The 223,676-nt window shown below is 41.6% G+C and overlaps 1 protein-coding gene and 1 long non-coding RNA gene across 11 annotated transcripts; one reads left to right on the plus strand and one right to left on the minus strand.

Moving 5' to 3' along the window:
• The first annotated feature begins 29,767 nt into the window (after positions 1-29,767).
• OSBPL3 (oxysterol binding protein like 3) lies at positions 29,768-171,504 on the plus strand. 10 transcript variants are annotated; one of them, XM_061585754.1, is made up of 24 exons: positions 29,768-29,882; positions 89,446-89,479; positions 89,879-90,096; positions 111,703-111,819; positions 111,985-112,038; positions 112,229-112,342; positions 116,591-116,761; positions 117,921-118,047; positions 120,090-120,193; positions 120,306-120,398; positions 127,039-127,195; positions 129,806-129,936; positions 143,911-144,018; positions 150,043-150,177; positions 150,722-150,815; positions 153,071-153,321; positions 156,031-156,168; positions 158,999-159,062; positions 160,503-160,581; positions 161,503-161,647; positions 161,855-161,999; positions 162,474-162,600; positions 163,026-163,148; positions 165,039-171,504. In XM_061585754.1, exons 3-24 carry the CDS (start codon positions 90,004-90,006, stop codon positions 165,133-165,135), a joined length of 2,667 nt encoding a protein of 888 aa, XP_061441738.1. In that variant the 5' UTR covers positions 29,768-29,882; positions 89,446-89,479; positions 89,879-90,003; the 3' UTR covers positions 165,136-171,504. The 10 variants fall into 10 exon arrangements, with proteins under 10 accessions (XP_061441738.1, XP_061441740.1, XP_061441736.1 ...); XM_061585752.1 differs by lacking the exon at positions 29,768-29,882 and adding an exon at positions 36,874-37,237; XM_061585750.1 differs by lacking the exon at positions 29,768-29,882 and adding an exon at positions 57,450-57,731.
• Positions 78,003-86,393, minus strand: LOC133364861 (uncharacterized). The gene is made up of 4 exons (XR_009758037.1): positions 86,303-86,393; positions 85,092-85,218; positions 78,796-79,125; positions 78,003-78,072 (listed from the first exon to the last, which is right to left on the minus strand). It is a non-coding gene; the product is annotated as an uncharacterized LOC133364861 (long non-coding RNA).
• Positions 171,505-223,676: the final 52,172 nt, after the last annotated feature.

The raw sequence follows: 223,676 nt of genomic DNA on the forward strand, positions 1-223,676 counted from the left end.
CCCCTCCCTGAAGGTTGCTCATATAGGAATATGGCTCTGGTTTAAAAATATTCTCCATGCCTACTCTATATATTCCATTTGCATCACTCCCATTAATTGTGATCCACCTCCACCCCCCACCAGCTCCAGCAGCTTGCAAATAATCACTTGCCTGGTTGCCTGTAACAAATGAGTGCTTTCAAGGGACCAGATGCAGAAGTATTTTTAGGCTGCAGGCAGGCTCCAAATGGAGAAACAGAGTAAATATGCTGACAAACCTACCTGTTTCTGTACCAACAACACTTGTGTGGTTCGTACACAATCATTTAAAGGGGTTTTACGGCATATTGATGCCAATTACGTGTTCAGACTTCAGTAGGGTTACCATCATTTTGTCATTTCAAAATGAGTACATTTGGCTTCGATAAATGAAAAGTAATATGCTGTTGCACCATCTCAAAAAAAGTACATGTACTCTTAAAAGAGTATGGTTGGTAACCCTAGACTTCAGCAACTTTCCTGGCTGGACAAGTGGGGGAAGCTCAGAGTGGCACTTCCATTTGAGGGAGTTTACAGGGAGAGCCTACAAAGAGGATTATATCTCACTTTGACCAGTCCAAGTTTGGAAGGAAGAAAGGCCAAGATGCATTTCCTAGCATAGGGACTTGTAGCCCTCCAGATATTGTTAGACTATAAGTCCTATCATCCCTGACCATTGGCTATGCTGGCTGGGGTTGATGGGAGTTGGAGTCCTTTGTCATCTGGAGGGTGATAGTTTTGTCCTAATATATCAATGACTAAAATGAACGCTCGCCTGCAGAGTAATCCTCAGTGAGTGTTAAAACAATTGGTGGTACAATTCCTGTGCAACGACGACACCATATATTTAAGCATATCCTTCCTCGCAAAGAATCCTGGAAACTGTAGTTTTTAAGGGTGCTGGGAACTGTAGGTCTGTGAGGAGTAAGCTACAGTTCTCAGATTTATTTATTATTATTATTGGAGGACTTCCCAGAAGTGAGTGCCCAGCTGGTGGTTGTCTCTGAGAGATCTCTGCCTCAGAGGAAGCTTTTTTCAGTTTAAAAGCCAGCCAAGAGGAAACTTTGACTGGCTTAAATGTTCTCCAAGGTAAAGGTGAACCGATCAGATTTTCCACAGGACTTTGTTGAGCTGTCGGCGGCTGGAATTGATCAGGAATTCCCTGAGATAAGAAGGCATACCGATCGGCTGAAGACGGGGTCAGGACTTCCAACAAGCTGTACTTAAAAAAAGCGAGGCGTTTTTTTCTTCTTCTTAAAAACGTTCTTAACCAGCGAGCCTCCTTCTGTCTAAATCTTATCATTTGGCTTAAATTACTACAGTAAAAGGGATTTGTTTACGAATCAGCAATTGAGAAATCTGGGTGAGTCATACTTTTTCTCTGTTAAATATAATTAAGGAAGAAAGAAAATGTAAACAATTTATTTATTTATTTTACGACAAAAAGCTGGCCCGAATTTGGAGTTATTAAGATTAAAAATGGATGAGAGGCAATTATTATTTGATGGAAATATATTTTGGACTATTTTTCTCCTTGGATTATTTCTTTTTGGACGAATCTGCTGTTCGTATATGTTACTAATTGCTTGGTGTTGTGAACCAGAATTGTTTTGCATTCCTGGACGTAGATAAGAACTGTGCTGGCCGGACTATAATAACAGGCCTGGAATATTAACTTTTTTGTTGGTGGAGGAAAAAAAAAAAAGAAATAGACTGCCTCTAGGTTTTGGAACAGTGGTTAATATCAGAAATTAAAGGCTTCTTTTGAGAATGACAACTAGAAAAGCAGCTAAGGCTCAGGAGCGAAGAGGTTCAATTGATCCACAGGAAGGGGTTATACCCCCAGATATGTTTCAAAAAATAATGGAAGGGATTAGTGATCTAAAACAGGAAATGAAAACTGAATTGAAAGATATAAAAGACCAAATTAAAACACAAGTGGATGAGATTAAAGGGACAATTGGGCAAATAATGGAGGATGCAAAAAATACTAAAGAAAAGGTACAAATCTTGGAGAATAGAACAGATATATTAAATCTGGAATTAGAAAAAAATTTGGACTACATGGCTGTGATTGAATTGAGAAATAAAGAACATGGTTTGAGATTCCGTGCAATCCCTGAGGAAACAGGTGAAGATATCAGAGATAAAATTGTTAATGCTTTAGTAAAATTTTTGGATTTGAATGAAGATCGGATGAAATTTGAAATAGATAAAGTTTATAGAATTAATTCCAGATATGCAACAATGAAAAAAATTCCAAGAGATGTGCTTGTTCATTTTATAAAAAAGACGACCAGAGATATGGTATTACAACAACACTTCAACAATACCTTTAAAATTGATGGTAAGGATATACTGGTGATGAAAGAAATTCCTATTAGACTTTTACGTAAGAGAAAAGAATATGCTTTCTTTACAGAAAAACTTAAGCAATGCAAAATTCAGTTTAGATGGGATGTTCCAGAAGGAGTGATTTTTACATTCAGACAACAGAAATATCGATTGAATACTGTTCAAAAAGCAATGGATTTCTTGAGAAAAGCTTCAAAAGACATGGAAGAAGATAAACTCAAAGATATGGATATAATTCCTGGGAAACAAAGTCAACAGGAACATGCAGAGGAGGGGAAGGAAGATGATGGATTAAAGGGAGCATCAGGTACATTTTAAAATACACGCTTAAAGATGGATTACAATTATCTAACTTGGAATATAAATGGAGCCAACACGGCGCAGAAGAGAAAGAAAGTGTTTCATTATTTGAAAAAATTAAAATTGGATATAATTTGTTTACAAGAAACTCATATTAAGAAGAAAGATTCCAAATATTTGATTTGTAAAAATTTGGGTGAAGAATTTATTTCGGCTGGATTAAAAAAAAATGGAGTTGTTCTTTACATTAACCCACAATTGCTTCCTAAATTGATATTACTGGATGATAGTGGTAGATTTGTGGGGGTTGAAATTACTTTACAGGGCATAAAAATTTTGATAGTGGGTATTTATGCCCCCAATGAAGATAAAACAAGGTTTTACACAGGACTTATGGAAAAATTGTCAGAGTTTTCATATGATCATTGGTGTGTTATGGGTGATTGGAATGGGGTAATCTCACCAAAAATTGATAGACTTTCTGAAAAAAATATTTAAGAGACACAGGGTAAATTACCGAAGATTTGCTTTGAATTGATGGAAAATTTAGAATTGGTGGATACCTGGAGATATATAAATGATAACGCAAAGGAATTTACTTATTTTTCAGAAAGACATAAAACATTTTTGAGGATTGATATGATTTGGATGTCTAAAAATCTAGTGAAAGATATTTTTAAAATGGATATATTACCAAAAACTTTTTCGGACCACAATCCTGTGATATTAACTTTCAAAAAAAAAAAATCTTGGATTTAGATGGAGACTAAATGAATCTTTATTACAGAATGACAAAGTAGTACAAGAATGTAAGAAGAAATTAAAAGAGTTTTTTGAACATAATTTACATAAAGGAACAAATGAAAATATTGTTTGGGATACAAGTAAGGCATTTATCAGGGGATATTTTATTAAATGTAACTCTGAATTAAAAAAAAAGAAACAACAGAAAATGCAATTAATTTTGGAAGAAATAAAACAAAAAGAGGAAGAATTGAAAAAGAATCCAACTAAAGTTTCTATTGTAAATCAAATTAAAATGTTACAGAATCAAGTATCAATGCTGACAGTTAGAGAAATTGAAAGGAAACTAAACTTTGCTAAACAAAGGACTTTTGAATTTGCAAATAAACCGGGGAAATGGTTAGCATATAAATTAAGAAAAGAACAAAAAAATATTATTTTAAAGATACAAGAAGGAGATGAGATGCTGACAGATAATGTAAAAATCAAAAAGATTTTTCATCAATATTATTCAACATTGTACAAGTGTCAGGAAATCCCATCTGAAAAAATAGAAGAGTATATATCTAAACAGAATTTGCCTAAAATTACAGACTTTCAGAGACAAGCTATTAATGGCCCTATCACGTCAAGAGAGATATCTGAAGCTATAAACAAAATTAAATCAGGAAAGGCGCCAGGACCAGATGGGTTATCTGCAGTGTACTATAAATGTTTGGAGGAAGAACTCTTGCTACCTTTACAGTATACAATGAATTCTATTTTGCAAGAGGGAAAGATACCGGATAGTTGGAAAAATGCTAACATAACATTAATACCTAAAGAGGAGCAAGATTTAACTAAAACAAAAAATTATCGGCCGATATCTCTATTGAATAATGACTATAAAATTTTTACAATGATTTTGGCAGAAAGAATTAAAATAATATTGCAACAATTTATCCAGGAAGATCAATCGGGGGTTTTACCTAAAAGACAATTACGTGACAACGTCAGGAATGTCTTGAATGTGTTGGAATATTTAGAACAACGAAATGATAAACAAGCAGCTTTGATTTTTTTAGATGCTGAGAAAGCATTTGATAATTTGAATTGGAAATTTATGTTTCAGGTTTTGGAGCAAATGGATTTTGGAGACAATTTTATAAAATGGATTAGATCGATTTATACATCTCAGAAGGCTCAGATAATTGTTAATGGAGATTTAACGGATTCATGTGAAATACAAAAGGGTAAAAGACAGGGATGTCCATTATCTCCTCTTCTATTTATTCTGGTCTTAGAAGTGCTGCTTAGAGATATAAGGCAAGATAAAAGGATTTCGGGATTAAAGATAAAAAAAGAAGAATATAAACTGAGAGCATTTGCTGATGATTTGATAATTGTATTAGAAAACCCTTTGGAAGGAATTAATGTATTGATGGACAAATTAAAAGAATTTGGACCGTTAGCAGGATTTAAGATCAACAATCAAAAAACAAAGATGTTGGTGAAAAATTTAACTTTAAGGGAACAGAAAGAGTTAATGGACAAGACAGATTTTACAATAGAGAAAAAGTTGAAATATTTAGGTATCATTATGAGAAATAAAAATTCAAAGTTGTTTCATAATAATTATGAAAAATTATGGACAGAGATTAAGAAAGATCTGCTAAAATGGGATAAACTACAACTGTCATTAATGGGTAGAATATCTGTGATAAAAATGAATGTATTACCGAGAATGATGTTTTTGTTTCAAACAATACCTGTAATATCATCTGATTTACCTTTTAAACAATGGCAAAAAGATATTTCTAAATTTGTATGGCAAGGAAAAAAACCAAGAGTTAAATTTAAATTACTACAAGACGCCAAAGAAAGAGGAGGACTGGGATTACCAAATCTGAGAGCTGCCTGCTGTTTAGTCTGGATAAAGGAATGGATTTTATTGAGGAATAAAAGACTATTGGATTTGGAGGGCCATAACCTGAAGTGGGGATGGCATGGATATCTATGGTATGACAAAGTAAAAGTAAATGTAGACTTTAATAATCATTTTATAAGACGTCCTCTGTTGAAAATATGGAATAGATATAAACCAAGGTTCTATTCGAAAATACCATTATGTGTCTCAAGTCAAGAAGCGTTTTACAGAAGAGAAATGGCTGGAAAAGAGAAATGGTTAACTTATCAAGAACTATTAGAAAATGTACATGGAGAATATATAATGAAAGAGAGAGAACAACTGATAAAGGAAGGATATAGTTCTCAATGGTTTGCCTATTTACAATTGTTAGAAAGATATAAAATGGACAAGAAAATGTATGGGTTTGAAATAAGTAAATCTGATTTTGAAATAGGTTTGTGTACAAATGATGAAAATACAATTGCGAAAACGTATAAACTCTTGCTGAAAATGGATATGGAAGAAGAACAAGTAAAAGAGTGTATGGTAAAGTGGGCAAAAATTTTTGGTTATAACATACAAATGGATCAATGGGAAAATATGTGGGAAAAAGGCTTGAGATTTACATTATGCTATAATCTTAAAGAAAATTTCTATAAAATGATGTATCGTTGGTACATGACTCCAGAAAAGTTGTCAAAAATGTATAGTAATGTTTCTAATGTTTGTTGGAAATGTAAACAACAAGAAGGATCATTTTATCATATGTGGTGGCTGTGTAAAAAGGCAAAATCATTTTGGCAGGATGATGCAAAAAATTCTAAAGATAAATATTCAGTCAAAACCAGAATTTTTTTTATTGGGTTTTATGGATAAACAAATAGAAAAGAAATATGGAAGAATAATATTATATATGATTACGGCAGCAAGATTATTATATGCAGAAAAGTGGAAAATGGAATCAACACCAACAACGGAAGACTGGCTATTGAAATTAATGGACTTAGTAGAGATGGATAAATTGACATGTTTACTTAGAGAAAAATTGACAGACACATTTCTTAAGGAATGGAAGCCTCTCTTAGACTTTTTGTTGAAAGATCAAAATAAAATGATGATATTGGGATTTGACGATTAACTAAGATAGCCTATGGAGAAAAGTGATCCTGTATGTATATATTAAGGGACAGGTCTGATATATATTATATACTTATAGCTGATCTGCGACAAATCGGAAGTCAACTATTTTATTTTATTTTATTTTGTTGTATTGTTATGTTTTTGTTGTTTGACTTTGTTTTGTTTGTCTTTTGAAAAATTTGAATAAAAATTATTTAAAAACTAGATTTATTTATTATTATTTTTTGCAGTGGATGTGATTTAAATGTATGGTGTTCAGGGTCTTTATGAACCCTGAAAAGAGTTACCAGCTCCCTCATTATTTTTCACCAGTTGTTGCAGACTTTCTTGTTCCAGCAGGATTTTGTTTTTATAATTTGGTTTTAACTGCTCGATTTGTCTCCGTTATTTGTTTTTATGGAATGCAATATTTACTGTTGTGAGCTGCACAGAGTGGTATCTTTCCCCTAGAAGAGCATGATATAAATGTGTTTATAAATAAATATCATAGTCCGTTGTCCACATTCTGTAGCCATGCAGGTTTCAAGATCATCTGGCCTTAAGACTTTAAGGCCAAGGGGAGGCACTCCTGTTAGCAGTTTGACTTCTAAGTTGAGGCCCTAACAAAAGAAGGACAGAGCAGTTTTACAGGAAAATCTAGTGCAAAGATGGGAGACCTATGGCACTCCAGATATAGACTCCAAACCGCGACAGCCCCCCAGCCAGCATAACTAATATCCCCTTAAATATTAGGCAGGCACCATCTCTGTTATCTTTTTGGCGCCTTTTGAAGACTTTCCTCTTTCAACAAGCCTTTTAAGTTGAGTCTGTGTCTGTGTTGGAATTGCTTTTTAATATGTTTTTAACCCTTTTTTAAGATGTCTTTAAAGCTTTTTAAAAAACGTTTTTAAAGTTGTTTTGTTTTAATGTATGTTAAGGTCTGTTTTTATGTTGTTTTAAAGTATTTTAGTGCTTTTGTTTACCACCCTGGGCTACTGCTGGGAGGAGGGGCAGGATATAGATAGATAGACAGATAGATATGATGAGAGCTGTAGCTCAGCAACAGCTGGAGAGACACAAGTTCCCCACCCCATACCTTGTGGAAAACCAGGTGTGGATATAACTCTAAGGCTCCAAAACAGAAGAATCAGAGCAGAAAGGATAACTGAGGTCAGAAGAATCCAAAGCATCAATAAACATCCCTCTTTTGTGTAGTACAATGGGAGAGAAGTAGAGGAAAGCCAATACTGAAAGCCAGGAGAGCTGGGGGGGGGAATATGTGACCCACCATCTCTTTTTTGCAGCTATAAGAGCTAAACTTGTGGGAGTCAGCAAGCAATTTGTGGCAATTGATCCAGAACCTACATGGTGGCAGCGCTATGAGATCAAAACCACCAAGGTGAGCACCTCCCCCTCCTGACACATACCAGGAGAGCCACTGATGGTATCCTCTAAAGCTGCCATTGAAAGGAGTGCTGGTGGGTGGAAAGGACTGTTGGGATCTCTATCCTCCTTGGATACCCACAGTAGTAGAATGCAGCAGCCAATGCTCACTGTCCTCCATAACTCCTTCCCTCTTCCCCAAAGATGCCAGCTTTGCTGAGAGCCTGAGACTAGAGTAGATAGAAGCTTCACACAGGAAGCTAGGACTTCTTCTATATTCCTTGCAGTCTTATCTTAGGGATAGAACTATCCAGGCTTAGTTTTGTTGCTTGCTTTCTGCTCCCTGGAACACCTTATTGCTGAGGTGGGGAACACCAGGCCTGGTGCCCAAATGCATCTCTTCAGGCCTCTATATTTGGACCTTGGAACTCTCTTAGGCCACACTTCTCACTGGCCCTGCTTCTCACCCTGAGTGTTTTTGCCTGGCTGGAAGGTTGTGTCCTTGAACTCTGATCATGCCTCTTGCTTGTCTGGATCGAGGATAGAGAGGAGTGTGTGAATGTGTATAGAAACAAGCCTACTGGACAAAGGTAAAATTTTCATTTCTCTGCCCACATTTGCTCTGGCCTCACTCGCCATTGGCATGTGGTCCTCAGAAGATTGCCTAGAAGGGAATGCGACCCTTGGCTGAGAAAGGTTGCCACCCCTGGACTGTGAGGATGACTAAAGGTTCTCCATACTGCCAATGTTTCTGTAGCATACTGAAGAGACAGGAGTTTTTGCTTCCTTCGGAACTGCTGACATGAGGAGGTCCTGCTCTGTGTGCCCGCTCCAGGAGTACTCTAGAGGGTGGGAACAAGAGAACACCCTTTCCAGTAGTAGCAATTTGGGGGGGGGGTTATACTTTTTTGGTGGTCAAGCCTATATTTGGGGGAATGGAGGGATTTGTTCCTATGGTTTGATCTTTTTTTAAATGGTTTTGTGTATTATATTATTTTTATTTTTTTAAGTCTCCTTGAGACTCTCTGTGGAAGTGATGAATAAATTAGTTAAATAATTAAATAATTTACACATTCCTGGGGCGGGGGAATGGAGGAAGGATGTGGCACAGCTATACTGGGACAGCGCGACTTCAGTGGCAACTAGGAGTACAGGATTAGATGCTCCTTCACATTAAAAAAATAAAAATCTTTGCCTGTGGACAATTAGCGTCTCAGGGAGAAGGGTACTAATCTAGCTTTCTCTCTGTGGTGGTAGCTTCCTATGTCCAGGGAGTGTTGCGTGTAAGAAAGCATTCAAACATGCAATGTCCCACCTGCATTGTGAAGTGGTACAGTCCAGGAGAGGTGTATCGTGTGCTTTTTAATGAAAATGTCTATCAGCTCAAAGAAACAATCCTGGGACCTTCCACGTGCAAAGCAGATGCTCTGCCACTAAGCTATAGCCTTCCTCATTCCTGGGGTGGAGGTGGGGAAGCCCCTGCCTCACTCTTGTCTTTATGCTGGCCCCTTCCTGGTCATTCAACCACTTTTGTCTTCTCTGTGTCTGCACAGGTATACAAGGGCCCCATGGGGAAGAAAAATGTTCAGTTCCTCTATACTGTTCCCATGGAAAGCCTCTGTGGCTATGTGCACAATGGCCCTCTCACAGGAGAACAGTATGTAATCATAGGTATGGAGCACCACCTATTGCCAGGGAGCACTTGGAGGCAATGAAAACCTACAAAGACTTTTGTGCCTTAATCCTGAGGAAAAGAGGAGCAATGAACCCTCCACTCATAGGCATTTTGTCAAACGTAGAGGCATGTCATTGAGGTCTAGATGTGTGGGGACTGGCAGTGGTATTCAGTGGCAAGGGAGATGCACTCTGTGCATGCTCAGAGGCACCCTCCAGCCAAACTGTACAGAAAAGGAAAACCAGTCCTGGGGCCCTTCCAGAATGGTTATTTCTTCCAGTGCTGGGGCTGCCCCCTATCATGGTGGAGGAAGCCTCCCGCAGCAGATAGTGGCAGCATTTGGCTTTTCTGTCTCAGGTGCCAAAATATCTTGAACCAGCACTGGCAAGAGAACCAGGAAAACCTCCTGGGGAAAAAATACCAACCAGCATAAGTTTGGTTTCGCTGCCTTGCTGGTTTTGTGCCACAGTTGCAATGGCATCCAAACTGATCCTGCTCATCTGTCTGCACCAGCAACGATCAATCCAGGGGCCTTGAGTATTCTGGGTGACAGGAGTGTGTCATTCACAAAAGCCTCCATCTTAGATGCCAGGAAGAGCATGTCAGCACCAGGCAAGGCCTCTTTGGGGGTACCGTGTTCAATTTTGGACACCACTGTATAAAAAAAGAGGTTGGGCAAGTTGAAAGATTTTTCAAAAGAAGGCTATGAGGATGGCAAAAAGTGTACAAAAAGTGATATGAATTAAGGCAGAAGGAACTGATTATGTTTAGCATGACAAAAAGATGAAAGAGGAGGGAGGGATGTTGATTCCCTCCCCCCTTTCAAATATTGTAAAAGAGACTTTTCAGAAATGAAAGCACACTGGACCCACCCGTAGGGTTGCTGGAGAATTCCAACAAAAATGAAGACACAAGCAGAAATTGCTGGTGTTCGGTTATTCATCTCACCATGTCCAGAAGGGAAATCGATCCAGAGAATATGATCAATATTTGTTGCTGTTGTTGTTGTCAGGCAGGCAGGTCTGAACAGAAATCACCACCTTCTTACATCCCCACTCAGCCCTAAGTTTAGCTGGCCAAGGATAAGCCATTGTGAACAAGCCCTTTACATTTTTCTCCTCCATATTCACTCTTGCTCTCTCTTTCACCCAACAGGCATGCTGAGAGGTGACCACATCATGATCACACTCTGCTCCTTCATTGAGCGATGGGATATGCTACCTGCTGCTCAGAGACAAGTCCTGAGGAAGGGCTGCAACCTCACGTGAGTACCTGGCCGCTGGGGGTACTGTGTCACAGGGACCCAGAGGCTGCTGTGGTAGTTAAGACAGCATATGCTTGCAGAGAGATCTGCACGGGGGCAGGGCCCACCAGGAAGACATAATCTGAAGCCAACATCATCCGACATTAGCTGAAAAGGGTCCACTGAAAGATGCATATCTGTGGTTTTGGACTGGGATTGACAAAGTCATTGCAGTCTGTACTGAACCGAAAAAGAAGGGAGAGAAAGCAAGATCCACTGCAAGGAGGTGGCCAGTCACATGGAGAACTGCTAGTTGTGCATCGTCTGCCAATGTGGAGGTGGCCGGAACTATAGCATGGTTGCAGGAGGGAGATTCGCATCTTGTAGGAGGGCCCAGTAAAAGGACACAGTGCCACATACATTTGGGCCTGAACTTGGGAGCTTCACGCATCTGTAGCTGGCTCTGTTCCTGGTAGTCTTAACTATTGAAACCCCTATTATCTCCCCCAGAATTCAAGTTTTCTGTCAAGGAGCCTGAAGCTTGGACAGGTGCTTACCTTGTTAATGTTTCTTTATATTCTGAATGATCCTGATCGTTATGCATTGACTCCAACCTCTGCATTTTAATAGTAACTGCACAAATCAGAAGCAGAAATGAAAGAGTCAAGTCAAGCACTGCTGGCAAGATCAGGAGCTTTTACCTCCCTTGTTTTCCTTGACGCTGAGAGAAATGATGATCATGCAAATGATGGCAAGATTGTTATTGCTATTGTTTTTGTCAATCACCCTGGAAGCTTTGCTGAAAAGCAGTACAAACATGTTTTAAATAAACAAATAATAAATATTGCCAGTGAGTGGATTTCAGAGTTCCACAGAGGCCACATCTGCAGTACCATACCACTTTAATCAATCATGGCTTCCCCCAAAGAATCCTTGGAACTATAGTTTATTAAGGGTGTTGAGAGTTGTTAGGAGACCCCTATTCTCCTCACAGAGCTACAATTCCCAGAGTTCTGTAGTTCTCTGAGAATAGGGGCCTCCTAACAACTACAGTTCCCAGGATTCTTTGGGGGAAGCCACAAGTGCTTAAAGTGGTATAATACAGCTTCAAATGTAAGGGGCGAATGTGAGTAGAGAAACATGAATCTGGTTCATATTTTTGGTGGTCCAATGCAACTTCCTAGGGAACTCATGAGGAGAGATACTGTTCATGACAGCAACTTAGGTTTGTTTTATTTTTAAACATTATTGTGATGATTTTTATACGTCAGACCACACAAGTGGTCCTCAATGTGGCGTACAATCACAAAAGAAAATGACATAATAAAAACAACGTTTCCAAACATCTGCAGCAAAGCAGAATTCAGACTAAAAATCCAAACAAGAAATCATTAAACATCAACTGAACAATCCTATATAGCAAGATACACAAACAGAAAAGACACACAGACCCTTCCCTCCCTCCATACTCCATCCAGGCAAGCAAGATGCCTTATCATACTTCAAGGACACATTACATCCAGGCAAAAGTATTTGAGAAGGATGTTGTAGAGTATGGTTGGTGAGGGGTGTGGTCTGAGGAGGGGGCGTGGCTGGGAAGAATCCTGAAGGCAGGACTGAGAGGTCTGGATGGCTGCATTTGGCCTTTGGGCCTGAAGTTCCTTGCACCTGCATACTTACTCAAAAATTAAGCCCACATTATGTCCAGGTAAGTTTTCAAGTGTTTTTTCACCTGGGAGCAGGCTCCTTTGAACTCAGTGGGACTTTCTCCTGAGTAGCCGTGCTTAGAATTGCACTTTTAAAAGGCTTCTCTTCACATCTTTTTGAAAGGCTGAAAGGGGGGCCAAGCAGGCTACCTTGGAGAAGGTGTTTCCAAAGCCTAGGCAGCCAGCACTGTCTGTATATTGTTCCCATGTTGAGGTTCAAGCTGTCTCAACTGGTGCTTGTGCATGACTCCTGACCGGCTGCAAGGCCAGCATTTATTGGCCTCTGTATGCTTAAGGCACTCGGGTATGGAGCTATCATAAATGTCAACTGACAGCTAGGGACATGGCTCAAACTCATGGAAATTTCTGTTCATGTAGGTGAGTTCTGCTACCAAAGGCTAGCACCCTGGAATTGACCGTCTCCAAATCGCGACTTTGTAAGCAAGTTCTAGTCTGTGTCCTTGATTGATGTTCCATTTTCTCCTTTTGGTGTGCTGAATGTTAAATTGTTCCCTTCCTGGATCAGAAGTTGATAATAGTAATTACAAAAGTACGGCTTTAAATTTTTAACAATAAAAAAGTCTGTACTATACTTGAAAATGCCTACTGTTGAGCTGGTTATTTGACATAAGCAAAGTATCTGCTGCATAAATCACTTGGTACCCCCCTATTGTTGCTCAATTTGGAATCCTTTACTCCAGTTTATTATTCTTCCTTTCAAACACATTAGAAAAACAACTTGAGCTTGAGTGGTGCTTAATGTCTTCTGCTCCTCTGTCAAATATTTCAGTAAAAATGGGCTTTGCAATTAAATACACAGCTCACGCTATTACTGATCTCCTAAAGCAGTCTGTGGCATGCAGGTTTAATGGCTGGTCTAAAATTTAAACACTGTGTCGGAACAGAGGGATATAGATTCCATTGGAAGATGAAGTTGGCCAAAGAATCAGATTGAAAATGCATTAGCAAGGCATTACTTCATTTCAAGGCATTAAAAAGTTAGTATTTACGGGAAGGCAAGAATGAGATTGGCAAATGTGACTGAGCTGTTGGTTATTTTAAATATATATATTGATGACAAAAGAGGTGAAATCACTGCCACATTCACCTCTTTCACACTAGAGCTGCAGTTTAAAGAACATTTGGAGTTTATTGAGGTTTTCTAATTAGCGCCACACTGCAAAATGTCTTCATGTTCAGAGGCAGCAATAAAAACGAGGAGGAGAAAGGCAAAGGCCCCAGTCAAATTCAGAGAGAAGTGTACTTAGGCCAGTGGCAGTCAAGCCTTCCTATGGGCCTCTCCAGATGGCCTTTTTATTGTGCATTCATGATGATCTGTGTTCATGATCCTATGGGAGGGAGTATATATAAACACACTTTCAATACCTTTTGTGCCTGCAAAAGTTTTAGGGTGCATATACTGCTTTGTTCCCAATCGTTGCATGTCCCAAAGCTTCCTGCTGAAATCCTGTAACTTTTCATCCCACAAATGTCCTGGGTTGTTGCTGCTGTTGTCCTGCTTTTGTTGTGTTATAGTGCGAGAGTGCCCCTTCAGAGGGCAATAAAGCAGTAACACTGGGGAAGCATCACAGAACATTGGAAGGAGAATGACATGCGGATGGTTCAGTATAAATCCACCACTAATGCACTATTATTGCATCATTGATATGTTACAGAATACACTTTCAAAAAAAAGAAGAAGAAGTCTGAAGGGGTCCTCATTCTCTGGTGGATTGTGACCACACTATGCTTCTGTTGCTCCTTGACTTCTCAGGCATTGCTATGGATTGATTCAAGTTTGTTTGTTTGTTTTCTGATCACAACTCACAAGTACCCTCATGGGCTTGCCTGTTTCTCTTTCATCCTCTTCTCTTTGCAGACAGCTTATGTAATTCTTTCCTCTCCTTTCCTGCAGTGTTTTCTGGTCTCCGCTCAGATATCTCCAGTCCCAACAAAGAGTAAGCTTCCTCTAAGGCTGCTTTGTCCAATTTGAAGATTAGCAATCGTGGCTCCATTCCATTCCAGGGCTGCCTGCTTGATACTATGCAAAACCAACACAGAGCATGAGCTTTCCCTTCTGACTAGTCAAAATGAATTCAGATACAACCACACCCTCTCTCCATTAGGTATATTTAATTTATCTGCTATATATTGTTACTGGATTGAGGGTTGAGACAGATGATTTCTTTGAGTCCCCTTCTAGCCTGTGATCTTGTATCTGAAGTTGGGATATGCAAGCAAGAAACCTGCTCTACTGGTCAGACTAGTTTCCTTTGTTAAGATAGGCTGTGAGTTAATGGACTTATTGATTGGCCAATCTGCATATCTGAAGGGAGCTATTGGAACTCTTTTCAGGGAAGAAGCCTTCCTCCCACCATCACCTGGATGGAGTTCCCCCCTTTCTGGAGCCAAGGAGAGGCTTGTGTGTTTTTTATTCTAGACTGGGAAGAAGCTGGGAACTGGAAATAGACAGAGAGGTTTGCTTGGTTTCTGTACCTCCAAAGCTATGGGCAATGGGGAGCAAGATCTGATGGACTGTTAATGCTGTGAACCGCTCCATCTTAAGCGCAGGTTGGAATGTGTGTAAATTAAAACCATATATCCTATAAGATGCCATAGTCTCTGCTGACTTTTTTTCCAAGGAAGCTAAACTCTGGTAAGCACAGGAAACCCTGGAAATCTTGCACCACTTGGAGATTGGGGTGGCATGCAACAATAATTTGGAAAGTGTTTTGTTTGCTATGCATAGGGACACCTCTTAAGATATTGTAACCAAATGTTGTATGATGGCTCTGGCAATCAAGGAGCTGTTTGGATACAATGGAATGCCATTTTGATTCAGGATGTTGGACTGAACCTTTCAAAACCATTGGTTTCAGAACTGCACTGATTAACCACTGGTTTCAGAACTGCACTGCTTTTTTTATTTCCGTTCCTGTGGGATACTGGGCATGACGCTGCTAGTTTCCAATACTTTTATTTTTTTTAAATAATTTTATTGAAGATTTTTGCATACAGCTTGCAAGTGGTACAGCAAACAAAATACATCTCTATTTTGAGAGCATGGGATAATATAGTTAAATTCTTTCATAGTTTCCAATATTTTTATGCTGCTTTTCTTCTAAGCATGGTATACAACATAGCAATACAATTACTATGCCCCACCCCACAACTCTTTGTATGCACACAGGTAGATATCTCCAGTTCCTGACATTCTGTAACGTACTAATTTAACCAAGGGGTTTACACAACCCCTTAACAATGTGGGCCCTCATCTCTGAACCCCCTCCCCAGTGTCCCATTAGGGCCTCTCACAATCACAACAGAATTTCTGGGTACAACTTGGCCCTGTAACTACACTCTACACATGAGCACACACAGAAGAATCCCAGTGCTGTTCCCCTTCCCACCCCAAAGCTGCTTCAGGAGAATAGAATGGCAAGCAGAGAAATGGCAGGTGTCTTGGTGTGTGCTCTATCCTTTCCCTGCCTGCCATTTGTCAGTTCTAAATAGTCCCCCCTCCCAGCAGTGTTCCCCCTTTGTGCTAGTAGCCATTCTAATTGCAGTGTTGCAGTGAGCGCATACCTTTCTACCACCTCTAATGCTGTGTGACTTAGCCACTGCCGAATGGGAACCCCTTACAGTGGGGATAGGCAACATGGTGCCCTCCAGATGTTGTGGGACTCCAATTCCAATCATGCCTGTTCACTGACCATGCTGGTCGGGATTACTGGGAGTTGGAGTCCAACAACATCTGGAGGGCACTTTGTTGGCTACCCTTGTCATGGAGGAAAGCAATAGGAATATAGGAACTTGGGAAGCTCCCTTATACCAAGTCAGACCATTGGTATATTTAGTTCAGTATTGTCTACAGTAACTGGCAGAGGTTCTCCAGGGTTTCAGACAGAAGACATTCCCAGGCCTACCTGGAGATGCCATGCATTGAACCTTGGACTTTCTGCATGCAAAACATACCACTGAGCTATGGACTTTCCCTAAAGGTTGATTCTGGGTCTGGAATGTAGGGCTGTGCACCAGATTCAGCCAAGTCCCAAGCCAAATCAGGCCTATTCAGAGGTTTTTGGGCCTCCGCGAAGCCAGGTTAAGCCAGCACAGATCACTGTGGATCAGATGGGATGACCCAGTGTGATGTGGGGCTGTCAGGGGAGAAAGCGTCAGGCAGGAAGAAAAGGCAGCCACCAGGCGGGAGAACCTATGAAAAATCCAAGACCAAGAAGATAGGTCCAATGCTGTGGCTCTTCCTGCCTGAGCGCTGCCCCACAGGATCAATGCCTTTGCTCAACAGCTGTTGCTTTGGAAGCGGCAAAAGCAGCACCACACAGGATCACTCGCTCTGCCTATCAGCTGTTGAGCTGAGGGAGCAATCCTGCAGGGTGCGGGTGCTGCAGCACCCCGCTGAGTTGAGTTGAACCCCTCTCTTGGTTGGGAGGGGAGAAATAGACACAGTGTTTCCTTCCCTCACCCCCTTCCAGTCGTATGTTTAATTAGGGTTTTTAGCTCCACCTCCAAACTTATTTGGGAGTGGCTCTGAGGTGGGGTGAGTGGTCCCTGGGTTGACCCAGGGCGATCCTTCCCCAGACTGGAGCCCTGGGGTGGATTGGGGGTTGCTCTGTACAGTCCTATTAGAGACAGAGATAGAGAGAACCATGCCACTTGTGAGTTAGGAAAGGGAAAGTATTCCATATCTTCTCCTCAGTGTCTGAAGGCTGTGATTAGTTTGGGGGTTCAAGGGGCTGGACAAGGATGTGAATGGCAAGCTTGGTCCAGATCCCTTCTTCTCCTAAGTCAATGGCCTCAGCGGAGAAGTAGGGGAAGGCATTTTGGTTTTAAGTATGCCCCCCTAGTTAACGATCCAATTCCTTTTTCCTCCTGTATCTTTTCATTTTTTCTATATATATGTGTGTGTGTGCAGAGAATTGTCAATATTATAATCGTTATTTATTCAGGAGCCTCCACTGATATCTATCTTTATTCTGAACTCTATAATTATTGCCTGTATGCATTCCTTTTCAAGTGCATTGCAGTAGAGATTAAGGCAGATAATCAAGTCAGTGTTTCCCCCCTTACAATCAACACCTCATTCCCCCCTGCTGCTTTCTGTCTGTCAGTTACAATCAACACTTCATTGACATCAGTGAAAGGGAATACACATTTGAAGAGCTCACATAGAAAGTAGATCGATAAAAGTACCACTCACACTATTGATGATTTCAAAGCAATTTTAAAAAAAGAATAAAAGAAGAAGAATGAATCAGAAACCACGCTCAGAGAGTTGCTACTTCAACATTCTCTCTGCAGAGATAGAGAATATCAGAAATAATAATCCGATGGCAAATCCAATTATTCCAGAAATGACAATGAGTGGGAAAGTTGTCATGAATGGATTGGACAGTGACAGTGGGGTAATTCAACAGTTTTAGACTCTGGACTTAATGATCTGACTCCCCACCCCCTTACCTTTTAAGATGGTAATATGCATTACTTCACTTCCTTCACAATGTAGTAAGCCAGTCCTGCTCTGTTTGTGGGGCACCTTGCTCCTTCTGCCCCGGAGTCCTATTCTGATGGACTCCCTAGACACCAGCCATCTTTTAAGGATGAGCACATGGATTCATTTCTATTCAGCTGCATGTTGGTATGAGTGACTGGATGCTTGGTTTTCTGGATCTTCCCTCCATCCCCCTGTAAGCCATATAGTCACACTCATTTTTCATGTCGAAAGGCTGAAAGATTAGAGATTCTGGAGATGTTGCTGGGTCTGAGAAATCATTAAAGAAAGAAAGAAAGAAAGAAAGAAAGAAAGAAAGAAAGAAAGAAAGAAAGAAAGAAAGAAAGAAAGAAAGAAAGAAAGAAAGAAAGAAAGAAAGAAAGAAAGGACCTCACAGTCCTGTTGTAGACAACCCCACTATCAGTTTCAGCCCAGCCGTGGCTGTGCTTCCCACAAAGCTTTTGCATGGATGGATCTTTAAGATGGAAAGGAAGAGAAGAGCAGCAGTGAGGGAGTGTTTAGGCAAGAGAGGTTTTGCACGGGATCCTGTGTGTACATATACCATCTTATTCTGGGAAGGACCAGCTGGAAGGCACTGTGGACAGAGGCTTTAAAAGTGGTGGGGAACCTGTGACCTTTTGATGTTGTTGGATTACAGCTACCATCAGCCTCAGCAACCATGGTCAATGCTGGGAAATGATAAGAGCTGCAGTTTACTTCAGGAATAGGGAAACTGTGGCCCTCCATATGTTACAGGACTACAACTCCCATCATTCCTGACCATGCTGGGCTGGGGCTGATGGAAGTTGGGCCACAGGTCTTCCAACACTGCTTTAAAGCCATGGTGGCAGTGAGTGTTTACAAGCTAGGAGCTACTTGGACTTCGAGATGGTTAAGAGGATGAGCTGTGAACCAGGAAGTGCCACATTCAATTTTCATGCCATGACGTTTCTGTTGTTGTGTAAATGTGAACCAGGAAGTGCCACATTCAAATTTCATCTTTGCCATGACGTTTCTGTTGTTGTGTAAATGTGTATATTTGTTAAGCAGAGAAGTCAGCAGTCTGAAATGCGTGTGTGCCAGTATGTGTGTTTACCTAAGAAAGCAGGCTTTTACCCTGCATTGAGATCACTGAGACATAAGAGTAAAATAAGAAAAGCTACTTTATTTATAGAAATACATAGTAGATAGAAAGGCATACCTAGTTCTAACTTAACTAAGTTGGAGGCGCAATGCCCAGGCTTGGGAGTTGCCCTCACGGCTAAGAGAGAGGGAGAGCAGAGACAGGTGTCTCCTCTCTCCTGGACAGTCCAGTCGGAGAAGAGAAGAGAGGAAAGGGCAGAAGGAGGAGGGGCAGATAAGCTTCCTTAAGACGTATCAGTCTAACAACAGAAGGAAGTCAGTCAGAGCATCACAGGTAAAGGTAATCAAGCCTATCCATCTGGAGGACCCTTGCTCTATCTCTCTTCTGGAACATAAACAAAAGAACAAAACAGGAGTTGATCTTGACCCACTTCCAACAGTCTCCAGGTGGTCTTAGGCAAGCCACTATTCTTTCAGCCTGAATCCCTTCCCATTGTCAATAATGGGGATGATAATATTGACTTGGCTTGCAGGGATGTTGCAAGGATTAACAGAATCATGCTATGCACACTTGGAAAAGCGCTATATATATGCAAAGTGTTGTTCTAGTTACAGGTTTCCACCACATAATATTTACCGAGTAGGTCAGATGAAATTCACCGAACCTTATTAATGGACAACAGTACCAGCTTTTCTTGCACTGGCAACATCAGTGGATGTACTGGGAGGAGTAGATAGTAACTTGCAAGATTTTGCACAGGTGTCTAGGGTAGACATGATGTCCTGCCAGAATAGACTGCCCACATGACTCTATAAGTAGTTTTAGGATTGGACTGTGGTATGGTATAAAGGATTCCCAGTTAGTTTGTTTTAATTTGACAAGGTGCAAACATACCAGGGATAGCCAATGTGGTGCCCTCCAGATGTTGCTGGACTCCAGCTCTCATCAGCCCCAGCCAGCATGACAAATGGTCAGCGATGATGGATGTTGTAGTCTAGCAACATCTGGAGGACACCATGTTGGCCACCCTGAAATATACTATTAAACATGATGGACTATCAAACAAGGTGTAAACACTATCTGACTGGGTTTTACCCATCACTTGCTTCAGGGAATGTTATAAAACTTTAGGGAATCATTGAAAAACTACTTTGGAAACAGGATTTCCTTGTTTTCATTTTAAACCTCTGTGTCCCCCCCCCCTTAGTTTATTATCATTGTTCTTTATTTTTCTCTATGGAAAAAAAAACTTTGCTGACCTTTTCCATGGGCTTTTTAGTGAATCATCAGAGCAATAGATATTTCAAGCAGCTGTGTACATTCAAAGGAAATTCCCGAGCTAGTGAAGAACAGTCATGCAGCCTTGAGCCCACCATCAGTATTCCAGTAGTTAATTTGTTAGTTGGAGCTCAAAATTGCCAGGAATCCACCCCACTAACCTTGGGAAACTGCCCCTAATCCTAGATGTATTGTGCGTGGGTTATATGGTTAATCCATTGCCAGGCAAAGGATCTCTGCATATGCCAAGAGGCATCTTCTCTGTTACTTTGCATGTTTTGCACTGCTTCTCCCTCCTCCTCCTCCTGGGCTAAATCTGGAGTTCTGCTTATTACATTGGGTGGTGGAGGAAGGATAGGCAGCAGGATGAGGGGAGGAATAAGAGAGTGGAGTGGCTGTTCTTTCAAAGATGCTGGGAAGGTTTCTGGGTTGAGATCTAGTACCTGTGGTGGACTCACATCAGTACTCCCCCCAGTGGGCAGGCTTGCTGGTGGTAGCTGGCAGCAGAGTAGCAGCAGAGCTGGGCAGTTGTGTGCCATTCACCATTTTAGTTACCCACAATGTCCCTTATGTAGCAATGCTCTGAGGCAGTGGGGATATTAGAAATGGCAGGCAGATCACAGACTAACTGGGGTGGGAGGGGCAGGGCTGTTGTCAGAAGGGGGCCCTAGAAGAGCGCTGGTGCCATGGCAGCTGCCCAATGGTGCCGGCTGCTGATATCAGCCCTGAACTTTTGCATGGATGCACTCTTATATGAAGGGAACAGTAATCCACAAAAGCCTATGCCATAATATATGTGTTAGTCTTTAAGGGGCCACAAGATGCTTGTGTTTTTGTTGCAACAGAATAACATTCTGGAAAACCATATTTTGGTTTTTGACGTATTCTCTTAGATCAGGAGCTGGAACATTCAGATGACCACATCACTGGGGATAATTTCAGTTCCATGTAGACAAAAAAAGTCCCATAGATTGAATCGGGGTATGTGTGTGTGGCGGGGAAGCCCAAAGGTTGTGTCTGTGTGAAGCACTGAAAAAATATAACTGCTGTGTGGATTATGGCTACTTTTCCCCAGATTTTTCTATAGTTTCATTTTCACTTTCTAGTTTTGCCTCCTCAGGATCAACAAGCTGTGACTCAAGTGGCCGCACTAACTGACTGCTGCTCTCAGCAGCAAAACCTGCAACAGGCGTCTCTGTAATAAACAAGAGATAATGCTCCTATATGGGTGAACTTCAGCTGTGATGTGCCCCCATCTCTTCCCCATGCTGCAAGATCCCCCAGTCAGAGTGGAAGTAAGCAGGTCGATAGCACAATTAAAAGAGATCCTATTTGCTCACTGAATAACCCTGCCTGGGCCAGTCTAACCTACTATCGCACAGGGTTGTTGTGAGAACAAAATGAGACTAGGGTTCAAATCCCCACATAGCCATGAAGCTCACTGAGTGACCTTGGGCCAGTCACTGCCTCTCAGCCTCATGAAAACCCTATTCATAGGGTCACCATAAGTTGGAATCAACTTGAAGGCGGTACATATATTTTTTATTTTGAATATGATGATTATGATAATAAATATGCAGCATTTCAAATTAATTCTGTATGAGAAGCATTCCATGCCAAGCTTGGAAAACCAAGGATGAGGTATAAAATGTAGACAAAAATACTTTTGACAAAATGCCGTTTATATTTTATATATATGAGCCTGGGTAGGGAACATTTAATCTAGCCTACTTGCTTTCAGCAAGAAGGGTTAAGTGCCTTCAGGCTAGGGCAGTCACCAGAAGACCATAGCAGAGACAAAGGAGCCTAGTGTTGTGGAGATGTTAGATGGGAGCTTTGGAGAGTAAAGATGGAGGCTCCTGAAGGCTGCAATTCTAAACACACTTACTAAGGGATTAAGCCCCATAGAACTCAACAGGACTGACTTCTAAGTAGATATAGTTTGGACTGTGCTGTTGGTAAACCTTGACTAGGGTTCTTCTGCAAAGACATCCATATCCAAGCAGGGTTGGCAACCCCCTGCCTGGAATACCCTGCCCGTATCTTTTAATGTGGCTACTCCAAATGTTTTTACAGATTTGACCCTTTACTTCAGAAAGAGGTCTGAAAAATGAGTAAGAGTAAGAAGTGTCTTTTAAAATTGTTCTTTTCAATTCACTCTTGAATGAACATCATACCTAGGGCAGATCCACACCATTCCTTTAAAGCACATTCAACACCCATTTGAAGCACATGAATCCCACCACAGAATCATGGGAACTGCAGTTTGTTAAGAGTGGTGAGAACTATAACTGTGAGGGGGAAATGACACTTCCCAGAATTCTTTAGGGGAAGTCATGCGCTTTAAATGCGAGTTGGATGTGCTTTACACATATTGTGTGAATCCGCTTAATAAATTTTGCCTGCATGTAAATTGTTCTAATTAATTTTTCAAAATGAAAATAAGCTATAAAGTGTAGTGGGTGACCATGGGCTACTCACCATTTCTCAGCCTATCTGCCCCTCAGGATGAAAACAATGGAGAACCATGACTACCCCAAGGCATACTTAAAATGTAAAGGAAGTATTGTACAACCATAGTATGCAATTGGATACTTATAGGGACACAGCATGACAAAACTGGGTGGAAGTAAAAGTTCTACACTTAGGAAAAAGAAACCAAATGCACAGTTATAAGATGGGGGATACTTGGCTCAGCAGTACGACATGCAAGAAGGATCTTGGAATTGTTGTTGATCACAAGCTGAATATGAGCCAACAGTGTGATGTGGCTGCAAAAAAGGCAAATGCTATATCAGGCTGCATTAACAGAAGTATAGTTTCCAAATCATGTGAAGTATTAGTTCCCCTCTATTCAGCACTGGTTAGGCCTCATCTTGAGTGCTGTGTCCAGTTCTGGTCTCTGCACTTCAAGAAGGATGCAGACAAACTGGAACTGGTTCAGAGGAGGGCAACAAGGATGATCAGGGGACTGGAAACAACGCCCTATGAGGAGAGACTGAAGGAACTGGGCATATTTAACCTGGAGAAGAGAAGACTGAGGGGAGATATGATAGCACTCTTTAAGTATTTGAAAGGTTGCCACACAGAGGAGGGCCGGGATCTCTTCTCAATGATCCCAGAGTGCAGGACACAGAATAATGGGCTCAAGTTGCAAGAAGCCAGATTTCGACTGGACATCAGGAAAAGCTTCCTAACTGTTAGAGCCATACAACAATGGAACTAATTACTAGAGAGGTAGTGGGATCTCCGACACTGGAGGCATTCAAGAGGCAGCTGGACAGCCATCTGTCGGGAATGCTTTGATTTGGATTCCTGCATTGAGCAGGGGGTTGGACTTGATGGCCTTATAGGCCCCTTCCAACTCTACTATTCTATGATTCTATGAAAATATTTATATAAGCATGACTATCAAATATGTTTATTTATATAACCTGTAAAGATATTTATAGTGCAATCCTATGTTTGTTTACTCAGAAGCAAGTCCCAATGTATTCAATGGGGCTTACTCAACCAGGGAAAACTGCAGCCTCAAGTGATAAGGAACTTGTTCTTTTAACAAGTCCTTTAAGTTGAGAGCTTATCCCAGTCTGCGTCTGTGTTGAAATTGCTTTTTAATATGTTTTTAAATTTTTTCTTAAAAAAAATGTTTTTAAAGCTTTTAAAAATGTTTTTAAAGATGTTTTGTTTTAATATATTTTAAAGTCTGTTTTTATGATTTATAAAGTGTTTTTAGTGCTTTTGTTTGCTGCCCTGGGCTCCTACTGGGAGGAAGGGTGGGATATAAATAAAATAATAAAAATAAATAAATAAACTTCATTCATTTTTTAAAAAAATGAGTATTAGTTTCCTACATAATAAAAACTGTGATAAACCCTGCCTAATTTCTTTAAAAATAGGGTTGGAGGGAGAGAGATTTACAACACGAACACAAGTCTGCACTTTACTCACAATCATGAAAGGGCGGGGTTGCAGCCAGAGCTTTGAAAAGTTACTTTAAACTACAACTCCCATCAGCCCCAGCCAGCATGGCCACTGGATTGGGCTGATGGGAGTTGTAGCTAGAGCATGATCTGTTTAAAAAAAAGTGCAGGGGGGTTTTACGTTTTGGTGTATATCTCGGGAATTAGACCACCTAGAAACTTTTTTTTTTAAATTGAAGCGGAGAGTCCAGAGAGTAAGGGGTGGTAGCCAGAGAGGCGGAGCCCCCCCCCCAAAACCAGAGACTCCAGCCAAAAACACACACACCGGGGCACACACACACACAAATCATCGTCACTCACTTCCACAGCTCTTCGCCATTCTGCCTTCCTTGCCCTGGCTTTTTCCTCCGGCGTCCATTTTTTCCTCTCAGAGTCAGACGCTAGCAGGCTCCCCCTGCCTATTCATCTCTTCTATCGTGCCTCCTAACACAGATCACGAGGGAAGAGACAGTCTGCGCAGAGGTCCAATCAGTGTGAGGCACATATCTTGTGTTAACCAATCACAGCCAGGAGCTGACTTCCCCTTGTTCCCGCCCCCAAGTAACGTCCAACCTAACGTGGAAACGTTAAAGTTGAAGCTGAAAAGTAGGGAAATTACTATTCGTTCCGTTACTTGCCAAATGTAATGGAATTACCCACTTGTTATTTAAAATTGTAACGAGTTAAAAGTAACTCGTTAAAAATAACGAGTTACTTCCAAGCTCTGTCTCCACCAGAGGGCAGAAAGCAAAGGCCAGGTTAGGCAGGGTTTCCACTGGTTCACAATGAGAGCAGGGAATTTGCATCACTACAGCTGCAATCTTATACCCCCTTTTCAAGTGCATAAGCCCCATTGAATGTTATTGGACCATTCTGAGCAGGAATGGACGATTCTTTCCATTTCAGTTTCTCGATGTTTCTCATTTTTTCCAGTCTTAAGTTCAGTTATCTGTAAACTGATCCCCTTCATTCTGTTCCTTCATTGTTCCATGGAGTTGTTTTGCCCCATGTTCCTGAATTCTAGTTTAGCTGATAGATTTGCAAAGTGTAATTCTGGAATTTGGAGCATGCCCAGTTAGCTACAGCATTCAGTTCCTTCAGTCCATTTGCACCTCTCCCCCCCCCATTATATCACATTATATCAAGTTTCTCAATGTTTGGAGGTGGTTTAATTCCCAGGTCTTCCGGGTGGCCCCTCCCTTCATCAGAACCTATCTCATTTATTCCTGGGGGACCAAAGAATTTGAACGTCTGAAAAGGAAGAACCCAGCTGACTGTGAAAATGATGAGTAATTTGACTGATAACAAAGAACACAGTTGCCAGCATTATTCATGTTCTTGGCTTGTGGACATGTATATACAAGTATTTAAAGTAACACTTGCTCAACAATTTGCTTTTAATAATGTTATTTGTTATTTAATTTTGAGAATTGTTACTTAATTTTGGGAATTGTATTATTTTATTGATGTATTATGTTCTATTGATGTATTGTTATATTCATGTTTTCTTTGTAAGCCGCCTTGAGGGCCTTTTGGCCATAAGGCGGGGTATAAATTTAATAAATAAATAAATAAATAAATAAATAAATAAATAATGCATTGATAAAACCCTATAAAAAACAATCGATGTGATCATACATAACTTCACATCAAGATTCTTGTTACTGTTTGCTTTTTTACTAATCTGCACAAACCTTCTCCCTAATTCAGAGGTAGATTGCCTCCGAGCATGGGTTTGCTCTGCCCGGTACCTTAATCCTCCTGTCCTGAATTCCACTTTAGCTGTGAGATTTCAGAAGTTTAATTCTTGAACTGGAGCATGCACAGTTAGCCACAGAATTCAGGGAGGTTCCATTGTCAAAGGGAGGAAGATACAAACAAACTGAATTAACTGAAAGCGGCTGCAAAATGCCATGCACAGCACTCTGTACAAAATTTGGAAATGAAAACTGGAACAATGGAGAATTTTTTGAAGTTCCACTTCAAAAAACAAGAGCAGGGAATTTGCATCACTACAGCTGCAATCCTATACGCACTTTTCAAGTGCATAAGCCCCATGGAATGTTATTGGACCTACTTCTGAACAGAGATGGATGATTCTTTCAGTTTCTCGACGTTTCTCATTTTTTTCCAGTCTTAAGTTCAGTTCTCTGTATTTCCACATCAATTTTGGGTTTTGATTCAGTGGAATTTTTCATTCACTCTGAAGCCAAGTTATACCCCCGAACACTCATTCCAAACCTCAGGACAAGTCAGTACTACAGGCAGCCAAATCATCCTGTAAGTTATTCTAAAGGAGGTGTTGGGAACCTCTGCCCCACTGACGAATCTGAGCCCACCAGGAGGTCCCATTGGGCCTACAAGACCATTTTCCCCAAACCACACCCACCTGTCAATCAGCTGATGTCAGTCATCAATCCTGCCTTGGCTACACACACCTGTTCCTAAAATAGAACAGGAGCAAACAGACAAAGCCAGATTAAATCCTGCTCAGCTTGTTTGCATTAAATTCTGCTTAGTTGGATGCAAGCCCTCAAAGCAAGCAGCCCCATTTTTTTTTTGAAGGGGCACCCACTATGAGAAGGGCTTTTCCCACACAGACCCAATGCTTGTCCCAACTAGCACGGTCAATAGTTAGGAGTGGTGGGAGTGAGAATCCAACATCTGGAGGGCACCAAGTAAGCTACCCCTCTTCTAAAGCCCTAGCTCAATCTCCATGGTCTTTGGGGCAGGAGAAGGAGCTGAGGAGAGTAGCTGAATTATTCACGGAACTCTTTACATTTGAGCTCTATAATCAGGACTTCATTTTGTGGGAGTCTCTTGAACAAATATTGAGAAAAGCAGGTTTCCTTGGCGTTAGACTGTTCTGTGCCACGGGCATCAGAGTACAAGCTAGGGTCTTATTATTCCAAAGACAAATTAGAAATAGAATGTCCGTCATGTGCTTCAGTGCACAGCCCAGGCTCATAAGTGCAACCCCTGAGAAGAGTGGGATCAGCTTTAATGAAGACAAACAGAAGAAGTCCCTGCTGAAATTGCTAAAAAATTTAATAATGTTGTGCTACTTGGAGTTATGTAACAGAAGCCTTTTTGCACCATTTTTCAGTGATAAATCATACGCATATTAGAAATTACTGTATAACAGAAAGCATGATAGAAAAAGATGGCAAATTGGAGTCCCCAACCTTTTTGGGCTTTGGACACATTTAAAAACCTAAGAAATTGTGAAAGATGCCACAAAATAACCATTTTGCAAAAGAATAATTGGCAATGCTCAGAATCCTCCCCACACCTCCTAAAAAAACCAGGCAAAACACCTATAACCCCCACACCCAAATAAAACACAGATGCAAAAACAGGCAAACCCTCTCCAAATTAAAAACTGGGAAAATAGAGGGGTTTAGTGAGCACCAAAGGTTTGTCTGAGGGCACCATGTTAGGGATCTCAGTGGTAATGGACAAATGTAACCTTAGATCTAATGTAGAAAATGATACAGAAAATCCTTGGGGAAGGCCCATAACTGAGAACACATGTGTTGCATGCAAAACATCACAGATTTGATTTCTGTGCATCTCTAGGTAGGAACTTTTTTTTAAGAATCAATTTTTTTTACTTTAAAAAAGTTCATGTTATCTATGATAACACCCACCTGTAAAAAGTGTCACAATATTACCACTCTTAGAAATGACTTCACTAGTACAATGTTACTATTCGCTAATACATAAAATAAACTAGAAATATTTAAATTGTATATAAATAGATAGATGCTGCAATCCACATTTACTCATATTTTCATCAAGTGATTGGAGGCATAACCTCCTGTAACCATGCCCAAAATATCCTCCATTTTCATAGAGGAAGTAGCTCCATTTCATATAGACTAATTCACTAACCCGTTATGTATTCATTTTGCATCTTTATTTCTCAGGTAGGACTGGGAAACTCTCCTGTCGGAAAGTGGCTCTCAGATTAATCAATAGTCTGAGATATAAGGCAGATTCCTTCATTCATATATATCTGTCATTGCCTGCTGATCAGCATCTTTATGCTTTATGTCTTGTATATTTTTGTTTGGTGTTTTGCATCTTGACAGTCGAGTTGTCAGGATGTGCTTTTTGCATTCCTGTTGTGTTTCATTCTCATCCAAATGCTATTTTTACAGCTATTATGATAACGAACATGTCACAATGTAGATGTCAAAGGCTTCCATAGTTCCTTTGATGAGTCTCTCTCTCTCTCACTCTCTCTCTCTCTGCCATTTACAGACTCCTGGGTGAGATTTACTGTTTGTCATCACTACCCCAAAATAGTCATTAAACTTTGAGCAGAGTTTTGTATTTTGGTTTCAAAAGAAGTTAACAGCTCGGTATGTTAAGAACATATATACTAACCTCCCAAAACTGCAAACATGAAAGTTGCATGTGCATCTCTTACAGTCATTTCTGAGGACAGAAGATGGTCCTATTAGTAATGAACTGAAAAATGTCATTTGCAAGATTTTCGTTCAGAATTTCCTTTCTCTTAAACCAAACCAGTATTCTGTTATCCCAGCCTCCTCTTTCTCCTAATCTTACTTACTAGGATCTGAGACCTATTAAAATCAAGAGACTGACTCCCAAGAAATACTGTTGCATGCCACCCCAATCTCCAAGCAGTGTGAGACTTCCAGGGGTTCCTACACTTACACAGCGTTTTGTTTCCTTGGAAAGAAGGTCAGTGAAGACTACGGTGTCTTATAGGATATGTTTTTTATTTACACGCATTCCAACCTGAGCTTAAGATGGAGGGATTCACAGCATTAACAGTCCATCAGATCTTGCTCCCCATTGCCCATAGCTTTGGGGGTCCAGAGAGCAAGGCTCTCTGTGTGTCTCCTGTTCCCAGCTTCTCCAGACTAACTAAACACACAAGCCTCTCTTTGGCTGCAGGATGTGGGGAGGAGGGCCCCTCTCCTGAAAAGAGTTCCAATAGCCATAGGATCTCTCCTGGCCACATCCCTTTGCATATGCAGATTGACCACTCCATAAGACATTAACTCACAGGCTAACTTGGCTAAACTATTAACTTATGCAAAGAAAACTGGTTTGACCAGTGGACAGGTTTTTTTCCTTTGCAGATCCCAAATCAGAGGCTAGCTACAAGATTCATAGAAATCATCCATCACACACCCCAAATCCCACAACAGTATGTTAGGGATTAGCCTGCCAGCGGCCTTCAACAGTCTTCCTCACACCAATGAGATGTGAAAACAATTTTGAGAGCTGAGTCCAAAATATGTTTACTTCAGTTCACTAGGACTTGGCTCCTGCTAAGTATTAAGTCATTATGAAATGTTTCAGCATTCCTAAAGATATCAGCTCGCTGTATTAGCTTATCAGCATTATGTAACTTTTTAGAACTACTGTTGTATGCCAAGTACCTGCCTTCTCCCCTTGTACTTTATTCAGTCCACATCACTTGGTCTGACACTAGGTCAGCCTTCCAGACTCTGGTGCCCTCCAGATGTTTTAGGCTATAACTTCCTTCATCTTTGACCCTTGGCTGTACTTGCTGGAGCTGATAGGGAGCTGGAGTCCAAAATGTCTGAAGAGCATCATGTTGGGGGAGGCTGTAACAGGTAGTGTTCTATCATTAGCATATCTCAAACAGGAGTGAGTCAGTTTTACTAATTTGCTCACTAGATTTAGAAAGAGATTATGAAAATAAATTGCTAAATTGAGACTGGTTATCAGTTTATATACAAGCAGCAAAGCTAGTGGGTGTATCTCAGATACAGCTGTAGACGTGGGGGCAGATTTTTGGTGATGAAAGATGTACAAACTGCATTGGAAGCAAACCTGTGATTGCTGTAGGGTCAGAGCAAAACAGTGGCAGCTCTTTGCAAAATGCCAAAGGTCAATTCTGTTCTATAAGGAGGCCTCAAAAGGAAAGTTTAAGAATTCCTGATGGATAAATAGGAATTTAGGAAAGTGTTAGGAAAGTGTGATTTGTTATTGTATTTTTATTTAAAGTTGTTATTGTTGCTTTTAAATAATGTTATCATCTTATTTAATTTTTGTAAATTGTATTGTTTTTATTGATATGTATTTCTATATTTGTGTTTATTTTTTGTAAGCCGCCTTGAGGGCCTTTTGGCCAAAAGGCAGCATAGAAATAAACCATAATAATAATAATTCCCATGAAGAACTTGCCCCCCCCTCCGCCATGCAGAATCCACAACTTGGATCAGAGGGAAGGCGATAGGCCCAAACTGAATTGTTGCTTGTCATTACAGACTAATAGTGTTGCAGTGTATTGGCCCTTCTGGTTTGCCATACCAGGAACCACTGAGTCAGCTTTCAGGGTATGTGCTGTTTAGTTTTGGTTCTGCATTACAAGCAGCAACCTGCTGCAGAGTTTGTTCCCTCTATAAACTGTTTTATATTTAAGTTGTTGTTATACATATAATCTGTGTGGCTGCTTTTTCACAACACAGTGTGTAGGACCAGAGGTCTCAGCACAGTCTGCAACATACGTAGTTTGGTTCAGATCCACCCAGCTGCTAATGTAATGGAGTCATTTGGTAACCAAGATGCATTCTGCACTCTAGGCTGCACTGAATCCAAATGCTCCCACCCACATCCTTCACTTACAGTTGTACTACACCGGAACTGGGAAGCCTTTGGATCTCCAGAGGTTGTTGGACTCCCAACTCCCATAGCCCTGACCAGTAAGGCCAATGATCAGGGAAGATGGGAGTTGTAGTCCAGAAGCACTTGGACTGCTAAAGATTCCACACTCTTGCATTACATCCATCCCAGATACTGAACCATCCCAGATAACTTATGGGAAATATGTAGCTCACGTGATCACAAGTTGATAAATGTTTATTCATATAATCTTTCTGGTTTTAAATTGTCAGTGAGACGGCTGCTGCAGTAAAATGCCCGCATCTAGTGGAAATGTTCATTCACAGAATAAGATTAGGATTTAATATTTTGTGTGTTGTGTTTTCTTTTTCAGTGAAAAGGGGGGTGTTTTGTAGTTGAGGTTAGGAATACTCCAGATATATTAGTTGCTTGGTTCTAAGAGTTAAGAATTATGGGGTAGTAGTCAGTACTAGGCCTACTCTGAGTAGACCCATTGAAGTTAATAGATATGACTAATTTAGGCTCATTAATTTTAGTGGGTCTAAATAGGAGTCAGTTGAATATAACCCATAGTTCACTTTCTACTGATGATTAAGGTCACTGCAGCATATGTGTCTGCATATCCACAAGTAAGTTTGGAGAGTGGCTATTCAATTGCTTTCATTTCCAGGAAGCTTGTTAACTGTGCTTAGTGCTACCCACTTGCCACAAGACTTACAGCTGGCTGCCATAAGTAATCTTGCCCCTATGTTGTACTTGTCTATATGTGGCAACTGGGAACGACAGTAGCAGCTAGAGATCTGAAAGCCCCATGTGTATGAGAAGGGATCTAATTGAACAACGTTATTAGCACTGGAGGATTGGCTCTACCATTGGGCAGTGAGATGGCTGCCTCAGGCATGCTGGGGACAGGAAATGGTGGTAAGATATTGGAAAACTGAGCTTTGTGTCCTATGCATCCTGCCCTGTGCCTCCTAAGTTAGTCTGCAGTGGAGCATGCTGCCAGGACATGCTGCCACCTTCACCTTTGCCTCATGCAGCAAAATGTATTTGGCTGGTCCTGAATGCTGTCCTATAGGGTTTCAGGGCCATTAGCAACCCCAGGTATTTTCTGATTCGGCCAGACTTCAAAACTCATCAGCTCCAGATGTTGGACCACCCTGAACTGCTGGCATCTGAAACATTCCTCTTTTGGCAGAATGTAAGAGGCCACCAGCAGACATCAAGTTGTTATCTAAGGCCCCTTTGGGTCATTCTGTTGGGTTGGCATAAGAGCAAGGGCTGCATCCTTTTTATCCTAAGCTTTTGCAAGATTGTACTTGCCACAAAGCATGGTGTAGTATGTCGGACTCTTTCTTGATGTGGTAACTAGTCATATTGTAAGCATTCCTAATTTTATTATATTTTTTACAGTTAACTACATGGTATATCTACTCACCTTCAACCTCTGAAATTTAGAACAAGGTGTGATGACAACAAGCTTAATTTCTAGTTGGGATAAGCTGCTGCTGCTGCTGCTTTTTAAAGTATTTCTAGCCCACAAGTCAGTGGCTGCCAATGCAGTGCTCCCCAACATTGTTGGAATGTAAGTCCCATCATCCATGACTCTCGGCCATGCTGGCTTGAGCTGATGGGAGTTGGAGTCCAATAACATCTCGAGGGCACCATGTTGGATATCCCTACCCTAAGTGTATGGGATGTTGGGTTGATGAAAGCACCTTTTCGTCCTTCAGCTTAGGAAGGGTTTTCTCTGATCCTTGTATGTTGTGATGTTGCTGTTTTATATTGTTCTGCTTGCTGATTGATTTATGACATTTGATTGTACTGTTGTATATTTTGTTGTTTCAATATGTTGTTTGCTACTTTGAGGGCCTTTGGGCTGAAAAGCAGTATATAAATAAAGTGTCGTCATCAGATGCTTGACTGCTGTAGGTAGCCATCTGCTGAAAGCAGCAATGGTGAGGAAGAGCATGTCCAGCAGTTATTTGCCCAGGACTGTCTGCAGGACTAATATCAGATGTCAGCCATGCTGGCTCTGTCACCACATTTTAAAAAGGTATTTCACCAATTAATTTAAATGACCTAAGTTTCCTTTGAATCTTGTTAAAGTCACATCCCTTCAAGGGGATTTGCCACTATGAATCAATTTCTTGCACAGAAAACAGATGCTTTCTGGAAATGGTAATAATGGATGAGCTGCATCTGTCAAAGCTTTGCTATTAATACCTCTAAATCATACCAGGCCATATGGGGTGGTCGCTAGAAGCTGTGCAGTGTGATGAAACCTTGGTGAGCACATCCACGTCGGAGGAGACTGACTGAAGGAAGCTGATTCCCCATGGGTATTGTGGGTTCTTCTGGCAGCAGAATCGGGGTGTAGCACTACAGAATCTGAGCATGGGGCAGCTTATAAGATCCTGCACCTCACAGGGGGCCTTCAAGTCATGCATCTCCCCGGGCCCTCATAACCTTCAGGAGGTGGAGTGTGCAAGCATTACATCTGACCTTTGCAGTTGCAAAGTGTAGATGGCAGCACTTTTAGGGTGGTGGGCCATCTGTCAGTCTTGGAGACTTAGCAAATGTTCTGCCTTACCATTCTCTGGAACAAATTTTCTTGCCACTGCAAGAAATCCTGAGCTGGCATCCACATTATTATTTATTTGGGAGATTCCCCCCCCCTGTTTTACAAGTTAAAAAGTACAAAATCCTCCCAGAATGGCTAATCAATATGAATAAGATAATGAAAACAATAGCATTAACAGCAACATGAAAACAGAAGCAGCAAAGAGATAATATTGCCAATTAAAACCCTGTAAATTAAAGTTTTCAAAGTTAAATTCAAGCCCTGGGCTCCTGCTGGGAGGAAGGGTGGGATATAAATTAAATAATAAATAAAAATAAATAGATAAATAAATAAAAGGCCGGGGCAAATTAAAATCAGGCAAAGAACTTTCAGGGAAGAACGTTCCAAATTGAAGCACTGACCAGTAAGGTCCTCACATTGGTCATCTCTGCACATGTCACCAGAATCTTGATCCTTCAGAAAAAGTTTAAGCAGATTTTCAAATATTCATTGTCACATACAAATTTGTGTTCCATTCCAACCAGTGAAGTATTCTGTGTGGCTCAAAAGCTTGCAATTGCCCATATAAATCAAAGTTGGCCCAATAAAACATATCCCCATTTCTAGTTGATATTTTATGGTACAAAGTAAATGTTGTCTTGAGAACTGCTTGCCGTTCACCACATATAAAAAATATTTGCTCATTCAAGAAGTTTCCCACATATTCCAACCAGAAATGGAAGGCTAGATTGAACTGATCCCAAAATTCCTGAAAGAAAGTTAATAAAACGTCAATGTTTTAAATTGTTCCTGTGGCTAATATTGTGTTTTCTGCAATGCCTTGCATGTTGCTTGTTGTTGCACACAAACTTCCTCTTGGCCATTCAGAAATAATATTCCAGGATCTGAATTTTTCTCAACTGCTTTATATGTTGGGACAAGACTGCTAGCGCAAACAGGATAGATGTAATTCTTTGATGCGTAGAGGAGTTCATAAACTATCAATATGTTGCAATCCTCTTATGCAAACCCCAGAATGAGATATCCTGGAGTTTTTCTCCAGATCTAAAAACTGGGAATCAACTTTGGCAGAAAAAGAGATAAAGGTTTTATAAGGACACCTTTGAGACTTTTGAGACAGATTTATTATTATGGCATAAATTGTCAAGGACCAGATTCAACCAACAGATGCATGATGTTATTCTCATTTACCAGGTCTCTCTCTCTCTCTCTCTCTGACATTATAAACAGTGGAGCCAGTGGCTATGAAATATAATACTAATACTAATACCATTCTATGTAAAGTTTAAATGTATATAAGAGAAGTACTGTGACCAATAATAACAGTAATAACTGAAGTAACAAACTCTTTAAGTCTTAGTGCTTATTTACTTAACTAGTGCTTATTTAAGTAACATCTAAAGACAGATGCACATTAACAATTCTATGGACCATTTCAGGTGTAACCTTTCCCCATCTATTTAATATTTATATTTTATCCAGTATTTATTATCTTTATGAGATCATATGCAAACATAAAAAAATCTCTCCTCCCACATTTTTGCCTCTCTCTTCCTTCTGCCCTACCCTCTTTGTTCATCACCTCCTTTATTCAACTACAAGGAAATACACAAAGGCAAATTTGAACAAAAGGAGGGAAGGACTTTTGGGGTAGAAGCCAGTTACAGGACTGGTTTTTGGGGGTTTTTATAGGGCTGGAGGATGAAAGAAAATGCATGAGCAGATAACCCACCGGTTAATTAAACCTCAAAATATTAAGAGCATGTTTAATCAAACATGCTTTAATCAAATAAAAATCATATTTAATCAAATATGCTGCAAGCTTCTGAAGACACTTTAATTAGTTTGATAAAGAAATTATTCCACTACTTTTTTAAACAGGAATTTCAGGAAGATGTTCAAAATGTTTATTTAAAGCTGGACTAAAGCGAATGTACATTTAAAGCCAAAGGGATTAATGGGTTGATTTAGTGTATTGAGAAGCTACACCATATTTGCACTAAATACTAGGGCTATCCTATACATCTCTATTCAGAAGCTCAATTCACTTCAGTGGGAGTTACTCCCATGGGTGTATAGGATTGTAGCCCAATACAGGCATTTTTTATAAATGCCCCTACATAAATGAAATTAAGTTTTGCACTGAGCCTGGAGGGAGAATTGGAGGGATAGTGAGCGGTTATTGTAGCTCAGTGATATAGTGAATCTTACACATTTTCAGCTTTTTGTGATTTTAGGTTGTTTTTAGCTGTTTTAATTATGCATTTTTAAATGGTTGTGACCTATAATAATAATGATGATGATGATGATGATGATGCATGGTCCATTGCTGCATTGTTCACAAAAGTCCTTCTCTTCCCAAACATAGCACAAACCTAGCTTCCCCAGTTTTAGAACAGTTGGGCTTGGCTTGGTTAACATCAGAGCTTGGAAAAGTTACTTTTTTGAACTACAACTCCCATCAGTCCAATCCAGTGGCCATGCTGGCTGGGGCTGATAGGAGTTGTAGTTCAAAAAAGTAACTTTTCCAAGCTCTGGTTAACATACCCAAACTTCGGCCTGTGCCATTAAAAAAAAAAAGTATCTCTCTTTTTTATGAGTGGGGATAAGTCTAAAAGCATTAACTGAACACTTGGTATGTTCAAGCTGTTGACTGTAGATGAACAGCAGAAACTGTTGTTCAGAAAATCACATTGTCATGGTGTTGCCACTTGAACATCTGAATATCTCAAGAACAACTGAGCTTTTACTGCTTCCAGCACCGAACTCAGGCCAAAGGAAATCTGGAGTAGCAAATCTCACCAGCCCAGGAAGTTTCCTTCCTTCAGATAGGCTAGAGTTGGTCAGGTGATATACTCTGATTTCCCCACAAGAGGTTTCAGGTCAGATTTATTCATTTATTGGTTTGAGCAATGATGAGATTTGTTCATGCGGGCTATCAACTTGCTTTTGCTGAAAGAGAGCTGGGCAGGATTGCTAAACGACCAGAAAAACCTGGGAGAAGTGTGTTCCTCCTGCTGCTTCTGTTGTTTTGCTTGTGCCTTGGTTGCCACCATCCTTAGCTTTTCATTGTGTGAATAAGCTCCCCAGCCCCTCAATAATTCCTGGGCCTGCAGAGGACTCTGCTTTGGACCTGCCCATGTATCAACGTTTTTTATGTCTAGTGCAGCTCTGATGCACTCTGTGTGCTCTTCTGTTGCCACGGCTGTTGCAATTAGTTTTCCGCTTGTGTCAAACCAGAATTGGCAGCAAGACAGCAGCTTCTAAGAATCAGTAGGTATTTAAGGCAACTTGTGCAATATTTTATCGTATGGAAAAACAAATGATTGACTGCTTAGAACTGATTGCAACAAACGCTCATGAAATTCAGGCTGATTCATTCTGCAGGGCACTGAAGAGTGGGAGGAAGTTCAAATGAAAGTGGCGTGGGCAGCAGCTAGGTGTACAGCGCAGGCTGCAAACAGGCTGTGAAAACAGCCAAACTTAAGGCCCTGTCAGACTTCTTCCAAGCGTAAAGGGAACATTTGGAAAAAGAAGGAGCCAGGATGATGCTGTTGACCAGGGTGGGGAACCTCAGGCCTTGGGGCCGAACGTGGCTCCCCAGGCCTCTACAGTAGGGCCCCGCTTCCCGGCGCTCTGCTTCCCGGCGTTCCACTAATGTGGCGTCTTTCATTTAAAAAACACAGGTGATCTTGTTTGGACCATACCCTGCAGCCAGCTTATTATTAAGTTTGGCCGTGCTAGATTTCATTAAAACAGGTGAGTTATATTTCTGATTCTATGCAAGAACTTATTCTTACATAGATGCCATTTCCATGTAGGAAACTACATGATTTCCACATGTGAATGTGAATTGGCCTTTTAAAAAGTTGAACATGTCTCACAAAAAGCCGGTGTCAAGTTTAATTGCTGCTTCCAACTGCTGCTTTGCTAAAGCAATCAGTTCTTTGGGGGGTGTTTGAGTGGCGGGGGAAGTGAAGAAAGAAACTGCTCTCTCTGTTGGGCAATCAGCCTGTTTGACAACTAACATAACGGGCATTGATCCACATGTCTGATGTCCAGGAAAAGCCTATGAATATGACAAATATTGTTTGAGGCAACTGGTTTGCATTAAACAGTTCAGTTGTTGCTTCCAATTAGCCTAGCTTGTGTGCTAGAGTGAGGGATGAGGGGGCTGATCAGATTGACAGTGGTATCAAGAGGGTTACTTGGTACTGAGTAGTGATGGACAGCTTGGTCCTAGGTTAATGAATGGTACTCAAGCTTCTACTGAGGCAGTGAGGAAGAGCTTTCAGTCTTCCTCTAACCTCTTTGTTTTTCTTGCGCACATACTGTGTTAGTGGCAGAAATGTGTGGGAGGTTTTTGCATCTGTGCTCACAATATTGGTTGATCGTGTTAGATTCTGGCAGGGATCACTGGCAATATTATTGCTTTTCTTCCCACTCAAAAATACTCTTATGCACAGATAGAAAATTTCACAGTTTTGATATTGTCACTTCTGTCTTCCTTCTAGATCAGGGGTGGGGGACCTCTGGCCCTCTAGATATTGCTGAACTACAACTCCCATCAGCCCCAGCAAGCATGGCCAACAGTTGAGCATGATGGGAGTTACCGTTCGGCAATATCCGAAGGACCACAGGTTTCCCACACCTGTTCTAGATGGTAATTGTTTCCTGAGGGGTGGAGCAGAGAACTTGGGATCCTGTCTCTTGGCAGCAAAGACTGAGTGAACTTGGGAAGCTGCTTTATACCAGATCAGGCTATTTGTCCATTGAGCCCAATATTGCCCACTCTGGCAGTGGTTCTCCAGGATCTCAGGCAAAGATCTTTCCTATTAGCTGCTACCTGATCCTTTTAATTGGAGATGCCAGGGACTGAACCTGGGACTTTCCATATGTAGAGCATGAACTCTACCACTGAGCTACAGCCCTTCCCCATGTCTTACAAGAGCCATAAAGCAGTGTCTTCAAACCATTAATGACATGAACTGATATCATCAGCAAGCGGTCCATTTTCTGCTGAGCGAGTATACACTCAGCCCCATAAATGTGCTACCATAAATAGTGGATGTGGGAGACAGGATATAAATAATGGTGGAGTTCCAGGGTGGCGATTGCTTTGAAGCAAGCCTTACAATGATGGAAGCCCTTTTTTGCACAAGGATTTATCCGTTTGTCTGCAACATGCTTCTTGATAGTACCTGCCTGGCACATCTGTGTTGTGTCAGATTTAGGAACACTGTGTGCTTTAGTTTAAAAAAAGTAGCTTTAATAGGCCTTCCTGTTATGCACTGAAAGGGGCCTCCCAGCGGCCAGACCTTGTTGATGTCCTCTATGCAGCTATAGGCTGTTGGACCTCTATGCAGGGGAGCTACATGCTTTCTGGACTGACCACCCACTCAAGCTGGCCATTGGATCCTAATGGGCAGGAAGCAATATAAAAGATTTCCTATACTAGCTAACCCTTGCTCAAGCAACAAGATTCCCTTGAATTCTGGTGCCTTCCTATATCTTGGTAATTCTTTGGCCCTGCCTTCTGGTTTGACCTGGAATCCTTGTCTGAATGTTTGGCCCTGAATATTGGCTTCTCCAACAGTTTCTATTTTACCTTAGTCTGCTACCCATGAGCCAACTCTGACAACTGAGCTGGAGGACTCGTGGCAGGTATGATCCAACTAGGAAGATGGTCAAGATGGGGAAAAGGGGAAAAGTAAAAAATAACAGACAGAACACTTGGGCTCATATCTGACAAAAATTTGGTCAGACTGTGGAGCAAGGGCTAAACTGGAAACTTTAGAACAGCGATGGAGAACCTCCAGCCCATGGACCAAATCTAGCCTGCCAAGGCTTCCCATTTGGTCTGCCAGGCACTTTCCCCAAACCATGCCCACCTGCCCCATACCAGATGTCATACATGACATCAGATGTGGAAAAGCTAAGGACACTGCCAGAAAGCAGAACTGAACTCTCTGCCCATTATCTGATGTCATTATGATGTCAGATGATTAACAAGTTGGCCTGTGAAGGTCTGGAGAGATAAAGATCTGGCCCACCAGGCCAAAACAATTCCTCACCCTTGCTTTAGAAGACTGTGGGGTTGTATTGGCCCTGTGGGTATCATGTCTTCTGCTGGGTTAACCTCTTATTCCTAACAGTGGCAGTGCTCAACAGTGTTGAACAGATGAACAGAGCTGTTCTCCCCTCCGGCAAGCTATTGTGATGCTGTGTAGAGCAGGGATTTCCCAACTGTGGTCCGTGGACCATTAATGATCCGCAAGCTTCACTCAGGTGGTCCACAGCACATCTATTGTATATACATACTGATTTTTAATTGTATTTTGATTGATTCTTTTATTTCTCATATTGTATTTTATTGTGTTATAAATGATTCTATGCAAATTGTAATGCAATAAAATAAACTACAAGAAATAAAAGAAGCAGTTAAAATAATTAGAAATCAGTAAGCATCTAGCACAGCGCAATGCAATTGCTACAAGAGGCAGAAACATCATTAAGTGATGTGCAAAGAAAATAACAATTTTCAAGTGGTCCGGGAGGGGGAAATATTTGGGAACCACTGGTATAGAGAGTAAAGCACCAGGGTCAAGAGTTCCTGGTCCTACGCACAGAGTAACTTAACAATGAAAGAGGTAAAATATAGGTTGAGTGATTGTGGCCTGAACTTCTGTAGGGGTTTTTTGGATGATTGTGGTTATAATTTATACGCACATCGCTTACCATGAAAACCCTGTTCATAGGGTCACCATAAGTCGTGAAGGCAGTACACATATGTGTTTATGGTATCTTACAGAGTTACATAGGCAAATGTAGACTGGTCCTTACCCCCTCCCCTATTTTCCAATCTAAAATGGACAATGTGCACATTTATTTATTTATTTTTATTTAAGATATTTATATACCTCTTATCAGGTGACCCTCACAAAGCAGTTTACATTGAAATATTAGAGCTATATAATATAATAGCAAAGACAAGCTAGAATGAAAAAAGTGATGTTTGTGTGGCTGGAAGGGCAGGGGAACAACATCAGAGATAAGGGAGGGGGAAATGCAGGTACACATACTTAAAGCTTAGTTACAGCTGGGAATGAGGATTAAGGAGCGAAGCCAAAAGCAAAATGGAAAAAGTAGGTTTTGAAGAGGGGGGATGCTAAAATAAGAGTTTGATTGTTTCACCCTATTTCAGGGATAGCCAATGTAGTGCCCTCCAGATGTTGCTGAGATCCTATCATCCCTGACCATTGCCCATGCTGGTTGGGGCTGATGTGAGTGGGGAATCCAACTGCATCTGGAGACCACCACGCCATCTAACCCTGCCCTGTTTCGCCCCTTGTATGTGGATCATGATTTTACTGTACCAACATAATAAGAAGTAGTACAGTAGGATGCTAGGCCCTACTGGGAAAAACAAGCAGATATTTAACTTGGGCTGTGTACCCACCATATATTTAAAGCACATTATTTTCCCCCAAAGAATCCTGGGAACTGTAGTTTACCTCTCACAGGGCTGCAGTTCCCAGCACCCTTAACAAGCTACAGTTCCCAGGATTATTCTGGGGGAAATAATGTGCTTTAAATGTGTGGGCTGTGTATACCCAGCCTTGAATGATGACTAGTTTATCACAGGCTTGTATTAAACTTTTCCTCAAGGACCTTAAGTTTCTTCCTCACCCCACCCCCTCAGATACCTGGTTCTTCAATTAGCAACTGCCTCAGCATTTTTTTTTTTTTTTGCCAATTTACTGTCAGTCCCCCTCTCAGGATCATTTGATCACCATATCGTACTGGTGATGGCCCGGCACTCAGGAAACTATGGAGCACACCTTCATGTTTACAGAGCACTTCAATCTGCTTTCAGTGGCAGCAGTGAAAGGAGAGGTATATTTTTGTTCAGTGCTGCTACCAATAAACTGGGTTGGGGACTGGCAGGCCATTTAAAAAAAAGCATGGCAAGCTGGAACAGGCCCACTGGTCCATGCTTCACCACTCCTACTATAGCACATTCCTGATAATTTACTTACATTCTGCAAAACCCAAGTTTGCTTGGTCGAATCCTTAATGCCCTTAAATTGACTTTTACTATCTCATGTTTTACAGGAGTAGTTTTAGAGAGGCAGCTGCGACTCAGGGCACTTCCATACTGCCACTATTTTCAGATGGGATTCAATCCTTGCAAATTGAGTCTGTGCAATTAAACCTGATTTGGAGCTCTTGAGAAACAAAGCAGTTTCCCAAAAGAAGTACACTGGAAGTGGAAACTGTTGGATAACACTTGCTTGACACAATGTTTGCTAATCTGTCCATTTGCTACCGGGCCAAGTTCAAGGTTCTAGTTTTGGTGTACAAAGCCCTATACAGCATGGGACCAGGATACCTGAAATACCGTCTTATCCCTTATATACCCAGTTTATCACTATGCTCTGCAGGTGAGGGCCTCCTGCAGATACCATCTTGTCAGGAGGTCCATTGATACTGTTCCCAGCTTTGGTATATGAGAGAGCATCTTGACTGTGGGGTGTTGTTCAGGAACTTCTGTTTGGGTCGAAGTTTAATTCTGCGGGACAATTATTTTTGCTGTTATGGGGACTATGTTTTTGTATTTGGACCTTATTATGAATTGTAATGGTATTTTTTGAATTTATTGTATGTTTCTTAATATTTTTTAAACTTACTGTTCGATTATTTGAATTTTGTTTTGTAACAGTGAATTATGTAACTTTTTCTTGTTGTGAGCCACCTTGAGCATAAATTGCTATGGAAAGGTGGCATACAAATAAACCATGATGATGATGATGAATATAGGAAACAGACCTTTAGTGTGGTGGCACCTATCCTGTGGAATTTCCTCCCCTTAAATATTAGGCAGGCGCCATCTGTGTTATCTTTTCAGCACCTTTTGAAGAATTTCCTCTTTCAACAAGCCTTTTAAGTTGAGACCTATCCCAGTCTGTGTCTGTGTTGGAATGTTTTTTAACCCTTTTTTAAAGATGTTTTTAAAAGCTTTTTTTTTAAAAAGTGTTTAAAGTTGTTTTGTTTTAATGTATTTTAAGGTCTGTTTTTATGATGTTTTGATGTGTTTTTAGTGCTTTTGTTTGCCTCCCTGGGCTCCTGCTGGGAGGAAGGGCAGGATATAAATCAAATAAATAAATCTCTGCAAACAAATCAGGCTGAATGTTCATTAAATAGGTTGTCTGGAAGTGTCCTTGGTGTCCTTGCACTGAGAAATAAAATCATGCTTGTAGTAGAAAAATCCTTCTGTAAATTCAGAGATGTCCAGATAACCCCCTGTTGTTGGACTGCCTTCAAGTCGATCCCGACTTATGGCGACCCTACGAATAGGGTTTTCATGGTAAGCGGTTTTCAGAGGTGGTTTACCATTGCCTTCCTCTGAGGCTGAGAGGCAGTGACTGGCCCAAGGTCACCCGGTGCGCTTCATGGCTGTGGGGATTTGAACCCTGGTCTCCCAGGTCCTAGACCAACACCTTAACCACTACACCACACTGGCTCTCCAATAAACCCCACACAGACCTATTTTGGGTATTATCAGAAAGCAATTGTGACATTGATTGCTTTCAGATATTATAAAATTAGCTCAGGTCAGCTTTGTAGTTAAATTGGTCTCACTTTGACATGCCTGTATTTGTTACAATCCACATCAGAAAAGCCGTTTGACAGCCTCAGCATCAAATGGGGAGGGGATGCTAATGGAGAAAACTAACCTCAATGAGAACAAAGACCTTGTTATGGCCCAGCACTTATTCTCCTTACTGAATAACTATCTCTGCTTGCTAGGACAGAAGTTAATTACTTCAGATAGGATTCAAAGATCTGGCTTTTGACTAATAGTAATTGGAAAGGACGTTGGTTAAGAGAACTTGCCAGACATTATATAAAGAATTCCCGTGAAAGGTTAATACCAAACCTCACTTTACAAGGCAAGGGAATTTATTAACTTTTGTGCCAGTTGTCCAGAATGACACAATACACATGACTGCAACAAACAAAACCCCAATAGTCATATCATACAGAAAAGCAGCTTTTGGGAAGAGGCATTTTGGAGCAAAGAATGGAGGGAGAGGGAGTACTTAATCCTTCCCTTGCATGTTGAAAATTGCCTTTCAATGTTCTCCCCCCATGAGGTTTCGGATACATGACTGAGAAGGTAAACATGCATTTGGAAGCCTGCCCAAAGTATGTGGGTGGTGGTGGTGCAGGAGACAGAAAGGTATTTTTCAGCAAAAAAATTAAAAGTGATAGGAAGGAGAACAGTTAATCATTCTGCCGCATTTCCAAATGACCCTTTCCTGAAGTTGCTTTTTCCTATGAGAAGTGCCCATTGGAGTTTTATTATAGCAATTTACAAGTAAAGTGTAGTTCTGACCTTACGTGTATTCATTTTATTTATTTCATTTATATAAAATCCTTTGCTTCTATGGAACTTGAGGTATCATAGATTCCCGTCACTGTTCCACAGCCCGGCCAGTTATATATACTATATCCATCCCTGTGGCCAGCCTTCCTTATCAGCCACATTTCTAGCTGGGGCATTTGGGGGAAGAGGCACATAGCGCTAGCCAGTCTCCCCTCCTCCCTCACTAGTGGACAGGACAAGAGGGCCAGGCCATGGGAATAGAAAGGTAGTGAACATCCCCCTCACTCCTCCATCTAGAGCAGTGGTTCCCAACCTTTATGAGTATGGGACCCTCCTTTGTAAGCTCAAAAAATTTCATGACCCCCCCATGCTAATTGTGATTTTAGTCTCTGTTAATTGAGAGCCAGTGTGTTGTAGTGGTTAAGGTGTTGGACTATGACCTGGGAGACCAGGGTTCGAATCCCCACACAGCCATGAAGCTCACTGGATGACCTTGGGCCAGTCACTGCCTCTCAGCCTCAGAGGAAGGCAATGGTAAACCCCCTCTGAATTCCGCTTATCATGAAAACCCTATTCATAGGGTCACCATAAGTCGGAATTGACTTGAAGGCAGTCCATTTCCATTTTAATTGAAAAAAATGGTGCGTAGCAAAATCACATCTCCAAATATCCCTTTCCATAAAAAGCTTCCTGCAGACAGGGAGGTGTTGCTTTCTTTTCTTAATGCAAAGGTCCAATCAAATTGGGATCCCCCTCCCCACACACACAGTCTGAAGATGGACAGTCCTGTCTCCCAACACCAGTGGGTTACAGCGTTGGGCTAAGATCCAGGTTCAAATCCCCACCCAGCCATGAAGCCCACTGGGTGACCCTTGGCCAGACGCAGTCTCTCAGCCTATCTCAGAGGGTTGGTGTAAGGATAAAATGGAAAAGGGGGAACCACGTACACCACCTTGAGCAACTTGGAGGAAAGGTGGGATATAAATGCAATAATAAATAAATAAATACATTTCAGCAGCTGTATGTGGACCCTAGCCTCAGCCAACCTGCTGAGCTTTTTAAAAATCATCATCAAGAAGCAGCAATGTGGTAGTGGAGGGGATGCTAGGTTTGAAGACAAAAGGGTGGATAGATTGAGGAGGGGGGTTAGTGCTCTTAGGCCTTGGGATGATCATGAGAACTGATGACTTGGTTAGCATGCACTTGGTGAATGTGAGTGGAGCAGAAGACAGATCAGCGCACACAAACACACCTGCCTCTCCAAGCATCTGCAGGCATGCATGCATTTGGGCATGTGGGAGGGAGGAAACCCTCAACTGCTGCAGCATCTTGGAGAGAGGTTGAGGGGTGGAATGTAGGCGGAAGAAAGGGGGGACACTGACACACATACTTAACCTCAGAGATGGGGGATGAGGAAGTCCTGAGCTTCCTGACTATTCTTTGGCTCCGTCTGGGTCGAAGGCGAGATCTGGGTGGCCTCACAAGTAAGAATAATTTTTAAAAGGAGGTGACAGTGAAGCAGAAGTCAAGAAAGGCAAGCAGGCTGGCTTCCAGGAAGGAAGGGGGAAATAGTCCTTGCAGCCTTGCTTCCTTTTTCCTTCACGAAAAGCCCTCTCCTGTCATTCTGAGTAAGGGTGTCATCAGGGTGTTGTCAGCAGCGGCAGTGCGAGGAGATGTTAGTCAGGATAGTAATCCCCTCTTCTTCCTGGTAGCACCTTCCTCAGCCTCCTTTGGTGTCTGCCATACGTGGTATAGGCAGATGCCTGCCCTCAGCATGCCTGAAAGATGCTCTGGCATTTCAGCAAAGTCCTCCCCTCTCATTTGGAGCAAGGGGGAGGTGTCATCTGCAGCGGCAATGGGGAGCAGATAGCATCCAGGGAATGAAGACGTTTTTTAAAAAAATAATAAATAATTCATTTCTTTACTGTTCGTGGCCCCCAAGTTGGGAACCACTGATCTAGAGAGTGAGTGTTAACTTACATGAATGAAGTTTAATCTATTGAATTGTCTCACCCTTTTTTGAGAGGTCTCCAGGAACAACAGACTCAAAAGCTTTGTTTTGCCTATAGCTGTAATGCCCTTTCCCTTGTAGTCTGTCCCTGTGTTCTGATTCTTCATGAACTGAACTGATTTGGTAATGACAATGAGTTCCTGAGCTTGGCTTTGATGCTGCATTATGTATCTCAGTTTTAGATTCCACCCAAAACCCAAACTTTTCCATACAGCAAACTTTTCCATAGTTTAGGGAAGAGCAGAGAGAAAATAAATACTTTAGGGTGTGTTTGTTAACTCCTCCTTGAGAGTCCCTCCTTCTAGTATTGTTCCTGACCTGTTTTTCCTTCCTGCTGGACAATCAAGGGAAAACTTTTTAACTGGCTGCTATGTAAATTACTAAGGAATTGGAAACTAATTATGGAAAGCAATTGGAATCTTTTTTCCTGGTTTCTGGGTTGATTTTTCTGTCCAGAAATCCTGAAAAGGCCCCATGCTGAGCTGCACATATTGGGAAAATCAGAAATTAGGTCTGAATTACAGCCTAGGAGACCAGACGGCCAGACAGCTAATTGTAGTGTACACAGCAATATTTTTATTCTTCTAAGGCCGTTTTCATTCTTTGCCATCAAGTACTCAAGAAACAGCCTCTATGATTGAGTATAGTGAGTGCTTTAAAATAGTAAAAGGTAACTTAGGGTAAGGAGGGTTTTTTTCCAGATCACTTTAGGTTATCTCTTTATATCCTCCTTTAGCAATAAGTGCCCAGTCTTGCTCTACTCATCATAATAATTGCAGAATAAACAAACTCTTATTTGAAACTGCAAGCAAACCTTATTTATTGCTGGCTGGGTAGAGAACACAACTGAAACTGAAAAACAGAGCAAAGGCAAGCTCAAGGGGTGGAGTTTAACTCTAGCCCATAATACAAAGTTCTAATATTCAACTCTTTAAGGGTCATGATACTATAGAGCAGCCTTTCCCAACCGGTGTGCCTCCAGATGTTGTTGGACCACAACTCCCATCAGCCTCAGCCATTGGCTGAGGCTGATGAGAGTTGTGGTCCAACAACATCTGGAGGCACACTGGTTGGGAAAGGCTGCTATAGAGGCTATTTTTGCAGGATCACTTATATAATTGTAGGGCGATTGTGATCATGAAAAATCCTCCCTCAATCAGGGAAAGTCTTGAGTGAGCAGATTTTGGGGGGCTCTTCCAGATGGGGATTTTGTTGTGCACTCACCCAGTCTTAGTCACTGAATTTTTCAGAGGCTCCTATTCTTAAATTGCTCCTGTTCCTAAAATAAAGTATCATTCTTTAAATGGAGGTTGTCATTGTCTGTCATGTCACATATTAAAAAGTCAATTTCCCCAAAACTTCTGGTGTGTGTGTGAAACATAGCTTTAGGGAAGTGGTGTCCCCACTTGCCCCCCTGGTTGCATATCACACTTACAGACATATTCATACATATGAACTCCCAAGGGTATGTGATGTGCATGTGCATATGTGTCTGTATGCTGTCTGTATCTATATAGTAACAGGTATACATGTATTTATTTTTACCTGGTTGTACATGTTGCTTTTATGGTATAGATCAAAAATACATTTTCAACTGCCTAGATTTCAGCTGGCAACAAGTCCCACTGTGGGACACATTGTGCCAGTAATGAAGCCCCAACCATAAACCAGTCCTTTCATTTGGCTCCGTTTATACAGTAATACAGTTTATACAGTAATGTCTGACTCTCAGTAAATTGGTGACATCAAACAAACCACGACTATTAAATGACATGCTTATTTATAAAAGGCAAACTGTACTGTGATTATTGCAATATCTTAGCTTTTATTTCAGGGAATGATTTGCTTTTGTGACCTTGCAATTTAATGTTGTAGTTAATGTAATTCAATAAGGCCTATCAAAGAATAATGGGGAACATCTTGTTCAGACTAAAGGCCAGAGGCTGCAATCAAAAGTTCAGCTGCACTCTCACATCAATTCTTATAATTGGTTGTGGATTGCAAAACTTTCACTACTGTGATGTTGAAAAATGGAAATGGGCTGCCTTCAAGTCGATTCCGACTTATGGCAACCCTATGAATAGGGTTTTCATGGTAAGCAGTATTCAGAGGTGGTTTACCATTGCCTTCCCCTCAGGCTGAGAGGCAGTGACTGGCCCAAGGTCACCCAGTGAGCTTCATGGCTGTGTGGGGATTCGAACCCTGGTCTCCCTGGTCGTAGTCCAACACCTTAACCACTACACCACATGTTAGGTGAAAAAAAATTGAATCAGTGCTCCCCTCCTCCTTGTCCCTGGGTCTAGCAGCCTCTTTGTAATCCTCCAGTTGGAGCACGTTGACTGTGTCCCCACCTGCACTTACTCAGGAGTCTCTAACAAGTTTAACTTCATTTTTGGAAGTAAGTTGCAGAATTCTGAGATTTTCTCTCAGTCCTATACCATCAGCCTTTGGTTCATTCTGCATCTGAAAAAGGCATGAAAATTAAACTCAGTTTTGTTCTACAAAGAATGTCTCCCAGTATTTCATATCTTTCAACCTTTTCCTGTGGGCAAGGATGCATGCTTGGTCTCCTGCTGATGTATGGGGCATCCTGTTCTTTCTTTCCTCCAACACTAAGGATCCAGAGGCCTCAATACTGCATGGGCAAGGCTCTGAAGAACAACACACATCCCTTTCCATGCTGCAGCGAGAGACTGATGGGGAGTCCTGCCTTCCAGTATGGTTTTGATTGTTGAGTAAAAGGCCTTCCATCACTGACAGCAACTCTGCTCCTGGGTCATTAAGATGAAGTTTTGCTATAAAGTTCAGTATGAAATGAATGAGTACAGTGTAAAGTATACAAAAAGAAGCATAACATTCCTTAGAAAGCAATTTTGAAGAATGAAAACACTGGCTTAAAGGGTGTTTCTATTTGGGGCTTTTTTGCTTCCTACTGGATTTGTGATCTAGAGGATCGATGTTTGCATTATGCCAGGTGTTGCACTTGCATAGGTGCACTTCCCAAGTTCAACATGCAACACTGGTGCAAGTGGTCAGTGTCTGAGTTTCCTCCTGCACTAGTCTCGCGGGATCTGGTTGTGTATTACTGTTCTGATAAACTTACTTCTTACTATGGTCTTCTGATAGTTCTGCACGGTTCAAGGGCCGTAATAATGAGTGACTATTTTTTAGATGTCATTTTAGCTTTGTTTCATCATTTGGGTCAGAGTCCGGTTGCTACAACGACACTCCAGCTCTTTGCCCTTGAGTAAAGCTATAAAAAGACATTGTGCCAAATGCCTTGAAATTAGCAGTAATTAAACCAGCCAACTTCACCGCTCTTGCATCGCTGTTCTTAGTCAGCTATCCCCCCCCCCATCATCAGGACTCTGGAGTGAAGACCATTCTAGTGCTCTGCACAACTGAACCTCGTTTTCTCCGTATGTAAATAGTGCCTTCCGGGCACCTGATATTCCCTTGGGAGTGTAAATATTATTTATCCTGAAAGCTCTGCATTGCAACCAAACCCTAAGAATGTCAAGGAAAAGTAGGCCTCACTGAAATGAATGGCACGAAATGCTGAGGATAACTAGATGCCAGAGCCTTGTGTGTGCATTGCTTACACATTGGAAATAACAGAGGAGGGGGAGGCAGGGGCAAAGGGGGAAAGAAGGTTGATGTGACTCTTCCCTTTGTACAGGTTTCTACCCACCACCACATCTCTCCATCCAACCATCAAGGACATATTCCAGCCAGGCAAAAGCGGTCAGGGAGGGCACAGAGCAGGACGGTGAGGAGCATGGCTTGGGAAGAGTCCTGAGAGCCACATAGAGACGCATGGGTCACATGCACACTATCTATTTAAACCACATTTATACCGCTTTAACAGTCATGGCTTTGCTTAAAGAATCCTGGGGACTGTAGTTTACCCCTCCCAGAGCTACAATTCCCAGCCCCCTTAAACTAATGTTCCTAGGAATCATAGGTGGGTGGGAGCCATGACTGTTGCAGTTTTGTAAGAATGTTTTAAATGTATGGTGTGGATGTGACCATGGAGGGCCTTTGGACTGGAAGTTTCGCAGCTCTGGATTATGAAGTTGTATTGAGGACAATGGAAAAGGTGGCCATGAAAGGAAAGATTTGAACATGTGGGTTCTTTCTACTCCCATAGCCAATTAAATGCCTGGGAGTTAGGCTGAATCCTCAGGTGTATTTCACTGAAAGTTGGTCCCCTTGAAATTGGAGCAACTGAAGTTTCAAGAAGAAGCATTTTTAGGGCTGGATTCCACATTTCTGGAATAGGGCTGGGATATGCTTGTGACAAGCCACATGATTATCTTCATTCTGCTATACTCTCTAGTGAAGCTTCCCTCCAAGTCACAGAGTGTCAGTAACAAGAACCAGTGCTGCCGGGGGCCAGGGGTAGATGAGATTTTGTTGGCCAAACTGGTATGCAGCCTGAGGCAGAAAATTCAAACTGGAGACATCCTTCCAAATTAACATGTAGCACACTCTGCCATGAAAAGTTATTTTCCTCAGAGCCTGTTACATAAATCGGAGTGTGCAAGAACTACTATTCACTAATAGGCAAAAAAAACCTTGCGGTTTAAGAATGTACCTATAGCCAACAGATACTTCTATCAAACTTTAAAAAGAGGGAAATAGGGCAACTATAGTGAATCACTAGGGGAGCAGGAGACCTGACCTCTCTGAGATATTGGACTGCCCTACAAATTTGTCAAAATGCAAACACAATTTGGGTTGGTCTTTCACAATCCAATCCACTTCCTGTGAATTTGGTAATATGTGCCTCTGAGCATATGGTAACTGGTGGCAACACCTGCCATCTCAAAAGATGGAGAATTACATTTTTGTATGTTTGTTGGTGTTCTTGTTATTTTGCTTCTTTTCTGTGTTACTACTGTTTCTACAGAGAATCTAAACTAGAATATTATATTTCTCTCATTATTCATCCTAGAAATCTGTGTCAAATTTATTTTTATTAATTTCAGAGCCTTTTTATTGGTCAATGTCATATGATGGTGAAGACAGCCTTTTGTGTTTCAAACTGGAGGTTATGTTCTATTTCGGGCACATTAACAGTTGAATCTGAAACTGCAGTTTGATATAAAATCAGACTGATTACAATATGTTGCTACCTCAGCAATGATTCTAACTGTTGGAAAAAACAAAGTTGGCCTGCCCAAGGTGCATGTGTTCAGCCTGCTATGCTTAAATTACTCCACTTAAGGAAAGGTGGGCATGGTCAATTAAAAACATAGAGCACATCTAGAATTTTGCTGGAATATATTTCACCTTTAGTGTTTTATCTTGTGCAAACTGAGACACTCGTCATGTCCATTGGAAAATATTCCGCAGAAGTGTCAGTGCCATTATTCCACAATTGTTTTTGGAGCTTTTTTTAGTGTTGCAAAGTGTTGCTATACTTCACATACTCACAGAAGCAAAAGAAAATGATTTACTATAGGAAACTTCACTAAAATTGCAAAGTAAATCAAACATATTTAAAGTGATTATCTGAACGATATCAACTGTTCTAATATTGTTGCTTCCTCCCTACTAAAACAAGATCAGCACAGCACATATCTTGTTTCTGTTATTTGGGCTGATTGCAGGTGACACCACTCACCATATGCTCAGAGGCACATGTTACCAAATTCTTCCAAACTACACAGGAAGTGCATTGGACTGTGAAAGACCAACCCAAATTGTGTTTGTATTTTGACCAATTTGTAGGACAGTACAATATCTCAGAGAGGAGGTGAGGTCTCCTGCTCCCCTAGTGCATTCACTATAGCTGCCCAATTTCCCTCTTTTTAAAAGTTTGATAGAAATATCTGTTGGCTATGGGTACATAATTAAACCGCAAGGTTTTTTGCCTGTTAATGAATTTCTCTGCTTTTTAATCCGGGAGGTAAGAAATGGGATCCTCTGTAAGTTTCCTGAGAATGGATTGATCATTTGCATGCTTATTGAGTACAGTGGGATTAACTCCCCTGCAATCATGCTTAGGATAGATGAAATTGACCACAGGGGATGGTGAGGGGAGGAAGAGGGCAGGTTTGATCATTTGCATGTTTATTGAGTTCAGTGGGATTTACTCTTGTGCAATCATGCTTAGGATAGGTAAAACTGACCATGGGGAGGAAAGCCTGGAGTGGGCAAGGGAGGAGGAAGAGGGGAGGAGAAGAAGAAGGGAGGAGGAAGGGAAAGGCAGGTGTGATCATTTGCATGCTTATTGAGTTCAATTACTCCCATGCAATCATGCTTAGCACATGTAAAACTGACTGGGTGGGAGGAGGGGAAGAGGGAGTGAGTGCTAGAGTGGGCAGGGAAGGAGGAAGAAGGAAGAGGGGTGAGGAGGAAGAAGGGAGGAGGAAGGGAGAGGAGAGAGGAAGGAGGGGAAAGGCAGTTCTGATCATTTTCATGTTTATTGAATTCAATGTGATTTACTCCCATGCAATCATGGCTAGGCTAGGTAAAACTGACCATGGTGGAGGAGGAGGGGGAGGGGAGAGTAAAGGGAAAAGGGGGAGAGTGGAAGGAAGGGATTGGAAGGGGAGGGATGAAGGGACGGGGAGGGAAGGGGCAAAAGGAAGGTGATGGGAGGGAGGAGAAGGGGAAGGCAGGTTTGATTATTTGCATGCTTACTGAGTTCAGTGGGATTTACTTCCATGCAATCATGCTTGAAAATGAAATGGACTGCATTCAAGTCGATTCTGACTTATGGCGACCCTGTGAATAGGGTTTTCATGGTAATTCAGAGGTGGTTTACCATTGCCTTCCTCCGAGACTGAGAGGCAGTGACTGGCCCAAGGTCACCCAGTGAGCTTCATGGCTGTGTGGGGATTTGAACCCTGGTCTCCCAGGTCGTAGTCCTACGATAGGTAAAACTGACCATGGGGGGGAGGAGGGGGAGGGCAGAAGGGGGGAGGAGGAGGAGGGGGGAAGGGTGGGATTGGATGGGGAAGGTAAAGGGAGGGGTGAAGGAAGAGGGAGGGAAGGGGCAAGAGGGAGGGGATAGGAGGGAGGAGGAGGGGAGGGCAAGCTTGATCATTTGCATGCTTTTTGAGTTCAGTGGGATTTATTCCTGTACAGTGATGCTTAGGATAGGGGAAAATGACCTGAAGGAGGGGCAGAGAGGGGAGGAGGAGGGCAGGAAAGGGAGGGTGAGGGCGAGGGGAGGAGATTGGATGGTTGGGCACTGGGCAGAGGGAAAGCCCCTTTCCTTTCCAAAAGGAAAACACTGTGAACAGTATCATTCTTTTTCAGGCTTTCCTCCATCTTTTTATTCTACAGCAGGCACATGTAGCCTCCCACCCAAATTGAAACCAAAGCTGTCCCTGGCCACATCCACACCAGGCCTTTATTTCTCTTTAGATAGTTATGGCTTCTTCCAAAGAATCCTGGGAAGTGTAGTTAGTGAAGAGTGCTGAGAGTTGCTAGGAGACACCCTGTTCCCCTCACAGAGCTTCAGTCAGAGCTGCTGACTGTTAAACCATTCTGGCCACTGGAGCTCTGTCAGGGGAATAGGAGTCTCAGCACCCTTCACAAACTACACTTTCCAGGATTATCTGGGGGAAGCCATGACTGTCTCACGTGAAATCAAAGTCTGGTGTAGGTGTGGCCCCCAGATTAGGCAAGCCCAGGAGCTGTGAGTCTGGCTTTTAGACCACTAACAGTTGGTTCTTACTGAACATGCCCGACATTATCATTCAGTTCAATGCTACATTTCTTAAATTAATTAAAAATCAGTCAGGCAAACTGCAGAAGATGAAGGTCAGAGTATAGGGCAAGGTTACAAGTACTTTGTGAACATGGTTGATTTTTAATGAATTGCAACAGATTATGAGAACTCTGAAAGAAAAAAGTCCAAAAGGGGTCTTTTTTTCTCTTTTTACACTTTGAACTATCAATTCTCTCTGACTGCAAGCGTTTCTGAATTTTGTAAGGTTTTGTTTTGAAATGAGCTTATGGGAAGCATCAGAATGGCATGGGGGGCATTTTCGATGTAACACTGTGGAATGCGAAAAATCCATGCAGACTATAGTATACAGCCAGTCTCATGGCTTTATAATCCCAGTAGTTTGTGGATCACATCAATGTGTTCTAACAGCAAACAAATCTGCCTCAGTAGATGACAACAGAAGATTTATGTAACTTTAAAGTTGACAATGAGGACACTGAACTTGTCAAGGATTATCAATACCTTGGCACAGTCATTAACCAAAATGTAGTCAAGAAATCAGAAGAAGGCTAGGACAGGGGAGGGCCGCTATGAGAGAACTAGACAAGGCCCTCAAATTCAAAGATGTGTCACTGAACACTGATTCATAGGGTCGCCATAAGTCGTAAATGACTTGAAGGCACATAACAACAAATGAATCAGTGACCTCCAATAATATCTGTTATAAACCACCCTATTCAGATCTTGTAAGTTCAGGTCCGTGGCTTCCTTTATGGAATCAATCCATCTCTTGTTTGGCCTTCCTCTTTTCCTACTCCCTTCTGTTTTCCCCAGCATTATTGTCTTTTCTAGTGAATCATGTCTTCTCATTATGTGTCCAAAGTATGATAACCTCAGTTTCATCATTTTAGCTTCTAGTGATAGTTCTGGTTTCATTTGTTCTAACACCCAATTATTTGCCTTTTTCGCTATCCATGGTATCCACAACCTCTCCTCCAACACCACATTTCAAATGAGTTGATTTTTCTCCTATCCGCTTTTTCAACTGTCCAACTTTCACATCCATCCATACAGATCAGAAATACCATGGTATGAATGATCCTGACTTTGGTGTTCAGTGACACATCTTTGAATTTGAGAACCTTTTCTAGTTCTCTCATAGCTGCCCTCCCCAATCCTAGCCTTCTTCTGATTTCTTGACTATTGTCGCCATTTTGGTTAATGACTGTGCCAAGGTATTGATAACCCTTGACAAGTTCAATGTCCGCGTTGTCAACTTTAAAGTTGCATAAATCTTCTGTTGTCATTACTTTAGCTTTCTTGACATTCAGCTGTAGTCCCGCTTTTGTGCTTTCCTCTTTAACGTTTATCAGCATTCGTTTCAAATAATTACTGATTTCTGCTATCATCTGCATATCTTAAATTATTGATATTTCTCCCACCAATTTTCACACCCCTTTCATCTCGGTCCAATCCCGCTTTCTGTATGATATGTTCTGCATACAGATTAAACAAACAGGGTGATGAAATACACCCCTGTCTCACACCCTTTCCATATTCTGTCCTTACAGTAGCCTCTTGTCCAGAGTATAGGTTGCGCATCAGGACAATCAGATGCTGTGGCACACCCATTTATTTTAAAGCATTCTATAGTTTTTCATTATCTTGTGATTTTATTGCGGTTGATTAAACATCTGGAGGGGGCCCTAAGGTTAAAGTGTTTTTGTTCTTTGTGGGGTTTTTTTTGGTAATTTAGAAATGAAGAACCTTTTTCAGCCTGAAGGTCACATTCCTTCTAACACAGATTATATGCATTCATATACCTAGGTAGCATCACCATATATATTTTTCTCATTGAGATTTTTGTGCCTGTAGAAACTTACAATAGCACAGATGAGGAGGATTAGTCAATATCCCTCCCAAGAATGTAGGAAGTGAGTTTGTTCTGGGTTCCTTTAGCTTCTTCAAGAATCCTACGTTTTAGAGCATATCTTCACATTTTCTATAATTTCCCTATTTTTTTTTTAGCCATTATACAACTGACAATTAGCAATGCTGAGGCCAATCAGTACCACAGGTCAATTCTGTGATGCTTAAAACTGTAGTTTCTTATGTTAATTTCCTTTAACAGATTTTTTTCTGATTTACTGCAAGCTATCCAATAGCATAGCCAATGCCATTTCAACTGCCAGAGAAAAAAGCAGAGTAAACGTTTAACAGCAGCTTTTCAAATGTTAAATAGTAGGTCTGTACTTTTATCCTGAACTAGCATATAGTCAGTTCTTTGCCTGCACCCACGCAAACTGCAAACAAATATTTTTAGAATACCCACGTTAAAGGTTGAGAAGCATTCATTTACATATGTAGACACTTGTATCTTTAGTAACAAAAATACCTCACTTTCTGCTTTGTTTCTCTTTCTAAAATAAAACCCCAAACTTCACGCTAATTTTAACATTTCAGTTGGTTTCTATTTTGCGGGGTATAGGAGAACGTATTTTAAAAAGAACCGATGGAATTCCTTACATGGGCCAATGGAACGTTGGAGCCAATCACCCTACGGGGCAACGCTCCGATGAGCTGTCAGTCCTTCCTGGGGGAGACGTAGAACAGTTAACACCACATAAGCCAAAATCGTGAATGGTGCCAGAGTTGAGATTGCTTGAAGAATGCAAGGCGAAACTCCGCCCCCTGGAAAGCAGCCAGTAGCATCCGCCGTCTTGGCGGACTCTGGGTTGGGCTGGCGGAGTCTTTCCTTTGTTACTGCATTGAAGGAATCCACAGAATGGGAAAAGGAGTTTTTTTCAAGAGGCAAGTGTCCAAAATCTTGGAATATATGCCTCCTACCGTTTGAATCTGTCTGGGGATGCTTCCTGTTTTTTAATTTATAGAAATAAAAAATAAGATATACATCTTGAAACCCTTTCTATGTTTTACATCCTCCTCTCAATATATGTGTTCTATTTCTCACTCGGATGGTTTAAGAGGTGAGGGGCTATTTTTGGTTTGTTGACTCTGCTTTTATAAGTACCGGTTGCTAGTTCTTTAGCTGAGTTATGGAAGTGGCTGGGCTTTTTTTTTCAGATTCCTTACTAGTTTTCAGCCGAGTAAGGATCTTTTTAAAGATTTACATGTACGCACAAATATTCTTTAATTAATGCGTCTTCCTTCTTTGAGCGTTGCCTCTGGCCACGGCCGACGACCGCATTTTAATGGTGCTACGTATTCCTCGTTTATGAAATGAACACTTTGGGGGCAGTTTGGGATGAAGGGCATCGTAGAAGCATAAGGTATTCTATAAATTTGTGTTCATTAATCCAGTCCGTATCGTAAAGAATGGGAAATATTGCATGCATTTTGTGATGCAAATCAGAAATCATTATGGACACTGTAAATCGCTAAGCTCAGGAAGAGGTGCTTGTTTGGGATTAGTTTGTTGTATTGACCAGTAAAGCTGGTTTGGGATTAGTTTGTTGTATTGACATCCTGACTGTGGCAACCGTTCTCCCGAGTGAAAATTATCTCGCTTTGCCTTGGGCAGCTTAAACCCGTGATTTGTGTTAAGCATCTTTGCTTCTATTCATTCGGGTGAACTACGATCGCGCGCCAAAGTCTTGCCCCAGGGTGACAGCAGGTACCTTGACTTTGTTCTCAACGGAGTCTGCCCGCCCGCATCATGTCACATTTTCTTACCTGTCCAAGAAACGCTGCCAGCTGACATCATGGAAACACCCGATTGCCCGGGAAAGCGCGAGCTAACGCCCCTCGGTGCTGATCAGCCTAGAGATTCCCTTTGGTCAATGCGACTGTCAATCACCGGAGACGATGATTTGCCCTCTCTGGAACCTCCCTTGGAGGAACCAAACTGGGACTGGCCGAGATGCTCCGCCCCTTTCTTGCCGCCGAAGGGAGTAGCACCCAGGTAGAGCAGCTTAGAGAGTGCATCTTTGTGTTTGTCATTCCCGCCCGCTTTGTTGTTGCGGGTGTCTGCCTGTTAGGGCTTCTTTGCCTTCTGGCTTTGCTTTGGCAGGTTGCTCAGAGGTGAGGAAAAGCCGTTTGGGTCTCTCCCCCCCTCCGCCCCCCCTGCCTGTGGTAGGGGCACAACAACGGCTTGGAAGAGCTTACGTTAATTCGACTGGTATTTGCGATTGCCGTCAGGTCCCAGGTAGGAAAAAGGCTGAGCTTGTTACTTTTTCTGATGTAGGGTGGGGGGCCGGTGGGGGGCTTTTGCCGGTGGGGGGGAAGAGTAAGGAACTTTAAAATTCCAAATGTCGATTTAAGCTGAATTACTTCCTGATTTCCCTTTTTGTCCAGTCACCCTCTCAGTTTTTCCCTTGTTTATGTTGTGTGATCTATCAGGTAGGTTTCTTTTATAACTGCACGGATAAATACTTTTACCCATAAAGGTGCAAATGGGGAGGAGACAGCGAGCCAAAGAGCACACCAAGTGGGTTCTTGATTAGTGACAGTGTACCTCTGAATGCACATCGCAAAGAAAAGGTTGGGCTATTCTTATGTGAACTTTCATCCGCAGGCTTCTGGCTACTCACTGTTGGGAGACAGAATGAAAGGCTCAGTGGAACCTTTGATCTGATCAAGCAAGGACATTCTTAGGCTTTTGACATCTTCTCCCAATGATGGTTTCTTATTAGGTTTGGGCAGTTGAATGGTACCTTAAGAAACTGGGGTGCATCTTGTATTCTGCACACAATTTTTTCACTTCTTTGCTGGAAAGGAGACAGGTTTGTGTCTTTGAAGAAGGGTTTCTTTAAAAAAAGAGCTTGACAATTTGTTCACACAGTTAATGTACGTGGCCGAATAAAGACCTACATTGTTTCTTCCAATTCTAAGCTGTATTACAAATCACAAGATAAATCTTTGAGGTGGGTCTCTCTATATTTGAGATCTGGCTGCTCATTCTACCAAAGAGTTTTATGGAGTGATCTGTTTAAAGCTTGGGTACTTTTTCCACCAGTGGCAGTTGGCTCATCAAAAGAGATTGTCTTATTTCCGTAGTTCTCAATTTCTCAGACCAATACAGTTTCTGTGGTTCTCAGTATCTCAGTCCAATACAATGACATCACTCTGCATCATAGAATTGCTACATCAAGAGAAAATATCTAATTTCTGAATGGAAAAGAGAAACTTTCTCCCACAGAAGGAATGTGGGAAAACAGTTTGTTCCCATTGGAGAAATTGGGAATCTGCTATCTTCATGAGGGGATCTGGTCTGGATAATCTAAATAAGGGCTGTTCCATACAGAGGCTTTTAAAGCACCAAGCAGAAAGTTCACTGTGTGTTCCCATCTGCAAGATACACAGGAGTTGTGGTCATCCCCTTACTGATTCCTGCTATTCTAATGATAAACTGGGGCTGGCCAGGATCACAGTATGGGTGCACTTTCCAAGCTGGATATTGGAACATGAAATTTCTGTGCCCATTGGTGGTATTCATGAGGAGTAGCAGCACTAAACTACATCCATCTGTATTCCAACTGCCTTTTGGATTCAATCTAATCATTACTTTCTTTTCTTTATTTGCAACACTGGGCAGCAAGCATAAAAGGGTTCAGCTCTTCTGAAATGTAAAGAGTACAGCTGCATGAGTCCCCTCTTAACTGTTAACTGGAAATAAAACTCTTTAGCCTGAATAGGCATGAGCAGATGTCCTAGTTTGCTTCTATTCCCTAAAAAGATCCAGATTTTTAACATCAGTCTAGTCATGTCTCATAAAATCTATTGCAATTCTCAGTTGTGCTGTTAGAGAGCAGTATTTGATGTTCCTGTATTTGGTTTTCTCCCTTCATGAATGAATTGCATTTTGAGGATTTTTTAGATGATTTTTTAAAAAAAATCATAAAGAGTTTACTTTGTGCACTTAAATACACCTAATTCTGGATTGATTGATGCGTTAAGCATGTGTTTCCAAACATTGATTCTATATCGTTTACTAAATCTGGGGGTGGAGAGGTGAATTTCTGGGAGGCCTTCAGCAGGGAACTACTGCAGATCTTGCCTTCTTGCTGTGTTCCTTGGAAATGACAATAGGCAGCCAGCTGGCTATTAAATGTAACTTCAGAGGTCTTGAGAATATCTGCACGTCCACAGAAATAGCTCGTGGATTTTCTTTTTTCCCCCTTAGTGGCTATAGGAAATTTCTCTTTTCTCCTAGCTTGATAGCTTCTTAAGAGAGGGGAGGGGAGTAATTAAATCCAATTACTTGGATTCAGTTCACAAGCTGATGCCATTAATTTCCTGTTTATTGGGTTCAGAGAAGGCAGCCTGATCTAATGGTCAAGCCAGGATGGCCACTGCTGTATCTTTGCTTGCTGTGATATAAACACTTTTGGTGTGACAACTGTCATAAAAACATAATAAGAGCCTGCTAGTTCAGGCTAATGGCCCATCTAGTCCAGCATCCTGTTCTCACAGTGGCTAACCCACAAAGCAGGTCCTAAGCACAAGAACACTCTCCCTTCCTGCAGTTTCTAGCAATTGGTATTGAGAGCATACTGCTCCAGCAGAGAAAGGACAGCAATTTAAAAATTAATGCTGGGCTGAAGTTTGTCCTCCAATATCTCAAAAGCTTTCTTCTGCAAAAAAGCCCTTCCATTTTTCTGCTTCATTTTCAAGGCAGTTTCTGACCAGATGGTCGAATAAACTATCTATCTATCTTTCAAGGCATTTTAGAATTTCTTTAGGGTGTGTGGGTTTGAGCTTACCTTATTGCGTGGTGGTTGAGGGTAGTGTGCATGTTTCTCTTTTCAGTAAACTTTTCTCCAGCACTCTGCAGCTTCTCCCATTGCCTAGCAAGGCTGCAGACAGCATCCCGCATTTTCTGATCTGAAAAATCCCCGCATACTGAATTGCCTCCTGATGTCTTCTCCTGGGATTTACTTGGGGAAGGGCCGCAGCTCAGTGCTTTGCATCCAGAAAGTCCCAGGTTCAATCCCAGGCATCGCTAGGGAGAAGACCCCTGTTTGAAACCCTGGAGAGCTGCTGCCAATCAGCATAGACATTACATAGCTAAATGGACCAATGGTCTGATTCGGTATAAGGCAGCTTCTTATGTTCCTCAGTGTGGAGACTCAAGAAGGCTGCGGAGAGCAGGCCGCTGGTGAGATTTGTAGAATGAAAGGTCTCCCCTTGGCAACCTCAAAAGTGTGGTAAACATGACAAAAACTCTGCAATCTGCCCATGAGAATTTCACTGATTGTTCTCCTTTGATTTTTGAATACATCTTTTCTCGTTATTTGATGGAGAATGTAAAAAAGGGTGGGTTGGCACAGCACTAGTAAAAATATCAAAACTATAACATCAGTCGCAATGGTGTTAGTAACAAAACACTCCATGATGTCAAGGTAGAACTGTATATCAATGGTAGTGCACATCCTTTGTATGTAGAAGGCCCCACGTTCAAACCCTGGCACTTCCAGGTACTCCTGGGAAAGACTCCTGTTTGAAATGCTGGAGAGCCATCACCAGTCAATGTAGACAGTACTGAGCTAGATGGACCAACACCGAAGTGGCTGGCATCATCCAGTGTGTGATGTGTCTGAGCGTGGGTATCTTTGCTCTGGGGCATAGTTCCTTTTCAGTGTAGGATAAACACTGATATCTCTCATTGGACACACAGTCCTTTTTAATTTTGCTCCTCCATGTGGCAGAAAAGTGTGGAAAATATTAACCACTAGATTTGTTCCAGTTTAAATTAAAAAAACAACCCCAGCATATGTATTCTAATTCTTTCTCTCTCTCTCTGTTTTAAAGCAGCCAGGGGGTAAGCACCTTGAACTTTCCTGGATTGGTAATGGTTTGAAAGCCCTTTATTTATTTATTGTAAAATGCTGCCATCTTGGGTAGCAGAGTGGTGGGAGGAAATTTGGTTATGTGTGCTTTGTCTTATGCCTTTCTTTGATAGGCCACAGATTATTAGAATGAAGATTCTGATGCTGCCCTGCATTTCAGTAGAGCTTGTAAATCAGGCTCTGTATTTAATGCATTGGACATAGCAGAAAGCTTGTGGCGATCTTGAATCTATTTCTAGTAGCACTTGAAACTATTAAGTTCTGAAACAAAATGCAGTAGCACCCCAATTATAGTAATCTCCACATTTCCACATTTAATCTGTATATATATACATATATGTGTATCAGCAGCACAATGTAACTGGCCAAAGAGCTTCATTGGATTGATTTTGGCCAAGGCTGTCCTCTCAAGCTCTCTTTTTGAAATGAGCCCCAGACACATTTCTGCCCTCAAGGTATAAAAAGCTTCAATACGTTCAGTTTGCATAGCCAAGGTCTTTTTGCCTTGTCATCTATTACTTATTCTTACCTGTTTCACTTGTAACCTTTTTTTAAAAAATTGTGGCTGCTATGTAATTTTCTTAAATCTGTCCCTCATCTTCTTCACTGGGTTCTTCTATGTGGTCCTCTACCCCCCCACACAATAAATACCCCATTTTGCAATACCAGCCCAAGACCTTTTGCTCCCTCAGGTAGAATAGGAAATTGTGCCCTCCCACCCCCAAGGCATGGGTACCCAAGGCCAGTGAAGTTGTTTTATTAATTTGGCCCCTGCAAATCCCACAACCGCCTCTTCCTTTTCCTGGCAATAAAATATTATAACAACAAATTAAATAACTAACAATTTGCTGCCCTTGTGTGACACTTAAAACCAGCTGCCTGAGGTTGCTGTCTTAGGCTGCATACACACCATGTATTTAAAGCACACACACCCTCAAGAATCTTGGGGACTGTAGTTTGCTAATAGTGCTGGGAATTGCAGCTCTTTGAGGGGTAAACTACAGTTCTGGGATTTTTTTAGGGGGGAGGGTTGCTTTAAATGCCTGGTGTGTACACAGCTGTACTCTGTCTAACAGTAGGGGCGGCCCTTTGTAAAACTGTGTCCAAGATAAGTTAAGATGCATCTTATTGCTACAGTTATACACTTAAAGAGAAAAGCACCTTTCTTCTTAGAGCTGGAGATAATTTCAGGTTACACGTGTCCCACAATATGTGAATCTGCCATTTTTCATCATTATATGTTATCTTTATTGGCTACAGAACCTTCATCAACTCCAGCTTCCGTTTCATGGGCATTATGTGCAGAGGTTGGGAAATTGCTGAATGAAAAAACTGTTACTCTCAATATGAATTAATTAAGGAAGAACAGATGGGGCCCTTGCAGCTGTGGTAAACCCTTCCTTGTTGGCTATTTGCAAAGCACAGGAAATATGGATGACGTTTGACATTTTTAGAAAGCCTTGACACATTCTGCTAACACTTTTGTGAAATCTTGCAAATTAGAGTATTATTTGTAAGTGCTTAAAGATGGTTTTAAAAAAAGTCTTGTCACCTCACTGAATCTTCAAGTATGCATTTAAAAATAGAATAGTTATAATGTGTACATTTTTAAAAAAATTGGATGCATCCTTTTTAGGAGTAAGATGGAAATTATTCTACAATAGATTGTTAGAGTAACTGTAACATCCCCAATTGCCAAAAATATGATGTTCATGTATTATTAATGGCTTTTAAGGATAGTTTTTCTTGACTTTTTCATGTCTAATTTCAGGGTGCTTTGGTGAATTAGGCACCAGAATGAGTAATGTTTTGTTATGTATTCAATCTATGCCCAGATTTTGATCCTATTGAGTGTCAACGTGATTTTGCCTCAACCAAACATTTGAATCCCATCCTTCTTCCAAGGAGCTCAGGCATTCAAGTAGCTATGCCATTTTATTAAACCAATAGCCCTGTGAACTGAGTTAAGAGAGGATGAAAGACAGTGGCTTTGCCCAGTGAGCTTTATGGCTGAGCAGGGTTTTAGAATCCTTGAATTGGAAGTGACCTCAAAGGTCATCTAGTTCAACCCCCTGCCAATGCAGAAAACCCACCGTTGCAGCATTCTCAATAAGTGGCTTTTCAGCCCTTACTTAAAATCTTGCCATGCATTTGAAACACATGGCTTTCCCAAAGAATCCTGGGAACTATAGTTTGCTCCTCACGGAACTACAATTCCCAGCACTCTTAACAAGCTACACTTTCCAAGATTCTGTAGGAGAAGCCATGTGCTGTAAATGTACAGTATGGATGTGTATCAAGTCTCTTATCGAAGTCTGAATTATATTGAGTATAACACAATGCCCTTCATTGCATTATTTTTAAAATTATGCAGGTAGATTAATGAAGGCAAAGAGATATGTGGAGTATTTGTTTTGGTTTGGAATAATTGGCTAGAACTAGCTGACTGCCGTGTCTTTCAGCCTTGTACTCCAATACTTGCTTTGCTGATAAGTACAGTTTCTCAGGTGCCCTTCAGCCACAGTCCTTGGCTACATGGGACCCACATTTCCATGACATGCTCCCATGTGACCTGTCCTACCTTTGTGAGATTATGCTGCCAAAAAGCAGCTCCTGCATGGCTGAGGTTAGCAACTGAAGGGCATCTCCATAATGCACATTTAAATGATTACCTTGCTGCTTCTTAATGCCTTCATTTCTTTTTAGTGCTGCTCGGTCTTTGCTATTTGTCTTTATCTTGCCAGGCAGGCGTTTGGTTATGGGATATGTTTAATCATGGGAATAGTGGTGATTAGCTAAATTACTGTGAAAATGTATCATTTGAGGTGGGCAAATAACAGTTAGTGTGTATTTCCTTAATTTGTGGGCTTCTGCTCAGTTTGTGGCTATACCTTCAAAAGCAACTAAAATCTATGCATGAAAACTTGATTGGAATAGAGAGGCAAAGCACCATATATATATTCCTCGAACTGCATGTGCCTAAGGCAACAATCTGCAGCCACTTTCTCTACTGCTGTCCCAGTGACTTTAATTGGACTGCTCTGGCGTAAATGGGTTGTGGGTTATAGCCCAGTCTCCTGGAGCCACTTAGGCTGCTGTAGCACAAACAGCAGTTTGTGCTGCCACCATTTAAGGCAACATTCTCTGGTAAGCTAATGCTCCACAGCCATGCGCCTCTGGCGGGCTAGATACACATGATTGTGGTCTGCTGGTTTAATGCAAAATGCTACAGTCTTCCTTACTTCAGCAAGTTCTGGATGCAGAACTGCACTGATGCAGCAGAATTTGGGGGCCCTGTGTTACAGTAAATAGCTTTCTCAGTTGGATGGGAGGGGGGCAAAAACTTCACAACTGGAGCAGTTTAAGCAATAAGGAATTGTGTAGCTGCATGTCAAAGGAGCAAGGATGGAGGTGGAGTATTGTAGGCATTGCATGGAGCAAGCCCAATAAAACCTATGTTGTTCTCGTAGGGCCTTTGACATTTCAGTTGCAAGGGCATTGCTAGAATATCGGTGGTTTGGGACATAGATCTTTGTTGTCTGTAGTGCTGTCCTTTCCCACTACCTTTCTATGTGTTTTGCATCTTTACTGAGCTGGGCTTGTAGGGAGTTCTTGTGCACCATCAGCCAACATGTTTCTAGATCGTGTTGGGTTGGCTTCACCTTGTAGCCCACAGATAAAAAAAAGACTGTTACTAAGCAGCCTCAAGGAAAGGAGCTAGTTTGTTTAACTGAATGGAGGTGAACATGCAGAATTATCTTCTTCCTCCAAAAACAGTAGAAGATATTGTATGCCACAAGTAAAGAGAGGTTTTGCAATGTGGGAGTGCTTAGTGGTTTTTTAAAAAGATTTACTAACAACCCACTAAACTAGGACAAATTCCAGAAGCGTTTCTCTGTTGAAGCATGTATGACTAAGTCCTGGAGCACCTTTCAGGCTAACATATTCCTTGTGGTATGAACTTTCCTAGGCAACAATTTACTTACTGGATACGGGGTGGGGGAATTAGTAAAGGTGTTTGCTGTTTATGAGAAGTTGCTCAAGGTCAAAATGGGAAGAATGCAATTTTTGGTTACATTCTTCAAGCAGGTTGGTCAAGAATGTATCTATATAGGTGGCATAATGGATGTAGAAGCTGATATGCAAAAGGATTGTCTCAATTCCAAACAGTTGTAGAAGGAAATGTGTCAGCCTACAGACACAGTGCAGTTTTAGACCTCAATTGTCTTGAATTAAGAAATCTTGGTAAGGTTTTGTTGCCTGGGTGGGAGCATGTGAGAGGTCAGCTGGAGATCCTTCGTATATAGTCCGTCTGCTTTGAGAGAACAAGCGTTGAGCTTCTTGCACAATAATGTTAACAATTGTTTTCTGATAGGAAGTACTTCTATAGAATTTGTATTTTCTTGTGAGTTTCAACAGCCGCCCCTTTAATTGAAAAAAAAAGGCCATAATTTGGTGAAATGCATATTGACTATTTATAAAAGTTCCTGAGATGCAATCATGGCAAAGCAATTGTCTTTCCTGGCCACAGCTTGGCTGTTGGGCAGCTGTGTACTACCTCCAAAATCAGAGGCATCAAGACTCTGAATACCAGTATGCTGGGAAACACAAGGAGAGGGTTATTGCCTTCACTTGTAGACATCTCAGAGGCATCTGGTCAGCCGCTGTGGGAAACAGGATGTTGGACTAGATAGGCCATGGACCTCTTCCAACAAGGTTGCTCTTATGTTCTTAAGCATGAAAAATGGATTACTTAGACCAAATTTTCTCATTTCTGAAGGATTATGTTTTGTTTTCTGAAACTGCCTTCTACCCCCCTCTGCAAGAAAGCAGCTATATGAGTCTGCCAAATACATAAAAAATATAATACAACTGGAGGTCTGTATAAAAGCAAAAATAAGGTAGTTCTCAGCATTTCTGCTTTTCAGGGGTAGCCATGAGTCAGTAAAACCGGTTTATTTGTTTTCCCTCTAGAGGCTTTTCTTGTAACAAGTGTTGACCTGCCCTAGTCAATTTATTTTGACCAACAGAGCTTGCTCACGCTTGCATAAAGGCTGATAGGACCTATAGTTGACAGCATTAACCGATTACCATCAAAAGGCTGACTGTCTATAGACAAATGTGTTGCTGTTACATTTGTGATATGAGAAAGAGGGGAAAGGGGGATTCTCTGAGGCCACATTAGGTAAAATCCTATTGAAAACTTTCAGGTAATAAAAATCAACAATATAAAAGCAAGCATCCCACTTGGAAGTAAGTCCGCAGTATTTGTTGTTGCTTGCTCCCAGGTAAGTCTGCCCAGGATTGCAGCCGTTGCCCCTTAGAACAGGTATCGGACAAATTCCAGCAAATAAATTCATTCTGCCCCTTTCCCCCTCCTGTTAATTTCTTCACAGAGTAGTCACTAGAAAGAGAACAGTGTTGACATCTTAAAAGGGGGATAACATTGATGTGCTGCTCTGTCCCTCATGCAGTTAGTCTGGAGGATCAGTTTTAAAACTATGGCTGCCATTTATTGAGGTGGTGAGCCCTTCCATTTGTCTGATCAAAGACCATGCCCTGATATATAAATAGATGGTTGGGAGAGATATAATAAAAGAGACTGATTGTGGCATCTGCCTGTATTTTATAGGGTGTAAGATATGTGGGGGCTTCAAATGTGTGTGCTGTGTATCTGATTGATTATAAGATGCATTAATGTGTTTCATTGCTTTAGTTTGTGCTGAATATCACAGCTGACTTTGCTAAATATTGTGACAGTCTTGCTAGGCACCTTATTTCAAGTTTCAGGCTTGTTTGATGGTGTTTTAATAACAGACAAGATTATTAGTGGCATGATATCTGCATTCTCTAATGTGCTTAATGCCTGAAGCCATCATTTCGGGAATAAGAACTTTGACTGGAAAGATAAAATCCCAGCTACTAAATAATTTCAATTTTAATTTTGCACAACAAAAATGCTTCTTTTTTCAGTTGAGATTTAAGTCGGCGTCTTTTCAGCTGATTATCATGATAAGCAAGGAAACAATAGAACCTATGTACAATTTAGACATACTTTTAGCCACCTGTAGTATTTATGTACACAGAACTTAAATAAAGTTGCTTCCTCCTTGTCTTCTAGAAGACTCTCTGCATGGTCCATGGTTGCATCTACTTCTTTTTTCTGACTTTGGTTTTTAATCTGTTGGAAATGTTCCACTACTTAATTAGAAAACTGAAACCTCCCTGAGAGTATGAAGGTAGAAACACACTCACTGTTCTGCCGGTCCAGTGGGTCTCCACCTCTCTCTTCTGAAAATGGGGGCACCTGACACTAGTCAAACCCTGCCCCTTTTTACTATAAAACCTGGTGGGAGCAGCTACAGTGTATTCTTTTTTAATGCAGGTTCAAAGAGATTTTGCAAGTGATTGGCAAATCAACCCATTCCCCCTCCAGGTGTGGTAATGGAAACTCTTTGCTTTGTGTGTTCACAGCCTGAATGTCTAGTTAGAGAATTTAAAAGAGAGAGAGAATAAATTGTATCTACCATTTCATGTGCTATGGCATATTGTTGATTCCATTTGCAGTTTGATGTAATCTTATCAATAGTAATGCTATATTTGTGTTGCATTACCAAATGTGGATTGCTACACAAACATGCCTTATTTACTTGAGCTGGATTATATGGGTGGTGTAGTTCAGAAAGATGGTTGCTCCCTGTGAAACTGGGCTTAACCTTGGAGGCTCATCCTTATATAATTTCCTTGGGGAGTGGATGTTGAAGTTCTGAGTGGGCCGTCCATCTGCTTGGTTGTTGAATGGATGCAGTGTTCATTAAACACAGCCATCTTTCTTCCTTTTGACCTAGTGGAATCTGTTGTTTTGACCTGTTATTTTGCATCTACAGGTTTGTTGCTCAATGGTCTGACCTGTTGCCACTTTTAGCAGTAGCATGCTAGGTTTCAGCAGAGAGCACTGGGCATACCTGAGCGATAGGTTTAGGCTGCAGTCATCACCCTGCTTACCTGGGAGGAAACCCCATTGAATTCTGAGTAGACATGTTTAGGTTTGCACTGTACATTAATGTTGGAGTTTTGCATTGTACGTTAATGTAGGATGTATTCTGGCTATAAAGATAGTTTTGTAGGCTTAAATTCAAAATTCTCACCCTCAAGAAATAAACTTGTGTAGCCATGTTTAGATTTTCTGCTACTGTTAGTGTGTGCATGGATGTGTTTGGTCAGTTGTTCTTATACATTCAATGCAGGGTGGTGGATAAGAGTGTATGGGGATAAAGTAGATGAGGATCAGCTATAGCTTAGTATTAGTGCATCTACCTTGCATGCAGAAGGTCCCAGGTGGTTAGCCAAATATTCACTACCAAGGAAACTGCACAAATACACATGAATAACATTCAGTGGGGTGAGTCTACCCCTGAAGGACCAGGTCTGCAGCCTTGGGGTTGTGCTTGATTCCAGGCTGTCCATGGAGGCTCAGATTTCGGCAGTGAGCCGGGCAGCCTGGTATCAACTACACCTCATACGAAGGCTGCAACCCTACCTTCCTGATCACCAGCTCCCACAAGTGGTACACACCCTGGTCACCTCTCGTTTGGACTACTGTAATGTGCTCTACGTGGGGTTACCCTTGAAAACGGTTCGGAAATTACAACTTATACAAAATGCGGCGGCTCGATTACTTACAAATAGTCGCCGCCGGGATCACATCACACCAGTGTTGTTCGATCTACACTGGCTTCCAGTTGTTTTCCGAGCCCAGTTCAAGGTGTTGGTATTGACCTTTAAATCCCTACACAGTTTCGGCCCAGTTTATCTCACGGAGCACCTTCAACGCCACCAATTATGCCGCCCGACAAGATCGGCCACACAGGGCCTTCTCTCAATCCCGCCAACAAAAACAGCCAGATTGGCGGGTACTAGAGAGAGGGCATTCTCAGTGGCGGCCCCCACTCTTTGGAACTCCCTCCCACAAGATCTCCGGCACGCCTCTTCCCTAAATGTATTTCGGAAAGCCTTAAAGACCTGGCTCTTTCAACAGGCCTTTGGGGTTTCTGGGGAGGGTTAACTGCTATAACTGTAATGCCTCCTGCCCTCTTTTAATACTGTTGTTGCAGATTTATTGATTTTACACTGTTTTATATTGTATCACTGTATTTTATTAATTGTATTTTAATGATTTTGTACATCGCCTAGAGTGGCCATTGGCCAGATAGGCGACACAGAAATTAAATTTATTATTATTTATTTATTATTAACATTGATCCAGAGGAAAGTAGAAAAACACTGGTTTCTTTTTTGGAAGGGGAGGCAACATTACTTATCCCTTTTACCTGCCACACCCACAAAAGTTCTCAAACAAGTTCTCCGGTACTAGTTTCACACCAGCATAAATAAATATATAAAAAGCAGTTTGATCAATGAATTGCTTACTAGATTGCCCAAACCTATTTGAAATTGCATAAACAACAAGACACTAACCACCATGATGAGGCTTTGGAGTCTCCTTTGATATCATCACTCTATGTCACACACATGCGCACACACACATATATACACACAAACACACACACATATATACACACAAACACACACAGAGGATAAACCCATTCTCCACGCTATATGATGGTATGATGCAAAATGTCTTTTTGAAAAGCTAGGATGTCATGGTGCAGTGTTAACCTGTAGTTCATTTCTGCATTTGTTTGCATGCATACTACAGTTTATAAAATGGCTCATATTTAGACTAAGCTATATAAAAATGCGAGAGCTATGAATTTCTGTTCCTTAGGCAGAATCTTTTACATCAATTCCCTAATTAAGAAGTTCAGTTGAGGACCTTGAGCAACTTGGTGGAAAGGTGGGGCTACTTTAAATTTAAATTTAACTACAATGCAGGTTTCACCTACAATATTCTTGACAGATTGTCCAACCTCTGCTTGAATGCCGTTCAGGAAAGGAGAGCCCTTCACCGCCCATGTGAATCTGTTCACTGCCTAACAACTCTTCATCTTAGGAAGTTTCTCCCAATGAGCATTTCCCTTGTGGTTGGTGATGCACAGACTCACCTCCACCCACTTGAAGTGAGCATGAGAAGAGGAAGAGAAGGCTACTTGTTCTTTTTCCCCTTAACTGGAATATCCAAAGCACCATAAGACTGGCTGTCATATTCAGCTAACGTAGAGTTTCTGTGAAACTAGCACTGGAGAACTTGTTTGACAATTTTTGTGGGTGTGGCAGGTTAAGGAGATAAATGTTGTTGCCTCTCCTTCCAAAAAAGAGACCAGCATTCTTCCTACTTTCCTCTGGATTGATGTTGTTCATTTGTATTTGTGCAGTTTTCTTGGTAGTAAATATTTAGCTAAGTAAATATGACACGTCACCTTGATCCATAATTAAATAAAAGAAATCCTTAAAGGAGTTTCTAGTGAAGCCAACAAAGACTTGCAATAGTGTCTTCACTGGAGGTAAAAACAGGTTTATAGATGTGAGAGATCATGTTACTTTTCTTTTGCTTTCTGGGCCACTATGTTGTAAGCCGCCCTGAGTACAGTAACATATGAGGCTGCTAAGCAAAAATTAAAATGAAAAAATACAGCTTATGTGACAATGAACACACACTAATTTATTACGGCTTGGATTCTGTGAACATCAATGCCTAGTCAATCTACTAGTTTCATTTAAATTTGAACCATATGTATGTATTTGTAGCACCCAAAAACTTCTTTCACTGCCGGAAATAGTGTCTAGAGATGAGATTATGGGCTCTTTTGACAGCATCTTGGATGCTGTCAAAATATAAATATAAAACAGTTTACTTTGACATCTTTCACTGATTTCCCAGGACAGATGTTTATCTTTCTGTGATATGGAGATGGACCAGTCCATATTGGACATGAAGAATTTTGATGTTCTGGCTTACATTTCTAAAAGACATAAACTCCACTTTGAGTCAACAAAGCTTATCTGTTTTTATGGGAATTCTGTGTCTGTTACACATGGAAGGAAGCCTGGCACCACCACCCCTTCCCTCTCCTTGGCTAGGCATTTCCACAATGTGTTCTTGTCTTATGTGCCTGCTTTCCCCATGTTTTCTTCCATTTTTAATGCTAAGAAGTCCTGTTACTAGGTAGAGATGGAGTTGTATAGTTCAACCTCTGTGATATCATTTATGCCTGTTGACCAGCTTATCACAGGCTCCTGCATACACAATAGTGTATGAAGCCCAACTATGGCTTTTGGCTCCTCCCCCCCCTTATGGACCAAATGGCTGCCTTTGCTATATATATGTGTGTCTGGGGTGAAAGGAGATCTTCCCCATTACCCCTCCCAAATAATAGCCCCAATTTTGTGTTGCTGGTACTGGACTGATCACAGCTGTGATGAAATTACTGGAAAATAAGACTGAGATGAGGTTAATTAAAAAAACCCATTATTTGCTCTGGGTGCTCCACAGATATTCAACAGTTTTTCTCAAGTTGCAAAAGTTGGAAGATAAGGAGCTGATTTTATGCCAAGGACCCATCTATTATCTATTGGGCAAGCTTATGTGATGCCTGTGCAGTGTGTGGGATCTGGCAAAGCCTTTTCTTTTTAACATTCTGTTCAGAATAAGCTATTGGTAGATTTGTACTAGGGTGGAAGGGTGGGAAAAAGCAAGCATTTCACATGCCTGTGGTTGGGTGTGCCAGTGCTTTTGCAGCATAGTTGGAAATCCCATTTCTATTAAGTGTTTGTTGCTTGCCATGTTTTAGTTTTATTGTTCCCAGAAGTTGGAAATGAAAGACTAAATAAAATTACCAAGCCAAACTTCCTGTTTGGAGCTATGCAAGGCAAATAGCTTAATAGACTTTTCTTATTTATTAAAAGTATTTCTAGACTGCTCTTCATTATGATTGCAAGTTATAGCAATAGCAATAAAAATAATACAATACAAATTAAAAAAAACCAAAATAACAAGCAGCAGCATAGTAAAACACAACAATATGCAACAGGACACAGCAGATATTTGTTTCCAAAGGCCAACTGAAACATTTCTCCCCATAATCCCCCTCCATACGCACATACACTGCTTGGAATAAATCCTTCACCTCTCCTTCCTTCCCTTGCTTGTTCATGCTAAAAACAACAACAGCACATTCGTTTCTCTCTTGTATATATTTTCTTTGTTTCTTTTATTCTGCCCTTCCTCCAAGGATTTCAGGCACAGTGAGCATGGGTATCTCCCCGCCCCCATTGTATCCTCATAACAACCTTGTCAAGTAAGTATGGGTGAGAGTGACTGGCCAAAAGTCACCCAGTGAACTTCATGGCCATGTTGGGATTTGAACCCAGTTCTCCCAGGTCCTAATTAAAAACACTCTGAATTCTGTATACTGCATTGGCTCTCTTTTCCTTGTAATATTGATTTTGTAAGCACTCTGGTAGAAGCCTTGTTGATTGAGCAGAGGGCCTAGCTCACTGTGTAAATGCTGAGCAATAATAATAATAATAACAATAATAAAATTTTATTTGTTAGTCGCCCATCTGTCCGACTTAACGGACACTCTGGGCAACTTACACAATATAAAATACATTATAAAACATATGCATACGACAATCACAATATTAACATCAGTTCATTTAAACCATCCTTCAATGATACAGCATAATAGCCTAACCCACCCTGGAAATCCCATAGGCCTGTCTGAATAGGCAGGTCTTTAAGGCTCAGCGAAAAACCATCAGGGAGGAGGCATGTCGAAGGTCAAAAGGAAGCAAGTTCCAGAGGGTGGGGGCCACGATCGAAAAAGCCCTCTCTCTGGTCCGCACCAGCCTAGCTGTTTTTACCGGTGGGACCGAGAGAAGGTCTTGTGAGGCTGATCTTGTTTGGCGGCATATTTGGTGATACTGGAGGCATTCCTTCAGATAAACATTAATTGCCGCTCTGACATCTTGTTGGTAGGCTGTGATGTTTTTACTTCTGTAGTACCTCTTGTGTGTGAAGCGTGTTTTGGCTCTTGTTTTCATTTCCACTTGGTATGGCATATGCAAAGATGCACACTGCTGTTCTTAGGACCACTGGCTATCAGTGAGGATGATAGTGGCCCTGGCCACTAGAGGCATGGCTTAAGCCCACTGCTATTTCTCTACCCCTATGCTGGCACTCTATGATGATGGATTGCTTAATGGGACTTCCCTCTCCTCAACATTATTCTAAAGAGGGGAGTTCCTCATTCTGCCTTATGTACACTTAGGCTTTAGGCAGGAGCCATGAAACCTCCAGCTGCCTGAAGATGATATTACCATTTTCCTTTATGGTTATGAATGGAAGGCAACGAAATAAGGGGTTTTTTAGGTCTATTATCTCTCAGCTACTCCTCACCCGAACGTCTCTATAAATCACTGTGACAGAACCTGTGTTGTCCTTCTCAGGTACAGATCCCCCTATTTGGACGAAGATCAAAATGCACTGTTAGTGAAATGGAATTGAACTCTGGCATATTACACTCACGAGTCTGGAAAGTTACCTATCAGATGCATAGGCTTCCTGTAAGAAGATCATTCCAAAGCTTTAAACGTGCATGGTGCCTTTTAATTTGTGGAGTTTTATATAAAAATAACCTGCTGGCCACCCTCCACTCCCTCCATCAAAGTGAAAACTGGGAGCAGCAGAATCCAGCACTATACATCCTTAAAATGATATCCTGTGAATGTTACAAGCAATAACTATTGTTGGAAGAGGATATAAAAATTCTCATAGGGTGTAATTACAGCCAACACAGATTTTATGAGAGGAGTTCTCTTTCTTAAATGGCGTTAATATTTTTTCTCACTACCCATGGATTCTTGCTTTGTGGCTCAGCCCTGTTTCTTGTACAGTGTTGCCTCTAAATTACATTTGTCTCTTCTCTCATCTGCCTGCTTCTGCTGCAAGATTAAAAAAGGAACTCTCACTTGTTTACTTGTTTATGAATGCTGGCAGCAGTACCATGAAAACTGTCAACTGGCTCAAAGAAAGCATTAAGCAGAGCTGGGCATGTTGCAAGGATTTGCAAAAAAACCCTCCAAAGTCCATAGTTATAGATAGAGATTTTCAATAATAAATCTGTGGTGTGTGCATGCCATATTTTAGGTGTGTGGAACCTCCAGATGTGGCTGAATTAAACTCCCATCAACCCCAGTGAGCATGGCGAATGGCCAAGGATGGGAGTTGTAGTTCAGCAACATCTGGAGGGCCCAAGGTTGCACACACCTGCCATATTGTATATCAGATTCTGGGACAAACCCTTGGGCTGTCTTGAACAACTTTGCTGCCTTGCAAAATAATAACTTTAATCCATTGTCCTCTTCCCATCTCTGCTCTGCTTCCTCCCAGCTGTCCTTTGGTAGGGTTAAATTGCCAATGATAGGTGAAGGGCCTGGACTAAAGAGAGCACCTTTGCATGCTTGTTACCAGCCTCTAGTATTTAAGGACAGGATGATCCAAGATCAGTAGCACATGGGAAGGGCACTTGCTTTGGGTCTGGTTGAGGAGATAATGGATTACTTGCCGCCTTTTATTAAGGTCCTATCACACAGGAATGTGGAGTTTAACTTATTTATTCATTAATTCATTCATATTTGTGACTTGTCCCAAAGGCTTGCAGTAGGTAGCAAAGCAAACAAAACATAGACATCCTATGATGGCAAATATGATTTTAAAATGTGAATGCTTTCAACAAGTCTTTTAAGTTGAGACCTTATCCCAGTCTGTGTCTGTGTTGGAATTGCTTTTTAATATGTTTTAAAGTATTAGTTCCCCTCTATTCAGCACTGGTTAGGTCTCATCTTGAGTACTGTGTCCAGTTCTGGACACCACACTTCAAGAAGGATGCAGACAAACTGGAACAGGTTCAGAGGAGGACAGCAAGGATGATCAGGGGACTGGAAACAAAGCCCTATGAGGAGAGACTGAAAGAACTGGGCATGTTTAGCTTGGAGAAGAGAAGACTGAGGGGAGATATGATAACACTCTTCACGTACATGAAAGGTTGTCACATAGAGGAGGGCCAGGATCTCTTCTCAATCGTCCCAGAGTACAGGAAACGGAATAATGGGCTCAAGTTGCAGGAAGCCAGATTTCGACTGGGCATCAGGAAAAACTTCCTAACTGTTAGAGCCGTACGACAGTGGAATCAATTACTTAGAGTGGTTGTGGGCTCTCTGGCACTGGAGGCATTCAAGAGGCAGCTGGACAGCCATCTGTTGGGAATGCTTTGATATGGATTCCTGCATTGAGCAGGGGGTTGGACATGTTTTAAAGTATTTTTAGTGCTTTTGTTTGCCGCCCTGGGCTCCTGCTGGGAGGAAGGGAGGGATATAAGTCAAATAATAAATAAATAAATAAATAAATAAATAGCCTTCTTATGAGGCACCAGCTTTAGTAATGAATGGAGGGCTGGTTTGCCCCAGGTTGTGAGGCTGTGAACCACACTCATGAGGGAGTAAATCTCATTGAACTTGGTGGTATTTTCTTCCAAGTAATCATGTATCAATGACCCAGGCTGTACAATCTGTGCTAAAGGGTTATCAGGTTTTCATAGCATTATAGAATAGTAGAATTGGAAGGGGTCTATAAGGCCATTGCGTCCAACCTCTTGCTCGATGCACTAACCCAACTTGCTGAGTTTAATGGCAGCACATTTTGATGTGCTTCCTATGAGCAGCTCAGTGGTGACGTTTGCATGTAACGGTAAGCCAGGTTTCTTGGCTTAATAAACCATATTGTGTACAAGCTGCTGGTGCATGCAGCCTGATCACTCACTGCTGATTCGTTACCCAGTCTCACCAGGAGGGAAAGCCAGATGTGGAGAACTTGTAGCTTTCCAGATGTTGAACTCCTACTCCTATCAACCCCAGCTGGCATGGCCATTGGTCAGGGATGAGGGTTGTAGCCCAGCTGCAGGAAGACCCCATGTTCCCTACCGCTGGGATAAACAAATCAGGAAGGGGATAGCCTAGCTAACCTGGGATCATGGTTCATATCGCCGTAGCAAACCACAGTCAATAAACCAGCAACTACTCATGATTTAAGGCTGGCTAGCCATTCTGGTTTGTTAGGACAAAACAAAGCATGATACCTAGTAAGCTGCCCTCTTTTTGGTTTGTTTATCTGTTATTGCCCGGGGAAAAGCAAACAAGGAATGATTGGGCTGTATGCACTAAGGCCAAAACCTTGGGTGACCATTACATGTGAGTGCAGCAGTCTCAACCAATTAAGGGTATGTGTGCACCAGTTGTTTCCCCATGGTATGCCCCAGTGCATGTTCAAAACATCGGTAAAGTCTGCACAAGGTCCTGGTTGTGTTTTATGGCTTTGTTGTGGAAATGTTGCCACTTCTTTCACTAAGTACTGACTTTACTGCAATGTTGCTCATTATTTCTAGCTGGACACTGCAAGGAACATGGTCCCCATTAGCTTGCTACTTGAACTAGCCTCCTTCTAAATAGATGTATTTGCGATTAAGGCTATTTAGGCTGCAATCCTATTCTGCTTATATGGGAGTAAGCCTCGTTGAACTCAGTGGGACTGACTTCTGAGTAGATATGTATAGAGCTGCAGCGTTAATGTGCCATGTCAAGAATTTGGCTAAAGCGTTTACCAATAAGTAAATATACTTGTTAGGAGGAAACCCTGGCAAGGTTGGCTGCATATTTTTGCCTTTTTAAAACAAGTTCACTTGCATTTACCTCTGTCTCTTCCTTTCTCTCCCTGTTGCCTGAAAAGAGATGAGCGTGAAAGGAAAGGAGACAGATAACCATCACTTCACAGTGAGCTCCTGCTGGGAAGAAGGGCAGGATATAAATAAATAAATAAATAAATAAATAAGGCATCATGCAAGATTTATCTTGCCTGTTTCCCCCATTCCAATAGGCAAGGTGGAAAAGAGATTCACACATGAGCAAAGAAGGGGAGACAAGCTTTGAATCCACCCCATACATTTAAAGCCCTCATATACCACTTTAGCAGGCATGGCTTCCCCCAAAGTATCCTGGGAACTGTCATTTAAGGATGCTGACCTCACAGAGCCGCAGTTCCCAGCACCATTAACAAACTACAGTTCCTAGGATTTCCTGTGACTATTAAAGTGGCATAAGTGTGATTTAAATGTATGGTATGGATGCAGCCCAGTGAGAAGGGACTTCCTCACTGTTTCTCTTCATTCCTTGCGAGGAGGTGGAGGTGAAATCACAGTATATGATATTATTGTGGATAAATGGCCTTATATGCCATCTTAGGCTGGAAGCCATATCTGAAATTTAATAGGCAAGTGTAATGGGGAAGTAGAGGCAATTCTTCCTCTTTGAGAAGGAAAAGTAGCAAAGGATGGCTTGTTAATAGGGACCATTTTACAAACTGTGTGAGAAGCCTCTTCCCCGCCCCTTTGTTCCTCAGAGTATACCACTGAGACAGCCAAATTGCTGATCTGTCTGTTATATCAATATTGAATCAATGATGTTTTAATAGAGGGTGTAGATTAGGAGCATCTTGTTGTAGACTTCCAGTCCTTAAATACACACAAACAAATAATAGGTATCAATGCTGATCTATTGAGACAAAATTCAAAAGTAATAGTAAGGTAATGCCTTTATTAGAACCAACTAAAATGTCCCAAAGTAGTGAACAAGCTATAGAGTTCTGGAGGACATGTCTTCAGGTTGGATAATCTAATCAGCAATCTGAAGAGGAAAAAAATGATGGAACAAGTCTGCAGTTTGTAACTTTGTTTTAAGATTGAAGGCAAGTTTAATTGGATTAGAACATGTGTGCCATTTTGGGTTGCTTAAAAAACCATAATAGGATGAAAATGTAAATATTGCAAATGCAATTAAAAACACTATCTACTTTTATTATGGAAATAATCTAAAACAGGAGGAGGAGGAGTTTGGATGTGAATGTAATAGTGTGACTGAACAACCATAAATATAAAACGGGGTGCATGACTTTTTAGATGGGGTGCGAGACCGGTGAGATGCTGCTCAGCTTTGCATGTCCTCATGTGACTTATTAATCGCATGAAGGAGAATGACAGTACAGGGCTTGATGTTTTCAATTCACAGAAGGAGTTGTGATGAAGGGCTTTGAGGCAAGCCGTTACAAATCTTTGTGCTAGGTCAGGGATATGGAACCTGTCACCTCCATTTATTATTACTCTATCTCCCTTCAGCCTCAGCCAATGTGGTCAATGGAGAGAGATGATGGGAGTTTTAGTCTAACCCTGTGAGAGGTTGATAGGAATTACCGTGCGGACTCATGGTTGAAACTAGAATGGCAGAACGGCTTCTGTCTTTTTTCTCATATATTATCAGTATGCAACAATTCTGACAAGCAATTAATGAGGAGGAGGAAGGGTAGCAAAAAGAGAATGAGAGAAGCAAGGTGGGGAAGGGGCTTTCTCTTACCTCTAGAAAAGTAATTGGAGATGTGTATTACTGCTACATTTTCAGCAGTAATGCTTTATGGCAGAGTCCTTTGTTCCAGCCCTATAGCGTTCAAGCTGTTTTTGTGGTACTTGGATTTAGTTTATATGCATGCTGCCTTCAGGCTGTAGTCAGTTGCTACATTATCCTCCCTAGGACACAGCGAGTGAGCTGTGCTGAAAGACAAGGTCATTGTTAGGTAACTGACTGCACTAGTCTTCTGTTTTTGTCTTGGATTTTCCTGATAGATTTTCGTTACAGATCAGTAGTTCGTAGCGGAGTACTCGAGTGCCTCAGATGGTTTCTGCATTCCTGCAATGCAAAAGGGGAAGTTCCATTTCTCCAGCCCATGGGCCACATTTGGCCACGAGGTGCCAATCATGCTTTCTTACACTTCAGTTGTTCAGAAGAGAATAAAAATTAAGACTTTGCAGCAGAACTATGAAAAAGCAATTATATCTGTTTCCATACCCATGCTTATGAGCTAATCAAATCTGAACAAAAATCCCTAAATAAGGCTTATCTGATGAATACTAAAGTTTTTTTTTCTTAGGCAGTGATCTCTGCAGTAATAAAATAAAATAAAAAATAGCTGAAGAAAATTGCCAATAGTGATCAACAAGTTTCCTTATTTATTGTATTACAAATCACTGTTTGCTGAATTCACTCTGCAGTGTTCCCCTTGAGGAGTCTTTCACCTTAATTCTGTGTTAGCATAGTTTTGTGTCAGTAAATTGCGCTATAATGAATACCTATTCCATATGCTATAGGGATGAGTAATGTTATGTCCTGTTATACAAGATAGATCACTGGAATTTGACCATGGAATCTCAGTACTACATTGCTGACAGTTGTCTTTTTCTTTATTAGGCCTTTTTTGTTAGTTTGCATGGTGCAGAGAACTAAAGCTGATCAAGAGATAATATAATTATAAAAGACAGATAAATGTATTAGCAAATTGATGCCAGAGTGTTCGGTACTTATGACTGCCAGAATTTATAGAATTAACCACATGCTGTTCCTTTTTCAAAAGGGACTGCATTACACATTGGATGTATTGGCATGCAGAAATATGAGATAATACAGCCTTGTAATCAGTTCTTCAGCTGAGGCCAGTAAAGCTCCTTTGCAGTGAATAGTTTGCCAGCTCTGTCATTTAGTGTACTATAGGGGGGAATTAGGCTTTGCGAGCTGGTAAAATGTTTTCCACTTACCTGTTGGCTGACATAATAAAAGAATGGCAACAGAAAAATTGAAAGAATGCAGTAGAACTAAGCATGTACTCAGTTATTGGTTTCAGTGGAATGGGACATGGACAATACATTTGGCTGGATCACTCATACTCCATGATTTATGCTGTACACCGCCCTGGGAGCTTATTTCTATAGGGCGGTCTAAAAATGTAATAAAATAAATAAAATAAAATAAATTTTGCCACTGATGAATATATCTCAAAACTCACCTTTTCTACAATGCCTTCAGGTAAAAAAAATTGACCTGGGGTGGCTAACCTGTGGCCCTCTTGATGTTATTGGGCTCCAACTCCCATCGGTCTAAGCCAGCATGGCCCATGGTCAGGGATGCTGAAAACTGGAGTCCAGCAACATCTGGTAGGTACAGGTTCCTCACCCCTTCTGTAGATCCAATACCCTACTAACTAGACACCAGCAGTATCTAAGTTTTTTGGCCCTGAGACCATAGTGACGGTCAGCCATCACTCCTACATCGCACACAGTGGTTGGCCAGTATATGCAAGCACATGCACACTAAGCACCTATGCAGTCACACAGTACTCTCTCTCACCCACCCCACACATACTCAGCTTTTCCAGCCCTCCCCACTCCAGTGTTGGCTGGGGGAGGGATAGAAATGCTGCCTTTTGCTCTGCACAGAAGGGTCTGTAAAAGTAAATGGCATTGTGTCCACCCACCCCCTTCCAGCATTGGCATGCTAACTTTTACTCTTGAAGAGCAGGCAGAAAGTTTTATCTCCAGCCTCAGCACTGTTGTGCTTAGCTGAGATTGAAGAGAAAATATCACTCTGTTCATAAGAACATAAGGAGAGCCTGCTGGATCAGGCCACTGGCCCATCTAGTCCAGCATCTTATTCTCACAGTGGCCAACCAGTTGCCCAGGGGAAACTTGCAAGCAGGACCTGAGTGCAAAGCACAGACAAAGTGATTTATCTCCCAACCTGATGGGAAAATAAAGCTGTGGGGGCCTGGGGTCCACTGTCTGTGGCTTGGTAGGCTAACCTGTGGGCTGTGGATTAACCACCCCTGTTCTATACACATTTGCTGATTCAGGTGTGGTAATGGGAAACTATGATTAACTGAAAACTTCAAGGCTTACCCAGGTCACTATGAAGGGATGGTTATGCTTGACCTCCACAGTCAGAGGCAGTATGCTTCTGAATACCAGTTGCTTGAAACTGCAGGAGAGGAGAGTGCTCTTGCACTCAAGTTCTGCTTGCGGGCTTCACACAGGCATCTGTTTGGCCACTGTCAGAACAGGATGCTGGATTAGATGGGCCATTGGCCTGATCCACCAGAGCTTTTCTTATGTTCTCATGAAGGTCTGACACAATGGTGGAGTGTGTGGGCACAAAGTCTTGTGCATGTATTGGCTTTTTAAGCTGAGATATGATTGGTTGGATGCAGCCTGTGGTAGAAGCAAGATCTGAAATAGGGACCACAGTTGCACTACTTTGGCTATACAAGCTATCTGTGGCTTTCCAGCTTCAAATGCAGTTGCAGGCTGCCCTGAGTACTATAGGGAATGTCTTTTTCTCTGTTAGTAGAAAAAATGTGTTTATTGCATACACCCAGAAAAATCTGAAGGTAGCCTCTTGCTATGAGAGGTAAATTATATGTATGCACAAATTCATGAAAGGAAGATGCGGTGGCAGTTCTTGTTTTGTTTTTAATGAAAAGCATTTTTTAATTGAGCCATTTTGAGCAGTGAATTCGCTAGGGGAGGCCTTTACCCTTTTGCCTGTCTGCTGTTTTCCTACTCCAGATCACTCCTCAGTTGTCCCCCATCCCACCCCACCCCGGTGATACAGATGCCTCTCCTCAGAATTGTCCCTCTCAAAGCTTGCTTTTCATTAAAACAAAAACAAAAAAGATGAATTTGAGTGTAAAGTGTTTGCCCCTAATTTACTTGTATGTCAGTCTGCCATACTGTCTCTGGATTCCAGAACCCAATTCATTTTGAAAAGTGATGGTACCTGAGCTTTTATGCCTTTCAGACTAACAAGGGAGGACAGCGAGGTATAAAATATTCAAAACGTCTAGCAAAAGGACTAACAGCTATGTACTAAATAAAAGAGAGGCTTGATTACTTTGTTCAAGAGTGGTAAAGGTTACAAACTGTTTTCGAATTGAAGATCTCTAAATTTGAAAACAGTATTTGTGTATTTTGAGGAAGCATGTTTGCTTAAAGAAGAATGATGTATGAGTGTTATTGTCAATACAATGGGGAAGCATCCTTTACTAGCAAAACAGCAGGTTTGAGCCCATAGCTCTGTGCATGAGATTCTCTGTACACAATTCTGGGCACAGTTTTGCCCTTGAATCAGAAGCTGGAAATTCAAAGCCACCAATTTTGCGTGTGTATCTTTTTAAAGAGATTAGAACTTCTAATTGCTTCTGGCTCATCAGTAAGTTGCATGTTTTATTTAGGGTATGAATCAGAAATGGATAGGCTATCTTTAGAAGAGCAAATCAAATGATTTTATGAATGCAGGTTTTATCAGAGGTTGATGGGGCTGATGCAATGTACAAGGGCTGCCTGCGCAAGTTGTTCTTCCTCCATGTGATCTGTATGAAAGACCTTTCTGACACATGCACTAATTTACACACAGTTGGCATTGTAAGGGTGAGTGAAATCTGAAACGCAGTACAGGATGCAAGTAGCATGGACTGCACACTTATAGCCTGTGAGTTACCTAAGGCATAGGAGGAACTGGTAGAGCAGGAGGAGTCCTAGTGGGCTAGCAGGGCTAAGGCATGAAACCAGATAGGTTAAGGCAGGCATGTGGAGCCTCTGGAACCTCTGGACAGCAACTCCCATAATCCCTGACTATTACCTATACCGGCTGGGGCTGACAGGAGTTGGTGTCCAACTGCATCTGGAAGGCCAGAGGTGCCCCACCCCTTGGTTAGAGCAAGAGGAAGGACTAACTTGGGGGTGGGCAGTCAGTAAATTGAGGTATTAAGAAGGGAGGACCTAGCCCAAGCAAGAGAGGACACGGTGGACCAGATGAATGAAAGGAGTGAGAAGGCCCACGAGGAGGGGACAGGTACCAATAAAAGAGGCATGCAGTGGGGGCAGAAGTAGCTAATGCCCTTGTTATTGGGGAAAGAGCCAAGGAGAACCTCATGGTTGGGAAAAGAAGGCAGCAAATAGCACAAAGAGTGTGTGGAGAGCTTTCAAGCCTTGAAGGCAAGCAAGGTACACCAGAGTTATCACTGTACCTACAGCTGTAACTATTGTACAGTAAAGCTGTCAGATTGTAGCCAAGAGTCGAGGGTGGATATCTGTGGTAGAAACATGGAATCCTACTTGGAAGGTTTCTGTTAATTTCTCTCTTATGTGGTTTCTCTTTGAAATGTTGCAAATTTAGGTACTGTAAACCTATTATATTTCTGGCCAGGCTTTCCCTAACCTATAAGATTGGACCCTGTTATTACTGAATTCTTGTTTTTATAATACTGTCCTAATATATTTATGTTGTATTTTATGTTCTGTTATATTATGTTGTATTTATGTTGAATAACTTTTAAATAAATGTTTGATATTTACATACAAGTAAAAACTAACCTAAATTAGACGATGATAGGTCTTCAGGGTTTTGTTCAGGTTTTCAAAATTAAAAACATCTAGCTATCCTGGTTCTCTCTCTTGAGTGGAATATACAGGATAAGAACAGATGCTAACAGAACACAAAAACTGCAGCCAAACTGTGCTGAATGTTTATTTTTCATTTCCTATCTGCTTATTTGGTTTAACTTGTGTGGTGCATTTTCTGTTCAGCTGGACTAAACAAATTTAGGGAATGCCGCTCAGTTTTTCATAATTGATGCCACGTGACTGGCAAAAGGTCAGTCAGCTGATGTTTGGGGGATGCTACAGTTATAGATTATAGATAAATACAAAAAAAGTAGTGTTGCTAACCATCCTGTTTAAGCTATTAATCCTAAACATAGCTGCTACATTTGCATGCATGGGTGTCATGTCTCTTGCATTTTCTAATATATAATGGAATCTAGTGGCACTTCCAGAGAGTTGCTATTTTGGGGTGGGATTCAATCGCATATTGGAAAATTAAGGTGGCACAATTGTAGTTGATTGGGAGGTTTTCTGCAACAAAACTGCTTCCTAAAAAGATCGGGCTTCTTACAAAAGGAAAGTGATGGGAAAATGCATTGGAAATTGTGGGCTAACATTTGCTTTGACACAATATCATCTAATCTCCCCACAAACAAATCTGAATGAATGCTCATTAAATAGCCAATGTTGTCTAAACTCTAATCTTCCTGCAAACAAATTATGATAAATGCTCAATAAACTTGTCATCTAGAAGCTCCATAGGCCTCTCTATAGGCGAGACGTTTTCTCTGACTTGAAAATTAGTCTATTGATCCCTTTTGTAAAGCTCTGCAGTTGCGTTCCTATACATATTTTCAATCTGTGGCATGGCTATGTTTATAGAACTTCATTAAGATGGAGGTCCTGTTGTGCTTGGCACTTTTTATATATGCAAATAGAAAATAAGTTCCTGTTCCATTAAACATTTTAAAGATTTGGAAATTTGGGAAAGAATCCATTTTGTATCTGTGCTGAATCTTTTTAACCATTTGGGGGGGGGAATGTAGACATTCCCAAAAACTAAGGGGATGGGAAAACTTCAGTGAATCCTTTTGGTGTGGTGTGTGTGTTTGTTTGTTTTTGCACTTGATGGTCCCTTACATTCCAGGAAATGGAGCCAGGGTGGAAAGCCATGGAGTCCCCTGCGCCACCACAAGGGGGAATATCATATCTTGTCGCATGGGTACTGTCCCGATAATGTATGTTTGTTATAACATACACAGATAAATACTTTAAAGCAAGAAAAAACCCTGGGCTGCCTTGTACATTTTAAGTGAGGAAAGCGTTAAGCACCAAGCTCCCAATCCCTGAAAATTTTACTGAAGTTCTCATTTTCCCTAAAGCACTTTTGAGGGAAACAAATGGACCTGTGAGCATTGTGGAGAGGGGAGGCAATTTTCAACTCACCTTTTAATCCTGTGTGCTTTGGCATGCAGCAAATTTTTTCCCCATTACAGAATACCAGGGCTATGGAGTTGGTATGTCAAACCTTCGACTCTGACTCCGACTCCTCTATTTTTCTACTCTCCGACTCCTTCATAAATGGCAAATGTATATTAATGTATTAATATTAATAAATTAATATTAATATTAAAATATTGATTTTATTTTGAAGTCGGAATCAGTATATTTCCACCAACTCCGACTCCACCCAAAATTGCTTCTGACTCCGACTCCACGACTCTGACTCCACAGCTTTGCAGAATACATATAGTAAATCTACACAATTTATTTGTTATGTGGGAATGTGGTGCTGTGTTATAGTCACTATTTCAGAGCTAGTTTAAAATCCTTACTCATTTTTATTAATTAAATCATCTGGAAAGTCCCTCATTTCCTGTATTTGCTTCAGGTTTATCACCTGTTTCTCTTGGATTTTTTTATTAAGAGAGAAATTCCTTCTTTCTTTGTCCTTGTCAGGTCTTGTGTCAAAATCTTCAAATGAACAACTTGATGGAATGTAAGCGAGTTGATTTTGTAGTTCTTGAGCAGATCACACTGGAAATGCATTACTGCCCATTTTGTTAAAAACCTTCTGCTATCAGCTTAAAATATTTATGCAGACAATGACTGAAAATGAGCTTGTTTTCTTTCCTTTTATGTTACTTAAGAGTCGCATGAATGATCAAGTAGGCATATTTATAGATACTGTTTTGTATATTCTAAAAATACAATGGATAACTACTAGGTTAGAGATGAGCCATAATTTCTAAAGAGCCATAGAAAGTGCTAAGCAACAAAAAAAAAATATAATTGCTCCATGGCAACTCCACTGCCAGCTTTTTTCCCCTAATGTTTCTTTCAGATGGGCTGGAGGGGAGGTGTAAGTGAAGCCACACATAGCTATGTAATAATAGTACAACAGAATGGTGTTGGTGAAATGTTGTTACAATGAATGCAAAGGCATTCTAAAATAGGTCGAGTATCTTGTTGAAATTTCTGAAATTTTTAGATAAAATTGGAACTTGAGTGTATTGGGGGGGTGTTCAGATTTGCTTGTTTTCTGTTCTTTCAATTGCATGAGGTTTCAATTACAGACATTTTTATTAAGGCCCTCTCTCCAAACAAAACACCAACACAGACACATAATAAACTGCAATATGAAGCAAGCCACCTACCACATTACATTAGCCACTTCTGCAAAGACCTTGTGTTCACATGCAGGTGAAAACTGAAAACATGTGGAGAACAAATCCTGCAAATATCTGAACCCTCCAGATCTGATTCTGTAGTCTTGCTGCTGCTTAGCTGTTGCATAATAATTCCCAGAACTGTCTAATGCACCTGTATGGGCATATGTTTGCCTTCTTTATGCTGGGAGATGTTTATGCTATAAAATTCCCTGTTTCTCCCATTTTACTGTCTCTAGAACAATTAGAAAGAGAGTTAAAAATGGAAAGGCAGAGGTACCTCATTAACCACTCTGAGACATGCATGCAGGTTATCATATGAAACACCTGAGTAATCAATAGTCAAAGTTCTGACAGCAGAAAGTGATTTTCAATCACTTCTAGACTAAACTATAACAGATTAAGGCTGCAATTCAATACACACTTAGGAGTAAATCCTGTTGAACTCAATGGAGCTTATTTCTGAGTAAATATGTATTGGATTTCAGCCTATGATACTGATGCATTTTGTTGATGCATGCCATATTCGTGTTTCATAGTAACAAAGTTAAATGTGTTTGATCAGGCCTTGCCAGTTGAAATAAGGAATTAGAGAATCAGTGATGCTGTTCTAAAAGAGCCCTTGGGAACAAATGACAGTTCCTTTTTAGGAGCATGGAAAAGAGAGAAACTGGTGCTTTAAAAATAAACCTTGAAGCAATGTGGAAGAAAAATCTATTAAGCAAGAAAAAGCTCATGATCTGCATCTAGGCCTATGCCCATACCTAGGATTCCTCTCTAGTTATTTTCCTAGCAGCGGTTAGCTAGTGTGGCATACAAGAGTCCTTTACACACTTGCACTTGTGATGCCAAGATCTTGGGTAAAAAATCATAAATACAAGAGATCTGTTGCTAGTCATGAGTAAAAGGTTTTGTGTATACATATGGATCAATATTTCTGGAGGCTTAACTTCAAATGCCTGTAGGTTTTGAGCTGTTCTAAATGGAGTACTGCAAGCACACCAGACAATATTATAGCAGCAGAGTTTTAAAATATCCCAGTGGTGCTTTTTAAATCAAAAGGCCATAATGTTGGTGTTTGTCATTTGTTGCCACCAAGTAATTGCTCCATACAGGCCATCTGCAGCCTCATGAAGTTACACTTTGTCTCTCTCTCTCTCTCTCCCTCCCTCCCTCTTTCACTCACTCACTCACACTCACACACACACACACACACACACATTAGTGTAATATGTAGTGTCTAGATCCCAACACTCATCATGGAATGCCCTTTCCCTTCTGCATCCCATTGAATATGAAGAAAAGTTTGGCCTTCAACAAAATCTTGTAGTGTATTCTTGCCCTCAACAGGAGAGTTCCTGACAGCCAGAATTCAAATGATGCTCAAGCTGGCCAATTCATTTCTCTCTCTTCCCCACCATTGGTTTTCTTTTCCAATTGCCAACTTTACATGGCTCCTGGAAGCCACTGAGCAAAAACACTGGACTGGTTTTGAAGGTGTTAAGATGTTTTGTTCTTCAAAAGTTGGGGTTCAATGGAGCATGCTAATATCTACTTTGTTTCTCAGTAACCCCATGTTGACACCAGAGAGGGTTGTCCCTCAACCATCTCAGTTCGCTATTGGAGGGAATGATGACAGATCTGGCTTCAGATTCACTCAACCAAACCTTTATCCTTCAGACAGCTTGTGTGAATAAATGTAGCAGCTGTTCTTATTCAGGGCAGATAACCAGGCAGTGGCTAAAATGCAACACTAGCTGCTACAGACAAAGAGCAACCACATGTAAAGTAAACTGGAGTTGTCTGGGGAACATGTTAGAACACAGAGCATGAGGCATAATACCATAAAACTGACTTTAGCAATAATAGTATCTCTGCCCATTGTGCAAACACAAAGACGATGAAAAATTCCAGTGGTGTTGTCCAAGTATTTTAAAAAAGCAAACCTTAATTTATGTACTAGACATGTCAATATGTGATATTAAAATAATACATTCATATCCCAGAAATGGCAATTGGCAAGACCAAAGAATTGCCTTGCTAGATTGTTTATATAGTATTGTTGTTGATATATTATTAGTGTACACTGCACTTTTAGAGTCCAGGAGGACAAGATCAAAGTTCATCTAGATCAGCATTCTGGATCCTCTCCCACATCTTACCACATCATATAACTTTGATCTCTGTTGGATAATGCAGTTGAACACCACATGTTATGGAATGGTACAATAAAAGGCTTTCTTATCCTTGAGATGTGAAAGGTGTTACCATTTAGTCTAGCTTTTGTGAAGTGGGAAGAATCTGTTGCCATGGTTACTGTAGCTCATATTATACATTGCCCCTGGGGGTTCCAGCAAGGTTTTTGATGCAGACTACAACCTTGGTGCTGCTATTAAATATTTTTCTGCCAGACTCAACAGCAGATGTCTACTTAAATGTCTGGCGTTATAATGCACCAGAGCTGCTATTGTGTGGCAGCTAAAGGGGTTGTATTTGTGGGGTGGGGGGGATTATTTCCATTAATGGGTTTTCCTCCATTCATGCTGGCATTTTTACTACCTTTACCTTCTTCTCTACATGGGTCAGCCGCTAATCTCTTATGGTTATTGTCTGTGCATATCTACGAACAGATTTAAACAAGGTGGCAGGTTTTATAATGGTCACAGCTTTCAGTACTGGTTCAAGAACTGGACAAAAGACATTTTAAAAAACAAAGTATTTGTGTTTAGAAGGTAGAAATCTCTCACCTGACCACCTGTAAAGATAAGGTGGTCCTAGATGTACTGTTTTCTGGTGGAGGTATGGGTAGGATGATCTGTGGGGTTGCTTCTCAGCTCTGTATCTGTATGGAAGACATTAGAAGCACAACATCTCTCACCTGAACCCCTCTCTAAATGGAATCTGTACAGATGGAGCTGGGAATCATCCCCACAGACCATCCTACCCATACCCCTATCCTATACCTAAAACATCATTGAGGGCAGATGCCATGCACTGGCTAAGCATGTGAGTGAGAAATCCCTGGTTCAAATCTAGCTTTCTTCATAAGCGCATTAGGTGGTCTTAAGCCTACCTTAAAGGTTAGGAAATACATCAAAGCACCATGTAAATTTTTCTTCTATGCCTTTCAGAACAAGCTCTCCCAAGGATGCTCTCAAATAAAAGGTAAAATGATGTCACGATAAAAATGTGCAATAATTAATATACAGCAGGGTAATAAACATTAGACCAAAATAAATCAGTTTTTGTTTTTGGACCATGTCTAAACACTAAGAGGGGGCTTGGCAGAGCTCACTGGGCAGGTTATGTCGTCGTCAATAATAATAATCTATTTATTTATTTAGACTTATCCTGCCCTTTTTCCTAGTAGGAGCCTAGGGAGGCACAATTGTGGAGCCAAGCCTGAGAAGGCCCTGTCCTTGTTATCTGGTTCTTATTCTTCTTGTTAATTGTATAGCAAAGTTTTCAGACTGCATTGTTGAATACATGGATTCTTGACTGTTGTTAGGATTACTATGAACTAAATGTGATGTGTTGTTGTTTTCCCTCCTCCCTGTCCCTTAGGTATTTCCTTTGAGCACCACGACCACAACTGCCATGCATTTGGGGAAGCGATGACTCTTGCCTCTCTGTTCCATGTCTTCCTGTTTTGTAATTGAATTGGTACAGAAGGAACTCTTTCCAAAATCATGACTGAAGAAAAAAGTCTTGGTGTGTCTCAGAAAGCCTTGTCACCTTCCAGAAGTACGAGTAGCTGCTCCTCCAAGCAGGGAAGTAGACAGGTAAATATATTATCTTTCCCTCTTGTTTAAAACCATACTGACTGAAGAATATGAGCCAAAGATATATTGTAGATCAGGGATGGGAACCTGCAGCCCTCCAGAAGTTGTTGGACTTCAGCTCCCATCAACCCCAGAATAGCCACTGTTCAGGGACAAGAGGAGTTGTAGTCCAAAAACCTCAGAAGGGCCACAATTTCCCCATCCCCATTACAGATATTTCACTTCCTGGTAGTTTGTCTTTTTCACTGTTTCTGATTCTTGGGATTAATTCACATGACCAAGGTGTGTTGAGTAGATCTGTGTCGAGTTGAATTTGCACTGGTTTCACATAGCATGCCAAGTTTGCAAGCTGTCTTTCAGTAACTTTGTAATTGGCACTACTAGTTCTCTCCCCTGTGAAATTTAATAATAGTATTTCATTTTTAACTGGGCTTATGCCAAAAAGTTCATTTGTCTAAAAGAGATCATGATACCATGTCCTCAGAGGGGGAAACAATGATTTAAAAATTGGCCATGTGTGCTTTAGATCATTCCATTCCAAGTGCTTGAACTTGGACAGACTAGGGTCATTACTGGGAAGAAGAATTATAATTGCAAGCTTTGAATCTGCAAGGAGGACATCTTCACATAGGCCATCCTTCCCCAGCCTGGTGCCCTCCAGATCCTTTGGACTACATCTCCCATAGCTATGCTGGCTGGGGTTGATTGATCAGAAATGTAGTCCAGCAACATCTGGAGGGTGCCAAGATGGGAAAGGTTGCTATAGACTGTAGTGTCCCACCTGACTGCCCTCAAACCTTTGCCATTATGATGGTTTCTATGATGCCAAAGAAAAGTCACCTGAACTAGTAGTCTTTACCAGTAGTACAGTGGCAAATTCAGAAGTGCATTTGATAGTCATGCCACATACACCCCACGGCCATGCCCCCTTTTCCACTTTCCCTTGTCTCCCTTGCTCTCCCTGTTGTCTCGTGAGTCCACACTCTGCTACAACAGATGTCCCTAGGAGCCAGTCAGCATGAAAGAAGCTGTGTGTTAGCTACTGAGAAGAATCTTCTGAGTGGCTGACTCACCTCCTTTCACTCTGAATGGTTCCAATCAGCATGAAAAGACATGGACTCTTCTCAGTGGCTAACATGCTCCCTTTTCATGCTGACTGGCTTTGGCTCATACATAGGGACCTGACTGGGACCCTGCTGCCAAAAAGGTTATGGGTCTATGACCCCTTTCGTCCGTGGATGACTTCATACCTGGTCTTTACTCTTTTCAGAACAGAGTCCAGCCTTTAGCTCATACATTCATTTTGGGACCCACTTCTTAATTTCCCCCCATATATTTGTATGGTGACTATGCTGTTCTTGTGGCCCTCCTTAGGTCAGACTGTGACCCAGTAGTGGGTCCTGGCCCTGCAGGTGAAGACCAGTAAACTAGATCAAAGGTTCTAAAGCATTTCTTATTAAAGTGTGGTGAATTTGGTCCCTACCCTGGAAATTATTTCCTGCTGGCAGTAGTTTGGTAATCCACCAGCAAGCCTCAACAGCTGATTTGTTGGGTCTTTTAAATTCACCATATGGCATACATTATTATTATTATTAGATTTATATCCCACCCTTCCTCCCAGCAGGAGCCCAGATATATGTTTACCTGCAAGCCCATTCCATTTCAACTTTGAAATGAAAACCACCATCCTCTCTTTAAGTGATTTTGAAGTACTTGTACATTTTGAAAAATGTGCATTTAACTGGGAAAAGCAGATTTCATGAGAAGCTTCCACAATAAGAGATGACATGATAAAAGTGTATAAAATTATGCATGGCATGGCGAAAGCAAATACAGAAAAGTTTTTCTCCAGCTCTCATCATGCTAGAATGAAGTTGAATGTTGGAGAATTCATGACAGACAAGAGAAAGTGCTTCTGCGCACAACACATAGTTAAACTATGGAACTCGCTCCCACAAGATGGCATCTGGTTGGCCACTGTGATAACAGGATGCTGGACAGATAGGCCATTGGCCTGACCCAGCAGATTATTCTTATGTTCCCATGTCCATCGTGATGTATGAAGTTTACTATTGTGATCTAATACAGATAGTGGTAATGGTGAGTCTACTTATAGCAGTTTCACTAGAGAATCTCTTGATGTGTGTTTTTTGTCTTCTCCTTAACATATCTTATTTAATGAGGATATCACAGGACATGTTTGTGCAAGAGAACAAAAATGTGACCAACTAAATTGCAATTTGTAGTGCCACTGATTTCTCGGAAAGTAGGTTCTCAAATTTACTACATTTTATAAGAAAGTTATACGATCTGGTCCATTGTGATAAGCACTTTTGCATGCCAAGAATGATCCCAGAAATGCCATAAACATGTATACCTTCAAATATCATCCTAGGTTAGCCGCTTCAAAATATAAATGATTGCTAGGTATTTTTGGTATCCGCATCTAAGTATTTCTGTCTCTACCTAATCCATCTTTTTGGTAAATGTACTAATACTGCTGCAGACCTGATGCTGTTGCAGGCCCTAGAGAGCACTGGATGCATGTAAGAGGTGAAGAGGTCTTCTTGCCAAGAGGTCTTCTGTCAAGAATTCAGTGAATCTCTGTCATGTAAATCAGATGTAAACACAGCAAGTTTTCTAGGTCCTTGCATGGCTGCCTTGCAATTCTACAATCTTCAGAATACTAATTCAAAATAGCTTCTGCCTGTATCCTCATAGCACAACTGCAAAATGGTTTTAACTTCATGAAATTGTTGACTTGTAACATTTGATTGTTGCCTTAATGCTCATACAAATTACTTTAATAATTTTAACCCCAAATACTTGGCTTTTCCTTGATATAAAGATCCACTAAAATCCATTGGACTTTCCACATATACACACTTCTGTGGAAGTTCAGAACTTGGTCACACACTTTCAAGCTCTCTGAAGTCTTTTCAGGAATATTTATTTATTTCATTTATATCCTAGCAATGACTGGCCCAAGGTTACCCAGTGAGCTTCATGGCTGAGTGAGGATTCAAACCCTGGTCTCCCCAGTCATAGTCCAACAGCCTAACTATTACACCAGACTGACTAGAAACTTTGTTTTAACACAAAGACATATGAAGAGGCCTGATGGATCAATATATCATAACATTTTGTTTCCAGTGGTAGCCAGCCAAATGCTTCTGGAAAGCTTACAAGTGAACACTTGTTTTGCCCCTGGCATGTGTTAGAGAGAGACTCTGGTCATACTAAAATGAAAGTTGAGATTCTCACAAATACATTTCCACATATTTTTTAAAATAGTGTATAATTTTGAATCAAAATTGGTGTAAGAACCGCCCCCCCAAACATGCAACTCCTCATTTAAGAATATTTAGAGATAAAGGTGGTGCCTTCCTTCTTCTACTCCACTTGTCGAGGGTGACTTCATACCCCCAGTTTCTTTTCAGTGCATACCAATGGTGGTTCTTCTAGCTAGACTTTCTGCTTTCCTGTTAACGGGCCGAGTTGCCTGGGACCATTTCCTGCTTTTTCACACTGTTTGTGCCGTTGATCAGATTAAGTAAATCAGGTTATGTGAAAGAAGAAGGTTTAAACAGCTCAGAGGGACCAGGAAGTAAGCAGATATTTTATGTTTGGAGGCATATCTGGAGGTTTCTAGCAGTTGGGCAAGCATGTCACTTTGCTTTCAGTGTTTCCATGGTAACCAGGATGTGGGCTATATCACTGGATGGAGCCAAATCTGTCTGTGGTTGGATTTATTCAGTTTACTATCCCCCTTTGTATGTTGTCTGCATGAAGTATGCATCACATGATTACCGGAGAGCCAGGCAGCATTCCCGGCCCTGACCTCAGCATTAAGCACGGTGCCTGGCTCTGCTCCAGACATACATTCAGATGGTTGTCTGTAATGAAAAAGCCCATACATAAGCAGCCAGGGGAGGCTGGTCAATTAAGGAGAATGGGGGACTGCCCCACCCCCTCAGCCAGCTCCCTCCCATCTGCCTGCCTTCTTCCTTGCAGGCAATCAGGAGGTGGCTCTGCCTGTCATGGACTCTGGTTCCACCTACCGTTGGTCTCCCTGCCTACTCCCTCACCATTCCCAATGGACATCAGCCACCAGGGCAAGCAGCTGCTTCTGTGTAGGCTTCATAATCAGGGCACATGCCGAGTGTGTATGCACCATACATTTAAAGCACATTACTTCCCTCAAAGAATCCTGGGAACTGTAGCTTAAGGGTGCTGGAAATTGTAGCTCTGTGAAGAAACCATCTGCTTTAAACGTAGTTTAAAAAATAAAAGACAAGAGGCATCACCGTTTAACAACAAGGTTGCTATATACATGCTATACTTCTAATATTTTTCCAAAAATTGTTTCCCAAAAGCTTAGTATTATGTGGACAAGTCCAATCACATGTAGCAAATTTGCAGCTGGCAGTTGACACCTCCAACAAGTCTGGGATGTTTATAAATTATGTTTCAAGCAACAGTGCAAAGATACCCTGTGGGGGTGGGTGGTAGTAGTGCTTTGAAGCAAAAATAAGTGAGATTACCAATTGCCACTTTACATTGGGCACAGCATTGTCTCTCAACATAACTTCAGTGCAGAACATTGTTCACACTCCATGGTAGTGAGTAAGCAGAACAAACGAGCCATGCCTGCTGTGTTTGAAAAGAGCACAGCCATTTATTTCTGGGAATAGGAAGGCTGTGCTTGGCACCATTGCCTCCATCTGTCCCATAACAAAGATCCTCTGAAATGTCCCCTGCACATTCCAATTAATGCTACAGTAGGATTGTCAGTTGCAGAACATGTTTGATCATGTTTCTTTCAGGTTCAGTCCTCAGTTCTTAGCAGTACTGAAAAACAGACCAAAATAAACCTCTTCCTTGGACTTAAAGGGGAAATAAGGTGTATGTATGTATACATGTATGCTGTCACAAACAACACAGGGGAAACTACAAACTCCTAATCGAATGAAGTTTGTGGGAATTTTAGGAGGCAGATACAGGATGCGCTCCCCTCATCGGCCATGGGAATAAAATGACCAACTATGATTTTATTAGGTGAAAACAGGCCACATCTTTATCAGATCACAGCAAGTAAGTGGGGTTGACATGGCAGTAGGGTGAGGATCCACTTTCATTCCAACAGCCCTTGTTTCGTGAATGTTTGTTCCCGTAACTAGCCAGTTTGGGGAACCACCCTTGGGTGTTGGTCAGCGTTAGAACCTGAGGTGGTGCAAGCCAATGCCCCTGGGCTCCCACTGGGCAACCTGTGTGTGTGTGTGTGTGTGCACACGCGTGCGCTGAATGAGGCCTGCCCCCTCCTGACCTATAGGCATGGCCCACACATACCCCACTAGACCCCTTACAGCAGGGTCCTACTTAAGTTTGATCCTGCCCAATGCCATTTCTACCTTAAGCTGAGACAGAAGCAATGTGCTTCTAAGAACTGAAAATGCAGTCACTGAGGGATAGGTGAAAAACTTTGATTGAAAGGAAAATTCCTATCTTGCCCTGTCAACCAGCATCCCTTTTGAGAAAAGCTCAGTGATGCACTACCGAGGGAGGACAGGTGGGGAAGTAGGAACACACCAAAAAGGCCCTTGGTCAGTAGCAGTGCTGAGGCCTTTAAAGGCCTCGGCCCTGCCCCTTTCCATGAGCTCTCGCAGGATTGCCCAGGACTGTGGGCAGGGCTAATATGTGGGTGGGAGGATAATCTCCCACACCACCCCAATAGCATTTTGCGCTTAAAATCTAGGATTTCTGTTGAGAGTTCAAAATAATAGGGAATTGGCAAGAAACAGATACGTGTTTGCCAAGTACTACAAAGAACTGGAGACTTTTTAGTTAACTCTTTTTAAAAAGTATTTGTTGCTTTTTCTTTTTCTTTTGTTTACTTTTAAGAACTACATTTACTTTTAAGTATTGCAATCCAGCAGCAGAGTGACTTTTTTTTTCATTTCCTCTTAACAAAGCAAACTTAAGCTTCTGATCATCCCATAAAGTTTTCATTTCATTATATTATTTGAACAAGGAAGGGATTACAGGTAGAGCTGAAGACTTCTTTAACGACCTGGGAGACCAGGATTTGAATCCCCACATAGCCATGAAGCTCACTGGGTGACCTTGGGACAGTCTCACTCTCAGCCTCATGAAAACCCTATTCATAGGGTCACCATAAGTCAGAATCGACTTGAAGGCAGTACATTTACATTTTAGGTTTTCTCCCCTTGCTTTAGCTCCCATTTTTAAAGAGGCAAGCCATTGTTTTCAGGTTTAAATGATGGTGCTATTCTTTTGCTTGTGCATAACTAATAACTTTGGATTGTGGCCACAATCATTTGAGCCACCTGAGGAATCTCTTCCTTTGTTTAGTCAAGATTAATAAAGAATACGTGTCTTGATGGTGATAATTTATGTTTTTTTTGGTGTTGCTATAGGTATAGGATAAGGTTTGTGCATAAGGGGGAAAAACACTAAAAATCATTTTGGAACCTGGATTGGCTAGGAGGCCACTTCATTTTGGTCCATATTTGCTTTGTACCAGAGGCAGAGCTTTGTTTTAGTTTTCCAAAGCTTTGGCTGTCTCCCATTACTATGACAACTGCCTCTGTCAGAATGGGGGTGTTTGTCAAAGGATGAAAAAAGGGCTCCATCCCTGTAAATTTATGTATTATTTGATTTATATCTCGCCCTTCTTCACAGCAGGAGCCCAGGGTGACAAACAAAAGCACTAAAAACACTTTAAAACATAAAAACAGACTTTAAAATACATTAAAATAAAACATCTTTAAAAACATTTTTTAAAAGTTTTCCAGACAACTGTAAAAAAAAGATTAAAAACATATTAAAAAGCAATTCCAACACAGACGCAGACTTGTTGAAAGAGGAAGATCTTCAATAGGCGCCGAAAAGATAACAGAGATGGCGCCTGTCTAATATTTAAGGGGAGGGAATTCCACAGGGTATGTGCCGCCACACTAAAGGTCCATTTCCTATGTTGTGTGGAATGGACCTCCTGATAAGATGGCATCTGCAGGAAGCCCTCACCTGCAGAGCACAGCGTTTGACTGGGTATATAGGGGATAAGACAGTCTTTCAGGTATCCTGGTCCCAAGCTGTATAGGGCTTTGTACACCAAGACTAGAATCTTGACCTTGGCCTGGTAGCAAATGGGCAGCCAGTACAATTCTTTCAGCAGTGGAATGACAATTTGGCGATACCCTGCCCCAGTGAGCAGTCTCGCCGCCGCATTTTGCACCAGCTGCAGCTTCCAGACCAACCTCAAGGGCAGCCCCACATAGAGCTCATAACAGTAACCTAACCTAGAGGTAACCAGTGCGTAGACAACAGTGGTCAGGCCATCCCAGGCAGAAACGACTGCAGCTGTCTTACCAGCCAAAGCTGGTAAAAGGCACTCCTAGCTACAGAGGTCACCTAGGCCTCTAGGGACAAAGACGGATCCAGGAGCACCCCCAGACTACTGCTCTTTCAGAGGGAGTGTAACCCCATCCAAAGCATGCAGCGGACCAGTTATATGAACTCGGAAACCAGCAACCCACAGCACCTCCGTCTTGCTTGGATTCTGACTCAGTTTATTGGCCCTCATCGAGCCCACCACCGAGCCCAGGAAGCGGTCCAGGGCTTGCACGGCCTCTCTCGATTCAGATGTTACGGAGAAATATACCCCAAATCTCCTGACTGTTCGCAAAGGCTTCATATAGTTGTTAAACAGAATTGGGGACAAGATGGTACCCTATGGCAGGCCACAGCGCAACTGCCAGGGGGCCGAAAGACAATCACCCAGTGCTGTTATCTGAAAATGAACTTGTCTCCAATACCCATCTGACCAAGTCGGCCCAGAAGGATACCATGGTCAATGGTATCAAAAGCCGCTGAGAGATCAAGTAAGAGTAACAAGATCACACTCCCCCTGTCCTTCTCCCAACAAAGGTCATCCATCAGGGCGACCAAAGCTGATTCAGTCCCATAACCAGGCCTGAACCGACTGGAATGGGTCAAGATAATCTGTTTCATCCAAGAGTACTTGCAATTGCTGCACCACAACACTCTCGATCACCTTCCCTAAGAAGGGGGTATTTGCAACCAGTCAGTAATTATCACAGACCAATGAGTCCAGGGTGGGCTTTTTCAGTCCGACTTCAGTACAGTAGGGCCCCACTCACACAGCGGGTTACGTTCCGGACCCCTGCTGTAAAGCGAAAACCGCTGTAAAGCGGAACCCATTGATTAACATTGACCAAAATGGCACCCGATGGCAAAAAAATGCCGTAAAAGCGGAACAAGCGCTGTCAAAGCGGGGCCTTTCTGCAATTGACAACCGCTGCATTAGTGGAATGCTGTAAAGCAGGGCCCTATTGTACCGTATTAGGCTTTGTCCAAAACGGATGCACGTCCCTAGTATGGGAGATAGATCGCAGTTGCAGAGCTTCTTTCTGCCTTGGTGCTCAATATCTTTCAGTCTGTTTTAGTTTTATTACTGAATACTCTCTGGATTGTAAACATGAAACCCAAATAATTTGCATCTGATTACCCTGGGATTTCTTTCAGCACAACATGCAGATCTCTTTAGCTTGGTAGCTTTTATGATGTTATAATTTGCCTGGAGAGAATTCTTACCTTGTAACATGCAGTTTGTGGCTAGCTCTATTAAAGTTTTTATATTCCAGAAACATGTCAAATGTATGGTGTGGGTGTGGCCTTACATTTATTCCACTTTCAACAGTCATGCCTTCCCCCAAAGAATCTTGGGAAAGGTAGTTTGTGAAGGGTGCTGAGAGTTGTTAGGAGACCCCTGTTCCTCTCTTAGAGCTACAATTGCAAGAGTTCCATGGGAAAGAGGGACTGACTGTTAAATCACTCTGGAAATTGTTCTATAAGGGAAATAGTGTTCTAACAACTCTAAGCATCCTTCACAAACTACAGTTTCCAGGATTCTTTGGTGAAATCCATGACTGTTTAAAGGTACAATACTGCTTTAAATGTGTAGTGCAGATGGGGCCTAAGTTTCCCTGAGTTCAGTGGGGCTTACTTCCACCTAAGTGTTTTTACAGCCATAGATGCCTGTGTACTCATGACAGAAAAGCACAGTACTGAGCATCGTAAGATCGAGTGTGGTACCCGAGGAACAATGCAGTAACAGCTCTCGTGGGTGTAAAAAAAAAAAGGAAATGGAAAAAACATTTGTGCCATTTTTATGAACTGTAACAAATGTTGATGCTGCTGATGTAAACTCCTATCTTCCTCCACAAAGCCGCTTTCTATTTTTGGCACTTTCAAATATTCACTACAAGTGACTGCATTTTATTCTAGACAGAAGTCTGGCACTGTCATCTGGCATGTTCAAGGAGCCATAAGAGCAAGTATCAGTCTGAGAGCTATTCTAGTTTATTGCTTGTGGCTTCTAGGCGTTTTTAGTATACCACGTAGTGGAAAATTAGTGGCTTCTAGTTTATTATATTTAACATCAATTTTAACATCTAAGGCTTTCAGAAATAGATCATTAGAACATAATTGCCTTCCTGGATCAGTTCAGCAGTCCATCTAGTCCAGTATTCTGTCTCAGTCAGTGACTGTCTAGATGCCTATGTAAGCTCTGTATGCAGAACGTGATGGAGAGATCACACAAGAAATAGGTTGCTTCCCATCATCTGCTATTCAGAGGGATTCTGTGTCGGAACACGGAAGTTCCACTTTAACTATAATGGCTAATGGGTATTGTTAGATGTGTTGCTTTGTCTAATTCTTTTAAAAGGCTTCTAAGCTTTTTGCCATCACCTTGTCTCATAGGAGTGAATTATTTCAAGCTTCCGTAGTATTTTCATATGGTATCTGTTCTATCTCTAATACATCATATATGCATGGTGAAAGGAGCACAAGGCAGGTGGTGGTTTTAAGGTTAAAAAGAAGAGGTTATAGTATTTGAAAGCAAAAGATTGGAAGAATGGTAACTTTCCTCTAGGTTTCAGGCTGTTGTTTCCAGAGGTTTTATAATGTTGGTCTATCACTAGATAAGCTTTTGGGATATGGACTCCAGTAGTCTTGGCCACAAATTACATATTGCAAGATGAGTATTCTCCTGGCAGAAATGACATGAATAAGGGCACTGAGTTTGGTCCTGAAGAGCCTGTTCAGGATCAACATCAGCTACCTTACTATGACCTAGACTCCCATATTCTTGATTCTGCTAAATAAATATTTTAAATGATAATATTTTTACTTTATGACCACTTCAACTGGGATAAGTGGCACCACTTCCCTCCTATCCTGTATCCCCCTTCACTCTGAAAACTCATTGCCACTAATTTTGGAAGAAGAAAGGTTACTCACTTAAGGAGGAACTTAAGTTCCCACATCCACTGCCCCCTTTTATACTTTTAATAAGTTTCAGCAAGGGAGTACGTTGTTAGCAAGCTCTACACACACGCGCACACACACACACACACATGTGCATGCATGCACACATATATCCCTCTTTACTATTTTAAATATATCTGAGCAGACAAAAGAGAAACCCATCAGTTTCAGCCAGGCTAAAATGTTCTTTCTGTATGAGATGCAGTGGGGCAATATATGAATAAATAAGTTGTAGATCTTCTGCTCTTATATTGTATGATTCACTAATAGGCAAAAAAACTTGCAGTTTAAGAACGTACTTATACCCCACAGATATTTCTATCAAACTTTAAAAAGCAGAGAAATTGGACAGCTGTAGTGAATGCACCGGGGAGCAGGAGACCTGATCTCCTCTCTGAGATATTGGACTGCCCTACAAATTTGTCAAAATGCAAACACAATTTGGGTTGGTCTTTCACAGTCCAATCCACTTGCTGTGTAGCTTGGAAGAATTTGGTAACATGTGCCTCTGAGAACTCTCAGAGAAAAAAGTCCAAAAGGGCTCTGGGTTTTTTTCCTCTCTTTTTAGACTTTGAACTCTCTGTTCTCGTGTATCGCCATGAAAATTGAGAGGGTTGTTAAGCAAGCGTTTCTGAGTTCAGGACTATAAGTTTTGTAAGGTTTTGTTTTGAAATGAGCTTATGGGAAGCATCAGAATGGCATGTGGGGCATTTTCAATTTAACACTGTGGAATTAGAAAAATCCATGCTGGCTACAGTATTCAGCCACTCTCATGGCTGTATAATTTCCAATATCCTTACCTAAAGCCACATCTTGAATTCTATGTCAAGTTCAGTTCTGATTGCTCCAATGTGTAATTATAGTAGAACTAGAAAAGAACCTCAAACTGCAATCTGTAATATTGAATACTACTTCTGCTAAGAAAGGCTTAAAGGCTAAACTACTACAATTTTAGAAATGAAACTATTTCAGCTATTGTATGATATATACTTTTGATAAATGGAATAAGAGAAAAGGCAGGAGCCAGGAATGCCTGCCAGTTTTTCTCCAGTCTTGCTGCTTAGTAGCAGCAGGTAGATCTATTACATTCAGTGTGAGATTAAATGGGTTATATGGGTCACTCAGCTGGTAGCTGAACTCAAAATCTAAAATGGCAGTTTATAATGCCTCATATTGGCTAATTTTAATGGAGAATCCCTTCTAAATAGAGAAGCACTTTTATCCCATCAACAAACAATTTGGTGTAATTGTGCTCTTTTTAATGTATTCAGTTGTTGCACAGTTAATTGCAAGTTTTATGTTCTAGTCCTATTGTAGGTATTATATATTTATTTATTTATTGCACTTGTATACCGCCCCATAGCCGAAGCTCTCTGGGCGGTTTACAGCAACCAAAAACATTAAAACAAATATACAATTTAAAACTCATATTTTAAAAACAATTTAAAACACAATTTAAAAATTTAAAACGATTTAAAATGCTAAAATGCCTGGGAGAAGAGAAAGTTGGTAGAAGGCACTCTGTGCCACCGAGGCTGCCTGAGCCTCAAGTGACAGAGATGGTTCTAGGAGAACCCCCAAGCTATGAACCTGCTCCTTCAGGGGGAGTGCAACCCCATCCCGGACAGGTTGGACATTCACCATCCAGTCAGAAGAACTACCCACTAGCAGCATCTCAGTCTTGTCTGGATTGAGCCTCAGTTTATTAGCCCTCATCCAGTCCATTGTCGCAGTCAGCCACCGGTTCAGCACATCGACAGCGTCACCAGTTACTGATTTCACAGAAGCAACTGAGCACATTAGGATGGTGAATAAAGAGATTTACAGAGCAGTCCTATCCTCTCACTATGCCAGCATGGTGGGGAAATAAAGCTGCCACTATACTGGTAGAACAGCCCCATATCTTATACTTGCCCAGTCTGGGAGAGGGAGATGCATACATAACCCAGTAAAAACCAAATGGTACCAAAAATAAACAAAAAAACCCAGATCTTCCCACAGCCTACCTGAAAACACTGCCAGCTCCCCTCCAAATCAGGAGCAGAGCAACATGCTCGCTGGGGCACTGCCCCAAATATCCCCAAGAAGAAAACATTTTACACACACTGGTATTTGGGAGGGAAGGTTGGAGATCTGGTATGGAAGGCTGAGGTGCGTGGGTGGGAACATGAAAGCAGCATGACCATTAAGCAGAAACGTACACACACGCACAGAGAGAGAGAGAGAGAGCCATAGAGGATGAATCATCCAATACGATACCTGCAGAAAGTTGGTACAACTTCTAGCACAATTTTTAAAATCTCTTTAAACCATTATTGGAATTTTTATAGTAAATGTGCATTGTGGCTATAGTTTTAGGATCTTCCCATCTCTCCCTCTCCCAGCTCATTTCTTTTCATTTTTAGACATCAAATTGCAATTATGCATCCCTATATTAATTTTAGCAGTTTGCTTTCGCTTTAACAAAATATCTCTTAAAATCACCTTTGTTGGGTGATTTTAATGGGATCATTAAAAAAACACAAATGTGTTTCCTAATTACCAGGTTCCTCTTTTCATGGAACTACTTTGTCACACTTTATTAGTTTTTATCCTGCTTTCCGTTCAAGAAAAATCAAAACCGTTTGAATGATAAATCAAATAGAGATTGCAATCATACACAGGCTGTAGTTCTATACTCATGTTCATGGGAGTAAATCCCATTCAACTCTGCAGAGCTTATTTATGAGTTGACATGTACAGGACAGGACTTCATTGACAACGTCACAAAATTAAAAAGCTACAATTGCAGTAAAAACAAAAGCAGCATGAAAATATCAAATAAGACAGCAGGATAAAATTTTAAAGGAACTAAAATGTTTAAAATAAGCAGATGAAACAAAATCTATAAAAGCAGCACATCAAGCATTACAAAAAAGCTAGCTGAAATAAAAACATTTTCAGTCACTGCCTGAAAATAGGCAAATGGGGAGCCTGGCTGCTTTCCACTGAGGATATCCTATTATCTAGGCATCACCACATAGAAGGTCCTGTCCCTTGAATCTGCTCACCTAACCACATGTAGGGGCATACCTTTTTTCTGGGTTTGGTTTTGTGAACTGCCATGGAACTTTCCCATTTGTTTGGAACTTTTAGATGAGATCATAAGATCCTGGTGTTAATGTTAAAACTAGCTTAACTGCATCATTCTGCCCTTGACTACAGGGTTCTGTTCTTTTTTTTTTAATGAATTGCAACCACAGCCCTCCCCCCCCCCCGATCTAGATCAGGACTCTAGAGTGGGAGTAGAAGGTCTTTAAATATTTGCTGCATACTACCAGTTTGGATTGGGCTCTCCTCTGCTGCACTGGCATGTGTGTGTGTGTCGTCAAGGGCAGAACTTTAAGGTCATGTGTAATTTGTCCTGAAGTCAGTCTAACTGTGGAATTGCATCTTTCAAAAAGTTTTTCCATGCTGAGCAACACTACCCTTTAAGACAAACCAAAAAGGAGGCTAAGTTTTGTAACTGGTCTCAGTGAAAGGACAGACCCACTTTTATAAAATTCCTCTGCCTGCCGTATGTAATACATGTTTTTTTGATACCTAGATATCTTTTGCCTCTGTGAGGACTGATGCTATACACTCCATGTGACAGATGTGATACCTTTTGTCTGCAGAGAGTTGGTAATGTGTCCCCTCAGTCTCATTTTAATTAGGTGTTGTCAGTTTTAATGAAAGGGATCCTTGGCAAGAAATTTGATGATATATGAACCTTCAGTCTCCATAAAGACTCCTAAGTCTTTTTTAACTCTCTCCTCCCACAGCAAATAGTCAAAGGACAAATCAAAATAGCTCTAGCTAAAATATAGTCATTCATTTCTGAGGGTCACATCCTACTCTTTAATTTTGTACTCTGGTAACAGATATCTGACAGTCAAACCTTCATGTCAATTTTGAACGTTATACATGCATTTATATTGCCACTTCCCCGAGCATAAAGCACTTTGTGTTTCACTGAGGAAAACAGTGATTTAAGTATACATACACCATTCCCAGCAGAAGATTTGTGTGTGTGTTTTGTACTCTGGTATCTGTACCAGATTATAAAGTGCAAAATGAGAAAGCAGTTCTCCAAGAAAATGTTTCTGATGTGAAGGCATTCTAGCTGGCTTTTAATTTTAATTTGTTGTTAAGAGCCTGGTCTTCTAGTCTAGGTAACCTAATGAGATTACAGGGATTTCTCAAGCACAGGTTTGTTTTGAAACCAGCATTTTCCCAAATGTTAAAAGCTTCGAAATTAGACTGTGGAGCACAGCCTTGATGTTACTAAAAATGTAATCCCCCGCCCCTGTCTTTTAAAAGTGATTTTTATCATAAACTCAATATGAGTAGGAAGGAGTTTTGCTTCACAAGTCCTTGTGCCAGAAATGAATGAGCTGAAAGCAGAGTGCTGAACAGGAGTTCTGCAAAATGTTACGATGAGGAATATGATCTTCCTTGTTCATTATCTGAGATCTGTTAGCCAGACTACATGACACTGCAGATAGCCTGTTATTTCAGTTTGCTACCTAATGTAGTTCTGTCTCTTAATTTAGGCAAAACTAGAGATGTGAAGGGCTGGGAAAAAAGCAGGTGGGTTTTTTTTGTTTTCCCCCAAAGCATTTTTGGTTCCCCCCCCCAAAAAAATAGGGGGGAGACTGGAAAAGAACCCTAGGGTTTTTTTCAGGCCTTCATGTCTAGAACTCGCCAATAGCTGGTTAGGGTACTGTCTTGGGATCTTCTGTACATCTTTCTGAACAACTTTGAGGGAATCGGGAGATACAGAAGTCAAACATAATGTGAAATGCAGGGAGTAGCAATGGTGAAAAAGAGATGCAAAGGCATGACAAGGTGACTTACTTTTCCCATTTGCTGATAGAAAAATGTTGCAGGAGGGAGACATTTTGATAAGTTGAAGGAAGTTTTTTGGGGGAAGGCTAACCACGTGCCCCTGCCATGGTTGCTTCTCATGGTAGCTAGCTGCAAGATGGTGGCACTTCCCCCAGATGTGCTTATGAATTACACTTTGTAATGGTATAATGTCACCCACAGAGGCATTATTGTGGGAGGGATGGTGGCTGGCAGTCAGCATTAGACAAGGACACTGCAGACAGTAGGAAAAGAATGAAAGGGGTAAGTAGGTTTTAGGGCCCTCCCCCCCAAAACAAATTTGCCAAAACTTTGGGCATTTGGTTTACATTTACTTTAGAATTCCTGGAATAATGGAATTATTATAATGGAAGCAGTAAATACAATACTGGAGTGTGAGGGTGTCAGCTCTACACTGCGTCAGCAGTGCCGGTGGGGGGCTGGAAATTCCTGGGTGGTTGGCAGGGAAGCGAAGTCCTTAGCCGGCAGTCTGGCCATAAATCTGCCAGGTCTAGGAGGAGGGGAGCTGATAAGGGCCAGGCTTGTCCGAAGCGTACTTGCCGAGTCAGGAGTCCAGAAGCAAGGTCAGTAGAGGCCCGGGATCAAGTGCCAAGGGGTCAGTCCAAAAGAGGGTGCCAGGAAACTAGGAACACACAAGCCACGCCTGACGTTGCAGTCAGCAACAAGCTGCAGCCAAGATGTGCCTTATAAAGAGCAGGTTGGACAGCAGGTGTGAGCCCTCAGCGTTTGGGCCTTAAGGAGACAGGCCTGCCTCTCTTCTGCCTGACCTTCTGCTGTCTACGTTCTGCAGGTGAGGGGGGAGTATCCTGTTCACTGTCTGTGTCTGGCTGCAGGGCCTCTGCTGTCCCTGGGGTGCTCTGCAGCTGAGGGGGAGAAGGAGCTGGATTCTCAGGAGTTTCCTCTGTGTTTCCTTCTGAGTCTGCTGCACCTGGGTCTGCTGCTGTTACTCCTGAGTCGTCCTCATCGCAGGAGTCCTCTGACGGGGCCATGACAGAGGGTTCCATGTAGAGTTTTTTAAAAAACCAACCCTGCTGCTTCCTTTGAATTATATAGCCCAAAGTAAAATCGCTTGTTTTTGGAGGTCAAAATCGTGTGTGTGTGTGTGTGTGTGTGTAGTAATTGCATGATTAGTATTATGCTTGACACAATAAAGAGAACACTGGTGTGCACCCTTATACAAATAAATACATTTCTTTATTCTTTTGCTTACTCATACATGGCTGCTCCTGGAATGGAAATGTTTCCCACGCTCCTTTAACCCTCCATAGGAAACCCTATTTGTCTCTTGTGGAATTCTTGCATGTGGCTGATGTGAAGCACTGAAGTGGAAGGGAATTGACTGGGCCTGCAGGCCTAAGATTCTCTGACTCTCATGAACTCTAAACAAAGCATTTGTGCAATTTCATGTCACTTTATCAAATCCTTTGCAACGTTACATTACAGTTTTTGAAATACAGGGACAGGTGGCTGAGAGGATTTGTCTTTGGCCTGGTGGTTTCCAAATCAGTCTCAATGATTTGTCAAAGCCGTTTTCCCTGTTTTCCATCATAAATATGTTTTCTCATATCTCATGACATCGGTATTATTATTACTATTATTATAACTATTATGTTAATTGTATTTATATACCGCCTTTCTACCAAGGCACCCAATGTGGTTGTATTTTATTGTATTTTATCTATGTTGTGCACCGCCCTGAGAGCCCCTGGGCTGTGGACGGTATATAAATTGAATAAAATAATAAATAATAAATAATAATAATACAGTGTTAATACTAAAGCAAATAAATGATTGAAAATATAAAGTTGGCCAGTGGTGGGGGAGAGGAGAGTCTGACTGGAGCAGGCCATGATGTTGTCTTTGCCTATCTGCCTCGTTCTCATTTCCACAATTATTGCATCAAGCAATAATTGCATCTGTTTGTCTGAAGGTTAATCTGGAAAGAAAGGGAATTTACTCTCATGCATCATACAATCACAGTATAAGGATGCTTATACAGTAAGTCTCATGGCTAATGTCCCTATCTTCAAAAAGGGCAAAAAGGAGGAACCGGAACTACAGACCAGTCATCCTGACATCAATCCCTGGGAAAATTCTGGAGCAGATTATAAATTTGTAAGCACTTTGAAAACAATGCAGCGATTACTGGAAGCCAACATTGATTTATCAAGAACAAATCCTGCCAGACTAATCTTATCTCATTTTTTGATCGGGTAACCTCTCTGGTAGACTGTGGGAATGCTGTGGACGTAATATATCTTGAATTCAGCAAAGCTTTTTTGACTAAATACGCCACAATATTCTGATTAGCAAACTAGGTAAATATGGGCTGGATGGAACAACTATCAGGTGGATCCAGAGTTGGCTACAGAGTCATACTTGAAGAGTGCTTATCAGTGGTTCCTTCTCAAACTGTGAGGAGGTGATGAGCAGGGTACCACAGGGCTCAGTCTTGAGCCCAGTGATCTTCAACATTTTTATTAATGACTTGGATGAGGAAGTGCAGGGAATGCTTATCAAATTTATTTATTTATTTATTGAATTTATTAGTCGCCCATCTGGCTGGCTGTCCAGCCACTCTGGGCGACGTACAAGATAGGCATACGATACCTTGACATTAAAAATCAAAGCACAATGAAGATAAAATCTAGCCTACCCCAAAAGCTTGCCTGAAGAGCCAGGTCTTCAAGGCCCAGCGGAAACTCATCATGGAAGGGGCATGGGAGAGATAATTTGGGAGGGAGTTCCACAGGGTGAGGGCCACAACTGAAAAAGCCCTCTCTCTAGTCCTCACCAGTTTGGGTGTTTTGACTGATGGGATGGAGAGGTCTTTTGAGGCTGATCTTATTGGGCGGCATAGCTGATGATGCTGGAGGCACTCCTTTAGATAGACTGGGCCGAAACCATATAGAGATTTAAAGGTCAAAACCAACACCTTGAATTGGGCCTGGTAAGCAACGGGTAACCAGTGCAACTCTTTTAGAACTGGAGTGATATGATCTCACCAACGGCTGCCTTTAATCAGGTGCGCCGCCGCGTTCTGTACCAGTTGCAGCTTCCGGACCATTTTCAAGGGTAGCCCCACATAGAGCGCATTACAGTAGTCTAGGCGAGAGGAGACCAGGGCATGTACCACCGATGGGAGCAGATGATTGGGAAGGTAGGGGCGTAGTCTCCATATCAGATGGAGTTGATACAGCGCTGCCCAGCTCACAGCCGAAACCTGAGCTTCCATGGACAGTTGGGAGTCAAGAATGACCCCGAGGCTGCGGACCTGGTCTTTCAGGGGCAATTGTACCCCATTGAGCACCAGGTCCAAATCCCCTAATCTTCCCTTGTCTCCCACAAACAGTACCTTGGTTTTGTCAGGGTTCAGCTTCAGCTTATTTCTTCCCATCCAGCCACTCACGGATTCCAGGGACTTGGATAGGGTTTCTACAGCCAACCTTGGTGAAGATTTAAATGAGAGATAGAGCTGCTTGTCATCTGCATGTTGGTGACACTGCAGCCCAAATCTCCTGATGATAGTCCCCAGCAGCTTTATATACATGTTAAATAGCATCAGGGAGAGGATGGAGCCCTGTGGCACCCCACAAGTGAGAGGCCAAGGGTCCAAAACCTCATCCCCCAATGCTACTCTTTGGTGCCTATTAGAGAGGAAGGAATGGAACCACTGCAATACAGTGCCCCCTATGCCTAATCCCTCCAGGCGATCCAGAAGGATACCATGGTCAATGGTATCAAAAGCCGCTGAGATGTCCAGGAGGACGAGGAAGGTGCACCACCCCTATCCAACGCTCTCCTCATATCATCCACCAAGGCGACCAAGGCTATTTCAGTCCCATGTCGAGGCCTGAAACCTGACTGAAATGGATCCAGATAATCCGCTTCCTCCAATTGCGCTTGCAAATTTGTAGATGATACAAAATTGGGAGGGGTAACTAATGTTCTAGAAGAGAGAATCAAAATTCAAACTGATCTTAATAGCTGGAGCATTGGGCTGAAAACAACAGAATGAAATTTAACAGGGATAAGTGCAAAGTTCTACACCTAGGAAGAAGAAACCAAATGCACAGTTATACATTGGGGGATACTCGGCTCAGCAGTATGACGTCTGAGAAGGATCTTGGAATTGTTGCTTATCTTAAGCTGAATATGAGCCAACAGTGTGATGTGGCTGCAAAAAAGGCAAATGCTATTTTAGGCTGCATTAACAGACGTATAGTTTCCAAATTGTGTGAATTACTAGTTCCCCTCTATTCAGCACTGGTTAGGTCTCATCTTGAGCACTGCATCCAGTTCTAGACACCACACTTTAAGAAGGATGCAGACAGAGTCAAACAGAGGGGTCTTGATGGGCTGCAGCATTGGGCTGAAAACAACAGAATAGTTCTACACCTAGGAAAAAGAAACCAAATGCACAGTTATAAGATGGGGGATATTTGGCTCAACAATACTACCTGCAAGAAGGATCGTGGAATTGTTGTTGATCACAAGCCGAATATAAGCCAACAGTGCGGTGTGGCTGCAAAAAAAGCAAATGCTATTTTAGTCTGCATTAACAGAAGTATAGTTCCGAAATCACATGAAGTACTAGTTCCCCTCTATTTGGTACTGGTTAGACTTCATCTTAGACACCACACTTTAAGAAGGATGCAGACAAACTGGAACGAGTTCAGAGGAGGGCAACGAGGATGATCAGGGGACTAGAAACAAAGCCCTGTGAGGACAGACTGAAAGGACTGGGCACGTTTAACTGAGAAGAGAAGACTGAGGGGAGATATGATTGCACTTTTCAAGTACTCCACACAGAGGAAGGCCAGGATCTCTTCTTGATTGTCTCAGAGTGCAGGACATAGAATAATGGGCTCAAGTTACAGGAAACCAGATTTCAGCCGAACATCAGGAAAAACTTCCTGACTGTTAGAGCAGTACGACTGTGGAACAAATTCCCTAGGGAGATGATGGGCTCTAAACCACTGGAGGCATTCAAGAGGCAACTGGACTGTCACCTGTCAGGTATGCTTTAATTTGGATTCCTGCATTGAGCAGGGGGTTGGACTCAATGGCCTTATAGGCCCTTTCCATCTCTACAATTCTATGATTCTATCCCTAGCTACCCTATATAGTACAGAGGGTTGTATTCAACTAAATCCTTTTTAACATTTTACACCCCTCCCCAAACACTTTAACAGCACCCTACAGTCATTAGCCCAATGGATCAGACCCACTTATTGATCTGTTGGGCCATGTACTTCAGCTAACCAAAGTCCACGCCAAATACAAGAAGCCTTCTAGTTAGTTTACTTCTTTGCCAACATGTGGAGTCTTGGGATGAGTTTCTGCCAGATCACTGAGTGAACAGGAATTATTGTGAATGTCTTCCATTCCTTGCAGAGCCCTAAGTGGCAGAAAAGGTATTTGGCAGGTTCTAGAGTCTGGTAATGGTTGGAAGTGACTGACTAGAAGGCAGGGCATAAGGATCACTATTGGCTTTTTCAAGTTTTAAAAAAGTATCTCAAGGGGCCTGAAATGGGTTGTATTAATGCACTTCATGAGGCAATGCCTGCATTTGTATGTTTGTTATGGGAACGTGCCTGAGTGATCCTTGGGGTTGTAGCTCTCCTCCTCTGATGCAGGCATGAGAGGCAGATTGCAAGCTTTTACTGCTGTTTTTGACTAACCACAGTTTAGTGATATGTCTGACTTGGACAAACCATGGTTACAGTAGTCTTAATTATAGCTCACTAAAACAAGGCAATATCAAACCATGGTTTATGAAGACAGTTTGTTTCAATAGACCATAATTAGATTAACAGACTTCTTGCATACAACTAAACTGCATGTAAGTGAAAACAAGCGAAAACTTCCAAACTCCTCTTCCTGGTTATTCCTGAGGAGGAGAGTGAAGCCCACCTAGACTTGTTCCTGTAACAATCAAATATAGGTTGTTTTATCTGAATGTAGCTGTTGAATAAAACAAATGTGTTTAATTTACTTTGCATACTGTCTGATGGAAGCTATAGTTGAGAACATCTAGATAGCACCAGGTTGGCAAAGGCTGCTCCAAGCACTACAATGAACAGATTTTTATGTGCTCTTCTTCTGTTTTCTGCCCATAATGACAGCCTGACTCACAGACTGAAGCAGCTCCATTGAAGGCAGAAGCCCATTGGGGCTGTCAGTTGAAATCCAAGTGTCTTCAGACAACTTGGATTAGGGTTTGGTAGGTTGTTAATGTGTCAACAATGTTCCTTTTGTCTCTGTCCTCTCATTTGAGGAAGGAAAACCCATCACATGTTTTGGACCTTTGTTTCTGAACAGGACAGCTGGGAAATAGTAGAAGGACTACGGGGAGCCATGAATTACACACAGGAACCACAGAAACAGGAAGGCTACCTGCTGAAAAAGAGGAAGTGGCCTTTGAAAGGCTGGCACAAGGTAAGAACTAAAAATCATCCCTGGAGTTAGTGCCACTAACATTTTAATCACTTGGTCTGGTGTCCTTCTCAAAAGGTGTTTCATGAAGAAGTATTGCAGCTCTTAAACTAAAATACATGTACCATTTTATGCGTCCTGACTAAAAGAGTTGTCTCTGCGTTACAGAGATGCTTCTTTCTGGATAAAGGGATTTTGAAATATGCAAAGAGTCCAGCGGACGTAAGTACCTCAAAGGCATATTGTGCAAATGTTGTCATAGGAATTAATTTGATGTCTCCTTAGGTTTTTGTGAATGAAAAAAGTGATGGCTGGTAAGGACATGAATAGGTAGAAAGAGGTAATCCTGAATGTTAGGGCTTCTGCTGTCCTCTCCCTGAATTGAAATAATTATTTTTCAATGCCTTGACAGATAGAGAGAGGGAAGCTGCATGGATGTATAGATGTCGGACTTTCAGTGATGTCTGTGAAAAAATCAACAAAATGTATAGATTTGGATACAGAAGAACACATTTATCATTTAAAGGTAAACCTATTTAAGTAATATTAGGATGTGTTCTGCAGCTGGAAAAGATTGCATTCAACCTAGAGAGCTTCATGTATTTCCTCAGAATCCTGTTGAATCTGCTATATATGCCTAATTTATTTAGTTTGCTTAAAATACTATTTTATTCTGAACTGTGTACAAGGTCAAATCTTACTCTAAACTTGGACCCAAGGTGTCACATGTGGCTGTGAAAGTAATAATTTAACTTGCATTCCCATACATGGGGAGCATAGTTTTAACCACTTAATATGCTTTTGATGTTTAACGTACTTTTAAAGTATGTAATGTTGCCATATTCATTATTCATAGAGTAATGATTATTCCCTGATATGCTTTTTAGTATGAAATATTATGATTACATGTTAACCTCCTGCTGTAGATGAATTTTTTTGTGTGTATTGTAGTATAATATAGTGTAGTGCATCAGAATATCAGAGTTATGGAAGATCTGTTTTTAATCTTCAGAGGAATAATTAAACTGAGTGAACTAGAAACCCTTTTGGCTTTCAGTAATGTGTCTGTAGCTAAGATAAATCAAAGCGCTGCTACTGCTGTTCTCCCATAGTGTTCACAAGTCTGCATTCCAAGATGCATATAACACTAAACATTATGGATATTTTTTTAAAAGCCTTTTGATCAGAGCAACACTTGGCGACAGAATTTAAGCTGCTATTGGTATTTAGCTTTGGCTCCAGATGAAGCCACAGAAAGGGCATGATGGCTTTAAGTTGGGCCACAACAGAGTCATAACCCATACAAGACAAAATCGACTGATATGGGACTTCCGGGAAGGGTGACTTAGCCTGTGCCTGCTTTTGAGACGGGCTCCTGCCTCAAAAGAAGCTTATTCAGATATATCAGTCAGTTTTTTCTTTTTTTTTGACTGATTAAACTTCTCCCGGGTAGGGAGAAACGAAGAGATTAACCTCAAAGCCTATTTTTGTTGGGACGACCAGATCTCATTAATTTATGGGACGAGGTCCAGCCGACGAAGGTGGGACGGATTTTCAACAGCAAGCTCTATCTGATAAAGCGAACGTTCATCTTATCTTCTAAGAGAGAACGCACTAACAGGCAAGCACCCTTCTTTCTATATTTTTCTTTTACTTGACTTAAATTGTTGCTGTTTAAAAGAGATTTGCCAGATTGATCGGTTTTTGACATCTCACTGGGGAGCCATAACTTCTCTCTGCTACGCACTAATTAATAGCTTATCTCTGTTTTTGTTGCAAAAAGCTGTCCTGGATTTGCATTCTAAAGATATACACAGAAGAGGGATTTCTATTCCAGATTTTTATTTTGAAGAATATTATATTGTCTGAGACTACTCTCTTTTTGGTCTATTTTATTTTGACGAATCTGTTTTCTGACGACTGCCATTAATTGTTTCGATCCTGGGAACTGCATTTTGTTTACTTAACTATGGAGAGATAAGGCTGTCTGCTCTGTTTATACTGTGATGTCACCAAGTTTGGAGTATTAACCCAATTGTTGCTGAAATAAGAAGTGGTTTTCCTATATTTTTCTTTTAAAATGGCAATTAAGAAAGTGGCTGAGAATCTGGAAATAACTATGTTTCAGAAAATAATGGATGAGATTGAGATAACGAAACAAAACCTGCGACAGGGTTGTAAGGAGTTGAAAATTGAATTGAGTAAAATGACGCAGGAGATTAAAGATATAGGGGTCCCTGTGAGAGAGGTGACCCTGGAAGGGGTCCCTGTGAGAGAGGAGACCCCGGAGATTGGAACAAACGTGGAACAGGAAAAAGATTTGGAGTCTATGGACTTTAGAAATAAAATCTATTGTTTGGAGACACAGGAGATTAAAGACATAGGGGTCCTTGTGAGAGAGGAGACCCTGGAGACTGGAACAGGGGTCCCTGTGAGAGAGGAGACCCTGGAGACTGGAACAGGGGTCCCTGTGAGAGAGGAGACCCCGGAGATTGGAACAAACGTGGAACAGGAAAAAGATTTGGAGTCTATGGACTTTAGAAATAAAATCTATTGTTTGGAACTCAATGTTATCTCTGAAGAAATTAATGAAGATTCTAGAGATAAAGTTATCAATGGCATGGATAATCTTCTGGACTGGAATGACGTGATGGAGCCCAATATAGAGAAAATCTATGGAATTAACTGCAGCCATGTGACAATGGAAAAACTTTCAAGAGATGACCCAGTGTATTTTGAAAAAAAGAACAGAGATATGATTTTACAGCAGTATTTCAGCAACCTATTCAGAATGGATGGCAAGAAAATATTTGGGATAGAGGTAATTCCCATCAGACTCTTACTATATGACTATGGCTTTGACAGCAAGATTATTATGGAATACTGATAATGGAAGATTGGATACTGAAATTACTGGACTTAACAAGACTACTGAAGATGGAAGATGGAAAATGGAACTAATAGGGATAATAGAACAATGGCTACTGAAATTACTGAACCTAACAGATTCTGATGTGATGGATTAATTGAAATGTTTATTTTGACTATGGTTATGACAATAAGATTATCATAATTAGTAATGAGATGGATTAATCGATATGCTTATCTGGAAAAAAAAAATTGATAGATATATTTCTTAAAGAATTGAAACCTCTCTTTGACTTTTTGTGGAAAGAATAAAGTAATGTTTATGAGATTTGATGATTAAGTAAGATAACTATTGGAGGAAAGTGATTTTATAATATGACTTAAGAGACAGGATTGTTATATATTATAGACTTATAACTGATCTGATCTTTGACAAATGGGAAGTCAATATTTTACTCTTTATTTTTTATTTTTATTTTTATTTTTATTTTTTTTTTTGTTTAACTATTTTTGATTTTGTTTTTTGTCTTTGAATGTTTTATGATTTCGTCTTGTATGTTTTATGAAAATTTGAATAAAAATTATTGAAAAAAACAAAAACAAAATCGACTGATATGGTGCCCCAATGGCTGCATGCTGCTGCTACTGCAGCTGAAAATGAAAAAACTTTGGATTAAGATTGAGGTGTATTTTTTATGTGTGAAAAGTGTCCGATATATTTAATATTTGATGTGTTCAAATTATAATCTTTTAAACATTTTAGTTAGTTTTGGAGATAGACTTGGAATCCATGTTTCTGACCAGAAACTTCAGACTAGGATTTGAGTTGAAAGAATTTGTGTCAATCAGGCTTCTGTACAGAATACAACTTGTGCATACTGCAACTCAAAAAGACATGTAAAAGGAGCAGAGAATTAGCATGTAGAATCAGTTGCTACTTTATTTTTGGTTCACTGGTCTGATTGGCCTATTTGGAACATTTAAAAAATCATTCAACAAGACAGGCCGCACATTGTGGTCGCTGTGTCATTCCTTACTCTCTACGCTTAGCCAATACCTTCCATGATATCTTCCCCTTTGTTCTACTGCTTGCTTGTGCCAGGCCCTGTTTGCTACCATATAGCATTGTATGCCTGGCCTTTCGTCCTCCCTGAAGTTCAAGATTCCCTCAGTCACTATGCTGAGAAGTAGAAACAAGTTACAGGACATCACTACAACAAGTCCCTTCCATCTGCTACAGCAAAAAGTTTGTCCTCTGTAGGAGTTCAGCTCTAAGGAGAGTGTTGCACTCAAGTCCTGCTTGTTGGCCACTGTGAAAGCAGAATGCTGGACAACATAGGCCTAAATCAGTGGTTCCTAATCTTTTTTTTTCTTCCCATGGACCACTTGAACATTGCTGATGGTCTTGGTGGATGGCTGAATGATTTTCTGCCTGTTGTAGCAATTGGAATGTGCTGTGCCAGAAGCTGATTGATTTTTAATTGTATTTTTATTGGTTCTTTTATTTCTTATATTGTATTTAATTGTATTACAATTTGCATTCCATAGAATTCACACTGTCATACAATAAAATGCAGTATAAGAAATAAAAGGACCAATAAAAAACAACTAAAAATCAGAATTACTATTTATTGTAGACCATGCTGCGGACCACCTGAGTGAAGCTTGGAGACCACTGGTGGTCCATGAACCACAGTTTAGGAACCCGTGGACTAGATTGGTGTGACCCAGCAGGCCTCTTCACCAGTGGCAAGGCAGTTTTTGGCTAGAGAATTATCATTCCTTTGTTAAAGATTTTGAACCAACTGAAGGGAGATAAATGAGATCTTTCAGCCGACTTATGCTGAGTACTAATAACTTGGGTTAGTATAACTATTGTTTTTATAGCCTCTGTTTTTCCCTCTAGGCAAAATCTCAGGAAGTCTTTGATGAATGGGTAGCAAAGCTGCGCCATCATAGAATGTACCGTCAAAATGAAATTTCCATGTTTCCACATGACATCAACAACCATTTCTTTTCAGCATCTTCTGTTACAGACTCCATGACTGGCCTTTTGGAATCCACGGCAAGCAGAAAGGTAGAAACCACATTTATGATAGACGATGGGCTTTCCTTGGAGATTAATTTGGTCTGACCTCTATGTGTAGAGTAAAAAAAGAATGTAGTTGATAGGTGACATTGAGAAACATCTGTGATATGAGGTGCAGAAGCTCAAACTCAAAAAGTCAGAAGAAAGGAAATTGAGAAGTAAAGAAACATTGTGGTGGTCATTCTTTTCTCCTTTTTCTGTACCAGTAAATGTAAAGAATGTCAACAAAAATTGTGCCTTTTCTGGGTGGCTCCAAAATGAAACAAAAAAAACCCAATTCAAAATAAAACTTCATCCAAGTAAATTGATAGTAAGCAACATGGTTTTAGTTTACATTAACCAAAGAGAGGGTCACTTCTCATGATCTTTTTATGTATTAACTTTGGATTGATGAATATTTCTGTGATGGGGTAGCCAATGTGGTGCCTTGCACATGTTGTTGGACTACAGCTCTCATCGCTCATTGGCCAGGCTGGCTGGGGCTGATGTGAGTTGCAGTCCAGAACATATGGAGGGTGCCACATTGGGTGTAACTATTCTATGGCATTTGATAGGATACAAAATCCACTATAGTCCATATTCACGTTCCTTGCTTCCTGTTCTTCTTCTAATTGCTTGGTAATTGAAGTGCAAGAGTGTCTTCACCAGGGCCATGAAAGGGCCTTCAAACATTCATAGTAGTCTGATAGGTGTTCATAGACAAATTCATTGGTGATAGTGAAGCAGCTGAGAAGTATTTCCAATTTGGGCACGTGGAAATGATAGCAAAAATTGGCTTGTAAGGGTTGAATTTGATAATTTGAGCAGGGGTTAAGGCCTCTGGGTGTATTTTATCATGCAGCTAACCGCCAGACTAACAAAGGTACAAAGGGAGGTTTTAATGCAGAGATGGAGAACCTGTGGCTGTCCAGATATCGTTGGACTCCAACTCCCATCAGCCCCAGCCAGCATGGCCAGGTTCCCAATCCCTGCTGTAATGCATGCACCTTTATTATTTGGGGAAATTACCCTTTCAAAGCCTTCTCAATCTGAATTTTAAAGCTCAGTATTTATTTTCAAGTGTCATCCACCTTAACAAATCATGCAAAGTATTTTTTCCCTTTTGGGATATTTTTATTGATGATGTAATCATGTTTCCATGGAACAGAGAGGCAGCATGACACACCAAAATTCAGTGCAGACTGGAAGTAGTTTATCATTCTCCTGTTCAAACAATGAGTCAAGGATTCCACCTTGGCTGCAGTCTTCTGAGGATATGGAAAGATGTTCAAAAGGTAACTTTCTTCTAGTAGAACTTCAAACTTTTAAATTACTTTGCTTTCACAGAATTTTTTCACAATTCTCTGTCATATACCCATCCTGGAGCAACAGCTTCCGTATAAACTTTGAAGTTTTATAGCTAGATAGAGCATGTGGTTCTGAAGTTAGGGCTGCTCTTCCTCCTTTGCATTTCAAGCATTTCAAGCACAAATTACCTGACTTAGCAATTGCTGCAGCCTTAAAAGGGCTGGACTCTAATCAATGGCTGCAGTTCAGATGGAGAGTCTAAAATACTTTGTTCCCTGTTAAGGAGAACATTGGCAAATAGATTAATGGTGGAAAATGTGTGTGTGAGTGAGAGAGAGAGAGAGAGATGTGTGCCCTGGGAACAAAAATAGGTGTTTTGTTTTGTTTTTTGCTTCTTTTCCAGGCATGTTGTATAGGAATCTTTTTGGTTAAATTGGATTTTGTCAGAAGTGTTATAAAGTATAAGTTAGGGCTGGGAAACCAGTGGCCCTCCAGATGTTGTTAGACTCCAACTCCTGTCAGCCCCAGGCAGCATAGCTAATGATCTGGGATGATGGGAATTGTAGGACAACAGGTTCCCCATCAGTGGCGTAAATCGTTGCCCTAGTAGTATGCCCCTTCTCACCTCAGCTTGGGGGGGGGGTCCCTCATAGTGGAGGTTTTAAAAAAATCTCCAGTTTGCTGCTGCATTCTCTGGGAAGGAGTGGAGAGCTTGTGTCTCAGTACTCTCAGAATGGGAGGGAAAACAGAGGAGACTTTCAGGTGCACAGGAACTGCAACTAGTTTGCAGACCAGATTGAGAACATGGGAAGCTGTCTTATACTGAGGCAGGCCATTGGTCCATCTAGCTTAGTACTATCTACATTGACTTGGCAGCGGTTCTCCAGCGTCTCATGCAGGGAATCTACCTGGAGATGCAAGGGATTGAATCTGGGACCTTCTACATGCAAAACAGATGCTCTACAGCTACACAGAGCTACACAGCCCTTCTCCAATTGAAAATCACACATAGAGAACCATTATTCAAGAATGCCCCTGAAAAAGGATTTATTCCAAAACACATTGGGCCCAATAAGTCTTTTTTCCTGTGCATTTGGGGGTTTCCTCCATTTTTTTCTCTGTAACTTCTGTTTTTCCGTCTGTTTTTCTTGTTTCTGAGTGCTGTCAGCATGTCAAGTATCCCAAAGTTCTCCCAGAAGTTATTTTTGAGAAAGCATTGGGTACAAATAGGTCAAACATGTGGACTGCCTTTTAAACTCTCTTCTCTCCTACTCCTTTAGAGGGAGAGGTTTTCTAATGGGGTGTATATGTATGGGGCAGGGGAGATTTAACCATTCAGGAAACACTGAGTGAAAAACTACCCCCCAGAGCTTAGTTTATACTTAGGGAACATCTTCTCCAGGCTTATTTATGTGTAAGTAAAACTGAGTTACAAAAACTACTTCAATTTTTATTAGGGCTTTTTCAGTTATATTATTGTAACATAGTACTAATTTAGATGCATCTTAAGAGTTCAACAATCCCATCCAGCTCCTCAAGGAAACTAATAATTACAATGACAACAATACTAGATTACATTATTGTGCCGTTATTCTAAAGAATTATGCATCCATATCAAGGTGAAATGTATTAATGCTATAAGAAATGAAATTTAAAAAGGTCACTGTGTTCAAAGATGTCAGTAAACTCTCTTTTCTACCTTGAAAAGATAATGTAGATTTTAAAAAAAAGTATTTTTGAAAGCCATTTTTTCATAGGTGGTGTGTTCTTGCACCATAGTTTTCAGTGTGCTAAAATTCTAGCACCCTAGATATCCACCTATTCATAATGTTCATTTTGATAGTTGTTTCAACAAATCCTGGAAGAATAACCACAGAATGAAAGTATAACAGATAGCCAGCCACATCCTTTATATCCTGTAACTGAATACCCAGTAATCAACTATCATCTAAAGTTCTGCTGAAAGATACACTGTGCATTTTGTCCCTCTTTTTCAAAGCACTGAAAAGCATTTCTTTGTTCCAAACAGACCTCTCCCACTGTCAAAACTATCTCTTGGAAATGAGCCAGCTTTTGCAAAGCATGGAAGTTCTCCACAGGACATACTCAGCACCTGCCATAAATGCCATGCAGGTTTGTTATGGAAATGGCTACTTCTGTTAGGTCATGCTGCTAGCTCATGTTAGCTTCCTTCCTAGATTTGTGATAAATGGCACTCTTCTCTTTTCCATGTGCTGGTCTAAAGGGCATCCCCTTTGAAAGTCCTAAAAAGGAAAAAAGAACACACAGAAGATGGTGTTCCCGAGCGCTTGGTAAAGATCCTAAAGGAATGTTGCAGGTAACCAACTTTGCTTTGCCCACCCCAGTCCCCACCCCGTGCCTTCCAGCTTAGCCTAAAATACAGTATGAATGAACCGATGAAAACTAATTTTCTCCAATATAATTGATAGTCTTTGGTAATTGCTATCTATGACAGATGGTGATTTCATTCTGCTGGTGCAAGCAGTGTGTAGTATGAGCAGAGGATGCTGTATTATTGAACTTTTAACAACATAATAAATAACATTTATCTCCAAGATTGGTTCCATTCCTCTGGAAAGTGCACATTTATTTGGGCTGTGGAGTTTATAGGGGCTCCAGAAGAATGAAGGGGGCAGCTCAGAAGTAAAAGTACACAAGGCAATACTAAGCATCTCCCACTAAAGGATCTCTGGTAGCAGACCCTTAAGCCTTACAACGCTGTGGTCTTTTAGGGGGTAGAGGTGCTAGTCTAGTGTTGGTCTGACACAGATGAGGGTAGAGTTATACATGCTATAGCTTTGGCATACTTTTCAATTGAATGGGCAGGTAGGATTATTTGGCTACAGTCAAACATTCAATAGAGTCAGGAGCACCCTTGAATGAATAGCAGCTTTCTATTGAATCACAGCATCAGCAGCGTGAATAAGTGAGAGTCCCTTGCTCTGCAGCCCTGCAGATGAGCATACACCTCATTTTTGGAGCAAATATTCCTTGTCCTCCAACTTTCTGAAGGCTTCTGCCTTCTCCCCCAGTTTAAGCAGCATGGCCCAGATTCTCTTATGACCATAGCCATCTCTGAATGAGAACACATGCTTCAGGCAGGAATACATACACAAGGAATAGGAGAGACTCTGCTCTAGGGTTACTGGCTAGCCAGAATTTGACCTCTAATAATGGGATGGAGAAGCTTTTTCAGGCCAAGGGCCTCATTACCCCAAGGTAATCTGTTGGAGGCCACATTCCTGTAATGGGTGGGGCCAGAGCCAAACACGCAGTTGCACAGCCTTAACACACACAGACACAACCCTCTCATGCGTCTGCAGACATGCAGCTATTTCCTGTGGAAACAGAGGTATATATTTACCGTATATTCCGGCGTATAAGACGACTGGGCGTATAAGACGACCCCCAACTTTTCCAGTTAAAATATAGAGTTTGGGATATACTCGCCGTATAAGACTACCCCTGCTTATGACATGCAGGTACTTAGCAGGAAAACTGTCACTTATAAACTTATAAATATTAATATTTGGATTGTCCAGTTGTTTTGTTTTTGTGCCTAGGAATTACCACCAAAAACTGGGGAAAGATGTGAGAAATCTTTTTTTTAAAAGCAACATTAAATGCCTAGACTCTAGTTTCCAACACTATGGAGTATTTATTGATTGATTAAGAGAATTTATATCCTGCCCTTTTGTTGTTAAAAACAGAGCTCAGCATAGCTTACAAATATAGTAAAAACAATAAAAATACACAATCAGAGAAAAACAAGCCAAAATGTTAGGAAAAGGAGTCTTTCACACCACATGCTCAGTTCTAAATACTGTTGCAGCAAGTTTTACAAGTTCCTCCAGTATTCCACTGGTGCAGGCACTCAGACATTCAAAGTACTGTATGTTTCTTAGGTTTTATAAAAGCAGAGCTTTGCTTAACTCAAAATTTCTTCTCCCTTTAATAACCACATCTACACAGGTTCCACCTCCATACTCAAAATGAAACTGAGCCTGGAAGTGTACAACAACCCCACACATACCTTGCTAATTCGATTATCAATGCCAGGATGTCTGTCTTATCGACTACTCTCCTGCTCCCCCCCCCCCACACACACACCAGGCATCATGAAAGACCCAGTCCTGGGCTCAGAAAGAAAATAAATATCTGGTCCTCTTCAAAGTATTGATAAGCCTCTTGTTTTAATTGAAATAATAATTATAAATTCTTGTTCTTATCACTAATGGGAGTTAATTATCTTGCATATGCTGCTGTTGCTTCTATGGCTGTAACGGAGTGAGGTTAAAGATAAGTGAAATGCAAATAGGAAAAAAAAATACAGAAGGCAGTAACACTTTCCTAAATGTAATACCATACCAACCACAACAAGATTCCTATAAGGCAAAAAACTAAGCATCTCACAACCAGTCAGGATTCCTAACCAAAAACCAAAAATATGATAAATGAAGAAATATTTATATAAGCATAACTATCAAATATATTTATTATTTACACAAACTGTAAAGATATTTACAGTGCAATCCTAAATTTATTTATTCAGAAGCCAAGTCCCAGCGTATTCAATGGGGCTTACTCAAACAGGGACAGAAATGCAACCTCAAGTGATAAGCAACTTCATTCACACAACCCAAAATTCCGAATCATGCCACTTTACACTGTTTTGCAACTGTTTATACTTGTTTTTATGGTTATTGGATTTTAAATGGCTTTATTTCTTGTTGTGAGCTGCCTTGGTTTCCAACCCTACCTCACAGGGGTGTTGGAAAGACTCCATACACACACGCACACACTGCAGATGTATAAATACATACAGCCCATATAATAGTTTATTGTCAAACCAATTGGTCATTGCAGAAAAATCAGTATTAGTTTTTTAAAAATCAGTATTAGTTTCCTACAGAATAAAAACTGCAATACCTAAGTAAGCCCTGCCTACTTGCTTTAAAATAGGACTGGGGGGGGGGCGGCAGAAAGAGAACACAAACACAATTCTTTTTTACATTCACTCCAAAGTCCCACTGATTTTCAGCACATTCATAATCATGTCTACTCAAAAGTAATTCCTACTGAATTCAATAGGATTTACTCTGGACATATGGGATTAGCAGTGTTTTTACCCCCAAAAGCAACCATTGGGAAGGTTTTCAAAACACTGCCCAGGATCTGACTCCTACACACAACAGGGGGAAAAACTGAAATGTATATACCTACCCGATTTATGAGATTTTCAGATAAACAGGAGGGAAAACCACCATTTTCTGGCCTCGCAATTGCAGACACTGCCACCAAACAAACACTTCACTGATTGGCTGAAATCCTGAACGGGCGGGGTTAAAGCTACGAAGTGCTATACAGTAGTTTAAAAAAAGATTTAACCGGGGGGGGGGTGCCTGACGTTTTTATATATATCTCGAGAACCGCACCACCTAGAAACTTAATTTTTTTTTAAATGAAAGCTGAGAATCCGGGCCACCTAAGGGGCTAGCCGGGCGCCGGGTGGCATGCTTACAATCCGGGTAAAACCCGGCTATCCGGGCAATATGGCAACCCTAATAAGACGACACCCGGCGTATAAGACGACCCCCGACTTTGGAGAAGATTTTCCAGGGTTAAAAAGTTGTCTTATACGCCGGAATATACGGTAATTCTCAGGAACTCCACTGAAGTTTCACCTTCCGTTTTCTCCATAGCTTTTTCTTGCCAAGTTATAAAGAGCACCCTTTAACTGTTTTAATTGTGAAAAAAGCAAAAAGAACTCAGTACACCCAGTAGACGAATGCAAATCCCACCCAGCGCACTGCAGAATAGCAAGCCTGGCCTTATAGCTATTCATAGCCTTAAACTTCACATTGCAGTTGCATCCATGCGACTGCAAAATTCATGGATGATTTTTTTTGCATATTTGCAAGGAACACAAGAGACATATTTCCCTCTGTTTGTAGCAGAAGGGGCTGCAGCTGCACACTCTGCACAACACCAAAGCCCTTTCCCTCTCAGCTGTTCTCTGCTGAATAGCTGATGGCTGGCAGGGGACCCAGAGACCAAATTGGCTGCGGGCCACCTCTGGCCCATGGGCTGAAGTTCCTCACACCAGCTCTGGGATGACTTCCAGAGGATGCAAAGACGGGGGGGGGGGTCCAGTCCAACTGTGTTTGCTGTTCATGGTCATGTGTTTGCTCTGTCATAAGGCTTCATGTAGCAATGGTATCTGAAATTGTAGTACACATGGATGTGTGTGCTCTCCAGCTCCTCCCTTTAATAAGAGTAAAAAAATGGAGGTGACTGGCACTATTTGCAAGATACAATGAGGGAGGCTTGTATATGTGGCTGCCTCTTGGATGAGTGCAGATATACCAGCAAACCCAGAATAGAGCTCCTTTGTTGAATGACTTCCTGCCATCTCACCCCAGACTCCCTCTCAAGCCTCCGGAACCTCTATGAGGCCATTGATATAATAGGCAGTCTGGCTGAAGGTGAGGCATAGGACACCAGATTCCCATCTACAGACCAGATGATCTGCACATCTCAGGAGCACGTTGTCCGTAGACCTTTCTTGAAGGAGTTATTTCAGGGGGACTCTGCACATGCTCAGATGTACTCAGCCCTGGAATGTATGAAAAAGGTGCCAGAATAGGTGTAAATAAAAGTTGGCAAAACTTGCAGTTGCTCTGCAGTCGAGACAGCCACTGAATTGATTGCATTTGCTCTGGGAAGGAAGGGCTTCCATGTGATCCACCATTGTGCTCTATAAAGTTTCTGAGAGAGACCAGTCCCTCATTGTTTGGGTGACTGGCATAATTCTTGTATAGCATACTTGTTTAAATACATGTCGGTCAATTGACTAGTCAAATAACAAAGTTTTGTGGTTTTGTTGTTTTTGACCAGTCAAATTCCATCCCCTAATCAACTCTCCAATGTGCTTTTTGCTATGGCTGTGCTCCAGCCTAGCAATCCCAATCCTTACCTTTGCTTTCCCCATCCCTCCCATCCCCTGGATTCAGCAAAACATATAATGAGGAGCTGGAGCACAACCTTACAGGTGAGTGACTGATCACTGCCTCCCCAAATCAAATGGGGGTTTCTGAAAGAGGCCAGGAAGCTTGAATGAAACTAGGAAAAAGGCCAGTTGAACTGAGTGAGAGGGAAATTGCATAGATCAACAGAGGAAAGAGGACCAGAAAAGAGAGTTTAGTGGTGTAATCACATTTTAAACATGAGTTAATTGACACTAATGATGATATTGGCATGGCTTCAAACCAACTTCCTTTTTTTTTCATATACAAGCAATTTCATTGCAAATACAATAGTACTTTTACTTACTTATTTCATGTTGGTCTTTATACTAACAGTATGTTAGAGACAGTACAAAACACAGACATGATTGCATTAGGCCCAAGAACATAGTTTGGCTTTAGTTGTGAGCTGATGTGGCCAGCTGCTTGTGAAGTGGAAAAGTGGGATGTAAATGTCATTAAATAAATAAATCAATAAAGGGAGGGAGAGAAGAGATTGAGGGCTGGCTAAAGTTGTGAGGATAGGTAGGGGGAAGAGTCAGGTTTGGTACAGTTGTGATGTAAGATCAAAGGTTTTGCATGAGATCAAAGGTTTTTCCCTCACACTTGAGGCTCATGTAGCCTCGGTGGCCCGGAATGCGTTCTACCAACTTCGGTTGGTAGCCCAGCTACGTCCCTATCTGAGTAAGGAGGACCTCTCATCAGTGGTACATGCTATGGTAACCTCGCGTCTGGACTACTGCAATGCGCTTTACGTAGGGCTACCTTTGAAGACGATTCGGAAGCTACAGCTAGTGCAAAATGCGGCGGCCAGACTGCTAACAAGAACTAAGCGGTCTGAGCATATAACACCTGTGCTAGCCCGTTTGCACTGGCTTCCAATATGCTTCCGGGCCAGATTCAAAGTGTTGGTACTTACCTATAAAGCCTTATACGGCGCGGGATCACGATATCTGTCGGAACGCCTCTCCCGATATGAACCAGCCCGTACACTACGGTCTACTACGAAGGCCCTCCTCCGGGTTCCGACTCATAGGGAAGCCCGGAGAGTGGTGACAAGATCTAGGGCCTTCTCAGTGGTGGCCCCCGAACTATGGAATGGTCTCCCCGAGGAGGTGCGCCTGGCGCCGACACTATCATCTTTTCGGCGCCAGGTTAAAACCTTTCTCTTCTCTGAGGCATTTTAATTCCTGTTAATTGTAAATTATTATATTTTGATTTTAGACTGTACAGTTTTGTGTACAGTTTTGTGTTATTTTTATTGTATTTTTAATGTTCACCGCCCAGAGAGCTGTTGCTAGTCGGGCGGTATATAAGCTTAATTAAATAAATAAATAAATAAATAAAATGTGGGTACTGAGGGAGGAGAAAATGGCATCATTCATAGGAGGAGGAGGGTGTTTGAGGCATAAGGAAACTAATGTGAGGAGAAAGCAAAAGAGGATTGTTAGCAAATGGACTTGGGCAGTATAGAGTGAGTGAGCACAGGAGACATAATTGAGGACAGCAAGTAGGAGAGTTTTCAGTGGAAGGTCTAGAAATTTGAAGTTGTTCTAGAGAAGGATCCTGGAACAGAGAGGGTTCAAGATAGAGGTGATACGTTACTTTCTTGGAAAGAGACTATCTCGGCATCAACTCATGTGGGAAGAGAAACTGCAGGAAGAAAAGGCAATGGCCTGAGAGATTAACAGTACCATCTGGCACCATTCAAAGTGCTTTAGAAAAACGTCAAGACCCTTAACTAATGTTTTGGGAAAGCTACACGACAAATCTCCAGTCTAAAGTGCATGTGTGTCGTTCTTCTGATTTGCAAATGATAATGGTCTGTTTCAGATTCATATCTTTTCCTCCTTTGCTGAAACCTGAATGTAAGTTGCTGGCAACCTGGAACCTTTTCTATTAATATCCACAGCCACTGTGTGTTCTTTGTAGGTACCAACTGTTCTTTCTGCTCCACTGAGATTACATGCTTCCAATCCTAATTTATCATCGTTAGATTTTGGTGAAGAGAAAATTTACTCTAATGGTTCTGAAACAACATCAGAATTTTCTAAAATGCAAGAGGACTTGTGTCACATAGCTCACAAAGGTAAATGGGGCTTTGTTCACTGTGAACAGAAATAAAAGATAATGGAAGTTATTAGTGAGGTTTGTGAAAAGTTAAGTAAAATAGTGATGTACAGTTAGTGTTGTAAGAATTCAGTTGTTTTTTAATGTCTCTTTCACACAATCTCCCATTTGATAATTCTTCCATGTGGATCAAAGAGTGAAATTATTATTTGAGCACTGGACCTTTTTCAAACAGCTTGAACCAGACTAATTATTATTGTTTCTTACTGTTATGGCCTTATCTGAATTTATGCATAAAATGCAAATAAATTAGCCACCTAGAAAAGAACATTCAGATCAATTTTACCAATACTTCTCTTTCACTGTAATTCTCTGTAGCTAGCTTTCATTTTTAATAACGCAGCCTATTATTTTTTGTGGCAATCTTATCCACCAGTTTTGGACTGTTGGTCTGAATGCAAGTCTTAGGAATCTGTTAATGTGAAAAGCAGTTTTTAAAACCTTTATCTAAAAATGCAGCTGTATATTGCATCTGGTTTATTTGTACACATATTCAATGCAGCTTGCAGAATTTCAGAGTTGGCATTTGTGATATAAGGGGGTTGCTATGGTAGTAACCTATTTTTAGTGGACGTAGAAGAGAGAAAATTCATTTGAAGGAGCTATGAGGCCAACTCAAACTGCCAGCAGTTAGCCTTTTTGCAAAATAAATAAACCTTATCCTTTGTTACCTTGACTGATAAATTGTTTACCAATATATATTCATTTTTCAAGTCTTTTATAAACAGGAAATATTTTAAAAACATTTCATTGAACGTAGAACATATTCAGTTACTTTTTTCACCGCAGATGACATTTTTTGTAGGTAAACCAGGGACTTTTTAAAGCTTCTTTAAATCAGCATGTTGCTTAATATGATTGACCCTTTCATTTGGCACAGGCTTTACTCAGGATTTGGTAGTGGCACTGCATTTGTGCTCCTTGTATCTCATCAATAGAATGAGCAACATGCATCTAGAGAAGCCATGTTTCTCAGTTCCTCCCCACACACACACACACTCACAGGTCACTTAGTATACATTTGTAGTCTGTCCCTCTTATGAAGGATTCAGATTATTATATTTATATAAAGACTGAAGCTATTGCATGTTAGCCCAGTGCTCTGCATTACATAATGACTTTGAACAGTGTCCTTGGTTGCAAAAAAACGCGCCTGAATGATGAGATTTTCATTAAGTAATGGGTTGTCAGGTCATCCAGGGCCACCATTAGCTGGTTTTACTTATTTCCTGGTATCTTGCAGTAATAACATGTCAAGTTAATTTTACTTAAGTACATGACATGAAAATAACTAGCCTAATCTTTAGCTTTCTTTCTCTTACTTGCTTTTGATTTATATTTTGTTGTTTAGAAAATGAATGCACCAAACATCAGTGCTTTTAAACTAATGTCAGGTTGGGTGCCTACTGTCACAGGTTGCAGAGAGGCAGGCAGCACAATGCAGTGGATAGCTCTGGACCTAGGCTCAAATTTCCATCGACAATGAGGCTCACTGTATGACCCTGAGCAACTCGCATCCTCTCAGTTTGACCTATCCAATAGAGGATAAAATGGGATAACCCCACATATATTACCCTAACCCAAGATACAAAAGTTATTACATCAGTAAGGATGCCCTGTAAATAAGCCCACAAAAGTTATTAATTTGCAGTGTTTTTACTACCCTGCTAAGAGGCTAGGAGCGATGGTTCCTGCTGTTGTAGGAAGCAGTATGCCTCTGTTTACCAGTTGCTAGGACCTTTGGTCTGATCTAACAAAGCTGTTCTTACGTTCTTCCTTTGTTTATTATTGCCCTTGTGGATTTCTTGCTGTAGTTTTTAGAACTGTGCTTTTGTTGTTGTTTTTTAATTGTGTACACCCCCTCGAGTATTACTTCTGACATAGAAAAGGGGGAGATATAAATGCCAAAATAAATGAAGCAACAAGATAATTAAATAGTAGGCTGCATTTCCATGCCGGCTGTAAAGGAAGGGAAACCACCTCTTCCATAGTCAGCATAGAAATACATCCTATTCGCCTTTCACCAGCTGGGCAGGCAGAGAAAGGATGGATTGCTATATCTGTCTTGTGTCATATTGTAGCATTTCCAGCCTTACCATGGTGGGAAAGAGGCTTCCCTTCCTCCACAGACAACATGGAAACCAAACAGTTTGTTTGTGATCCCTCCACTGCCAGCCCTCTCACTCACCTGCATGAAATTCTTACAGCTGAATAATTAAATTACAGGTGAATAATTAAATAGAAGACTTATCTGGTCATGAGCAAATAATCATAAAAATTGCCCACAGTTGCATTACTTTAGCCTGGTCAAGTTTGCTTAGTGTCTGTGTGTTTATTATAAGAATTTCTATTCCCCCTTTTTCATTCAAACCTAACAAAGCATTTTATATAATTGTGTTTGCACAAACACAAAACCGTCATCGTCACCATTAACAACAATAATGATTACACTCTTGCTTTTTTCCATGCTGTTTCTCTCTAACTGCACTGCACAATTGTTCTACACACATTTTGCGCTTCTGATTTTATCATTTCTGTAACTTAGACTGTTTCTAAACTACTTTTACAGTGTACTTTACCTTGAAGTCAGCTTTTAGTACGATATCAACAGAGAGAGAGAAGCTGAAGCAGATATTTGAACATGATTCAGCCTCATCTCCATCTGCTCAAATAGTTGGGCTGAAGAACGCCTTATCATCTGTAAGTGACCCACGTTGATTGCCTTGATGTTCAGAGGCATGTGTTATCAATCACTGGATATCTCTTGTTACTTTGATCTTTGCCTGTGTTTACAGCTCAGTGAAATAAGACCAAAATAATGCCATTGAGTGTATGAGAATCCAGAGGGACTTCGTGTCCTGAACCTTTTGATGTGTGTATATCCATTTGTTTCAGTAGTGAGTTGTAAATTGTTATAATGCTAGGTTGCATATGGAGGAACCCAGTGGTGGCTGGTGGCTCCATGTCAGTGGAGCTGTGGAGTCTGCTCCAGGTTTTAGTCTAAACTTTCAGGGAGCTGTCCAAGCTGAAAGCACTGACATGGAGCCACCAGCCACCACTGGAGCAACCCTTGGAGAAAACAGGATGTTTGTCTGTGTGCTGAACTTAGATATATGTTGCACCCCCTACACCAACCTTCCCCAATCTGACACCCTTCAGATGTTTTGGACTGCAACTCACATCTGCCCCAGCCAGCATGGCCAATAGTCAGGGATGACGCGAATTGCAGTCCAAAATATCTGGTTGGGAAAGGCTACCCTACATGTTGTGTGAGCAGGTTTTACCTCTATAGTAATGTTGTTTCCAAGTGCAGTCATTTCCTTTCCTGAATGGATAGCCATTCAGTTATATGGGGAAAAGTAAAGTGCTATATTTGAAAACACCAAAAAGGGGTTTTTGAGGGATGAGCCTAATTATGCCCAAAGTATGTTTCCAACACATTTAACTGTGTCTCAGATTTCAGTCCATTTGCTTTGTCTTATAAAATGTAGCGGGAAACATTGAGAAAGGAGCAAGCCTATATCTGCAGTTTATGTTCTGTTTCTTGGTTGAGATCTCTGTGGGTTATTTCTTGGCCATGCTAGGGATGTGATATAACTCAAAATGGCTTTATAATATATGCATATTATAATATACACATGGATCAATTAAACCAGTTGTGTCAGTCATTGATTTTTCAGAGTTGGGCTGTGTTCACACCATACATTTAAAGCATATTTGTTACGGGTGCTGGGAATTGTAGTCCTGTGAGGGGTAATCTACAGTTCCTAAGTTTCTTTGGGAGAAGTCATGTGCTTTAAATGTATAGTGTATATGCAGACATTAGTTTCCTTGCCTGATAGATGCAGTTCAGCAATAGAACCAATTGTCTAGAAAGGTAGTGGGTGCTCCCTTACTCTTCCACATTTCAAATAGAAGGTGCACAGCCACGTGTTGGGGTCCTGGATTTCCTGCATGGAGCACTAGAGGCCCCCTACAACTCTATGATTCTAGGCAAGACATATTTATTTATTTATTTTATTTATTAAATTTATATACCGCCCGACTAGCAATAGCTCTCTGGGCGGTGAACATAAAATAGCATAAAAATACAATGAATAACAAAATAATACTAAAATACAATCAACAATCCAATACAATAAACATTTTTAAAATTAAATCAGTGTAACTTAAAATGCTTCAGAGAATAGGAAGGTTTTGACCTGGCGCCGGAAGGAGAGCAGAGTCGGCGCCAGGCGTACTTCCTCAGGGAGACTGTTCCATAGTTCGGGGTCCACCACTGAGAAGGCCCTAGATCTTGTCATCACCCTCTGGGCCTCCCTGTGAGTTGGAACCCGGAGGAGGGCCTTCGTAGCAGAACGTAGTGCACGGGCCGGTTCATATCGGAAGAGGCGTTCCGCAAGGTATCGTGGTCCCGCACCGTATAAGGCTTTATAGGTTAATACCAACACTTTGAATCTAGCCCGGAAACATATTGGCAACCAGTGCAAGCTGGCCAGAACAGGTGTTATATGCTCGGACTGCTTGGTCCTTGTCAGCAATCTGGCCGCCGCATTTTGCACTAGTTGTAGCTTCCGAACTGTCTTCAAAGGTAGCCCTACGTAAAGCGCATTACAGTAATCCAAACGTGAGGTTACCAGAGCATGTACCACTGATGTAAGGTCCTCTTTACTCAAATAGGGACGTAGCTGGGCTACCAACCGAAGTTGGTAAAACGCATTCCTAACCACCGAGGCTACTTGAGCCTCAAGTGAGAGGGAAGAGTCTAAAAAGACTCCCAGACTACGAACCTGGTCCTTTAGGGGGAGTGTAACCCCGTCCAGGACAGGGTATATATCCACCATCCGATCAGAGAACCCGTCCACCAACAGCATCTCAGTCTTGTCTGGATTGAGCTTCAGTTTGTTAACTCTCATCCAGTCCATTGTCGCGGCCAGGCAACGGTTCAGCAAATTGACAGCCTCACCTGAAGAAGATGAAAAGGAGAAGTAGAGCTGCGTGTCATCAGCATACTGATGACAACGCACTCCAAAACTCCTGATGACCTCTCCCAACGGCTTCATGTAGATATTAAAAAGCAGGGGGGACAAAACTGACCCCTGCGGGACCCCATACTGGAGAGCCCGCGGTGTCGAGCAATGTTCCCCAAGCACTACCTTCTGGAGACGACCCGCCAAGTAGGAGCGGAACCACTGCCAAGCAGTACCTCCAACTCCCAACTCCGCGAGCCTCTCCAGAAGGATACCATGGTCGATGGTATCAAAAGCCGCTGAGAGATCAAGGAGAATCAACAGAGTTACACTCCCTCTGTCTCTTTCCCGACATAGGTCATCGTACAGGGCGACCAAGGTATTTATGTGGGTATTTTATAGTTATCTATAAAATTATACAATACCTATAAATTGTTTTTAGAAATTGTGAGGAATTATTCAGCAGCAAAGAAATTGCAAAGCTGTCCCTGACAGTAGGGCCCCGCTTCTCAGTGCCCCGCTTTTTGGCATTCTGCTAATATGGCGCCAGCGGGGCTATCAGCTGGAGGGGGGGCTGGAGCTCCCCGCACTCCAGCTGACCACGCCGGAGGAGGGGAAGATCAGCTGTAGCGTGCTATAGTGGATCTTCTTATCTTATGGTGCAATCAGACTCCCGCTTGAGCTGATCGCGCCCGAGGAGGGGAAGATCTGATCTTCTCCTCCTCTGGTCCGATCAGCGGGTTAGGTTCCAGACCCCTGCGCTACAGCTGATCCACTTTTCGGCAGTTTTCGCTTTCCGGTGGGGGTCTGGAACCTAACCTGCCGTATGAGTGGGGCCCTACTGTATTTATCAAAGTGCATGTAGTTAATTTTTAAAAGACTGCTTTACCTTTATCATGAAGGATTTTTTTAAAAAATAGCCACTGGACAATCTCGCATGCGCCTTGACCGCAAAGCTATGAGTTGGGCAGAATGCACTTCACACTTCCTTTTTTCTTAATGATAACAAAATCAGCTGAGGTTTTGCTGACCAATGCTTGTGCTGCTAAATGAGCTGGAATTTAACCAGAGTACTAACTCTACTTTGATGTCATTTTAGCATTAACCTGCTTGCCTTGCTCTGTTCTCTGGCAAACTGATGAGGGCACTAAGAAGTTGGCTTACGGTGCAGGTTCTAATTTGGCGCCAGCCTGAGTTCAGAGCAGTATAAGATTGGCTTTAGAACACCTGCTGCTAAGGCTGTCTGTGAAGAGACTCATCAGACTGAGGGCAGTTAGCTTTGACAGGGAAAAGAACTGCATCTGCTGCTCTCAGGTTAGAACATATGGTGCACACTTGTGATTAGAAGGCAAAAATGAATCAGGGACTGGTTAACTTGACAGACTTGCATAATCAGCTGGAGAAGATACAGAGTGACAGCAACTGCTCATTTGATAGTTTCTTTCTGAACACTGTTTCAATGTTACAAGCATTTTGCTTTTTCCTGACTTCTGAGGCATAGGTCTCCGCATAAAGCAGGATGAGCTGGTAGAATCCCTTAGAATGGGCTGCGGTACTTCAGATTGCAAGGGTTGGTCCCTTTTTGAATGCTCCCCTCAAGTACATCATTCATGGAAATTAAAAAAACAAGCACATCAAGAAAAGGGATTCTGGGCCAGTCCTTGGTGCTGTGCTAGTTTTCTACTTGCTTGGAAATAGTTGGACATAGAACATCATTTGGAAAAAAACAAAACACCACCCCCTAAAGTCTGAACTCTTATCCTTTCCGGACTCTTATTTTTTTTCCTCATTCTGCTGCATTTGTAGACCAGGCCTATGTCTACAACCATTGCTTCCAAGTTAGCCACTGCTTTTGCACACATAGATGAGGAAGTAGCATTAAATGGCAGTAATACACTATTCTCTTTCTAGAAAGCAAGCAGCTCTAGAATGTGTAAAATCATTATGTATGAGAAGACTAATATTCTTAATCCTACAAAACCAAATTATAAAATCATTTTAAAACTTAATGTTAACTCCTATGGCAAGGCAGTCATGTCCTAATGCTGTGTCTCATTCATCTGACTTAAAATATTCTACATCCTGCAGCTCTTGATTGCTGTACACTCTTGTTCTTTAAACAATACCCTGACTTTCGATAACGGCTTTAAGAATGTGTTCAGGGTTTCTCCTAGAAATAAGTACTTGGGCTCAGTGCTAAACTATTCAGCCATAGTTTATGGAACTATGTTGGAAGCACTGCCTTTCAGCTGCCCTTTTCTCTTTTAAATTCTGTCTAATCTTGGCAAGCTGACATTTGTACATCATCCAGCAAGATGCAGAGAGGTTGCGAGTGGTGGCTGGTTGCTCTCAGGCGTAGGAGTGCTGTAAGTCCTGCACAAACATCCTGAGATACTTCCACCACATCTTTTCTCTGTTCCATCTTCCTACATGTGCTGCACTGCAGCTCCAATCATAGGCAGGACTTCTGTCAACCATGATAGCTAAATCAAACTTCCATGCTCAGGGGCAGTATATCTGCAAAGGCAAACAGTGAGGGCCGAACTAGATGGAGTCAAATGACTTGCCCAAGACCACAAGCCCAGTAAAAGGCACAGGTGGAGTTTGAACCCCAAGCAGTTACCACTCCTTTGACCCACCATTTACTACAGTCTGCCATGCTCTGAAGTGCTCCTTTCTCCCACCCCAGACTCCACAAGAAAAATAAATTCAGGCAGCCTCATGAAGCAATACTGCAAGAACCTTTTCTTCCTGCAACATGTAATTTAACGTATGGGATTCACAGCCACAGGGCATTGCAATGTAGCGGTACCTGTACACGTTCATTAATATTTACATACCGTGTGTGTGTGGCTGTTTTTCTGAATTTATCAGCACTTGGTGTTTGATGAACAATGTACCTTCTGTAAGAAGTTTGGTCAAGGAGATTTTGGGGGGCTTTTTCTCTGTCTTCACATACTAGAAAGGACAACGAGCAGCTTCCTTTTTTCTTTTCTCATCTCAAAAGAGTGTTCTGTTCTTCATTTTCTTACTTTTCCAAAGAAAAAAAAAATCTGCAGCAAAGTTCACCCCTAGCTACAATCCTCTGCATACTTACTGCCAAGTAAGTCCCATATAACAGTTCAATGGGACTTAAATAGGAAGACAGGAAGTTGCCTAATACCAAGTCAGACCATTGGTCCGACTAGCTCAGTATTGTCTACAGTGACTAGCAGCTGCTCTCCAGGATTTCAGTCAAGGTTCTCTCTCAGCCCTACCTGGAAATGCTGGGGATTGAACTTGGGACCTTCTGAATATAGGGCAGAGGCTCTACCACTGAGCTGTGGCCCTTCCTCGAAACATACAGTAAGTGAACATGCATGGGGGTCCATTCCCTCCCAAAATTGCTTACTACTTTCTTGTATCACTGCTTTCTTATGCATTGCTTTGTGAGTGCATTGCCTTAAAAGCAGCTTATATGTACCTTGAAATACATAAACAAGCCCTTTATAAACTGATCTCTCCTTGAGATGGCTTTCCAATAGGAAAGTGTCCTTACTGAGAAGCAGGAGCAGTTGGTGGGGGTGGCACAGGGAGGAAGGCATTGCTTACCAGCCTTCCAAACATGGTGGCTAGTCGCTGAAAGGGAGAGGGCCGAGGCTTGGGGAGCTCAGTACTTTCAGGCACAGTGGCAGGAGTGTCAGATTGGCTCTGCCACCGCCCGCGCACCACAATGAACTCCCCGCCTCTCATTCCTCCCTCTCAGGAACTGGCAGCGGTGCTCAGTGTTTGGAGGGGGCGGGTGAGCAGTGCCACCCACCTGTGCCACCCTGCCAGCTACGAGAAGGCTCAAATAATTTTTAAAGATCAAGTTCTGTATAAAATAAAAGCAGCCCCTGCCAGTACACACACAGAATAGCTGCACACTTTTTGTAGCAATCCCAGTATGCACCTGTGCACCAGTGTTCTCTGCACCAAACAAATAAATCATACCAGGCACCTCAGCACCCCTGTACATCTGCCTGGCAACTCCAGTTGGTCTTGAATTAGGAGATACATGTATACAGATGCTCCAAGATGCATGTATGTTGCCTTTGCTTTATGCTATAAACTCAGTTTCTGTGTACCGTATATTCCGGCGTATAAGACGACTTTTTAACCCTGGAAAATCTTCTCCAAAGTCGGGGGTCGTCTTATACGCCGGGTGTTGTCTTATTAGGGTTGCCATATTGCCCGGATAGCCGGGTTTTACCCGGATTCTAAGCATGCCACCCGGCGCCCGGCTAGCCCCTTAGGTGGCCCGGATTCTCAGCTTTCATTTAAAAAAAAAATTAAGTTTCTAGGTGGTGCGGTTCTCGAGATATATATAAAAACGTCAGGCACCCCCCCCCCGGTTAAATCTTTTTTTAAACTACTGTATAGCACTTCGTAGCTTTAACCCCGCCCGTTCAGGATTTCAGCCAATCAGTGAAGTGTTTGTTTGGTGGCAGTGTCTGCAATTGCGAGGCCAGAAAATGGTGGTTTCCCCTCCTGTTTATCTGAAAATCTCATAAATCGGGTAGGTATATACATTTCAGTTTTTCCCCCTGTTGTGTGTAGGAGTCAGATCCTGGGCAGTGTTTTGAAAACCTTCCCAATAGTTGCTTTTGGGGGTAAAAACAGTGCTAATCCCATATGTCCAGAGTAAATCCTATTGAATTCAGTAGGAATTACTTTTGAGTAGACATGATTATGAATGTGCTGAAAATCAGTGGGACTTTGGAGTGAATGTAAAAAAGAATTGTGTTTGTGTTCTCTTTCTGCCGCCCCCCCCCAGTCCTATTTTAAAGCAAGTAGGCAGGGCTTACTTAGGTATTGCAGTTTTTATTCTGTAGGAAACTAATACTGATTTTTAAAAAACTAATACTGATTTTTCTGCAATGACCAATTGGTTTGACAATACTTTGAAGAGGACCAGATATTTATTTTCTTTCTGAGCCCAGGACTGGGTCTTTCATGATGCCTGGTGTGTGTGGGGGGGGGGGAGCAGGAGAGTAGTCGATAAGACAGACATCCTGGCATTGATAATCGAATTAGCAAGGTATGTGTGGGGTTGTTGTACACTTCCAGGCTCAGTTTCATTTTGAGTATGGAGGTGGAACCTGTGTAGATGTGGTTATTAAAGGGAGAAGAAATTTTGAGTTAAGCAAAGCTCTGCTTTTATAAAACCTAAGAAACATACAGTACTTTGAATGTCTGAGTGCCTGCACCAGTGGAATACTGGAGGAACTTGTAAAACTTGCTGCAACAGTATTTAGAACTGAGCATGTGGTGTGAAAGACTCCTTTTCCTAACATTTTGGCTTGTTTTTCTCTGATTGTGTATTTTTATTGTTTTTACTATATTTGTAAGCTGTGCTGAGCTCTGTTTTTAACAACAAAAGGGCAGGATATAAATTCTCTTAATCAATCAATAAATACTCCATAGTGTTGGAAACTAGAGTCTAGGCATTTAATGTTGCTTTTAAAAAAAAGATTTCTCACATCTTTCCCCAGTTTTTGGTGGTAATTCCTAGGCACAAAAACAAAACAACTGGACAATCCAAATATTAATATTTATAAGTTTATAAGTGACAGTTTTCCTGCTAAGTACCTGCATGTCATAAGCAGGGGTAGTCTTATACGGCGAGTATATCCCAAACTCTATATTTTAACTGGAAAAGTTGGGGGTCGTCTTATACGCCCAGTCGTCTTATACGCCAGAATATACGGTACAAATGAAGCAGGCCTAGGGAACCTATAGCCCTCCAGATGTTGTTGGACTCCAGTTCCCATCAGCCCCAGTGAGCCTGGCTAAAGGCTAGGTATTTTGGGAGTTGTAGTTGGGCTCCTTCTGTGAGGAAGGGCGGGATATGAATTTAACAAATAAATAAATAATAGTCCAACAATATCGGGAGGATCATTGATTCTCCATCCTTGAACTAAAGCGTAGAGCGGCCAGCTTGAGCATCCTTGATCTTTTACACAGAGATTAAGAAATGGTGAAAAATAGACTGTATTGGGAATGTTCATCTCCATAAGAAGGGGTTTTTCACCAAATAACTGGAACCCTTATGTTTCTGCTGCCCCCCTCATTTATTTGAAAGTCTGTCTGTTTGTGGGGTTGAACTCTGAGAAGAGGAAAGGTAAATACTGTATTTCCCTTTCCCAGGCTTTGTATAATCAGAGTCACTGTGGTAACTAGCAGCAAAGCCAGTGGGTTTCAGGGACTGGTAAGGCATGGACCTTGGCAGATGCCTCTTGATGCACACTGTCCCTATGTGCACACTCTCCCTGCTCCTCTCCCCTGTAATTCTTGACTTTCTCCTTGGTTCATAGTAACTATAGCACAAATGATGGTTTACCTCCATATTGATTTGGGAATCTGAAACATGTCTTAGCATTGTGTGTCATGCTGCATAGCCATTTTATAAATGGGTGTGTGCATATGCGTGTGGCATTTCTGCATTCATGTGAAGTACAGTAGTGCCGATCGCAAAAAAGGCCTCTTTGCAGAATTTCCCTTGAATGTTCTCCACCACTTTTATTGCAGCCTCCATTTGCCTCCCCTTCCAAATGCCCTGGAATGATGCTAGGTCTGTGGCATTGTGCAAATTGTGGCCAGGTTGCCAACAAACTTGCTGCTGTTGCCACTTGCAGCAATGGCAAAAACAAACACAAAACATGGGTGGGGGGAAGGAGGCCGAGCTATTGCCATTGCTAACCTAAAAGGCTGTTGGAAAATTTGTACAGAAATTTTGGTGAATTTCTCTGCTCACAAAAAGGGTGAAGAATTTTGAGAGGCTGTTTGAACATAGCTCTAAAACACTCATAGTGTTGCAGGGGATTTCCCAGATTGCTGCTGAATTGCAGCTCAATATTTGGTCATGTAAATCGATAGACAGTACTTTGTATGACAAATGTCACTGCCAAGAATTGGCCTGAGACATCTGGATGCATTCCTGGAAGAAACATTGACTATTGCTAAACATCTCCAGGAAATCCTAGAGGAGAAGTATTGGCAAAGAAAGTGTAAACATAAATGGCCCGGCCCAATTCTCCTGGGAATGAATTAGAGGATGCAATTCAAATGCAGTTATTGAAAGTGGCCCTCTGGCTGTATTCCCAGCAACACAGGAAAGATGTGATGCCTGCCTGTTGAGAAATTGTTGCTTGAATTACTAAATTAACAACTGACTGATTTAGAAGACCACAGAAGGGCCATGATTTTGCTAAAATTGGCAGGAGTTCAGTGAGTGGGGTTTGGGTTTCATGATGGGCCCCCTTATAATGCTAGCGCTCTGGGAAACCGTAAGGTACACTTCAAACTCTTTCTCCCGAAAGATCTATCACATTCAGTAAACGGAACTGACTGCAGCCTCTTTCCTGCCAGCCTGTTTCAACAAGAGATACGTAAACATATTTTGCTTTGTTTTCTGGTATTGATTTAAGAATATGGTATCTTTATTTTCAAATGTTGAAGGAGGGCTTCAGCATTGCCTCCACATTCATAACTCCCTGCTTTGATTTCACACTGGTGTCACCAAGGGTTATTAAAAGCCTGAACCACAGAATATCATGGCGTTTTCATCTACTGCTTGTTAATAGTATTATGGAGTTAAGTGAAACTATATTCTGTTTATTTAAAAGTGCCAAAGGATGGAACGCAGGTTAGGCAAGAGAAATAGTGCATACAACATATATTCATTATCTTCAGACAAGGATGGGGTGGAGGTGGAGAGACCAAGAGGCAAAGGTGGACACTACCTCTGAAAACATTAGAGTAGGGATGGGGAACTTCTGCAGCCCTTAAAGGCTTCCCCTCCAGCTACCAAGAACCTCTTCTCCTAGCTGCAGAGGAAGAGGGAAAGCAGCAAATTGCAGTTTCTTAAGGGTCTGATGCAGACTGGAACACTGGTGTGGGTAGAGGAAGCATACCCGTTACCCTCTACTTTCATCCTAATCCAGATCCGGGGTCCCACACCTGCCAAACTGCATTCCCAAAAAATAATCCATTAAAGCATAGGGATCCCAGGGGCTCAGTACCTTTTTGGCAATGCAAATAGAAGGCCTGGGGCTCATTTTAGATCAGTGCCTGCTATGTGCATCGGCGGAAAAACCTCCAATTGGAGAGTGAGTGAGTGAGTGAGTGAGTAAGAATTTTGTGTAGATGTACATATATATAAGAGAATGGATAGATAAATGAGGTGTGCTTGTGTGTGAGTGTGGATAGATGATACGGATGGGGTGAGTGTGAGAGAAGTGTGGTTTCCCCACTTTTGGCTCCATCCCTGCCCACCATCAGGATGCAGCCACCAACTCGTTACCCTGAGGAAAAAAGCTTGGGGGAAGGGATTCTCCAGCTCGCCTTAGAGAAACTCATACTTGGAATATAGATGATCTGGCAGATGCATGTTTCTTTTATGTGCTGACTGTAGAACTACACACAAAATCTGATCTGTGTCTCATCCCATCTAGCTTGCCAGTGCAGGCCTCTTAGGAAATTGTATTAATCACTGTTTGTCAACCCAAACCTGTTAAGATCCAGCCCAGCTTCCTGAGCCATTGCATGATCAGTGAAATCTCTTCAGAAAACAAAGGAAGTGGCAGGCAGACCAGTGTATAAAATAGATACAGGATGCAGCAATATCTATCAATACAAACCTAAAATAGGATGTGGAAGACTGCTAAGAGGCGCCACTCTTCTCTCTTGTGGATGATCTTCAAAAACTGGAGCATCAGGTGAAGGACACTGATGATAAACAGAAAAATGATGCCCCCACCTATTCTGTCAACCTGCTTCCCACATCTTTCCCACTGAAGGACAGGGTGGATTCTGAGCTAAGATTAATCTGTAGCTGGATATAGATCAGTTCATATTTTGTTGTTGTTATGTGCCTTCAAGTTGATCCTGAATTATGGCAACCCTATGAATCAGCGATCTCCAATAGCATCTGTCATGAACCACCCTGTTCAGATCTTGTAAGTTCAGGTCTGTGGCTTCCTTTATGGAATCAATTCATCTCTTGTTTGGCCTTCCTCTTTTTCTACTCCCTTCTGTTTTTCCCAGCATTATGGTCTTTTCTAGTGAATCAGGTCTTCTCATGATGTGTCCAAAGTACGATAACCTCAGTTTCATCATTTTAGCTTCTAGTGATAGTTCTGGTTTAATTTGTTCTAACACCCAATTATTCATCTTTTTTGCAGTCCATGGTGTGCACAAAGTTCTCCTCCAACACCACGTTTCGAATGAGTTGATTTTTCTCTGATCTGCTTTTTTCACTGTCTGACTTTCACATACATACATAGAGATCAGGAATACCATGGCCTGAACAATCCTGACTTTAGTGTTCAGTGATACATCTTTGCATTTGAGGACCTTTTCTAGTTCTCTCATAGCTGCCCTCCCCAGTCCTAGCCTTCTTCTCATTTCTTGACTATTGTCTCTATTTTGGGTAATGACTGTGCTGAGGTATTGATAATCCTTGACAAGTTCAGTGTCCTCGTTGGCAACTTTAAAGTTACATAAATCTTCTGTTGTCATTACTTTAGTCTTGACGTTCAGCTGTAGTCCTGCTTTTGTGCTTTCCTCCACATTAATGGGCCATTTAAGGCTGCCAGACTTCCTACAACAACCAGCTGAGAACCTAGGGGATTTTAAAGCTCCATCCAACTTGCCAGAACATAGGTTGGTTAATAGCATGGCTTGCAACCACATCAAGTCTTTCAGATTTAATCCTAGATTCAATAGGGGTGTGTGTGCTGTCCTGGGCTCCTTTAGAAGGAAGGGCAGTATACAAATCCAATGAATAATAAAAATAATTTGCACCAGGACTCTCCCTAGCCAAGATCCTGATGGCATGATCATGTTGCAGTCTCAGGGGGGAAAGGTCATATTGGTGCCAATGGGAGTTTTTCCCTTTGCTGATTGCAGCAGTGGAGTCAATTTTCAGTTGGGGTTTTGGCTTGGGAGGGAAGGATCAAACCTTACCTCCCCATTCACTGGAGTACCAGGGAAAATCTGGAGGTGCAAGGGCTGTACTTAGGTTCTAGGCTTATTTTTAAAAAACAACACCCTGATAACATAGTTAGCATCTTAGCCTAAAGAGAATTGGTGCCCTTTTATCTAGTTCTGTATAAACATTTAAGATTTCTGGGAGTTGCCACACTAGAAATTACTCCAAAGATCTGAGCAGATTTCTGAATTAACTAGTTTTTGTCTCACCTAATATTATCAATAAAGAAAGGGTAGACATATCCAGGCAAATATATGAATATTTTCAAATTGCCTGATACCAAGATACTTCCATCTTAACTCTGAAGATCTTATGACATTTATAATTCGGGAAACAAAATGCTATCTATAGAATTTATGACATTTGTAAGTGCATTTCAGAGTCTTTGACATCTGCCTCATCTATTCAGAAATGTGCTTCTGCTGTTTTCATTTTTTTATGCATATTGTACCATGCCATGTTTAAGTACATATATAGCAATCTCTTTTTGGACATTTCCCGTCCTGCATTGTATACATTAGCTTTTCTGAAATCCCTAACAGCAGCAACAATAATCTCTTAGTTTCAGTGAAAGAAGTGACTTGCTCGTTTTAAACAGCTAAGGAAGATAATTAACAAATGTAAATTCCCAGTTGATTCCTCATACTTGCTCTAAAAATCATATTCTGTTTGAGGAAAGCAAGTGTTTCTCCCACTTGCTGAAGAGTCCTGTTTGATCTTGCCCTGGTTACTCATAACTCAATTTAATGTTGATTCATAATTACCATCTGAGTGTGCTTTTCCTGTCTTTCACTTTTGTTGCAATGAAATTGGCTACATGCCATTCTGGTATAATAACACTCCTATGGAAGCAGAGCCTTATGCTTTCAACCTGTTACCTTTCTCAATCTCTTGTCTAGTCTAGCTTGAATATTGAGAGGAGAAAGGTCACCTTGTGGTGATATTTTGACCTAGGGATGATAATACCCATCACAATTTTCTAATGCAAAGCAAGATAAATGTTTACTCATAGATGCTTAGTTATTTTGGGGGTGGCAAAGAGTAATGGAGCAGCCTGTGCAGAAGACGATTAGCAAATGTAAATTCCGAAGTGGTTAGTCATACTTGCATTAAAAGTCATATTCCATTTTCAGGAAACCAAGGGTCTGTATGGAATGTGAGAAAATGGGTGCAGCAATGGTTGAGTAAGATATTGGTTGTGGAAAGGTACAGAGAGCTATAACCCACAAAATAGCATCTTTGTACTAGCCATCTACTGAAGGGCCTTGTTTAAAGTTATTTGCTAGTTCACCTACTTTTGTGCATTCCAAAGGTGGACTCCAGTGACAGGTGGGGTCACAGTAACCACTTTAAAGCTTACAGCATGGAGCCTGTAACCATGTAGGAAGGTCATCATTTTGGCAGTGGGAACCACACCTTTCATTTAGAAAGTACTATAAAGATGCTACACAGTAATCTTTTAAGGAACTGCAATGCAGCCCCCCATCATCTAAATCCACCCCTTCCTTTAGAAGAAAGGAGGAGCTGTTTGAATTACTTTTTTATGCAAAAAGACCCATAAAAGAAACAGGTTATTATTCAAATATCTTTAGAGTTCTAGACTGTGTTTTGCACCAAAAAGGCAACCATATAAGATTAGTTGAGACACCTTAATAGCCCAAATGTACTTTTTTTTTGTCTTAAACACTTCAGGCCATAGCACAAAACACAGATCTTAAAGACCGGTTACGCAGAATACATGCCGAATCTATGCTTCTTGATTCAGCAGCTAATGCAAAATCCAACCCTGATTTGGCAAAGGTGGGTACAGATTTCCTGGTTTTCTGCAAAGCTGCTTGTCGTATCTCTCCCTGACCCCACAACCCAGCCAATGCCCTGTTTCTTTTTCCACCCCATTCAGCTACTGTTTTCCCTTGTGCTTATGACTCATCTGATGTGACATGAATTATTATGCATACTTCCCATAGAACAGTTTTTATTTCCAAGCATGTTTTCATTGCTTTTTTGCTGACAGCATCATTGTTGCCATTCTGTTTCTTATAGTTTTGTTAGCAAAAGCCATCCTTTCATTTTGTTTGGTGTTGCCAAACATTTTTGTATCCTGAGTGCTTTACTTGCTCTCTAACTAGTAGTCTGCAGTTCCTTCTATTACAGCCTGTGCACACATACAAAACAAAAACAAATAACGTCATGAGACACAAATTGTGCTCTCTTCTGTAAACAGTCGTTCAAACTAGAATCTTTCAAGACAGTTCATCAGCCTGAAAAATATGTTTCACAAAAGTTACTGACATAAGCACTATAATACTCCAATGCACCACCACCATGCTGGGTTCTTGATATTTGGAACAATAAGATGTAATCGCAAAACATTGCTTGAGTCAGTACCCAAGTTTATCTCTTTGCTTGAATGTGTTTCTGTCACTAGCAACTGAGATTTCCATGAAGTTGAATGGAGATATAATTAAAAATCATAGTAGGCAGATGATGGAAATTATAATGAAGAAAGCAGAGGTGTGTTACTTATAGTAGACTTTCTAAATTTTAACTAGCACAAGCATTCATTCTGAGCACATATAATTATTTTTGAGAAGTTAGATGGAAATGGGCTGGCTGATTTAACACTGATTAACATTTTGAGTAAACAGGTGGTGCTGGTGAACCCCCAGCGATTAAATTCTGGGACGTGCTGCGCTATGACCTGGAAGGCAGGAAAGATAGAAAGTTAATGGCCTGGTTTGCACGTAGTGCTAGACCATTGTTTAGAGTGTTTATGTGTTTATGTTGTTATTAATGAAAATGTTAACAACGCTGATACATAAAGACCACAATCACAAGAGACAGTCAGGTGTGAGAACAGTCAAGGGGTCTGATAGTCTTTTTTTAAATTTGGTATTGTATGCGATTTTAAAAAAGTAAGTCACTTTGAGACAATGTTTTTGTAGTAAGCAACAAACATAATAGAATAAAAAATAAGAGGGTTAGACAAATTCATCGAGGATAAGGCTACTAGCCATGATGGCTATGTTCTACCTCCATTGTTGGAAGTTGTGTGTTTCTGAATACCAGGTGCTGGGAATTGCAGGCAGGGAGATAAGTCTGTTGTGCTTAGATTCTGCTTGCATGCTTCCCATAGCGTCTGGTTGGCTGCTATGAGAATAGGTTGCTGAACTAAATGGATCTTTGGGCTGATCCAGCAGGGCTCTTTTTATGTTCAAGTTTTTCTGGCTCTGTAGCTTCTGAGGTTAGGCCTGTGCCTTACGTATTCACATGAACAATTCCACAAATAATGTCCATATATAAATCTTCCCTTTGCTGCCTGTGGTATGCCCTTCGAGTTTGTCCAAATCAGGCAGCCAGGCAGCCCAATGTGTGATAAGGGATGGGTGTGACTTTCCTTCCAGTGTAGTAGTCCCAATCTTTTTGCAATCATTAGTGGCCTCAGAATCTACCAGCATTGCCTCTCTGTTAGTTTAACCATTGTTTAGTGTTTTGAGGATGAGTTGCAGTGAGCCTTGAACTCATGCACCCACCCACCCATCCTCTTTCAGCATGGCTGTGAGAAAGGCTTCTGCTTCCACTATAGATGAACCACAGTTTAATGTTGCATCCAAAATTGTGTCTCATCTTTACAGTGGTACTAATATTCATAATGGTGGGCTCAGCAAAGGGCCCCAGGTCATGAGTGCAGTATCTGGGCAAGTTCTTAGGAAGAGAAGCTGTTCTTTAGGAACTGAGGTCAAAATGAGACTTAAGGGGAGGAAGTGGGGGCTCTCTAGTATATAGGTTAGAATTAAAAGATGTTACAAACAAGGGCTGATCTTTTGAGCCCATTTTTGTTAAGATGCATGTCTAGAAAAAAAATTGAAGAGACAATGGTCAATTACATTCAGAGAAGTCAATAAACTTTTGGCCACTCTCGGTCTAGATGTATTTCATTCTGCAACTGAACATATATGGCATTATATATTAGAACCTATAATGTGATGTTCCAAGCCCAGGCTTTTCAAAATTAGTTTTGAGGATGAATTGATTTTTTTTGTGTTTGGAGAGATGCAATTGATCTGTTTTTTACTGAACCTTGTTAGTTATCCTTTACAACCATATCTTTCTGATTACCAGAAATTAGTTGTGTTCCTTGAGTTGGAGGAATGGCCACCATGTTCCCTGGCTCAGTGTCCAGACTTTAGCCTACAATCAGTTTTGAAGAATTGAGCCATATCAGGCAGTGGTTTAACATGTGCACCACTACTGAACTCTGACCAAAGCAGAGAGCTGAAGGAAGTAAGCCTCATTGGCTAAGGAAGCTTCGCTAGAATGGGTCAATTGATACTCCCTGACTTCTATAGATACTTCTACATCAGGGCTGCTGACTAATCTGAGTTATAAAGTGACAAACCTTTACTGTTAGCAGGCTTCCCTTCTTCCCTCTTTGCTTTTGCTTTCTTCACCATTGACTGCACAGAAGCAAAGTCTGACATGCAGAGTGCTTTAAAGAATCCCTGTGCTGGAGCATTAAATTCAACTTATTCTGCATCATTTTTTAAAATTCTGATCCTATACCAGTCTTGCCCAATTGGTGTCCTCCAAATATTTTGTACTATAACTGCCATTATCCCTGGCCATTGGACTGCTGGCTAGGGCTTGGTGGGAGGTGTAGTACAAAACATCTGGAAGCCACCAGGTTGAGGAAGGCTGCCCCTATACCATTGGTGTGAACTTACTTTGCTTACACCTCCAGACCTCTCTTTTAGTGGTTGTAAAGCTGGGGTGGGAGCCTGTGGGCCTCCAGATCCACCTCCCATCAGTGCTACCCAACATGGCCAATGGTAAAGGATGCAGGGAGTTGTAGTTCAGCAACATCTGGGAGAGCCACAGGCTCCCTAGCTGTGCAATAAAGCACATAGCGGTTCACTATATATGGTGTTCTTTATTGCACTGGTAATCTTTTTGCGTTGGATCACTGGATATAAATGGCAGTCATGAATAGGACATGGAACCTTTTAAAACAATGGAATGGAGGTTTAATATTAGGTTCTGTTTGTTTGTTTTAACTGGGTTATACTTAACCTATATTGCTAACATACTGATACCATCCCCAGAAACCTTGGCTTACAAACAGTGGAGAAAAGATGGAAGAGGAGAGGGAAGAGCATGAACAATGTTTTAATCAGGCCCTGTACATGGCTGTAACTGCTGTATTGCATTACACCAAATCTGTTGATTTATTTTCCTCATCAAAAAAACCCTATGTAGCTTTACAAAGTGTAAAAATCCAAGTTTTTACCAATCCTGATTGATTACAACACCTCTTTTACTGTGATGAATGGTTTGATCCATCATTGTACACTTACTGATGTTCAGCTTTTGCAAAATCTAATACTTCTAGTCAATGGCTTGGAAACTAATGGAAATGTGTCAGTCTGGCAATCAAAATGACGTAGCTAAGGGTCATGAGGATAAGTGTTTCTAGTGCAGTTTACTTTAATGAATTATTTTAATATGTTTAGTGCCAAACTGTGACACAATGAAGAGTTTGTGACAGTTAAATGACCAAATTATCAGAACAAAACAGCAAAGCTCTCAAGTGGAAAATACTCCTGTAAATGCCTTCTTAATAGAAAAACCATTCTAAATAAGCTTGTGGATAATCTAGGGATGACAATTTAAATTAGCCAAGCGTGCTGTTTACTCCTTAATCAAAATATAGGAAATATATTATATTTGATTTACTCTCCAACAAATGCCTGAGGTGTTAAAGAACCTTTCATTCAGATGAAAGGATTCTCCAGAGTTTGTCCTTCTCAAGACTGTGCAAAGTGGAACAGTACAGTGGCTCTCTCTTTCCATTGGAATTCCATAGCAACTAGGCCAGTTCCTTAACCTGTTCCTGTGATTGCCATTATTATATATGGCGTAGCCCACATCAGTTAATAAAGCCAATGAAAAATGGTCACAGTTTTGTGTTTGGGGATATTGATACATTTGCCAACTTCTCTGTGGTGGAAAATAAAAAGGTAAAGGTGTCCTCACACTTACAGTGCGAGTCGTTTCCAACTCTTAGGGTGCCGTCTTGCGACATTTACTAGGCAGACCGTATATATGGGGTGGGATTGCCAGTTCCTTCCCCGGCCTTTCTTTACCCCCCAGCGTATGCCGGGTATTCATTTTACCGACAACGGATGGATGGAAGGCTGAGTGGACCTCGACCCCTTTTACCGGAGATTTGACTTCCTCCTTCCGTTGGAATCGAACTCCGGCCGTGAGCAGAGCTTCAGCTGCATTACCGCCGCTTACCACTCTGTACCACAGAGGAAAAGATTTTTTTTTATTGGCAAAGCTGCCTTTTTTTTTTTTTTGTAAAAGCAAACTATTAGCCTTATCTGATGAAGAGTTAGGGCTCAACTTGTTTATTGAGCATTCATTTTTATTTGTTTGCAGGGAGTTTATATGACATTGCCTCAAACAATTGTTATCTCACATTTCCCAGATGCATTTTCCCATCACTTTCCTTACCACAAAAAGTCTGGTTTAAAATAAAATGTAAAAAGCGGTTTGTTGCATGACAGCCCAAATGCACTTTAACTGCACAAACTTACCATATATGATTGAATCTCACCCACAAAATAGCAATGGCCTGAAAGTGACCTTGAAAATGGAAATGGACTGCCTTCAAGTCGATTCTGACTTATGGCGACCCTATGAATAGGGTTTCATGGTAAGCGGTATTCAGAAGTGGTTTACCATTGCCTTCCTCTGAGGCTGAGAGGCAGTGACTGGCCCAAGGTCATCCAGTGAGCTTCATGGCTGTGTGGGGATTTGAACCCTGGTCTCCCAGGTCATAGTCCAACACTCAAACCACTACACCACACTGGCTCTCTGAAAGTGACCTTAGTCAAACCCATTAATTTCTCACAAAACAAAGTAGATAAGGAGTGGAGTATTCTAGCAACTGCCTTTTCGGTAGTGCAAGAGATCAAGATGTGAGGACAGACATGAATTCTACACTACAGACAATGCTTGCCTTTATTGGACCTTTTGCTTTGCTCCTTGTGCCCCTTCTAACAATGCATGCTCCCCACGGTACATTTTACTTTAGGGATAGCCAATGTAGTGCCCTCCAAATGTTGTTGGATTACAACTCAAACCATTCCTGGCCTTTGGCCTTGCTAACTGTGGCTGATGGGAGTTGTAATCCAACAACATCTGGCAGGCCCCAGGTTGGCTTTACAGCATAGTTCTGGGGTATTTTTTGGTAACAATATAAAGACCTTGATCACTGTTCCTCTTCCCTATGAGGTATGTTTTGACCGTAAAGTGTCTCTTATTCTCCCATTGACCCCATACTTTTCTCAGCTGCTTGTGGTGACAGTGGATTCTCCACTCATATTCCTTGTTCTTATGTTGTTATTATGCTGTGCATGCACCTATAAGCAAATGTGGCCTGTGCTGGAACACTGGTGGACCCCACAAGGAACAGGTGCCATTTTTAACAAAATAAATGGAATCCTATGAAATAAAATTGGGCTGTACACTGGGGTTATCAGATTTCCTCTCCCTACCCCACAAGTTATTTGAGCAAACATTCCTTACGTTTTATATAGAGGTTTCTGTTCCTTTCTGTATAGCAACATGCGCTGAGCCTTAGTGGCAGGGCATTTGCTTTACATGTAGAAGGTTCAATCCCTGGCATCTCCAGGCAGAGCTGGGAAAGTTTCCTGACTGAAATCCTGGAGAGTCAGTGTAGACGTAAGGCAACCTCTTATCTGTTGTATATTTACAATACACTTTTGTTGAAGGCTCTTTTCCATCTCTCTTTTACAGGAAAATTCAGATGAAGAGAACAGGTGTCTTGTCCACCAACTCTCCAACGAAAGTCGACTCTCTATAACAGATTCTCTCACAGAGTTTTTTGATGCTCAGGAAGTCCTGCTGTCTGCCAGCTCTTCAGAAAACGAGGTCTGGGCACTTGTGTTGGAAGCATTGGTGTCATGTCACTTGTTTCAAAGCTGCTTGACCTTTACAGACTTTGCACGCTAATTGCCATCCCAGTGCAGCAAGTGACATGTCATGTATCATTCAGCCTACACTATTGTTTATCACTGCTAGATTTAAAAAGTATTTTGAAAAGGGAAAAAGCTGTAAGGGGGTGGCTGCAGAAAATGCTGCTTGTAGAAGTTACATTTTGGAAAAAAAATCCTTAAGCAACATATGTTATTATTTGCCCTGTGTCAATCTGACAAATGTTACAAGGATTTGTGGTTTTTGTAATGCAAGGATATAACTGGGCTCTTTCTTTTTCTTGCTCTCAGTGTGGGTAGACAGAGTCCATAACAGATGCTACAACAGCATTTTGGTGTTGTAATATCCATTTCAAACTTCATGGCCCCCTTTTAATCCCCTTTTTGAGTTTCCCATATACTGTGATGGTGTTATGCATGTAAAAGCTGTTTTTTTTTCATTCTTTGTAATCAGAATGAAAGTACATTTCCTTCCTCCTTAGGTATCTGATGATGATTCATACGCCAGTGATGTAAGCGATAACATCTCTGAAGACAACCTAAGTAACGACATAGAGAATGAAAGGCAAACTCTCGGTAGGAGATGTGCAATTCTTTGTAGTTGGTTCTGGAGGGTTTTTGTTGTTGTTCTGTACCAGAAATCTGTAATGCTGAAATCAAGGTGCAGACAAATTTAAGGTTCTATTTCCTTTTAAAGGATTATTTTGCAACAGTGAAACCACATGCAAGTCACATCTACACCATACATTTAAAGGTTTCTTATAACACTTTAACTATCATCGCTCCCCCCCCAAAAAAGAATCTTGTGAACTGTCATTTGTTAAGGGTGCTAAGAATTGTAGCTCTGTGAGGGATAAACAACTGTTCCCAGGATGCTTTTGAGGAAGCCATGACTGTTAAAGTGGTATAAATGTGCTTTCAATACATGGTGTGAATGTGACCTGATCTCTCCCCATGTAGATTAATTTTGGAAAAATTAACATGGCTAGGGGACAAATTTCAAAGGATAATTTCACAACAGTCTGACAAAGCTATATTTTGAACATAAATGATTGTAATAATATCCAAACTGTTCCAGTCAGGTATGCCAGCATTTGGAATGCTTGACATCCCTTAAAAAAGATTTGTAAACTGTAAATGGCATCTTGGACTATGTACGAACCTGTGTAGTGACATACGGCATTGTTACGTTGCTCATCCACTAATACATCTCTTGCCAATCATTGCTGTGCTTCCTTTCCTTATCCTTTTTCTGTTTTCTATGCTCATGTTTTTCCAACCCCTCTTTTATTCATACATCTACTTTTTCACATATTTTTTCTTAGGCTGAAACGGAATAAAGATTTTTTTTAAGGAAAAAATCTCTCATGTGGGAGAAACTGCCCATGCACCGAGGGAAGGGAATAGCAAATGAATTCTGTAGTTGTCTTCCTCCTGTTCCCATTTTGGATGTTGTATAACTTGCAACTTGACAAGAGGGAGGGCTGGGTACCCAGACCCTCAGTCCTGTTAATGGTCTGATGTGCTGCAGTTTGCACATGGAAGGAGACAAAACATGGCTTCATTGAGTCCTCTACCATTTCCTCCACACGTGGGCTGCAGCACTTATGTGGAGGACGGGTTGTTCCCTAAGGTTGTAGTCCAATAAGTGTGCAGCAGTCAGGGCTGGCACCAGGGGGTGGCTAGGTTGGGCCCTGGCCAAGGGCCCCTGCGGTCCAGAGGGGCCCCTCAGGGTGGGAGAGTAGTGCTCCTGTTCTGTGATCCATGGCAGCATTGCCTCCAGACCATGCCATGGATCACAGACAGGAAGCTTCCAGGCACCCCCCCCATACAGTCAGTGCAGGCTTCAATAAGCCCACACGCATGCTCCACCTACCTCTCCCCTCCCTGTGAATGATGTGCACACTGTGCGCATGTCTGCCATCAACCAAGATAGTGCTGGAGGCTTCCCTAGGGGGCTGACGCCCCCACCATAATCTTGGTTGTTGGCAGGCATGCGTGCACAGTGTGCACATCATTAACAAGGATGAGAGAGATACATGGGACACATGGGAGGGTTTATTAGCCCTGCACCACCTGCATGGAGGGGTTGGGCTATGCTGCCAAGGGCCCAGGCATGCCTGGTGCCAGCCCTGGCAGCAGTTACCTGCTTTTGTTGCATGTGGTCCAGATGTTTTCTTCAGGCTGTGTTCTAGCTGAGACGGTATCTCATTTTCCCTCTCCTGGATGTACTGGTGGTTGTTGATGTTTTCTGGATGAAGGCGGCAGAACGAACAAAATGGCCCAGAGCTATCAAAAATATATGCTTACCCTGGAATAAAAGCATTGTTTAAAAATGCAGCAGGCTTTTAAAACATTAACTATCTGATCAGTCATTCTGTACACAGCACCTTTGGGATTCTTCTCCATTGTTTTGGGCTGGCAATTAGCTGTGTTAGTCCCATGCTGTGAATTGTTGGTGCTGGAATCTGAAAACTAATTTGCAGCTGAATACACAGAATGATCTTTCCAAATGTGGCAACATTAAATACTTGTTTAGAATGGGGAGCAATCATTTTTAAGAAAGCAAGTGAGGGGTGGAGTAGAGAACTAACATGGGGCAGTGGCTAAGGAGTCTGGTTCAGTAGTGGATAACCCCAGGTTTTCACATTCCTGCATAGTTATGAAACTTTGCTGGATGGCCTTCGTCAAACTACTGTGTCTGGGCATAACCTGCCTCTCAGGGCTGTTTTGAGGGGACAGCTGTTTATACTTTGATACAAAAACATGAATGTTAACCATCACTGTGGCAGTGATGTTGCCAAATTTAACCCTGGCATCTTGTCTTCTAGACAGTGTCCCTGATGGCAGCATGGAAAGCCATTCCAAGCGGAGGACATGTCTACCAGCTCCGTGTCCCAACACTGGTAACATCAGCCTTTGGAACATTCTGCGGAACAACATAGGAAAAGACCTCTCCAAGGTGGCTATGCCAGTTGAGTTGAATGAACCGCTGAACACTTTGCAGCACCTCTGTGAGGAACTGGAGTACAGTGAATTGTTGGATAAGGCGGCATGTACGCCTAACCTGTTTGAGAGGATGGTAAGAAGAAATTGTGTCCCTTGACTATTCTAGTACCAAAGTGATTTCTCTTTTACATGTACACTGGCATGTGATGATATGTCAGCCAGTGGGGCACTTAGATCATTTAGACTTTGGACTTAATGGTCTTAAGGGGCAGTCTCTCTGGACTTACGGTCTTATGTGCATGCTCCCTCTTTAGATGGCAATATGCTCTCTTGTTTATGTTGTTGCTGCATGGGGCCCTGAATGTCTGCCCCAAGGTCCTGTCCTGACTGAGCCCCTGGTGTCATCACAGCCTTCCTTATGAAGGAAAACCTCTATACAGGAGCCCATTATTTTCATTCATTCATTCATTGCATTTATAGCCCATCTTTTCTCCAAGGAGCTCAAGGTGGCGTACATGGTTCTCCCCCTCCTCATTTAATTCCCACAACTGTTACGAAATATGTATATGCAGAGATCCTCAGTGGTCTGAGCTACGTGTGTGCCTCTGTGTGTATTTACCTAAGTAGCAAGCTTTTACGTTGCATTTAGATCACTGAGACTTAAGACTTAGTAAAGTAAGAAAAGCTACTTTATTTATAGAAATACATAGTAGATAGGAAAGGCATATCTAGTTCTGACTAACTAACTAAGTTGGAGGCACAATGCCCAGATGTGGGTATTGCCCTAATGGCTCAGGAGAGAGAGCAAAGACAAAGATGTCTCCTGTCTCTTCAGACAGTTGAAGAAAAAGACGAAGGAGGTGGAGATAAGCTTCCATAAGCATATCAGTTTACAGTGGAAGGAAGTTAGGTAGAGAAGCACAGGTAAAGCTAGGCAAGCTTAGCCAGCTGGAGGACCCTGACTTTATCTTCCCTTTGGAATGCAAACAAAAGAACCCAAACAGGAGTTGCTGTTGCCCCACTTTCAACAACAACCACCCTGTAAGGTAGGTTAGGCTGAGAGGTTCTGACTGGCGAAGGTCACCCAGTTGTGGCTGCGTGGGGATTTGAACCCTGTTCTCCCAAGTCTTAGTCCAACACTCTAACCATTAGGCTTCCAGTCCATTCAGCATGTCAATTCTCTTCATGTTTAAAACAAAATATGTGTGTGTATGTACCCATTCATTCCCTTTTCCTCTTCTTGGTCCCCTGGAAAAGCCAGTAAGCAGTAAGAAAGGAAAAGCTGTGCATTTGTTCCTTCTCATAGAACCTACACTGCCTGTCCACAGCTCTTAAAGAATTTGAAAACAATGAAGGGGGCGGTGGTGGTTAATAGTGCACTAATAAAGGTAGCAGCAATTATTCTATTCAGTCCAAGAGATATGTCTGCTGCATGACCCTGCTTGCATGTGTGTGTGTGTGTGTGAGAGAGAGAGAGAGAGAGATGTAAGCATGTCAGTTGAAAGGCATCTTTAATTCAGAGAGAAGCTTTTACAAAGGAAACATAGATGACCCCTTCCTCCCTAAAGCATAACTAGCATTTAGTACTGTAGCTGGAAGCCTTCCTCATTTTTTCTGCATTCCTTTTTATGATACAGAGATTAATCCCCTTGTCAGAAAATACACATTATGTGTGAAGGGCAGCATGACCATCTCTTTCACTAAAAAGAATAATAAATACTCATTAGGAAGCCATTGCATGTAGCAACAGTCTTGAAAAGACAATGTCACAGGGCCAAACTAGACAATATCTGCAATGCATGAGTGCATTTCACATCTCTATTGTTTGTTTGTTTGTTTTTTAAAGAACTGAAATAGCAGCTGCAGAGGGCCTAGGCAGGGCCTTAGCACACAGCAGTGGTGATTAATCCTTTTGCTCCCCCTTGGTGCATTCCCAATTAAAATCTTTCCCTCCTGCAGGAAGCTGCTATTCATCCTGGGAGGCGAGTTGTCATTGGTACCTATAGGGTCTTCTGGGCTTAACAGCTGCTTTTTTCCAGAACGGAGAAGGAATTTTCATTGGGACTGCAGCTTGAGGAAAAGAGTTAACCTCCCTCCTTGTGTGCTTTTTTAACTCCCTCCTTATATGCTTTGGTCCCCATCACTACTGCTGTTTAATTTTAATTGTCATGTAAGTGTGTGAAATGTGTTCACGCTTCTCAAGTCCCATCTGTATTGACATCCACATTTTTCTTTTTCTGGGTTATGCTTATTCCAAGATTAATGGCTCTGAGAAAAGAAAACAGTTTCCTCCTTTTCCTTCATATTTGCCCTTTCTAAGCTATTTGGTGGTGGTATGACTGCATTATGCTCAGATCTCCATGTAAAGCACAATCAACATTTTTAGCACCCCTTTTCATTATGTGCATGAAGCAAACATTCTGGCTGCAATCCAGAAAGTTTCACACTGGCATGGTTTGTAATGAGAGTCCATCCCCACTATTTCTATTAATTGGTCTGAGAGGCATATTTAATGAAATCATATTAAAATTCATTAGTAATTTTATTTTTCTGCTGTGGAATTTTGGTCAAAACCCTTTTTTTAAAAGGCAGTTTACCTCTCTTCAGGATCTTGTACCTTCCTTATTGTCACTTTAGTGCCACTGTGCAAATACTGAATCATGTTCCAATGCTCAAGATAATGCTCCAGCTTGCAGGAGACATAGATACAAATTTAAAAATTGCAAAGTAGAGAGAAATAATGTCTGATGTCAGTGTAAGATCAACCCCCCCTTTTAAAAAAAAATAACATCCAAGTGCACAGAGAAATTATGACCAGCATAATTTGGTGTTTGCTTTTTAGGTATATGTGGCTGCTTTTGCTGTATCTGCCTATGCATCCACTTACTACAGAGCTGGAAGTAAGCCATTTAATCCCGTACTTGGAGAAACCTATGAATGTGTCCGTGAAGATAAGGGTTTCCAGTTTTTTTCTGAACAGGTATTACTATTGTTGTTAATGTTGACAAAAATGCTAATTGTGATTACTTGGTAGGAGACTCTCTTGGCTGATTTTATATTGGATTGCTTCTGTCAACTTTATTTTTCCATTATGCAAGCATTCCATGCTTTACACAGCTTGCATTAAGAATGGGAAATTGTATGGCTGCTGTGGTGAACCATCCCACCTCCAACACTGTTTACTTATTTTGAAGGGGGTGTCTTGCACCTTAGTGTTTTGTTTTCTCTATTTGAGCGTTTTACTTATTTATTCAGTCCTTTTACTGCTGCCACCATATATCTAAATGTCAAGTGGATTATATACCTCAATGTACCCACCAGTAGCTATAGGCAAAGATGGTATAAAATACCACAGACTCCACTTTAACAAAGAAAATTACATTTTATTTTAAATAACTAATATCTACAGATAGCGTTGTTAGCTTGTATGATTACTATATGGTTACTATTTTTTTAACTCAGAATGGTTACACTATAAGGTTACTGTTTCTTTAAGAAGATTGCTCTGAGATATTTCAGTTCCTCTCCTTATTCACATCTGCAGCCAATTACTGTAAACCACTCCATCCCAGTTAACACTCTTCAAGCTAGGCTCTGAGGACTATACTTGCAGGCTTCACTCAGGTCCATTACCATTTCCCTCTGGAGTCCCTTGGGCTTCTACCAGGACTTCCACTGCAGTCTTCACTCACGTCCAGTGATTTCTGCTACATCAGACACTTAGCAACCCTTCTGACTCTTGGCTTCAGAGCTCTCTCAAAAGCTGCCTCTAGAGACACTCACTTTCCCCCCACAGATCTCCTCAAGTCCAGCCAGTGATTTCAGCTCCAGGCTTCTTCTTCCCCGAGCCACAACATCTCCTGCCTGGCTCCAGCTCCAGCTTCCAGCTCTTACTTCATCCAACCTGTTTCTTCTTCTCTCCTCTTCCTTAAACATATACCAACCTTTCAAATGCATTATCCAGGCAGCTTACAATAAAATATTAAAAATGCTTTAAAACAGGCTAAAAGCAGCAGCTCTATAAAAGCAGCATCCAAATAAAACAGAGCAAAAAAAGTTAAAAGGGTAACTTTGCACAACTTTTGGGGCACAGTTCTACAATCTCCAAGAAGGACTGTAGCTCAGTGGGAGAGCATGTGTTTTGCGTGCCTACAAATGTCTCTAAAACCCTCATATTTTATTCAACATATACCCTAAAAATGTTTAGCCATTATGTTTGGCTTACTTCTGTTAGCTCTAAAAGTTTATGAAGGTCTAATTACTATGGGTATGCTTCAGCTCAAAAAGGATGAATAATAAAAAAGACATTAAAAACACAGATGTGATCGAACTTAGGTTTGATACTGATTTTAAATGGCTTTGCCATATTCATATTTCTTTGAAGTGCAAGTGGGTTGCTTATAGTTTTATTAAATGTAATCGATGGTCTTCACTGAAATGTGTAATGTCAGTAACATGCCCAGTTATAATTGAATACTCATCAGTAAAGCTTGCCAGATACATGCTAGTATACAAGTAACACTAAACTGAGAACTAACTAGACTTGCTGAGTAACATAGCATAGTAACACCAGGTCACAATAGTATTACTTGAAGTTTTGATCCTTGGTTGCACCATGAGAAGTGATGTGACAACTATATTTCAGCATACAGTGCTGAACGCCATTCCTGTTTATGTCCTGTGTGGATGCTTTTGGGGATGTTAAAAAGAATAGCCTTATCGGTTCATTACCAGAAAAAAGAGGGGGAGAGTGCTCCATGGAAGAAAGGGTTGGAAATATATGCTGAGGTACTTACTTGCATTTCTAATAGTGGTATGGAGTATAAAGAACACATCAGACTGCAGACTGTGATGGAGTTAATGGACGTCCACGAGGGAATTCACTAGACAAATGTCAAGGAAAACAGAGTAGTAGTTCAGTCAGGAGCCAGAAATCTGATTTCTAGAACAATAAACTCATTTAATTTAAGTAAGACAGAAATGAGCCTCAAAGAAGCACATTCTTACTCGACAGGAAATACTTCACTTTTTCTCAAGCCTGTGGCTTCTTTTGTGCTAAATAACACTCCCCTACAATAGCTCTAACTAGAAACCAAGCTGATGTTTAGCTGTTCTTTTCTGTTATTTGTGTTTCCCCACAGCTTGAATTATATTTATCTTCACATTTTTTTCTTTGTAATATTAGCTGTTTCAAGACCTTCTCTATCCACACCAATCGTTTAAGGTACATGGCTTCCCCCAAAGAATCCTGGGAACTGTAGCTTGTTAAGGGTGCTGGGAATTGTAGCTCTGTGAGGTTTAAACTACAGTTCCCAGGATTCTTTGGGGGAAGCCATGTGCTTTAAATGTGACACCAAGGAAATACTTTAGCCTAGATGCGTTAAGGTGTCCTTGTGTTATACTCCCCTACATCCCCACCTTCCCTGTTCCAAATTCAACTCCCTAGAGGTTAATTGAGTTTGGGGACAGCATTGTTGAAAAAAATCAGTTCCTCTATTATATGGCTGTTCTATTGATGTTATTTTTGGTCTTTTGTTTCTAGATGACTTATTTTTTAAAAAAATTACAGCCCAATCAATTCAGAACAAAATACAAATTAACATTAATAGGTTTACAATTCCTCCTGGTTTTTTTTAAATTGCCTTTATATTTCATTTTATCCAACACTGTTTTTGATTTTACAAGCTCCCTCTTGTGGTCAGTGCTACACTAAAAAGAAACTGAAACCATTTGAAAAATGTATGAGAGAGAAATATAAGCAATTGAAAACAAACTTGTAATTATAATTGTACATTTTTGATTCCTCTTAGGTCAGTCATCACCCACCGATATCTGCATGTCATGCCGAATCCGATAACTTTGTGTTTTGGCAAGGTAACTCTTTAGCTTATCCTTTAGTACAATGGTTTATACTTGAAAATGAAAGAAATCTACAAGCTCATAGGAGGCAGGTGTTAGTGTAACTTCAGATATTGTGTTTGCTATGACCAAGTATCCTTTTTTTAGCATTATGGGGAAAGATGGACATTTGCATAATAAGCATGTATCTTCAATCTTGGCTAACCTAGGCCAGCTTTCACCACTCCTGCAGATGTTCTGGATTACAACTCCCATCAGCCCCAGCCAACACAGGACTTGTAACCCAGAACATCTGCAGGGCACCAAGTTTGCGAAGGCTGTTCTAGGCAATCTCAAACTTTAGAATTTAGTGAAGCATCTGTAGTTGTAGAAGCGTGATGTATCCAGTTTGGAGGGAAAGGCTATTTTAAGAATTTGATCGATAGAATCTTGCTACCATAGATTTGAGACTGGACAGAAATGGTTTGTGATATCAATATTACTCTACAAGATTAGCATCTATAATTGCGTGTGTCCTTAAACACATATGTACACACACTATAAGAATGTACAATTAGCTAACATTGTTTGAAGCCATAGCAAAATGAATCTATGTCTTTTTCTCCAAACTTTTGAATTGAACACTGTTCAACTGCTACACACATTTTGTGCAGAATAGAGTTAGTGGATTGCATTCAAGGAAAGTGAATGCAAGGATAATTGTCTTCTACATAACCCTTTTGGAAACCTTCATTCTCCCTCAGGTGATGGGTGATGGAGATATTACTACAGATTGCATCTGATTGCAAATCTGTAAAGGAGCATGCAAGGACATTCTGGCCATGCTGAAACATCACATTAAACTGTAGTTTTATGCAAAGTGAATGGGCCATAGCATGTTTCAGGCTCATGCACTCCTGTATCCTCCTTCAGTGTGACTTGTTCACATGTTGGTTAACTGTGGTTTACCTGAGGATAATGGATGACATTCCCAATAGGGATGACACTTCCTACTGGAAGGAACAAGCAAGGTTTTCTGAACAGACAAACTGTGGCTAGCTTTGATCATGACTCATTTCAAACAAGCCAACTTCAGGCCATAGTTTCTGAAGCTTCTTGTTTAAACTAACCATTGTTATTCTCAATCACAGTTCCAGATTCAGATGACACACCAAGCTATGGTTAACTAAAAGTGAAAGCAAAAGCTTCCAAAGTCATCCTCATAGTTAGGAGGAAGAAGGGGAGCCCGTGAGCTCCGTTTACTGTGGCTTATTCATATCCCGCTAAGCCATAGTTTAGTATGCCATTTGAACACAGCCACTGTTTGATACATTTGTCTATTTACATCTGTTGATGAAGGTCTCAGGCTTATGGTATTACAGACAGTTTGTGTTGTGTGGGTGTTAAGATACCTGTGGGTGGTAAGAATGTACTTAATTTTTTATTGAAGTTTTATTTTATTTTATTTTATTTCAGATATCAGATGGAAAAACAAATTCTGGGGAAAATCCATGGAAATTGTGCCGGTTGGTACAACGCATGTAATTTTGCCTGCGTAAGTTCTGTAATAGTATTCATGATGAAACTGGGTCAAATTGTAGATCACATACAACAACTCAGATGGTGTCAAAGGAGAGCCTGCATCTGTATTGGAATCATTTTAAATGTGTTTTTATTGTTTTGTCACTTGTTGTTTGCTGCCACAACATGATCAACCTTGTGTGGTTTGCAAATGTGCCAGATTTCAAACCAATCTGATAAAAATTGCCATAGGTACATCAAGTTTAAAATAGCTAAAAATCAACACATCTGTCTTTTTTTCTCCAGTTTTTGAGCAGGCATATCGTATATTTCTTTCCAGTTTTGATTAAAACTATTGATGCATTTTATTCAAGTTTATTGAGGAAGGCAATTCTTCATTTGTTTTGTGAAGTTCTGAGCAGTGGTTCAAAAGTTATTAAAGCTTATGGCAGCAGATACAGACAAAATCAGGTGGTGCACATCTAGCTCAATTTTGAAGGGAAATTTCTTCCAGTACTCTAATATTTGTAGAGGGGAGCCACCTGGTGAATGTTATGTGCAGTGCCTATTCCTTTCGTTATGAATATGACAGTATGGTATAGTGGTTAGATGTGAGGTTGCCAACCTTTTGGGGCCCATAGTCACATTTTGAAACCTAACAAACTGTTGTGGGCAACACACAGTGCTTCCACCTGCACCATTTGCCAGCTTTGTGGAACTTGAGCAAACAGGAGGGTCCTTGTACCTGGTCCTAAACTAGCAGTGCTTTTTACCCCCGTGTTGATATCAATATTTCTCAAGAATGTTAATTCATTTCTTATTTTGTTGTCCCAAAGTAACAGTGTCTGTGCTTGTCTTGAAGAGAATCAAAATGGGATATTTTAAGAAAAACTCTTCACTTTATTAACTAGTTTTTTATTACAACATGAGTTCATGGTTCACTATTTTCTTCTAGCTTTATGGACCATTATGAATGGAATAAGGTGACATCTTGCATTCATAATATCTTAAGTGGACAGCGATGGATAGAGCACTATGGAGAGATCATAATACAGAATCTGAATGACCACAGCTGTCACTGCAAACTTACTTTTGTAAAGGTATTATATTGGATGCTCTGAGAGCCTATGGTATTTAATTTTTTTAAAAGTCGCCAGAATTTCCTGGGCAGTCAGGATATTGAATAGTATCCTGAGATCGCAAGTCTACATAGCAATTTCTTGACATATCTAAAATAGCAAACCAATTCACTTTTCCCCCCCCCCAATATTTTAAAGTGATTTTGGCTTTGCTAATTTTATCTCCAGACAAAATACTGGAATCACAATGTACATGAGATTGAAGGCAATGTTTTGGACAAAAATGGAAAAGTAATACACCAGCTTTTTGGAAAATGGCATGAGAATATATACTGTGGAACACCATCTTCACCAAAGTGCATCTGGCGAGCAAGTTAGTAACAAATCAACTATTTTAGTTTTATACACACATGAAGCTCTTCCACTCCCTACAAATGCTCTTCTATTAATTTTTTGCCTAATCTGGGCACTTTTAGTTTCAGCACATTCTTCTATAGTTATTTACAGTATTACGTTCTGTGAATGGAATCTTGTAAGGGAGAAATTTGTAATGATTCCCCAAAAGGGAAAAAATGAGTAAAATAACAGCATAGAGTAAAACCAGAAAAAACACAATGCATAAAAGCCATTGTTACTAATTTTTAAAACTTGTAAAAATAGGTTAGTCTTTTCTTAATGCCTAAATTACAACAAGCAGTTTCACTGGCGCTAATTTCCTTAGTGAGGAAGTTTTAAAACTAGGGTATCACTGCAGAAATAATGTATGCAATAATTGCACTTAAGTCATGCAATTAAAGAAATGTATAGAGTTGGGCTGGAGAAAATAAATGTCTCTTTTTATTTGCAGATCCAATGCCTAAAGATTATGAGCAATGGTATGGTTTCACACAGTTTGCATTAGAATTAAATGAACTGGACCCACTTACCAGGCCTCTCTTACCATCTACTGATACCCGATTTAGACCAGACCAAAGGTAATTTTTTTTACAAAAACTATGGTTCATATATCTGAATGCAGACTGAGGCAACATTTATTATCTTGTACGTTCAGGGGCAGGAGGTCACCATGCGGGTATTGTGCTCATCATCAAGGAAAATCAGTTGTACTGGTCACTGGTTTGGGGGGAGGAAAAAGGGGGAGTAGAGATTGTTACCTGCCTCTGAAAAGGTCAGGATCCCCCACACACCTTTTTCTGTTGAGTTCTGGTATCACTTCACTAGTTATGTTCCCTAACAAATGTTCTTCCTCAGTCTGTAGCCAGTGGTAGAAATAGGACTGGGCCTGGTTGCTGGTAAAAACTCTAGCAACTTTAACAAGGCTTGTAGATACTAAACAGAGGGAGCCACAAAATAAAATGTGTCAGCAATGCTTTCCTCTTTTATAATTGCTTTATGGCAGGCTTCTCGAGGAAGGGAATATTGAAGGTGCAGAAATACAAAAACAGAGGATTGAGCAGCTACAGAGAGAGCGGCGAAAAGTTCTAGAAGAAAACAGCCTGGAACATCAGGCTAGATTTTTCAGGTATTTTACAACATGACAGATTACTATGCTGGAATGTTGTTGTCATTTAACATGCTGGATAAGTGACAGAAAGTAATCTGCAAAGTCCTGCTGCTTAGTTCATTAATCACAATAGTTGGCTAATTGCTAAATATAATTATTTTATTTATGTCTTTTGGTTAGAACAATGGGTTAGGAAAACCAAATACATTGTTTTCTTGTGCTGGGGTGGCTAGAAGTGTATTCAGAGACATGCTGGGAGAAGCAATGAGCCAAGAAATAAAAGGGAAATCCAATGTTTTTGCAGGAAAAATCCTTCAGTAGCATATTGGAAGCTAGATCTAGATCCTGCTCACTGGTCTTTCCTGCAAGATCTATCGGAATTTTTCATTTTGATTTGATGTTTTCCCACCCATGTACTGTGCTATGAAATAAAAATAACATGGAAGTAGCCCTAAGTATTTTAATCCTTTTCTCACACTTACAATCACAGCTGCTTTCAACACCAAAGGCCAGGGGTAGGGAACCTGGGGGCCTCCAGATGTGGTTGGACTCCAACTGCTATCAGCCCTAGCTGGCATGGCCAATGGTGACAGATGATTAGAGTGTAGTCCAACCACATCTGGAGGGCCCCAGGTTCCCCATCACTCCATAGATAATGGTATTTTTCTGATTTGCCTAGCTAGTTTGAGAGCTGGGGATACTGTGTTAGAATGGTTCCATTTACAGTTGTCACAAGGTGATAATAAGGGATTGCTGAACCACCTCATGAGATTTATTCTGTGGTGTGCCTCAAGGTTCAGTCTTATTCCCCTGTGCTCTTCCAATATCTACATGGAACCTCTGGGAGAAGCTGTTCAGGGAATTGGGATGAAGTATCATCAGCATACTGATGATACACAGTTCTATGCCCAATTTTGGTATCCCAGGTGAGGCTTTGTGTGTCTTAAATGGATTTTGGAGATAAAGTGGGATTCAGTGAGATTAATAAACTTAAAGCAGACATGGCAGGAGTGTGCAACATGGGGGTCAAATTGATCTGGGAGTTAAGGGTTTTGTTGTTCTGCATAGGGTTGCAGTCCTCCTCCTAAGGAACTGATGCTCATCTTGGAGATGTTTCTGGAATCTCAGGTGGCAGCTGTACCCAAGGATGCAGTTTTATCGACTTAGATTGATTTGCCAACTGCCGCTACTTCTAGAAATGGTGTCTAACCACTATGATACGTGTTTTAACCTCCGGCCCAGACTATTATAACGTGCTTTGTGTGTGGCTATCTTTTGAAGACAGTTTGGAAAACTCCAATTACTCCACAGTGCAGTAGCCCATGTACTAGTGGGATTGAACCAATAGAAGAAGTTCATAACTTTTGTGTTGAGAGATCTATAGGGCCTTACAGTTTATTTATGGACTCAGTCTTCAAGTAGGGTCATCACCCTGGTCAAGTCAAACATTGTTGTTTTTGATCAGTCAAATGGCCAGCTGTTATTGTCTGATATATTGTCAGATATTCCATAACTACTTTTTCTGCCATTATGGTGTAACTGGTTAGCAAGGAAAAGAAGAGTGGTAGCTTGCTCCCTAACCCTGCAGCAGTCGGGAGAAAACCTAGCAAGGTAGGAAAGCCTCTCACACTGGCTATCTACCAGGACTGCAGGCATTGCCAACAGAAACACAATTATCCATCAGTAGCCAAGGACACTGCTGAATGTGTGGAGTGTCAGACTAGGACCAGGGAAACACCAGTTCAAGTCCTCACTCAGCCATGAAGCTCATTAGGTGACACTGAGCCAGTTTCTAGTCCCCCTCACTGGGTGGTTGTGAGGTTAAAGTGGTGCTGGAGAGAGAATATGTGTGGCATAAGGCACCCATGTTCATAGGAGGATAAAGATGCTCTGTTCATTGTTTGACAGAAAATCTGCAGATGACTACTGGGTCAGCAATGGAACCTATCTAGAACTTAGAAAAAACCCTGGGTTTTCCAAGCTGGATAATCCTGTCCTGTGGTGAAAAAAGGAAATAAGAAGAGGACATTTCTGCTGCTGTTTGTCTGATTATAATTTATAAGGAAAGAAATGCTGCATATCACCATGATCTTCTAGACTCCTGCTTGTAGATTTTTGACACACACATTTACTTTGTTCTGTTTGTCTTTTGCTATTTTGATAGTAAACATGATTTATTTGAATGTACAAAAACTCTTCTTTACATAAACAATTGTTGAATGTTATCTCTGAAAGTGGGGGAGAAGCTTTAACACTATTTTTCCAAAGGATAATGCAAGTTCAAATTTAATGCCTTATTGAGTTGTGTGATGAACAGTGTTGGCCAGCAGCCTTCAGCTGCGCTACGGAAACTGAATGGATGCAGCTGATCCCCCCCAAATGTCAGTAAGCTACCAAAGCTGGAGTGAGTGTATTTATTATATCTCTTGCTTAAGATTCCACCTCAGTTACTGATGGTGCTGGACCTTTTTGAGGTGTTTGTTTGTTGAGATGGGCACAGCAATCCAAACCATCCATCTGCTGTGCTGGAGGAGGTCCCTCCACCCAGTTCTGCCTGACTGTACCAGGCTCTGTCATCATGGAGCTCCCAGCTGCACCTGCCTATAACTATGGATGAGCAGAAGCTACCACCTGTTGTAACCCTGCCAGCAATAGCCAGCATATACCACCAAAACAGGGGCAGAGTTGGATCAGCCAAGGAACCCTTGGATCCTCAATCAGTCCAGCTATGAGTAAATTATGAAAATGGGCCCAATCCAGGTCTGTTCACTGCACCAGCCTGGAACTGGTACAGCAAGAAAACAGAATTTTCCTCTCCCCCCCCCTTCTGCCTTGGCTGACACAAACAGCAGGGCTCTAGATGCAAAACGGTGTCTCCACCACTCTGTTCAGCCCTACTGCTGCTGCCTGCAAAGAATTTGGGTTGCTCTGTTAGCAACTTGATATTTTTACTCCATTAGGTAAACTATTCTAAGAAAATAGTACTAAGTGGTAGTAGTTTTGATGGTTCTACTGCCTTACAAAAAAAAGGGCACAGTCACCTAGGAACTTCTCTTATGCCTTGTTGAAATTTATGGAAATTAAACCATTGCAGACTTCAGCAGGGCTTGCACAGTGGAAGTTCCAAGTAGAATGTGTCCCAGATTTGTACCATTTATGTATATCGATAATGCTGTATAGATTAAACTTTTGGAGCAAGCAACTAACTTTACCTAGGTAGTTCTGTTTGGTCAAATGTAACACAATGGTACCCCTAAACCTAGCAGGGGGATAAAATGACCAAATGAAAAGAAATGTGGTTTGACTTTAACCTTACAAAATCTTTACCGAGCAGGGATTCCTCTTTGTTTCACTCTTCTGATTTGGTTTTAATAAGAAGATCCTGCTGGACAATTAAAAAAACAATGCCCTCCTTTTTAAGTACCTAATTGTGTTTAGAAACAGCTACTTTTTAAGTAGCTAATTGTGTTTAGAAACAGGTGTTTTCTGAAATAAGATTTTGGTATTTTCTACCTCTTCTGAGCAGCGCATTTAGTATCTTGTATTTTAAAAAAAAGACCATCTGCCTTAGATAAAATGTATGGAATATATGATCTTCCTTTACCTGTTTAGTGTTTTAATGTAAATATCTGTCTTGTGCTCAAATGGTTTTTCCAATATCCTGTGTATGTATTCTAATATCTTCATAAGCATATTTAGCATGCTGAAGAAGGAATCCTAAGTAAACAATATGCACTTCCAATATTCCACTTTGGAATGGAGGTAGCAGTCTTCTTTCTTTTGTTAAATCACAGTTTTAGTATAATATCATGCTTAACAGGAAGCGTGTGCTCAAAAAATTGTGGTCTGGAATACAGACTTCAATAAGCTCTCAGGTCCATTTCCTACAAAGTGAGAAGAGAGTGTTGCTGGTTAACAGTGTTAAATGATACCTTCTGTAAATTAGTAAAGCATTCTTTCTTCTTGGTACATGTCTTGCATCCAAGTGCTCCAAATAGAAGTAAAATCCATTAATTTGAATATGCACATGGAGCTCTTCCATGTGTGAGCTGCTCCAAATCACTTCTACAAAAGGAGCAGCTCCATATGAGCATCTCATGACCCATGTTTGGAGCTGTTCCTCCTAGTAACTGAATAGGAATGGGATGTTTATGTGTCCTGTAGCACACAACTAGATCACAGCTAGCATGGTTAGACTCTCACATCAATAGCACATGCACACCATAGTCCAAAATACAACAATGAGCTAAATCTAAAGCTAGCATAGTTAACCAGTTTGTTCTACAGATGCATATTGAGTGGTGAAATATAAAAAAGTTAACTTTTTGGACTCTCCCATTTATACATGCCCATGCAGTTTCAAAGGAAAATTTTAAAATGCTTGGCCAAATAAATATTCTACATACATGTTAGCAAAACAGCATCTCTAAGTGGGAGGGAAATCTTCTCTGACGTCATTTAAGATCATACATCACAATAATATTGCATCTATTATTCAGCACAACAGTTGCATGCTGCCTTGTGAAACTTTCGGGGCCAAACTAGACAATGTGTTGGCTCCATATCTGTGCCCTTGAGTGTATGTTTTTTTTACACAAATTGGCAGTATGGGGTGCCTGATCTGAACTGGAACCCCAGCATGGAAAATGCAAAGCCTTCACCCTTTGTCCCCTGCTATGATCCTGATTAGGATTTTGGAGGGCATTGCCAGCAACATGCATGGGGAAAAAATCTCATTCACCTGATTGGGAACTCATTTTGCTATGCATATTGCATGGTGGGGGTTCCAAGTTGGTACTACAGTGGGAGCAGCCCCCCCCCACTCCTACACTAGAGTCCCAATCTGAACTGGCGCCCCTACATTGGCAAAGGTCAGAAATAGTACATCATCTGGTTTTGCTTATGGATAAAACAACTGTATCACTTTGTACCCATTATCAAGACAATTCTAGTTTCGTTTTTTGCTCCCCATTCTCTTGTATCCACATCTAGATATTTCAAAGAAATATCCTATTTTTTAAGTTAGCCACTCTGAGAATCTCAATTATATTTTTTGCACTAATTGTCAAATTTCCTGTGACTTCTTGTAGTTTTCTTTGAGACTAGTCCTTCTAAATAATTTAGTATAATTCCCAGTTGATGTCTTTGTAGTTTTATGTAATTTGATTTTTCAAGCAAAATTTATTCAAAACGTTTTCCATTCTTGGACAGGTTTGCCCTTTTCATTTACAATCACTTTGTTTATTTATCCTCTCAGGTATAAATCATTTCCATCCTTACAATCCATTAAGAATGAATATTTAATTTTGCCTTGTATTTTTGGAAACCACTGATTTGGATGCTTAGCTGCTATACTAGGAAACTCTCATTTCCTTTTGTCTTTTACTGCTTTGTACAGTTGAAGTGCAGGGTTTTTTAATATTTAATGTAGCTTTTAAAGAGAAGAGTACATTCATTGTTCATGAGCCAGAAGCTTACCATAATGCATGCATTAATCAGTTGATGCTGGGATAGAAATCTAATATCTTATTCAAAAGGAACACTGGTCTGTGAGCTTCAGCATTTGTTTTTTCAAGACCTATACACCACATGTGTCACCAGGTTAATTTCATTGTTTCCCTGATTTCGCATTCACAGAATGGGGAGCTGGGTGCATGATGAAATGATAATATGGCCTGTCCATCACACACATTGTATCACACATGCTATGGCCCACTATATTATAGCATCATTTCAACTAACCCTTATTATATGAAAACAAGACTCTACTTTAAAACATCACTCATATCATTCAGTCCTCTGCAAAACCCATAGTTTTTTTCTGTTTTTTCCAGGGAGGGCAGAGCCCATTAATGTTCTGGTTTGAAATTAAGGATTTGTTCAAACATTTTTGTGACTTTTTAAATATTTCAAACCTGATTATTCCCCCGAGCATGGGCACTTGGTAACATGAGTATCAGTTCACATGACTAGAGCAAGAAGTAGCAGGTAAACATATCAATCCTTAGCACCATCACAGTAATTCTGAATTACTGTCCACCTGTCCTTCCCATATTTTGGGAAATTGACCTGCATATTCATACCAACTCACTATGTGAGGGATCAGCAAATCTCTCAATTTTGGTTTCTCTCAATTTCTCATCTTTCCAGTCTTACATTTAGTTCTTCACATTTCCACATCGGTTGGAGATTTTTTTAAAAAAAGTCCTCATGAAAATTCATCAGCATTTTAGTGCCCATTTCTCCTAATATTCACACGTTTGTATGCAATTTTGCCCAATAAACATATTTCTGCAAACCAATTCTTCCTACTGTAATGCATTTTTGAATGTTATTTTCACTAATACACACATTTTTCACTCTACCATAGTAAATGAATTTCTGTAATCACTTGGCTGGAGAACTGCATTGCAAAATCTGGAAAAGTGTGGGTTTCAAAGGAGGTCTGTGTTGTGGCTTTTGTCTTATTTTGGAAAGTGCAGATTAGGGAGGTTCACCTTTAAATGCGAATGAAATTGAATTTCTCCCTCATCCCTACTTTCAAGTGGAAGGTTTATGTCAGGTACCTGACAGCTGCATTCCAGCACTGTGCAGGGACTGTCTATTCCAGCCTTTCCCAACCAGTGTGCCTCCAGATGTTGTTTGACTACAACTCCCATCAGCCTCAGCCAGCATTGCCAGGAAAGATGGGAATTGTGGTCCAACAACATCTGGAGGCACACTGGTTGGGAAAGGCTGGTCTATTCCCTTGCTGATTTCAGCTAGTCCACCCTGATTTGCAGCATTGATACCAGAGGAACAGAAACTAAGCACCAAACCAGTGATGTAAAGCATTAGACAACTGACCCTTAGTTTCTATCAATTAAACATATATCTAGATCTTCATAGCAAGGCCAAGGGAAGAGCTGATATGTACAAACTATGAAGTTACATCCAGAAAAGCTTTATCTGTAAAAAGTTTCCTGGGGCAGGACAAGTTGAGGTAATGATACAGGGCCAGAATTACTGCTTGCGTGCTCTGGGCACAGTGGCCACTTATGCATTGTCAAAAAAAGAGGGAAAGCATCACCAAAACATAGATGAAAAAGGATACAGATTTAGAAATACGTGCAGAGATTTAAATAGCAATTCAGTACATCTTATCATAGTGAAGACTGTGACCAGGTTAGTTGTGTGCCTGCTCATTCGAGTTGTCCAGGTGCTATTTCTTGATGGGCAGCGACAAGGTCCTCTCTGCTCTCCCTTCTTATGGTTCTTAATCTTTCAGCCAGACTTGAACCAGGCAGCCCTTCAAAGAAAGGATTGCCCTCTGTAAAATAGGGCATACTAGCTCCAGGATATGGCCATACCATTGCTAATTTGGTCCTGAGTCTATTCACTGTCCATGCTGCAATCAGGTGGTGTGTAATAGTGTGTCCAATCTCTTTCTTTTTAAAAAAACTAAATGGTTACATGTCCATGTCATCCCATTAACATCATCATTTTGACGTGTTTGTTGTATGGTGTATATAAATACATACAGTACTGTATCACCTCCAGTTTGGGCTGGTGCAGATTTGCTGTATTGGATTGGAAGAAGTTCCCTGCTTTTTCTCTTTGTTTACAACTTTTTTTGGGTTCACTGTTAGCCTGTGTTACATAAATATACAGAACAGTCAAAGTTGTTTCAGTCTGGACAACATTTTGATTGCGTTTCTTGTATTTTCTAAACCTGTAGTAGGATGCTGTGAAGGACACGGGATGGAGAATCTCCTTCTATATTTAAGGCCTTTTTTTAAAATGAAGAACAAAGGCACATGTAAGCTAGCTTTCTGTTTGTCATAGAACACAATCTGTACTACTGTATCTTTTTTCTTTTTTGCTTAGAGGAACATTTTCACCTAATTCTAAGAGCAATAAAGCTACCGTTGTGCTCCTCCCTTTTCCACATATAGTTGCCATATTAATAACATTTTGCAAATTTCTTAATCTTATTTTGGGGGAAAATTCACACCATCTTGTCAAGACTCCTTGTGGGAAACCCTGGGCTCTCTCAGCTCCGAGTGATTCTGGAGGACTTGGGTGGAATTGTTATCCTTTCAGAATCAGGTTGATCCTTTTACATTTTGGCTTTTGATTTCTACTTCAGAACAGATTCTGTTACACATGAATGCTTAATCTGCTACAAATATTTCATTGTTCAAATGAAAATCTCATTTGTATTGGGAAGTACTGACTTGAACCTACTGATAGACTGTATCATTATAGGATGGTTGTTTTCACTGTTGCAATATTCTTGTCTTCCAGTTTTCTCTGGTTTTCTTTTTATACAATGTACTTGCTGTAAAAGTTCTGCCTCATAGTACTATGTAAAATATTCTGTATGTTATCCCCATAACCAATTTAGTTAGATGTTAATAAATATTACATCTCAAATATGCTGCATCCTGGTGGTGTTTTGTTTTTTAACATTCCATTCCCAGAAGCCCGCCTTCCAAGTGAACAGGACAGTTGGAAGCCTGATGCATCATATTTGCATTCGCCCCAGGATATTATCATTGCACATTTTGCCAACAGAACATGCTCAGCTGCTTCCCCTAACATCTGCCCACTCTCCAAATTAATGAAGCGAATGAAAGAACTTGCTGTAGAAATCCCATGCTACAACACAGATAGAAAAGCTACAGATTTCATATAGTGTAAGATTGCACACAGGCTCACAAGCTTCAATACAGGCTTAATTAAGTTGGAAAGCAGCCTCGGGTACAAACCACACTAGAACAATCTTGTTCAATCTATGGGCCAAGATAAGCAAATGAGACCCTTTTTAATTTTATTCCTAAATTTAACTCTTAGATAATTTTAGCATAATAAACCGCTAGTAATGGAGCATCTGGACTGCTGAGTGTTCCCAATCCCCACAGTCCAGAACTGATGGATCAGCCTAAGCTGGCATCCAGTAGGCTGTGTGGATAGATGGAACCACCATGATCTGGACAGTCTATGCATCTGGCATTTCACAGTGCAGGCAACAATGTGCCTGTCTCTTCCCAGTCTGTTTTCCATACTTCCCATTGTGTGCTCTGCTGATCTAGATGCACCCTTCAGCGTTGACAATATTGAGCCTAAGCTCACATGGTACTGTTCTTGCTGGACAAAGTATTGTTAAACCAACGAAACTGGCTCAGAAATGCCTTTAGGATACCATTTAGTTGCTCCCTAATCATCCCCCCTACCCCATTGCCAGTTTTTTTACTATGCAACAACTTTGGCATCCCAGCAAGAGCCAATCTGTTTTAAATTTATATATTTGTTTTTAATGTTTTTAGTTACTGTAAACCGCCCAGAGAGCTTCGGCTATGGGGCGGTATACAAATACAATAAATAAATAAATACAATAAATAAATAAATCTCATGAAATGAGGAAAATCACTTTTTTGTGGGGTTTCCATGTTTGTTTTTTAGGTTGTTGTCCCACAATGCTGCTAGCATGTCATACATTGCAAAGAAGGGGAACCTCCAGATGATGTTGGATTCCCAACTCACGTCAGATCAGCCAGCCTGGCCAATGGTCAGGGATGCTGTAGTCCAGCAACATCTGAAGGAGCAGAGATTCCCCATCTCTGATGTATTACAACAGTTGTTGTACCCTATCCCAGCCCCCAGATTGCCAAAGTGGGCAATTTGAAGCTCACAGGCATGGTCATCACTTGCTGTCTCATTAGACTTGCCACTGAATGGTCATACTGTTTGGGGTAATGTGGAATCTGTTTGGTACTTTTGATCTCTAGCCACTATTTTGTGGTCAATCACTCCATGCATTAAGGGATGTATCAATCACTCCATGCATTAAGGGATGCCCACTCATGTGACTGTCAATCTTAAAACTGTGTTGTTTGTATGATGTAAAAATGACATGAACTAGAAACAACTTGGAAAAACAATGATTAAGGTACTACCTGAAACGCCCTTCCTCTTTTTTGTGTGGTTTTGTTTTGTAAGAACTACTCTGTAGTTTTGTTTTTTCATTCTTTTTTTGTTTACAGTAACAAAATATGTGAAATAATTGCTAGGCAAGGTCTTGTCTAAAAGCTGAAGGAGAACAGATTTACTATTTTATTGGTTCTGTTTTCAGCTTGGCAAAAGCTCTGACATGCTGCCACATCCCAAAATAAAGTTGAGAGATCATGCTCCTGTACTTCTTCTGATTCGTTTCATCACTGTAGGAAAGAAGCCCTTTGACAGTGTTCAAGCATTACGTATACATTAGCTTCTTGTAATCTCTACAACCACCATGTAAGCAGTAGTATCCCTACTATGTCACTTAGATAGCCATCCTACCAAACAAAGTAATCTGCAGCAAAGAATTGTACATTTAAGGTACTGAATAACAGAGCTCCAGACCATAGGCCTGTGAAGAGGAAGAAGAGACAAGCAGCAGCCCAGCCCACACACTCTGTGGCATACTCACCGATACCTGAGTCATTGGAACAAAGCCTTGTGTGTCCTCTTGAATAATCAGAATGCTTTTAAAAAATCCTATATGGCAGATGGCTCATCTAAGGCCACCCAGCAAGCTTGTAGGGGAGGCCACCGTTGAACCAGGAGCTTGCTGATTTATACTGCAATCTCTTAGCCCCTATGCTATATTAACTAAAAGAAAGAGAATTGCAGTGGTTTGGAAAGACAGGAATATTATTAAAAGCTTTAAGCAACTAAGCTGTGGAAGAGTTCGGTTTCCCAGAGGATTTCAGAACTCAAGTTTCTAGCCCTTATTACTGCAATGATATGCTCTAGCGCTTGGGTAATACTTGCTGAAATCTCCACAAGGGTGACTGAATAAGATTTCTGGAGATCAAAGTGGGGCTTCAGGGCACTGCATAATTCATTCTCTTTTCCCCATCCCTAGAAGAATAAATTATGAAAAGTAGGAAAGGGTATTTACTTATTTTTAAAACATTTACAAACCACCTTTCATTCAAATATGGATTCTACAGTAGCACCAAGCTATAGCATATGAACAATAGCATTTAAAAGAAACTTAAAACTACAGAAATGTTAAAACATAATTCAACAGTAAAATAAGATTAAGAGGAAATGGAAGTCTTCTCTGAATGAAGAAAATAAAAAAGAACACAAACTCTGGCAAAAGAAATGCAAGAAGACAATAAGGGATGCTAAAAAAGAATTTGAGGAGCACATTGCTAAGAACATAAAAACCAACAACAAAAAATTCTATAAATACATTCAAAGCAGGAGACCATCTAGGGAGGCGATTGGACCCTTGGATGATAAGGGAGTCAAAGGTGTACTAAAGAACGATAAGGAGATTGCAGAGAAGCTAAATGAATTCTTTGCATCTGTCTTCACAGTGGAAGATATAGGGCAGATCCCTGAACCTGAACTAACATTTGCAGGAAGGGATTCTGAGGAACTGAGACAAATATTGGTAACGAGAGAGGAAGTTCTAGGCTTAATGGACAATATAAAAACTGACAAATCACCAGGCCCGGATGGCATCCACCCAAGAGTTCTCAAAGAACTCAAATGTGAAATTGCTGATCTGCTAACTAAAATATGTAACTTGTCCCTCGGGTCCTCCTCCGTGCCTGAGGACTGGAAAGTGGCAAATGTAATGCCAATCTTCAAAAAGGGATCCAGAGGGGATCCCGGAAATTACAGGCTGGTTAGCTTAACTTCTGTCCCTGGAAAACTGGTAGAAAGTATTATTAAAGCTAGATTAACTAAGCACATAGAAGAACAAGCCTTGCTGAAGCAGAGCCAGCATGGCTTCTGCAAGGGAAAGTCCTGTCTCAGCAACCTATTAGAATTCTTTGAGAGTGTCAACAAGCATATAGATAGAGGTGATCCAGTGGACATAGTGTACTTAGACTTTCAAAAAGCGTTTGACAAGGTACCTCACCAAAGACTTCTGAGGAAGCTTAGCAGTCATGGAATAAGAGAAGAGGTCCTCTTGTGGATAAGGAATCTTGTGGTTAAGAAGCAGAAAGCAGAGAGTAGGAATCAACGGACAGTTCTCCCAATGGAGGGCTGTAGAAAGTGGAGTCCCTCAAGGATCGGTATTGGGACCTGTACTTTTCAACTTGTTCATTAATGACCTAGAATTAGGACTGAGCAGTGAAGTGGCCAAGTTTGCTGATGACACTAAATTGTTCAGGGTTGTTAAAACAAAAAGGGATTGTGAAGAGCTCCAAAAAGATCTCTCCAAACTGAGTGAATGGGCGGAAAAATGGCAAATGCAATTCAATATAAACAAGTGTAAAATTATGCATATTGGAGCAAAAAATCTTAATTTCACATATACGCTCATGGGGTCTGAACTGGCGGTGACCGACCAGGAGAGAGACCTCGGGGTTGTAGTGGACAGCACAATGAAAATGTCGACCCAGTGTGCGGCAGCTGTGAAAAAGGCAAATTCCATGCTAGCAATAATTAGGAAAGGTATTGAAAATAAAACAGCCGATATCATAATGCCGTTGTATAAATCTATGGTGCGGCCGCATTTGGAATACTGTGTACAGTTCTGGTCGCCTCATCTCAAAAAGGATATTATAGAGTTGGAAAAGGTTCAGAAGAGGGCAACCAGAATGATCAAGGAGATGGAGCAACTCCCTTACGAGGAAAGATTGCAGCATTTGGGGCTTTTTAGTTTAGAGAAAAGGCGGGTCAGAGGAGACATGATAGAAGTGTATAAAATTATGCATGGCATTGAGAAAGTGGATAGAGAAAAGTTCTTCTCCCTCTCTCATAATACTAGAACTCGTGGACATTCAAAGAAGCTGAATGTTGGAAGATTCAGGACAGACAAAAGGAAGTACTTCTTTACTCAGCGCATAGTTAAACTATGGAATTTGCTCCCACAAGATGCAGTAATGGCCACCAGCTTGGACAGCTTTAAAAGGAGATTAGACAAATTCATGGAGGACAGGGCTATCAATGGCTACTAGCCGTGATGGCTGTGCTGTGCCACCCTAGTCAGAGGCAGCATGCTTCTGAAAACCAGTTGCCGGAAGCCTCAGGAGGGGAGAGTGTTCTTGCACTCGGGTCCTGCTTGCGGGCTTCCCCCAGGCACCTGGTTGGCCACTGTGAGAACAGGATGCTGGACTAGATGGGCCACTGGCCTGATCCAGCAGGCTCTTCTTATGTTCTTATGTTCTTAAAACTTCAATGTACTAAAAATATTATCATCTAAAATGCCTGGGCAAATGAAAAGGTTTTAACCTGGTGTTTAAAAGACCACAGTATTGGAGGCAGGCATCTCTCCTTCAGGAGGGCATTATAGAGCAGGCTCTCTTTTGTACATGCATGTACTTCTGCTAAAGCTGGAACAAGGAGAAAGGCCTCCTTTGTTGATCTTGCTGCATGAGCGGATTGATATGAGAGGAGGCAATTCTTCAGATATTTGGCCCTAAGTCATGTAGAACATGAGTCAGGCCTAATCTATGACAGGGTCTGAAATTTACAGATTACTTCCGGGTTTCCTTTGACTTACGCCGGGCCTGTGATTCCATTAAAATATTACTTTTTTAATGTCCACATGTAGCCACTAGATGTCACTAGAACTCACATAAAGGATATTGCTTTTGGACACGAAATGATGGCCTTCTTAAGCAGATTAGGCGGGGCAAGGCCAGGGTGGAGTATATGGTATATCATTGTATATGATCAGAGCTTGGAAAATTTACTTTTTTGAACTACAACTCCCATCAGCCCAATCCAGTGGCCATGCTGTCTGGGGCTGATGGGAGTTGTAGTTCAAAAAAGTAAATTTTCCAAGCTCTGTAATATGATATATTGAGAGCTAAAATTGAGTAACATGGCAGCTTTAACATATGGTGAAGAGTATTCAATAAGCTGTTAGAGTAGTACGCTCTCCAGTAAATTTTGATCCATCTGAGTTACAAGCTCATTTGGGAATCATTACTAAAGTTACACAAATGCTGGTAGTAATCAGCAACTCCCAAATTATGAGCCAACATACCAGTGAGCTGAGAGAGGGCTGAAATATGTGTTCAAATATTTAAAAGCATTTGTGCCCAACATGTTATGCCCTTTGGAAGGGGCAAGGAGACCTTGCCTAAGTAACAGAATCAGATTTCATTTGGCAGAAATTATTGTTAGACAGTTCCTAGTCAGGCTTTGTCACAAATGCTTTAACATAATATATTTGAGGGTAGCACTTGGGCTGTGGAACTCCTTGCCCCAGGAGACCCTACTGTTACCCTCCTCCCCTGCCTTTAGAAGACAGGTCAAGTTGCTGTTGTTTGGCCTGGGTGATTCATGAGATAATTTGGGTTTCTGTATCTGCCACTGACAGGTGAGGAGACCCCAAGAATGAGTGATCCCTGCTCTGCTCATCATCCCCAGGACAAAAATATAGGTGTACTATGATTTCAAGGTCTAGATGAACATAATGTATTTCTTTAACATATGTATGCAAGAATCTACAACTTTGCCAAAATATGTTCAATGGCTAATAGCCATAGAATATACAATAACAGTCAAATGGAAATACATTATGCTCATCTAGACTTTGACTTCGTTCATATATCTGTATTTAGTGATTGATCAGGGACTATGTTCTCTGTGTTAGGTTTATTTCCTTATGTACCCCATGTTATAGCTGCTAGAATTGGGGGATCTCAGAAGTATCACCACTGCCTCCTAGAAAGAACAATCCCATGACTGACTGACTGGGTAAAGGAGAGGACAGGAGCCTGGGAAACAATAGGAACAGAGCCATCCCACAGTTGCAGGGATGATGGTTGACCACTGTTCTAAGGGTTGATTTCTGTCCAGTTCAATAGGACCTAGTACTTTGTAAAATGCACAGGGCTGTGGACACAGGCTCACAGAGTTATCAGAGTAATCAGCAACTCCCAGGCTGAAGCTTAGAGTGAACGGGAATCAGTGAAAGCTTAATTTACAAATGGATTCTCTAGAGTGCAGCTCACAGGGGGACTCTGTTGAAAAATAGCACTGGATTATTTGGGGTTGGTTTCCAATGGGAAAAAACCTTGGGAACGAGGGGGGGGGAGACACAGGTGCATTTGACATATACTGTCATCCAAAGCAAATATTTAAACTGAAAGTCAAGTTACATGATAACATAACATGCATAAAACAATTCCTTATTGGATGTTTTCTAAAATCTTATTTATGATTAAGTCCTAAGGCTAGAAGTGTTTGAACAATACAGAAGCCAGATGGTCCTTAATAAAACATGAATGAGGCCAGATGGCCCTTAACAAAGTACTGCTGAGGCAAATCTTTTAAGTCATATCGGGAACTATTGTTCACATTTTATCCTAAATCGTTTAATAAAAGTGAACACTCAAGAAATAAAGAGATCAATTTATGTTTGATCCACATAACATGCAGGTGGTAACCACTTAGATTATAAAGGTGCAATTGTATCATCTCTACATCTGTGTACATTGCAGCATCTATTGCCACACAGGCACAATCCACTAGGAACTCATAATTCACAGAAGAATGTAAGTTGTACAAAAATATGGATCTACTTCATCGTGTCCCCTTTCATTGCAATAGTTCTTGTACAGAAAAATGTTCCTACATTATTTTTACACATTTCCTAAGTACTCCTGTGTTACAGAATGTTCTCCACAAGGCCAGCTTGGTCTCTTGCCTTCTTTCAGAGGCAGAAAGTTTTTTGTTTTGCCAAAGTTTGGGCAATACAAATTTAGTTGTTTGTGCTGCTGATTAATCTGTTACTGGTGTGTAGTGATATTTTTATGTATGTTTAATTTTAACTGGCTTCAAGGTTTTTATTTTACTTGGTATTATGGGTTACTATATTGAGGTTCTGTATTGCAATATGAACACACCGTCTCCATCACAGAGATATGATGTGCCCCCACACAGGGTTTCTGCAGGTGGAGGCTAGGCCCTCACTCCAACAGTGAATCTGGGAGGGGGGCAGGGGTTTGCTTGAGCAAATACCAATCATAATTATGTACTGTAAGTGTTTACAGAATTACATTTTTACATGAAACTATCTGTCTAACTATGGTAGCCATGTATCCAAGTTTACACACGGCAGTCCTCTATTTGAAGGATCCAAGTTTGGTAAAGATAAAGAATCTTAAGAAGGAGGGCAAGAGCCTTGAAACTGCCCATCAGCAGTTAACTCCTGGACAACAGACTGAGCAGATACACAAGTTACAGTCTTCTCCACCTATGATGAGATGTATTGAATGTCTATTTGTTGTTGTTGTTACGTGCCTTCAAGTCGATTATGACTTATGGCGACCCTATAAATCAGCGACCTCAAATAGCATCTGTCATGAACCACCCTGTTCAGATCTTGTAAGTTCAGGTCTGTGGCTTCCTTTATGTAATCAATCCATCTCTTTTTTTGCCTTCCTCTTTTTCTACTCCCTTCTGTTTTCCCCAGCATTATTGTCTTTTCTAGTTAATCATGTCTTCTCATGATGTGTCCAAAGTACGATAACCTCAGTTTCATCATTTTAGCTTCTAGTGATAGTTCTGGTTTAATTTGTTCTAGCACCCAATTATTTGTCTTTTTCGCAGTTCATGGTATCCGCAAAGCTCTTTTTTACCCACTTTTTTCACTGTGCAACTTTTACATCCACACATAGAGATCAGGAATATCATGGTCTGAATGATCCTGACTTTAGTGTTCAGTTTGCATTTAAGGACCTTTTCTAGTTCTCTCATAGCTGCCCTCCCCAGCACTAGCCTTCTTCTGATTTCTTGACTATTGTCTCCACTTTGGTTAATGACAGAGTTCTTCAGTGTATTGCTTCCATCTTCCTTTTATTTCATCTCGGTCTGTCAGTGTGTTCCCCTATTGATTCTTCAACATCACTCTTGGTTTAAATTTCCTTTTCATTTCTCTAATCTTTTGGAATAGGGCTCTTGTTCTTCCCTTTTTGTTATCCTCTTCTATTACTATGCAATAATTATTGTAATTAGGGTTACCAGGTGTCCGGTTTTCAGCCTGATTCTCTGGTTTTTGGGGGTCCCCTCTGGTTCTCTGGGTATTTCACCTTAACCTCTGGACTCTCAGCTTCAATTTAAAAAAATTAAGTTTCTAGGTGGTCTGGTTCCCGAGATATACACCAAAATGTCAACCGCCCCCCCCGTGACTGTTAAATCAAACAGATCTGTTATAGCAGCTCCTAGCTCTAACCCTCCCTTTCAGGATTGCAGCCAATAAGTGAAGCCAGGGTTGTGATTTGTTGACCCAGGCAGTGCCCAGACTTCATTGCAACGTCAGAAAATGGTGGTTTTGAGATTTTCAGTTTGTTTGAGTAAATAAGAATATGGCTTAAAGTTTTTTTTCTCTTGAGTGCAAGAGTCAGACCCTGGGCTTTTGAAGAGGGCAGTGCTTTGAAAACCTTCACAATATGAAAGTATTTAATCCAATACTTGCTTTTCTGGAAGTAAAGCAATGTTAATCCCATGTACGTGGAGTAAACCCCATTGGATTCATTAGGACTTACTTTTGAGTAGACATGTTAGGATTGTGCTGTCAATTAATGGGACTTCTGAGTAAACATAGCAAAGAATTGTGTTTGTGTCATTAATCTTTTTCTCCCCCTCCAATCCTATTTTTAAGGCAATTAGGCAGGGTTTACCTACGTATCACAGTTTTTATTATGTAGGAAACTAATACTGACTTTTTAAAAATGTTCTGCAATGACCAACTGGTTTGACAATAAACTATTATATGGGGTATATTTTTACACCTGCAAGTGTATATGTGTGTGTATGGAATCTTTCCAACAACCCTGTGAGGTAGGGTTGGTGATTGGAAACCAAGGCAGCTCACAATAAGAAATGTCCCTTTAAAAACCAATAACCATAAAAAAAGTATAAACAGTTGCAAAACAGCTTAAAGTGGCATGATTCTGAATTTTGGGTTGAGAGACTGAAGTTTATTTATTTATTTATTCATTTTTATTATTTTATTTATATCCCACCCTTCCTCCCAGGAGGAGTCCAGGGCAGCAAACACTTTTAAAATAATAAAAACACACTTTAAAATATATTAAAACAAAACATCTTTAAAAACATTTTTAAAAGCTTTAAAAACATTTTTTAAAGAAAATGTTGAAAAACATATTAAAAAGCAATTCCAACACAGACACAGACTGGGATAAGGTCTCAACTTAAAAGGCTTGTTAAAAGAACAAGTTCCTTATCACTTGAGGCTGCAGTTTTCCCTGGTTGGGTAAGCCCCATTGAATACATTGGGACTTGCTTCTGAGTAAACAAACATCGGATTGCACTATAAATATCTTTACAGGTTGTGTAAATAATAAACATATTTGATAGTCATGCTTATATAAATATTTCTTCATACTATGTCCCAATAAGTATCCGATTTCACACTGTGGTTGTACAATACTTCCTTTACATTTTAAGTATGCCCTTCTTCCTTGGGGTGATCATGGTTCTCCATTGTTTTCATCCTGAGGGGCATATAGGCTGAGAGATGTCGAGTAGCTCATGGTCACCCACTACACTTTATAGCTCATTTCCATTTTGAAAAATTAATTAAAACAATTTACATGCAGGCAAAATGTATTCAGTGGACCCACACAATACATTTAAAGCACATCCAACTCACATTTAAAGTGCATGGCTTCCCCTAAACAATCCTGGGAAGTGTCATTTTCCCCTCACCACTATAGTTCTCACCACTCTTCACAAACTGCAGTTCCCATGATTCTGTGGTGGGATTCATGTGCTTCAAATGGGTGTTGAATGTGTTTTAAATGAATGGTGTGGATCTGCCCTAGGAATGATGTGCATTCAAGAGTGAATTGAAAAGAACAATTTTAAAAGATACCTTTTTAATCAGGGGAATGGTTGTAGCTCATTAGTAGGGCATATGCTTTGTATAGAAAGGTCCACAATTCAATTTCTGGAAAAGACTATTGCCTGGAACCCTGGAGAGCCAATGCTAGTCCATGTCATCAGTACTGAGCTATGTGGTACCAAATGGCCTGAGTCAGTATAAGGCAGATTCCTTTGTTCCTAAAAGTGGGAAGAGACTCAAGGGCCACAGTGACTCCAAAATTTATGTATGTATTTTGACAACAATTAGATACTGCTTTATTGTAAAAAATCTCAAAGCGGTTTACAGAAAGAATTAAAACAATAAAATTATTGGCAAAAACAGTTAAAGACATGTATTTAAAAACATTCAAAATAATAAAACCAACAATGAGTTAAAAACAGATTTAAAAACACAATAGCTTCTACATGCCTGGATAGGCTTGCCTAAACAAAAATGATTTTAGCAGGTGCTGAAAAGAGGCATCTGCCTAATGTTAGTAGGCAAGGAGTTCCAAAACATGGGTGCTGCCACTTTGTTATGTGCCTTCAAGTCAATTTCGACTTACAGCGACCCTATGAATCAGTGACCTCCAATAGCATATGTCATGAACCATCCTGTTCCGTTCTTGTAAGTTCAAGTCTTATGGAATTGATCCATCTCTAGTTTGGTCTTCTTCTTTTTCTACTCCCTTCTGTTTTTCCTAGCATTATTGTCTTTTCTAATGAATCATGTCTTCTCATTATGTGTCCAAAGTATGATATGTGTCCAAAGTCAGAGGAAGGCAATGGTAAACTACCTCTGAATACCTCTTGCCACAAAAACCCTATGAACAGAGTATCCAACTGATTTCTTACAAGAGCAGAACAAGTATTATGTGGCACCCATAACATGGAAAGCACAGCTTGAACTTGGCCTGGTAGCAAATCAGCAACCAATGCAGATTTTAGAGCAGAGGTATTATGTGCTGATAGGCTCTTACTCTCAAGAGAGCCAGTGTGGTGTAGTGGTTAAGGTGTTGGACTACAACCTGGGAGACCAGGGTTTGAATCCCCACATAGCCATGAAGCTCACTGGGTGGCCTTGGGCCAGTCACTGCCTCTCAGCCTCATGAAAACCCTATTCATAGGGTCACCATAAGTCGGAATCGACTTGAAGACAGTACATTTATATTTAGGATCTCACTCATGTCAGCAATCATGCCCCAGCATTCTGCATTAACTGCCTGGCTGCCAGGATTTTTTTAGTTTTGGTTTTTGATTATGAATCCTGACTGGTTGTGGGATGCTAAGTTGTCTGCCTTACTCATAGGAATCTTGTTGTGGTTAGTATGGTATTGCATTTAGGAAAGCATCACTGTCTTTTGTTTTTCATTTTCTGTTTGCATTTCATTTACCTTTAACCCCACTCCCTTACATCCATAGAAGCAGCAGCAGTGGTTGCATGTGCTCAGCTCAACCCCCTAAAACCCACTGATGATGCACCTTGTTGGTTGCATGGCAGTTTGTTTCTTGCGCAATAGTGATAAAAGAGAATTCACATATTTGAAGGTATGGCTGCAATTGTTGTTCCCAAGCTGCTGCCTGTGAAGGTAGACTAAACCATGTGTGTTTTCTCTCTGTCAATTATTACTCACTGGAATTGGGTTGGCTGTCAAAGTGAGTTTATAGCAACTCACAGGGTAGACAGAAAGGGTAGAGAATCTTCTTACTCTTACTAATTTCTCAGACTTCTTTCTGAAGTGAAGGGTCAAATCTGTAAAGAAGTTTGGAGCAGCCACATTAAAAGATAAGGGCAGGGCATTCCAGGCAGGGGGTTGCAAACCCTGCTTGGATATGTATATGGATGTCTTTGCAAATGATACCTAGTCAAGGTTTACCAACAGCACAATCCAAACTATATCTACTCAGAAGTAAGTCCTGTTGAGTTCTATGGGGCTTAGTCCCTTAGTAAGTGTGTTTAGAACTGCAGCCTTCAAGGGCATCCATCTTTACTCCTGAATGCTCCCATCTAACAATCTCCACAACTCTAGGCTCCTTTCTTCCTACAGTGGCCTTCTGGTGACTGGCCTGGCCTGAAGGCACCTAAACCCTTCTTGCCAAAAGCAAGTAGGCTAGATTAAATGTTCCCTGCCCAGGCTCCATCTTTTAGCTAAGATTTCTATCTTAATTTCCAATCAGATAATTTTTTTAATTGTATGCTCCAAGCAACTGTGATTGATGCTTAATGTATCATGCTTAATGACTTCACTCGGGTCCGCCCCATGACATCACTCGGGTCTGCCCCTGAAATCTCAGGTTTTGGGATGCTTCTGACCTGACAACCCTAATTGTAATAGTTCTCTTTGTCAGGGGCATCACTACCGGGGTGCGGAGGGTGTGACCCGCACCTGGGTGTCACCATGAGGGGGGTGACACCCAGAGCCGCCCTGCCCCACACCGTTGCCCGGCAAGGCTGCTCCAACTCCTCGGAGGCGGGCGAGCCGGCGGGCGAGACCGGGAGCAGCATCGGCGGGGCGAGGGAGGCACGTCGGCATTCCCAGGCCTTCTCCGGCTGGGTGCCCCTCCGGCGCGCACCCTCCCAGGGGCATGGACGGGGTGGCTGGCCTCGAGTGTGCATGCACACAAGTCCAGCCACCTCGTCCATGCCCCTGGGAGGGCGCGCACTGGAGGTCTGCACCCCCCGCACTCCCGCTAGTGACGCCGCTGCTCTTTGTTCCTACATACTAGTTAGTCACTGTATTGTTGCATGTAGGGTTCTGACCGTGTTTCTGTCTCCTTTTGCTTTTGCTTTTGCTTTCCTTCTCTCTTTAGCTCAAATGTTGCTGGACTACAATTCCCTTCATTCCTGACAATTGGCCATGCTGGCTGGGGCTGATGGGAGTTGTAGTCTAACAATATCAGAAGAACCAAAGGTTGGGAAAGGCTGATACCCTCCTTTTTTTAAATGTACTTAATTGTGTTTGGTTCAGTGCCTATGCTATTGTACCGAAACGAAAACATAAGACCCAAAATAGAGGCACAGAGTTTAGGGTATATAACTAAAAGTAATATTTTTGTTACTTCTGTTGAAGCAGGAGCCTACATCTCCTTGGGCAGGAAATGCCTAGGGGTGGCCCTAGTTACAAGTCAACTCTATTTCCCTAACTATTGAATTCCTTACATACTCTTTGTCTAGCCCTCTGTTGGATTAATAAGATTCACAACTTATTTATTTGAGGATTCAAAACTTACATGAATCTTCATTTGTGAGTGTTCTGTTTCCTTAAGCAAGAAATGTACACAGTGTTGACCAAGTTTTCTTCGAATTCAATCACATTTCCAGCGTTAAAACAAAAATCTCTTATTATCTTAATCAACAGCAAGTCAGGACACTTAGAACAAAATCTCTTCAGCAGACAGTAAAATCAATCTGCGTGACATAATCTCCAACTTTGACAAAACATTAGTATTTGACAGAAAGTGATACCATCCTGTAAGCCTTTCAACCAGCTAGAAAGTCCTGGTTTAGAAAAGTCAGGTCAAGGCAGACAGAAGCATTTTATATCAAATGCAATCCAGATCCATATTCCTACATTCCCTCCATTTTGTCCTCTCACGTGACCCAACAGAGCTCCAACAGGAAGACATCCACTTGAGGAGATTAGCCATATCCTAGAGGTCTTAAGTTAGCCATGCCTCTTGCCTTACTAGGGTTTTTATACATCTTGGAAAATCACAGCAGCCCATACATTCCATTCATCTCGTGCCATTTATTTATTTATATATAACAGGCATCCTGGAGCATATTATTATTATTGTTGTTATTTTATGTATAGATATCCTGAAGTGATTTACAATATAACAACATATATAAAACCATTACACACACACACACTGAAGGCATTTGCAATGTGTCCTGTATGAATTATCTGAGTCAGTAGGCATGAGTTCATATTTATCAAGACATGAACATTTCTACTTAAGGGCTTTTCAAACTTTCAGAAACAGTAGGCTGCTAATAACAGTGATAAAAGGGTACATGTTGCAAATGCATTGTGAACCAACCAACTCAGAGTCTGTTGCTTCCTGCCAGCCAAAATTCCTAGCAATGTTTAATTGGAAAAAGTAACCCTCACTGTTTTCAATAGGACTTGCATGCCAATATTTCTGATTAATGTTCCCTGTGACCATTACTCTAACAGTGACTGTTACATTTCTAGACAAGGCCTAGCAGGATACTCCTTCATGTTATCAACATGCATCATCTCCTGGAATGTGGAAAGTGCATTGATGCAGGGAGAGGTAGACAGAAAAACCTCCCCGTTGCTGGATCAGAAGGACACCGGGATTGCTCAGTTCTATCCCTTCCATGACACTATGTAAAGTTCCCTGAGTCCAATTTCTCCCCTATCTTTTGGTCCCATGCTGAAGAGAAATAAGCAGCAAGATACTTGATTCTCTTCAGTTTTTATGTACAGCTGACAAGCTTATGCTTATATACTGCCTTTGTGTCGTCAATAGGGTTGCCAGGTTCATGGTCTGAGACTGATCCTGTATCTTTAGGAGAAGAGAAAGTCAGCCAAGTGCAGGTGTTCTTGCAACCCTGTAATGGGAAAAACTAAAAGGTGGAATTCTCCCCCTTGCACAACTTTTAAACATACAGAAGCCCTCTTGGTTGCCAGGCCTGGCCTCCAAGAGGTCTTCTGTATCTTTAAAAGTTGTGCAGGGGGAAGGGAGAATTCCACCTTGTGGTTTTCCCCATTACAGGGTTGCAAGAACACCTGCACTTGGCTGACTTTCTCTTCTCCTAAAGATACAGGATCAGTCTCAGACCATGAACCTGGCAACCCTAGTCGTCAACGTGCACCGACAACAGGAGGGCTGGGTGCATGCACTCTAGCATTTTGAGCTTCTTTGAGCCCCTCCCTAAAACCTATAATCTTCCCATTTAAATAGCAACAATCCCCTCCTATCCATCTCAGGTCACACCACTTTAGTTTTATGGAATGATGCATCAGGAATCAGGATACATTTCTACATATAATTGCATAGGTTTAAGGCATGTACCTTATAATGTAAACTAAACATATCTTTGGGGTTCTTGGAGGAGAGGTCCCTCTATACTAAATGCCCATAAATTGTTGCTAAGATTCATACTTCTTATACACATGAACAAAAGCCCATCTGTTTCAATAGCTGGGAAATATTACCTTGGTAAATTAGCCTCTTGGATTATGACACCTTGTGGCTGAAATGAATAAGAGTCATTTAGAGAAAAGTCTGGATTCATTATACAAAGGCTTTGTGAGTATCCAGACACCTCTTTGCAAAGTTTCACATTATCGTTACACTGTAGCTCATGGATGTGATCTCTTTATATATAAAAAATTTTTTTTAGGGTTGATTATACGTCTTTGTATGCTGAAATAATAGAACCAAATGGGTTTTATCTCTGAGATGCAGTGCATAAAACAAGTCATAGATATTCATATGGGATTATTTCCTTACAAAGAACTGAATATTAGAGGCTTTTCAAACATTCAGAAAGGAGATGGTGACAATCACAATTATGAGGGCACATGTTATACATGAATTGTGAACCAACTCAGTCTCTTCAAAGCCTGGTATCTGCCAGTCAAAATTCCCAACAATATTTAATTGGAAGTAAACATCATGGATTTCAACAGAACATTTTTCAATTAAGTATGCGATCTATCTTTGATTTTCCAGCATTTTCCAGCAAGGGATGATTAAGGTGTTTCGAAGGCGTATTGCTGGAATAACACCTCTGATCCTTTTACCTTCAAAGATATTTGTTCCAAGATCCCTTCTACCTTCCAAGATCTCTGTAAGGACATGCACCTGAATGGAGCACAAGGACCTGCTTGTTCATCAGCAGAGAGAATTTAACTAGGAGCTGTGCTGCAATCTGAGGGCTACTGTCTAGATGATTTGGGGAGGGAGCACCTAACTTCCACTACAGCATTTTAAAGCACTATTTAACAACCCAGATCCAATTATTGTATGAAAGGGTGGCTCTGGTGTATGACCTATTCCAAAGTGCATATGTAGTCCTTGGCAGGTTCTTAAGGGCTAAAAGAAATGAATTTGCAAAGATTTAATGAATAACTTGCAAACTCCTTTTTTGTTTGTTTACAGAAGAAAATATAACACTAAATGTAACCCAATTTTATATGGTTCTCAGCTCCCCAAATATTTAAAAGGTCATTGTCCATGAGTCCTTTTTTTCTGGCAAATATCTTCAACGATCAACTGAGCGTTTTTCCCCCCTTCTGTCTTAAGAAGATGAATCACTCTGTCCTGCTGCTCTGAATAACTGCAATTTCAGCAAGGCCAGAAAGTCCATAGGTTCAACTAGGCCCTTAATCAAGGGGTTAAGGGCCCACTAAATAGCAGCTTCCCCAGCAGCCACCCTCAGGACCACCTTTCTGCTCCACACGTGCTCTTCTTCGTTTTTCCATGTGCAGGGTTTGCTCGTACTTAACCCCGCCTATAAGATTGAACCAAATGAAACAAGATTGTGGGGGTTACACATACACTGTGTATTTTAAAAGTGGACTACATTTTGAAATTTTTGGAAGCTACGCATCTCTCAGCCTTAGCCTTACCCTTACAACATGGATTGTTCTAAACTAAACTAAGGGTCCCAGACTGTGGTATGAAGGCACATGAGACCACCACCTTGCTGACGCTAAGCAGGTCTGGGTCTGGTCAGTGCCTGGATGGCAGATTGCTTAGGAGCCACCTGTATACCATCTTGGGTTCTATAAAGAAAGATGGGGTATAAATGTTATAAATGTAACTACTCTTGGTCTCACCTCCACCTTCCAACATCAACATCAACACATTACAGGATTATTGTATCCGACTTTCAGCCTGCCCCTAGAAGGGCACCAGGTTGGCCATAGCTGGTCTAGAACATAAGAGCTCTGCAGGATCAGACTCTTGGCTCAACATCTGGCTTCCACCAGCTGGAAACATCTGAGAAGCTTACAAAGCAGGGCCTGAAGGCAGTAGGTCTTCTCCTATGTTTGTCTGGTCAATCATCCTGCAGCCTTCCCCAGCCCTGGATTTCCAAATGTTGTCGGATTACAGCTCCTGTAATCCTTGACCATTAGCCATGCTGTCTGGGGGATGATAGCCCAGCAATGTCTGGGGATCCAAGGTTGGGGACGGCTGAAACATCTAATATCCAGAAGTGGCCTGCCTTCTGTATATGGAAGGTCCACAGGGCCATCACGTCTACATTTCCCCATCTCCTCCTCCATAAAGTTGACCCCCCCCTTTATAAAGCCATCCAACAACCCTGTGGGGAGGAAGAAGGAAACTAGGGAGACAGGCAAAGACAATGTCACAACTGGCTCCAGCTGGACTTTCCCCTCTCTGACCCGAGTCAGAAGTGAATGTGGGAATCAGTCACAGATAGCATCATGGCCTGTTCATTGGACTGTGCCCTCACAAGGTCAACCAAAACCAACTGCCCCGTAGAAAGGAAGAAGAGATGAAGGGAAGTGGGCCTTTTCCATATGGACTTTCACATATCCACCCATGGGCCAAGATGCCCTGTAGGAAGGAACATCTGGTGCTAAATCCTGCTTTAGTGGGACAGGTTGTTTTCTTTTGTGAGCATGTGGTTTGGAGTACATCTGTTATATTCTATAAATGTTGTTAGTCACAAAGCAGGATATAAATAAACAAATGAATAAGCTAGCAATTATCACCAAATCCTGTGACAGTGAGTTCCATATATCAGTTCTACCTTGTGTTGAGAATGCCATTCTGCCATCTGTTCTGATAAAAGGAAGTCAATCATTTTTTTTTAAAAGCATGTAAGTCAGGAGTGGCCTGCCTTCTGTATATGGAAGGTCCACAGGGCCATCACGTCTACATTTCCCCATCTCCTCCTCCATAAAGTTGACCCCCCCCTTTATAAAGCCATCCAACAACCCTGTGGGGAGGAAGAAGGAAACTAGGGAGACAGGCAAAGACAATGTCACAACTGGCTCCAGCTGGACTTTCCCCTCTCTGACCCGAGTCAGAAGTGAATGTGACATGTCTTTGGACATTAGATTTAAGTTAGGAAAGGTCAGTGACTTTCAGTTAGGGTTGCAGCCCAAACAGATAAAGACCAATGAGAAATTAATAGCTAAACAGCTGCAATGTCTTATGATTCTCGTTTTTCTTGGTATGCATGCACACACACACAAACACACAGCTGAAATTTAGTTTTAGTAAGCTTGTTGGGACGAGCAACCTCTCTGTTTTTCATATAACTCTCAAGCAGTGCAACTCTATGCATTTTTACAGGGAGGGAGGTCCCACTAGGGTTTACTACCCCATTAAGTCTACTTCATTTGTGTTTAAGAATTGCATTTGCAGCCTAACTTTGTGGGAGGAGCTGAAAGACAGGGGACTATAAATATTGTCGTTCAAATGAAATAAACATCGTAATGGGTGGTGTTGTCTTAATAACTACAAGCAAGCCAGCAGCACCAAATGCATACTAGCTTGTTTGAACTCTCGAGGGCTTCTGTACAGAGGTTTGCAGTCCAAAGAGAGACAGAGGAACAGGGATATTCGTTTATCAGAATTCTGTTTCTGTTTTGAGTACAGATCTGCTCCGTTTCATGGAAAAACCAACAACAGGGGTGGGGGAAGAGGACAAATAAAGCCATTAGTTTATTAAAGTAATAATCAGTGTTTAAGGAAAAAATAACAATGGAAACGCATAGATCCTTACAGAATGTTATTCTGCGCCGTTAGGCGACGCTTGCCTGTCCTCACATCAGATGGAGATGTGTGTGTGTGTACACAAACTTCCCCCACAGAGAAGAGTATCTCGAAGCCGCCGCATTCGATAGCCCCCTCCCCAGACAGAGCGACTGTTGAAGCCCAACGACCCCAGCCGGCCACCAACGGCAGTTGAATAACTCGCCAACTGTCCCCCGCCCCCACCTCACGCTCTACCGAAGCAGGAAAGCGCCGCGGAGAGCGAGGTGAGGGAAAGAAGGCGGAGGGAGCCATCCGCAGACTGAGGCCGAGGAAGGAGCTGCTGCGCGCCCTCCCCCCTTATTTATCGTCCTTCTCTCTGGGTGTACTGTGTACACACTTAAGAAAGAGAGGTTTAGAAATAAGGGGAAACATGGAGGGTGAGAGGAAATTTCTACTACCACCACTACCAACAGCAACTTCCTTCCGTGTACCCTCTCAGCTTCCCTCTTTATATTTTTCTCTTAGCCATCCATCTCCATCCCCTGAAGCCCTGGAGCAAATGCAGTCGTTCTCACCTCACTTTCCTGGGAGTCAGAAATGGCAGGGTTTGGGAGGAGGGCACCTCATCTCTCATTAAATTAAGTTCCCACTCCCATCCCGCCTCCACATTTATTTATTTGAAATATATAAATCCCACCTTTTGGCCAACGCAGCGGAAAATTAGAGCATTATAAGCATCAGCATTTTTTTCTCTTCTTCCCCTAACTTTTGGTGCATGCTGAAGGGATTCTAAATACATTAGTAATAGTAAATATAGGCATAGGGAGGAGGGATTTATTCCATCTTAACTGGACTGTGACCTTATGTGATTGTATCATACAGACGCAAAGTATCTGGTATCTCTCCGTCGCTGCTCAGTCTCGCCACCAGTTGCTGAGATTAGTGATAAAGTTGTCATTCCTCCCTCTCTCGATTTCCAGTTAATCCATTTTCTTATCTATATAAATTAGGATACTGATGCTTCCACACCTTTTGCAAGCATTTTAAGGACTGCATATTAGTGAACAATAGTAGTCTTTATCTGTAGATTGTATGTTACCAGGTTTGACCTGATGGCTTCGTGTTTACTCCTGGTTCCAGGTTTTTCTTTTAAAATGCCATTACTTGAGAAACAAGGTAAGAGAGACTTAAATATATTTCATGCTACCCTTTACGCATGGTACTTACTAAAGTGGTCAGACATGCAGTATGGTTGATTTCCCCAATCTAAGGATAGAAACAGTGCATTCCAGTGTGTCTCCACCTCTCTTCTGAAAATGGGGGCCCACGAGGCTAGTCAAACCCTCCCCCTTTTTACTGTAAAACCTGGTGGAATCAGCTCAAGTGCATTTTTTAAAATTCACTTCAAAGAGATTTTGCAACTGATTGATATATCAACCCATTCCCCCTCCAAGTGTGGCTAATGGAAATGGTTTGATTTGGCGACTGGTATGTTTATAGCCTAATTATGTCCCACTGGAATAAAGTGGGATTTTTAAGTGCAAAATGTGATCCTACCAGATAATGCTAGTTGTTCCGTGTATGTTCTTCATCACACAGAGGCCCACTGATACAAGAAAATATTGTTTACAGATGCAAAATTGGACTTGTGTGTGTGTGTTGCTGGTTAATAATCTGGCCATAATTCAAAGAGCTATTTTATTTGTGTTGGAAAGGATGTGTGTGTGCATCAGGCCTTCTCATTTATAGGCATCTTTTAAAGCTACTCTTGGGTAACCCTTAATGCCTTACCAGGCATTGCAGGAAGCGTCTGTAAAAAGAAATCAGATTTGGAAGCCCCACTGCATGCAGAGCTCCCCAAGCTGCCCTCTTGTATTTGTGGCCAGGGAAAGCTGGAATATATTATTCATTGTATATTTATTGCTCTTTGTATCATAGAATCATAGAATAGTAGAGTTAGAAGGGGCCTACAAGGCCATTGAGTCCAACTCCCTGCTCAATGCAGGAATCCAACTTAAAGCATACCCAACAGGTGGTTGTCCAGCTGCCTTCTGGATGCCTCCAGTGTTGGAGAGCCCACCACCTGCCTAGGTAATTGGTTCCATATAGTTCTCCTAGGGATAGATTTGTCAAAGGGATTTTCCAGAGTTTCCTTTTTGAATTGTAGGGAGAAAATTGGTTACTTGCTGATGGATGGGGATAAATATACTATATATAAGGTGTCTATGTTTGCTTCAGGAGCCTAATGGATTAGACAAAATTTCATAGTAGAACATGGGGTCCAGTGTTTTTGGCACCACTTACTCTAAAATGTTCTTCAACCTAACTATATTTATGTGATGACCAGTGGTTTTTAGCAACTTAATGTAACTGCCAGACAGATAAGGGTTCATAGGTCTACTGGATAATATTGTCTTTACGTTATACTGGTTCATGGTAGTGTTCTACTTATAACAACAAATCATAGCTGATAACAGTGTCCAAGATCATTCTGACCTGGGCTTGATAGTAATGTCCAGCCCTTAAATTATGTTCTGATTCAAATGTGGAGAAACAGGAAGTCCTGTCTGAACTATAACATTTCACAATGCACATTTGAATTAGCTATACATTTTTTAGCCTAGCCTTCTCCCTGATATGCTAGCTTTATGTGCATGCTTTATGCAGGGAAATGCTAACACTGATGATCCTCCTCCTGCATTTTGAAGTGGAACAATCCAAGAGAGACTACAACATACTACTTCTGCAAATTTAAATTAGTCATGATAGTCTGAACTGTACATTCTCTGAAGGTGAGAGCTGGTCACAGCTCATAGCTAAAAAGAAGCTCTGTGCTCCAGTCTGTCTTTCCACTTAAAAGTCCATTGATCCTGATAGTTACAATACTGAGTGGAAATGGATTCCAAGTGTTAGTTCTCCCAGATATGATAATTTTAGGAATGGGTGCTCTATGCATAAACTGCCCCGGAAGCTCTGCTTAATGGTGGTCTATAAATCTTTCAAATAAATAAATGTAAAATTTACTGATCAAGTTCCAAAGGAATTTGCAGAATGGTGCAATATGACACAACCAATAAAACTTCTAATTAAATATAATCATTTGAAAATGTCAGAGTGGGTAATACCAGAAACAGCAAACATAATAAATCAAACTACCAGACAATAAACTGAAGTACACCATAGAAGACAAATAATCAGGTACATGGCATGCTTCCCCCACATAAAGCATTGCACACCACACTGACAATTTCCCTTTGCAATTTTCTGCAATCAGAGCTTCTGAATTTCAACCTTATTTTGCATGAAATGGTGCAATGCATGCTAATTCCTATTCATGTCAATTTTTCAACATCCCTGCCTCACTCTGCAACATATTCCCACAAATAAAATTCCATTTTAGCACTTAGCATTCTCTGATATTCTTAAATCTTTTTATCTTTTATAAAGCTCACTCTGTCTCATTACAGATCAGAGTGGAAGTTAATATATTCAATAGTATGGCATACAAATGCAGTAATGAACTCATGTATGTACGCAAGTAGTAAAAGCACAAAAATCTTTGTCCCTACCTGTTTGTGATAGTGTAACATACCATCTCTGTATATTTTATCATAGAAAATGGTGAGCCAGTGCTAGTGAAAAATGAAACCTATCTGCAGATTTTGTAAGTACTCTCTTATGATTACCTTTTGAAAGACTGATGTGACTGTTTAAAACTGAATTGTGCATAAATTAAAATTCATTATAAAAATAGGGATCTTTTTTATTTAAGAAAAAACAAAGATCAGAGAAAGAGGATTGTGCATGAAATCTACACCTTTTTGGACAGCAGCCAGTCTGTAAGTAACTAATGAAAAAGATCTTGTTAGGTGTACTGCCCATCAAAATGAACCTTTTGTATGGAAGTAAAGAACACTTTGTGGAGCAATGCTTACATCTGTGGGTGTCCCTTCTTGAGAGTGTCTCTCTTCATGTGTATCCAACTAAGCTTTATTCAGAGTAGGCCCGTTGTTGGAGCTATATTAATAATGTCTGTTCATTTCAGTGGGTCTACTCTGAGTATGACTAACATTGGATACAATCCAGAGTGTCTTCTTTCAAATAGCTAGAAAACAGCTGCTAAAGCTCACTTGCATCTCTTTTCAAAATTTAGATTCCACCAGCAACTTTGACACACGAACGGTTACTTTGTATGCAGTTATTCCATGAAGCGGGAAATGCTGAGATACTGTTATTGCTCCACATATTCCAGGGCTAAGAGCTCATGAGCCCTGGGTCAAACTGAGCCCTTGGAGCTATCTATGGTATCCTTGAGGCAGATTCAAATTGCCTACAATAAAGATGTGTAAAATTAGGAATTGGGAAAAATGAATGCAAATGCAGGCTGTGACCAATACTAGGCAAATTAAGCAACTTAGCTACTTACAAACCAATTATATAATAAGTAAGTACTATTGAATTCAGTGGGGCTTACTTTCAAGTAAGTGGGGTTAGTATAGCAGCTTCAGTTACTCCATAACTTCTCCAGGATATGATAAAAAATAAGAATTTAACAGCCTGCAAAAAGATAAGAACCTGCATGCTTAGTCACATGCATCTATATATCACTTGAAAGTCTAAGCAGTGGATGTCTCAAGAAGAATTGTGAAATGCCAGAAGCGAGTGTGAAACTGCCTAATTCCATGTTTAAAGTAAAGAGCTATCAATAAAGCCTTTAGAAATCCAACCATGATCTGACAATAGCAAAGCTGGCCTTGTTACTTGTTACTTGGACTGCAACAATAATCAGCTTTTGTTTTGTTTTTTGTTTGTTTAGGTCCAGGAGATTGATGCTCTGAGAACAGAAAATAGGAAGCTAAAAAATGCGGTACCCATTGGACATGTTATAAACATTTGTGGCTGTCTTACAGCCTGTCCCGTTCAGTGCATAGAACCAGGCTTAAGGGCTGTTGTGTCAATTAGAACTTTACCCCATTTGATGGCATGGGTTTGCTGGCCAGAAATAATCCATTGTCTGAGTTCTAACTTATATGTTAGCTACAGAGGTAGCTTACCCTGATTCGTAGGATCTACGGGCTAAATAAAAAAATATTTCATCACACAGCACAAACTATGGAATTCGCTCCCTCAAGAGGCAGTGATAGTCATCAACTTAGTTGGCTTTAAAAGAGGCTTAGACAAATACAAGGAGGATAAGGTTATCAATGGCTACTAGCCCTCATGGCTATGCTCTGCCTCCATATTCAGAGGTGGTATACTTCCAAACAACAGTTGCTGGAAACCACAGGAGAGGAGCATGTTCTTGTGCTCAGGTCCTGCTTAGGCATCTGGTTGGTCACTGTGAGAACAGGATGCTGGACTAGATGGGCCACTGGCCTGATCTAGCAGGCTCTTATATTCTTATATTTATACATTTTTATCTCAAATCTGCCAGATTGGGGCAAGGTGTTGAAGCATGTGGTGGTTCCTCAGTTCCAGGTAGCTTTAGATGATACTGATTATTTCGATCCATTCCAGTCTGATTCTAGGATGAAAACAGCCTTAGTCACTCTGGTGGCTGCCCGAATCGTTGGTGGGTGCTAGGTGGTTGGGTCATGACTCATGTGACACCAATATTGTACCAGCTGCACTAATTGCTAGTGTGTCTACAAGCTCAATTTAAAGCATTGGTTTTAACCATTAAAGTCATAAATAGTTTTGGTCCAAGATACCTGAAGGACTGTCTCTACCAGTACCAGCCTGCCTGTACTTTTAAGATTCATACTTGCACACCTCTGAGAGTAATTAGGTTTGCAGACATGAGGGAAAGGGCCTTTTCTGCAATAGTCCACGTTGCTGAAATGCTTTACCAGCTGATCAATTCATGTATCAGGAAAGACCCCAAGACCCACTTGTTTTTTTCTGGTTTTTTGTTTTATCTGATTTTTGTTGTTGTATTTTAATTGTATTGTGGTCTTGGGAGAGTTTTTCTCCTTAAAGGAAGTGGAATGGACAAAAATTAAATAAAATAGTAAATAAATATTTTGATCTAATACCACTCTCATTATTTTCAAAATTAGAACTCGCGGCTGCGCTATAAAACAAAAGGTATGTATTAATAACGAAAATAAATCCATTGAGGAAGTTGTACTTCTTGGGAAAGCAATGTATTTTATTTTGTAGCATTGGATACTGCACTGCCATTCCACCCACCCAGGAGTTCAGCACACCTATGTAGACAACATACAGTGTGAATCAAGTCAATGCAATGGATGGGCTCCTCGCACACCCCAGGATACAGAATACTTAGAGCCTATTTATATCCAGCTTGTATGCACATGGGCTGCTTCTACATGGCAGTTTAGTGTGGACTCAGTGCGGCTCATCCGTGAAAATCTGATAAGCAAAGAAATTTGCAGAAATTGTAATTCTGGATTAAATCCAGGAGGAGGCATGGGATGGCATTTTGATTAAAATGTCTTGTGGATGCTGTGAACAACTTGCATGCATGAGCAGCACACAGAGTCCACTATACACTGCCATGTGGAAGCACCATGGTATCTTTGCAGAAGGTCAGATGAATGAGGTTGAAGGCAGGAGGAGCAAGCCTGTTCCCCATGTATTCATTCACCTTGCATAGCTGTCTCCATAGGTCTAGGACTATGTGGGGTTCCCAGGTGGTCTTCCATCCAGGTACTAGCCAGGCTCAGGCTTGCTTAGTTTTAGAGAAGAAACTATAACAAATACTTTCCGAGTATTATTTCTGGTTAAAATAAAAAAGTTTGAAATGGGAATTGATTGATTGGCTTAGGCTACAACTGGTGGGGAACCTCAGTTTTGGGGGCTGAATGTGGCCCTTCAGGCCTCTCTATCTGGCCTTCGGAATTCTCCCCAGGCCACACCCCAAGTGTTTATAGCTGACTGGAATGTGTCCTTGAACTCTGATCATGCTTCTTGCTTGCTGAATGGAAGACAGAGAGGAATGTGTGCAGAAACTAGTCTACTCTACAAAAGTAAAATTAACATTTGCTGCTCTACCTTCTTTTGCCTCTGGCCCCATCCACCACTGATATGTGGGCCTCTGAAGGTCATCCAGAAGGGAATGCGGCCCTAAAGCTGAAAAAGGTTCACCACCCTGGGCTATAAGTAGGTTATTAAAAGTAGGTGGTTTGTGAGGAGGGGAACAGGCAGCATTTGTAGTGATTGTTGTAATGTCATGTTGGGGTGGAGAAGAGAACTTGAATCTTAAAATAAACTGAAATTCCACTTGGAAAGAACAAAATTATCTTTGTCTTTCTTCTTAGATTGGGCCCTAAAGAAAGAAGAATATGAAAAGTAAGACATGATAGGTCACAGTGACATTTTAAACAACAGACTGTGGTCACTTCTTGACTGCCACTGTTTTGTGGGTTTGATTTAATTGTATACCAGTAAATTTAGGTTGCAGAGTTAAAGAGGATTTGGTGCTCTTGCACAAAACCCACTTAGAAAAACACCAAAACCTTGTGCTAAGAAAGGAAACAGGAAAATGCACAGGGCAGTGTGGGATAACAATGATGCCAGGCAACATCATTTAACCTCTGTGCAAACAAACAAATCAGAATGAATGCTCAAGAAAGAGTGACATTGTATAACTTACATGCAAACTTTGTGCAAACAAATCAGGATGAATGCCCAGTCATCTCAGGTCTGTTGACATGCAGTGACAATAGAATATGGTTTTAGGTAATGCATATCAGTGTGTGGCATAACACTAGCACTTGTGGGTCTCCCTGTGTTGTGAGGGACTGCTTCATTTATGTGACTTAGCATTGGTACTCTTGAATTTGGGTTAATCTTCCATTTTGTGGACACAATATTGCACAAGCACAGCGCTGTCTCTGAGCCTGTCAACATGGAAAGGACTATCCCTAGTGTCATTCTCCCTAGTTCTGCTTCTGTCATGCCCATTCTTCATCTATATCAGACTTGTGAAAAGTCTCGCATAGCACTATTGCTTTCTTCTCGTTGCTACACTAGTGCAATTTCCTTTATGTTTTCTGGTGCTGATGTATATCAGAATTCATGATATTGCATTGGTGAATTGTACAGATTCAGTATGCTTTTTGCCTTGCTCACAAGCAGAACATTGGTGTCCAGAGATATACAGCATAAGCTGCTTCTTATGCTTCTTTAAATTTTCATTTTTTTATTTCTAAGATTTATACTCTACCCTTTATCACAAGTATCTCAGAGTTAGTTACAGCATGTTTAAATACAATAAACAATTAAAATTGTGAAAGCCATCAGAAGAATCCAGTTGCCTATACCAAGTTCTTGCAACTGTGCAATACATATTTAAAAGGCCTGGAAATATTAAGGAAATATGTTCTGTCAGTTAATTTTTAATTTTATTCTTAAAATGTCCCCCTGTTTTTCTTTTGCTATACTAGGAATAAACAGAAATAGAACCTCTTACAAATGACAATGTGAAATAAATTATTATTCATACAACTTACAGTCGCTGTACACCGAAATCTCAAAGTGATTTACAGAATAAAATACGATATATACTACATTTAAAAAACAAACAAACAAACATACAAGGAAATCAGACTTTAAAAACAAACCCTCCATCCTCCCTAACAAAGTCTACAGTTAATATATGAACATTATGGGCCAAGTTCAAGGTTCTAGTTTTGGTGTACAAATCCCTATACAGCTTGGGATGAGGATAACTGAAAGACCATCTTATCCCTTATATACCCAGTAGATCACTGCGCTCGGCAGGTTTTTGAAGATTTTTTTAATGTGTTTTAAAGTTTTTTTATGATATTTTAATGTTTTTAGTGCTTTTGTTTGCTGCCCTGGGCTCCTACTGGGAGGAAGGGAGGGATATAAATCAAATAATAATAATAATAATAATATAATATGTGAAATGTGCAGGGTTTGTTACTTTCCTGATTTTGCTTTTGTACAGAAACATACATTCCATCAAGACTTGTGGTCTGACTGTCAGCCTCCACCATTAGGCTAGTGATTTGACACTGTACATTTTATACCATTAACTTATTTGGTTAGCATTAGTCACTTGATAATAGCTTTTAGATTTCAGCTTATGTATATGGGTTTGTATTCTGCTTTACTTTCAAAGTGAGATTGAGAGACTTTCGGGTGAGATATCAAATTACTTGAATGTCACCAATTTCTGGGTGAGTATAAATCATTGCAGGGGTAATACATAGCTTCCTAAAAACTTGATATCTGGTACATAGCCTGGCTCAATCTAGCTAAAGTGACTTGTGAGTAAGACCCATTAAAAGCAAGGGAGCAAGTAGCAATGACTGTGGACTTAGTCATGATTACCTTTAGCTGGTTAGTGCAGAGAGTGGAAGGAGCTCTGGCCATAAATGAGATATATTTGCTGATCTTTACAGAGATTAGATAATTATTTGACACTACCCCTGGCTTATTTAATCCTCACTGCTGAATGTTTATGCCTATTTTTTCTATGCTTTTGTTCTGCTTTGTGTGTGTGCTTATAACTGAATAGTGTTGCTTCATGTTATTTTTTATTGTATGCCATCCTGATAGCTTTATTTATTTATATTCATTTATAAAAGTATTTCTATAGTGCCATATCAAAAAATACCAGGGCAGTGTTCAATGTTAAAACATAAAGCACCATTAAAACAATACAGAAAACCGTTAAAGTGACTAGCTTAGATATGTATAAACATTTATTTATTTATCTTACTGAAGATTGGTATTTAAAAATCCACTCAAATCTTATAAATCAATAAATAATTATAAGGTTGGGACGGGGAGAGTGACATTATAATATATCACTCCAATACCTTTTGGTCTTATAAAGACGTTTGGCATCGTTTGATAAAATATAAGTTAGATTTGATTCTCTTTTTTAGTATGAAGAGTCTGAGCTTCTCAACAGCCAAGGTATGTTGTTTAAATAACTGCAGAGGATATTAATGTTTATTATTCATCTACTTGTTGTATCTCTGTATGTCCTGGTGATCTTACTGTGTAAAGTGTCAGAATTTCACATTACTGTACTAAATATTTTGAGCCATTGTAAACAGCAACCAGAGGAGCTATTCAAATTGAACATTCATACAATACAATGACTAATACCTTGATTGTGAACACTAAGTCTGTGGCACTGGATAATATCGCTGAAATTCTATTTCCTTCATTTCCGATGTTAAACGGTAGAAGTAGGTCCATCTTATATGTTTGCTTGCTGATGCAGCATGTTTTAAGATCAGACTCTTACATCAAGCAAGCAGATATAAGAAAGATTTCCAGATGTAAATGACCAAAGCATAATTTAATTTTACAGATAAAAGAACACTAAATGAACAAAGAAAACATGTCAGGTGAGGGCTTGACCTTGTTGCCCCATTATCAATTAACAGAGTGAGTTGTTCTAAGTGATTAACTATGTATGAAGCTCTGGTAAGATCCTGTCTTTAAAATTCAGTTGTATCAGCTCAAATTGTAATTGTAACCTAGCATAATACTAAAAAAAAAAAAGATTTCAGTGAGTTTTCATTTGTCCATGGACATATTTTTCATACGTGTCTAATTAAAACAAAATGTTTTAATTAAAATTAGCTGTTCCCCTTGAGCTATGTAACTGGATAAACTATCTGCTCTTGTTATAGATATAAACCAATAGCTGTGACTTTTTAAATGATAGGGTTTTCATTTGAATACCCACAGCACACAGACAGAGGGTGCTCTTGGACAGGAGAAGAGGTAAGGGCAAATGCATAATTTACTTTTTTTTGGAAATTTATTTAATGTGAGAGACCTATCCCTGGTGACGTTTTCAAAGGGAATTAACACTATTTTGACTAACTGCATTCTTTTAATTGGTATTTTCTCTACACAATATAGCAACCATCCACAATGAAATACTTAGACCCAAAGTAGACATTACATTTAGGTTGCAATCCTATACCCAGTTATCTGCTAGTAAGCCTTAGTGGAACTTACTTCTGAGTTCACATGTATGGGATTACACTTGTATGATAGGCCCTTGCACAGTTGTTTTTTCCTTGCTAAATGGCTGGGGGAGAGAGGCAGGATCCAGACTTTGGCATGGGACTCTGGTGCATGTGATGAGGGAGGGTTAATCCTTTCCTCTTGCTATGTTCATGATGAAAATCACTCCTTTGAAGCTACTCATAATTAATTTTGCTTTTATTCTATCTCTCACAGAACTGCTGGAACTCAGACTGGAGAAGATGGCTCTAGGTATCATGCAGTGAAATTTTAATTCTTATTTAAAACAATAATTTGATTTTCTGTGTACGTCTAATTAATGACATGAGGAGGGTACTAAAGATTTCAAGCTGGTTTGGGGTTAGTAACTCTGGATTTTCTGTTTGGGTTAAAAGGATCCTTGATGCCTTTTAAGGGCAAGTTGTTAACAGTTAATTCCGTTTGGCAGAAGAGCTAAGCCTTCCATATTCAGTTCAAGGAATGACAACTGTGGACAAGCAACATGAGTGACAATTATGTGACGATATGGTGTAGCTATTGTGGGGTGGGGCATCCAAAATCAGCTAAATGTTGAGACCTTACTCATTTTGGGATTTTACACCAATCCTTACATGGGCACAAGTGTGCTCTGGCCTGAATGGGAGAATAAAACACCACCTATTACTTCTGCCTACCACCTTTGTCTCACTGTCCTAAAGACTTCCAGATATGGGTAGACTGTGGCTCACAGTGGTATGTTCCATACAACACAATCCTAAGCATGTTTACTTGTAAATGAAGTCACACTGAACGCCAGACTTTCTCTCCTGTAAGAATGCACAGGATTGCAATCCAAAGCTTAAGATAAAATGGTGAATTACATCTCTGATTATGAACTTGACATTATTATTATTATTCCCAATTCAGCTTTATTGTTGAAGACTTATTATCACAGGTAAGCAAAGTGCTTGAAGCTGGCATCAGGCAGGCAGCAGCTGCACAATCTAACACACTTGACATACAAAGTCATGCTGATACTCTGCTGAACAAATTTCTTTAAAAATTCTAAAATCGGATCTCTCCCATTCATGTACCCATGCCAGCCTCCTTAGAAAGTGTGTGTGTGTGTGGGGGGGTTGTTGTTGATGACTTCCTTAAGTTCCTGTGTGGGTGGCAATCTGGAAGCTTGTACCTGCAGTGCTGAAGGGCTTCTATTCTAGGTTTATCACCAGCAGTGCCTGTCATGGCCCTGAGGTTTGATTCCCCTTCAGGAGATTGAAGTGGGAGAAAGAATCGCTCTCAGGGCTGGCCCCAGATGTACATAATCAACCAGAAGCACTTGCACAAGAGGAGCCCTTTCTGCTAGTACCTGTCTGACCTGATGACTGTTGCATTGCCCTAGTCTGACTCAGAGGACTGCAACTCAGAAACCTTTAAATTAAAGCATTCCTCTCACTAAAGGCAGAGCTAGCAACTGAGATAGAGCTGCAGCTCCTATTTAAGGTTCAGTCTGAAGATGATTGCTGCTGAAGCAACATCTGAGCTTTGCTCTTATAGAATCTCCACTCTGAACCCTACATGGAGCTGTCCAACGTATCATTGAAGCCTTGCTGTTATGTAATGCCAGGTCTGTGGCTCAGAAAACCTCGCTCATCCATGATATGATCTTGGATGGGCGCGCAGACCTGGCATGTATTACGGAAACTTGGCTGGACGAAGCCTCTGCTCCAATTCTTGAGGCCATGTGTCTGCCAGGTTTCCGTTACGCACAGCAGCCGACGGTGGGAAGGTGGGGAGGGGGTGTGGCAGTCATCTATCGAGAGTCCTTAGTTTTTGCCAGACCTCCCCTCCATAGGACTCAATTTGTTGATTGTATGTACTGGAGGTTGGGCCCGAAGGGCAGTTTAGGGATCTTGCTGGTGTACCGCCCACCCCGCTGCACGGCACATTCCCTGGCCGAGGTGCTGGAGGTGGTCTCGGCTGTACGGGCATTGTCCCCAGAGCTGTTAGTTCTGGGTGACTTTAATGTGCATGCCGAGGCCGCTCTCATAGGAGCCCCTCAGGATTTCCTGGAAACCATGGCTTCCTGGGAACTGTACCTTAGTAATACTGGGCCCACCCATGTAGCCGGTCATGCTCTCGACCTAGTATTTGTCCTGGGAGAGGAGAGAAGTGGTCTGAAGTTGGGAGTGATTCTTGCCACTCCTGTGTCATGGTCAGACCACTACCTGGTAAATATGGACTTCTCGTTGCCATGCCCCCTCCGCAGGGGTGAAGGACCTATTAAAATGGTCCGCCCCAGACGCCTGATGTATCCGGATGGATTCCTGACTGCGCTTGGGGAATTGGAACCTGCTGAAGGTCGCCCGGTCAAAACCCTGGTGAAGGACTGGAACGTGGGGATCACCAGGGCATTAGACCGGGTGGCTCCGAAACATCCTCTCCCCCTGAATAGAACTCAGCTAGCACCATGGTATACACCATGGTTGCGTAGTCTGAGACAGGAGGTGAGACGACTAGAGCGCCGGTGGCGGAAATCCCGCTCCGAAGATGTCCGGACACAGGTTAGAGCAGCAGTAGCCAAGTGGCAATAAAGGTAGGAAAGAAGGCTTTCTTTGCTGCCTCTATTGCTTCTGCGGAGTGCTGTCCCAGGAGGCTGTTCCAGGTGGTCCAAAGCCTGGTCGGTCCAGTTGCTTGGAACAGTCAAAGGCCTCCTGTGACTTATTAGCAAAACACTTCGCCGATAAAATCGAACACTTACGGAGCTCGATCCCGTGCGCCGTGGACACAGTGGATGAACCAGAGTTGGCCAGTTGCATGCCGGTAAATTGGGATCGGTTTCGGCTTCTCCCTTCTGAGGAAGTGGACAAGGTGCTTTCATCTGTGAAGCCAACCACTTGTCTTACTGATCCTTGCCCTTCGTGGCTCCTTGTGAGCTGCAGAGAGAAATTGGGCGAGGGGATCAAAGTGGTGGTAAACGCATCCTTGAAAGAGGGTGTGATGCCATCAGCCTTCAAGGAGGCAATTGTAAAGCCCATCTTAAAGAAGCCCTCCTTGGATCCCCAAGTATTTGATAACTTCCGCCCAATTTCGAATCTACCATTTCTGGGCAAGGTCATTGAGCGAGTGGTGGCCAACCAGTTGTCAGCACACTTGGATGAAACGGATTATTTGGATCCATACCAATCGGGTTTCAGGACTGGTCATGGAACTGAAACAGCCTTGGTCGCTCTGGTAGATGATTTGAGGAGGGCATTAGATAGGGGAGAATCCACCTTTCTTGTCCTCCTCGATCTCTCAGCGGCTTTTGATACTGTCGACCACAGTATCCTTCTGCTTTGTCTGGAGGGATTGGGAATTGGAGGCACTGTATTACAGTGGTTCCATTCCTTTCTCTCCGACAGGTACCAACAGGTAGCGTTGGGGGAGGAGGTATCAGACCCTTGGCCTCTCAATTGTGGTGTGCCACAGGGCTCTATCCTCTCTCTCATGCTATTTAACATCTATATGAAGCCGCTGGGGGCAATCATCAGGAGATTTGGGCTGCAGTGTCATCAATATGCGGATGACACTCAGCTCTATCTCTCATTTAAATCTTCACCAGAGTTGGCTGTGGAGACCTTGTCCAAGTGCCTGGAATCCGTGAGTGGATGGATGGGAAGGAACAAGCTGAAGTTGAACCCTGATAAGACCGAGGTACTACTTGTGGGGGACAAGAGAAGGTTGGGTGACATTGACCTGAAGTTCAACGGGGTGAGTCTACCCTTAAAGGACCAGGTCCGCAGCCTTGGGGTTGTGCTTGATTCCAGGCTGTCCATGGAGGCTCAGATTTCGGCAGTGAGCCGGGCAGCCTGATACCAACTACACCTCATACGAAGGCTGCAACCCTACCTTCCTGTTCACCAGCTCCCACTAGTGGTACACGCCCTGGTCACCTCTCGTTTGGACTACTGTAATGCGCTCTACGTGGGGTTACCCTTGAAAACGGTCCGGAAATTACAACTGATACAAAATGCGGTGGCTCGACTACTTACGAATAGTCGCCGCCGAGATCACATCACACCAGTGTTGTTCAACCTACACTGGCTACCAGTTGTTTTCCGAGCCCAATTCAAGGTGTTGGTATTGACCTTTAAATCCCTACACGGTTTCGGCCCAGTTTATCTCACGGAGCGCCTTCAACGCCACCATGCCGCCCAACAAGATCGGCCACACAGGGCCTTCTCTCAATCCCGCCAACAAAAACAGCCAGATTGGCAGGTACTAGAGAGAGGTCATTCTCAGTGGCGGCCCCCACTCTTTGGAACTTCCTCCCACAAGATCTCCGGCACGCCTCTTCCCTAAATGTGTTTCGGAAAGCCTTAAAGACCTGGCTCTTTCAACAGGCCTTCGGGGTTTCTGGGGAGGGTTAATTGTTATAACTGTAATGCCTCCTACCCAGTTTTAATATTGTTGCTGCAGATGTATTGTTTTTATATTGTATTACTGTATTTTATCAATTGTATTTTAACAATTTTGTAAGTCGCCTAGAGTGGCCATTGGCCAGATAGGCGATGAAGAAATTAAATTTATTATTATTTATTATTATTATTACTTTGGTACTGTTGAGGCCATGACTCAAATGGAATAGTACCTCACTGGCATTTATATAATTGTGGATGATCAGTATTAAAAAAAAAAAAAAATTGGGAAAAGCTGGCAAAATTAAGCCATTTATGTGCAGTATATTTTAATAGGAATATTAGGCACCTGTTGGTTATAGAAATAAATAATACTTAAAAGTATTTAAATTTGGCAGGATTGTGCCTATTGTCTTCTTCGGTGTAATTTTGGTACAAAACAGAGGGTATTTTTTGATCTTAAGATCAATTAGTCATACACAGAATTCCAAAGGAACAGATTCTTTTTCTGAGGGCAGAACTTATCTGTTACATTGGCAAACACATTCAGTAAAGATATTTTCAAAATATTTTGGGGTCAAACCCTCACAAGGTCACCTCCAACATATAAAATTCAACCAGAAGTCAAATTTAACCATAAAGTATGAATAAAATGTGGAATTACCAATAAGATAGCAATAAATACAGCAATATCAATAATAATATACAGCCCAGCAGAATAATAACAATATAAATAAAATAGTTATTTTATCATGAAGTCAAACTAGGAGCATGATAGTATCCTTCTAAGAAAAATCAATTTTAAACCAATGGATATTTAAAGGCCTGTAATGATGGGGCCATACTGATAATGATGGGGTACTTCAGTTGGAATAGAATTTCACAAGTGTAGGGCCACTGCAAAGAAGGCCCTATCTTTCATGTCTGCCAGTGCAGTTGATCTCACTGGTGGATACACAGCAGGGCCACAAAAGCTGACCTTAAACCTGTTGACTAGTTAACAGTAATGTGAAACTGGGGATCATCACCTCGTAGTGGTGAGTGGGCTTGCGTGTTCCAATGAACCCTGTGAGCAATGCCATCGGGAGTCTTGTACTCCCAGCAGGGTCACCCATGGTGGTAAAGTCAAGGGAGAGGAACCAGACAAAGAACGATCCAAGAAAGTCCTCAACAGCAGAACAGGCGGAGGATAACAATGTGTATGTTACAACGGCTGTGAAGGCAAATGAAGGCTGCAGCAGATAAAGGACTTCCAATTGTCATGGTACCCATGCCATTGCATCAAAGCCTTTTTCTGTCAAGATTGTGTGTTGATCATGGTGCGCCGATCTCCCCACATAAAACAAATTCACACACAGGCATCTTCCATAACAAAAGTCCCATGGCGATTGACAAATGACGACGGGGGCAGGACTGTGAAATCCAGAAGCACCTAGTCATGGTCTGGTACATCGTCAGTGGATATAGATTCAGACGGATCCATTGTTAAAGACTATATTTTGGAAGACAATCTTACTCGGTCACGAGTGATCGCCAAGAAGAAGAAGAAGAAGAAACTGGGGAGAATTGGAAGTTCCCCACCCTCTGACCCTCTCCTTGCTTGAGGCCTGTTTTTCTCGTTTTTTCCTGGAGGAAAAACAGAAGGGAAATAGTCAGAGGATGAGTTGTGGAGGAGGATTAGGGGACAGGGGAAATATTAACATCCCTGTTGCCCTCCAGTTCTCCCATGAAAGTGTCCCCACCTATATTAGCATTATGAAGCTGGGTTGGGGATCTCGCATTTTACCCACAAGGCATAGTTTATTTTATTTATTCTCCTGAAAGGCTATTAAAATTAGTAAAGACAAATAGTGGGCTGTATCCAACTAGGTCATGCTCAGAGATGCCCTAGTTGGCCATCTCAGAGAGTGGAGATGATTTAGGCTGCAATCCAATTGAATCCAATGGAGCTTATTTCTGAGTAGACATGTATAGGATTGCAGCCCCAGGTGGATATAATTCAGTATATTTACATTAAAAAATAATAATGATCACATCAGCTGCTTTTAATCTGTTTCAGTCACCTAGAGAATGTTGGGTATGAGACAATTATCAAATGAAATAATAATAATTATGAGTGCTTAATATTTACTTGAAGTGAGGGGGGAAATAGATTAGTACCAGTATTTGTGGAGATGCTTAGAATGTATAAAAATAAGAACCTTATATCATCTGATGTTCTCTTTGCAGGATGAATTTGAATAGAAGTCCAGTCTGGTGTAATAATAATCTGAGTGCTGGAGAGCTTTTATGTTTGACATTTTAAATTTTGGTGAACACATTATAATATTTATATGTATATGACAAATAAAGGTATTTTAACCCAACATAGTTTGTTAGTGCGTTTATTAATAATAAATTGTTGATGTTGAAAAGTGTCAAGAATGCCTGGGTTGTAACTAAAATGGTTCTGTGTCAAGGAATTGTGGGGGGAACATCTTGCATGAATTAGGGCCTCTGGGAGGCCATGAGACTGTCTGTTCTCACAGCTGAACTCAGTTAAGCAGTGAGCAAGAACACCTGCTTATCAGCCTGAGACTGAAGGCCACGGAAGGTAGGAGAAGCGTGTGACCATTAGGCACAAAAGCGCCAGAGGATTTCATCATCAGAAAGCCCCCTGATTGGCTAATTAATTCCTGGCTGTTGCTGGGCTTTTCCTCATAAAAATAGAATTCTGGGTCTTCGTTCCTTGTATCCTTGGCTCTTGTCTTTTGGAATCCTTGGCAGGTCTATTTCTGGCACTTTGGGTTTCCCCTTGGCCTAGAGTGGGTGACCAGGTGGTGGCAGTCTACCTACCTTGCAGGGTTATTGGTTTAACTCCACCCTGGTAAGGGAGGCACAGGTTGTGCCTGGCCGGGATCAATTGCCCTGGGCTTTGGAGTTGACTCCTCGGTGAGAATGTTGAACTTTCTTGACAAAGTGCATCAAAGTAATTCCCTCTCCCAGGATTGCATTTCATCCAATGCAGTTTTATCAGTTCAGTAAAGCTAATGAGGTACTCTACATTCTTTTTCTGCCACTGTGTTTCAAGACAAGGAAATGGTCTCTTCCACTTCTACAAACTGCATTTGGTCAGGGATTGTTATGTATTACAAAAATCACTCTTTAGAGGCTTCTCCAAAAATCAGCCCCAGTGTCTGTGGTCCTTTAGCTATGTAAAGTTAGCTAAAATAATATTCACTAATAGGCAAAAAACCTTGCGGTTTAAGAATGTACCTATAGCCCACAGATATTTCTATCAAACTTTAAAAAGCAGGGAAATTGGGCAGCTATAGTGAATGCACCAGGAGACCTGACCTCCTCTCTGAGATATTGTACTGTACTACAAATTGTTCAAAATGTAAACACAATTTGGGTTGGTCTTTCACAGTCCAATCCACTTGCTGTGTAGCTTGGAAGAATTCTGAGCATATGGTGAGTGGTGGCAATACCTGCCATCTCCAAAGATGGAGAATTATATTCTTGTATGTTTGTTGGCGTTCTTACTTTGCTTCTTTCCAGTGTTACTAATATTTCTACAGAGAATCTAAACTAGAAAAGTTTATTTCCCTCATTATTCATCCTAGAAATCTGTGTCAAATTTATTTTTATTAATTTCAACACCTTTTTTTTGGTCAATGTCGTATGATGGTGAAGACATCCTGTTGTACTTCAAATTGTTGGTTATGTTCTATTTCTATTTTGAGTGCATTAACAGTTGAATCTGAAACTGCAGTTTGATGTAAAATCAGACTGATTCCAATATGTTGCTACTTCAGCAATGACTCTAGCTGTTGGAAAAAAGAGGATGCATGTTTTCAGCCTGCTATGTTTAAACCACTTTCTTTAAGGCAAGGTGGGCACGGTCAAAAACATAGAGCACACCTAGAAGTTTGCTAGAATATATTTCACCTCCCACTGTTTTATCTTGTGCAAACTGAGACACTCCTCATGTCCATTGGAGACTATTCTGCAGAAGTCAGTGCCAATATTCCACAATTATGTTTGGAGTTTTTTTAGTGTAAATTTTTCAAAGGTGTTGCTGTACTTCACATATTCACAGAAATAGAAACAAAAGACAATGATTTCCTATAGGAAACTTCACTAAAATTGCAAAGGACATCAGACATATTTAAAGTGACCATCTGAACTATATCAACTGTCTTCATAATTGTCAGCTCTACACTGCATCAGCAGTGTCCGGGGGGGGGCTGGAAATTCCTGGGTCTTTGGCAGGGAAGGAAAGTCCTTAGCCAGCAGTCGGGTTGTAAATCTGCCAGGCCTATCCGAAGCGTACTTGCCGAGTCAGAAGTCCAGAAGCGAGGTCAGTGGAGGTCCGGGATCAATTGCCAAGGAGGTCAGTCAAAGAGATGCTGCAGGGAAACTAGGTCTACACAAAGCCACGCCTGACGTTGCAGTCAGCAACAAGCTGCAGCCAAGGTGTGCCTTATAAAGAGCAGGATGGACAGCAGGTGTGAGCCCTCAGCATTTGGGCCTTAAGGAGACAGGCCTGCCTCTCTTCTGCCTGACCTTCTGCTGTCTACGTTCTGCAGGTGAGGGGGGAGTATCCTGTTCACTGTCTGTGTCTGGCTGCAGGGCCTCTGCTGTCCCTGGGGTGCTCTGCAGCTGAGGGGCAGAAGGAGCTGGATTCTCAGGAGGCTCCTCCGTGTCTCCTGCTGCTCCTGGGTCTGCTGCTGTTACTCCCGAGTCGTCCTCATCTGAGGAGTCCTCTGACGGGGCCATGACACTGTCCCCTGCCCCACGACCAACCCTCTGCCTCCCGCCGGGGCCCGGCTTATCCGGGTAGCGCTGGTGGAAGCGCCGGACCAGACGAGGGGCATGCACCTGCGCCGCATCTTCCCATGAGCGTTCCTCAGGGCCGTACCCCTGCCAGTCTATGAGGTACTGGAGGCGGCCCCGATGCCTCCGGGAGTCCAGGATCTGCGCCACTTTGAATTCCTCTTCCCCGTTGACTTGTATCGGTGGTGGGGGCCGTGGTTGACTACCCAAGGGGTGAGGCGGGACAGCGGGAGTCAGCAGTGATCTATGGAAGACAGGGTGAATGCGGAAGGAGGCAGGGAGTTGGAGCCGGAACGCCACCGGGTTAATTTGCTGGGTGATCCGGAAGGGACCTGCATTCCGAGCCTCCAGCTTGTGAGACGGCCGTTGCGAACGCAGGAATTTGGTTGAGAGCCATACCCGGTCGCCTACCTTCAGCGGCGGGCCTGGTTGGCGGTGGCGGTCAGCAAAGCGCTTATACGCGTCCTTGGCCTGCTCCAGCTGCTCCTTCAGGGCTGCCTGCAGGGCTTGCAACTCCTGCAGCATGACATCCGCAGCGGGGACCGGCGACAGGGGTCGCACTGAGGGGAAGAATCGGGGGTGGTAGCCGTAAGAGGCAAAGAATGGGGTCTGGCGCGTGGAGGCATGCATGGAGTTATTATACGCGAACTCCGCCACCGGTAACAGATCCACCCAATTGTCCTGTTGGAAGCAGGTGTAACATCGCAGGTATTGTTCGACGGTGGCGTTGGTACGTTCTGTTTGTCCATCTGATTGAGGGTGGTGGGCGGAGGACAAGTGGATCTGGACATTCAGGGCCCGAAACAGGGCCTGCCAGAACCGGGTGGTGAACTGGGCTCCTCGGTCAGAGATCAAGTGGTCAGGGAGGCCGTGTAACCGGAAAACCTGGGTCAAGAACAGTTGCGCAGTTTCTGGGGCAGAGGGGAGGCCAGCACAGGGGAGGAAATGGGCCATCTTGGTGAACAGGTCTACGACTACGGGGATGGTGGTCATTCCCCGGGAGGCCGGTAAGTCCGTGATAAAATCCAGGGAGACCGAGCGCCAGGGCCCGGGGGGGTAGGCAATGGGAGCAGGAGCCCTGGGGGCTTGCCGGGGTGGCTCTTGGCTCGCTGGCAGGTATCACAGGCCGCTACATAGTCCTTGGCGTCCGCTTGGACCCGGGGCCACCAGAAATCCCGTAGGACCAGGTGGAGGGTTTTATACGTTCCAAAATGCCCTGCCGGCTGGCTGTCACGGTAGAGGTGGAGCACCTCTCCCCGCAGAGCTCCCGGGGGAACGTACAACCGGTTCTGGTGATACAAGAGGCCCTGCTGCAAGGAAAAGGGGCTGTCCCAGGCGGGCATCCCTGACTGGAGCTCTCGCTGCTGGGCCAGGGCGTAGGGGTCCTTTTGCTGCTGTTCCTGCACCCGGTCCAGGAGGGATTGTGGCTGGTGGGTAGCGGCGAAGTTCTCTGGGCGAAGAATTGGGCGAAGGGGGCGATCGACCTGCTCGGCTCGGTATTCTGGCTTGCGAGAGAGCGCGTCTGCTAGGGTGTTTCGGCGGCCAGGGAGGTAGATGACCGTGAACTGGAACCGGGAGAAAAACAGGGACCACCGGATCTGGCGTTGGTTCAGCCGTCGGGCGCTTTGCAGGTGCTCCAGGTTTCGGTGGTCTGTTCGTACCTGGACCGGATGGCGTGCCCCTTCCTGTTGGATGTTGTATCTGGCGCAAGCAGATGCCCAGGATGCAGAACAGTATAGTGACAGGCTAGATGCCAGTTGAAGCAATGAGCCGGACAAGCAATAATTTTAAGAGTCACTTCACTGACAATATATCACAAGCTCTCTCTGTACAAACTCCTCGACCCCCACACTCACAAGTGTCTGCTGGTCCTCTATATAGATAAGGCCAGCTGCCTGAGCCTAGGTTGCTTAGCAACGTGTCCTTGAAGATGGCTCGAGCTCTGCCAACTTTCGCTTCTAAGTCACGTAGCTCACTTGTGGAAATTTAACCTCTGCTTTCTCGGTTTAATAGCCAACACTTCCAGGAGATGACGCCAGGTCTCGAAGGCTACTTTGATGGCCAGTAACTCCTTCTCCCAAATGGTGTAGTTCTGTTCCGAAGCGTTGAGTTTCCGGGAGTGGAACGCACAGGGGAGCAGGGACTGCTTGCTCCCCACCGGCTGAAGTAGGACCGCTGCCACTGCCTTATCCAATGCATCGGCCTCCACTATGTAAGGTCGGGTAGGGTCGGGTTGCTGGAGGATGGGTTCAGATGTAAAGGCGTGTTGGAGGCGCCGGAAGGCCTGTTGAGCGGCCTCGGTCCAAACAAACTTCTATTTGCCTCGAAGCAGGTCTGAGATGGGCGTGGTGAGTTCGGAGAAGTGGGAGATGAACCGGCGGTAATAGTTGGCGAAGCCCAAGAAGCGCTGCACATCTTTGGGGCTTCGCGGAGCTGCCCAGTGGAGGATGCTCTCAATTTTGGCGGGGTCCATCTGGATACCCGAGGGCGAGATCCGATGGCCTAGGAAATCCACGGTCGTGAGGTCAAAGGTGCATTTTTCGAGCTTGGCGAAGAGGCGGTGCTCCTGCAGGCGCTGCAGCACCGCTCGAACGTGCTCCTTATGTTCCGAGGGGTTCCGTGAGTAGATCAGGATGTCATCCAAGTAGATCACCAGGAAGCGGTCTAGGGGGTCCCGGAAGATGTCGTTCATGAAGTGCTGGAAGACGGCAGGAGCGTTGCACAAGCCAAACGGCATCACGGTGTACTCAAAGTGCCCATAACGGGTGCGGAAGGCCGTCTTCCACTCATCGCCCTCCCGCATACGCACCAGGTTGTAGGCCCCTCGCAGGTCTAGTTTGGTGAAAATGCGAGCGCCCTGCAGCCGCTCTAACAGTTCTGGGATCAGGGGCAGAGGGTAGCGATTCTGAACTGTAATCTGGTTGAGGGTGCGGTAGTCATTGCACAGCCGGAGTTCCCCACATTTCTTTTTGACAAAGAGGACAGGGGTGGCTGCAGGGGACGTGGAAGGGCGAATGAACCCTCGGCGCAGGTTCTTGTCGAGGAACTCTCTGAGGGCTGCCAGCTCGGGTTCTGACAGGGAATAAAGCCGGCCCACGGGAATCTTGGCTTCGGGGAGCAGATCAATGGGACAGTCGTAAGGACGATGGGGCGGCAACTGGTCTGCCTCTTGCTTCCCAAACACATCCGCGAACTCCCAGTACTGTTCCGATAAGGCCTCGGGCACGGAGCTTGTCTCCTGGGTCATCAGGATGCGCTCCTCCAGCCTCCAGCAGTTGGCTTGGCAATAGGGGGATCCGAGGGTCAGTCGGCCCGTGGACCACTGGATGATGGGGTCATGCCGCTGGAGCCATGCCAGGCCCAGCACGACCGGGAAGTGGGGTGCGGCAGCCAGGTAGAACTGGAGGCTTTCCTCGTGCTCCCCCAGGGCCATGTCGAGCGGCACTGTCTCCTGTACTACAGGGCCCGAGGCGAGAAGCCGGCCATCAATAGTCTCCACCAGAAGGGGGCGGTGAATGGGTTGACTAGGAACCCGGTGGAGCTTGGCAAAGGACACATCCATAAAATTGCTGGTGGATCCTGAGTCCAGCATGGCGGGAACTTGTAGGGTCCCCCTTCCGGGGACTGTCAGTGCGATCAACACAGTCAGATGCTTGGGCGGTGAGGAACTGAGGTGGCAGGCCCCTTGAACCATGAGGTTGCCCCGGCTCAGGGGCCTGTGAAGGCCGGGGCATGGGCGTTTCCCGAGGCAGGGGCTGTGGGTCGTTTCGCGGAACACTGGGCTGCAAAATGTCCCGGGGGCCCGCAATACAGGCAGAGGCCCTGTTGCTGGCGTCGCAGCTTTTTGGCCGCAGAGAGACGTGGCCGAGCCCCTCCCAGCTGCATCGGTTCTGCCGGGGGTGTAGGGTCCTTGCCGACAGGCTCCAAGGGCCCAGCCACTGGGGCTGATGCTCTGTAGACTGGCCGGGGTTGGTTGGCTGCACGCCTGCTTTCCAGCCTCCCGTCAATCTGGAGACACAAGCGTATGAGGGCTTGCAGGGTTCCAGGGCGCTCCACCCTAGCTAGCTCATCCAGGAGCTCATCCGACAGCCCCTCATGAAACTGGTCCATGAGAGCGGCTTCGTTCCAGCCCAGGGTTTGTTGCAATAGACGAAAGTCTGTTACATATTCCCCCAAGGGGCGTCGGCCTTGCCGCAGCCTGCGTATCCGGCGGTTGGCTGTGGCAGATTGGACTGGGTCCTCGAACATAGCCTTCAGTTCTCTGGTGAAGGCGGCTAGGTCATTGAGCACGGGGCTCCGCTCGAGGAGCAGGGGCGTGGCCCATCTAGCTGCCACCCCGGTGCAGAGGTTAATCAAGAATCCCACCCGGGTCTTATCATCTGGGAAGGCCTCTGGGCGTAACTCCATGAAGAGCTGGGCCTGGGCCAAGAAGGCTGAGAGCTGGTCGGAAGCCCCAGTAAATTTCTCTGGGAGAGTCACAGGGCACTTGGCTCTCCCTGTAGGGAGAGGGGGTGGGGCTGCTGCTAGCTGGGTTTGCAAGCCTTGGACGGCCAACAGCAGCTGGTCTACTTGTGAGCGCAGGAGCAAGTTTTCCTGCTGGAGTTGTTCCATGGTCAGCACTTCCCCCACTCCTTTGTTGCCTACTTTGTTTTGGCTGACTGCAAACTGTCAGCTCTACACTGCATGAGCAGTGTCCGGGGGGGGGCTGGGAATTCCTGGGTCTTTGGCAGGGAAGGAAAGTCCTTAGCCAGCAGTCGGGTTGTAAATCTGCCAGGCCTATCCGAAGCGTACTTGCCAAGTCAGAAGTCCAGAAGCGAGGTCAGTGGAGGTCCGGGATCAATTGCCAAGGAGGTCAGTCAAAGAGATGCTGCAGGGAAACTAGGTCTACACAAAGCCACGCCTGACGTTGCAGTCAGCAACAAGCTGCAGCCAAGGTGTGCCTTATAAAGAGCAGGATGGACAGCAGGTGTGAGCCCTCAGCATTTGGGCCTTAAGGAGACAGGCCTGCCTTTCTTCTGCCTGACCTTCTGCTGTCTACGTTCTGCAGGTGAGGGGGGAGTATCCTGTTCACTGTCTGTGTCTGGCTGCAGGGCCTCTGCTGTCCCTGGGGTGCTCTGCAGCTGAGGGGCAGAAGGAGCTGGATTCTCAGGAGGCTTCTCTGTGTCTCCTGCTGCTCCTGGGTCTGCTGCTGTTACTCCTGAGTCGTCCTCATCTGAGGAGTCCTCTGACAGGGCCATGACAATAATGTTGCTTCCTCCCTGATAAAACAAGATCAGCACAGCACATGTCTTCTTTCTATTATTTGGGCTGATTACAGGTGTTGCCACCACTCACCATATGCTCAGAGGCACATGTTACCAAATTCTTGCAAGCTACACAGGAAGTGGATTGGACTGTGAAAGACCAACCCAAATTGTGTTTGTATTTTGACCAATTTGTAGGGCAGTACACTATCTCAGAGAGGAGGTCAGGTCTCCTGCTTCCCTGGTGCATTCACTATAGCTGCCCAATTTCCCTGCTTTTTAAAGTTTGATAGAAATATCTGTGGGCTATAGGTACATTCTTAAACCGCAATTTTTTTTGCCTATTAGTGAATTTCTCTGCTTTTTAATCCAGGAGGTAAGAAATGGGATCCTGTGCAAGCTGGCTGAGAATGGATTGATCATTTGCATGCTTAGTGAGTTCAGTGGGATTTACTCCCCTGCAATCATGCTTAGGATAGGGGAAACTGACCACAGGGGATGGGGAGGGCAGGAGGAGGGAGGGGAGGAAAGGGACAGGAGAGGACTGGGATGGGAGCAGGCAGGAGGGGGAGGGGAAGAGAAGGACAGGTTTGATCATTTGCATGTTTATTGAGTTCAGTGCTATTTACTCCCATGCAATCATGCTTAGGAGAGGTAAAACTGACCGGGGGGAGGGAGGGAGGGCTGGACTGTGCAGGGGAGGAGGAAGAAGGAAGAGGGGGGAGGAGGAAGGAAGAGGAGAGGGCAAGGAGGGGGAAAGCAGGTCTGATCATTTGTATGCTTATTGAGTTCAATGGGATTTGCTCCTATGCAATCATGGTTAGAATAGGAAAAACTGACCATAGGGAGGAGGTGGGGGAAGGGGAAGGAGCATATTGGAGGGAGGCAAAGGAAGGGAGAGGGGAGGGCAGGTTTGATCATTTGCATGCTGATAGAGTTCAATGGTATTTACTTCCGTGCAATCATGCTTAAGATAGGTAAAACTGATCATGGGGAGGAGGAACGGGAGGGGGGAGGAGGAAGGGGAAGGAGGGAATTGGAAGGGGAGTGGGAGGGAGGGGCAAAGGAAGTGGAAAGGAAGGGGCAAGAGGGAGGGGATAGGAGGGAGAAGAGAGGGTGGGTTTGATCTAGGGTTGCCAGGCTCAGGGCCTGAGAATGATTCTGTATCTTTAAGAGAAGAGAAAATTCAGCCAAGTGCAGGTGTTCTTGCAACACTGTAATGGGAAAAACCACAAGGTGAAATTCTGTCTTCCCCCTGCACATCTTTTAAAGATATAGAAGACCTCTTGGAGGCTGGGGCTGGCAACCTTAGTTTGATCATTTGCATACTTTTTGAGTTCAGTGGGATTTATTTCTGTGCAATCATGTTTGAAAATGGTAATGGATTGCCTTCAAGTCGACCGAACTTATGGCAACCCTTTGAATAGGGTTTTCATGGTAAATGGTATTCAGAGGCGGTTTTACCATTGCCTTCCTCTGAGGCTGAGAGGCAGTGACGAGCCCAAGGTTACCCAGTCAGCTTCATGACTGTGTGGGGATTCAAACCCTGGTCTCCCAGGTCCTAGTCCAACACTGACCTGGGGGAGCGGGAGGGAAGGAGATTGGGTGGGTGGGCACTGGGCAAAGGCAAAAATCCTTTCCTTTCCAAAAGGAAAACATTGTGAACAGTATCATTGCTTTTCAGCGGTTCCCTCACCTTTTTATTCTACAGCAGGCACGTGTAGCCTCCCACCCAAATTTAAACCAAAGCTGTCCTGCCCACATCCACACCAGGCCTTTATTTCACTTTGGACAGTCATGGCTTCTCTCAAAGAATCCTGGGAAGTGTAGTTAGTGAAGGGTGCTGAGAGTTGCTAGGAGATGCCCTGTTCCCATCATAGACCTTCAATCAGAGTGGCTGACTGTTAAACCAGTCTGGCCACTGGAGCTCTGTCAGTGGAATAGGAGTCTCCTCTCAGCACCCTTCACAAACTACTCTTCCCAGGATTCTCTGAGGGAAGCCATGACTGTCTCACGTGAAATCAAAGTCTGGTGTGGGTGTGGCCCCTGATTAGCCAAGCCCAGCAGCTGTGAGGCTTTAAGATCACTGACAGTTGATCGTTACTGAGCATGCCCACCCTTATCATTGGGTTCCAGCCAAAACTTCTTAAATAAATTAAAAATCAGCCAGGCATTTTTTTTTAACATTTAAACTGCAGAAGATGAAGGTCAGAGTATGGGGCAAGGTCAGTATTAGGATTACAGGTACTCTGTGACCATGGCTGATTTTTAATGAATTTCAACAGATTATGAGAACTCTCAGGGGGAAAAGTCCAAAAGGGCTCTGGGTTTTTTCCCTCTCTTTTTAGACTTTGAACTCTCTATTCTCTCTGACTGTTTTGTGTATCGCCATGAAAATTGAGGGGGTTGTTAAGCAAGCATTTCTGAGTTCAGGACTATAAGTTTTGTAAGGTTTTGTTTTGAAATGAGCTTATGGGATGCATCAGAATGGTATGGGGGGTATTTTCAATTTAACACTGTGGAATTAGAAAAATCCACGCTGGCTACAGTATTCAGCCACTCTCATGGCTGTATAATTTCCAATATCCTTACCTAAAGCCACATCTTGAATTCTATGTCAAGTTCAGTTCTGATTGCTCCAATGTGTAATTATAGTAGAACTAGAAAAGAACCTCAAACTGCAATCTGTAATATTGAATACTACTTCTGCTAAGAAAGGCTTAAAGGCTAAACTACTACAATTTTAGAAATGAAACTATTTCAGCTATTGTATGATATATACTTTTGATAAATGGAATAAGAGAAAAGGCAGGAGCCAGGAATGCCTGCCAGTTTTTCTCCAGTCTTGCAGCTTAGTAGCAGCAGGTAGATCTATTACATTCAGTGTGAGATTAAATGGGTTATATGGGTCACTCAGCTGGTAGCTGAACTCAAAATCTAAAATGGCAGTTTATAATGCCTCATATTGGCTAATTTTAATGGAGAATTCCTTCTAAATAGAGAAGCACTTTTATCCCATCAACAAACAATTTGGTGTAATTGTGCTCTTTTTAATGTATTCAGTTGTTGCACAGTTAATTGCAAGTTTTATGTTCTAGTCCTATTGTAGGTATTATATATTTATTTATTTATTGCACTTGTATACCGCCCCATAGCCGAAACTCTCTGGGCGGTTTACAGCAACCAAAAACATTAAAACAAATATACAATTTAAAACTCATATTTTAAAAACAATTTAAAACACAATTTAAAAATTTAAAACGATTTCAGAGAGAGAACCAGGACCTTCTGCATATAAGGCACATGCTCTACCACTGAACTAAACCTTTCCCCAATCCCAATGGGATGAAAATAATGAAGAGGATAAGGAATTTCAGTTAAAGAGGATAAAGACACATGAGCAGATGACCTGCACACCAAGATGGTCAAGGAGGAGGTGAGACGTGATATTTTGTTAAGGCTGGAGCTGCTTTTAACCCTCAGCATTACAGGACAAAGGCATAGGGGTTTGGAGTAGAATTATACAGCCTTTTCTCTTATTCCATTTATCAAAAGTATATATCATACAATAGCTGAAATAGTTTCATTTCTAAAATTCGCCATGAAAATTGAGAAAATCTCCAGACAAGGCTAAGAGTGACTCCCTGCCTGCAACCCTGGAGAGCTGCGGCCAGTCACTGTAGATAACACTGAACTAGAAGGGCCAATGTTTTGATTCACTGTAAAACAGATTCTTGTTTCTCTGCTCGGTTGGATTTAAGCCCTCAACCCGTCATCCACAGGGCAATCCATATCTGGTCTCTTTCCATTCCAACAGCCTTCCCTCTCTATCACCTTTCTCCCACCGGTTGCTACTACTCATTCCTAGATTGGAAGGGATAGCCTTGTAGTAACAGACCTGACAATTTAAATGTTTACTTTGACCGATGAGCAACATTACAGTATTAATCATGTGAGATAATTCATCTTTATGTTCCCAGTGACCCCTCCTTACCATCTATCACCAGTCAATATAGGTGGATTTACATTACCTTTCTTTTCAGGCTGGGCTGATTAAAAAACCCCCCACAGATTGAATGTGCGTATACTGAAATAATCTAACGTGTCCAGAATATAGGTCAGCTTGCATGTAGCATACCACCTTCTCTGAAATCTTCCAAATGTTGGCTGGCCATTGTGTATGTATGTTCCCTGCGTATAAGGTGTGATGCAGACTAAGCAGGGCTGTAAAGCCTACAGTTTAGTGTGGAATTGCCGCACTTCACTCATTTTTTACATGGCATCTATCTACATGACGCTTTAGTCAAATCATTGTTTTCCTTTGTTTTACCCAAAGTTGTTTCATCTCTCCCACCCCAAACCACAGACAATTTTTTTTAAAACAACAACAAACAGTAACGCAATTTCCCCAGAAGAGAGCCTTGGGGGGGGGGCAACTCTTCTGTCCTTTCCAGGACATGTGGTTCTAACATCTCCAGTGACATTTCAGAGAGGTGAACCTATTGCCACTCAGATCACCTTAACTGTTGCATTTCCATTTTACAAATCTTGAAAGTAATTAGGCTCAAATAGGTAGTATAGTGCAAATTAAATAACTGATTTTTAAAAATTGAGTGGGAATATTTTACAAAATGGTTGCTTATTTGCCATCTGTCAACTCCTTCCCCACCAAACTAGAGGATGGAACATAGTGAGATGCACACATACACAAAGTGCAATATTCTATGCAGTGGGGAAAGTCAACTGAAATTCTACTTGTAGTTTACAGAAGAACTATGCTTGGGTATTTCTTGGAGCTGCCTGACTAGAAACACACCAAAGCATGAAGCATTCTACAGATGTTTTAGAGGACTGGCACATATTTCAGCTCAGCTAGGGTCCAAAATTGAAGGCTTCAATTTTCTTTGAGATCTTTCTCTTAGACAGCAACTCGGCATCTGGACCACAGCTAGAAGTAATAGTAGGTAAATCCAGTATTGCTATAGTTACTTAATATAGAGTACCAGTCAAGTGCTAGAACTTTAACTAAGCCTCTGGTGACCATTTTCCTTTCCACTACACCAAATCTGTGATCCCTTTCTTTGAGCTCTACTCCCCTGTCTACTCTTTGGTTTCTGTTCACTTTGGCTGCCTTCAAATTCCTTCCAGTTCTTGTTTGAGCAATAATTTAATTCTGTGCTTGTGGGTCCAGGTGCATTCTTGTTCTGTTCCAGGTGAAGCTGGTTCTTGTTTTTCTTCTTTCTTCCCTAGGATGAACAGTTGGGGCACTGGCCCCGACTCATCTTGCACATATTACTTGGATAAAGGGCATTACCTTCTATTTCTACTGCACATCACTTCCTCTAATTGTTCAGTCTGTTCAAACTCTGCCACAAGTTTGGGATTTACACTCTGGCCTAAATTCACTTACTTCAAGCTTTTATTCTTTCATACCTGAGGCTTTAAAAACTAGACGATGAAACAAGAACAGCTGTAATTTTGGGGGTGAACAAAATTTATCAATTTCCTGAAGGATATCCAGCCATAGTAGAGTGTTGCAGCAAAAGCAGCATATATACTGGTGACACCTTAGAGGCGAACAAACTGATTATGATATAAACTTTCAGCAACTTAGAATCTAGATGTGCAAAGTATTGTCTTCAGTTGACAGGTGAATATATAGATGTTAAAACTGGTTAAATGTAATGACACACAATACTATAGTCTGTAATAATTCAATTAATGTTTAAATGTTTTGAAAAACTAGTGAACATTATCAACAGTAATTGGTGATAACATAATCACAGGAAACCATTGTCTTGATTCATGCCCAAACTTAATCATCCCAGCACTACTAGGGATGGGAGACCATTGTCTTGATCCTACTCCCAAACAGATAAAATCCGCCACCTAGGAAAAAAACAGAGCTTTGTGGCACCTTAAAGATTAATTAAAAGTAGATTGAGTGGCATTTCTTGGTAAGTTTTAACTTATTAAGAAATTTAATTCAAATTATTGTTAGCTAGTCTTTAAGATGCCACAAGACACTTGGTGGTGGTGGTGGTTTAAGTTGACAGTGTGCTCTGTCTGTGGAGTATATTGACACTAAAAAACATCATATGGATTCTTTTCATGACCATGCATGATCTACCACATGTGAATGGGGGCTTCCCAATCTTACAAAAACACAGACTTTGAGAAGTAGATCTGTCATCTATTCAGCCTTTATTGGGAAAATATAACATTGCAGGTACACATTTCTGTTCATTTTTTTTTTACCTAAGACAAAAGGCAAGACATCTTGCCCCCTCCCATTCTATGTACAGAAGCTGACCAGACTGGCAACTGAATGTTATGATACTTCTAGGTGGGTGCTTATTGTAGGATGATTCTTCCTCATACATGCACATTTTTGCAGCATCCACATGTTGTTGCCATCAAAATAGCAGCCTGTATCCTTCCCTCCATTTAATTCAGATTTACCCTCAAGAAAAGCGACCTTATACATTGGTCCATCTACCTCACTGTTGTCAACATTGACGTGACAGCAGTTTTCTGGGGCTTCAGTCACAAGTCTTTCACAGACCTAACCGGAAACACCAGGGATTGTGCTTTGGACATTTTGCATGAGAAGCATGTACTCTGCAACTTTGCTCTGGCCCTTTTGCTATTTGACTAAGGATATACATATGCAACCAGCACACAGCCTGCATCTGAATGTTCTGCTCCATGTCCAGTTAAGGATATGTACTTCTTCTACAAGTATGTTTGTATTTTTTAAAGTTAAGTTAAAAAAACAAACCTATTGCCAACAACTTGTTTGTGATACCTGTTTACATATTTAGTCCTTATCTGGAAGCATCTTTATTTCAACACTGGGGACTGAACAGCATCCTCCATTGCACAAGAGGGCAGCAGGCTAGCTTGAATGGACAGTGCAGGTCATGTGGTGCACACAGCTCTAACCCCTCCATGCCCCCCACAGCACCTGCAGCTCCAGGCAGCCTAATTGTAAAGCTGGCTTGTCTCCACTCTCCACAGTGTTACTACATAGCACATAGATAATACATTATCAAGATGCAAACAACTACATAGGTTATACAGCTCAGCTAGTTCAAGTGAGCTCATTCCACGAACAATGTCTGTGTGTCTAATTGTGCAATCTTAGAGAGAGGTCTATTCCCAGGTAATTTGCATAAGACTGCAACCTAAACAATCAGTTATAATCAGCAGTGTAGTGGCAAATTCATAAGTGCAGAGTCCCTTCATGATAGTCATAGCTCCCCCCCCTTTTTTTTTTTGCTGCTGGGTTAAGAATGAGCTCCTTGTTAGTGCCTTCTCTCACAACAACCGACATCCCTAGGAGGAAATAAACATGAAATGTGAGAGTGTTAGCTACTGAGAAGAGTGGCAGGTTCACCTCCTTTCACTCTGATTGGCTCCAATCAGCAGGAACGGACAAGGAAGCATGTTAGAAGACTCTTCACAGTGGCTAACAGACTCTCCTTTTATGCTGATTGGCTTGTAGGATGCTGGAGACATAGGGATCCTGCTCCCAAAAGGATCTGAGGCTCCCTGAGACGACTACCCTGGTTATA

Source organism: Rhineura floridana, chromosome 10 (genome assembly GCF_030035675.1).
Source record: "Rhineura floridana isolate rRhiFlo1 chromosome 10, rRhiFlo1.hap2, whole genome shotgun sequence".
NCBI lineage: Eukaryota > Metazoa > Chordata > Lepidosauria > Squamata > Rhineuridae > Rhineura > Rhineura floridana.

Bases quoted from the DNA above. Each gene is read 5' to 3' on its own strand.
- OSBPL3 (XM_061585754.1), top strand. From the start codon at position 90,004: ATGACTGAAGAAAAAAGTCTTGGTGTGTCTCAGAAAGCCTTGTCACCT. The intron at 112,343-116,590 runs GTAAACCTATTT...TTTTCCCTCTAG, and splicing joins AACACATTTATCATTTAAAG to GCAAAATCTCAGGAAGTCTT. The intron at 162,000-162,473 runs GTTAGTAACAAA...TTTTATTTGCAG, and splicing joins AAAGTGCATCTGGCGAGCAA to ATCCAATGCCTAAAGATTAT.